At 38.9% G+C, this 277,332-nt stretch overlaps 1 protein-coding gene and 1 pseudogene across 1 annotated transcript; both read left to right on the top strand.

Moving 5' to 3' along the window:
• Nucleotides 1-16,075: 16,075 nt before the first annotated feature.
• Nucleotides 16,076-16,745, top strand: LOC119059350 (60S ribosomal protein L10a-like; annotated as a pseudogene).
• Nucleotides 16,746-95,992: 79,247 nt separating this feature from the next.
• Nucleotides 95,993-246,281, top strand: DGKK (diacylglycerol kinase kappa). Its single transcript, XM_037158858.2, has 30 exons — nt 95,993-96,510; nt 121,597-121,628; nt 128,116-128,129; nt 145,727-145,837; nt 147,598-147,678; nt 149,639-149,743; nt 159,192-159,327; nt 159,778-159,884; nt 160,198-160,323; nt 196,631-196,733; nt 206,922-207,105; nt 207,857-207,965; nt 208,725-208,864; nt 209,947-210,028; nt 211,748-211,839; nt 222,531-222,630; nt 223,562-223,781; nt 225,298-225,402; nt 225,859-225,955; nt 227,671-227,778; nt 232,292-232,388; nt 232,620-232,727; nt 233,377-233,490; nt 233,835-233,969; nt 235,187-235,347; nt 235,910-236,051; nt 236,979-237,065; nt 240,818-240,928; nt 244,943-245,066; nt 246,205-246,281. Exons 1-30 carry the CDS (start codon nt 95,993-95,995, stop codon nt 246,279-246,281), a joined length of 3,726 nt encoding a protein of 1,241 aa, XP_037014753.2.
• Nucleotides 246,282-277,332: the final 31,051 nt, after the last annotated feature.

Genomic DNA, 277,332 nt, shown 5'->3' with positions numbered 1-277,332 from the left:
ACTGTGTATCTGATAGGTTGGCTATCTCTTCTTCACTTAGTTGTATTTTTTCTGGAGCTTTGATCTATTCTTTCATTTGGGCCATTTTTTCTTTTATCTCGTCGTGCCTGCTACATATAAGGGGTAGATCCTTAGATGTTCACCAGGTCAGGGAAACCCATGTCTCTACTTTGTGACACTGTAGGTGGGGAAAGGGTCTGAGAGGGAACAATGGTGCTTGCTCTGCTCTCTGCTGGATTTCAGTCACTTCCCCCACTACCCACAAGCAAAGTCGGCCCTTGTGGTGCTGATTCCTGGGTGGGTTGGCTTGTGTACATTGTAGGACCTTGTGGGTCTCTCCAACAAACTCTCCTGTGAGGCTGGGAGTTTCTGCGGCTGCCACCGCAATACCCACAGGTGTTTTCAATCAGTAGTTTGAGGCTTTATTTCCCTGCACTAGGACCCCAGGTTGCAAGGTCTGTCTCGCTCTCCAGGTGTTCCTCTCAATTTATCTGTACATGAATGTGGGACCACCCACTCCACTAGCCACCACCTCGCGGGTCTGTCAGCTGCTGCCTTGCCCACCCCACTCCACAATCCACCGCCTCACTGAGTTCACCAGCTGCTGCCTTGCCCACCCCAGTCCTCCACCACTGCTTGGCCACAAGTCCTCTCCACCCTGCTGACTGTCTCTGCCCCTCCCACTGGTCTGGAGGGATGTGTCTTCTTTAATTCATTGGTTGTCGGACTTCTATAGAGTTCAATTTTCTGTCAGTTCTGGTTGTTTTTTGTTTTAAAATTGTTGTTGTCCTTCTTTTGATTGTGTGAGGAAGCACAGTGTGTCTACCTATGCTTCCATCTTGGCTGGAAGTTCAGAATCTTCCTGATTTTTATGAGTCCAGGCAGGCTATTGCTAGAGATTGAATAAAAGGTACCCTTGCCCATTTATTTGGAGACTTGAAGTAAAGTGGAATAAAGCAAGGGAATAAATTCAAAATTACAGAAAAACTAATCATGTAGCTAAAAGTGGCTGGAAGATTTTGGGACCTAACTAAACAGTAGCTGTACATTACTGTAAACAGTTGAAAACCTGCTATTTAGAGAAAAATCTGGTGCATACCTTTAACTATCTTAACAGGACTCTTGTTTCTTTGAATCCTCACCTTTCTTTTACTATTTTTTTTTTTTACCAGCGTACCTCTTACCATTAAATTAGCAAGGGATAATCCATTTCCATTCAATCTGTGGAATGTGCATCAACTTATTCAGATTCAGTCAACCAGCAACTTTGCTGTAAATCTTCTGTATATGTATGTATAAATGTATATGTGGGTTCAAAATTGTTGGTATAAATAATAATACAATAATTAATCAATAATAATACAACAATAAACTCTAGCCCTGACTGATGTGGCTCAATTAGTTGGGTGTCATCCTGCAAAGTTATAGGTCACCAGTTTGATTCCTGGTCAGGGAACATGCCTGGGTTGCATGTTAGGTACCTGGTCAGGAAACACGTGAGGAAACTGGTTGATGTTTCTGTCTCACATTGATATTGCTCTCTCTCTTTTTCTCCCTCCTTTCCCCTCTCTCTAAAAATAAATAAAATCTTTAAAAACAGACTAGTCTTTAAAAATAAGAATAAATTCTGCATTTCATGTACTCACAACTGTAAACCTATTTTTGTCCCATTCTGTATATGTATGCATATGTATAAATCTTATGGATAAATGTAACAGATATTCACAACTTGATTATAAATACTCTACTCAAACAAAAAGCAAATATTATTTATTGCTCACCTCCAAATTAAATATAAACTAAATCAAAGCCAACTTCATATACAAGGTAAGACTGAGGTTATTATGAAATAACAGAATGAGAGAAGAAATGCTTTTCCAAATCCCTCCCCTTTTTCCCCCTTAAATTCCCTTCCCTCTCCCCTCTGGTCACTGTCGGCTTGTTCTCTATTTCAGTGTCTTTGTTTTTATTATGAAGGACACAGGGATGAGAACTGGGGGGAGTGGAAATGGGAGGGAGGTGGGGAGCACAGGGTGGGCGGCTGGGATGGGAGAAACAGGCAAAAAACTGTATTTGAAAAATAACTAAATAAAATTATTGAGAAAAAAGAGAAATGCTTTAATAATGCTTTAAGACAAATCATCAATACTCAATTTTGGTTTTGAAAAAAAAATATTTGCTAAAAACTACTTGTTGAAATAAAGGACCCCAAAATGTACAAGGATGTAATTGATAAGTTCCTGTCTCATACCTTGATGTTATGGGTGTTGGACTGAGCATGAGTTTATGGTGCAAGAAAATGGACCTTTGACATAAAAAAAAACACTTCTTATTCAACTAACTGTGGTTAGAAAACAGTCTCCTTTTTACTTCATACTAGAATTACAAAAAATGCAATAAATATGCAAAAGTGTTCTGATTCACATTAATATTTATATGTGAAGACAAATGTCTGTGGAAGTAAAATACCGTGCTTCAGTGACACCTAATAAGGCAAATAAGGAAGCAACTGAGATATAAAAGCTATTGGAGGAAAATGTAGAATCTTAAATTAATGATAAAATTTCTTTTTTTCCTTTTAATTAATTTTATTTAGTTATTTTTCAATAAAATTTCTTTAATTATTTTAATTGTTGTTCAAGTATAGTTTTCTGTCTTTTACTACCATCCCAGTCCAACCCCCAGTGCTCTCCACCTCCCTCCCATTTCCACCCCCCTTAGTTACTGTCCCAGTGTCCTTTATACTTGTTCCTCTAAATCCCTCCCATTTCTCCCCTTAAATTCCCTCCTCTCTCCCCTCTGTTCGCTGTCAGCCTGTTCTCTATTTCAGTGTTTTTGTTTATATTTTGCTTGTTTGTTTATTTTGTTCTTTAGTTCCTGTTAAAGGTAAGAGCATATGGTATTTGTCTTTCACCGCCTGTCTTATTTCACTCAGCATAATGCTTTCCAGTTCCATCCATGTTGTTGCAAAGGGTAGTAGCTCCTTCTTTCTCTCTGCTGCATAGAATTCCATTGTGTATATGTACCACAATGTTTTGATCCATTCATTTACTGATGGGCACCTAGGTTGCTTCCAACTCTTGGCTATTGTAAATTGTGCTGCTATGAACATTGGGGTGCATAGGTTCTTTGATATTGATGTTTTAGGATTCTTGGGGTATAATCCTAGCAGTGGAATTGCTGGGTCAAAAGGCAGGTCAATTTTTATTTTTCTGAGAAAATTCCATACTGTTTTCCATAATGGTTGTACCAGTCTGCACTCCCACCAACAGTGAACTAAGGACCCCTTTTCCCCACAACCCCTCCAACATTTGTTGTTTGTTGCTTTGTTTATGATAGCCATCCAGACTGGTGTAAAGTGGTATCTCATTGTGGTTTTAATTTGCATCTCTCTGATGGCTAGTGATATTGAGCATCTTTTCATGTGTCTCTGGATCTTCTGTATGTCCTCCTTGGAGAAGTGTCTGTTCAAGTCCTTTTCCCATTTTTTAATTGGGTTAGTTGCCTTAGAGTGCAGTCATGTGAGTTCTTTGTATATTTTGGATATTAAATCTTTTTCTGAGGTATCATTGGGAAATATGTTTTTCCATACAGTTGGTTGTCTTTTTAATTTCATACTGTTTTCTTTAGCCATGCAGAAGCTTTTTATTTTGATGAGATCCCATTTGTTTATTCTTTCCTTTATGTCCCTTGCTCTAAGGGACATATCAATAAATATGTTGCTGTGTGAAATATCTGAGATTTTCCTGCCTATGTTCTCCTCTAGGACTTTAATGGTTTCATGGCTTATATTTAAGTCTTTTATCCACCTTGAATTTATTTTGGTGTATGGTGTAAGTGGGTGCTCAAGTTTCATTTTTTTGCATGTAGCTGTCCAGTTCTCCCAACACGATTTGTTAAAGAGGCTATCTTTGCTCCATTTTATGTGACTGCCCCCTTTTTTGAATATTAATTGACTGTAGAGAGTTGGGTTGATTTCTGGGCTCTCTGTTCTGTTCCATTGGTCTATGTGCCTGTTTTTATGCCAGTACCAGGCTGTTTTGATGACAGTGGCCTTGTAATACAGTTTGATATCAGGTATTGTGATCCCCCCTACTTTGTTCTTCTTTCTCAAAAGAGCAGCTGCTATTCGGGCTCGTTTATGGTTCCATATACATTTTTGAAGTGTTTGTTCTATGTCTGTGAAATATGCCATTGGTACTTTAATAGGTATAGCATTGAATATGTAAATTGCTTTGGGTAGTATGGACATTTTGAAGATATTAATTCTTCCAATCCATGAACACGGTATATGTTTCCATTTGTTTGTGTCTTCCTTGATTTCTTTCTTTTTTTCACTTTATTTATTTTTTGTCATTTTTTAATTTAGTTATTAAGTACAGTTTTTTGTCTATTTCTCCCATCCAAGCCCCCCCATACCATGCTCCCCACCTCCCCCCACCTCCCCCCACCCCCCCAGCCCTCATCCCTACGTCCCTCACATTCGTTCCCCCAAATCCCTCCCCCCTTCCCCCTTAAATTTCCTTCCCTCTCCCCTCTGGTCACTGTCCCCCTATTCTCTATTTCAATGTCTTTATTTTTATTCTGCTTGCTTGTTTATTCTGTTGTTTAGCTTCCTGTTAAAGGTGAGATCATATGGTATTTGTCTTTCAACACCTGGGTTATTTCACTCAGCATAATGCTTTCCAGTTCCATCCATGTTGTTGCAAAGGGTTGGAGCTCCTTCTTTCTCTCTGCTGCATAGAATTCCATTGTGTATATGTACCACAATTTTTTGATCCATTCATTTACTGATGGGCACCTAGGTTCTTTCCAACTCTTGGCTATTGTAAATTGTGCTGCTATGAACATTGGGGTGCATAGGTTCTTTGAAATTGATGTTTTAGGATTCTTGGGATATAATCCTAGCAGTGGAATTGCTGGGTCAAAAGGCAGGTCGGTTTTTATTTTTCTGAGAAAATTCCATACTGTTTTCCATAATGGCTGTACCAGTCTGCAATCCCACCAACAGTGAACCAAGGACCCCTTTTCCCCACACCCTCTCCAACATCTGTTGTTCGTTGCTTTATTTATGATAGCCATCCTGACTGGTGTAAAGTGGTGTCTCATTGTGGTTTTAATTTGCATCTCTCTGATAGCTAACGATATTGAGCATTTCTTCATGTGTCTCTGGATCTTCTGTATGTCCTCCTTGGAGAAGTGTCTGTTCAAGTCCTTTTCCCATTTTTAATTGGGTTCGATGTCTTCCTAGAGTGGAGTCATGTAAGTTCTTTGTATATTTTGGAGATTAAACCTTTGTCTGAGGTATCATTGGCAAATATATTTTCCCATAGAGTTGGTTGTCTTGCTAATTTAATACTGTTTTCCTTAGCCATGCAGAAGCTTTTTATTTTGATGAGATCCCATTTGTTTATTCTTTCCTTTATATTCCTTGCTCTAGGGGACATATCAGTAAAAATGTTGCTCCATGAAATATCTGAGATTTTCTTGCCGATGTTTTCCTCTAGAACTTTAATAGTGTCACGGCCTATATTTAAGTCTTTTATCCACTTTGAATTTGTTTTGGTGTATGGTGTAAGTTGGTGCTCAAGTTTCATTTTTTTGCATGTAGCTGTCCAGTTCTCCCAACACCATTTGTTGAAGAGGCTATCTTTATTCCATTTTATGTTATTGCCCCCTTTGTCAAATATTAATTGACTGTAGAGAGTTGGGTTGATTTCTGGGCTCTCTGTTCTGTTCCATTGGTCTATGTGTCTGTTTTTATGCCAGTATCAGGCTGTTTTGATGACAGTGGCCTTGTAATACAGTTTGATATCAGGTATTGTAATCCCTCCTACTTTGTTCTTCTTTCTCAAAAGAGCAGCTGCTATTCGGGCTTGTTTATGGTTCCATATACATTTTTGAAGTGTTTGTTCTATGTCTGTGAAATATGCCATTGGTACTTTAATAGGTATTGCACTGAATCTGAATATTGCTTTGGGTAGTATGGACATTTTGAAGATATTAATTCTTCCAATCCATGAACACGGTATATGTTTCCATTTGTTTGTGTCTTCCTTGATTTCTTTCTTCAGTGTTGTGTAGTTTTCTGCATACAGGTCTTTTACCTCCTTGGTTAAGTTTATTCCCAGATATTTTATTTTTGTTTTTGCTATATCGAATGGGATTTTTTCCTTGATTTCTGCTTTTGCTGATTCATTGTTGGTATACAAAAATGCCTTTCATTTCTGGATATTGACTTTGTAACCCGCTGTTTTGCCAAATTCATTAATTAGTTCGAGCAGTTTTTTGGTAGAGTCTATAGGATTTTTCATGTTCACTATCATGTCATCTGTGAACAGTGACAGTTTTGTTTCCTCCTTTTCGATGTGGATGCCTCTTATGTCTTTTTCTTGCCTGATCGCTGTGCCTAAAACTTCCAAAACTATATTGAATAGAAGCGGTGAAAGTGGATATCCTTGTCTTGTTCCTGATCTTAGTGGAAAAGCTTTTAGTTTCTGCCCATTGAGTATGATGTTGGCTGTAGGTCTTTCATATATGGCTTTTATTATATTGAGGAATGCTCCCTCTATTCCCACTTTGCTGAGTGTTTTTATCATAAATGGGTGCTGTTCAGTGACTATTCTGTAACTACTAATTGGTACTTCTTAATTCTACCTCTTCACCCATTGAATAATGGGTGAAGCATTCTGCATATGACTATTCTGTAACTACCTATTTGTACTTCTTAATTCTCTCACCTCTTCACCCATTCCCCCACATCCTGCTCTGACCTGGCAACCATCAAAACACTCTCTGTATGCATGATTCTGTCTCTGTTCTTGTTTGCTTAGTTTGGTTTTAGATTTAATTGTTGATAGATACGTGTTTGTTGCCATTTTATTGTTCATAGTTTTGATCTTCTATTTTTCTTAGATAACTCCATTTAACATTTCAATAATATTGGTTTGGTGATGATGAACTTCCTTTAATTTTTTTCTTCTCTGAGAAGCTCTTTATCTTCCCTTCAAGTCTAAATGAAGCTTTGCTGGGTAGAGCAATCTTGACTGTAGGACCCCAATTTCCATGACTTTGAATATTTCTTGCCAATCCCTTCTAGCCTGCAAAGTTTCAGAAATGTAGTATTAAAACATACCTGTACTAGGATAACTTTTGAATACATTTTGAAGTGAAATTAAACATAATAAAGAACTAGTATCAAGGACTTCTGATCAAGATGGCAGTATAGACAGACATGGCTCACCTCTTTGCATAACATCAAAATTACAACTAAAATATAGAACAACCATCACTGAGAACCATCAGAACTTGAGTCGAAAGGAAGTCTGACAAATATGGAATTAAAGAAACCACATTCATCCAGGCTAATAGGAGATGTGGAATTTGCTGGTCCCTCACCCACATGTGGTAGAAAAAAGTTTGGCAGGGATAGCTTGGAAGTGAGGAGTCCCAGCCCCACACCAGGCCCCCCAGCCCAGGGTTCCAGTGCCAGGAAGACAAGTCCCCATAACTTCTGGGTGCAAAAAAACTGAGGGGATTGAGTCAGTGGAAGAAACTGCTGGAACTCCAAGCAGTTCCTCTTAGAGAACCCACACATGGAGTCACCTACACAGATGCACTCCCTCTGAGCTCCATCACTAGGGTAGCAGTTTCAAAGGCACCAGTGGCATACAGGGAGGGACTGAAGTGTCTGGCATCAAGGTGAGAAGAAGCCATTGTCCTTATTCTAAACCCTCCTCCGACAAAGCCAACAAGCTGGTGCCATATCTGAGACTCCGTAAACCTGGGTAACACTGTTTAATGCACCTTGGAGATCCTCAGATATTCTGTCCCACCCAACTTACAGGCCAACCCAAATGCTTTTCCAAATGAATGGCTGGTCTCAGCTTATGCTTCACAACCTCCTAAATCCTACCAAACAAGCAATAACTGGCTTCAGTGATCCCCACTGAGGCCTAGCACTAGCAGCAATCCACCTATATTCACAACTTGGCCTCATCTGGGAATCTCTGAGCACAGCACAAGTAGCAGCCATCTCAGATTGCTTTATAGCTCAGGCAGATGGCCTTGGTAGAAACAAAGTTGGGGCTGACCTTGGCCTGCCCCACCTTGGAAACCCCAGATCCTACACACCCAGTGGGCATCTACAGACCATGTGAGAGCACCACCACCCTGCTGTTGCACAAATGATCCCCCATGAATAGCAGAGGTTGATGGTCAGTGGTCACAGCCAGTCCTTGCAGCTGACTGGCCTGGGTAAATTCGTAGCATTGATGTACCAACAACAATCAAGGCTCAATTACAAGAGGAGGTTATACTCAGCCTACATGAAGGGCACACCTTGAGTACCCAGCTTCGGTGATAGGGGAGGCTGTGCCACTGGACCCTACAGGATACCTAATACATTAGGCTACACTACCAAGACACAGAGTCAAAGCAGCTCTGATATATAGAAATAAATACAGGGAGACTGCCAAAATTAGGAGACAAAGAAACATGGCCAAAACTCCAGGAAAAGTGCTCCAGATCAAAACTCTAGCCCTGGCTGGTATAGCTCAGTGGATTGAGCATGGGCCTGTGAACCAAAGTGTTGCTGGTTTGATCCCCAGTCAAGGCACATGCCTGGGCTGCAGGCCAGGTCCCCAGTCAGGGGCATGCAGGAGGCAACTACACATTGATGTTTCCTTCCCTTTCTTTCTCCTTTCTCTAAAAATAAATAACATTTAAAATTTTTTTAAACTAAAAAAAAGAGCTAAATAAAATGGAGATAAGAAATCTAGCAAATGCACAGTTCAAAACACTTTTTATAAGGATGGTCAAAGAACTTAGTGAGGACCTCCAGAGAATAAAAAAGTCAGAAATGAAGGCTACGCTAACTAAAATAAAGAACAATTTACAGGGGCTCTGGATAGTGTGCCTCAGTGGATTTACCAGCCTGCTAACTGAAAAGTCACTGGTTCAATTCCCAGTCAAGGCATATGCCTAAGTTATGGGCAGGGTCCCTATTTGGGGATGTGCAAGAGGCAACTAATTGCTGTAGCTCTCGCACATCAATGTTTCTCTCCTTCTGTTTCTCCCCACTTCCCCATATCTAAAAATAAATAAATGAATATTTTTTTAAAGAACAATTTACTGGGAAACAAGAGGAGAGTGGTTGAGGCTGAGAATCAAATCAATGATATGGAACATAAGGAAGTAAAAAACAACTAAGAAGAAGAACAAGAATAAAAAAGAATTTTTAAAAATGAGGGTAGTATAAGCAGCCTCTAGGATAACTTCAAGTGGTCCAACATTCACATCATAGGGGTGTCAGAAGGAGAAGAGAAAAAAAATTGGAAATCCATTTGAAAAAAATAATGAAAGAAAACTCCCCTAATTTGGTGAAGAAAATAGACATGCAGAAAGAAGTACAGGAAGTACAGAGAGTCCCAAACAAGATGGATGCAAAGAGGCCCACTCTAACACACATCATAATTAAAATGCCCAAGGTCAAAGATCAAGAGATAATCTTAAAAGCAGGAAGAGAAAAAAAGTTAGTTACCTACAGAGGAGTTCCCATAAGACTGTCAGCTGATTTCTCAAAAGAAACTTTGCAGGCCAGAAGGGGTTGGCAACAAATAGTCAAAGTTATGAAAAGTGGGGACCTGCAGTCAAGATTGCTCTACACAGAAAAGCTATCATTTAGAATTGAAGGGCAGATAAAGAGCTTCCAAGACAAGAAAAACCTAAAGGAGTTCATCATCACCAAACCATTATTATATAAAATATTAAAAGGACTTATTTAAGAAAAACAAGATCAAAACTATGAACAATAAAATGGCAAAAAAAAATCTATCAGCAATTTAATCTAAAAACCAAGCTAAGCAAACAAGAAGAACAGAGACAGAATCATGGATATGGAGAGAATTTTGATGGTTGTCAGATGAAAGGGGGATATGAGGAAATGGGTGAAGAGGTGAGGGGATTGATAATTACAAATAGATAGTTAAAGAATAGCCATGGGGATGTAAAGTACAGCACAGAAAATGAAGTAGCCAGAGAAATTATATGCGTGACCTATGGATATGAACAATAGTGGAGTGATTGCCTGAGAAGAGAATGGAAGGAGGCAAAGGGAGAAAATCAGAACAATTGTAATAGCATAATCAATAAAATGCAATAGCAATTATATTTCTTATACAATCCATAAAAAAGAAGAACTAGTATCATCAGGTTCTAAAGTCCTTTTCAAAATTCCCACAAAACTCTCAATCTAATTCCTGATCCTTCCCTATTTAAATCTGATTTTCCTCAAGTACCAGCATTCCAAATACATAAAATAATTTCTTATTACATTTTATTGTTTTCTCATTTACTCATTTTAAACATGACTTTCTCTTCTTCTGCTTCACAGGTATTTCCATATTTCAGCTACATTATAAAGTAAATTGGTTTGATTGGCTATCCTAGGAACCTAATAACAATTTATAAAGGATTTTCTTTATTTTTTTACATAGATATTTATAATTCAAAAATATTTTAAACTATTATTTCTCATAATGTGTTTTTAAAAATATACAGAGCTGTATATTTCTTACCTATATTGGTCATATGTCTACAAATCTTTGTGCATACAATATTTCAAGCATTCCAAATATTTCAAAAATTTATATGCAACCACAAGAGACCTCAAATAGGCTGCAGTAATAGCTGCAGCAATTTTGAGAAAGAAGAACAAAGTAGGAGGGATCACAATACCTGACATCAAACTATATTACAAGGCCCCTGTAATCAAAACAGTCTGGTATTGGCATAAGAAGAGACACACAGATTATTGCAACAGAACAGAGAGCCCAGAAATAAACCCAAGTCTCTACTGTCAATTACAATTTGATAAAGGGGGCAAAAGCATAAAATGGAGTACAAAATAGCCTCTTCAACAAATTGTGTTGGGAGATCTGGACAGCTACATGCAAAAAAATATGAAACTTGACCACCAACTTACAACATACAAAAAAATAAATTCAAGGTGGATGAAACACTTAAATATAAGTTGTGACACCATAAAAGTCTTAGAAGAGAATATAGGGAGGAAAATCTCAGATATTTCATGCAACAATATTTTCACCAATATGTTCCCTTGAGCAAGGAACATAAAGGAAAGAATAAACAAATGGGATATCATCAAAATAAAAAACACCTGCACAGCTAAAGAAAACAGCATTAAAATGAAAAGAGAACCAACCATAAGGGAAAACATATTTGCCAATGATACCTTGGATAAGGTTTCGATCTCCAAAATATATAAAGAGTTCACACAACTCCACTGCAGGAAGACAAACAACCCAATTAAAAAATGGGCAAAGGACCTGAACAGACACTTCTCCAAGGAGGACATACAGAGGGCCCAGAGACATGAAAGGATACTCAGCATCACTAGTCATCAGACAGATGCAAATTAAAACCACAATGAGATACCACTTCACACTGGTCAAAATGGCCATCATAAACAAATCAACAAACAACAAGTGCTGGAGTGGTTGTGGAGGAAAGGAAACCCTAGTATACTGTTGGTAGGAATGCAGACTTGTGTAGCCACTGTGGAAAACAGTATGGAATTTCTCCAGAAAAATGGAACTGATTTTTACCTTGCAATTCCAGTGCTGGGATCATACCCTAAGAACCCTGAAACACCAATCCAAAAGAACCTATGAACCCCAATGTTCATAGCAAGACAATTTACAATAGTGAAGTGTTTAAAACAACCTAAATGTGTATCAGTGAATGATTGAATCTAAAAACTATGGTACATTTACACAATGGAATTCTATGCTGCAGAGAGAAAGAAGGAGCTCCTATCATTCATGACAGCGTGGATGTATCTGGAGAGCATTATGAGTAAAATAAGCCAGGTGGTGAAAGACAAATACCATATGATCTCACCTATAAGCAGAACCTAATCAACAAAACAAACAAGCAAACAATATATAACCAGAGCCATTGAAAAAAGAACAAACTGATAACCAGATGCGAGGGGGGAAGGGATAACAGGGGAAAGGGTCATCAAGGAACATGTATAAAGGACATATGGGCAAAGCCAAAGAGGGGTAGGATCCAGGGTGTGAGGTGGGGGTGGGTGGGGCAGAGAGAGTAGTGGGGAGAAAATAGAGACCAGTGTAGTTTAACAACAATAAAAAAATAAAATAAGAATACTAAGTAAAAAAATATTTCAAGTGTTCCCAACAATATGAGGTGTGTTTGAATAGAAAAATTATAAGAAGATTGAATTAGGCAAAAGGCATTCCAAGGTGTTCAAGGTAGTACAACGAACATATTATATTTTTTTAATTTTGTAAAATTATTTCTCTTTATATAATATCCATTACTTCCACTTGATGCCCACACCAAGTAGTTTCTCCTTGTATATGTTCCAACTATTTGTTCATTGATTAAACTATGAGTAAATTTATTGCTCAAAGTATGTGTTCTTAATGGAGGGCTATTTAGCCTAAACACATCCTCATGGTTATCAATTTCTCTGGAGTTATCTTCAAATGTTGCTGTGGGGCCTGAGGCCACAAAAGAACATGTGTTATGCCTTAGTAGGTATACCATGGTGTCCTGTGCATTTACAAAAGCATCATCAAACAATTCTAGGTTACATAGTTTTTGATCAAATGCTTTTATATGTATACAGTTACATTCAAAATTCTAATCCACACACTAATATTATTTTTTTAATTCAGTACTTTTAGTGTTTTTCCCCAACTTTGTTGAGCTATAATTGAAAAAATGGTAAGGTATTGAAAGTCTAGAAAATGATGACTTTATATACATATATTTAGTAAAATAATTCCCACATCTAGTTTACATAACATGTCTGTCATCTCATATATTCACTTTTTTTTAAAAAAAGAGAACATTTAAGTTCTACTGTCTTAACAAATTTCAATTATATAATACAGTATTATCAGCTATTTTCACCATGTTGTACATTAGATCCCCAGAACTTATAACTGAAATTTGTACCCTTTTACCAACCTCTCCCTAGTCACATCCCCACCCCTGGCAATCACAAGTGTACTCTCTATTTCTATGAGTTCAACATTTTTTCATATTCCACATTGTAGGGTTAATAGAGTCAGTCAGGCTCCCTTACCCAGATGTCTGGGCAACTAAGAGAAGAAATATTTTCATAACCTTGAGTGGGCCCACATGTGCACAATCACACTCTGTTATACAATATCTTGGCACCATGCCGGCTTTGTGTGCATTAGTACTTAAGAGAGTTGGGAACCCCTGCTGGTACAACATGCAGCTTGCAGCATGCATGGATCTCCCCACCCTTGAATAAAGGTATGTCAGTCATCCCCACAGCTTCACAAATTTTCTTCCATCTGCCCGAATCCTGAGTAAACCTGCCTGGCCTTGAAAGGCTGCAAGACACCCATATAAATGATATCATGCAACCTATGTCTTTCTCTGTCTGAATTATTTCATTAAGTACAATGTCCTCAAGGTCCATCCATGTTGTGACAATGGTAAGATTTCATTCTTTCTTATGGCTGAATAATATTTCACTATATATACACACACTATTATGTATATATAACATACATTATATATAGGGTTTTATAAAAAAGATGTAGCTATAGATATATAACATTTTCTTTATCCATTTATCCTTTGACTAATATTTAGTTTTTTTCCATACCTCGACTATTATGAATAATTCAAATAATGCTACTATAAACATAGGAGTACAGATATTTCTTCAAGGTAATAATCTTGAATTTTGGCTTTCATCTTTTGGATTGGAGGAGGTCTAGGTGCAACTTTCTTTGTTGTTCCGAATCCAGGTTTATCTGACACCAGCTGCCTCCACCATGCCACTGAAATCGACTCCAGTGAGATCAAAACTCTGACTCCACACCCAACCAATCTGACCTGTGTGGCTCAGTTGGTTGGGCGTGGTCTTGCAAAGGTAAACGTTTGACTCCCAGTCAGGGCACATGCCTGGGTCATGGATTCAGTCCTTCACTACAGCAAAAGGCAGCCAATCCATGTTTCTCTCACATTGATGCTTCTTTCCTTCTCTCCCTCCCTTCCCCTCTCTCTAAAAATTAAAAAAAAAAGTTTTTTTAAAGTTGTATATCTGAGATGCACCAGTGAGGAAGTTGGTGCCACATCTGCCCTTGCCCCCAAGATCAGCCCCCTGGGTCTGTCCCCAAAAAAGATTGGTGATAATATCACCAAAGCAAACTGTAATTGGGAGAGTCTGAGGATTACAGTGAAACTGACCATTCAGAGCATACAGGCCCATGTAACTTTTGTCTCTGTTCTGATCATCAAAGCCCTGAAAGTACTGCCAGGAGACAGAAAGAAGTAAAGAAACATCAAGCACAGTGGAAAATACAACTTTTGATGAGATTGTCAACATTGCCTGACAGATGCAGACCGATCATTATCTAAAGAACTCTCTGGAACCATTAAAGAGATTCTGGAGACTGCCCAGTCTGTGAGCTGTGATGTTGATGACCACCACACTCATGACATCATAGAGGACATCAGCAGCAGTTCAGCAGAATGCTCAGCTAGGTAAGAGCTACAAAGGGAAATATTTCAATTAAAGATCATTTGACAACCAAAAAAGATAATATTTTTGTTTATAAAAGATTTTACATAGAAAAATGAATTATGTACTTCACAGAACTGACATACAAATAAACTTTGCAACTCGAACCATTTTTAAATTAGCAATGACCTCTTTGTGGTCAATAATTGTCAGGTGAGTATTGTAGAAAATAAATACTATTAGAATTCAGATAGAAACAGCCCTCTGCATTAAAGATTCTAGGAAGAGTTTTACAGATGAGACAAGAAAGCATGCTAGGCAGTAGGAGCTGGGGCGTTAAAGCAAGTTGCCCAGCATATGTTTAAGGGCAATTGCTTGAGTGAATAGCTTGGATGGAAAATGTTAGACAGAACCATATTATACAAATGCATGAAGGGTCTATGGCTGTAAGTGAAGAAGTATTTAGTGTTTATACGACTTCCCTTGTTAGTACTCTCAATCAACTTTGAATGTAAAGTAATACACAGTTCTGTATATGTTTGCATAGAAATCATTGCCTTCCCCTCCAAATTACTTTTACTGTACTCCTAATCTCAGTGAATGACAACACCATCTACTCATTTGCACCAGATGAAAACCTGGGAAAATTTCTTTGACACATCTTACCTCTTTATTCCCACATACAAGCCATCAATAAATCCTGTGAGCTCTAGGCCATAAACATATCCTGAATCCACCCACTTCTCTCCTACCATACTAACCTCCACTGCTATCTCCATAGTATGAGCCACTAATGTCTCTCATCTGGACTCGATATCCTCCTGCATCCATACTTTCCACCTTCAATCAGTTCACTCCACACTGCAGTAAGTGACCTTACTGAAAGCCAGTCTAACTAGGTTACCAATGCTTTAAACTCCTCAGTGGTTTTCCATGTTTTTAGAAAACAAAATTTCTTAACATAGCCTTTCATGGTTTGTCCCCTACTATAACTCTAATTACCTCTGAAATCATACACCCCCTACTCTCAACATTCAGCCACACTAACCTTCCTTCAGTCCTTCCTGCTTCCCATGTCTCTGCTGCCAGGGGTACTTTGAACGCACCGTTCACTCAACTTGAAATGTTCTTCCTTTTTTTAACTCTTCACCTACTTAACTACTATTGATTCTTCAGGTTTCTACTACATAGCATTTTCCCTGAGAAGCCTTATTCGATCTACCAGTCTAAATATGGCCCTCATATTATTCTCTCATAGCACATGGACGTTTTCTTTCCCAGCACTTTTCAAAGTTGGACCTTTAGATGTGCCTGTGTGATTAATTAATATCTGTCTCTGTTATTAGACTGCAAACTCTGGGGAGGGGGCAGGGACCATATTTGTCTTTCTTTCCAGTGTTCCTTATCCTTTTTCTCCCTTTTCCCAGAAATACTGGAACTCAAGGCAGAGGAGGAAGAAAGCTGTAATGATTGCTACAGAAATAATCTTTGACTCTTCTGGGTTTTGTGTCATGAAGAATCATGAGCAGCAAAATCTCCTGCAGCATGCTGTTTGACGTGGTGTGGGAAGTCCTGCCTAGGAACCAGTGCAAGTGCTAGAAGGTTTAGGAGATGGTGGACCTGCAAATCAGGTTGAAAACTATGATTCTCAGAACAAATGCTTCTCAAGTACTGTCAGACTTAAGTCCATACCTTGCCCCAAGTTCCCCATCTGTGTTCTGGGGGACCAGCAGCACTGTCACAAGGCCAAGGCCATGAATATCCTCCACATGGACATTGAGGCACTGAAGAAACTCAACAAGAATAAGAAACTGGTCAAGAAGCTACCAAGTTCCCTTCCTTGCTGACCCACAATAAGAATGTGGTGGCCAAGGTCAGTGAAATGAAATCCACAATCAAGTTCCAGATGAAAAAGGGGCTGTATCTGGTGGTGGCTATTGGCCATGTGAAGAAGACAGATGATGAGCTATGTACAACATCCACTTAGCTGTCAATTTCCTGATATCATTGCTCAAAAAACTGGCAGCATATCTTGGCTTTATACATTAGAGCACCATGGGCAGGTCCCAGTGCCTGTATTAAGGCACAGATTAATAAACCATACTGCTACTATTTTTTAAAAAGAATTCTTGAGTGTTCTCAGGTAAAGAAGAATACTGCTTTTTCTTCACATATGAGAAAATTAATATAGTAGAGAAATAAAATAGACCTGTATTTCTTAAAACACACGCACCACATAATGACACTTTAGTTGATGATAGGCCCCATATATATGGTGGTAGTCATGTAAGATTACAATAGAGCTGAAAAATTCCTATCACCTAGTGATGTCATTGCCATTGTAATGTTATAGCACAACAGACAACTCACATGTTTGTAGTGGTGTGAACAAATCTACTATGCTAGCAGTCATATAAAAGTATAACAATACATTTATGTACAGCATCTAATACTGAATAATGACATATTATAAATGACTATGTTGCTGGTTCATGTATTTATTATTCTATACTTTTATCACTATTTTAAAATGTACTCTTTCTGTTTATTAAAAAAAGTAAAACAGTATGCCATGTTACACCAGCAGCAGCCCTAACTGTATCTCTTAATTGCAACATTGTCTCCTGTGCTTGATTTAATCTCTTGTTGTCTGGGTCACCATAGTCCCTCAACATGCAAAGCCACTGCTAATGTTGCCAGTAAGAGGCAATGTCAAGTGATTGACCTGCAAACAAAATTAAAAGGGATTAAGAACTACAAGGTGGAAAATCAGTGATGGTTATTGCTCAACAGTTAAGCATGTCCCATGCCACCAGTAGTTACAATCTTGAAGAACAATGGAAGTGTTAAAGCATCTGCTTCGTTGAAGGCAATGAAACTATCAAAAATACAAGGGCTTATATCAGGCATGGAGAAACTGCTCGTGACTTGGATTGAAGACTACACACAGAAGCATACTCCTCTCTGCATCATGATGATTACAGCCAAACCAAAAAGTTTGTGATGTTGAAAAAAAAGGTTAGACCCAACTATGATGTTGAATTTACTGTTATGGGTGGCTTAAAAATTCAAGAATTATGCTTCATTACATAATGTGAAAGTGAGTGGTGAGTTTGTGAGTGCTGATATGAAGGTAGCTGAAGGTTTTTATGGAAACTGTAGATAAGCTGATTGTGGACAAGAATTACTTGCCAGAGCAAATTTTTAATAATATAGATGAAACTTTCCTATTCTGGAAACAGATGCCTGAAAGGACTTTCATCCATAAGGAGGCCAAATCAATTCTAGGTTTCAGGGTTTTTAAGGACAAGATTACAGGCCTGCTTGGGAGCAATGGCTCAGGCTACAAATTGAAACCCTTTGTGACCTGGCAAAGTGAGAACTCAGGGCCTTCAAGTATATCAATAAGCACAAGCTACTGGTGTACATCAGGAGCAATAACAAGTCATAGATGACCCCACTCCTCTTCTCAGATGCCTTCCTGAGTTGTTAGGTTAGCAAAACAAAGAAGTACTGTTTGGAGAATAACATACCTTTCAAGATTTCGTTTGTTGTTGATAATGCTCCCAGATAACCTCCTTTTATTGGTGATCTACATCCCAACATCAAAGTGGTGTTTACTTCTCCAAAACTACCTCTTTTTTTAAGTATATATGACAATATTTTTAAATTTATTTATTTATCTTTAGAAAGGAAGGGAAGGAGAGTGGGAGAGAAATATCAATGTATGGTTACTTCTCATGCGTCCCCTCCTGGGAACTGGCCCCTGCTGGGAACTGCCCTGCAACCCAGGCATGTGCCCTGACTGGGAATCGAACTTCGATCATTTGGTTCGCAGGCCCATGCACAATCCACTGAGCTACACCAGCCAGGGCTGAAAACTACCTCTTTTATTCAACCAGTGGATAAAGGAGTTATAGCATATTTTAAGGCTTCCTACCTGAGAAGGACCTTTGCCCAGGCTATTGCTGCAACTGAGGAAAACCACTGAGAAAACACTAATGCAATTCTGGTAGGATTACAACATCTCTAACTGTATCAAGAACATTACTTGAGTCTGGGACAGTGTTACCAAGGAGTGTATAAATGGCATCTGGAAGAAAACAATTAAGAGATTTGTCCATGCCTGCAAATGATTTGCCAAGGATGAGGAGGTTGCAAAAATCAACCAAACTATGGTTGTGGTGAAAACCAAACTTAGGTGTGGATGAGAATGACATTGAGGAACTCCTAGAGGTGGTTTTTGAGGAATTGACTAATGAGTTGTTAGAACTAGAACAGGAACACATAGCTGAAGAAGAGGCAAGAAAAAAGGAAACTTCAGAGAAGAAAAAGAAGAACCCTCAAAATAATTCATGGTGAAGGATTTAGCAGAAGCTTTGACAGACCTCAACAAGCTCTTTAAAATGTTTGAAAATATGGATTCAGTGACGCAGCTGAGGAGCCAGCTACGGGAGCCGGGAAGCTCTCAAATCCTGTGCCGCTGCCGTAGCGACGGGACTGGACGTCGGGGAGTCAGGTACGGAAGCCTGGACACTCCAAACCCCTGAGACAGCCCGGGGTGGCAGAGGATCCCTCTACGGGAACTGGGAGGGTCACAACCCCTGTGCTGCTGCCATAGCAAGGGGATTGGACACTGGGGAATCAGGTACGGGAGTTGGGACTTTCTAAGCCTCTGTGCCACTGCCATAGAGACAGGACTAGCCGCCGGGGAGTCAGGTACGGAAACCGGGACACTCCAAGCCCCTGTGACGGCCCTGGGCGGCAGAGAGAGCCAGATACGGGAGCCAGGACATTCCCAGCCTCTGTGCCACTGCCCTAGTAACGGGCCTGGGTGCTTGAGGAGGCGGCTACTAGAGCCGGGACATTCAGCAGTGGTAGGCGACCAACGCAGAGACCAGTGCGAGGACCAGCGTGAGTGTAGGTGGAGACAAAGAACATCAAGAAACTTCAAGGAGTCTGTACCACTGAACTTCACAAGGAACATACCACAGAAGTTTACACCATAAAACCAGTGTTTCAGAACAGATCAATTTTGGAAGCGGAGACTACCAAGAAGAGTCTCAAACAATGGGAAGACAAAGAAACAATCCCCAAATGAAAGAAAAAGCAGAAACTTCAGAAAGAATGTTAGATGAAATAGACGCTGATCAACTATCAGACAGTGAATTCAAAGCACTGGTTATTACGAAGTTCAAAGAGCTCAAAGAGCTCACAGTGAGCTACCAGAAACTACAGGGAAATTATAATGATCTCTCTGCAAACTACAGCAACATCAAAAAGGAAATGGAAACCATCAGCAAGAGACAAGAGGAAATGAAGAATACAATTTCCGAATTGAAGTACACAGTAGAAAGTTTCCAAAGTAGGATAGATGAAGCGGAGGATAGGATTAGTGAGTTGGAGGACAGGGTAGAAAGCATCTCACAGAAAGAGCAAGAAAATGAAAAGAGGCTCAGAAAGAATGAAGAGGGATTAAGAGAAATGCAAGACAATATGAAACGTAATAATATCCGAATAATAGGAATACCAGAAGGAGAAGAAGAAGAACAAGGAATAGAAAACGTATTTGAACGAGTAATGAGAGAAAATTTTCCTAATTTGATAAGAGAAAAAGTCTCACAAATCCAGGAATCACAGAGAGTCCCAATCAAGAGGAACCCAAGGAGGCCCACCTCAAGACACATCATCATCAAAATGGCAAAATTCCAAGACAAAGAGAGAATCTTAAAGGCAGCAAGGGAGAAAAAAGAAATAACATACAAGGGGGCCCCAATAAGGTTAGCTACCGACTTCTCAATGGAAACACTTCAAGCAAGAAGAGAATGGCAAGAAATATTTCAAGTAATGAGAACCAGAGGCCTACAACCAAGGCTACTTTACCCAGCAAGGCTCTCAATCAAGATAGAAGGCCAAATAAAGAGCTTCCAAGACAAAAGAAGTCTAAAAGAATATGCCTCCACCAAACCAGCTCTACAAGAAATACTAAAAGGACTGCTTTAAGGGAAGGAAGGACAAGAGGGAGACAGAGAGGAACACAGGTACAAAAATGGCAATGAATAAGTACCTATCAATAATAACCTTAAACGTAAATGGATTAAATTCTCCAATCAAAAGACACAGAATAGCTCAATGGATAAGAAAGCATGACCCACACATATGCTGCCTACAAGAGACTCACCTCAGGACAAAAGACCATCACAGACTAAAAAGTGAAAGGCTGGAAACAAGTTTTCCAAGCAAACGGACAAGAAAAAAAAGCTGGGGTAGCAATTCTCATATCAGACAAAATAGACTTCAGAAAAAAGGCTGTAAAGAGAGACCCAGAAGGTCATTTCATTATACTCAAGGGAAGAATCCATCAAGAAGACATTAACATTGTAAACATATATGCACCAAACATAGGGGCACCCAAATATATCAAGAAAATCTTAGAGGACTTCAAGAAAGATATTGACAGCAACACAATCATAGTAGGGGATTTGAACACCCCACTATCAAAAATGGACAGATCTTCCAAACAAAGTATCAAAAAAGATATTGTGGCATTAAACAACACCCTAGATGAAATGGACTTAACTGATATATATAGAGCCCTTCATCCCAAAGAAGCTAAATACACATTCTTTTCAAATGTACATGGAACATTCTCAAAGATAGACCACATGATAGGACACAAAAGGAGCCTCAACAAATTCAAGAAAATTGAAATCATACCAAGCATCTTCTCTGACCACAAGGCACTAAAATTAGAAACCAACCCCAAAGAAAAAAAACCCAAAGCACCCAAAAACATGGAGACTGAATGGTATGCTATTAAACAATGAATGGGTCAAGAATGAAATTAGGAAGAAATCAAAACATTTCTGGAAACAAATGAAAATGATCGCACAACAACCCAAAACTTATGGGACACAGCGAAGGCAGTCCTGAGAGGGAAGTTTATAGCAATACAGGCCTACCTAAAGAATATAGAAACATTTCAAACAAACAACCTAACCCTACGCCTGCAAGAACTTGAGGAACAACAACAAAGACAGCCCAGAGCAAGCAGAAGGAAGGAAATAACCAAGATTAGAGCAGAATTAAATGACATAGAAACTAAAAGCACAATTTTAAGGATCAATGAATCCAGGAGTTGGTTCTTTGAGAAGATAAACAAAATAGACAAGCCTTTAAGTAGGCTCATCAAGAAAAGAAGAGAGAGGACACAAATAAACACAATCAGAAATGAAAAAGGAGAGATTACAACTGATACCACAGAAATAGAAGAGATTGTAAGAAATTACTATGAAGAACTGTATGCCAAGAAATTTGAAAACCTAGGGGAAATGGACACATTTCTAGAAAAATACAATCTTCCAAAACTCAGTGAAAAAGAAGCAGAAAATCTAAATTCACCAATAACAGCAAAAGAAATTGAAGCAGTAATCAAAAAACTCCCATCACACAAAAGCCCCGGACCAGATGGTTTCACAGGAGAATTCTACAAAGCATTTAAGGAAGAGCTAACCCCTATTCTCCACAGACTATTTCAAAAAATTCAGAAGAATGGAAAACTCCCAAATTCTTTTTATGAAGCCAGCATCATCTTAATTCCAAAACCAGATAGAGACACAACAAAGAAAGAAAACTTCAGGCCAATATCGCTGATGAACATAGATGCTAAAATCCTCAACAAAATATTGGCAAATCGCATCCAACAACATATCAAAAAGATCATACACCATGATCAAGTAGGATTCATCCCAGCAATGCAAGGATGGTTCAATATTCGCAAATCAGTAAATGTAATACATCATATAAACAAAAGCAAAGACAAAAATCACATGATCATATCAATAGATGCAGAAAAAGCTTTCGATAAGGTACAACACCCATTTATGATAAAAACACTCAGCAAAGTGGGAATACAAGGAGCATTTCTCAAAATAATAAAGGCCATATATGAGAGACCTACAGCCAATATCATACTCAACGGGAAAAAAACTAAAAGCTTTTCCACTAAGATCAGGAACAAGACAAGGTTGTCCACTTTCACCACTTCTATTTAATATAGTATTGGAAGTTTTAGCCACAGCGATCAGGCAAGAAAAGGAAATAAAAGGCATCCAAATAGGAAAGGAGGAAACAAAACTATCACTGTTTGCAGATGACATGATAGTGTACATGGAAAATCCTATAGACTCTACCCAAAAACTCCTCAAACTAATTGATGAGTTTGGCAAAACAGCTGGTTATAAAGTCAATATCCAGAAATCAAAGGCATTTTTGTATACCAACAGTGAATCAGCAGAAGCAGAAATAAAGAGAAAAATCCCATTTGATATAGCAAAAAGAAAAATAAAATATCTGGGAATAAACCTAACCAAGGAGGTAAAAAACCTGTATGCAGAAAACTACACAGCCCTGAAGAACGAAATCAAGGAAGACACAAACAAATGGAAACATATACCTTGTTCATGGATTGGAAGAATTAACATTATCAAAATGTCCATACTACCCAAAGCAATATACAGATTCAATGCAATACCTATTAAAGTACCAATGGCATATTTCACAGACATAGAACAAACACTTCGAAAATTTATATGGAACCATAAACGAGCTCGAATAGCAGCTGCTCTTTTGAGAAAGAAGAACAAAGTAGGGGGGGATCACAATACCTGATATCAAACTGTATTACAAGGCCACTGTAATCAAAACAGCCTGGTACTGGCATAAAAACAGGCACATAGACCAATGGAACAGAACAGAGAGCCCAGAAATCAACCCAACTCTCTACAGTCAATTAATATTCGACAAAGGGGGCAGTAACATAAAATGGAGTAAAGATAGCCTCTTCAACAAATGGTGTTGGGAGAACTGGACAGCTACATGCAAAAAAATGAAACTTGAGCACAGACTTACACCATACACCAAAATAAATTCAAGGTGGATAAAAAGACTTAAATGTAAGTCATAACACCATTAAAGTCCTAGAGGAGAACATTGGCAAGAAAATCTCAGATATTTCACGCAGCAACTTCTTTACTGATATGTCCCCTAGAGCAAGGAATGTAAAGGAAAGAATAAACAAATGGGATCTCATCAAAATAAAAAGCTTCTGCATGGCTAAAGAAAACAGTATTAAATTAGCAATACCACCAACTGTATGGGAAAACATATTTGCCAATGATACCTCAGACAAAGGTTTAATCTCTAAAATATACAAAGAACTTACAAGACTCCACTCTAAGAAGACACCCAACCCAATTAGAAAATGGGAAAAGGACTTGAACAAACACTTCTCCAAGGAGGACATACAGAACATTCAGAGACACATGAAGAGATGCTCAATATCATTAGCTATCAGAGAGATGCAAATTAAAACCACAATGAGATACCACTTTACACCAGTCAGGATGGCTATCATAAACAAAGCAACAAACAACAAATGTTGGAGGGGTTGTGGGGAAAAGGGGTCCTTAGTTCACTGTTGGTGGGAGTGCAGACTGGTACAACCATTATGGAAAACAGTATGGAATTTTCTCAGAAAAATAAAAATCGACCTGCCTTTTGACCCAGCAATTCCACTGCTAGGATTATATCCTAAGAATCCTAAAACATCAATATCAAAGAACCTATGCACCACAATGTTCATAGCAGCACAATTTACAATAGCCAAGAGTTGGAAGCAACCTAGGTGCCCATCAGTAAATGAATGGATCCAAAAATTGTGGTACATATACACAATGGAATCCTATGCTGCAGAGAGAAAGAAGGAGCTACTACCCTTTGCAACAACATGGATGGAACTGGAAAGCATTATGCTGAGTGAAATAGGCCAGGTGCTGAAAGACAAATACCATATGATCTCACCTTTAACAGGAAGCTAAACAACAAAACAAACAAGTAAGCAGAAAAAAAAAACCCAAAAAACAAAGACACTGAAATAGAGAACAAGGGGATAGTGACCAGAGGGGGAGAAGGAAGGGAAGTTAAGGGGAAAAAGGGGGAGGGATTTGGAGGAACAAATAGGAAGGACACAGGGACGAGAACTAAGGGGGGGGGAGGAAATGGGAGGGGGTGGGGAGCAAGGGGCAGGGGAGGCTGGGATGGGAAAAATAGACAAAAAACTGTACTTGAAAAATAACTAAATAAAATTTTAAAAAAAAAGAAAATATGGATTCAAATACTGAAAATTTTCATTAATAAAAAAGACTTTAATGGTGCTTTAACTGCTTACAAGCAAACCTACGATGAAAAAAAATCAAGCAAACCAGCATAGGCATACCTGTATTTTGCCATGTATAATGCACACTTTTTGCTTAAATTTTTGAAGAGAAAATAAGGATGTGCATTATACAGGGGTATAATGATTACATACCATGGGTATAATAATCCTGTGTGTGTAATGTACACAAAAATGTGGGTGTTCATTATACACAGCAAAATACCATACTTATGAAAAGTGAAACCTCCTCAAGGAGAGCCTCAGGCAAATTATTCAGGAAGTGTTCCAGAAGAAGGTATTGTTATCATAGGAGATGACAGTTCCATGTGTTTTATTGCCCTTGAATACTTTCCAGTGGAACAAGATGTAGAAGTGGAAGATATTGATATTAATGATCCTGACCCTGTGTAGACCTAGACTAATATGTATATTTGTATCTTAGCTTTTAACAAAATTGTTTAAAAAGTAAAAAATAAGATGAAATAATTTTAAGTAGAAGAAATCTTATAGAATAAGGATATAAATTAAAATATTTTTGTACAGCTGTACAATGTGTGTTTTAAGATAAGTGTTATTACAAAAGAGTCAAAACTTTAAAACATTTTAAAGTTGAAAAAGTACAAAAGTTACAAGAGGCTAAGGTTAATTTATTATTTAAGAAATAAAATGTTTTTTAAAGATTTTATTTATTTATCTTTAGAGGGGAAGGGAAGGAGAGAGGGAGAGAGATATCAATGTATGGTTGCCTTTCGTGCATCCCCTGCTGGGAACTGGCCTGCAGCGAAACAGCCTGCAACCCAGGCATGTGCCCTGACTGGAAATCGAACCACAATTGTCTGGTTCACAGGCCTGCACTCAATCCACTGAGCTACACTAGCCAGGGCCCAAGAAATAAAATGTTTTTATAAATTTAGTATAGCCTAAGTGTGCAGTGTTTATAAAGTTTACATTAGTATGCAGTAATATCCTAGGCCTTCACATTCACTCACTACTTACTCATTCACTCACCCAAACCAACCTCCAGTCCTGCCAGCTGCATTCATGCTAAGTGCCCTATATATGTACAAATTTTTAAATTTTTTATACTATATATTTTTTAAACTGTTTGTGTTTAAATATGTTGTTAGATACACAAATACCATTGTGCTATAATTGCCTACAGTATTCAGTACAGTAACATGCCATACAAGTTTGTAGCCTAGGAGCAATAGGCTATAACCATCTAGGTTTCTGTAAATGCAATCTATTGTGTTTCCACAATGATAAAATCACCTAATGACACATTTCTCAAAACGTATTACTGTCATTAAGTGATACATAACTGAATAGTTAAAAGAGCTATAGCTTCTGTTTAATGGATCTAAATGATAATGGACTTCAAAACTAAAATCATTTTCTGGAAACAAATAATGGAACCAATTCACAATTTCATAGCAAGAGTCATAATTCACGTCACTGAAAGAGGGGACTGTCAGAGTCATCTAATCAGTGTCATGGGGCCCTGAGTATGGTTCAAACATCAGAGACCAAATACAAAATGGACTAAAAGAAAGTTTTCAGCTTTCCTGAGGTTACTAGTCAACTAACATAAGATTATTGTTTATTTGTTCTTCCATGGACTGTGTGTTTTTTAAAGTTTCTCAAACAGAATATAACAGAACAAGAACATGGAATGCAAATAGCCAGACTTTAAGGTTCTTGGATGAATATTAACCTCAAACTACCCCACAAGTATTCTTCCTAATAATTCCAACAAGAGGAAAAGCAGTGGATGTCTTTTCATTTATTTTTGTAAAGATTAAGATACCAACTGGATATTGCCAGGCTGTCTTTATAGAGCCAACAAGCAGGTACACTAGGGAAAAAAAAACAAACACCACAATATACAGCTTTCAGAACCTTTGACCTACAAGCCCCATTTACAATAACCCTAATGTGTATATATGAAAGAGGTGCCAGGTAGGAGCCTACCATGGCACTGTGATTTGATTTTTTTGCAGCTTCCAGTCTCCTGTAGAGATGATCCCCTATCACATGCTTGTCTCCTATAAGACTATTCATGTGAGACACATGTTAAAATTCCCCTAGGTTTAAAGGGGATGTCAGATGTGTAATCGGGGAAGGGAAATGGACTATGAAACCAGAACAAACAGATAAAACAAGAAACCAGCTTTGTCATCTTTCATAACAGTATTTTTTGTTTTGTTTCCTCAAAGATATTCCCAAAGCCCAACCCCTCTGTTGTTAACACTCCTATCTTATGACTAAATTAGCAGTATCTGGAACGAGCCTGTTTCATTTCAAATCTCATTTCTGCCACATGAGCCTTGGGCAAATGAATCAACTCTTATCTCTGCTTCCTCGCTTCCTCTCCTGTAAACTGGGGAGAATAACAGTACCTACCTCTTAGGGTTTTTGTGTCAAGAAAGTATGCTTATAAAGAACTTAATACAGTGTCTAGCTGATAGTACTTTAATGTTCAGTAAAGAGCAGTTATTATTATTATTAATATTATTATTATTATTATTTCAGTTAGCTAAGGGATAGGGCAATTTGTCAGTTGCATCAGCCAAGACAAACTAGGCCTAAACTGCCAGCCATGACTTGTAGGCTTTTTTTCTTTCAGTAAACCGACATTTTGTTTGCATTCCCCTTGGCTTCAAAATTAAAACAACAACAAAACAAAAAAAAACAAAAAAAATGCTTGTGCTCAAAAATTTTGTCTCTACCACTTATACTATCTGTGTAATATTCATTGTCTCAGTTTCTTCACTTACAAAAAGAGTACAATAATAGCACCTTTATTATCAGTTCATCGTGAGGATTAAATGGGTTATTTCACTAAAATCTTTAAAACAATGACTTCTAGAAGGACTGAATGGGACTAGGACAAGATCAAAGAAAGCCAGAGAAAGTTACTTTTTAAAATGAGAAAACTGGGACACAAAGAGCTTAAGTAACTTGTCTAAAATCTTTCAGTTAGGTGGACCAAGGATTTCAGCTAGGTGGACCCAGGATAATGTACTTTTTTTCTAGAGTTTTCCCCCTTCTCTTATTGCCCAATTCTCCCTGGTATGAACTAACTACTTCACAGTAGTATATTCACTGGTCTTCAGATGTACCTTGTGTCAACACACCTTTCCATACACCATACCCTTACTTGGAATGTCTTTTCCTATTCCTTTATACATCTCTTAATCAAGGCCTAAATGAAATTCCAACTTGCAAAATTGAGTCTCACCAACTTGATCTCCAGCCCACATTGATACCTTTGCCTCTTGATTCTGAAATTCTCAGTGTCTAAATCAAACCCTTGACATTACCACTAGTGACTGATACTGAGTGCCTACGATGTACCTAGGTATCGTGCTAGGTATCAATGAATAATCTCATTTAATCCTTCAAGAAGCCCAGAGTTAAGTACTTTTATTAGGAGCCTTATTTTATACATGAGGAAACTGAGGCTCAGCAAGGCTAAGTACTTTGTTCATAGCTAGTAAGTGGAAGAGACAGGGTTCCATGTGATCCCCAAGACTGTGGTCTTACCCACAACATTCTAGTGGCCAGTGTCCTTAGGTTTTTCTTCACCTGTTTCTCTCAGCTTCCCAGCTTGAATCTGAGCTAATTGAGGGGAACAACTGAGTCTTATTTATCTTTATAGTTTCAGTGTGCCTAGTAACATAGTGCTTGGCAAGGAATAGGTATCATAAATATCTATTTAATAAGAATCAGCTTCCAACTTAATCCACAATTTCACCTTGAAAATCAAACATAAACAAACATGAATCATATTTATAGATGAAATTAGGCAAGGTAGTGTGACTTCATCATCAAATCCATTAGTCATTAGTGGCCAGTGATATCTGCATATTCTGGAACCTGAGATAAGCTTTTTTTTTGGTCTTTCTTTCATTACTCACTCATTCAACAAACTGTAATATAGGTAAAATATTGCATAAGGTGCTGTGGTAACATGAAGAAAAAAGTTGACTCTGAAGTGGAGTGGGCAGGAGAGGGTATTGGAAAAGGTTTCTCAGAGCAGGTGGCATAGCCCCATTGAGCAGCCACCGTACTAGCATTTCAATGTATGCATGATAAATTATGGCAATAATAGCATTACCTAAACAAATAATGGAAATGGAATAATGTGGGCAGAGACCACTTTATTTCAGAATTCTTAGTGAAAGCAAGTTATGGAAAGGATCTTGAAACTTAAGGGCATAAGATTTGCCAGGGCTTAAAGCATAGCTTTTTGGTAAGAAGTAAAAGATGGGGGAATAAAAAAAGAACCCTCAGTTATTGAGTGAGTGCCTTTTAATCACTGCGTGTTTGATACATATTCTTTCATTTAGTCCCCAAAGGGATTATGTAAGACAAGTCTTTTCTCCCATTTTATGGTAATAATGCTGAGGACAGGAAGGTGAATTGACTTACAGATTGTGAAAATCTGTTTGACTTCAGTTCTAGTGCTCTTTCCAGGAATAATGGTAGCAAACTGTCATTTGGTACTTCTAAATTACAAAGCATGTTTCTCAGGGTGTTGCATGGTTTAAGTTATTTAATTCTCTCAACACCTCCAGTGAGTAGGCACTTATATTACCATATTATTTTACAGATAATGACATTGAAACACCAGGAATTAAGCAATTTGTCCTAGATCAAACAGCAAAGAAAATGACGGAGTTTGAATTTAAACATAAGTCATCTGTCTCTTAAACTCTGTATGTACACTAGACCATGTTAGGTCTAGTTAGCTAGAAGGAGGCATTTGCCTTTCCAATTCTTCCAGACCATTAGCACAAATTTTTCCTGTAAAGGTGACTGATGGGGTAGATATGATAGAGTGTAGGAAAAAAGATAGATCTGGAGCCAACAAAGGAAATCAGAATTTCTTACTATACTTTTTGTTCTCCTGCTTTATCCTGACATGAGAGGAATGGATTTACAGCAGCCCAAGAGCATAGAGGTCACAAACTGCTTCTTCATCTCTGTCTCTATATCTGACAAGGGCAGAGTCAATCTTCTCAGAGACACCTCATAACTAATTTCCCCAACCTCATCCTAGAGAAATGCACAATGATTGGTCCTAGAGCCCTAAATTTCTCCTCAGTTTGCCCTATTTACTGCCCGAGATGAGTACCATGCCAATGAGGAATACCAGAGTAAACTCATGGTGGGGTTTTCCTCTTTAAGGAACTTTGAACTTATATAGATTCCTGTTACCTATTTGTTTGTGTGGTAGGGTTAGTAGAAGAGAAGCATGACATTTTCTAGTTCTCAACTACAGGGACCCAAGTGAAGGAGCGAAAGATTATTCTAGACCAAAGCAAACTCCATGAAAATGTCCTTTCCTTACAGCAACAAACCTGCTGATTTACCCTGAGTTATCAAAATAAATATATCCCCTTACACTCTTGCTATCCAACTTAACATTCACTTCTGTTGCCTGAATATTTTTTACAAGTTAGATGATGATATCAACATTTGTCCTGTCACTTCAGTGAAGTGTGGGGTGACTTTTCCCACAAGTCCCCCCATTCTCCAAGGATGAAAGTAAACACTACCAAGACATGATCTGCTTGAGGAGTAGAGGTGGCCAGTTTCTCCAAGGGAAAAAAAAAAAAAGTCTTAAGCCCCTTCCTCCAGGGGCTTTTATTGGGTTATAATACACAGGAATACAGGGCAGCAAGGATCAAACAGTAGATAACATTTCAAAGAAATCTGAGGGCTTCAGAGTCTGAGTCAGTGTCTGTCAGGAAGAGAGTTGCAGAAACTTTGGGAGACATACCCATTTCCTCTCAGAGCCTTATCATATGAATGAAAGCACTCTTAGCAGAGCAGATTTACAGGTTTATCAGGAAGTCTTTGTGATGCCAGATTTTCCCCCAGGACAAGCTCTAGCAAGGCAAGGAGCTGCACCCCTCCCCATCAGGTATTCAGGCTTAAGTTGATTAGAACCAGGAAGCGCTTCTCCCAGAGGACCTGGGGACTCCGCCTATGTCACATAGCCAGGGGGCAAGAGTCCATTGCTTGCTCTTTATCGCAGCCCCCCCCCAGTCCTTCCATGATGGCCTCCTGAGTGATCAAGTCTGGCTTAGGTTGCCCCCCACAGTGAGGGGGTCTTAACCGTCATTGACTTCTGACCAAGCTTTGGGGGCAGGGACAGGAAACCGAGGCAGTGTTTGCTACCAGAGACAAACTTTGTCTCTTGTGGCACGCACTCCGGAGGTCACTCACTCATCCTTAGCCACAGAGGAGTAGAGTTACAATTCCTAAAACCAGGCAGAGTGGTCCCCAACTTCTCCCCCATTTTTGTTTGTTAAATCAATTGAAGCTGTTAGGCCCGTGAAACCCACTATTTGCTGTTCTTAAATGCAGTTACGGAAAAATAACTTCCATATACATTGTAAAGCACAAACAAGGATTAAAACAAGGAGACATCAGAGGACTGCCATAACCCAAACTTGTAAATTCAGTCCATCAAACCGGTTCTTAGGGTTTATCCATTTTAGATTGTTGTTGAGAGTCTGGAACACCTTTTGTTCAGTTAGGCATTTGATGTCACTGAGCTGCTGGTGGAGTTCAAGCTGGAGTTGATCAATCTGTCCTTTAAGATTGGTAGAAAATTCTCCCTTCAGGCAATGATGAATATCTGCCCAGGAATCCTGACTGGAATTCCACCTTAATGGAGTAACACAAAGTTCATAAAAACCAGGATCACAAGTAAACTGCTGCCTTAAAGCAAGCAAACAAATGGTCACAGACATATATAGGATGCGAGAGCATCCTGTCTCTCTCCAAATCCAAACAATGGCAGATCCTATGGCAGAGAGCTGAGTAAGAATCTCCTGATCAATTTGGTTTTGTTGAATCATTTGCTGAGTAGTATTAGTGAGAAGAACATCAACTGCATGTGCGGTTTGAATGGATTCAGTAAGGGCTATAGATGCAGTAGCCTTGGCCCCAATTATTAAGATAGCAGAAACTATGGAGGCAATAAGCATGCCTATAAATCAGCGGGTTCTGACCTGAGCAAGAGCCTTATTAAGGGCACTTATTCCTCCTGGATCAGCCCACTCTCAAGTAAGTTTAACAGGAACCCAGGCCTGGGCCTGTCGGCAAATGATGAATATGGTAGTAAGATTTAATTGAGTGACATTCACATGGGTTAAACAGCTGGTATATACAATGCCAGGAGTAATGGTAAAAATGTATACAGTAGAAGTTTCATTATATACAAGTTGAGGTGTACCAGGTATGGCTACAAATAGATAAAGATGAGAAGTACATACAGTAACCCAGGTACATTCAATATTCCAAATATTAAAGTAACCAAAGAAAGGCATTATTTTTCTTTCAGATGAGTTGAAATTGTCCTGTCTGATGATCAATAAAAGGGATCCCCATCTTCCAAGTAGAAGTATGCCAAGGGCTAGTATGATTAAGACCCTTTATTCTGAGAATAGCGGCTCCTGCACCTCCGCTATGCCAACTAAGTTTATTATCCAATGTGAGGGGCATAGAGTCTATAATTGCTGAGTCTGCCATGGCATAAATCTTCCATTTCACACCCCAGTTTTCTGCTACTAGAGGGGTGCTAGTGATATTAATTAATGATGGTGTTTGATCATGGCATAGTTTCCAGATGACTGACTTGGTTGATCCACCATCTATTTGACACAAAGGAAGATTGGGTGGTTTGGTACTATTTCCTTGCTTTTCTCCTATAAATCCTATTGCTCCAACTAAGGAAACATTTACTGCAGGAAGAGACCACTGAGTGGTATAATTAGTTATTGCATAAGCATACCATTTAGACATAGTAGGCAAGCATAGGGTATTGGTTAGCACAGAAAAGCAAGCAGACAAATGGTCAGAGACATATACAGTGCCTTCCAGAGTGGACAGCCAATGATGCTTTTCCTCCAGGGGTTCATCTGGAAGGAGCCAGGTGCCTCCAGTTCACTCAGTATCATTACTAGAGGAGGCTCAGGATTCCACCAAACATGGAGTTTAAACATAGGTGGGTCTATAACATGGCTCCAATATATATGTTCAGTTTCAGAGGCTAAACTTAGCTCTCCAAGGCAGGTGAGCAGGCCCAAGATTAGGGCTACCTTGGTGAAGTTTGAAAAAGCAACTGAAAAATAAGCTAGGAACCTGTTCTTTGGAACATCCCTGACTCTCACTTGTTAGATAATCTGCCCTGCTCTCATCTTAAGGGTTTTTAGGTCACCCCAAATTACTCCCTGAGGTCGATCTGGGGAGTTGCTCCTGTGAGTCTGTGTTTTCTGGTGGCGGGATTCGTCTGCCATGGTCCTTGGGGACATCTGCTCCACCTGTTCCTTCAGCCAGTCTGCTTTCTGTTCGATCTGTCAAATCCTGATCTGTTGCTGTGGTGGGTCTGGTATGGTATGGTTTCACTCTTTTTTGCCGGGAGCCACAGTAGTAGACCTGAGGGAATTGAAACACAAGCATATCCTCTTCCCCATGTTAATAGCTCAACTGGGCCTTCCCATTTTCCTTCCCCTAATGGGTCTTTGTATAAGACCAAAGGGTATGGGCCTGTAGGCCTGTTTTGTACAAAGTGTTTGTCTATGGGTGACTTCAGATTATCATCACAATTCAAAAAATGTACATATATATTGCTAGCATGGTTAAATTCCTGGGGGATGTTTCCTGGCTCCCCCTTTTTTGTTTGTTTAATAATGTTTTAAAAGTCTGGTGAGCTCTTTCAACAATTGCTTGACCTGTAGGATTATAGGGAGCAGTCCCCAACAGTGAAGAGTTTCAGTAATGTTTGTTAGTTGTTTTAAGTGGACAGCCAAGTAAAGCAGAGAGGAGCCTGGTCCACACTGCATCTCCCAAGCACTTTTATTAGACATACCAATACCTCACTGCATTCCACTCAGTGAACTTCAATTCAGGCCGCTTCATATATTTGGATTTGAATGTATCATACCAGGGCCTCCACTGAGATGGCTAAGACACCCCTGCTTACAGAAAAGCATACAACAGTTGAAGTAGGTACCCCCATTCTATTATGAATAAGAAATGAAGCATATACTTGACCTTGTCATTTCCAATCTGCAAGGCAGTGCAGAGAATGGTTTGTAACAAGACAGGATTTCCATTCTACGTGTTTTCTGCAGTTTGACTTTATTACGCCTCTACTTTTAATTAAATTTATTGGGGTGACATTGGTTAACAAGATTATATAGCTTTCAAGTACACATTCCTATGATGCATGATCTATATATTTGCATTTGCACCCATCACACAAAGTCAAATTATCTTTATGTCTTTAATTAAATGAATATCATGACACCAACCCCCAGCAGAGGTGATTAAAAAGTGATTAGCTCAGAGGATTTCCAAGGGAATAAAAGGCTTCCCCAGCCTATGGACAGAGAGAAGTATTGGCTGAAACCAAGCCTGTAGCAACTGTTGTGGGAAAGAAAAGAGGGAGAAGCAGGAGGGAGGGGAAGGGAAATAAGAGGAATGTAGAATGAGTACAATAAGAGGGTGAGAAATGAGTGCAATACTGGATAGCCAATACCAGAGAGAAGGTGAAGGATGCCATAGCTGCTGATCAAGACCCATAATACAGAGATGAGATATCTGGAAGGGTTTTTTTTTTTCCTCTGGGAAATCACCAGATCAGTGAGCATATTAAGGACCTCACTGAGCAGAAATGTGGCTATAGCTGCTGGAGCTATGGAGTAGGGAGAGCAAAAGACAAACCACTGGATGTGGGAATAATTAGGGGTGGAGGAGGATAGAGAGAAGAGGAAAGATGCAACAATCTGTAAGGGAATAATAGAAAAACATTAAATGTGGGATTCAGATGTTGACATTTTCTTTTCTATTCTGTGTCAGAGTCTCACAGGGAAAGAAAGAATTGCACAGTCCTCAAGGTGAAAGAAAGACACATGCAGAATCACTGAGGGGAAGAAAAAACATCAGTAAAACATTCAAATGATGATTTGTTGTCAAAATTAGATACCTAGTGATATAAGTAAATATTCACACAGAGACTCTCTGTGTGAATATTTCAAAGATCTATTCGCTACAATTCAAATCTGAGGTGTGACAGAATTTGATGTAAGTTGGAGACCCCAGGAACAGCTACATATTCTGTGGCTAGAAATAGAGCTACAAAGGAGAGAATCAGATACATTTTAGAACTCAGGAATCAGCTAATTGAATCCTCTCCTTGGCAGATAAAGACCTTGGCAGATAAAGGATAGACATTTGCCCAGAGAATTACTATGAGATCTGAGCTTTCAGGCCAGGAACCTGTGCTCATCTCCACACAGTCACTAGTTCCCTGTGTGTGGGTCCAGAACTCAGGAGAATAGGGACAAAGAGACACTAGTACAAAATGTAATCCTCCACATGCACCCACAACTCCAGAAAGTGGGAAATGGATAGATCCTGAAATGGGTGATTTTAAAAAACAAAAAGAGAAAAGCCCCTGGAAGAAATGATGTGCCATCACAGCAAGAGAGAATTGGACTCTTCATCTCATTATCTGAATTAATTAAATGGAAAAAGCATCAAATAACACACAGCCAAAATGATGCTCTAGCATCATCTACAAGTTTAAAAGTAATTTTTGAGTTGCTTCTATGTATTTCATACTGTGTAAGGCTGTGAGAGATGTAACTCAGGCATAATACTTAATTTGCTCTCTCAAAGGATATCTCCACGTGGATGGGAAAAACAGATACAGCAAGTGAACTTCTCTACTAAAAGGCTTGGATTTTCCACATCAGTTATTTAAAATATTCAGCTCCATGATCTCCTTTGTACATTGATAGTTGCAAAATAATGTCTTAAACTATTTGATTTAGAAATTTTGGTCACTCATTCACTCAACGTATATTTATTGACTGTCTGCTGTGTAGCAAATACTGTACCTGGTGATGGAGATACAATTATAAACAGGCAGTCCCTGGTTTCATGGAATTCAGACTCTGATGAGAGACACAGACAACTAAACACATATTTACAGTCATGGAATAAGGGTTTTCATGGAATGAAACACTATGTTATAGGAACATAGAGGAGGGGACACTTTCATACCAGCTAGAGGTTGAAAAAACTTCTGAGAGGAGGTGATAGACTGAAAGACAAGTAGGAATTAACAAGGCAAAAAAGAGAGTGAAGAAGAGGATGAAAGGATATTCCTAGCAAAGAAAATCTCATGTGCAAAGTCTCCAAAGAAAGAAATAAAAATATATTGGTGGGAATGCAGACTGGTGCAGCCACTGTGGAAAACAGTATGGAATTTCCTCAGAAAACTAAAAGTGGAACTGCCTTTTGACCCAGCAACTCTGATGCTGGGATTATACCCTAAGAACACTAAAACATCAATCCAAAAGAACCTATAAACCCCAAAGTTCATAGCAGCACAATTTACAATAGCCAAGTGCTGGAAACAGCCTAAGTGCCCATCAGTAAATGAATGGATCAAAAAACCATGGTACATTTACACACATGAATTCCACGCAGCAGAAAGAAAGAAGGAACTCCTACCAATCACAACAGCATAGATGGAACTGGAGAGCTAAGTGAGGTAAGCCAGGTGGTAAAAGACAGATACCATATGATCTCACCTATAAGTGGAACCTAATTAACAAAACAAACAAGCAAGGAAAATAAAACCAGAGACACTGAAAGTAAGAACAAACTGACAGTAACCAGTGGGGAGGGGGAGGGAACAGTGAGCAGAAGGGTTTCAGGAACTAATATAAAGACACATGAACAAAACCAAGGGTGAGTGTGAAAGCAAAGGAGGGAGGTGGGTTTGGCTGGGGTTGGGGGGAGTGGTGGGGGAAAAATTCAGACAATTGTAATTAAAAATAATAAAGTAATTTAAAAAGAAATAAAAATATAGCCATCATGTAAGATTAAAATGTGGATTGCAAACATTAAATATATTACTAGGGCAGAAGGCAGGGGAACTAACATTTTTTTTGCAGACGTGAAGGACGGCAAGTGGAAATGAAAACTGGAAGAAATTCCACAATACTGAAAACTGGCAAATAAAATTTTAACTTAAAAAAATGTTAAAGTATATTTTATTGATTATGCTATTATAGTTTTCCCAATTTTCCCCCTTTACTCCCCTCTGCCCTGGACCCCCCAACCCTTTAGCTTTCCCCTCCCTTAGTTCATGGGTGGTTGCCTGTCAAATCTCCCCTACTGGGGACCTGGCCTGAAATCCAGGCATGTGCCCTAAGTGGGAATTGAACCAGTGATCCTTTGGTTTATAGGCCCTCGCTCAATCCCTAAGCTACACCAGCCAGGGCTACACTGGGTATTTTCTATTGTTTGTTTTTAAGTTTGCAAATTCCTTTTCTCTGCCTTTGCCATTCTGATTTGAGCTTATTCACTGCGTTTTTTGACTTGGTTATTGTATCATTCAGCTCTAAATATTTCTGTTTTGTTCTCTATATCTTTCCTTTCTTTGATGAGAATTTTTATTTCTTTGCTGAAGCATTCTATTTTTTTATTTTTAAAAGATTTTATTTATTTATCTTTAGAGGGGAAGGGAAGGAGAAAGGGAGAGAAATATCCATGTATGGTTGCCTGTTGTGTGTTCCCTGCTGGGAACTGGCCTGCAACCCAGGCATGTGCCCTGACTGGGAATCGAACCGTAGTTGCTTGATTCCCAGGCCCTCGCTCAATCCACTGAGCTACACCAGCCAGGTATATTTTTTAATTGTTTCAAGAATGTTTTTAATTGCTCTTTAAAACACTTTATGATAGTAATTTGGAAACATTTTTGATAATTCTAACATTTGTGTTATCTTGTCAGTGTTTATTAGTAGACTTTTGTAGTTCATTTGGAGATCATCTTGGTTTTTGATGGGACTAATCATTTTTTATTAAAAACTGGGTGTTTGAGGGTATTTTGTTATGAGACTCTGGATCTTATTTAAATATTTTGTTGTATTAGGTCTCCGCTGATACTGCTCTGATGTGGGAAGGGTGAGTGCTGACTCATTACTACCATCCTGGAATTATAGTTCAAGTTCTCCAAAGGCCTCCACTGATATTCTGGGGGGACCTTTTGGAAAGTCTCTACTCTTCTCCAGCTTCCTCTGACATTATTCTAGCAAGTAGAGGGTGAAGGTTCCTTATTCAGGTGGAAATAAAAGTCCAAGCTTCCCACGTGATTTTTTAAAAATTTATCTTTAGAGGGGAAAGGAAGGAGAGAGGGAGAGAAACATCAATGTATGGTTGCTTCTCATGCATTCCCTGCTGGGAACTGGCCTGCAGGGAACTGGCCTGCAACCCAGGCATGTGCCCTGACTGGGAATCGAACCGCTACTGCCTGGTTCGCAGGCCCATGCTCAATCCACTGAGCTACACCAGCCAGGACCCTACAAGATTTTCACTGACACCACAGAACAGAGCTGTTGTTACCTCTTGATGAGGATAATAGTCCCAGCTTCCCACTCAGCATTCTCTAACACTTCCCTGGCAAAGGGTGTTGTGGGGTTGAGTGTCTCATTCTAGCCTAGCCAGGGTAGAAGCCTAGCCTCCACATTTGGTTTTTGCGGACAGTGTGGGGATGGGGCCACAGATTTTTCTGTTGTGCTTGTTTGGAGTTTTCTGTCTTGCTACTTTCCCCCTTTTCTGATATTTCACCTGGAAACAGCAGGATTTTCTAGGTATTTATTTTTAGAGGGAGGAGGGGTCTGTGCCCATTATTGTTGCTGGCTCCTCCAACACACAATATGGAGTATATAAGGCACAAAGTAAATCCAAAGTACTCACCTCTGTATCATTCCTTGGGATCCAAAGTCTCTAGCCTGTCTGCCTTCTTCTGTCCAATATTCAGTCTTATTTTTGTTTTAAAGATAAAAACCAGGGTTTCTAGCTATATGTAGTGAGCAGGATAGGGAAAAGTATGTCTGCTCTACCTTACTGGAAGGAGAAGTCCTATTATCCCAAATAGTAATTTTATGTCTTTGACTTCTTTGACCTCCCTGCAGCATATGGCCCTGTCAACTACATAGCCTTTCTTGAAATTTTCTTAATTTTGAGTGTTACTCTACTCTCTGCTTTTCTTCCTAATTATCTTACTGTTAATGCTTAGTCAATATTACGGGATCTTTTTCCCTTACCTATCTGGTAGATTTTGGAGTTCCTTAGGTTTCACCATCAGGTTTCTGATTTTCACTCTGTAGCCTATCACGACTGACTCTCGGATTTAAATAACAAGCTTAGATCTTTTTGTCAAACTTTCTATCCATATATGCAATTGCATGCAGGACATAAACACTTGAGTATCTCCCAAGTATTGCAAACTTAACATGTCAAAAATTAATCTCATAATTTTTCATCTCAAACCTGATGTTTTATTCCTATATTCATGGAAAGGTGGTATGATATAGCGGTAAAGCATATGCACTCTGAAGCCTAGATTCAAATTGAAGTTCAGTTTATTACTACCTCCATAGCTATGGGCAAGTTCTTTAATTATTTTACTGCACTAGCTTCATCATCTATAAAGAGAGGTAACATATTTTATAGATTGAAGAGTAAATTATTGTGACTTAAAATTCTTCAAAGACTTTCCCCCTCTTTCAGGATCCAATCCAAATTTATTACCATAACAAACAAGACTTAGGCTGATGTTTAGTACCCTCCCTGTCCCTTCTTTCCTTATCAATCCTAATGCACAGTCTTTATCCAGCCCTACTAAACTTGCAGTTTTTTAAATGCACCATGTTTTTTCTGTTTCTACTTCAAGAAAGGTTTTGTCCCACCCCTTTAAAATAACTCCTCTCATTTGTTAAGAAGCTGCTCCAATCTTCAAACTCAAGCTGCTGAAGGGACTTCCCTGATTTATTCAACACTTACATAACCTTTGCCATGCCTCAGGAAATATTGTAAAAATCTCTACATACATTAACTCATTTTTTCTTACAGTTACATTTACTCTTAGATTTTCATCTTTATTGGTAAAGATAATGAAGCACAAATGGATCACACAACTAATAAACACCTAAGTGAATTACCACTCCAGTACCATTCTTCCCAAACCTAAGGTTAGATTGGGTACTCAATTTATGTGCTTCTACTTAACTCTAAACAAACTTCCAGCTTAGCATTTTTCTATCAGTCTTTTTATTGTCTATTCTTCCCATAATACATGGAGGTTAGAAACTGTCTTTTTTAAAGGGGTTATTTATTTATTTTTAGAAAGAGGGGAATGGAAGGAGAAAGAGAGGGAGAGAAACAGAAATGTGTGGTTGCTTCTCATGCACCCCCTTACTGGGGATCTGGTCCACAACACAGGCGTGTACCTTGACTGGGAACTGAACTGGCAACTCTTTAATTGGCAGGCCAGCACCCAATCCACTGAGCCACACCAGCCAGGGCCAGAAGCTGTCTTTTTATCCCAGCCCTTGACACAAGACCTGAACCACTACATGTTTACCAGATGAGTGAATGAAATGTAAGTTGAATGAAACAAAATTAAATTAACGGAAATGAAAGTAAAGGATTATCTTTAAGTCTCAGGAATCAGTGCAGAATGGGGAGTGTGCATGCACACCAGCCTGTGTAAGGACCATTTAGATTTGTGGTTTGACAGTGAACCCCATTCCAGCCAGCAGCAGGATGTAGCTGTCAAAAAATCTAAAGGGATAGCAATCCTCATTAGGTCAACCCCTCACAGAGAGTCATAAAAGCTCCACCCTGTCTTCATCATAAACCAGTCTGGACATAGACAAGGTATATAGTGCATTTCAAGTCTAAAATGCCATCAAGTAAAAATTACATTCAAATTTGAAAATCATTAAAATAATGTGTCACACACATATATACACATGAACATTTATGTGTGCGGCATGTACATAATAACATAGGAAATTTAGATCTGTTTCCTTTTAGAAATGATTCAGTCAAAATCACTGGGTTTGTGACAAACATGACTATGAGGGAATAATAAAACAAAAGATACTATTTTTTTTTCAAATTTTTTAGTCCCGTTACTTTACCTCAGACTATAAAAACTGTAAGACATAAAATTGGATATACAACATGGTAACAACATGGTCAAAATGGCTCACCTCCTCACACAACCATATCGAAATTACAACTAGATTATAGAACAACCATTACTCAGAACTGTCAGAAATCAAATTGAATGGAAGTCTTACATCTACAGATTTAAAGACTCCACATTCTTCTGACTGGTAGAAGGGGCAGAAAGGTAGAACAGGCTGGCCCCACACCAGGAGTGATAGATAAAAATTCAGGAAGGATATCTTGGGAGAAAGGAGTCCAAGGCTCACATCAGGACCCCAATCCAAAGTTCCAGAGCCAAGAAGATAAGTCCCCATAGATTCTGGCTGCAAAAACCAGCAGGGGTTGGATCAGGGGAAGAAAATTCTGGAGTCCCAAGCAGTTCCTCTTATAGGACCCACACATGAACTTACTCAGACACACTGGCTTAGAGCTCCAACACCAGGGTAGCAGCTTGAAAGACACCAGTGGCATACAGGGAGGAACTGGAGTGTCTGGCATCAAGGTGAGAGCTGGGGGATAGCTTTCTTTCAGACAGAAAGGTAGATACAGAACCAGCAAGTGAGCTGTATCTAAAACTCTATCAACCTGGCTAACACCATTTGCCTTGTCCTGGAGATCCCCTGACACTCTGTCTGACCCAACTTATGGGCCAACCGAAGCTGTTAAACAATAACTTTTTCATATGAATGACTGCTCTAGGCTTATGCTTCACAATGTCCTAAATGCTCTCAAACAAGCAACAGCAAGCCTCAGTAAGCCCCCAGGCCCTGTATCTCTTGCTAAGTGACCCCAGGCTTGGTACTAGCAGCAGCCAGCTTAGATTCACAGTTTGGCTCTCATTAGAACCTCCGAACCCAGCATAAGTAGCAGCCATTTCAGATTGCTTTATAGCTCAGGCAGCTTGTCCCAGTGAAAAACAAAGGTAGGGGCTGGCCTTGACCTGTCCACTCACAAAACCTCAGAGCCTGTGCACCCACTGGGCAGCTAGACAACACATTGCAATACCACCACCCTGACCTTGCAATAGCTCATCTTCTATGGAGGTATGAGGTTGGTGGTCAGTGGTCACAGCCAGTCCTTACAGCTGACTGGCCTGGGTAAATCCCTCCCTTTGACCTGCTAACAGCAACTAAGGCTCAACTACAAGAGGAGAGTTTACTCAGCACACACAAAGGGTGCACCTCAAGTACCCAGTTTGGGTGATAGGGGAGGTGGTGCCATGCTACCAAAACAAGGAGTCAAAGCTGCTCTGCCTAATACATAGAAACAAACACAGGGAGGCTGCAAAAATGAGGAGACAATGAAATATGGCCTGACTGAAAGAACAGAGCAAAACTCCAGAAAAAGAGCTAAACAAAATGGAGATAAGTGATCTATCAGATATAGAGTTCAAAACACTGGTTATAACAATGCTCAAGGAACTTAGCAAGGACATCAATAGCATAAAAATATTCAGTCAGAAATGAAGCATACACTAATTGAAATAAAGAAAAATTTACATGGAAACAAAAAGAGAGTGGATGAAGCTGAGAATCAAATCAATGCTTTGGATCATAAGAAAGCAAAAAGCAACCAAACACAGCAACAAGAAGAGAAAAGAACCCCAAAAAGTGAGCATAGTATAAGCAGCCTCTGGGACACTTCAAGTAGTCTAACATTTGCATCATAGGGGTGCCAGAAGGAAAAGAGAAAAAGCAAGAACTTGGAAATCTATTTGAAAAAATAATGAAAGAAAACTTCCCTAATTTGGTAAAGAAACTACACATTCAAGTCCAGGAAGCACAAAGAATCCAAAACAAGATGCATGCAAAGAGGCCTACCCTAGACATATCATAGTTAAAATGCCAAAGGCTAAAAATAGAAAGTCTTAAAAGCAGCAACAGAAAAGAAGCTAGTTATCTAGAAAGGAGTTCCCATATGACTTTCAGCTGATTTCACAAAAGAAACTTTGCAGGCTAGAAGGGATTGGCAAGAAATATTCAAAGTCATGAAAAGAAGGGACCTACAACCAAGATTGCTCTACCTTGCAAAGCTTTCATTTAGAACAGTAAGGCAAATAAAGTTCTTCCCAGATAAGGTCAAGTTAAAGGAGTTCATCATCACCAAGCCATTATGATATGAAAAGTTAAAGGGACTTCATTAAGAAAAAGAAGATCAAAACTATTAACAATAAAATGGCAAAAATTACAAATCTATCAACAATTGAATCTAAAAAACAAAGTAAGAAAACAAGAAGGACAGAGACAGAATCATATATATGGAGAACATTTTAATGATTGCCAGATGAGAGAAGGTTGTGGGGGAATATGTGAAGAGGTAAAGGAATTAAGAAATGTAAAGTGGTAATTATAGAATAGCCATGGGAATGTAAGGTACAGTGCAGGAAATAAAGTTGCCAAAAAACTTATATGCATGACCCATGGACATGAACAATGGTCTGGGGATTGCCTGAGGTAAGAGGGGTTGTTGGGTGGAGGGGAGCCAAGGGGAAGAATTGAGACCACTGTAATTAGCATAATCAATAAAATATAATGTAAAATCAGTATGGTATCAACAACAACAAAATCTAAGCTTAAAGAAAAGACAAGAAACAGACAAAAATGTTAATCGAGGTTGTCTTTGGTATGGGAATATGAGAAGGTTGGAATTATTTCCCCTCATTCTTTCTACATTATTGTATTTTTCAATCATTTTTAATGAGAACACTGTATATTTTCCTCTTAACGTTTATCTATTTTTCAAAAGAACAAAAAAGTCAACTGGCCGAGAGCCATTGTAAGTTACCATCAATTGCAAATCCCATATTGCTTTAAAAAAAAGAAAAGCATGCATATTAAAGTTGATGAAACATAAGTACCTGCATTCTTAGCTCCATCACTTGGTGGGCCCTAAAATAACCTCACTAGGAATCCATTGGCAATGCTGGGACTAAACACAAAGCTTTCTATATCCTCTGAATTACAGCTTTTCTTTAAAACATATTTCCCTTTTCCTGCACTCTATGTTAGTTCAGGCAATACAAGAGGGTGTCTATCTGTCTATCTCCATTTCATTCTCTTTTTTTTTACTATTATTTTTTTATTTAATTATTTTTCAAGTACAGTTTTCTGTCTATTTCTCCCATTCCAGCCCACCCTACCCCGTGCTCCCCACCTCCCTCCCATTTCCACCCCCCTTAGTTATTGTCCCCATGTTCTTTATACTTGTTCCTCTAAATCCCTCCCCTATTTCCCCTGAAATTCCCTCCCCTCTCCCCTCTGGTCATTGTTCCCCTGTTCTCTATTTCAGTGTCTTTGTTTTTATTTTGCTTGCTTGTTTGTTTTGTTGTTTAGCTTCCTGTTAAAGGTGAGATCATATGGTATTTGTCTTTCAACACCTGGCCTATTTCACTCAGCATAATGCTTTCCAGTTTCATCCATGCTGTTGCAAAGGGTAGGAGCTCTTTCTTTCTTTCTGCTGCATAGAATTCCATTGTGTATATGTACCACAATTTTTGATCAATTCATTTACTGATGGGCACCTAGGTTGCTTCTAGCTCTTGGCTATTGTAAATTGTGCTGCTATGAACATTGGGGTGCATAGGTTCTTTGGGATTGGTGTTTTAGGGTTCTTAGGATATAATCCCAGCAGTGGAATTGCTGGATCAAAAGGTAGGTCCATTTTTAGTTTTCTGAGAAAATTCCATACTGTTTTACATAATGGTTGTACCAGTCTGCAATCCCACCAACAGTGAACTAGGGTTCCCTTTTCCCCACAACCTCTCCAACATTTGTTGTTTGTTGCTTTGTTTATGATAGCTATTCTGACTGGTGTGAGGTGGTATCTCATTGTGTTTTTTTTTAAGATTTTATTTATCATTAGAGAAGGGAAGGGAAGGAGAGAGGGAGAGAAACATCAATGTATGGTTGCCTCTCGCGTGTCCCCTGCTGGGAAGTGGACTGCAACCCAGGCATGTGCTCTGACTGGGAATCGAACCGTGATCGTGTGGTTCGCAGGCTCGCACTCAATCCACTGAGTTACACCAGCCAGGTCATTGTGGTTTTAATTAGCATCTCTCTCATGGCTAGCAATATTGAGCATCTTTTCATGTGTCCCTGGATCCTCTGTATGTCCTCCTTTGAGAAGTGTCTGTTCAAGTCCTTTTCCCATTTTTTAAATTGGATTAGTTGTCTTCTTAGAGTACAGTCATGTGAGTTCTTTGTATAAGCTGTGACATCATTAAAGTCCTAGAGAAGAACATTGACAGGAAAATCTCAGATATTTCATGCAGCAACATTTTTACTAATATGTCCCCTAGAGCAAGGAATATAAAGGAAAGAATAAACAAATGAGATTTCTTCAAAATAAAAAGCTTCTGTGTGGCTAAAGAAAACAGTATTAAAATAAAAAGACAACCGAGATAGACTTCCGCCAAGATGGAGGCATAGGTGGAGATGCCGTGCTTCCTCACACAACCAAGTTTAGAGACAACTAAATAATAGCAACAGAAAACACAGCTAGAACACAGAAAATTGAACTTTTCAGAAGTCTGATAACAACAAATTCTTCAGCCTGACCGGTAAGAGGGGTGAAACCAGCAGCTGGCAGAGCGGGGTAGCACAGGAAAACTCAGACGGACTCAGGTGCGCGGAATCCAGGTGCAGGGTTGGACCTGGTGGGCAACTCAGCAAGCAGTCGCGGGGAAACAGCGAGGGAGCAGGGCTGCAGGTTGACTGTGGTCGCATATTCATGTGTGGATAGACAAGCGAGGGAGTGGGCGATTGGACGAGAGCCAGCAGCCCCAGCGGCAAGCGGGACGCCACCATTTCCCCGCTCTAACCCCGCCTCCACATACAGCGTCATAATCCAGCAACCTAAGTGGCCCTGCCCCGGTGAAAAACCTAAGGCTCTGCTCTTCACCCAGCTGCGAGAAACAGCAGAGGGGGCTGCCATTTCCCCGCTCTGACCCCGCCTCCACATACGGCATCACAACCCAGCAACCTGGGAGTCCAATGCTCCACTCCTCGTACTTAACGGGCGCAAACAGACCAAAAATGGCTCAAGAAGATCTTAAAGCCCCAGAGCCTATAAATCTAAGCAACGAAGAAATAGCAAAACTCTCAGATGCACAGTTTAAAACACTGGTGATCAGGATCCTCACAGAACTGGTTGATTATAGCCACAAATTAGACAAACATATGAAGGCGAAACTAATTGAAATGAATGGAATTGCACAGGAAACCAATAGCGATGAAAAGGAAACTGGGACTCAAATCAAGGGAGTGGACCAGAAGGAAGCAAATAATGGCCAAACCGAAAAGAGTGAAGAAGCAAGAATTCAAAAAACTGAGGAGAGTCTTAGGAACCTCCAGGACATCTTTAAACGCTCCAACATCTAAATTATAGGGGTATCAGAAGGGGGAAAGGCACAGCCACCAGTGGAAAACTTATTTGAACAAATAATAAAGGAGAATTTCCCCAATCTGGCAAAGGAAATAGACTTCCAGGAAATCCAGGAAGCTCAGAGAGTCCCAAGGAAGTTGGACCCAAGAAGGAACACACCAAGGCACATCATAATTACATTAGCCAAGATGAAAATGAAGGAGAGAATCCTAGAAGTAGCAAGAGATAAGGGGACACTCGCCTACAAAGGAGTCCCCATCAGACTATCAGTGGATTTCTCAAAAGAGACCTTACAGGCAAGAAGGGGCTGGAAAGAGGCATTCCAAGTCATGAAAACCAAAGACCTACAACCAAGATTGCTCTATCCAGCAAAACTTTCATTTAGAATGGAAGGACAGATAAAGTGCTTCTCAGATAAGATCAAATTCAAGAAGTTCATCATCACCAAACCCTTATTACATGAAATGTTAAAGGAACTTATCTAAGAAAAAGAAGTTTAAAAAAAAACATGAACAGTGAAAGGACAACAAACTCACAGTTATTAACGACCACACCTAAAACAAAAGCAAACTAAAAGAACAGCTAGATCAGGAGTGGAAACATAGAAATGAAGATCTCAAGGAGGGTTAGCAACAGGGGAGTGGGAGGAGGAGAAGGGGGGAGAAGGTACAGAAAGTAAGTAGCATAGACAGTAGATAGAAAATAGATGGGGGGGCAAGAATAGTATGGGAAATATAGAATCTAAAGAACTTGAGACACATGGTCATAAACTAAAGGGGGGTAATGGTGGGGGCGGGGGGTAGGGTGGAGGGAAATGAAGGGGGGAATAGAACAACTGTAACAGCATAATCAATAAAAAAAATTAATTAAAAAATAAAAAGACAACCAACTGTATGGGAAAACATATTTGCCAATGATACCTCAGACAAAGGTTTAACCTCCAAAATATACAAAGAACTCATTCTCTTTTTAAGACTTTATTTATTTATTTATTTATTTATTTATTTATTTATTTATTTTCAGAGAGAGGGGAAAGGAGGGAGAAAGAGAAGGAGAGAAACATCAATGTGTGGTTGACTCTTGTGTATCCCCAACTGGGATCTTGGTCTGCAACATAGGTATGTGCCATGATTGGGAATTGAACCAGCAATCCTTTGGTTCACAGGCTGGCACTCAGTCCACTGAACCACACCAGCCAGGGTTCCATTTTCTTCTTAAGATTCTATTCCTCTGGCCCTAAGGCCCTACTGCAAATCCTAGTGCATGTGGATGAGGCTGAACTCATATTTCTGAACCTTCTAGTCCCCAAATGGAATTTACGGTTAATAAATTAATTGTGTAGAAGTCCCTAAAGTTTAAGATCCTTTAACCCTTGGGGTGTCCGACTCTCAATAAGCTTTTTCTTATGACCTGAGACTTGCCCCACTGTTTGGACACTATGTATTATACCCACTGCAGGCCCCTTAAAGGCCTGCAACCCAGGTAGTGTCTGCAGTACTGCTCTGCTCTGTTATGAAAAGCAGCCTCAGTAAATGAATGGATCAAAAAATTGTGGTACATATACACCATGGAATTCTATGCAGCAGAGAGAAAGAAGGAGCTACTACCATTTGCAACAACATGGATGGAACTGGAAAGCATTATGCTGAGTGAAATAGGCCAGGCATTGAAGGACAAATACCATATGATCTCACCTTTGACAGGAAGCTAAAGAATAAAACAAACAAGCAAACAGAATAAAAACAAAGACACTGAAATAGAGAACAAGTGGGCAGCGACCAGAGGGGAGAGGAAAGGGAACTCAAGGGGAAAAAGGGGGAGGGATTTTGAGGAACAAGTATGAAAGACACAGAGATGAGGACTGGGGGGGGGAATGGGAGGGAGGGGGGAGACCGGGCGGGGGGGTACGGTGGGATGGGAGAAATAGATTAAAAAAAATGTACTTGAAAAGTAACTAAATAAAATAATATTAAAAAAGAAAAAGAAAAGCAGCCTCACAGCTGCTACAAGACCAGCTCCAGAAAACACTTTGTCATGGCTTAAATCCTGCTACAGTGTTTAAAGGAGCTTGGTCACTTGATTAACATCCTGTGGACTATTTATTTTGTGAAATCTCTGTGGTCATTTAGAACCGTAGTTTGTTCCTTCTCCCAATGCAGAAGCTGCATCCAGGTGCTTCCACTCTCAACCACCAAGATCTCTCCTCTCTTTGCCAACAATTCATGTGTGCTCAAGAAATGCATACTCATCCTAATATTGGCCCATGAGAAACAGAATTAGGAACAGAGGCAGCTATAAAACAAATTCTGAAATACATCCCTAAGCCAAAAGAAAAGAACTCACAGTTTATCAGTACCAGGGATGACCCTATTTAGTGTGTACAACTAAGAGTGGACTTGATTCTTTGAAGATACTCTGAGACACATATGAACTTGTAATCTGATGAAATCCATGCAATGAAAATAAGCATTATATATATTTTAGCCATCCAGAAGTCAATTGCATTTAATTATGTGGCTGAAAATAAACTAGAAATCAGAGAACTAGATAAAACCCAAGAGAAAAAGAGTGAAATAACCATAAAGTTCATCACTGAAATTAAGAAGTTTATAGATGCCAAAGAGATCGGGGGTGGGAAGGTGTAGAACAAACAAATAGGGTAGAGAAAAGGAGAGAAGAATAAGAAGGATGGGAGAAGGACTTGTAGATGCCCTGGGGATATCTGATGGTAAAAAATGATAAAAATGGAAAAGAAAATCAGCAGTTCTGATTTTCTGCCTACTACAGTCTGGGGAAACTGCAGTTGGCAAGGGGTGGCTCAGGGACGTCTAGAGGGATGAACTGTAGATATTTGCATTTGTTTTTTTATTTCAACAGGACGAAAATAAAAATAACAGACAAAAGGTGGGAAATATGGTAAAAGAAGTAATGAGGAAAAGGAAAACCAGAAAAAGAAGGATCCGATTATATGGATTTTTGCCTTTCTGTGCACTCATTGAGGGTAGAAAGCAGTTGCCCACACCTTTGTCTGAAACAGAGCTAGACAAACAGTTGGTGTTAGAAAAAGAATACAGAGCAAGTGAATTAAATAAGTAGTAAATCCCAGTATTTATCAGATAAATAGCAGGTTGATCTAATTCTCCAAGGAACTGTGTTAAGGTAGAAAGGGAAAGTGACAATTTCCCAGCCATGGTGACTAACAGCTGCTTGTTGCTTTGGAAAAGAAGGCAAATCAGGCTGTTTACTCCTTTCCTCTGCCTTCTTTTCACAGAGAGCATCCTAACCCCAAAGGTCATATTGGGAGTCAGAATACTCTGTTCTTAGTCAAACTATTTTGCTGGAAAAAACTCTTACTATATTTCTACTACATGAAGACAGCTTTGTTGCAGGCAAATTGTGACCTCCTATTTGAGAACAAAGGCCAATTTTAAGGCATTCTCGCTTTTACTATTTTTTCAAGAAAATAAATATATCTTTGCATATAATATTGTGCAGTTTTATGAAGTTTTCAGGGATAAATCTCATCTTACATATAATAAAGAATCCTTAGAAGGACTTCAACAGACATTAGGACTAGAAGATGAAATGACACCTAATATTTGTATAACACAATCTAGCTTGGAAAGGTTCTTCTTATCAATTGCCACATTTAATCCTCACAGCAAAACTGTGACTTGCAGTGTATTCTGCCATTTTACAGATTTAAAACCGAGGTTTGGAAAATTGAAATTATTTTCAAGTAAATGATAGATGCAGGATTTAAACCTGTATATCTTGTAAGGATCAACCCTGCCTAAAAACTTTGCTGTTCAGCATCACCTAGAAGAACAACTTGCCATGCCTGCTTGATAAGTATGATTTAAAGTTTCTTCCTTTGAGAAATGAAGGTTATACAAAGTGAAATAAAGGAAAATATACAGGGAACCAACAGTGAAAGGAAGGAAACTGGGACTCAAATCAATTATTAGGAACAGAAGGAAGAAATAAACATTCAACCAGAACAGAATGAAGAAATGACTTAAAAAAAATGAGGACAAGCTTAGGAACTTCTGGGGCAACTTTAAGCATTCCAACATCCAAATCATGGGAGTGCCAGAAGGAGAAGAGGAGGAGCAAGATATTGAAGACTTACTTGAACAAATGATGAAAGAACTCTTCCTCAATCTGGCAAAAGGAAATAGACTTCCAGGAAGTCCAGGAAACTCAGACCCCCCAAAAAATGGACCCAAGGAGGAACACACCAAGACACATCATAATTAAGTTACCCAAGACTAAAGATAAGGAGAGAATCTTAAAAGCAGCAAGAAGAAAGCAGAGAGTTACTTACAAAGGAGTTCCCATAAGGCTATCAGCTTATTTCTCAAAAGAAACCTTGGAGACAAGAAGGGGCTGAAAAGAAGTATTGGAAGTCATGAAAGGCAAGGACCTGCATCCAAGATGACTCTATCCAGCAAAGCTATCATTTAAAATGGAAGGGCAGATAAAGTGCTTCCCTGATAAGGTCAAGTTAAAGGAGTTCATCATCACTAAGCTTTTGTTATATGAAAAGTTAGAGGGACTTATCGAAGAAAAAGAAGATAAACACTGTGAACAATGAAAGGACAACAAACTCACAACTATCAACAACTGAACCTAAAAAAAAAACAGAAAGAAAAACTAAACAAACAACTAAAACAGGAACAGAATCACAGAAATGGAGATCACATGGAGGGTTATCAATGAGGATGGGGAGGAGAAGGATGGGGGGAAAGGTACAGGGAATAAGAAGCAGAATAGGTAAGCACAAAATAGACAGGAAGAAGTTAAGAATACTATAGATAATGGAGAAGCCAAAGAACTTATATGTACAACCCATGGACATGAATTAAGGTGGGGCATGCTGGAGGGCAGGGGAAGAGCAGACGGGGATAAAGGGGAGAAAAAAATGGGACAACTGTAATAGCATAATCAACAAAATATATTTAAAATAAAAGCTCCTTCCTTCAGAAACTACTCTATCTTCCACGAGGTGTCTGAGCCACAGCCTGGTTTATCCCCTTTGCCCACTAGCCTTTTTTGGAGGGGCCAATCTTTCTTCTAACTGCAGCTGAGTGGCCTGTATCAGGTACAGCTTGACGAACACAAACCAGCACTCAACCACTATGAACTTCATCTTCATGGGGCAGTTATGAGGATAAAGTTTGACAATACATACCAAACTTCCAGCACAGTGTTGACAATAATGACAACAGTCAATTTCAGACTATGTGATCATCCATGTTCATTTAAGAAAATATGACACAGACACACAGAAAAACATGCTTATATATGCATACACATGCATGCCCATTTATGTGTGCAAACACATTACAAATTCATATTTCCAATGGCTTACTAGATCTGGGCTAGCAGTTGTCTACTTTAAAATAATTTGTTAATCTATACATCTATGTTTCATGCATTTTTCTGCCTGTGTGTTATATTTCACAAAAAGTTTTTTAGAAGTTCTGTTGTTTCCAATGGACAAAGTAGATTATATACTTGTGAAGAGTGTTTGAAGTATTAAAGTGTAATAAATGATTATGACACTATTTCTGAAATATGAAAAATCGGTTATCTTTTTAAATATATTTTTATTTTATTGATTATGCCATTACATTTATTCTATTTCCCCCCTTTATTCCCCTCCACCCTGCACACCCCTCCCCCACCACTCCCCCCCTTTAGTTCATGAACACATGTCTCAAGTTCTTTAGATTCTGTATTTCCCCTACTATTCTTACCCTCCCCCCTATCTATTTGCTATCTACCATCTATGCTACTTATTTTCTGTACCTTCTTCCCCCTTCTCCTCCTCCCACTCCCCTGTTGCTAACCCTCCTTGAGATCTTCATTTCTATGGTTCACTCCTGATCTAGCTGTCCTCATAATTTGCTTTTGTTTTAGGTGTGGTTGTTGATAACTGTGAGTTTGCTGTCCTTTCACTGTTCATCTTTTTTATCTTCTTTTTCTTAGGTAAGTCCCTTTAATATTTCATATAATAAGGGCTTGGTGATGATGAACTCCTTGAATTTCACCTTATCTGAGAAGCACTTTATCTGCCCTTCCATTCTAAATGAAAGCTTTGCTGGATAGAGTAATCTTGGATGTAGGTCTTTGCCTTTCATGACTTGGAATACTTCTTTCCAGCCCCTTCTTGCCTGTAAGGTCTCTTTTGAGACATCTGCTGACAGTCTGATGGGCACTCCTTTGTAGATGACTGTCCCCTTAGCTCTTGCTGCTTCTAGGATTCTCTCCTTTATTTTCATCTTGGCTAATGTAATTATGATGTGCCTTGGTGTGTTCCTTCTTGGGTCCAACTTCTTTGGGATTCTCTGAGCTTCCTGGACTTCCTGGAAATCTATTTCCTTTGCCAGATTGGGGAAGTTCTCCTTTATTATTTGTTCAAATAAGTTTTCCACTTGTTGCTCTTCCTCTTCCCCTTCTGGTACCCCTATAATTTGGATGTTGGAGCATGTAAAGATGTCCTGGAGGTTCCTAAGCCTCTCTTCATTTTTTGAAATATCGTTTCTTCATCCTTTTCTGTTTGGTCATCTTTTTCTTCCTTCTGGTCTGCTCCCTTGATTTGAGTCCCAGTTTCCTTTCCATTACTATTGGTTTCCTGTGCATTTCTATTCATTTCAATTAGTTTAGCCTTCATATGTTCCTCTAATTTGTGACTAAAATCAACCATTTCTGTGAACATCCTGATCACCAGTGTTTTGAACTGTGCATCTGACAGTTTTGCTATTTCTTCATTGCTTAGATTTATCGGGTCTGGGGCTGTGAGTTGTTCTTGAGCCATGTTTTGATCTGTTTGCATTTGTTATGTATGAGGAGAAGCGCCTTAGATGTTCACCAGGGCGGGGCCACCCAGGTCACTGGTTTGTGACGCTGTATGTGGGGGTGGGGTCAGAGTGGGAGCAATGACGGTCCTCTCCACTCACCCGGTCCACCTCACCACTCCCCCCTGCCTGTTTATCTGAGCACAAATGTGTGAGCCCGCCGCCCTGTGAAGGGGCTTGCGAGGTCTGTCTCAATGCTTGTCTCTTCACTGGTTTATCTGTGTGCAAATGCGAGACTGCTGACAACCCTCCACGCCAGACCTTCCCTGGGTCCGCCAGTAGCTAGCCCGCACCTGGGATCTTTTTTGCCCAGCCCACTCTGCTGCTGGCTTCACCCCTCTCACCAGTTTAGCTGAGAAGTTCATTATTTCCAGACTCCATATTATTAGATTTTCTGTGGTTTGGTTGTGTTTACTGTTGTTAAAACTTTTCTGTTTTTAAATTTGGTTGTGTGAGGAAGCAAAGTGTTTCCACCTATGCCTCCATCTTGGCAGAAGTCCTCCAGTAATTGGTTATCTTTATTATGTCTGGAACAATGTGTTATGAGTCATAAGACCTCAATTAATGTTGAAAACTCCATAAAAGGGCCTACTTTGCTGGGCCCAAATGAAAGCAATCACCTCTAGCAGACCTACAAAGGTTGGTTAGGTGTGCAAATCTCTGAAAAATGTTTTATTTGTGTTGCTTTCCTGTAAGATCTTGTTAACATTATCTGAAGCCAAATAACTAGTTAGATATGATGTTGCCACAGAAAAACAGCACCCTAAAATGGTCCTCTCACTCATCTTTCCCATCCTACCCAGGACTAGTTGGGAATATAAGAATGGTGGTAGAGCTACTGTACTATTTGTTATTGGATAGTCCTTTGTTTTAACCAAAGACAAGTCATTAAGTTTGGCTAGCAGATAAGTGCCCATCAGTAAATGAGTGGATCAAAAAACAATGGTACATTTACACAATGGAATTCTATGCAGCAGAGAGAAAGAAGGAGCTTTTACCCTTTGCAACAACATGGATGGAACTGGAGAGCATTATGCTAAGTGAAATAAGCCAGGTGGTGAGGGACAAATACTATATGATCTCACCTTTAACTGGAACCTAATCAACAAGAGAAGAAAACAAGCAAAATATAACCAGAGACATTGAAATTAAGAACAATTTGACAGTAACCAGAAGGGAGGAGGGAGGGGATAATGGGGGGAGGGTTTTCAGGAACAACTATAAAGGACACATGGACAAAACCAAAGGGGTGGTGGAAGCAAGGGAAGAAGGTGGGTTTGGCTGGAGTAGGGGCAGTGGTGGAGGGAAAATGCAGACAACTGTAACTGAACAACAGTAAAGTAAAAAAAAAAAAAAAAAGATTGGCTAGTGGAAAAGAACCTTACTGCTAAGGAGCAGATATATGAATTCTTCCACTGTAGATACAAAGTATGGATCACCCAGTAAAATATCAAGAAATTATCATTTGCATTCACACTATTTTCTCTGTCTCTTTTCTTCCCTCATGTATACCTCCAAGTCTTACCACATGCTGATTTCTCTTCCTAGAATATGGTTCCCAGTCTCACCCCAGCTCTGACTTAACTAACCTGTACTCTTCTACCTCAACTTAGATGACACCTCCAAGCTTATTCAAGGATACCCAAGACTAGACTTGATGCTGTTCTTCTGAACTCCCATAGCACCCTGTTACTCTCCCCCTCATAGTCCTGATCATACTAGATTATAATGGCTCATTCATGGTCTTGTTCACCATGGTAGTCCCAGCATCTATCACACAGTTTCTAGAACATAGTGAGTTTTTGATGAAGGCTATTGAATGAATAAATGAAAGAAAATTCATTTGTATGAAGCCTTCCCCATCTCTACCAGTAAGAACAAATTGCTCTTTCCATATTTCATAGCACTTTTTCAGAGACCTCTATTCTAGGTGATCTCATGTAATAACTAGTTGTGCTAATTGTGTACTGGATGTCTTCCTTCATGATGTTTCATTTTTCCAGGGGACAAGGAATTAACCTTATTTATCTTTGTATTTTCCCCAGGGCCTAATTTCTTCCTTATTTGTATGAAGTACATGCTTGTTAAATTTAATTTCTCTGCCCTCTAGCCTCACTGTCACACAGTTAATGATTAGTAATGATTGGTTCATGATCTTTAAAAAAATTAACCACAGAGAAATTTAACTATTGATAAATTGCTATTTGGGAGAACAGGTTATGGAATGTTTTGGGAAAGCAAAAAATAAAAAACAGAAGAATGTGAATAATTATCTCCTAGTTTAGCTGGTTTGTAAATCCAAGATTTCATAAAGAAGTTTTTGAAGTTTTTTCTGCAAGCATAAACATACTCTTGTGATTATTTTAAATTTTGCAATTTTACTGTTCATGCTCCTTGGAATGAATACATACATACATACATACATACATACATACATATATTAGGTAGGCCCAGAATTAATTTTAGGGAACTAGATGTGAAGACATATGCACTCACACACACACACACACACACACACATACACGGAAAAAGAGTTGTAAATAAGAGAGAACTTTTTGGTCTCTGCTCTAACTTAGGAGGGTCCCAGGTACCTGAGATAAGAGAGAGCAAAATCAACACAGCCTGACACTTTTGCAAGACACTAATTTAAACTCAGTTGAAGTCATTGTAATTTGTTGCTTATATTGCATACTTGTCTGGTCACAACTTTAAAAAATTAAATAGAACATTACCACCTCTAATTCATTGGTTTCCCAGCTCTTTCTCTTGCACAGTCCATTTTCCACACCATTTACCAGACTGTTCTCATGAAAACATGAATCAAAATATGTATGTCCACTGCTTAGAACTCTCCAATAGTTTCACATCTCATGAGAACCAAAAATCTAAAATCCCTACATTGGCCTAGCAGGCCCTGGATGACTCAGCCTCTACCTATGTCTCTTAAAAGTATTCTCCACTTTGCTCAGATTTTCTCTCAGTTCCCTGAACAAGCCAAGCTATTCCCAGGTTAAAGACTTTGCATCCCTTTGCCTGGCATGTTCTTTCCTGAGATACTTCCAGAGCTGGTTCCTTCTCATCTTTCTGGTCTCAAGTAAAATATTATTCCCCATTTACTCTACTTAAAGTAATCCTTCATCCCAACATTGGTAACTTTCTAAATCATCACCTTCATAGCACATATCACCATTTAATATTATTATCTTATTTATAGACTTTCTTATAGTGTGTCTTCCTCTTTAAGAAAGTAAGTTCTATTAAAGCAAAGGCCTTATACATTGCTGTATCCTCAGCAACTTGAATAGTGCCTCATACAGAGTAAGTGCTTAATAAATATTTATGAAATAAATTATTGTGAAAACTATTTGGGATCCTTTTCAGTGCTGAATTAGTTCAGTGTCTTACTGAGGGCCAAGCAATTCAATCTGATTCGATTTAATTTCATTCGAAAAACATTTATTTCTTCTTTTCACCTCTGATTCTCCAGAACCTAAGAATAGTGGTTGGCATGATATAGGTGCCTGACTGGCAATGATTAACCAAAGGAATAAACTGTGTACCTACTGTGCGCAACACTAAGATAGGGGCAGCGAGTGGGAAAGGGGGCCACAATAATGTGGAAAGCAGCCTAGTAGTCATTTGTTGACTGTCAACAGGCCGAAGGCAGAAGTCTGCTTGGTCTCAATGGCAACGTTTCAATAGAAATCATAGGAAGGCATTTATCCTTTACCTTCTCCTCAGATCAAATACGGGCTATAAAAAAAGCTGAAAAAAGGGGAAGTCACCTCTCTTGTCTGCTAACAGTGTATGGATCTCCAAACTGCTTGCTGGGTAGATTTGGGGGAAAGGCGTCTTTGTCAATTTTGTTCCCACTGGAGCTCACTGATGGAGGAGTGCAGCAAAGGGCCAGTTTCCCAGTAAGATGATCCCTTGAGGCCAACCCTAATCACTGCAGGGAAGGAGTTCCACTGGAGAGGGCTGATGTCCTTAACTTCTTTAGGCCTGAGTGAAAGGTGGGGATGGCAAGGGAAAGGGGCTCAGCATGGATTAAAGCTGCAATTTATGTAGCATTAGATAGGCTCTGTTTCACCTCTGGGGTTCTTCCTACAGTTGTATATCTCTCTTGCTGCTCTAGTTACACTATTGGTGACATCTTTATGGCAAAGCACCAACTATACTGTAGATTCTACAGAAAGGATCTTTCTAAAAGCATCAGCTCAGCAGGCTGAGCTGGACTACCTATTAAGACTTGGTCCCAAGATATGTTACTTCTATTTCTCCAAACTCTCCAAAGTAAGATAACATAGCCCCATTTTACAAATGAGAAACTTGAGGCTCTAATTAAGTAGAAGTTTAAAAGCTCAGACTCTAGAGCCGAACTACCTGAGCTGAATTCCATCACTGTGGCAACTGAATTATACTTTCAGAGGATCGGCACCCCAATTTGTAAAGTGAGGGTAAAAATAATACATAATTCCATAGGGATTATGCACACACAATAATTCCTTGAAAGTATCTGGTAAGTAGTACTTATTGCTCAATAAATATTAGGTGTTCTCATTATTCAAAGTTACTTAAGTTGTATAGATTCCAGATTCAAACCCAGGCCTGTCAGTCCTCAAAGCCCAAGTTCCTTCTATAATACCGGGGTAGTCAAACCCTAGCATGTGCCAGAATGACCTAGAGCATGTGGTAAAACACAGGTTACTAGGCTTCACCCCTACAGTCTAGGTCTGTGCGGAGCCTGAGAATTTTAGTATCTAACAAGTTCCCACATGATGCTAATGCTGCTGCTCTGGGGACCCTGCTAAGGACCACTGCACAAAACCCCAAAACCAGAGTTTGTTCTCAAATAACATCTAAAAGCAGCTCAAGAGATTTTAGATGATAATAAGATGTGAAGACTTCCAGAGAAACTGCATTTTAAATAGGGATTATGAAAGCTAAGAGACTCACAAAGTAGGATTGCTTTTTTAGAGCAAGGAACTTGTCCTTCCAATCACAAAAAGTTGTAAGCCAACTCTTCTTCCAGAGACGATGAAGCTACTGTGTGCCGCATGAGAAGGCCCTGGGGGAAAATCTTTTTCTAACTGCTCACCAGAACCATAATGGCGAACAGCCAACCCTGAGGGTGCTTTGAGCTTTTCCAGCCATGTCCAAACCACATTGTTGGCACTGGTTCAGGCCTAAGCTCACACCTTGGGGACGTAGGAGCTAAGAGAAGACATGGAGTCTATACATCAGTTTTAACAGTGAGTGCACTTGGCTGGGATGGACTTTTCCTTTCAATGAGACTACTACAAAATACTGCCTCACCAACAATTTATTTCAAAAAGAATGAAACTTGGGTACATGAATCTTCTCAGTTTTCCCACTAACTAAAGTCCTTGCTTAGGAATTCTGTACCCTGGAACATCCATACTGACCTTCTTAAACTTGTATCTCTAGTCCAGCTAACACTGAAGGGAACACTGCATCACACAGGGCTTTCTCCATTGCTTTTTAAGACTCTCTGGCCAATTAATGCCCATGGCAAATATCCATTTCCACTATAGACTCCCAATTATATAATTCTCCCACACTACCATAGCACTTCAAAAACCAGACTTTAATCTCCTGGTAGACAATCTTTGGCCAAGTTTTGCCATAAACATTGGTTTAAAATGGAATTGTTTGGCATAGGCTCCTCAAAATGCAAATTTTCCTGGCAGAATAACACCTCAAAGCAACACCTGAGAGTCAATGATTTGAGGAGTCTTTTCCAAGTGTCAGCAAGCTAAGAAAAGATGGGGCACAGACCTCGTGCTTCTCAGGGGCAGGGCCTGTGACTGACATATCTGTATAGTCATCCCCTTAAGAAGGCCCTACTTTTATTCTGCCCTGTTTCTTTTCATATTTAGATATTTTTTAGTAAAAGCAATTGAGTGTCTCTGTGCATTAGTTGCTAAGTCTTTCAAAACACCTCTCTATATTGAAAATATAGAAATACATTACTGTTCCAGGTCCCTGATATTGAATTTCTTAAACAACACATCATTTCTTTACTGGAGCATGAAGGATTGTCTCCTGTCACCCTCGTCTCCTCATGTAATGTTAGAGTTTAAAATCCTTTAACAATCTCTTATTGTCAGTGTCTCTCAGTTGGTATTATGCATTAGAATCAGCTAGGTCACTTTTTAAAATCATAGATATCTGGGCCCTACTCCATATCTATTGAGGGCCCAACAAGGGGACCTAGGTATTCAGATTTAAAAAAAGACATACCTCCTGTTGTTCCTAAGGCACATGCTTAGTTGATCTAGTTAAAACTCTTCATTTTAAGGATATAGAACTTGAAGTCCAAGGAGGGAAAGCACTTGTTCAAGGTTACACAGCCAGTTAGTGGCAGAACTGACTCCCTAGTACAATCTTGAAATAGCCAATTCATTGCCTTTACTCACGACTTTGTCCAGAAGTGGTCTTTCTCTGTGAGGCCTACAAATTTAAATGTATCCAGCAAAAGCTATAAAAGAGAAGAAGCGAAGGCTTAGAGGAAAAACAAGAGGGGGCACAGTGGATATGAAACTATTTAAGAGCTTAAATGGGGATAAGAACCTGTGAAGGTCTGAAATTTTCAATACTTACTGGCTGAACAGAATCTGCACAGAAATTTTTTGAGAGTCACACTACAAATGCTATTGGAGATTTTATGACCCTTGAACTCAGTGGCTATCCTCTTTGTATTGTTATTAACTAAACACAATTGGTCTTTTATTCCCCAGTATAATCTCTTCAACTGTCCTTTGTGCTGTGACACATTACCCTAAGGGTCCCCAACCTCTGGGTCAAGGACCAGTACTGGTCCTGGGCCTATTAGGAACTGGGCTGCATAGCAGAAGTGAGCTTGAGTGTAATGTGCCTGAATCATCCCAACACCATCCCATTCACCCCAGTCCATGGAAAAATTGTGTTCCATAAAACTGGTCCCTGATGCCAAAAGGGTTGGGTACCGGTGCTTTACCCCAAACTGAGTCCCACCCAATCTTCCACCTCTTTGCAGGTCAAACAGGTTCTCACCCATTCTTTCTGTGTTAAAGCCATTTATGGAGGGGCAGAGACTACATCCTCATGGACATACATACATGAGATGGTTTTCTTTTCAGATTAATTTGGGGTAAGGGGAGATCCGGAAGTCTCCAGAGTTTTTCTGCCAACATATCAATGACATCTCAATCTAGAGGAAGGATTTTTAACTGTCACGATTGTCTGTTTGAAATAATATCCTAAAAGAAACCAAGTTATTGAAAATTCAAGAGTAAGAAAAAGTAGCATCAATTTGTCAACACTTTAACCTTTTACAAACACACAAGTAACACCTGCCTTCTGCATTTGTGATTTCTGTCCTTCTGAGCCTTAATAGAAGAGGCCAAAAAATGATACCAAAGTCCTTTTATGCAAAGCTCTGGGCTCTCCCATCACATCCTTGTAGTGTCTGTCACTTACCTTCTCTGCTCATTCAAGCCCCTCTACTCAATCTTGTCTCCCACCTTACTGAAACCAAAGTCATTAAGTGAGCTCCCTAGAATTCTAGAATTCCCTACTCTCTACATTTCTCTCCAACTTTCTATTTCCTTCATTGTATCAACTATCTATCTTCCCTGCAACAATTGCCTATATTCATCTACTTGCCCTTTACCTAACTTCCTGCACTCTGGCTTCTATCCCCACCACTCTCCTACACCCTTCTATTTTCATTAGTAAGCCCATAAAATAAAATAATACTTTTAGAGTATGTGACTGTTCCTGACACAAAATAACACTGTAAGTCTTCCCAAACATAAGAAAGGGTATGTACCTATGCATGTGCACCATGCCCCCCCACAGTCAACTCCAATGAGTTTTCCTCTCTCATTCTTTACTTCTTTGTGCTATTTTACACTGTTGGCCACTCACTTTCCACTGAAAGTTTCTCTCACTTCACTTCAATGTCTTATTCTTTCTGTTTTCTCCTATTTCTTCCAAATATCCCAAAGTTCACACCTGAAACCATTATATTTATAGATTCTCTCTTCCAGAGATCTCTGCAAATCAAACCACAGTCCATGTGCCAGTGTTCATTAGCAAACTGTTACTCATGGTCCACAATGAGATTAGAAGTTTGTGCTAAATATCAATTTCTCACATCACTAGGTACATAAATTAGATCATCTGGCTTTTTTTTTTTTTTTTTTTTTTGTAACCAAGCTTTCTTGATAAAGGAAACAATACAGTGATTTACATTCTGACACAAGGGTCTCCTCTTGTATGGCCTGCTACCTTGAGGAACATTGCCTTTGAGGTCCTTTACACTGTTATGACTTCAGTACTAACCTCTATTTTTAAAAAGTTCATTCAAATCAACATCTCTAATCCTAGCTTTTTCTAAACCTGCATCTCTAGCTGTCCATTAGACTCAAATCACCAACAACAACCAGGATATTCCATTAGCTCTTCAAACTCAACAAGTCAAAACTAAATTCACACCTAAAATGGTTTTAGAAACAAATAAACAAACTTACACATCTCCAAATATATATTTTTATGTAAATTTTAATAATACACAAATGCATGGGTTCATTTTCCTTGTGAATACTTTTAAAGTTACAGATAAGGTCCATTTTGCATACACCAGTAATCAAGGTCCATTTCTCTCCTGAGAAATATTCATTGTTGAGAGTTTAAATTTTGGTATACTTCTAGATTTTTTCTATGCATTTGCATACATATTCAGAATATGTATTTAGAAAAAAACATGACATTGCTTTTTTACAACTCAGTGTTCAATTTGATAATAATACATTATCAAAAGATTTTGCTGCTCTTTTCAATCAACAAAATATTCTCTAGATCTTTCCATGTCAGTCCACATAGATATATCTAATTCTTTAATTCTTTTTAAATTAAATTTATTGAGGTAACATTGGTTAATAACATTATATAAATTTCAGGTGTATAACATTAAAATTAGAAATCTGTATATTCTATTGCATGGTCACCACCAAAAATCTAATTTCCTTCCATTACCATATATTTGACTCCCTTTATCCAATTCACCCTTCCCCTCACCCTCTTCCCCTCTCATACCACCATTCTATTCTCTGTGTCTATGTATTTAATTTTTGTTTTGTTTTGTTTTTCTAGTTTGTTTGTTGTTGGAATAGTATTCCATACAAAAGACATCCATTGCTTATTTAGCCATTTCCTATCTAAGGGTTAGGTGTCAGAGACACTTCTACGTGTTCAGCAAACCATTCTATTTTCTTCCTACCACACAAGAAGTCATGGAGAGGGTGGGGAGCAATGTAACTAGTTCTGGCCAATGGAAAGTGGATATAAAGGATAAGTTCTTTTTCTAAGCCTGGGCACTAAGATCCACAATAAATTTCTCTGCTCTCTTTCTTTTCTATAGTGATTGGGTGGGGAGTGGACATGTGTGAACAATGATGGTATTACAAGATTGGTGAGACTGTACCTCTGTGCAGAGAATATGATCCCTCTCCTCATTGGCCACATAGAACTTCCAGGTGAGCAGTACCTTATAGTGTTCAATTATTGAGATTTTTAGGATTGTTTATTACAACATCTATCATTACTTATCCTGACTAATACAAACCTTCAGATTCTTTCCAATTTTTTCCACACAATGCCACAATGAACACCTTGTATATGTGTGTAGTTCTTTGCCAATAATAAATTCTTTCCTTACAATTTATAGTTTGCTGTAGCCCAAACCTTGCGGTCATTGTCAACTACTCTGGTTTTCTGTCCTCTTCCCCATCCAGTTAGTTACAAAGTTTTGGTAATTTTCTTGCCTTTCTTCTTTTTTCACCACTTATGAATATTAACCCATCAGGACCTCTACTTCATATGTTGTTTCACTTGCTCAGTCCTCTATCCATTCTAATCTATTTTTACATCCACAACTGATCTAAGTTGCATAAACATCCATTTTGATCATTCACTATTATTGTTTAAGAAATTATCACTATCTCCTCATTCCATATACCATAAATTATAAACACTTTGACATAAAACTTTTAAAGTGTATTTTATTGATTATGCTATTACAGTTGTCCCAATTTTTTCCCTTTTATCCCCCTCCTCCCTGTGTCACCCTCCTACTCACCCTCCAGCATTCCCCCTGCCCCTTGCTTCATGTCCACGTGTCATACATGTAAGTTCTTTGGCTTTTCCTTTACCTATACTATTCTTAACTTCCTCCTGTTTATTTTGTGCCTACCTATTCTGCTTCTAATTCCCTGTACCTTTTTCCCCCATCCTCCTCCTCCTCATCCTCATTGATAACCCTCCATGTGATCTCCATTCCTATGATTCTGTTCCTATTCTAGTTGTTTGCTTAGTTTTCTTTCCGTTTTTTTTTTTTAGGTTCAGTTGTTGATAGTTGTGAGTTTGTTGTCATTTCACTGTTCATAGTTTTTATCTTCTTTTCCTTAGATAAGTCCCTCTAACATTTCATATAATTAGGGCTTAGTGATGATGAACTCCTTTAACTTGACCTTATCAGGGAAGCACTTTATCTGCCCTTCCATTTTAAATGATAGCTTTGCTGGATAGAGTCATCTTGGATGCAGGTCCTTGCCTTTCATGACTTCCAATACTTCTTTTCAGCCCCTTCTTGTCTCCAAGGTTTCTTTTGAGAAATAAGCTGATAGCCTTATGGGAACTCCTTTGTAAGTAACTCTCTGCTTTCTTCTTGCTGCTTTTAAGATTCTCTCCTTATCTTTAGTCTTGGGTAACTTAATTATGATGTGTCCTGGTGTGTTCCTCCTTGGGTCCATTTTTTGGGGGGTCTGAGTTTCCTGGACTTCCTGGAAGTCTATTTCCTTTGCCAGATTGAGGAAGAGTTCTTTCATCATTTGTTCAAGTAAGTCTTCAATATCTTGCTCCTCCTCTTCTCCTTCTGGCACTCCCATGATTTGGATGTTGGAATGCTTAAAGTTGCCCCAGAAGTTCCTAAGCTTGTCCTCATTTTTTTTTAAGTCATTTCTTCATTCTGTTCTGGTTGAATGTTTATTTCTTCCTTCTGTTCCTAATAATTGATTTGAGTCCCAGTTTCCTTCCTTTCACTGTTGGTTCCCTGTATATTTTCCTTTATTTCATTTTGTGTGCCTTCATTTCTTCCTTCATTTGTGACCCAGCTCAATCAATTCTGTGAGCATCCTGATTACCAGTGTTTTGAACTGTGCACCAGATAGATTGTCTATCTCCTCATTACTTAGCTGTTTTTCTGGAGTTTTGATCTGTTCTTTCATTTGGGCCATATTTCTTTCTCTTGGCACACCTGTTACATAGTAAGGGGTGGATCCTTAGATATTACCAGTGCAGGGCAACCCTCTTTGCTGCATTATGGTACTTTCAGTGGAGGAGGGGTCAGAGAGGGAACAATACCACTTGCTCCACTCTCATCCCACTCCCCATCCCTTCCCTCACTCCTCACTAATGGATTGTGCCCTTTCAGGTGCTGATTCTCAGGTGGTTGAATGTGTACATTTTAGGACCCTGTGGCTATCTCCAACAAACTCTCCTATGAGGCTGAGAGTTCCTCCCACAGCCGCAACCCCCCACAGATTTCCTATAGGCAGGGGTTTTGAGTCCTTAGTTTCCCACGCTAATACCCTGGTTTTCATGGGTGTCTCACTCCCCCATCTTTCCTCCTGGGTTATCTGCATGTGGAATGTGGGATCGCCTGCACAGTCCACTGCCTTGTTGTGCAACATGTCCTGTCAGCACTTGCTGCCTGTCTATGCCCCTTCTATCAGTCTGGATGAATGTTTCTTTAATTCTTTGGTTTTTGGATGTCCATGCAAATTATTTTCTGGAAGTTCTGGTTGTTCTTTGTTTTTAAACTGGTTGTTATCCTTCTTTTGGTTGTGCAAGGAAGTGAAGCATTTCTGCCTACACCTCCATCTTGGCTGGATCTCACTCTGATATAAAACTTAAGATCACAATCTAGCCCCATTCTACCTTGCCAAATTTACCATCAGTTACTTTCCCAAAGAAACTATATTTCAATCAGAAGTACTATATTCAACCAGAAGTATTGTGCTATATTCACAATGTTGCTTTTGCTTAGTCTTATTCTTTAGAATTCTGAGTCCTACTCATCCTTTAAGACCAAGTTTGTATCCACTCTTTTCTGTGAAATAATTTCTGATCATTTTGCTTCAGCATAATCTCCAAGTCCATAAATTTCTTTAGCACCTTTTTCTCCTCTTTGACTCATGGGTACTCTGTCTTTAACCTTTTATGGTTAAAAGACTCAAGAGGCTCAGGGTGGCTATGAACGTGGCCCAACATAAAATCATAAATTTACTTAAACATTATAAGATTTTTCTGCCCTGGCTGGTGTAGCTCATTGGATTGAGAGCTGGCCAGCCTGCAAACCAAAGGGTCACTGTTTTGATTCCCAGTCCGGGCAAATGCCTGGGTTGTGGGCCAGGTCCCCAGTTGGGGGCACATAAGCAGCAACCCCACACTGATATTTCTCTCCCTTTCTTTCTCCCTCCCTTCCCATTTCTCTAAAAAATAAATAAATAAATAAAATCTTTTAAAAAATTAGGAGATGTTTTTGTGATTGTATGTCACAATGTATTTAATATGTGGTCCAAGGCGACTCTTGTTCTTCCAGTGTGGCCCAGAGATGCCAAAAGTTTGTACACCCCTGCTAGAACAATCTGTTTCATACTATCACCCACACCAAGACTTCTCTGTAGAGTAATATAGCTGTCCTACCTCAGGACATCATCTGCTCTACAATATTATACCATATACCTCTTTTTCTTTCTATTTAGGAGTACCATGTCTCTCCTCTACTACTCATATGTCTTCTTTTGATATGTTTTTTCATAAATATTCTCAAACTCAGTTGCTCTTTCTCTTCTGGCTCTTTTCTGCTGACCCAAAAACACTCTAATCTTTTCTTGCCCAAATTAAGGTCAAATTGGTTGAGAGTGGGAAGCTCCAGGTACAGCTGTTGCTACTTCAAGGAAAGAGGGAACAGCAAATATCTGGTGGTCATGTTGGGCATCTGTTGGGAATATCATAACAGAGGACAGAGGCTAAGTATAAAAAATGGGTAGAAGTCACTCCAGGAGTTCCAGATGAAATGAGAGAATTAGGCAATCTGGCAGATGAAAAAAAATCTAAGGCAGAAATTGAGGCAGATATGGGACTAAACCCTTGTGTTGGGAAAATAAGTTAGATGGAAACTAAGGACCAAATGTTTAGGAGGTGAAAAATGACCACTCCTAGGTAGCCAGAAATCTATGGTGGCTTTAACATTTTCTTCTTTGTTCCATTTATAATACAACCAAAAACTCTAATTATGATTGATGTGTGTAAGAGCAGTGCTGATGCAACCAAATTAAAGAATGACGACAAGCCATACACTTTAAAATGAAATTAAACATTATTTTTAAAAAACCAGTACAGTATCCTCTAATGTCCTTGAAGCTGCCAAGAGTCCTAAGCAGAGTATCTACTAAAGTCTTTATCTTACTTTATCCCACTCCTACTTAAACCAGCTTCTCTTCAAGTACCAGCATAAAACCTACACCTTTTTCAACTTTATAATTCATTCTATTTAATTATTAGTACAACAATATTCTCAAACTATATTTTATAACAAATATACAGCATTTCAGTCATGTCATGAGGCAAACAGGATTTATTAATGCATCTATTAAAGTAGCCATATTTAGAAAGTTCCTGATATAAAATGTATTCCAAGATCCAAGCAACTGCCTTACAATCCAGCTTTAAAAGCACCACTTATTCTTTATTTTTTGTCTTTCTTCATTTTTATTTAATTATTGTTCAAGTACAGTTTTCTGTCTATTACTCCCATCCCAGCCCACCCCGCCCCGTGCTCCCCACCTCCCTCCCATTTTCACCCCCATTAGTTGTTGTCCATGTGTCCTTTATACTTGTTCCTCTAAATCCCTCCCCTATTTCCCCTGAAATTCCCTCCCCTCTCCTCTCTGATCTCTATTCTTTATTTTACATGTTTTTTTCTTGCTTCATCAAATGACACATGAGCACCTCAAATAGGGAACCTGCCATTTTTATCTTTTCTTTTTCCCCAGTGTTTCCTCAACACTAGACCAGGCATATATCCTGGACCTTCTTTATAGGACAGGGTTCAAATAAGAATTCAGGTGAATGGCAAACTAAACCTTCCTTCTCTAAACCTATCCTTTTCACTTCTGCTCTTCCTTCACCACCATATTCTTTTTAAAGATTTTATTTATTTTAGAGATGGGGAAGGGACAGAGAAAGAAGGAGAGAAGCACTGATGTGAGAGAGAACCATTGATCGGTTGCTTCTTGTATATGCCCTGACTTGGGACCCAACCTGCAACTCAGGCATGTGCCCTGAGTGCGTATGAACAGGTAACTTTTCTTTTTGTGAGATGATGCTCAACCAGTTGAGCCACACCAGTCAGGGCAACCATCACACTTCTTAAAAGAGTAATCTGTCAAGGCAAGTCACTCAACTTCTCTGAATTAGTTTCCATACCTGTGTCCTGGAAACACAGTAGTTACTTAATTGATGTCTGACTATGTTTTAAAGAATTTATTTATTCATTTTTAGAGAGAGGGGAAAAGAGCAGAGAGAAAGGGAAAGAAATATCAATGTGCAAGAGAAACATCAACCTTTTGTCTCTTGCACACCTGCAACTAGAGACCCAGCTCGCAACCCAGACATGTGTACTGACCAGGAATAAAACCAGCAACATTTTGGTTTGCAGGACATGCCCAATCCATTGAGCCACACCAGTCAGGGCTAAACTGTCTATTTAATAAAAGTGTTCCATCATTATTATCTCACTCCTTGGTTCAGTATCAGTGAATTACTGTTACTGATAATGCAAATCAGTCACCTCCCCCTAGGTGTGCTACAGTGAAAAGCAGAATTGAGCAACACTGTCTGAGATGGCACTGCCATTGATTTCAGAATTTAATCTTGATAACTCTGTAGAGGATCCCTGATGGACTCAGGAGTGCATGTCTTATGTCAAGCCTAGTAAAGGCACATAGAAAGAAGAGTGTCCCCAGCATGTGTAAATTCAGATGCTTCCAAGAAGGCTTCATGTCCTACAGGAAAATATTCCTGCTGGTCTGAAAATGGGGCTGTTTTTAGGCAGGAAGAAGTTTTCTAGACCCAAAGGGGCCAGTGGGTCTGTGGGCCTTACTGTCCAAAACGGATCTCCAAAACTGTAATTGATTGCTCACAGTATCAGAAACAAAAAACATCCTCATATATCCCTTTCTTTATGTATATGTTATAGAAACCACAGTACCTCATATGTCTCTTTATTTATGTATGTGTTATATGAACCACAGCACAATATACAAAAAGTCCTGAATATTAGATATAGATAAAAGGTATCTCTTACTAATCATTCTGGCTATGTGCTTTAGTGTACAACAGACCCTCAGGGCAAGATTTGCTATCTTTGAAATGTTTATAAATCTATATTTTGAAGTTTTAAAAAGGGTAATCTGCACTCTTCACTTCCTTCCCTCTCATTTATGTCTCATCCTTCTTGGCCTGGGCTTATTCTGGCATCATTCTGCTGAATATGGCCTCCTTAAAGTCACCAATACCCCAAGAGCTGAAACAAACAAACAAAAAAAACCCATAATATTGCATGCATTGAGAATCATGGACTATTTGGTGCTCAAGCATCTGGGTTAATAGTGAATAGCTATAGGAACTCTATTGTAAAGATGCATAAGGCAATGATGGAAAACTCTATAGCAGCAACTGGAACTCCTACCCTTTGTAACAGCATGGATGGAGCTGGAGAGCACTATGTTAAGTGAAATAAGCCAGGTGGTAAGGGACAAATACCATATGATCTCACCTTTAACTGGAACCTAATCAACAAGAGAAAAACAGCAAGCAAAATATAACCAGAGACATTGAAATTAAGAACAATCTGACAGTAACCAGAGGGGAGGTGGGAGGGGATAATGGGGGGGGGGAAGGTTTTTCAGAAACAACTGTAAAGGACACAGGGACAAAACCAAGGCAGGGTGGAAGAAAGAGAGGGAGGAGGATTTGGCTGTGGTGAGAGGGAGTGGTGGGAAGTAACTGCAGACAACTGTAATTGAACAACAATAAAACAATTTTTTAAAATTAAGTTATTTATTTAAAACTTATGGCACTGTGGTATTCCTTAAGCTAGTGGTAGAGGTGGGAGTAAAAGGGGGAGTTCGAATTAGTTGACTTCTTCAGTCTTATTCATACATTTTGGTTTCCATGGAGTAGTGAGAGCACATGAGTGATGTCATCAATACTACAAAACCCTCCCTCCCTCAACAGTCTTGTCTCCAGAGAAGTCAGACCTTTTCTTAAAAACTCTATCCTCTGACTTATGCTCACTTGCCATCAACTAGTTACACAAAAAAAGAATCTTCATCAAGGGATGAATATCTATGATATTTCAGTATGTACTTAGCCAATCTATTTGCCTCTTTTTATCATCATACCTAAATATGACTTGATAAAGCTTAATTTTAAGGCAAAAGAAAAAAATTTACAGAGGAGTAAAAATTCAAACAGTACTTAGCAGAAAGAAAATAGTTAAAGCCAAAGAGTGAGTCAGCTCTACAGGCATTACCATAGCTAATGATATCAAGGAAAACATGGACATCCATACAAATCTTACCTATGTCTGCTGACTGGCTTTGTTGTCAGTGTCCTATATTTTCATTATATTGATTATCAATCCATGTAAGGTTAATGAGGACCTGGGAAAGCAGAGTTTGATTCTCTGCTATGGACTGAATTGTGTCTCATCAAAATTCACATGTTGAAGTTCCTAACCCCTAATGTGATGTTATGTACAAGTGGAGCCTTTGGGAAGTAACTAAGCTTACATGAGGTCCTAAGGGTGGGACCTCATGATAAGATTAGTGGTTTTTAAAAAGAGACACCAGAGAACTTGTTTCTCTTTCTTCACCATGTGAGGACACAGCAGGAAGGAGACTTTCTGCAAGCCAGGAAAATATTTCTCATCAGAACTAAACCATCGTGATCTCAGACTTCAGTCTCTAGAATTATGAGAAATAAATCTCTATTGTTTAAGCCACCACAGTCTATGGTATTTTCTGATGGCAACCCAAGATGACTAAAATCTTAGGCTCTCCCTTAGGGATAGCATCTTCGGGTGATTAGTGATGAGTTAATTCAATGTATACTGTCTGCTCCCAGTTCCTCCAACTCTTCTGTTGTTCAATAAGCTCAGGAAAAAAAATCTCAAATTGCATAGAAATCATTTCTCTCTACTCCTCTTGTTTGTCCTCCTCTAGGCTATGTTTATGTGAGTAGTTCAAGACATTTTCATCCTCAAGCCTTTTATTTCTGAAATTCCATAGAAGCTTGCAGATTGGGCAAAGGGCTTATCTCCACTCCAAGCCTCCAATTTCTCCTATGAAGAAGTGGTAGAATAGAATAATGCTGCTGTTTTCGGCTGCAGTTGGAAAAGAAGTCAACATTATTGGGAAATAATGCAAGCACAAAAAAAGGATTATGAAAGGAAAACATATTTTCCTTTCATAAATATGTAAGGAGGGAGTGGTTAATGAAAGGGGAGGCAGTATGGACAAAGAGCAGTTGCCCCCTACCACAGGTGGGAGTGGACACCAAATGAGTAAGAAGGAAATGGCTGGTGTAATGTTCCTTCTTATCACTTCTAGAGACCTTGTTACAATTTGCAGTGAAATTATACTCCCCAGAATTTGATTGATTTGGAAACTACCCACTTTATAGATTCAACAGTGATGAACTACAGATGGATATTTAACTCTCACAGGGGACTGAAGAAATTAAATGAAGTAATGTATGGGAAGTGTTTAGCATGGACCCTGGCTTATAGTAATCATTCCATAAGTGGGGGTTGTTGTTCTTGCTGTTGGTTAAATTAGGCTTTCCTTATTATAGTAACCATGTTCCTGGCAATGTTAAGTTTGCTCTGAGTCAGTTTTGTGGTGACATCAATTGTGATAATAAGGGAAGTAGGTTGATAGCAGCCCTGGAAAACAACCTGAGAAAAAGTGAATCAATAAATGAAATGTACGATCCATCCTGCTACATGAGCTTAGGAGTCATTAGTGACATGTCCTTTCTCTCTCTGCCCTCAATTTTCAACCTATTGCCTGTCTCTATTTCTTCTCTTAAATATCTTTTGATTGGCTTCCTAACTTTCTCCCAACTTTTCTATTCCTCCTTCATAGTCTATTCTTTAAAAAAAGGTCAGTGTAATCTTCTTAAGATGTAAATTAGGACATCCCATTGACTGCAACCATTTGATTACATGCCTTTACCTCCACTGTTTTGCCAAATCTCACTAAAATGACAGTAATCTGGGGAGAAATTATTATAACAACATGGTTTTTGAGGCTAGAAAATAGAAATACAAGGGTAATTTCCTGAGGAAATTGAATCCAAAACTGACAGTGGGGAAAAGTTAGTAAGCAGCACAATTCACAGCAAGAATCTACAAAGACTCATCAATTGATAGTACCAGTACTTCCAGAGTTGGGGGTGAAAGTGAGACTGAATGCAGAGTATTAATTGTATTTTTATTAAGCTGTTAGAGCCCAAGTTCCTGTCCATAGCTTCACAGAGTTTGGTGATTGTTTCTGTCCTCTTGTCAACTGGAAGATGTGAGGCTTATTCTTTGTTAAGAGTAAGCAAAGGGTCTCTGAGCTAGGCTTAACATTGAGCACAGTTGAGACAGCAGTAATATATTGAAAACAGGAAAATTAAGAAATTTACATATTGATTGTTAAGACTTCTAGTCCCTTACCCCACTTCATTCTCAGCATGCTGGCACTTAAACTTATACCTCTAGGGTATTAGAATATTTTTCTTTGGGAATATGAAAAACCCCCCAAATACTTAACTCATAGGGGTTGTCCAATGACATGACCTAACCAGACAATTTTTCAGTGAAGCCCATTGTGGTAGATAGACCTAAGTTGATCCCAAGTGAGTCTCACCTCCTTGTGTTCATGCCTTTGTGTAATTCTGCCTCCTTAGATGCTGGTGGGACCTATGACTTGCTCCTAGCCTACAGAATATGGCAAAGATGATGGGATTCACTCTTATGATTAAGTTATGTTATATAAGGTTCTGCTTTAGCAGACTGTAGCCAGAGTCTCTTGTGAGCCTGACAAATTAAGAGTGCATGTTGGTGAAGCCCTCATGGCAAGAAACTCCCAGTGGCCTTAAGAAACTGTGTGTGGTCTCTAGGATCTAAGGGTGGCCTCAGTCAACAGCTAGCAAAAACTAGTGTCCTTAGTCATATGACCACAAGGAAATAAATACTGCTAAAAGCCTGAAAGAGCTTGGAAGCAATTTTTTTCCCAGTCAAATTCCAGATGAGAATGCATCCTGAACAACACCTTAATTGCCACCTGTGAGACCCTAAGTAGAAGACCCAACTATGCCAGGCTTTAACTCCTAGTAATCAGTAGGTATCATTTGAAGCCACAAAGCTTGTGGTGGTTTGTTACACAAGTGAGGACTAGGGCGTTCATAGTCTACAAGTCTCACTAAGTATTCTGACCTTTTAATGAGCTTTCCTAGGTACCTATTCACAAATATGAGCAGACAGCTAAGTATGATGAGGTATTTGAGGAAAGCTTCTGATTGATAGATAGAAAGATAGAGATAGAAAGGTAGAGATAAAGATAGAAAGATTCTGAAAGGTAAAGATCTAAACCAACAAATAAACCAAGAACTGGGGGAAAAAACAAAGCATAATCATTCTTATTCTCAAAGAGATTGAAGACATTGCATCCATCAAAGAAGAAAGGAATTATTTTCTTAAAAGGATACTCAGAAAACAAAAATTACTCTTAAAAATTCCTGTTCCTGAATTTCTTATTAGTAAATGTTGTATAATAAGGAATTTGTCTGGTCTTTGTCCCAGATTCCTAAAATATAGCTTCTAAATCATTGGGATTTTTTTGATATGAGTGTCTTTGGTATTAATGGTGGACCTCTGGGATCATCTCCGAATTAATGTTAATGAGGTGACTCATGGCAAGCCCCTAGATAGTTTCAGGATGGGAGCTGGCTGTGCCGGAAAGACCACACATATTATTAAAGGGTTAGGACTTTAAACCACATGATATCAGCTCAATCAAACCTCTGGGGAGGAAGCAGGTATTGGATATTGAGTTAAAACACATGGTCAATAATTCACTAAGTCATGTCTACCTAATAAAACCATAATAAAGCCATGGCTTGTGTGGCTTAGTGAAGTGAGTGCAGCCTGCAAAGCAAAGGATTGCCAGTTCTATTCTCAGTCAAAGCATGTGCCTGGGTTGCAGACCAGGTCCCCAGTTGGGGGCTCATGAGATGCAACCACACATTGATGTTTCTCTCCCTTTTTTTCTCCATCCCTTCCCCTCTCTCTAAAAATAAATAAATAAAATCTTTTTAAAAAACATAACAAAAACTCTGCTAGGATACTGATGAATCTTGATCCCATTGAGGACAGGGGAATGAAAGCTCCACTTTGGAGACCCTCTCACACCTCATTTTATGGATCTCTTCCTTTGGCTGCTTCTCGTTTGTATGCTTTATATAAAACTGTAATTATAAGCACAGTGTTTTCCTGAGTTCTGTGAGTTGTTCTACAGAATTATCAAACCTGAGTGGGTCATGAGAACCCTTAAATTTGTAGCCAGTTAATCATAAGTGTGAGTAGCCTGGGGACACCTTAACTTATGGCCAGCATCTGAAATGAGGGCTATTGTATAGGAACTGTACACTTAACTAGTAAAGTTGACACTAACTCTGGGTAGTTAGTGTCAGAATTGCGTTGCAGTATTGCAGAAGGATTGGCAGATAAAAACTGAAGAGATCACCCAGAAGTAAAGTGAACAGATAAAGAAAAGAAAGATAGAAGATAAAATATAAGAAACTTATAGGATCAGTCCAGGAAGTACAAAAAAAAACAATGAGTTCAGGAAAAAAGATCAGGAAAATTGAAAAGAAAAAACATAAAATAAATAATTCAAGAAAATTTATTAGAATTAAAAGACCATTTTAAGATTGAAAGGACCCACAAAGTGCCCAAAATGGAAGAAAATGGATATGCACCAGGGTCTATCAATATGACACTGCACACTAAGGTCAAAACAAGAAACATAACAACTTTTAGGAAAAAAAAAAAGGTAACACACAAGTGATCAGGAATCAGATGGCTTTAGACTTTGCAAAAATTAAGAGCTAGAAGATAATTAAGTAATGATTTAAAAATGATTGGAAGTAATGCAAAATAAGAGCAGTGCCACAAACCTAGAGAGCAATTAGGCCATTTTGGTACAATTCAAAAGTATGTCTCCCAGAAGATGAAATTGATAGACAAACCAATGCATCTTCACATATTGAGAAGAGATTAAACAATTGGGAGACAGGTTATATGGAAAGCAATGCCGAACATATATAAAAAGACAAAATTGAGCCCTCCCAGGTATGGCTCAGTGGATTGGACGCTGGCCTGCAAATTAAAGTGCTGCCAGTTCAATTCCCAGTCAGGGCACAGGCCTGGGTTGCAGGACAGGTCCCCAGTAGGGGACACGTGAGAGGCAACCACACACTTATGTTTCTCTCCTTCTCTTTCTCCCTCCCTTCCCCTGTCTCAGAAATAAATACATAAAATCTTTAAAAAAAAGAAAAAAATGAATAAACTAGATAATTATCAGCTTCATCAAATATAAACAGATGTGCAAGAAAAGAAAAGTAATTATATTATACTATATAACTGAATTGTGAGTAGGATTTTCATAGTCAGAATAGTATAAACACTGAATATTGATATAATGTCAAAATTATGACATTATTGTACTGGAAGAATGGTAGCATAGAAACTCTGTTTTGTGTGTATATGGGGGCTGGTGATGATAAGAAGCTAAACTCTACTCTTCCATAGATTGCTTTAATCTGAAATTTATTAATTAGCTTTATAAGCATACCATTTAGCCAAAGAAGTTCAAATTAGTTGTCTCTAGGTAATTGTTTTTAGGAGGGGGTATCAGCTGTAAAAAATAACTATTTGTTTCTTTAAACTGCACTTAAAGTAAAAATTTTAGAAAATAAAACCCACTTAAAAATTTAAAATACATCATGTCACCAAGTTGCTTTAATCTCCTAGTACCTTATTAGGGTAGAACACTTGAATAAACTCCTAGTGTTTTACCATTATAATTAGAATAGAATCCTAACTCTTTCTCATGAGTTATATAGGGCTCATCATGATCTAAATCCTACCCAACTATCTTACTTCATCTCATAGCCCTCTCCCCTTCCCATCTTTAGGATCCAGCCACTCTGGTCTACTTTCTCTTCCTCAAATGCACCAAACATGTTCCCATCTCAGAGACTTTGTGCTTGCTATTCCTTTTGCCTGGATCTACTTCCTCAAGATGTTTGCATGGCTGGATTTTTCTATTCATTCAGGACTCAACTAAAAATTGTCTCTTGAGAGGTGCCATCCACAATCAAACAAATCAAATTCAAGAAATAGTCTAAGAGTGAACTGACCCGTACTCTACAAAAATGTTAATGTCATGAAAGACAAATAAAAGCTGGGGAATATTCTAAGTTAAAGGAGACTAAAGAGAAAATAACAACTAAATGTGATCTATTATTTGATCTTCTATTTATATTTTTAAAAAGCTATATGAAGCATTATTGGAACCATTGGAGAAATTTTACTATGTATTTTATTAGATAATAATTAATGTATCATTGCTATACTTCCTGAATATGATAATTACATTGTGTATGTACAAGAATGTCCTTTTTCTTAGGAAATACATTCTTAAATGCTCAAAGTAACTTTCAAATGTTTCAACCAGAGAGAGAGAAAGAATAAGAGAGAGAGAGGGAGGGAGGGAGAGAGAGGAGTTATAAATATCAAGTAAATGTGGCAAAATGTTAACAAAATGTTAACAAAAATGGTGAATATTAATCAAGAATATATGTGTTCACTTTATTATTCTTACAACTTTTCTACAGGGTTGAAAACTTTCCAAATCAAAAGTTGGTGGGATAAAATCTTGAACTTTAAGTTTGATGATAGTAAGATTGGCAAAGTAATTCCCAACTGTTTTGGATATAAGATTAAGTGAATAAGTAAATATATTGACCAAAGTAGCCTTTTAGGTACTTCCTATCACATCATTCTGTTTCATTTTCTTCATTGTATTTATCATTTTCTAAAACATTAATTTATGTGTTTGCCTGTGTACTTAATATCTGCATTTCCCTAGTCCTTGTCCTGTAAGTGCAGGTGTCTGTCTTATTTACTTTCTTTTCCACTTGTTTGAATCCCCAGCATTCAAACAAGTGCCTAGCACATAGTAGATGTTCAGTAATTATTTGTGAAATGAATGAATGAAGTAATACCAAGAAATCTCGGATAGAAACGATGGTCACACTGGTATAATTTTTCTCCTAAGGGCAAGTTAAAGCTCTGAGGTCCTATTGAGAAATAGCCTTGTTAATGCAGAGACTTGTAAAGCTGTGAGAGAAAACGAGAGAGAATTTAGCCTCTTTCTGGCATAGGTACTGTGGGAAAAAGGAACATATCTTACTAGAAATGGCAGTAGCCTCAAAGGTTACAAACCAGAGGATAAGGATTTAAAATTCAAAGGTGAATGATGACAGGCAGGTTCTGGACATGTCTGTTTAATACTTTATTCTTCATCCAAGATAACTGACTTATGTGACACCTTGTCCTTACAAGTGACTTTAGTTGTGTATAGACTCTTCCCTGAAATTCCCTCTTACCATAGAAATGATGAATTGTGCATTTTGCACTAACTCTCAGTAATGAAGGGGAATGACTGGGAAAGAGGAAAAGGCACATCTAAGAACACAACAGATCATTAACAAGAAGAAAAGAAAGCTACATTTCTCCCTGACTGTTTTCATCATAGCAATTCTGTCTGTCAAACCTCTTTTTCTTAGTTTCTTTTCCTTACCTGTTTTCCCCTCATTCATCACTATCCCCCATCCATGGTTCATGCCAGAAAAAAAGGGTGTTTTTTTAAAGTAGAAGGGTAGTAAAGTAATTTCGGGCAGGAACAATCCTTACTAAAATAATACTTTTTTCCTTTTCAGGTAAGGATACACACACAAACACACTTACAAATATTGACAATGGTTATTGCAGTTGTCTGCCTGCCTCCAGTATTAACACCAAATCAGGAAGGATCTAAGACAATCATTTACATTGTCTCTAAATACCATCACCTCAGGGATACTATTAGTTCTACTCTCCCCACCCCACCCTACCCCTACACATGCTTGTGACCTGTCACATCAAATTCTACCAACTTCTTTCTCTATGGCATTAGAGCCATCTATTTTCTCTTATTATTCTGAGCTCATTTTCAATCCTTGGCAGTTCAGGACTGGATGAGTGCTTCTCATCAACTTTTCCCCATATCTCAGCCATAGTATTGTGAATCAAAGATTCCCCAAAGATCCATTGTTTTAATCTTCCTTCAAATTGCCCTCAATTTCTTCATCTGTTTTCAAGTCCACAAACATCCCATTCTTGACTGTCAAAATGAAATTTTTTCATCTCCTCCATTCTCCTGGTCATTCATCATCAGTTAGAATTTCAAATTAGGAATTCCATTAGCATGTTTAATCCATGAAAGCCAAATAACCCATTATGGACTGAATCCAAGTGTATAGGCAAGCAGTTAAGCAGGTTCAGCAAGCAACCTTGGCAAAAGACTTGAAAATGCAGACCTAAAACTAAATGTTGCAGCAAAAATCAAGAATCACAATTTCACAAATGACCCCAAATTAACTATACCAGCTCAGGAGGAACAAAGTAGATTTGTAGATGTTTCCAGGACCAAGTACACTGCCAAGGATAGTTTTTCTCACTGGTTGGTTTGACCAAGTCATTCCAATACTCAATCTTCATTGGCTCCCAGTTACCTTTAAATCAAACGTTTAAACACTTCAGTTTGGCATTCAAAGCCTTTTACATCTCCCCTTCTTCCTACCACTAACTCTTCTCTGACCTAATTACTCATTAGTCCTTGGAATGGTCCCTCTACCTTAACCAGCCTGGTATATTCTCACCACCAGATTTCAATGCTCATTCTTCTCCTTGCCTGTAATGCTTTGCCTGTACTTCCTCCTTGCTACTCTATATTAATTATTGCATCATTTAAGACCCACTTCAAGATGTTCCCCTTTGAAGAAGCTTTCCCTGATTCATTAACAGTATCACTAATATTTTGTACTAAAACAAACTTTAAAGCTAGCTGATCAAGTTCCACTTTAACCCACCCCCATTCTCAGGTGAGAAATTTGAGGCCCAAAGATATTAAATAATTTGTATATGGTCATGTTGTGAGTTTAGTAGTAGGAACTTAATCCAAACACAGATGTCCTGATTTCCTTTGCAAATTTCCTTTCTATGTTATCATGTTGTCATGCTTTGTTCTCATTGTCCAAAACCACACATACAAGCACAAAATGTGGTGTTATGATCATAAAATGGTATCAGTGTTTGTATTGTTTTTTTTCCTGCATTTAGTTTATGTCAACCACTAAGTTCTAATAATTTTTAAAGGGAACTGGTGATTTTGTTTTTCTTTTGAAATGTTTTATTTGCTTATTTTTTTAGAGAGAAAGGCAGAAAGACAGAAAGAGAGGAAGAGAAACATGGATGTGAGAGAGAAACATTGATTGGTTACCTCTCATATATGACAACCAGGGATGGAACTACAACCCAGGCATGTTCCTTGACTGGAAAATCAAACCAGGGACCTTTTGCTTTGTGAGACAACACCCAACCATCTGAGCTACACTGGTCAGGGAAAGTTCCAATAATTCTTCAGGGAACAAATCATGTCTAATATTTCTGCTCCCTCTTCTTCTCCCCCATGGCACCTAAAAGGACTGAATATACCTTAAACTAGCAGCAAATGCACATTAACTGTGGAGTGCTTAACTTCAAGAAAATATAAAAACAGAACCAATAAAACATGTACACGCTGGACTTCCAGTCAAGATGGAAATGTAGGTAGACATGCTTTACCTCCTTGCACAACCACAAGAAGAATCACAACTAATGTCAAAACAAAAAACACACAGAACTGCCAGAAAATTGAACTGTATGAAAGTCTGACAACCAAGGATTTAAAGAAGCCATATTCATCCAAATGAGTAGGAGGGGCAGAGATGGGGGCTCAGGGAATATAGGACACAGTATGGTGTGGAGAAGTGGCAGCAGCAGCAGTGGAACAGGCAACCCCACATTCATGTGGATAAAAATTGGGAGGAGAAGCTTGGGAGCAAGCAGTTCCAGCCCCAGGCCAGACCACGCAGCCCAGGATTCCCACATGGGGAAGAGAAAGCCTCATAACTTCTTGTTGTAAAAACCAATGACAGTTGGAGCAGCAGAAGAAACTGCTGGCTACTCAAGAGAATCCATTTAAAAGGCCTGCATAGACTTAGAATGTACGTAAACCCACCGACTCTAAGAATTATCACCAGGGCACCAGCTAGAAGGGTGCCAGTTACATACAGGAAGTGAGGAAAGTGACTGGAAACAGGGTGAGTGCCAGGTAGGCTTCCAGAAGACAGGCAGCAGCATTGTCCCCTCTCCGACCCCTCCCCAACACACAGAGCCATAAAGTGGTAAAGTGTCTTGTTCTGTCCTGGCAAATACCTAAAGCTCTTCCCCATATAATTTAACAGAGATTCAAAGAAGCTTTACTTAATACACAGAGACAAACACAAGGAGACTGCTAAGTTGGGGAGATGAAGAAATATGGGCCAAATGAAAGAACGGAACAAGACCCCAGAAAAAGAACTAAACAAAATGGAGATACCTAACCTATCAGATGCCGAGTTCAAAACACTGGTGATTTGGATATTCAGAGAACTCACTGACTATGGCAACAACATAAAAAGGAAAAAATGAATGTTACAGTAAGTGAAATAAAGAAAAATATGCAGGGAGCCAACAGTGAAGGGAAGGAAGCCAGGACCCAAATCAACAATTTGGAACATAAGGAAGAAATAAACATTCAACCGGCACAGAAAGAAGAAACACAACTTTTTAAAAAATGAGGAGAGTGTAAGAAGACTCTGGACATCTCCATATGTGCTGACAGAAAAACCAAATCATAAGGATGTCAGAAGGAGAAGAGGAAGACCAAGAAATTGAAAACTCTGAAAAAATCATGAAAGAAAACTTCCTCAATTTGACAAAAGAAATAGATTTACAAGTAGGGAAGCACAGAGAGTCCCAATCAAGTTGGACCCAAAGAGGACCACACAAAGACACATTATATTTAAAATGCCAAAGGTTAAAGATAAAGAGATCATCTTAAAAGCAGCAAGAGAAAAGCAGAGTTACCTACAAAGGCATTCCCATAAGATTGTCAGCTGATCTCTCAAAAAAAACTTTGCAGGCAAGAAGGGACTGGGAAAAAATATTCAAAGTGATGAAAGGAAAGACCTGCAACCTGGATTACTCTATCTAGCAAAGCTATCATTTATAATAGATGGGCAGGAGTAAATCAGAGTTGACAAGATGGTGGAGGAGTGAATGGAAGCCATATTAACCTCTTCCCAGGACCAATCTGGAATTACAATAAAATTGTGGAGAAATTACCCAGAACAAACAACTGAACAATAGTAAGAGAGGAGCCTTATAACCTCAGACAGACAGAAGAACCAGCTTTGGCACAACTGTCTGGTAAGGAGTGTGGTGGAGATTCCAGAGGGCTCGCTAGGCACTGACAGGTGGCAGTACCAGAGAGATAATTAAGTGGCAGGTTGGATCCCCCTGAGAAGAATGGAATCTAAACTGTAACCTGGCATCCATAGCCTAGAACACCAGAAGCCAAAAAATACACAGATCACAACTGGTGGCAAAAAGGGGCAGAGTTGCTTTCTGCCAGAGACAAATGGGTGGAGATGCAAAGAGCCATTTAAAGGGCCAATGCACGAAATTTCATTTGCTGTCACTTACCTGGGATTCTGGCAAAGGCAGGTGCAGTGTGGCCTGGAGACACCTGAAGAGAGATTGGGGACAGAAGCTTTGGAGAGAGAGCAGTGAGTAGCCACAGGGATCCTGGTGCTGAGTCTCCCCCCAAAGTGTGTCAGCCATTGTATTTAAGCAGACCACTCCTCTTTGAGCACTAGTAGCCACAGGAGAAACAACAGCCCTGCCACCAAGAGAGACTCTGCAGTGGCTCTGCTGTGCTTAAGCCTGATTGCTGAGTGCAGAGTGGCTATTTAATAACTGAAGGAGACAGCTACAGACATAGATCCCTGGCAAAGGAGGAAGAGAGTGGACTAGAGCGACTTAAGGAGAGACTGGGGATGGAGGCTTGGGGGAGAGAACTGAGCAAGGAACCACAAGGATCCTGGTGCTGAGTCATCCCCCAAAAGGCTTCAGCCATAGTTCTCAGGCATACCACTCCCCTCTGAGCAACAGCAGCCTGAGAGGAAACAATAGCCCCCCATCTCAGGAAAAATTCTGTCCCACCATATGGAGCTTACCCTTGATTGCTGAGGGCAAAGTAACTAGATTAACAAGGGGAGGAGACAAACATAGACAGCAGATCCTTGGCAGTCTCAGAGCAGGCTGCCTAAGGTCAGATGGGGTCAACCTCTGACATCACCAGAGGCTGATCCAGGAAGAAAAAACAGTGGTAAATATGAGAGACTACAGAGACAAAATGCATTGTGGTATTCTCCATGATCAGTGATATTTTTCTATCTTGCATAGCTTTTTAATATTTATTTCTTGTCCAATAAGTTTGTGCACATTAAATCACTAGAATTTATACTATAGTTTATTTCTCTCCATTCTTATAATAGTCTTAATCTCTTTACACACTTATTAATACTGGTTCATTTGCTGTTGATACTGGGATTTCAGGGCAGGGGAGATATTTATACGAATGTGAGCTGTTGCCTGGGCTTTGTGTTTTTTTTCTGGCAGCACCTGCATAACAGCATACAAGAGGAGGTGGGCAGAGTAACCCTCAGTCAACCAGCTGGAGGGAAGGACCCACCACAGAATGAACCAACAACAATCAAAACCCAATTACATCCAGAAAGCCAACATAAATGGCATCTTAAGAGCAACAAGTTCAGTAGATCAAAGAGACTGCACTACTGAGTTTCACAGCTATCCTACCACAGAAATTCATACCACAAACTCAGGAAGTCAGAACAGATCAATTAATAAGCTAAGGCTAACAGGAAGACACACACAATTGGAAGACAAAGAAACAAACCCCAAATGAAAGGAAAGGAGGGGGAGCCCTGGCCGGTATAGCTCAGTAGACTCAGTGTGGGCGGCAAACCACAGGGTCACTAGTTTAATTCGCAGTCAAGGCACATGCCTGGGTTGCAGGCTGGGTCCACAGTGGGGGCATATGAGAGGCAGCCACACACTGATGTTTCTCACTCTCTCTTTCTCCCTTCCTTTCCCTCTCTCTAAAAATAAATAAAATCTTTTAAAAATATTTTTTACAAAAAAGAAAGGAAAGGAGGAAGCCTCAGAAAGAATGCTAAATGAAGTAGAGGCAAGTCAACTTACAGATATTGAGTTCAATGAAATGGTTATAAGGAAGTTCAATGAGCTCACTAAGAATTACCCAAAACTACAGAAAAAATACAATGAACTTACTGCAAATCATATCAACATGAAAAAAGAAATAGAAACTATCAAGAGCCGAGAGAAAATGAAGAATACAATTTCTGAATTGAAGAATACAGTAGAAGAAATCAAAAGCAGGCTAGATAAAAGAGAGGATCAAATCAGAGAGCTATAGGACAAGATAAAAAAAAAACTCCCGAAAAGAGCAAGAAAATGAAAAGACACTCAAAAAGAACAAAGAGGTGTTAAGGAAACTGCAGGGCAACATAAAACATAATAATATCTGTATAATAAAAATAACAGAAGTAGAAAAAGAAGATTAAGGGATAGAAAACCTGTTTGCAAAAGTAATGATGGAAAACATTTCTAATTTGATGAAAGAAAGTCACACAAATCCAGGAAGCACAGAGGATCCCAATCAAGAGGAACCAAAAGAGGCCCACTCCAAGACATATCATAATTTAAATGGCAAAATTCTAAGACAAAGAGGTAATCTTAAAGGCAGCAAGGGAGAAACAGCTAGTAACATACAAGGGAGTCCTGATAAGGCTAGCATCTGACTTTTCAATGGAAACACTACAAGCCAGAAGGGAATGGCAGGAAATACTTCAAGTAATGAGAAGTGAAGGCCTGCGACCAAGACTAGACTACCCAGAAACTCTCTCAATTGAAATGAAAGGTGAAGTAAGGAGTTTCCCGGGCAAAAGAAAGCTAAGAGAATACACCTCCACCAAACCAGCATTGCAAGATATGCTACAGGGACTACTTTAAAAAGATGAAGATAAAGAGTGAGAGAAAAAAAAAACATGAGTACAAAGGGGTAAAATGGCAATGAATAATAACCTATTAATAATAACCTTAATGTAAATGGATTAAGTGATCCAACCAAAAGTCATAGAGTAGCTGAATGGATAAAAAAATCATGAACCACACATATGCTGCCTAAAAGAGACCCACTAGGAACAAAAGACCTACACAGACTGAAAGTGAAGGGTTGGAAAAAATATCCCAAGCAAATGGAGAGGGGAAAAAAAGCCTGGGTAGCAATATTCATATCAGACAAAATAGACTTCAAAACAAGATCCATAAAAAAACAACCCAGAAGGACACTTTATAATATTAAAGGAAAGAAGCCATCAGGAAGACATAAACATAATAAAGATATATGAACCCAACATAAGAGCACCCAAATATATAAGAAAAATCTTGGAGGAATCAAGAAAGATATAGACAGCAACACACTTATACTAGGCCATTTTACTGTCAAAATGGATAGATTTTACAAACAAAGTATCAGCAAAGATATTTCAGCACTGAAAATGTTCTATATCAAATGGACTTAACTGATTTATATAGAACCTTTCATCCCAAAGAAGCAAAATGCACATTCGTTTTGATGCACATGGAACATTTTCAAAGATAGACCACATGATAGGACACAAAACAAGCCTCAACAATTTCAAGATAATTGAAATCATATCAAGCATTTTCTCCAACCACAAGGGACTGAAACTAGAAACCAGTCTCAAGGTAAAAACTCAAAAACACTCAAATTCATGGAGATTGAATAGCATGGTATTAAACCATGAATGGTTTAAGAATCAGATGAAGGAAGAAATCAAAAACTTTGTGGAAAAAAATGAAAATGAACTCACAACAGTCCAAAACTTATGGGACACAGTGAAGGCAGTCCTGAGAGGGAAGTTCATAGCGATACAGGCATACCTAAAAATATAGGAACATTCAAACAAACAACCTAACACTATGCCTACAAGAACTTGAAGAACAACTACAAAGACAGCCCAGAGCAAGTAGAAGGAAGGAAATAACCGAGATCAGAGCAGAATTAAATGACATAGAGACTAAAAGAACAATTCTAAGGATCAGTAAATCCAAGAGCTGATTTTTTTGAAAAGATAAACAAAATTGACAAGCCTTTAAGCAGGCTCATAAAGAAAAAAAGAGAGAAGACCCAAATAAACACAATCAGAAATGAAAGAGGAGAAATTATAACTGATACCACAGAAATATAAAGAACTGTTTGAAATTACCATGAAGACCTATATGCCAAGAAATTTGAAAACCTAGGTAAAATGGACACATTCTAGAAAAAAAAAATTTCCAAAACTCAATGAATAACAAGCAGAAAGCCTGAACAGACCAATAACAGCTGACAAAATTAAAGCCATAATCAAAAAACTCCTGACACACAAAAGCCCTCGACTGGACAGTTTTGGAGGAGAATTTTACAAAACATTTATGGGAGAGCTAACCCCTATCCTTCCCAGACTATTCCAAAAAATCCAGAAGGATGGAAAACTCCCAAATTCTTTTTATGAAGACAGCATCATCCTAACCCCAAAACCAGATGAAGACATAATAAAGAAAGATAACTTCAGGCCAATATTGCTGGTGAACACAGACACTAAAATCCTCAACAAAATATTGGCAAACCACATCCAGCAATACAACAAAAAGATCATACACCATGACCAAGTGGGATTTATATCCCACTTGTATCCCAGGGATACAAGAATGGTACAATATTCACTAATCGATAAAGATAATACATCCCATAAACAAAAGGCAAGACAAGCATCATACAATCTTATCAATAAAGCAGAAAAAGCATTTGATAAGGTACAGCACCATTTATGATAAAAGCACTCAACAAAGTGGGAATAAAGGGAGCATTCGTCAACATAATAAAGGCCATATATGAAAAAACGTACGGACAACATAATTGACGGGCAAAACTAAAAGCTTTCCCACTGATATCAGGAACAAAAAAAGGATGTCCGCTTTTCACCACTTCTATTCAACATAGTATTGGAAGTTCTACCCACAGCAATCAGACAAGGAAAAAAAATAAAAGGCATCCAAATTGGAAAAGAGAAAACAAAATTATCATTGTTTGCAGATGACATGATAGTGTGCATAGAAAACCCTATAGGCTCCACCAAAAAAGTACTCAAACTAATAAGTGAATTTGGCAAAACAGGAGGATACAAAGTCAATATTCAGAAATCAAAAGAATTTTTGTACACTAACAATGAAATATGAGAAACAGAAATCAGGGGGAAAATCTCATTTGATATAGCAACCAGAAAAATAAAATACCTAGGAATAAACCTAACCAAGGAGGTAAAAGACCTGTACTCAGAAATGTACACAATCTGAAGAAAGAAATTAAGGAAGACACAAACAAATGGAAACATATACTGTGTTCATGGATTGAAATAATTAACATCATCAAAATGTCCATACTATGCAAAGCAATTTACAGATTCAATGCAATTCTTATTAAGGTAACAACAACACATTTCACAGATATAGAACAAATATTTCAAGCATTTATATGAACCATAAATGAGCCTGAATATCCTCAGCAATCTTGAGAAAGAACAAAGTAGGAGGGATCACAATACCTGGTATCAAACTGTATAACAAGTCCACTGTAATCAAACAGCCTGGTAGTGGCATAAAAACAGGCACATAGACCAATGGAACAAAACAGAGAGCCCAGAAAATAAACCTAAGTCTCTACCCTCAATTAATATTCAACACAGTCAGAAGCAAAAAAAAAAAAAAAGACTAAAAATAGCTTCTTCAACAAATGGTGTTGGGAGATCTGGACAGCTACATGCAAAAAAATGAAACTTGATCACCAATTTACGCCATACACAAAAATAAATTCAAGATGGATAAAAGAAATATAACTCATGACACCATAAAAGTCCTAGATGAGAACATAGGCAGGAAAATCTCATATATTCCATGCAGCAATATTTTCACTGATAAGTCCCCTAGAGCAAGGGACATAAAAGAAAGAATAAACAAATAGGATCTTGTTGTAGACAGCTCTGCCTGATTTTAGGAATTGTATCTCTACCCCTTGTGGCTAAGGGTGAGAGATGACCTTTGGAATGCCAGCCTCAGGAGACAAACCCTGTCTCTAGTAGCAAACGCTGCCTCAGTTTCCTCTCCCTGCCCCCAAAGCTTGGTTGGAAGTCAATGACATGTAAGACCCCTCACAGCAGGGGGGCAACCTAAGCCAGACTCGATCATTTGGGAGGCCTTCAAGGAAGGACTGGGGGGGGGAGGCTCTGCAACAAAGAGCAATGGACTCTCACTCCCCTGCTTTATCAAAGCCCAGAGTCCCCAAGTTCTCTGGGAGAAGCACTTCCTGGCTCTAATCCCCTTAAGCCTGAATACCTGTTGGGGAGAGCTGCCGCTCCTTGCCTTACTAGAGCATGTCCTGGGGGAAAATCTGACATCACAAAGACTTCCTGATAAACCTGTGAAATCTGCTCTGCTAAGAGTGCTTTCATTCATTTGATAAGGGTCCGAGAGGAAATGAGTATGTCTCCCAAAGTTTCTGCAACACTGTTCCTGACAGACACTGACTCATAGTAAGCCCTCAGATTTCTTTGAAATGTTATCTACTGTTTGATCCTTGCTGCCCTGTATTCCTGTGTATTACAACCCAATAAAATGTTATAAGAGTAGGGGGCTCGGGGCCTTTTTCTCTTCAGAGAAACTGGCTGCTTCTGACCTTTGTCTTCCCTGAGAAACTGGCCACAGCTCACTTCTTCCCACCAAGCAGATCACAGCATGTCTCGCCATATTCATTCACTTTCATCTATGGCACTCAGGGGGGCTCTCGGAGAAGTTGCCCGCACATCTGGTGCCCGAACAGGGAGCGAACTCGGACCTCTTTCAAGCCAGAGACCTAGAGCCACGCCACAGACACGCCTGCCACGGACACACCCTTTAAGAAGGTAATAGACGCACAACTCTCATCCTTGGCAGTTGGGGGGACTTAGGAAAGTCTCTCCCACATCTGGTGCCTTCAAGCGAGAGGCCTTGAGCCACTCGCTGCCAAGGACACACACCTAAGTGTACAGAAATTCAACCCCAGAGGGTTCAGGGGCATCTGTAAGGCAGGCCCCCAGGTGTGTTAGAAATAAACTAAAGGATACTTTTTACCACTCCTTGAATCTCCCCTGCACTCCCCTTCATAATACCCAGGATGGTCCATCTCACATTAATCTTAGGGCTCAGTGGGTAAGTGCATATCCAGTGCACTGAGCCCTCTCAGCTGTATAAGTGAACCCAAAACTCAGAAAAGAATTTCTTTGATTGGAAAAGCATATGCACCCGGGGCAAGGGCTGTGAGACTCCCTCCTCCTAACCGCCCCCCCATCCACACTGAGAAGCAGGGCTGGGCACAGCCAGCATGGTCCCGGTGGCAGGCGGGCCAGCCAGGGGGCTATCTCCTCGGTTTGGGCGCCCAGACAATCGGGATTGCCAGAGGGCCATGGCCCCCTCACTGCACGACCCTTGCAAATGACCCTGAGAGCAGACTGGTTGCAGATGTGAGGGCAAGGAAGTGGCGCCCTGGGGCCAACTTCAGTGTTGCCAACAGCAGCAGTGAATGCGCTCAGGTAATGAAAACAGCAGCCCCCAGGCGTAACTTACATACCATTTGCTACCAAGAGATTTAGAATGCTGACCAGCCAGAGTAGTGGCATGCGCTGGACTGGGCCACACCTGGGGCCATGGTGGGCAGGCGCCAGCTCTGTTTCCTAGCAACAGGTTAAGATTTCAGAGAGTGGGTGGGGCTGGTATCATTGAAACTGGTTTTCTAAGCGCAGTGTGATCATACTTTTAAAAATCTTTTTAACAAACAAAAAAGGGGAAGTCATGAGCCTTTCCCCCCCAAATTTTAATTTTGTTGACCATGTTTACCTATAATTTTCTAAATTATGATGAGTTGCCATTGTAAAACATTTTCAGACAGAATTCTAAGTCATATTACCCCCAGATTTTAACTCTTAACTTGGAGAAGAGGGTATGCTGTTTGCTTTTCAGAATGACCTTTAGAACTACAGGCAATGAGGGTGAAGCCATATCATAGAAAAGACTTCTCCAATGGGTGACGCATCTCCACACATTAGACTCTCCTGATCCTGATTTCTCCAAGCTGTGCAGAATTCCAACAAACACCCCTGGAGTGATCTTTAACATCACCTAAGAGAGACTTTTTCTACTAACCTAAAGGGACTAAATTGATGCTGCAGAACATTTAACGTTTAACCAAGCAGGTTTTTCAGACCCTTCATGCTTAATTCCAAACATTGGTTTGATGGACTTAATCTGAAAATATGGGTCATTGGACCCACTGGTTGTTTATTGATTTTAATGATGCTTTCTAATTTACTCTTACTAAACTGTCTCACCCTGAGTTCAGATACCAGCTCTTGCTGCATATCTTTAAAATAACTTTGTGAAGTCTGTGCTAATTCTCCAAAAAATTGAAATGTAACCAGACCTGTTACTTTTGTCTTTCCCATGCATTTATATCATTTTTCAACTGACTGAATTTAGCAGTTTGAGTTATGACAGCCCTTGGATGCCTTGTTTTAATTCTTATTTTTGCTTTGTGATGTATATAGAAGTTGTTTTCTTGTGATTGCATTCGGGAACAGCAAATAGTAGATTTCACAGGCCTAACAATTTCAATTAATTTAATAAACAGAAAAGGGGGAGATGTTGTAGATCACTCTGCCTGATTTTAGGAATTGTATCTCTACCCCTTGTGGCTAAGGGTGAGAGACGACCTTTGGAATGCCAGCCGCAGGAGACAAACCCTGTCTCTAGTAGCAAATGCTGCCTCAGTTTCCTCTCCCTGCCCCCAAAGCTTGGTTGGAAGTCAATGATGTGTAAGACCCCTCACAGCAAGGGGGCAACCTAAGCCAGACTCAATCATTTGGGAGGTCTTCAAGGAAGGACTGGGGGGGCTGCAACAAAGAGCGAGCAATGGACTCTTGCCCCCCAGCTATGTGACATAGGCGGAGTCCCCAGGTCTTCTGGGAGAAGCACTTCCTGGCTCTAATCCCCTTAAGCCTGAATACCTGTTGGGGAGAGCTGCCGCTCCTTGCCTTACTAGAGCATGTCCTGGGGGAAAATCTGACATCACAAAGACTTCCTGATAAATCTGTGAAATCTGCTCTGCTAAGAGTGCTTTCATTCATTTGATAAGGGTCTGAGAGGAAATGAGTATGTCTCCCAAAGTTTCTGCAACACTGTTCCTGACAGACACTGACTCATAGTAAGCCCTCAGATTTCTTTGAAATGTTATCTACTGTTTGATCCTTGCTGCCCTGTATTCCTGTGTGTTACAACCCAATAAAATGTTATAAGAGTAGGGGGCTCGGGGCCTTTTTCTCTTCAGAGAAACTGGCTGCTGCTGACCTTTGTCTTCCCTGAGAAACTGGCCACAGCTCACTTCTTCCCACCAAGCAGATCACAGCATGTCTCGCCATATTCATTCACTTTCACCTGTGGCACTCTGGGGGGCTCACGGAAAAGTCGCCCCCACAGGATCTCATCAAAATAAAAAGCTTCTGCACTGCTAAAGAAAACAGCATTAAAATGAAAAGAGAACCAATCATAAGGGAAAACATATTTGCCAATGATACTTCGGACAAGTTTGATCTCCAAAACATATAAAGAACTCACACAACTCTACTCCAGGAAGCAAACAACCCAATTAAAAAATGGGCAAAGGACTTGAACAGACACTTCTCCAAGGAGGACATACAGAGGGCCCAGAGAAGTATGAAAAGATGCTCAGCATTACTAATCATCAGAGAGATGCAAATTAAAACCATAGTGAGTGGGGAGCATGGGGTGAGAGGGGCTTGGATGGGAGACAAATAGACAATAGACAAATAAACAAATAGACAAAAAAACTGTACTTGAAAATAACTAAATAAAATTATTTTTTAAAAAACCATAGTGAGATACCACTTCTCCCCATTGAGAGTGGCCATCATAAACAAATCAACAAACAAGTGTTGGAGAGGATGTGGAGAAAAGGGAACGCTAGTGCACTGTTGGGAATGCAGACTGGTGTAGCCACTGTGGAAAACAGTATCAAATTTTCTCAGAAAACTAAAAATGGAATTGCCTTTTGACCCAGCAATTCCACTACTGGGATTATACCCTAAGAATACTGAAACATCAATCTAGAAGAACTTATGCACCCCAATGTTTATAGCAACAAAATTTATAATAGCCAAGTATTGGAAGAAACCTAAGTGCCCATCAGTAAATGAGTAGATCAAAAAACAGTGGTATATATACACAGTGGAATACTACGCAGCAGAAAAAGAGGCACTCCTACATTTTGAGACAAGATGGATGGAGCTGGAGAGCATTATGCTAAGTGAAATAAGCCAGGCAGTGAAAGACAAATATCATATGATCTCACCTTTAAGTGGTACCTAATCAACAAAACAAACAAGCAAGCAAAATATAACCAGAGACATTGAAATTAAGAACAAACTGACAGTAAGCAGAGGGAGGTGGGAGAGGATAATGGATGAGAAAAGGGGGAAGAGTTTTCAGGAACAACACTAAAGGACATATGAACAAACCAAGGGGGGTGGGATCAAGGGAAGGAGGTGAGGATGGCTGGGGTAAGGGGGTAGTGTTGGGGGCAAAATGCAGACAACTGTACTTGAACGACAATAAAAAATAAAAAGAATTAAAAAATAAAAAAAACAGCACCAAATGTATAAAGTACTAGAGAAGAGTGTGATGGGGATTGTGCAGTGGGCTCAAGTAGAACATGCACATGTTCTTGAAAATAACATTATGATGTGACAAAATTGTTCAGAACTAAATGCAATGCACACCACAGTAAAGCGTGGGAAATCTGTATGAGGTTAGCGGATTATATCACTGTCAATATCCTGGTTTTGCAAGTTGTTACCACTGGAGAAACTGTAAAAATAGATCTCTTTGTATTATTTCTTAAAACTGCATGCAAATCTATAATTATCTAAATAAAACTTCAGTCAGAAAAACAAGTACCCTCTGGGTGGATTATTTTATTACATATATATTCAAGAAGATTCTTCTAAATAGGACTTCCTATAGTGAGCTTGGTTACAGTCCATCAACCACCATCCAGAGAGAGAGAGAGAGAGAAAGAGAGAAAGCTGAGAAATCTCAAGGTAAAAATGTGAGAATAATGGCTCCTCATACAAGCTGGAAAAATAAAAGAACATTAAAGCAAACTTCCACTTTGCAACCCAGAGGATTTACATAGCACTTGTCTGGTGACCCCCAACTCAGCAATACTTTCTTATCTTCCTCATCTGGGAGTTGCGCGTGACACAAATTTTAAATGTCTGTTCCACCACTAATTATCTCTGTGACCTAAGACACATCAGTTAATCTCACTGGACTTGTGTTTTCTCATCTGTAAAAGGTTAGGGGTGAGATGTAGAATGAAAGTTTAGATTTGCTTTGCCTCTCACATTTGTTGTGAAGCTCAACATAATACATATACATGAAAGTACTTTAAAATCAAAAGGAAGTTATTAATTTTTTTAACTCCCCATTCTATTTCAGTCAAATATTAGGAGACTAGAGCAAGGGAAGAATAACAGCTTTGCATGTTAATATCATCTAATTTAACTGTTTTAATCTACTACTATCCCCATAAGTGCTATTGTTCAGTTCATCGATTTCTATTATTTAGTAGAATATTATCAAGGTTGCTATTTTGGCTTTGCACATTGCCAAGGTGGTGGGTGGTGGCAGAAGTTTGACAGCTGCTAAGACCTAGGAAGGGCACATATTTCTTCCATACATTGTTCTAAAAGGGAGGATTTAGGGAAATCAAAGCTATTGGTCAGGGAGAAGTGGGCTATTACTCTAGCACTTAGTGTCATTCTCTCATTTAATACTGAAAATTATTACTTTAATTAATACTTTAAAAAAGAGGGAGAAGAGCTTTCATGTTGCTGCATTTCTCAGGCTTTCTCTCCTTTGCATCCTCAGAATTCCTGGCATGCCTGAAATCAAAGGATCTCTGTGTTGGATTTTATGAGCATATATTTTAAATGGAATCACAATAAATGCTGGAGATAGAGGTGAGGTAGCACATTGCATACTGAAAGATATGACCCCACTGTCCCAATCTATCACCCTTCATCTAGCCCAATTGGGTAACTTTTATAATATGTCCAAATGTCTCAGGTTAGGGACCATATCTGCTCTCAGAGAGACATCCAGAACTATGTTCATGCAAGTCTCTGTGAAGATGGTCATCATTCTTATTCTTAGGTAGTTCTGGTTCTTTATATCAGTATTGTTCAATTAGAAAGGAGCCTCTTATGAGCTCATTAGTCAGCTGAAATATCAAATACTGTTAAAAAGCAAACCAGAAGAAAAGGACACCTTAACCAGTAACCTGCAATGAATCATCCATTTAACAGACATTTCCTGAATCCTTACTTTGGTCTCAGCCCCAGGTTAGGTTTTGAAGAAAATATACAAATATGTGAGTAAAGCTTTCTTTGTTAAAAGACTAGTAGACTATGGGGAAGAGGACTGTGTCAATAGGATACAACAAAGGTATCTGAAACGCAGGCATCAATCAACCCAATCAATTCAAACTATTTGCACTCCCACCCCCATGTTCACAGAAAGCATTGTATTCAATTACAAGCTGAAGAGAAACTAAAAAGCAAAACAAAACCTTGATATAACATAAGGCAATAAAGCATCCAGTGATGTGTTGAGGATTTTTTAAAAATTTATTTTTAGACCCAGGGGAAGGGAGGGATAGAAAGATCAATGTGTGGTTGCCTCTCACGTACCCCGCACTGGGGAACCTGGCCTGCAACCCAGGCATGTGCCCTGTCTGGGAATCAAACCAGCAATCCTTTGGTTTGCAGGCCAGCACTCAGTCCATTGAGCCACACTATCCAGGGTGCTAATTTACTAAGAATTTGTAAATTAAATTAATCATGATACAATCCAGGCAGTATATCTCTAGCACCCATGATAATGGAGCAAAAGCCATGCACAAACAACCATTTTAGCATTCAGCCTCAAGCTGACCTTACAGCAAGAGTTTACATCATAAATTTCGGACTCCTTGTGATTAAGCATAAAATTATAGACACGAGTACCAAAGAACATATATAAAGCAATAGCTCCAAGTTGTCCCCTGGTGGTGTCCTGCTTGACAACACCACTCTATGCCAAAACCCCAACTCATCACTCTCTAATCAAAGAGGCCATTCTTTCTATTCAGTGACTCTTTTGCCTTCAGCCCTTTTGACTATATGCCACAATTTAGTGAAAACACTACTTACATGTGAAATATTGGCACCTTATAAAGATAGAGATTTCACCAAAATTTAAAAGCCTGAGAAGTGAATTCCATATGCAGGCTGACTGGCTGGTCAAATCTGGCATCTGGATGTTTCAGTCCTGAGCTGTCAGTTAAAAGTAGGTTGGCTGCTTGAGTGTAGGATAGGAGAGAGGAGAAAAAGCCCAAGGAGGGTGAAGAGGATGAACTTTTAGTGTGGATTTACTGAAAAAACGGCCTGTCATCAGTCAGGGAACTTGATAGACAGGGTTTGCCACCCCCCCCCTTCTTGGACTTCCCCTGTTCCAGAGGATAAAGATAGTCCCTACACTAGTTTCGTAGATGTCAAACAATGTAACCCTTATCCAAAAAGGTGGGCTTAGGCTGTGATGCTGCAGTGAGGATCTGGGAAATACAGATCTCATCAGAGATTCTGGTGTTGGGAGGGGGCTAGGTGAGACTGTCTTCTCAGTTATTACTTATTGCTGCCATATGGTGTAGGAAACAGAAAAATTATTCAGGTTCTAAAAAATTTTGGGTGGGTCAGTGTCATTAAATAATAGTGGAGGAGACAGTCTGGGAGGAGAGGGTGAGAAAAGGGGCTGCAGAAGAAGGTTTGCTATCCACAACTGCAGCACTATGTGTGACAGAGATAAATTCACTTGTTATATTTAAAATTAGGTTTACAGGTACTCCTTCACCCCAGGCAACAGTGGCTTAACGAGTGGTCTTCTCAAATTTTTATCGCAATTTTACAGTATATTAGTATCTAAAGTCTAGGTCTGACTAAATGTATGTGTCCAGAACTAACAATTTGGAGAGCTTCTAAAGCCTCCTTATATGGTGGGAAGGGTGCTGCGGCAGTGTCCAGTAATTATCTTTGCCACATAATCTTCAGTCCGTGATGTCAGAGTGCTTCTTAGGAATCAGAAGGTGAAAAAGGTGTGGGCGTTGGCAGTGAATTTCCCCCAGTTCAACACACACACACACACACACACACACACACACACACACACACACACACACACACACACACACAAAGTTCAGTAAAAAGTCCTGCTGATGCCTGGGAAGTCCGGTTGAAAGAAAAAGGCAAGCTCCCTCGGTAAAGGCGAGCCCAACAGATGCTCATATCACTGCGGAGACCAGGGCAGCCGGAGCGCACAGCCCAGCCGCCGCTTCCCGGACAATCTCGCCTTGCTTTGCAGGCTGAGGAAAGCCAAGGCTCCAGCCCTCCCTCATCACACACATTTCCTGAAGCACCCCACACCCTGCACCCAATGGCAAACAGCTCAGATCCTGCAAAGCTCAGAAAACACAAAATATGAAGGGGCCGGCGGGGGTGGAGGGGGAGGCAAATTTTACTTCAATCCAAAGGAATGAACAAACACACACGAATCCTGGTTAATTTCTTTTCCCGGGTTAGAAAAAAGGATTACTTGCCCACAGAGGTTTGGAGATGGGGAGCAAGAGGTTGGTCCGAGGCTAGGTTCACCTGCTGCTGAAGTAAAAGAGCGGAGGACACAGGAAGGAAGCTGGTCTGAGCAGCCGCTCATAGCTGAGTGGTTGGGGTATTGCAAAGACCCTCAAATCCGCCTCTGGTTTCTTTTTTTTTTTTTAACATTCGAGTCATTAAAGGGTTAAGTGTGGCTGGGCTCCAACCAGCCCCCCCCCACCCACCGCAGTACTCCCCCTCCCCTTATTGTCTCCCGCCTCCCCTCCTGTTCGTCGCTAGGAGGTCATCAAGTGCTCTGTCCAGTCGGCGTTCGCAAGCCCCTCTGATTCCCGCCCATCTGGCCGGTGGCTGCTTACGAAGAGGTGCGCGCTCACGGAGGGGCGTGTTCCAGCACTGGGAGACGCTGAGAGCCCCGGGTTAGACCTCAGAGCAGAGACAGCCATGGAGTGGGGCGGGGGAAAGTTTGGCACGCTGCAAGGAGTCGTCGAACTGGAGGGGGCGGGGCGCCCAAGGGTACTTTAGCCTTCCAGGGTCTGAGGCGCTAGCTACCCTGACCTGAGGCGGCGTGCAGCCATGGACCGCAGGGCCGCTGCAGCCCTGGGAACTGTCCCGCCTCAGGATTCAGAGCAGCCCTCGGAGTCTTCAGAGCCGCCGCCGCCGTGGCCGCCGCCGGCTCTTTCACCGCTCCATGAGCCTTCGCCAGAGCCGGCACCACAGTTGTGTCTAGAGCCTGCTCCAGAACCCTATCCGGAGATGACCGCAGTACCAGCCACAGAACCAGTCCCAGAACCAAACACAGAACCGGCCCCCAAGCCGCCCCCAGAACAAGCTACAGAACTAGACACACAGCTAATCTCAGAATTAGCCCCAGAACCGGTCCCCGAGCCGGCTCCAGAACCAGCTCCTGAACCGGCTTCACAGCCGACCCCAGTACCAGCGATAGAACCAGCCCCAGATTCGGCCACAGAACCAGCTCCAGAGTTCTGTCCTGAGCTGGCTGCAGAATCCTGTCCGAAGCCGAGTTCAGCACTTCATCTATTGCAGTGTCCGGTGATCACTCCAGAAACGGGTCTAAAGACCTCGGAATCGCCGCAAACGTCAGTGCCGTTGTCCACTATAAAGGTAAGAAAAAGACTCGCTGGGGCAGGCGAGGCAGATGACTATCAAGCTTTCGGGACGCTGGATACCCTTAGCATCCCATGTTAGTGCCATGAACTGGCAAAGATGTTCAGAAAGATGCGGGATTGGGGGAGTGGGAAGCTGTTGGGAGCCGGGAAGCAACATGTGGAAGCGAAAGTGAGCTGTTTGGGGCTAAAAACGAGGTGACAGCATGGGGTGGTAATCAGAGCAGTTTATTTTCCCCCTAAAGGGAGGAGTGGTAGTGTGGTGAGCGCCTATGTCTTGGAAAAGACACCAAAGATTCTCCCAGGGAGCGCAAGACACCTACAGAGGTGTTTGGGGCTGGTCCGGGATGCACAGGGATGGGATTTAAGTGGAGGCGGTGGGATACAGCTCTTATCCCGGTCACTGCCGCAGAGGCCCAAACTGCGGAGCCACTGCCGTCTGCTTGGCCCCCTCCCTGAGGGTCCTCTGCTTGGGCATAACTGGCAGCCCCAAGGAGGTTCACAGTGCCTCTGTCTGCTGCTAGGTGCTGGTACACCGGGTAAGGATGAGGGGATGGGCGGCGCCCACGCACACTGCAGGGGAAGGGTAGGGTTCATTGGGGAGGAAGGGGAGAGCATGCGTATGTCGAAGCAACCATTTCATCTGTCTGCAGGATTTCCCAGCAGGTAGGTGCAAACACACTGATATAGTGATGGATCCCTTCACAAGCGAGGCGACTGGCACCCCACACCAGGACCACTTGGAATGGTGCTGGAGTCCTGGTTTAGAGGCATGGGAATAGGAGTTGCTATTTGAGAGCGTGTAAATGGGAATCCTCATCTCTTCCCGTAGTCAGAGATGGCTTCGTAAACGTTGTACTTAGCCCAGAGGAGTGGAGAGTCTTTGGTCACCGGCCGAGGGGAGAGGAAGAAGGTTTTCAGTGTTTGCCTTGGACCCCGGACCCCAGAAACCAGTGTCTGCTCTTCAGCAGAGATTTGCCTGTCTTTCTTGGTTTTGCCGTGCTTCCCCTCCCTACTCTTCCTTTCCTTTAAACTTCACTCCACCAGACTGTGAAAATCATGACAATGCACACATACACCTTCATTTAGCTTCCCCTGCAGGAAAAACAAAACAAAACACAGTAACAGACAAATAAAACATCACACCAACAATGCCCATTCTTCCTGCTTCTTAGCAGGGCATTAGGGACACGGCTGTGGAATCCTTGTATTGTAGACCACACACTTGTAGAATGTAGGCAGAGGGGGCACAGGTTAGCACTGCAAAATAGAAATTGTAGCAGCTCTGGTTGCTTTCTGAGTTATGATCAGGGAGGCTTAAGTTTGCACAATAATTGCAATAATAAATGACTGAAAAAGAGAAAACCTCAAGCAAAAAGTTTCACAGATAAAAAATACAGAGGTCTAAAAATGTTCTCTTTTAAAAGGGATTGTAGAAGACTAAAACCATTTTTTTAAAATCCAGCAGCCCTGCTCTCACCAGGAGGAGAATCTTTCTTCTTGCTGCAGTGGCCTTTCCTTGCTGTGATCTCCAGAAGGGAGTCTCCCTTTGGTGAGGCAGCTAGACTTGAGGGGTCACCCTGACCAGGTGCTTGCTCTTGTCTTTTTGAAAGACTTTTCATGAAACTGGTAAGAGGGAGACCTGTAGGGGCCACCTGACCTGTGGCATTCTTAAGTGAGATTTCAGGAATGTTCCTGAGAAACTGACACCTGGGGGCTTAATTAATAGGCTGACCATGGAATGTGTAGCCTCTTTGGCCTCCAGATGACTGCCTGGAGACCAGAACTCCACAAATGAGCCCTGTGAGAGTTGGAAAACATCTCCAACCAGTTTAACTGGAAAATGTCTATTGTCAGACAGATAAGGAGGCTCAAGGTGAAGGGAATCTGGTTAGCTTCCTCTACATGGTATCCACTAAGATGACTGACCAGCAGGCACTTGAAAGCCCTGGCAGACCAGGACCTGCCAAAGTTTGACTTTGCCCTTGGTAGAGCTGGTCATTTGCTCAGTCACTTATCTTGCAAAATGAGGTTAGGAACTTTGACCTTCCACTAAGGGGGTCATGTAGATGAAACCATCCTTGGTTCTAGAGGATTTTGAAAGATGCAGATTACTCTAGGTGTTATGCAATTGCTCGGTGGTGTAGATGGGAACATCTGATCTTCAGTTATAGGAAGAATATCTGCTGCATCTTCCTCAAACCAATTGCACCCACAACCAGATGACTTGTATCTTAACATTCAAGGCAAACAGGTTGCCATCTTAACTGGGGTGATATTGTTCTCAGACCACTGCCTCCTTGAGGCAAACTTGGGGGGAAATACACGCACATTCAGATCAAAACAAAATACAGCACTTATTGTACAATAAAATTCTACATGGCAAGGCACAATCAGTCCCAATAGCACGAAACTAGCCTGATAATTCAAAGGACAAAATGAACAAAACCAAGTGTTTGAACAAAACAAAGTGCAGGTTTCTCCCAGATAATTTTTCTGACTGGCATCACAGTAAAACAACAAAAACAAAAATAACAATAACAAAAAACCCAACCTCTTCCACAGTGTAGTCTACTCTTTTTTGGGGTTTGAGAACTTGCTAGTTGCAAACTATGCCAAGAGTGAGAGCAGAGACTGGAAAAAAAAGGGGTTCGTGTTTTCTCTCTGAATAGCTACCAGGATAACAGTCTGTGAATTAAACCTATTTCCTTCCTTTCTAAAATGTTTTGATTTCCAGGAAATGAGCTGTTGTCTCCCCCCTGGTGGCAGCCAGTGTAAGTAAGGATGTGTGAATTGGTTCTTTAACAATGTTATAACTCTTTAGGGGGGAAGTAAGGGGTACATAAAGTGGACCATATTTGTTTCTCTCCCCTCAGCTATAGTTGGAGAAAGTTTATATTTTTATTCATTGGATTTTGATCAGCTATGAAAATATAATCACACCTTACAGGTGATGACTGAAAATCTGAGAAGAAATACATTTTTGTGGCATATATTTCTGGGGTGGGAAGGGTATCTGTGTACCTCCCCTAATGACTACACAGCAATTACCAGAATGCCCAAAACCATAACAGAACTGTTTCCTGGAATGTTTTACACACATTTTCTTGCAAAGTAGCAAGCATTTGTTTACATTATATTTGGTATTTTTACCTGAATACATTATCTTACCTATTTCTGAGCTTCTCAAAGGTAGATGCTGTGTCTCCCTCCCATTGCCTAGTACAATTTAGCCTTCCTTACTTTTGCTCAATAAACACTTGCTGAAGCTTGAAAACTATCAATTCCATTTCCAGCAATGACAGAAAGATGGCTGTTGTGAATGAATAAAAATGCATTCTCAATGATTTCAGAGTAAGAAGTAAATGCTTATTTAAATAGCCTGGAATATATAGACCTCAAGGAAATGCAGTCGATCTTTCTATTTTCAGAATGGATATTAGAACCATAATTAAGAACAAAATTACTAATAACTTAAAAAAATATCATGGAAAGTGGCCTTATTTTCTGGAGTCCTGGCAGCAGCAAACTAAAACTGATGTTGTTGGTTCCAGGGGTAATATATTTTTTCCTAAGTGAGTAGAATACTTGAAGTGGCTATAAACAGCTTTGGGGCTATACATTTGAATGTTCAACCTGTTGAAGGTGAGGATAAAATTACTTTCATCCTCCTTGCCAGGTTTTCATCATACCATCTGATCAATTTGGTATATTCTGAGAGCTCCTGAACATTTGCTACAGGATGTTCTAGAATAGATAAGTGAGATATTTATTTGGTCAGTGGTCTTTCTTTTCTGGGAATACAATTCTTCTTGTTTATGACTAGAGCTTCTGCAGATCTATATAATCCAAAAGGAAAGTCTGAGTCATTACCCCAAGTGCTTCCAAGGAAAGGGAAAAAATCCATACAGTCCCGGAAACCATTCAGGGGCATTATAATAAGGATTGTGTAATTTCTTCTGTTAGTATGGCAATTTACAGTTTGTATAATGTTTTCTTCTGCATTATTAACTCCTGCATTCCCCTGAAGAAGGCAGCAAGGTGGGAGAGTGCAGAAATAAAATGTAACACCTAAATAGGATATAATAACTTGTCAATTGTGGATTTTTTAAAATGTTCAACATATAGCTTTTTGTAACATATTGGATCTTCATTTGTCTAAGGACAGTCTTTAAGCTGATATTCTATCAGTGTTGATTTTTCCCAAAGCAGTGATTGCTGTTCCCTGTCTGATGGTCCCAGAGGGAACCATCATACAACAGGAGCCTGAGAAGGAAGAAGAGGCACAAGACCCTGAACATATTAGTCCCAAAGAAGATCTTTTTTTAAAGAAAATAAATAGAAATTATGCTAGGAATAGGGTGTCCAACCTTTCCAAAACTCACTTACTATAACTTCCTCAGTGGAAAAAAGTAATTTTAAGTATTAAAAAAAGAAAGCATCTATTCTTAAAGGAAGATGCTCCCGCCCTCAGCAAAGCAAATAATCCTTATTCTTAAAATAGAAAAACAAATTTTAATTAAATAATAAGAAAAAGGAAAAAGCATTATGCTAAGCGAAATAAACCAGGTGGTGAAAGACAAATACCACATGATCTCACCTTTATCGGGAACCTAAACAACAAAACAATCAAACAAGCAAAATATAACCAAAGACACTGAAATAGAGAACAGGCTGACAGGGATCAGAGGGGAGAGGGGAGGGAACTTCAGGGGAAAAGGGAAAGGGTTTACAGAAACAAGTATAAAAGATACATGGACAAAAACTGGGGGGGGGTGGAAATGGGAGGGATGTCAGGAGCACTGGGGGGTGGGCTGGGATGGGAGTAAAAGACAGAAAACTGCGCTTGAACAACAACTAAAAATAAATTTTAAAAAGGGTAAGATTTTTTAAATAAATAAAAAATAAGAGAAAGGAACAGTGACCCTAAATAATGGAAATTATTCCCATTTTGAATTATTTTAAGAAAATAAAAGAATTTCTAAAGGGACAAGCTCCTCACCTTCACCAAAACCCATGAAACATGAAACCTCAGAAAATATTAAAAATAAAAAGAGAAATCATTTCAAAATAAATAATATTTATAACCTTAAAAAATCATGAAATTTATAAAGTTTATTTGCACCTCATAGCCCATGCACGATTCCTCATGAGAATTATGTAGACAAAAATAAACCTTCCAAGGAAGGGGTACACCAATCTCACCAAAGTTCCCTAATGTTATTTCTTACAATTATGTGAAATTTCCAGAATAAGCAAATCCTTAGACATAGAATATAGATTAGTGGTTGCCAGGGGGTTGAAGGAGGTAGGAGGAAGAAGTGCTAAAGAGTACAAAGCATCATTATATGATGTTATATAATGATCATTATAAAGAGTTCAAAACACTTCATAAAATGTTCTGAAATTAGATAGTGGTGGTGGTTGCACAACCTTGTCAATATACTAAAAATAACTAATCTGTAGATTTCATTTTTAAATTTTTAAAATATATTTTATTGATTATGCCATTACAGTTGTTCTATTTCCCCCTTCATTCCCCTCCACCCTGCACACCCCCTCCCCTACCATTTCCCCCCTTTAGTTTATGACCTCGTGTCTCAAGTTCTTTAGATTCTGTATTTCCCCTACTATTCTTGCCCTCCCCCCTATCTATTTTCTACCTACCATCTATGCTACTTATTTTCCGTACCTTCTCCCCCCTTCTCCTTCTTCCACTCCCCTGTTGCTAACCCTCCATGTGATCTTCATTTCTATGGTTCACTCCTGATCTAGCTGTCCTCTTAATTTGCTTTTGTTTTAGGTGTGGTTGTTAATAACTGTGAGTTTGCTGCCCTTTCACTGTTCATCTTTTTTATCTTCTTTTCAGTAGGTAAGTCCCTTGAACATTTCATATAGTAAGGGCTTGGTGATGATGAACTCCTTGAACTTGATCTTATCTGAGAAGCACTTTATCTGTCCTTCTATTCTAAATGAAAGCTTTGCTGGATAGAGCAATCTTGGATGGAGGTCTTTGGATTTCACGACTTGGAATACTTCTTTCCAGCCCCTTCTTGCCTGTAAGGTCTCTTTTGAAAAATCCACTGACAGTCTGATGGGAACTCCTTTGTAGGTGACTGTCCCCTTATCTCTTGCTGCTTCTAGAATTCTCTCCTTCATTTTAATCTTGGCTAATATAATGATGATGTGCCTTGTTGTGTTCCTTCTTGGGTCCAACTTCTTTGGGACTCTCTGAGCTTCCTGGATTTCCTGGAAGTCTATTGTCTTTGCCAGATTGGGGAAGTTCTCCTTTATTATTTGTTCAAATAAGTGTTCCACTCATGGCTGTTCCTCTTCCCCTTCTGGTACCCCTATAATTCGGATGTTGGAGCGTTTAAAGATGTCCTGGAGGTTCCTAAGCCTCTCCTCATTTTTTTGAATTCTTGTTTCTTCATCCTTTTCTGTTTGGTCATTTTTTCCTCTTTCTGGTCCACTCTTTGATTTGAGTCTCAGTTTCCTTTCCATTACTATTGGTTTCCTGTGCATTTCCATTCATTTCAATTAGTTTAGCCTTCATATGTTCCTCTAATTTGTGACTAAAATCAACCAGTTCTGTGAGCATCCTGATCACCAGTGTTTTAAACTGTGCATCTGAAAGTTTGGCTATTTCTTCATTGCTTAGATTTATCGGGCCTGGGGCTCTGAGTTGTTCTTGAGCCATGTTTTGATCTGTTCGTGCCTGTTACATTCGAGGAGGTGTTCACCAGGGCGGGGCTGCCCAGGTTACAGGTTTGTGACGCTGTATGTGAGGCCGGGGTCAGAGAGGGACAATGGTGGTCCCCTCTGCCAGTTTCCACCACTAGGGCCTGCACAGTCTGTCTCACCGCTTCGCTCCTTCACCGGTTTATCTACGCTCGAATGTGTGACTGTAAGTCAGCCCTCAGTGAGTCCACCGCCTTGTGCCTGCAGTGGGTCCGCCCGCTACTCCACACCTGGGATCCGCCTACAGCTGCCAGCACACCTGGGTTGCGCACCCGGGTGGGTCTGGTGGATCATTCCTGCCCCACCCTGCTCTGCTGCTGGCTCTGCCCCTCTTATTGGTTTGGCTGAAGGGTTCCTTGTTGTCAGACTTCCATGTAGTTCAATTTTCTGTGGTTTGGATGCATTTTTGTTGCTAAAACTTTGTTGCTTTTAAACTTGGTTGTGTGAGAAGGCTCAGTGCTTCCACCTACGCCTCCATCTTGGTGAAAGTCTACTAATGTGTACACTTAAAATGGTCAATGTTATGGTATGTGAGTTATATCTCAATTTTAAAAAATAAGTAAAAGAAAGATTATTCCTCTTCCTTCAAGATAATGAACCTACTACCTCCCCTCAAGTAAGTGAAATTAATAAATGAGGGAATTTTTTAAAAAAATTTATTCACTTACCTTTAGAGGGGAAGGGAAGGAGAGAGGGGGAGAAATATCAATGTATGATTGTCTCTCGTGCATTCCCTGCTGGAAACTAGTCTGCAACCCAGGCATGTACCCTGACTGGGAATCAAACCGCAGTCCCTTAGTTCATAGACCCATGCTCAATCCACTGAGCTACACCAGCCAAGGCAGAGGGGAAAATTTTTTTAAGGAAGGGATATCTTCTTAAGGTCAGGGTCTCCAGCATCATGGACAGAAATAACCTTTATTCACACACGGACCCTCCCCACATTTTTTTTCTTTGAGAACAAAGAGAATAAGAAATCCTTTTAAGGGTATATTCTTTCAAAATTATCAAAGCCAATGAAACTTACTAATCCCTCCACCCCAGACACACACAAAAAGAAAAATATACAAAAGGACCAGCTCCTTGATCTTAACCAATCCCGTGAATTTTTAATTGACACAAACGGGGGGGGGACAATAGAAATAAATCAGTCCCCAAGGGTAGATGCTCCATCCTCACCGAAGCAACATTAACCTTATTCTTAAAATATAATTTTCTTAAGATTTAAAGGAAAATTAATAATGAAAAGACATGTGTGTATGTGGAGGGGATAATATCAATAAAATAAAATAAAATAACTTTTAAAGAGGAGAAATGTTCCAGCCTCACAAAAACCCACAAACTTTTTTCAAAATACCACAGAAACAAATGCAACTTTTTAAATAATTAAAATGAAAGAAAATCCTTCCAATGGGAGCTAACCCCAAATAATCCAAACCCAAAAGCTTTATTCTTAATATAGGACATTTTTTAATTGGAAGGGTAAATAGAAAAGGTAAGAGAGAAACAGAAACAAAACCAAGAAAGTCTTAAGGAAAGATGTCCCCAGCCTCAATAAAGCCCCCCCTTTTTCACTAAAACAAGTGCATTTAGAATTTGGGGGTAGGGGGAAAGAAAATAAATAGGCTATTTTAGAAAAGAAACCTCTTCTTAGGAAACAAGATTTCCCCCAAACTCACCAAAGTCCCTGAACGATTTTCTCTAAACAAATAAAAAGAAAGAAGGAGGTAGAGAGGGAGAAGAACAAAATGGAGGGAGAGAGAGAGAGGAAGGGAGAGAAAAGGAGGAAGAAAAAAGTAAAATAAGGGATAATTTGTAAAAGACTAAAAGGGAGAAATTTTCCTCAAGGAAGGTGCATCAATGCATGCCCTATGGAAGATAATGCATATTATTCCTGATAATCAACTCCCACTTCTGCCCCCCAAAAGAGGAAAAATGTAATAATCCCCTTCTAAAGCTTCTACAAGGGAAGATGCATCCAATCTCACTCAAACCCAGGAACTTTATTTATCTTTCAGCCTTCAAGTATTTCCTTCTTTCTTTTCTTCCTTTCTTCCTTTCTTTTTTCTTTCTCTTTCTTTCTTTTTTCTTTCTTTCTCTTTTTCTTTCTTTCTTTCTTTCTCTCTTTCTCTTCTCTCTTTCTTTCTTTTGTTTAATGAAAGAAGAGAAAAAGAAATTGTTTCTAGGAAAGATGCTCCTAATCTCATTTATTCCAAATACATTAATCATGTTTTAAAAAAAAAAAGACAAAAAATCCTCCTGAGGAGGGCTCCCCAATTTCATTAGAACCAGTGTCCCCTTATAGCTCTTCTCCATAAAACCTAGTTTTTAAAAAATGGAAATTCTACAAAACTAAAGAGGTGCTTTCTCAAATCCACCAAAAGCAAAGAATCTTTTTCTCCAGAAATTTTTTAAAATAAAAGTTGTCCCATCATAAGAAGAGATACCTTCAACTTCACTAAAATCAATAGACCTTATTCTTCTCTACACCCAAAAGGGAAAAAAAGAAATTTTAAGAGGAAAAGAAGAGAAATTCTAATAAAAGAATGCAAGTTGGCCATAATCTCATCAACACCATTGAATTTTACTTCCCTAAAACATTTTTTTAAGGAAACAAGAGAGAAAATCTTGTCTTTGAAGAAAAACTGCACTCCACCCATGCCACACTAAAGACTACAAAGCATTATACAAACAAAAGGTAATAGCCCTGGCTGGTGTGGCTCAGTGGACTGAGCACTGGCCTGTGAACCAAAGGATCACCAGTTTGATTCCCAGTCAGGACACATGCCTGGGTTGCTGGCCAAGTCAGGTATCCAGTAGGGGGCTCCATGAGAGGCAACCACACATTGATGTTTCTCTCTCTCTCTCTTTCTCCCTTCCTTCCCCTCTGTCTAAAATAAATAAATAAATGAAATTTTAAAAGGTGATAATATTCTAGAATGGTGCAAGTGAACCTTAAATTCAGCACTTCATGCTAGTAAAACTTTAATCCCAGACTGGCTTCCCTCTGTCCCCCAGACCATTTCTGGTTTCATTCTCCATCAGTCAGTCAGTCTGTGCACTCAGGAAAGGCAAATCCTGTTCATGGAAAACAAAATTATGATGGTTAACTATCTGGGGAAAAATTATACCCCTTTATTTAAACAAAAAATGATTTGGGGATTAGCTGCATCATTGTTCCTTTCTAATACTATAGAAACTCAAGCATTGAGGATAAACTCTAAGGCAGTAACAGACTTACCATTTACTTCCATATTAGACATACACCACTTCCTAGGAGAGAAGGATCCTTACTTAGCTAGTTCAATAATGGGTTTCCTACAATAGTTGTCTAATCATGTGTTCACTTAAATATCTTTTCTGTAGTATGATTTAAAAGTCAGATGTATAAGCAGAGAATACAACTAAATGTTTTTCAATTTTAATTGTATACCTATTTCATGTCTCATGTGTTTAGCAATGAGGTTTCCACACTGGGCAAAAATCACATGGATGAGACTTCCTTAAGCAACCCATTACCAAAACAGATATCCAGGAAGTGATTATTTGTTTACCACATGCTTTACTAGATTCTTTCAGCATACCTCATCTTAAACAAAAATTTAATGTAGTAAAATAAAGGAATACATGCTGACTTCAGAGAATATGGAAAACTCAAAACTTTTAAAAAGTAACTAAAATTATATAGCACCCCACCACTCAAAAGATCATTGCTGTTAATATTTTGATATATTTTTCCCACTTATTTTCTCTGAACATATGCCTAGGTATACTCATAGTCTACAATAGGAAAATTTTAGGGAATGTGCAATTGCATCTCAGGATTCCTCCTGTCTCAGTTAACTCCGCAATTTAATTATTAGATCATGTGCATTGTTTTACATTGCTTTGAAGAAAGACTTTAACTTTAAGCTATTAATTGCTGTTACTTTTAACTTTAAGCTTATCTAATCAGATGTCTGTATAATTTAATTGATAAACCTACTTGAAACATAACTGTTCAGGGATGTATTTGCAATATAAATTAATGAGAGTATACATTTTATACAGACACAATGTTTGCATCTATACAAACAAAATGCTCCATGTACAAATGGCAATTTGAGCTCATGTTTACTAACTGCTCTTTTTTTACATTCAGATTTCATTTGTCCAGCTAGCTTTTGTGATTTGGGTTTGGAGAAGGAGACCTTGAACAAAATCCACAATTTTCCCACTATTAAATTCCGAAAGGAAAATCTAAGTTTCTGAGACTCTATTTGGATCCTTTTTATTTATTGAATGAATTTGACATGTAACATGGTGTAAGATTAAGGTGTAATACAATTGCTGATGTAGTGATATTTATTACATTGCATAATTATGGTATAATATTACTGTCTATATTCACAATACTGTGCATTAGATCTCTATGCCTTATTTACTACTTATTACAAATTTATACCCCTAAACACCATCACTCTTATCGCATCCCCAAACCCTAATAACCAGTATTTTTTACAGTTTTAACTCTTTTAGATTTCACATATACACGATACCATACAGTACTTGTCTTTCTCTGTCTGACTTAACCATATGCAAAAATGTATTGATGGTTTTATCTCTTTAGCAAAAAGTTACCCTGAATCATGCGCATCTGAGCACCTCCTACCTAGAAAGGAAATACATATGTGTGAGGACATTATCACCAGTTGTGAGGAGATAAAATATTCAATTCATCCAGCTTTCATTAACCAAATGTGGTTGAAAATTGAGAGTTAATAAACTGTATACAATCCAACCAAGATTGAGTCGGTAATTTAAAAGGCAAGTGTAATGCACTATTGCACAGATCCATTTTTTCAGCTTTGTCTTTAGTACTTAGAGATTTTTATCTTCCAAAGCATTGCAGGCATTTGCTGTTTAAATCTCTTACTTTAAAGAACCCATAAAAGACAAAATAGAACCACACACATGGAAACACGGAACAGACTGACAATGACCAGAGGGGAGTAAGGAGAGGGATAATGGTGGAAAGAAGGGGAAGGGACTAGTCAAAGAGCATGTATGAATGACCCGTGGATATTGGGAATTGATTGTAGGAGTGGGGGGTGGGATGGGTGGAGGAGGGCAAAGGAGGAAAAACTGGCACAACTGTAATAGAATAACAATTTTAAAATCTTTTAAAAAGAGAGAGAAATTGGCTCCTCAGGACAGGGATTCCCACTCCCTTGTTTCCCTGGTAGCACAGGGTGAGGCATGTGATACTGTGGGATTCTGAAAGATAGGTGTGATGCCCATACCCAGACCTTTACAGAGTTCTGAAAAAAGAGGCAATGGGCATGGGGTCAGAGCCTGGATCTTGCCTCCAGGAATGAAAGGAGAATGGAAGCACTGCTTATGGATTCAATTGAGAACATTCAGAAATCTGGATGTTCATTCATTTACCTATTGTCTACCTGTTCTCTTCTGGAATTTTGCAGCTTGAGGCAGGCAATGAAAGGTGCCTGCTTTCATTTAAAGTGAAATTTTTATTCTACTATCTGTGAGGAGAGGTGCTTAAAATCAGGAAATTTTTCATTAATCCCAGGCACTGTCAATTGAATTCTTACTCTGCTGAAGCTAGCTCCAGCATCACAGCACCATGCCCTGAACCCCAACTCTAAAAGAGCCTCTTAGTACCATTTTAGAATTACCTTGATTGTTAATTTTCCCTTAATTGTCATTTGCATTTATTATGTGCCTTTAACATTATATAATGGTTTGTTTACATCAATGTACGTGTACCTGACAGTATAAAAGGAACATTGTGATGTCACTTCATGAAAACAGCTAAGCATAAACAGCAAAAAAGAAAATAAATGAGGCTACAAAATAAAATTACTGAGTTCAGAAAATTAACTAGTTGGTGCCCTTGTCACTAACCTCAATTAATATTTACTGTGGCAATTTCCTTCCTACCATGTTTGAGTAAAAAAAAAAAAAAACAAAAAAACAAAAAACTTTTCTCTTACCCAGAATTTGGATATTGCTGTTCCTTTCTCACTTCCTCACCTTACTCTGTTTGACTGTAAAGACTAATTAAAATGATAATTTTGTCATTTTCATGGTTTCCTTTGCTTTAATTTACTCACCTTTTTATGTATGCCTGAAATCACATTAAAATTTTTTTGTGTATGTATGTATGTATTATTGTTAATTTACTCATTTTTTAAAAAATATTTTATTTAGTGGATTGAGCGCGGGCCTGTGAACCAGACAATCGCAGTTAGATTCCCAGTCAGGGCACATGCCTAGGTTGCAGGCCGGTTCCCTGCAAGCCAGTTCCCAGCAGGGGACACGCAAGAGTCAACCATACATTGATGTTTCTCTCCCTCTCTCCTTCCCTTCCCCTCTGAAGATAAATACATAAAATCTTTAAAAAATAAAATAAAATAAAAATAAAAAATATTTTATTTAGTTTTAGACAGAGGGGAAGGGAGGAAGAGAGAGAGAGGGAAAGAAACATCAATGTGTGGTTGCCTCTCATATGCCCCCTACTGGGGATTTGGCCAACAACCCAGACACATGTCCTGACTGGGAATCAAACCAGTGATCTTTTGGTTCACAGGCTGGCACTCAATCCACTGAGCCACACCAGCCAGGGCTAATCTATTCATCTCTTCACAACATCTTCAGGACATTTGGGGGGGCTTCACTTTGGTTTTACATAAAATCAAAGCACCTATTTAGTGGCTCTCTTCATAGTTTTCCTTGTATATTGCTTTTCACTAGTGAATCCTCTTTCTAGAAATTCCTGGAAGAGCCTTACTGTGCTTTTCTATCATCCCTCATCAGCACTAAACTTTTTGAAGAGTTCCTTTGCCTCTTCTTCTAATGGTGGAAAGCAAATTTATAGGCAGTTTGAAAGCCCACTTTTATTTGGGGGTGGAGTGTTTGTATCCAGTATTGTATGGTACCACTGTAAAGTACACATAAACATATCTGCTAATTAGCTCATTAAGTGTTCAATAATTAAATATTGGTGTTTTTTTAAAAGATTTTCTTTATTTATCTTTAGAGGGGAAGGGAAGGAGAGAGAGAGAGAGAGAGAGATATCAATGTATGGTTGCCTCTCATGAGTCCCCTGCTGGGAACTGGCATGCAACCCAGGCATGTGCCCTGACTGGGAATCAAACCGCGATCGTATGGTTTGCAGGCCCGCACTCAATCCACTGAACTATGCCAGTCAGGGCCTAAATATTGGTGTTTCAAATGGTTTACAATGTAATACATGTCTGGAGGATTGTTACATGAGTACTTTAGAATTTTTTTGTGATGTTTCAGGAAATTGGTTGGGGTTTTTAACACAGGATTGTAATTCATTATTATTTTCCCAGTCTAGAACAATAGAATAAAGTTTCTCACTATTCAAAATTCACTAACAAGTTTCTAGGGATGGATGAGATACACCTATGGTTAACTGACTGCTAACAAATTCACTTTGATATAAGAAACTTAGGGGGGAGAGCAAAGAAGTTGTTTGAGATAAGTGGGAACAACATGTCCTCCTGAAACCTAGAGAAAACAGGAATTAAGTGGTGATAGTGGAAGATACCAGGTGGAAGCAAGGTTATTCTTGAATTAGACAGGTGAGGCCAGAGCCAGAGACAGCAGTGAGGCTCTAGTATATATAGTTAGAAATAAAGGTCACTTTGATAGATTACAGAATATAGATTAAAATATTGTGGAAAATAAAGTCAATGGGGAAAGTCCTATTGAAATTTCAAGGCAACTGACAAAATTATGTATATTGTCTGGTGGATGAGGTGCAACTACTTTGAAAGGCTGATAACTAGTAAAATTACCTGGCTGAAGTGGAAGAATGGCTGATGGGACATATAATTAAAAACTCTCTAAATTTCAGTTTGTTTGTATACCAAATTCCAAATTAAATCACTAAAGCTAAAAATGGAAAAATAATTACATTATGTGCTATCCTTTTTCTACTCTTTTGGACTTTCTTTGACCCACATTTCACTTTTGTAAGAGTGTGTTTTGCTTTCTCTATTATATTTTTTCAATTTCACATCACAGGATTTCTACAGGAAAAACAAACAAACAAACAAACAAACCACAATGGGAATCCAGTAAAACTTTTTCTCTTTAGTATTGCAAACCCATATAATGTCCTGAAAAGGGCTTTTGGGGATCAACTATTCCAGTGTTTTTAAAATCTTTTAAAGTGTAGAATCTTTTTTTAATCTTTTTCTCAGGGAAATCTTAAACTAAAGCCCAATACTTAACATAAATGCAAGATGTTTTAGAAGCTAAAATGAGTTTCTAACTTATGTACCTTCCCAATTGTTTCCTACAGGAAAGTGATTTTGCACTCTCTGTAAACTGGCTTTATTACTTACTGGTTTTTTAGCATGGATACTGGTGATGTAGAAACACATTAAATAGTAAAAAGAAGAAAGGTTCAGTTTAAAACTTGGCCTAAGATATTCCAGAAAGTAGATCATAGTTTCCAGGAAATATGTCCATTCTTGATAGTTCCTTCCTCCCCCCACCCTAGGAATGTGTTACAACTATCTAATAAAGTGGGTTGTTATAACATGTACTGTCCTTGCTTGTAGAAACATTTTTATTACTGGGGATTGTGTTCCCGACCAAGGACACCACACTAACTAAATTGTAGATATAACTAAAAATATATAGTAAAGTAAAGCTAATATATAACTGTAAGCCTGTATAATAATTTTAAACCATAAAATTGTTCCACGTCTTATAAAATGGACATAAATGTACCATATACATTGATTTTGTAAGATGTTCCAGAGTACTATAAAGTATACATGCAGCACATAAAATAAATTCTACATAAATTAAATCTATTGTTATTATTTATTTAGAAATTGTACTCTGCCTGCATTCAGAAAGGATATGAAGTATCCTACAAAATTAAATGCATATAAAACAAGACAATTAAGCATAAATTAGAACAGGGCAAAAGCAATTCAAAGCAGTGGTGAATGAGACTTTAATATACACTAGTTATAATAAACCCTAAGTACACATATAATTAGCAGTACTTTTGTTTGCTGCCTTTGGTGGTTGTAGAACTTTGGGGAATGATTAGAATGGCTCAGGCCTCTTAAAGACAGTATCAAGGAAGTTTGAGCATCATTTTTATGCAATACATCTTTTTGTATCAAGCTGCAGCAACCAAAGAATAAGGAACTAAAGGTTGCCAGGATTGTGGCATAGGTGTTAATTAGCTATCCTAGAAGTCTGCGAGCTTGTGTAATTTTGGTGCGCTTGCATTTTTCTAATATTCTCAGTTATGTTTGTTATACATATAAATACATAACTTTCTCAATTAAAATATTATTGCAAATAAATTTTATTTCTCAAATAAATCCTAATGGTATTTTTAAGTATATTTTATAAATTATGTTATTACAGTTATCCCAATTTTTCTCCTTTTATCCTCCCTCTGCCAGGCACCCCCCAGCCCTCCGGTATCCCCACCCCTTAGTTCATGTCCATGGGTTGTACATATAAGTTCTCTGAGTTCTCTGTTCCCTATACCATTTTTTGTCTTTCTCCATCTATTTTACACCTACTAATTATGCTTCTTCTTCCCTGTACCTTCCCCCATTCCTTCCCTCCCCCTTCCCACTGAAAACTCGCCAGGTGATGTCCATTTCTCTGATTCTGTTCCTGTTGTAGGTGTTTGCTTAGTTTTTGTTTTCATTGTTTTTCTTTTCTTTTAGGTTCACTTGTTGATAGTTATGAGTTTGATGTCATTTTACTATTCATAGTTTTGATCTTCGTCTTCTTAAATAAGTCCCTTTAATATTTCATGTAATAATGACTTGGTGATGAAGAACTCCTTTAACTTGACCTTATCAGGGAAGCATTTTATCTGCCCTTTTATTCTAAATGATAGCTTTTCTGGATAGAGTCATCTTGGATGCAGGTCCTTGCCTTTCATAACTTCTATTACTTTTTCCAGCCCCTTCTTGCCTGCCGGGTTTCTTTTGAGAAATCAGCTGATAGTCTTATGGGAACTCCTTTGTAGGTAACTGTCTCCTTTTCTCTTGCTGCTTTTAAGATCCTCTCCTTATCTTTCAACTTGGGTAACTTAATGATGATGTGCCTTGGTATGTTCCTGTTTGTGTCCAATTTGTTTGGGACTTTCTGGGCTTCCTAAACTTCCTGGAAGTCTATTTCTTTTGCCAGATTGGGGAAGTTTTCCTTCATTATTTATTCAAATAAGTTTTCAGTTTCTTGCTTGTTCTTCTTCTCCTTCTGGCACCCTTATAATTCAGATATTGGAACATTCCAGGTTGTCCAAGAGGTTCCTAAGTGTTTCTTCACTTTTTTGAATTCTTGTTTCTTCATTCTGTTCCAGTTGGATGCTTATTTATTCCTTTTGTTCCTAATCATTGCTTGAGTTCTGGTTTCCTTCCTGTCACTGTTGGTTCCCTGAATATTTTGCTTTATTTCATTTTGGGTAGCTTTCACTTGTTTTTTCATTTTTTTGATCAAGCTCATTCAGTTCTGCGAGTATTTTGATTACCAGGGCTTTAAATTCCCCATCCGGTAGGTTGGGTATCTCTTCATTGTTTGGTTTTCTTTCTGAAGTTTTGCTGTTCTTTCATTTGGGCCATATTGCTTTGTCTCGGCACACCTGTTAGGTTGTAAGGGGGCATGGCCTTAAGTATTCACCAGGGCAGGGCAGACCTTCTTGCTATACTCCCGTGCTGCCTATGGGGAAGGGGCCAGAGAGGGAACAATGAAACTCGCCTGCTGGGCTCTAGCCTATTTTCCAACAAACTCTTGTATGAGACTGGGAGTTTCTCCCACCTTGGCAACCGCTGTAGTCCCCAGTCAACTCTGAGTCTCAGTTTCCGGTTCAGACACCCCCACCCACATGTCTATCCCCTTGCCAAGGTTTCTCTCAGCCAGCCCCGCCCATGCAGTCTGCCACCTTCCTGCGAGTTCTTACCAGTCTGGTTATTTTGGTTGATTGTTTCTTTAATTCCTTGGTTGTTGAAGTTCCATGAAGTTTGATTTTTCTGGCACTTTTGGTTGTTTATTGGTTTTAGATTGTTTGTTATCCTCCTTTTGGTTGTGGAAGAAAGCAAAGGGTTTCTATCTGTGCCTCCATCTTGGCCAGAACCCCCCAGCGCTTGTCCCTAATGGTATCTTATAGCCAGGAGTTTAATAGTTTGGACTCTTTCTTAGATTGGGAGTCACTTCATGTTGTTTCTCATTATAACTTCACTTTACATTATTGTGCAATATATAGTAAATTGTTTAATCTTTCTGTGGCTTCACCTTTGTGTCCTTTAAATGAAGCCAATAATATTCCACTGACTCAACTCAGATCAGCAGTCTTATTCAGTTGGCCTTAACTGGTATCCCATCTGAGGTAGGTGCCCTTCCTCTGGGTTTTCATAGAACCCTATACAAACCTCTGCTTCTTATTTGCCATATACACTGAGAGTATCATCTTGCATATCTCATTAGACCTCTAAGGACAAGGCACTTAGGACCTAACATACTGTCACAATAAATGGTGGCTGAACTACTTTATAAAATAATATAAAAGCTGAATGGGAAAATAGATTTAAAACATTTATTTCAAAAATGAGAAATATACAATCTCAAAAAATAAGAAATATGCAAATGTTAGCTTACTTTAGTATCATTTGTATATATGCCATGATACTCACTGTCATCACTTTCTATTTTTAGGTATGTAGATAAGTTTTAATATATTCACCCATCAAAAAAATGGACTTAGCAATTCACATGCATTACCAGTAGGTAATGGTAAGAAGGGCTGTCTCATATATTTCCAGAGGGCTGTAGTTTTTCTAACTCACACAACAGAACACTATGTATTAGTAGCAGCCCTGTATTGATCACATGATCTTGAATAACTAGTCTTGTGTTATAAACATAGTTAATTTTGATAAAAATTAAAATGATGAGAGACTTCCGCCAAGATGGAGGCGTAGGTGAGAACACTTTTCGTCCTTGTACAACCAAATCTAAAAACAACAAAGTTTTAACAATAATAAACACAACCAAACCACAGAAAATCTAATAATACGGAGTCTGGAAACAATGGAACACTCAGCTAAACCAGTGAGAGGGGCGAAACCAGCAGCAGAGCCAGTCGGGCAAAAAAGATCCAGGTGGTGCACAGGCAGCCGGGGACACAGATCCCAGGTGTGGGCTAGCTACTGGCAGAACCCAGGGAAGAGGCGCTGCTGGCTGTCTGCAGTCGGTCGTGCATTTGCACGCAGATAAACCAATGAAGAGGCAAGCATTGAGACAGATCTCAAAGGCCTCAGCGACTGGTGCAGGTTGGCAGACTCCCACATTTGCACTCCGATAAGCAGGCGGGGGCAAGTGGTGAGGCGGACTAGGCGAGCAGAGAGGACCGCCATTGCTCCCTCTCTGACCCCGCCCCCACATACAGTATCACAAACCTGTGACCTGGGTGGCTCCGCCCTGGTAAACACCAAGGCACCTCCCCTCATACGTAACAGGCATGAACAGATCAAAACATGGCTCAAGAACAACTCAGAGCCCCAGACCCGATAAATCTAAGCAATGAAGAAATAGCCAAACTTTTAGATGCACAGTTCAAAACACTGGTGATCAGGATGCTCACAGAACTGGTTGATTATAGTCACAAATTAGAGGAACATATGAAGGCTAAACTAATTGAAATGAATGGAAATGCACAGGAAACCAATAGTAATGGAAAGAAAACTGAGACTCAAATCAAAGAGTGGACCAGAAAGAGGAAAAAAAATGACCAAACAGAAAAGGATGAAGAAACAAGAATTCAAAAAAAAAAAATGAGGAGAGGCTTAGGAACCTCTAGGACATCTTTAAACGTTCCAACATCTGAATTATAGGGGTACCTGAAGGTGAAGAGGAACAGCCATGAGTGGAACACTTATTTGAGCAAATAATAAAGGAGAATTTTCCCAGTCTGGCAAAGGAGATAGACTTCCAGGAAATCCAGGAAGCTCAGAGTCCCAAAGAAGTTGGACCCAAGAAGGAACATGCCAAGGCACATCATAATTACATTAGCCAAGATTAAAATCAAAGAGAGAATTCTAGAAGCAGCAAGTGATAAGGGGACAGTCACCTACAAAGGAGTGCCAATCAGACTGTCAGCAGATGTCTCAAAAGAGACCTTACAGGCAAGAAGGGGCTGGAAAGAAGTATTCCAAGTCATGAAAACCAAAGACCTACAACCAAGATTGCTCTATCCAGCAAAGTTTTCATTTAGAATAGAAGGACAGATAAAGTGCTTCTCAGATAAGATCAAATTCAAGGAGTTCATCATCACCAAGCCCTTACTATATGAAATGTTCAAGGGACTTACCTACAAAAAAGAAGATAAAAAAGATGAACAGTGAAAGGACAGCAAACTCACAGTTATTAACAACCACACCTAAAACAAAAGCAAATTAAGAGGACAGCTAGATCAGGAGTGAACCATAGAAATGAAGATCACATGGAGGGTTAGCAACAGGGGAGTGGGAGAAGGAGAAGGGGGGAGAAGGTACAGAAAATAAGTAGCATAGACGGTAGATAGAAAATAGATGGGGGGGAGGGTAAGAGAATAGTAGGGGAAATATAGAATCTAAAGAACTTGAGACACATGTTCATGAACTAAAGGGGGGAGAATGGTGGGAAAGGGGTGTGCAGGGTGGAGGGGAACGGAGGAGGGGAAATAGAACAAATGTAATGGCATAATCAATAAAGAAAAGTTTAAAAAAATAAAATGATGAGTTGTCTAATCAGTTCATTGAAAATACAAATTTACTAAAACAATCACAGCAACCCTAAAGAATGTTACGGTTAAATATAATATATAGAAAGCAGGATTAAACACATAACTGGGTACCATTTAGTATCATTTTCACTAATCCTAACTGTTATAGAGAATTTAATTTAGATATGGCATCCTTTTCACCTTATTTGAAAAACTCTTGACTAATTACCTTAGTGGCAAATTTGTCTTATAGCTGGCACTTGATTTGGAGCTAGGTGTCAATATGACTAATCTGAGGCTCCCCCTTTCTTGTGAGGACTAAGAAGCAACAACTAATCTTTGATGTCCCTTTGACCATCCAAGTTTTATACAAAATAACTTTCTACTAATTACAGGAAAAACCTTAACTTGTTTTATCAATGCCTCTGATCAGATCCACATCCTGAGCTTGAAAAAATGGTCTAATCAGGAAAGAAAATATAATGTCTCAACTTAGACAACAGCAAGAAACTCTAACGGCCATCTTGTTTCCAATCAGAAAATACAAATTTCTCTTAAATGAGATAGACTTCTACCTTTTTTAGAATAGCTATTGTGCTGGATAACTGAATAAAACTGTGTAGTTTGTATACTATATAAGGCTACCATGTCCAACAGAACACGTTTCACAAAGCAGACAGGAAATAGATGATAGATAGATAGATGATTGATAGATAGATATAGATAGTCTAACCATTTTCCTGCAGATGGCAGTCAAGTGCCTATAGTGCTAAAAAAAATGGCATATGAAAACTTTCTGACTAATGAAAGTAAAATATCTTTAGCAAATAGTACCTTTTCCTGATGTGTTCAAAGGTGTCTTATGGGCTGACCCTGCTACTAATTCTTTACAGTTAAATACAATGGCTTGCTTAGCAACTGCCTAGAAGCCTATAAACCATATGCTCAGAACCAATATCCAAAATTACCTATTTTTATTGCATATTACATTTAACCTGAGCACCATATAAAAACAAACCTATAACAAGGGTTTGAAATAAAATGTCTATGGGTATAGGCACATCTATGGGTGCACACTGGTACATTCACTCCCAGGAACATAGCCAAGTAGATACTCCAATAGCTAAACATCCTGGGAAGTAGGCAGGTGTGCATGTATACACACACATATTGATAATAGATATTTGGCTTGATACTCAAACATATAATGGAATAGGTTCTGGATGTTCACTCTGGTGCCAGCCTCTTGCCCAGTTGTACTATCTAACATAATCTGTCTCATTCCCACAGGCAATGAGTTCCCTAAAGTTTGCATGCTCTTATGCCAGTTCAATTCCATAAACCTTTGTAAGGGCTCACTAGTAACAAAGAACTGTGCTAAGTAGATAGAGGAAGCCACTCAATTTTGGAAGGTTGTTTGAAGGAGATGAGATCCGACCCGTGTTTGAAGATTAAGTAGGATTCTGATAGGCAAACATGGCAAATGAGACAAGAGGCAGAGAGCATATTTTAGGTATAGACATGGAAGAGGTAGAAAGAGAGATACTCTGAGAATCCCACACAGATTGGATATGGTTGGAACTTTTAGTGCATTAGGAAAAAAAGGCTGGAGAAGTTAGGTGGGAGCTAAACTGCAGAGAGCTTTTAAATGCCAGGTAAAGAAATGTGTGTTCTATTTCATAAGAAGTGGAGAATCATGGAAGGTTTTTGACAGAGTAACATGAGTACATTTAGAGTTAAGAGAACTCTGTCAATATATAGAATGGGTTAAACAGGAAGACTGTAGAAGAAGTGACATCAGTCTAGGCAAGAGATACTGAGGACTTAAGGGCAATCAGTATGGGAAGAAATGCTGATCAGGATTTGGTTTGTAACTGATTGAGTGTGCATCATGAAGAAGAGGAAAGAATAAAGACAACTTTGAACTTTCTAGCCTAGACATGTTAAAATTATAGAGAAGATGGGAGCAAAAGCAGGCTTAGGTAGTAGCTAGAGGAAGATTATGAGTTTAGTTTTAGAGAATTTTGGTTTGAGGTGTTGCTGACTCTGGAGCTAAAGAAAATGATTAGAAAAAGATGAGAATTTGAGGGTTAAAAAAATAAAAGTATGTATGCTTTGCCATGAAAAGTAGGCAAGGTAGAAAAAGTCTGTTCTCTTCCCCTCTCTCCCATTGAAAGCACTGAAACAAAATCAGTAGAATTAAATAATGGGAGAAAGGTGAATGTGGACAAATATTGTTTGAGGAACTCAGCAGAAAAATACTGATTTAGAAGCTGAAGTGCTGAAAGAGGAAGGAGAAAGAAAAAATATGTAATTTTTAAGGAACATTTTTTTTCTTGATTCTGGGTAATTTTTAAAATAACTTTTCTAACCTCTCCTCCAGCTATTTTCTCTTGTTGACAAAAATCTTCTGCATGGTCTTGGAAGGAGAGGAAATATTGTTAATGTGTTGTGCTCAGGTGGAAAACAAGTGTCTTTTCTTTTAGTGCCCAAGTCCTTACTTGTAAGTCTAGGAATATACTATGATTAGGGGGACTATTAAGAAAGGTTAATAGTTATCTAGTTATTAAGGAGGGGAATGAGAGCATCTTTGGTGTTAAAATAATAATAAAATATATTTTTCCATATCAAAGATTGTATTTTAAAGCTCTTCACACACAATAGGCACTTAATAACTGTTGAATTAACAAGAATAACAAAGCAGTCTTATATACAGAAATATATAATAATATTAAAATCTCTCCAATGACAACATGCTAAGATATACATAAGATAACACAAGATTTGCTCTGAAAATACTGAGGAGAGGTGGAAACTTCCTTAAGAAAACTATTTATACCAGGTAAATTTTGTCTTTTAATTATAAATTAAATAATAAGCCCTTTAAAATAGCTGCAGACAAGGAATTCTGGCCAAGATGGAGATGTACACAGAAACACTTTGCTTCCTCACACAACCAAAAGAAGGATAACAACTAATTTTTTAACAATCATTTTTTAAGGATTTTATTTGTTTATCTTTAGAGGGGAAGGGAAGGAGAGAGAGAGAGAGAGAGAGATATCAATGTATGGTTGCCTCTCGTGTGTCCCCTGCTGGGAACTGGCCTGCAACCCAGGCATGTGCCCTGACTGGGAATCAAACCGAGGTTGTTTGGTTCGCAGGCCTGCACTCAATCCACTGAGCTACACCAGCCAGGAACAACTAATTTAAAAACAAAGAGCAATCAGAACTGCCAGAAAAACATTTGCATGAAAGTCCAACAACTAAGGAGTTAAAGAAATATTCATCCATATGGTAGGAGGGGCAGAGGCAGACTGCATGGGCAATCCCACATTTGCATGCAGACAAGCTCCGGGAAATATCGGGGGGAGCAAGATGGACCACAAAACCCAGGGTTTCTGCATGGGAAACTAAAGACTCAAAACCCCAGGCTGTAAAAAAAATCTGTGGGGATTGTGGTGGCAGGAGAAACTCCTAGCCTCACAGGAGAGTTGGTTGGAGAGACTCACAGGGTCCTAAAACATAGACAAACCCACCCACCTGTGAATCACCACATAAAAGGGCACAAACTGCTTGTGGGAAGTGAGGGAAGTGATGGAAAGTAGGATGAGAGTGAAGCAAGCAACATTGTTCCCCCTTGGACCTCTTCATCACAGACAGCACCAAAATGCAGCAAAGAGGGTTGATCGGCCCTGGGGAATACCTATGGCTCTGCCACTTACACCTAACAGGTGTGCCAAGACAAAAAAAAATGGCCCAAATAAAAGAACAGAGCAAAACTTCAGAAAAAGAACTATGTGACAAAGATATAGACAGCCTGTCTGATGCAGAGCTCAAAACACTAGTAATCAGGATGCTCACAGAATTGATTTAGCTTGGTCCCAAAATGAAGGAAGAAATGAAGGCTACACAAAGTGAAATAAAACAAAATATACAGGAAACAAACAGTGAAGGGAAAGAAATTGGGACTCACAACAGTGGTTTAGAACAAAAGGAAGAAATAAGCACCCAACTGGAACAGAATGAAGAAACAAGAATTCAAAAAAAAAAAAATGAGGAGAAGCTTAGGAAAATCTGGGACAACTTTAAGAGTTCCAATATCCAAATCACGGGAGTGCCAGAAGGAGGAGAGGAAGAGAAAGATATTGAAAACTTATTTGAACAAATAGTGAAGGAAAACTTCCCCAATCTGGAGAAAGAGACTTCCAGAAAGTCCAGGAAGCCCAAAGAGTCCCAAAGAAATTCGACCCAAGGAGGAACACACCAAGACACATCATAATTAAGTTACCCAAGATGAAAGATAAAGAGAGAATCTTAAAAGCAGCAAGGGGAAAGGAGAGAGTTATTTTCAAAGAAGTTCCCATAAAACTAGCAGATGATTTCTCAAAGAAACCTTACAATCAAGAAGGGGCTGGAAGGAAGTATTGGAAGTCATGAAAGGCAATGATCTCCATTCAGGATTACTCTATCCAGCAAAGCTATCTTTTAAAATGGAAGGGCAGATAAAATACTTCCCTATTAAGGTCAAGTTAAAGGAGTTCACCATCACCAAGCCCTTATTATATGAAATGTTAAAGGGACTTACCTAAGAAATAGAAGATCAAAAGTATGAACAGTAAAATGACAACAAACTCACAACTATCAACAACTGAACCTAAGAAACAAAAACAAAAACTAAGCAAATAACTACAACAGGAACAGAGCCACAGAAATGCCAATCACATGGAGGATTATCATTGGGGAGGAGGAGGGGAAGAATAGTGAGGAAAGGTACAGGGAATAAGAAGCAGAATAGGTAAGCACAAAATAGACAAGGGAAGGTTCAGAATAGTATAGGAAATGGAGAAGCCAAAGAACATGAACAACCCATGTACACCTCATGGACATGAACTGTGGCAGGGTGGGGGAGGGGAATGCTGGAGGGTGAGGGGGTGGTCAGGGAGGAGAAGCATAAAAGGGAGACAAAAAATTGAGACAACTGTAATATCATAATTAAAATGTACTTTTAAAAACAAAAATAGCTGCAGACAGTGGAGGAAACAAAGGGAAAATTAGACATAATAATAAGGGAATAAATCAATAAATGAAAGTGTGAACAGAAAACCTGGTAGGTCCCCAGGCCTTTGCTAGTTGGTGTGGAAAGAACCTGGGTAGATTTGAAGTCTGCCATCTCACTTGGAAAACAAAATATCTATACCAGAGACAGGTGCATAACAATATAGGAAAGACATCATTAGGTTACAGTATGTGCAGTACGAAAGGTAATGCTGTAGAATTACAAAAGAGAAACAGTAAGGGATAAATTAGTTAGAGAAGGCTTCCTGATGAGGATAAGATTAACTGAATTTAGATCTGGTAGCAACATACATAAAAACTTGGTAGTAGCAGGGACTCTATTCAACTGATATCAAAGATCTTTGAGAGGAAGGCAGAAGGATTTGGATTTTATTCTGTATAGCAGGGCACTATTTAAGGTTGTTGAGTAGGAGAGTAACATAATGAAAATAGTTTTTGTAAGAATAGATTAGAGGGGGAAAAGATAGGAGGGAGGCAATGTAGGATATTACCTTAGACTGTTGCAAAAATCCAGGTAAGAGGTGATGGTGGCTTGCTTATTGCAAACAATAAGGATCATTCATTCATTTGTCTAACATCTTTTGTTTAATATCTACTCTGTGTCAGGCATTATGCCAATAACTGTAATTTACCTAAAGTAAATTATAGCCAAGTAAATGATATAAGACTGGGTATACAAATAACTGCAATCCCAAGTACAAAATTATAATGGCCACAATAGGAACTCTGAGTTCAAAGGAAGCAACTGATTGGAACCTAATAGGATAGGGTAGTCTTAGGTTCAGAAATGAGTAAAAGGACATTCCAGAATTTTTCTTACTTGAGGTATGCACTGGGAGAAGTGATAAAGAAGGAATTCTAGGCAAGCAAAACAGTATTAACAAAGGAACTGAGGTAAGAAAACTGATTATTTCGAGACCGAAGAATGTGAAGCTTAGGGGATACAGACAGAAATAAAGAATTAGGAGAAGCTAGGGATAGGATGAACAAATGGGTGAGGGTAAGGAGGAAGAGAAATAGGGAAGATAGCATAGAATATTAATAATTTCTAATTTTCTTTCTACTTTGCAATTCACTCTTTTCGCAAACTCTACCTGGATTCTTAGTGCTATTGGAGGGTTTAGGATGCTTTTGTTCCATTCCTGAACTACCCACTTCAGTACACCATCTTTCTTTAATGTGAGAGCATAAGGACCACAGTGAGGCTGAAAGATGCCTTCGTCTGAGAAGGGAATCTATTCCTCCATGCATTTCATACAAGGCCAGTTTTGAGAGGCAGTCTTTGGTATTCATGATAATCTTTCAGTCTTAGTTTGCTGCCTGCTGTTTGGTATACCTTAGGAAGACCTTGTCACGCATGTAAGAAACACTATTGCACATCAAATTCCTTTGTATACTGATACTATTGGAATTTCAGACTGAACCATCAGAGACCTTTCCCAATCAGGCCTGTTATAGCCATAAAATGTGGTAGTCTTTCTAGACTTCCACTTGATTTTTATATAATACCCTAAAGCCTTCTACAATGCTTCCACATTTCCCATGTTCTATGTTCTTAGATTCTTGCCCCAACCCTGTGTGTGGTATTGGTTTTATCCCAATTAAGCAGGTGAGAAAACTAAGGTTAAAGGCCACTTCAAGTAATGATCAGAGCAAGATTCAAACTTAAGGCTCCTGACTCCAAAACCAATCCCTAATACATGACAGGCTAGTTAGTAAAAGATTTTCAAAGCAGCTCTTTAAAGCCCAGAAATAATCTAGGTTCCTCTAAACAAAGGGAGATAATGAGGGCAACCAGACTTTATTTCAGGACTATTTACATTCTTTAAAGCTAACCAAATTCATAAGCTTAAAAAAACCCACAATTTTAAGGTGGTTGTAATGGTTATATTTTTTAGTGTTAAAAAATGCATTTAAATGCTTATAATAATGATTCATCACCTAAGTAATTTGGGACTTCCTAAGATCAGAATTCTCAAAAGGTTCTACAGTTCTTCAGAGTTTAAAAACACACTTGTCTAGTGTTTGGGTCCCAGAACTGAGGTTTAAAAGACTGATTCTATTCCTAGCTGTGCCATTGTGATTTTAGTTAAGTCCTTTAACCCCTCACTTCTTATTTATCCATTTGTAAATAAGTGTCTTTCTCACCATGAAATATCTGGGAAGCGCTTTATAATTCTTGGTGCAGCCCTGGCTGATGTGGCTCAGTGCATTGAGTGCCAACTTGTGAACCAAAGGGTCGCTGGTTCGATTCTCAGTCAGGGCACATGCCTAGGTTGTAAGCCAGGTGCCAAGTAGGGGGTGCTAGAAAGGCAACTACACATTGATGTTTCTCTTCCTCTTTTTCTCCCTCCCTTCCCCTCTCTAAAAATAAATAAATAAAATCTTTAAAACAAATGCAATTCTAGGTGTGAAATCATTTTAAGTCCTTATAAATTCTGCAATGTACTTTGTACAGCTTCAAAATAACTGTGACATCAATATAAAGTGGAATTAGTTCATTAAAAACAAATAAAGTGTATGGAGACAGGGTCAAACACAGTTTTCTGCCTTCCTAGTCCTGTTTTTAATAAGCACAGCACAGTTCTGTGTTCTACTTTAATCTCTGCCACAATGTGGTGCTGCCACAGCAAGTTGGATCATCTTGCATACCACCTCCTGCACGTCATATGTCATTAAGACTGATATCCTTGGGTGGAGATTTTTCTAAGGTAGGAGTCTAGTGAAGGAAGCTAGTTCTGTTTTTCATTTTCCCCCTTTAACAACTGAATTGTGTAGAAGGGAAAATGTTTTAGACTCTTTGGAGTAATACTTCTCTGTCCTATGTCCCTGTTCATAAAATGGAGTTATTAAAATCTGCTTCTACCTGCAGAAGGGATTGCGTGAACTAACTGTGGGAGTTGCACTGTAATATAGTGGGATTTAGAGTCACACACATTCAGGTTGAAAGCCCAGCTCTCTCATTCCCTATCTCTAAGACCTTGGACAAAGACCCCCTACTCACCTCTCCAAATCTCATGCTCCTCATTTATCAAATGAAACTAATAATTTCCACCTTGTAGGGTTGTTTTATGAATTAATGGCATGTAAAGTGTTTATTTCGGTGTCTGATACCTATTCCATTCTTTTTAAAAGGGTATGATGTGAAAGATACTGGTTTCTTTTAAAGAATGTACTATACTTGCTCATTGCCTCTGCTCCCCTTCCCCTTCAAAAGGGTGAGTGCCCCGTGCAAAACAACAAAAACGTGGAAACAAAAAAGGTGGCTGTCATTGCTTCTTAACAATGTATCTTAACATCAGAGTCATGTGTGTCCTTTACTTACTACTGTTCTCTGATTAAAGGGGCATGTTATTAGAGAGACATGCAATTCAATTCAATGGTAGTTTTGAGCACTCAGTATGTGCTTCTCTGACTTCTTTCACAGTAAGTTTTCTCCTTTTGCCATAACATACTGGTAGGGCACAGATATTCATTAATAGTAATTAATTATAGAATTCTATGTTTTTAAAGAAGTTCTTTTCACTTGGAGTTTCTCCTAGGTTTTTCAAGCAGATAAGAGTGGTACTAATTCAATATCTATATAGGTTTTTTTCCTTGACATGGAAAACTACATACTGTAAGTGTCATTAAATTTCAAAGCTCCCACCCTTTTTGGATAAATATTGTTTTGAAGCTGCTATCAAAGAATACTGACACCTATATTTTCCTAGTATTTCCTTGTAATTTGAGGTTGCTTTATAGCATGGCAGACACAATTTCTGATGCATGGATTTATATCTCTGAGAATAAATGGATAGATCAAAGATATTTTGTTTATGCACTGATATTACAACACATTTGCTAGTATAAAGAGATCTGAACTTTGACATCAGGTTTGGCTGCTTTGGCAAGGTCTCCAAGATCCTAAGCCTTTTTATAATGGATAATAAGTATAACTAACTTTCCATTACTAGGTGAAAATAAGACAGACTTAGGTGTTTAATCCATGATGCCAAGTAGCCTTGAGATTTCATGGAAGAGGCTTATGGCAGGGCATGTCTCTTATCCTCTGGGAAAATCTTAGACTCAATAATTTTAAATAACATTTAATTTTCAGGGATAGTCATTTAGATACTGCTGTGATTAAATGTTTGTTTGCTAAGCATACACTTCAGAAAACAGGCAAATGATTATAAATGTCAATACAGAGGCAGCACTGCACTTCTGGGAAGTGTAAAGCAAATTTAGCTTATGTATCAACCGGCAACAGGATCAAGTACTGTCCACAGCTGACACTCAGTAGAAAAAAAGCTGCCACTTAAAACCCACCAATAGAACACGGCAATGCCCTAACTTTTTGATACAAAAGTTACGGCATCAACATCTGAGCTCTCATCACACCTCCACTTATCTGAGTTGTCACTGTGGTGAGATATAAACGAAAGCTGGAAACTCAACAACCAATAGATGATGAGGTGAGGTCACCACAAGCCCAGACAATTAAGAGAAGCTTCCAAGACACACAGAAATATAGCATGACTTGGCCTTGGGCCTCTAGCAAATGAGATTGTATATGCAGGCTATTCTAATTAGCAACTCACAGAAACAGAATACCTTTAACACATTGACTCATATCTAAATCTTAGTTTCAAAGGTATGAAAAAAAATACCTGGCACAAGAAGTGAATAGCGCTGGCCTCAAGAATAGTGTTTTTTAATAAAAACATGGAAGAGATTGCCCCCACACTAATTATTTAGAGCCATGTGTATGTGTAATTAGTTATCACTCTCACCTGCACTACATTCCAGCATGAAGGATTATAAATATGCACCTTGTTTTTCAAGGCCATATTTCAGAAGGTGATATGTACATTTTCTATGATTTGGGAGAGAAAAAAGAAAAAGTAACACATGGACCTCATCATCCTTCCTAGGCTTAATACTAGGAACAGACTCTTGATTTCCAGGGGGACTTTCATGGGCAAAAAGTGTATCTGGAGACATTAAGCATGAAAGCTTCAACTCATTGTAGAAGCTGTTGAATCACTGTACACTCTGTGTGTCTGAACAAGGGTGGGCATCATACTGATAGAATAAATGGTAGCACTAGGGTGGTTGTCAGGCAACTCAGCTCTTGAGGCCAGAGTGCTTTATTATTGGCTATTTTCTCTAAGGAGCCTGGTAACTTGGGTATGTGCATGACCCACTGCATTCCTTGCTCAGGGCAGTATACGATATCTGTTCTCTGGCATGCAGCTTTTTAACTCTGGGATAGAGGAAGGGAAAATAAACAATCAAAGCAGTAGTCAGCCCTTTCTCTCTCCTCAGCGTCTTCTGGTTCTACTACAGTATCTTTTAGAACTCTGTAACAGTTGTTTCAATCAAGGCTTCCAACAACAGAGCAGACACTTCCTTTATGTGATGACTATTGGTGGGGCACTTGGGTAGTCCATCACCTTTGGGCAGGTCTTTCCCAGCTTCCATATGAGGAGAGGAAAAGTGGGAGGAGTGAGGGAGTAGAGGAGGCTCAAAATGGATAATATCTCAGATGCTGTGACTTCCTCTATCTACTTTCCATCTACTCTCAGGACTGCCATCCTAAGGGGTACATACTACTTGGGTTTTGGTGTCACCATGTGGTTTAGCATATTACTCACACTCCAGAACTTGGACTTCTTGCCAGTAGTAGCAGAGCAGTGGTGGCCTCAACAAAGAAGGAAATTGATACTCTTTGTGAGAAAACGAGTTACTGTGAGCAGATGTTGAGGCTGTGGACTGACTATAATGATCTACACCTAATCTTGCTTTTGCTGTAGAAGAAAAGGCCCAAAGCCTCTCTGTAGGTAAAGATACCATTCAATTCAAATACCCTGACAATTATTTTGTCAGAGTGAATACAGAGGCACTTCCCCATCCCTCCCAACTTCACAGATCCCTGCTGTTCCTCTGGGGCAATGAGACCATTCTTAGAAAATCCTGAAGGGGGAGTTCCAGGTCAGGGAGCAAGATAAAAGCCCTTAGCCTTTGTAGAATGCAGGTTGATTCACTGTTGGGGTACCTTACACAGTGACTCATAGTAGGCACCTGATCATCTGAGTCATCACTATTAAGAGTTGTTGGTTATCCAATGCTCATTATGAGCCCTTGATAACTATGCAGACTTTACAGACCCTAAGGAGAATAGGAGAATCTATTTTGAAGCTTACCACTCTCTACTTTACTCCTTCTGTGCATTACTGAGAGCATCTGTGACTTGCTATATACTTATGCACATTCATACTTACTCATTCATACTTGTTTACCCCTGCTAATGTATGTGTTCTCTTTCTACCATTGTAAGTTAGTATTTCTGTGTAGGGATCTAGAATTATATTTTTTAGTCAAGTACTGTGAGGGGCAGTCTCAGCAGAATTAATAGAGCAATTTGTTTAAAAAGCACTTCCCACCCTCAGATGTCCCTAAGAAGACTGAGCTGATTACAAAAAGGATCAGTTCAGGTCAGAACTCTAATGGGAGTTCCCAGAAGATCATATAGCCTAAATTCATATCAGCCACTTGAGATCTAGGGAAAGTTATTGGGGCTAAAGCCTAAAGGTGGAGGTACAGGGGGTGGGATGGAAAAAGAGGAGAAAAAGGAGGTTTGGTAAAAGGTTAAAAAGAAAACAACAACAACAAAAAGAGATAACCCCTGCCGAATGCCTAATTTCTCTTTCAATGTTTGGAAATACCACACAAATAGCTTCTGCATTTGAGTTGTCCCGGTGGCTATAGATCTATTTATTTTGCATTTAATCAAGGGTCAAAGGATTTTTGCTGATGTTTTTACTTAAGGGTTCCAAATAAACTTTCCACCATGATTATCTGAGGTTGGATTGGCATAGAGATGGTTTATTCGGTACTTTTATTATTTTTAGATCATCTTTAAGTCACTCCTTTGGGGGAAAAAAGCAGCATTTGTGTCCTGAAGGATTACTGAAAAGAGTTTAGAAAAGGTGGGTTACTGCCCCCTCATTCCTCACTCTGAGAGAATTTCCCACTGGGAATCTGAACAACACCTGGACTCTGTTTTCCTTGACCTCAAAGAGTTGTTGTGCAAACAACAACTGAAACTGATCAAATAATGGCACAAACAAAGGCAAGATATCAGAGATCTAGCCCTACCTTAAGGCAAGTCAAATTTCAAGAGCTGATAATGACAACTAGTCCGTGATTGGCAGTATAAACTCATGAAATCTGATTGTCCTCATATGGAACACCTAAAACCAAGGCCCTGCTATGAGTTCCATTTCACTGAATTTTGAATCATATTGGTGCCTTACTAAAGTAGGCATGTCAAGCATTAGTTGTGCAGTGGTCTCAGGTCTTCATTTCTGTAAAAATATATACTGCTTCTTTTATAAGCAAAAGAATATCAGATTTTTTGCCTAAGGCAAAATTTGGAAATTTTCAATACAAAAGTTTTACAGATTTATATAATATTGTGTATATACTAGTCATGTTTTTGTATATTTTTCTAAATGGAGAACAGTAAACTTTGAAGAGGAATTATCATTTTATGAGGCATTTCTTCCCTATTCACATCAGGCATAGTAAATAAATATAGTGAATAAGTATTGTAATAACTATGCATGGTACCAGATGGGTACAAGACTTATTGGGGTTATCACATCATAAGGTATATAAGTATATAATCACTACGCTGTACACCTGAACAAATATAATTTTGTATGTCCACTATTACTGAAAAAATACATTTAAAAATAATCTAAAAAGAAACTCTTGCTAGATAATATATTTTGTAGTATTATACTCAGCTCCATGAGTTGTTTCTATGCTTTCCATAGTAGTACATATGCATTAGTAATTATTCATAAACAACAAGCTCAAACTCTTTTAGTTAAGCCAGGCAGCACATGTGCGCATACATGTAAAAAATTCCAAAGGCATGAATGATAGCAAAAAAAACTTCACAGGGAATGTTCTTCCAAAGGTGTCATATAACAACCATATAACAATATGATACCAAAAGCATGATCCATAAAAGTAAAATTTACAAACTGAAGGGAGATGGGATTGGCTGGCATTGGGGGGAGTTGTGGGGGAGAAATGCATACAATTGTAATTGAACAACAATAAAGTAATTTTAAAATAAAGCAAAAAATTAAATTAAATTAAAAGGGCAAAAATAAAAATAAAATAAATAAACTGGACTTCACCAAAATGTAAAACATTTGCTCTGTGAAAATCAGTTATGGGAGAAACTATTTTCCAATCACATGTCCAACAAAGGACTTGTATCTAGAATATTTAAGTGCCCATCAGTAAATCAGTAGATAAAAAACTATGGTACATTTACACAGTGGAATACTACACAGCAGAGAGAAAGAAGGAACTCCCACCCTTTGCAACAGCATGGATGAAACTGGAGAGCATTATGCTGAGTGAAATAAGCCAGCTAGTGAGGGACAAATACCATATGATCTCACCTTTAAGTGGAACCTAGTCAACATAACCATCTTAAACTTATGAAAGATACACAGATAAAATGAGAAGATTCATTTGCTAGGTTTCATTGTATAACTGTACGTTTAGACTTCCCTTCCCTTTGGGACTTCCCAAAATAACTTCTTAAATCCAAGCCCTGGCTGGGTTGGATTTAACAACCCAATTAAAAAATGGGCAAATGGCCCTGGCTGGTGTAGCTCAATGGATTGAGTGCGGGCCTGCAAACCACACAATCGCGGTTCGATTCCCAGTCAAGGCACATGCCTGGGATGCAGGCCAGGTCCCAGCAGGGGACACACGAGAGGCAACCATACATTGATATTTCTCTCCCTCTCTTCTTTTCTTCCCCTCTAAAGATAAATAAGTAAAATCTTTTTTAAAAAAAAGATTAAAAAAAGAGAATGGTCTGCCAAGCAGTATTTCAAAGTGATGAAAAGCAAGGACCTACAACCAACATTACTTTATCCAGCGAAGCTATCATTTAGAATAGAAGGGTAGATGAAGTGCTTCCCAGACAAGGCAAAGGTGAAGGAATTCATCATCACCAACCTATTATTACATGAAATGTTGAAGGGACTTATTTAAGGAAAAAAAGAATAAAACTCTGAACATTAAAATGACAATAAACTCACAACTATCATCAACTGAATCTAAAAAACAAAAACAAACTAAGCAACCTGAACAGGAACAGAATCATAGGTATGGAGATCATTTGGAGGGTTATCAGCTGGTGGGGGGAAGGGGGAGAATGGGGGAAATGGTGCAGGGATTAAAAAGAATAATTGGTACCTGGCTGATGTAGCTCAGTGGATTGAGCATGGGCCTGCGAACCAAAGGATTACGGTTCAATTCCCAGTCAGGGCACATGCCTGGGTTGCAGGCCAGTTCCCAGCAGGGGACCCATGAGAAGCAACCATACATTGATATTTCTCTCCTCTCCTTCTCCTCTTCCCTTCCCCTCTAAAGATAAATAAATAAATTTAAAAAAAGAATAATTGGTAGGAACAAAATAAACAGGGGAATGTTAAGAATAGTATAGGAAATGGAGAAGCGAAGAACTTACATTCATGACCCATGGACAGGAACTAAGGGGAGGATTGCTGGAGGGAAAGGAGTACCAGGTAGAGAGGGGGAAATGGGGAAAAGTGGGACAACAGTAATAGCATAATCAATAAAATATTTTAAAATAAACATTCATCAAGTATCTACAATGGGTAAGTTGTGGCACTCTGTGCATTGCATTCATCAGATGTAACTTGGCTCTGACAAGTATCTGTGACTTACCAAGAGACTTTTATGCTGAGTTTTTCCTTTCTGACCTGCTTAGTTTTGAAATCATTTCTCCTCCTGGTGCGTATCCCTGAAATTTTTAATTTGGTAGAAGGTCACTTTATTTCAACAGATCTGAGCAATATTAATAGTTTTGTCTGTTATGTGTTGCTCTTCCCTTAATGAAAGATGCTAAATTTTAGCGGCTTTATTTGCAGTTCTAGCAAAGAGATGTGGCTTGGGGAACTGATGGAATTCGGTGTCCGTCTCTTAGATGTCATATTGCTGCCCATACTGTACCATGTACAAATATTTCTGTGAAAACACAAACTGGATCATTGAAATGTCTTGTGGTTTTGTGAACTATCTATTCTCTCTCACTTCAAATCCACCCTCACTTTCCAGGAAAGATAGGCAATGTTTATGGTATGAGTAGAAATGCATCTAGGCTTTGGAATCAGACATACTTGGGTTCAAAGTCATCCTCCTTTGTAACTGTGTGTGATCTTAGAGAAGTTTGACCATTTGGAGATTCCAAACCTTATCTACAATATGAAGCTAATATTACTTACTTTGTAGTGCTGTATTAGTACTAATGTACATATACAACATGCCTAGCCAGAAGCCTAGTTATAGTGGTCACTTCAGAAAATATGTGGATATCAGACATGTGTTTGTGAGTACTTTTTATCACATGTATGGAGGGCTGAAAGGAGCAAAAGGGGTTAGCTGTGTTTCCATATTTCTATGTGTATCATTTTTAATGTGTGTATATTGCTATTAGTGAGTTTGTTTCACACTGGACTCTCCCTTCCCATCTCCCCTGCTCTTTACCTTTCTTAAGCAATCCTAGTTTTTTAGGTCATGTTTCTGATTAAAGGACAGTCACCTACCCCTCCCAGATGAAAATTTTGCCTGCTTTTTATATTTGTGTGTGATTCAAGTGTAGCTGTCCCCCAGATCTCAATCAATAATCCTTCTCTTCCAGTTTTAGTCAGTGCTGCCTTCTCCCCAGCAATTTTGAACAGAGATCTTCACACACACTGATTAGAGCACAATCTGAGAGCCAATGAAATGGTGGCTGAGAGATAGATCCAATACCAGTGGTAATTGTATATGCCATTAATAGGAATATGAGAATTTTTGTCACCAAGTCTGTTAGTGTTTGCTGCCACCCCCAGCCTCCCTTCAATGTAGCATACTTATCCTACTCTTCTTTTCTACTCCTCTTCCAAGCCCATCAGCTTGAGTTATAAGACCACTGATCTCCCTCTCTCTCTCTCTCTCTCTCTCTCTTCTCCCTTAGTGCTTTTGTACTTTTCTGATGCCTTCTCCAAAATAGGATATCAAGAGTTAAGCAGCACAAAATCCAGATGGTAACAGTCAGCCTTGCTCTAAGCCCTGGCCAGTGATTGTTAGAATTTAATTACTGTAGTTAGTAGCCATTTAAGAGTTGAGCAACCTTAATCCCTTAAACATTGCCTGGCTACAGAAGGGGATGTAATTTTACCAGGTGTTTGCCTGCAAGGAAAAGTTGGAAAAGGATGTAAATCTGAATGGTGTTTTAACAGAGATATAAATAAAGGTCCAAGAGTAGAAAAGACTAGCAGTAGGTGTCAGGGTAAAGCATCTGATCAAACTGTGGGAAGTGGCTCTTAGGAGGAGGAGGCAATAGTACTGCTCTTGCTCTTTCCTAGAAAGATCCTTGCAGAATACTTTTTGTGCAGTAGTTGCAAAGCCAAATTAATTTTTCATTATTGCTACTAGGAGCCATCCGGGTCAGAGATTTTCTTTTGGGTTCAGGATGGTATTACCCTCTTTTACTACAAGGATGGCTGCCAATTGCACAGTTGATTCTACCATACTTCTTTACCAGCTATGATGCCAGAGAGTTATATTATAGGATGGCAGAAGAGGGGTGAGAAGAGGAAACTAGGCTTTGAAAAAGATATTACTAATTAAAATGATACCAAACAACACAGAAAACAAAATTTAGAGGTACAGTGAAAAAGCGCCTTGCACTGGAAGTCCCGAGGCCAGACCTAGTTTGAAATATAGTGACATTGGGCTCTTCCTTGAGTCACAGCGTTCTTATCTGGAAAAAAGTCATTAGTATTAACTATCTTGTCTGCTCCTCAGGGTTGTCTTCATAGTCAAGTGAGAATCTTCAAGACCTTTATATCTGCCAAAGTACTGTGTAAATGAAACAAGTATTAGTACCTTAATTACTTTAGCATTTAATATTAAAAACAAAACCAAAACTGAACCAAATAGCTGAGATTCATACTACACATCTCCCCCTGCCCCAATCCTATTTCCTTCTGTTAATTGACAATAAGGTATAACTTGAAATGAGACCAGTGAATTAAACCTTACTTTTTTTCATTTCACTGAGGAATAACTGGTCTTCCATGTCCTGTAAAATTCTAAGACAGATTCATTCATCAACCTGCTGAGGAAGTTACCTAATCTCTTCAAGCTTCAGCTCTCCATGTAACATGATTTGATAGACTACTTCTCACATAGTAAATACTCACCAACTGTTAGCAATTATTATTATCATTATTATTACTCCAGGAAGCTTGTCCCTGTTGCCCTTCTTTTACCAACTGGCAAAGTTGTTCAATTTTGTTACCTTGCCAGTAATTTCTGTGAACCAAGGCTCACAACATATTTTCTTCCTTGACAGATTAGTGTCTCCTGCAATCATAGCTCTTCCCTCTCTTTTTCCCCCCAGGTTTGTTGGGCTGTCAAACTACCACGCCTCCTGCCTCCTTATGAGGCAATTTTGCTCAGTCAGGGACAGTCCTCTGCTCAGAGAGAGCAAAGTTATTCACAGCTTTAGAGGTTGAGTGGAAAATTCTTCACCCAACCCACAAGCCAATACCACCCTGAGATGCCCTTACCTGAGACCTTGTTCCCACTCTCACCTACCACCAGTGTGGCAACATGAATAATTTTGCATACACACATACTAGTGAATTAGTGAATTTCATCATCCCATTGCTGAAATTGGGAACCAAGAACCAAGCAGAATCAATGGTTCTAGCATTAGTTTCTGTCTACCAACCTCATGATTCTTGTCAATGTGACTTCATAAGACTGAGAAAAAGTAAAAACAAAAACTCAACATCCTCTCTTTATTATCTAACTACTTCATCCCCAGAGGACCTGTTAATGTATTCTTAGGTCCTGTGCACACCTTCAGACAGCTGTCTGCATGGGGCCAGTTTGACAATAAGGCAATCTCTTCAGCTCCCCAATTACATGCAGTTAGGTGATGTGGCCTTACCACAGCTACATTATTAGAGGCATGTGATGACATGATTGGAAAGAGATAGGTATTTTTAAAGCCCAGTACTCAGAAAGCACTTGGCTGAGTCTTCAACACTTCTCTCTTTGAATGAGTTGTAGCGAAATGAATGACAACTTTGCATACTTGCAGGGTTCCTTTTGGCTTTTGGTTGCAAACATTTAAAAATACCTCTAAAGGCTGAAGTCCACAGATTTAGGAGCTCCAAGACATGGTCCAGCATGTTGTTGCAAAGTATCAAAATATGCAAAAGATACTATTTGACATTTCAGACACGTCTTCAAAGAACTGTAAGTTTTTCCTCCCTGTTTGGGAAATCATTCACAGTACATGGTTTCCTTTAGCTTAAACTAAGGGGAAATTGACAGACATTATTCATCCATGGCTTTTCCTGCTGGGTAAAATAGTGGCCTCTGTGAGAAAGAAATAAGTGAATTGAAGTGATCCCCAAGTTGGATTTGACACCCAGGCTAGATCAAAATTACCATTGTCCTGTAGATGCAAAATGGCTCGTTCAAGGATTCACAGTTCAACACAGCAAAATCAGCATTCAAACCCATGTGAAGGTCTGGGAAGACTCAGCCAAGCTCTTCCCCCTTCCCAGTGGCTGCTAGTTCTAGGGCAATTACCAAGAGCCAGGTTACTGCTTTCTGCATTTTGTCAGCCTGGGTCCAAACTGCCCACCTGCTCCCTAACCCCCAGTTAGTGATTCTTACCCTTCCTAGAAAATTCCAATCGAAAAAGGAAAGGAAAAGAGAATAGAGATAGTTGAGAAGACATGTTTTTAGGCTTTATAGTCCCAGTGGACTAGTTTTAAAGTCACCGATCCTTGATATTTATCTTATCAATGTGCTCATCCCAATGCAAAATGGCATGTGTATACTGAGAGTCATTGCAGTATTGTTTGTAATAGAATACAATTTTAAATCACTGCCCATCAATGGAGGACTGTTTAAATAAGTCACCCTATATCCATACAATGAAATGCTATATAATTATTTTTTAAATGAGACAGCTCAGTATGTACCAATATTGAAAGGCCTTCAATATATATTATGTGTTGAAAGCAAGAAACAAAACATTGTGCATGGGATGCTGGTTTACATGAAGAAGAAATACTGTATGTATGTATATATATGTATATATATGTTTGTGCATGTGTATAAACTATCTTTTGAATAAAATGCAAGAAACTGGTTAAAATTTTTGTCTATTCAGAAGAAAAACACATCATTCTTAAGTTTATTTTATTTTACTAATAGAAAGCAGGGACATAGAGGATCCTCTGTAGTTCTTCCTTAGCACAGGAGGCCATGGGAGGGATTGTAGCTATAGTCCTTGCAGACCTGAGCAATAGATAGATATCATTCCTTAGTGTTAGGATAACCAATAGGATTTGGTTTACCTATCACTTTCCTGGTTTTAGCACTGAAAGTCCTGGAAAAACTGAGACAGTTACCCTAATCTTTATCCTTCTGCTGGAGCCCTTAGCCATCTAGGATTGCTAGTGCCAGGGAGGGAAGCTTCTACTAACAAGATGAATAGAGCTGTGTCACAAGCCCCTGCCTCCAAAATCCACAAGCAATTCATATGTATAGAGTGGCAGGCACATGCTCTATGAGGTATCCTCATCTAACAGACAGAGAAATTGAGACTCAGAGAGGTTAAGTGATTTGCCCAAGGTCACACAGTTAGTAAGTGCTGGAGCCCGTCTGTCTGACTCCTGCCACATCAACAGGACCCTGGGGAATATAAAGCTTTCAGTAAAGCAATGGACCTGGCCTTTCTTAAAGCCTAAAGCACCTAGAGTTACATTTTAACTAAATCAAACGTTGTTGCTCTGAATCAACTTTGGCAGGCCAGCATTAGGAAATGGCTTTCTTCCCATCATCCTTGGCCTCAAAGCAAAGAGAATAGACATTCCAGGTTTTTGAACTAAAAGAGCCATAAGCAGAAAGCTTCCTTCTCCAGTTGTACTCATAGTGGGAGTCTGGTTCTCACTTGAGGAGTGATAAACTACCCATCCCCAACTTGATCCAGCCTCCCTCTCAAGAATACATTGATAATAACGGGTAAGGGTGTGTGTCATAATGTTTGCCTACTATTTGGGTGGGGATGGAATTCAATTTGGCTACCTAATAGGGGTTCCTTTTGCTAGGAAAAGGTAAAAGCATCTCTCAAAGCCTCATCCATCAAAAACCTACTGAGCCACAGAAAAACAGAGAGCAGATATAGTAAAAGCTTCAGAGATTAGAGAGAACAATAGGAAAAGGTCACAGCAGCAGCTCAGCTCCACTTGCCCCTTTTCAATTAAGCACCAAGCAGGTGTTAATTATATATATATAAAATTGGGCTATTTTATGAACTCTTTGAGGTATTTTATGAAGATATTTAATAAATATGGAGCAATGGAAGTGCTTACTTTCACTGTTGACAATTTATACCTGTGGAATTGTAGAACATCAGGGAAAGAGACTACTTCTGCAAGGGTGCAAGAATTTCAGGGAATAATGGATCTGGGGACTGGCTTACCAAAAAATCCAAAAGGAACCTGAAGCACAGCTTTTCAAAGTTCTAGCTTTCTCTGCAGGGGATGCCACAGTTTAGGCAAAGACATTTTGCCTATCCTTGGGACCTGAATTACCTGTTTTGATAAGCCCTGCATTCTTGCATTTGAATAAAGCTAAATGATGTCTGAAGTGATTTAACTTAGCACCACACTCAGTCCCACTACAAAACAGCTAGCGTTGAGTTTAAGAGTGGAAACTGTAGTGCTATTTGGGTTTTAATGTCATATAGAATTGGCAGGAAGGACTAAGACACCTGCCTGCAGCATGTTCTGGTTTAAGAAGCAGCAAGTGGGTCACCCGGCATTTCAGTATGTATAAGGATCATATTACCCTTTGTAATTACTCCTAGCTGTAGCATCACAAATATTGCCACAGGGATGTGGCATGTTGGACTAAGAGGAGTACAGGTGTGTCCCATTTTATGGAGTAGCTGTATGCATGTGAAGATGGTCACAAAGAAAACATGTCCATGTAGAATCCTATTATTGATTTTTCATAATAACATTAGACACGCATTTTTCTTTTTTTAATTACTTTATAGTTGTTCAATTACAGTTGTCTGCATTTTCTCCTCACCACTCCACCCACCCCAGCCTAACCCATCTCCCTCCCTTGCTTCGACCTTTTCCCTTGGTTTTGTCATGTGTCCTTTATAGTAGTTCCTGAAAACCCTTCTCCCCACAGTCCCCTCCCCACTCCCCTCTGGTTACTGTCAGATTGTTCTTACTTTCAGTGTCTCTAGTTATATTTTGTTTGCTTTTTTCTTTTGTTGGTTACGCTTCAGTTAAAGGTGAGATCCTATGGCATTTGTCCCTCACCACCTGGCTTATTGCACTTAGAACAATGCTCTCCATTTCCATCCATGCTGTCCCAAAAGGTAGGAGCTCCTTCTTTCCTCTGCTACATAGAATTCCATTGTGTAAATGTACCATAGTTTTTTGATCCACTCATTTACTGATGGGCACTTAGGTTGCTTCCAGCACTTGGCTATTGTAAATTGTGCTGCTATGAACATTGGTCCAAAGGGTGCATAGGTCCTTTAGGATTAGTGTTTCAGGATTCTTAGGGTATCATCCCAGCAGTTGAATTGCTGGGTCAGAAGGCAGTTCCATTTTTAGTTTTCTGAAGAAATTCCATACTGTTTTCCACAGTGGCTACAGAAGTCTGCATTCCCACCAAGAGTGCACTTGGGTTCCCTTTTCTCCACATCCCCTCCAAAACTTGTTTGTTGATTTGTTTATGATGGCCAATCTGATAAGTGTGAGGTGATATCTCATTGTGGTTTTAATTTGCATCTCTCTGATGGCTAGTAATGCTGAGCATCCTTTCATGTCTCTGGGCCCTCTGTATGTCCTCCTTGGAGAAGTTTCTGTTCAAGTCTTTTGTCCATTTTTTTTTTAAGATTTTAGAGATTTTAAAATCTCTAAGATTTTAGAGATTTAAGATTTTATTTATCTTTAGAGGGAAAGGGAAGGAGAGAGGGAGAATGTATGGTTGCCTTTCGTGCATCCCCTGCTGGGAATTGGCCTGCAGGGAACTGGCCTGCAACCCAGGAATGTGCCCTGACTGGGAATCGAACTGCGATTGTCTGGTTCGCAGACCCGTGCTCAATCCACTGAGCTACACCAGCCAGGTTTTGTCCATTTTTAATTAGGTTTTTCTGTCTTCCTGCAGTGGAGTCATGTGAGTTCTTTATATGTTTTGGAGATCAAACCCTTGTCCAAGGTATCATTGACAAATATGTTTTCCCATATAGTTGGGAAAATCTCTTTTCATTGTAATGCTCTTTTCTTCAGCCATGCAGAAGCTTTTTAATTTAATGAGCTCCCATTTGTTTATTCTTTCCTTTATGTCCCTTGCTTTAGGGGACATATCAGTGAAGATGTTGCTGCATGAAATGTCTGAGATTTTCTTGCTGATAGTTTTTGCATGTAGCTGTCCAGATGTCCCAACACCATTTGGTGAAGAGACTATTTTTACTCTATTTTATGCTTCTTCCCCCTTTCTCAAATATTAATTGATCATAGAGACTTGGGTTTATTTCTGGGTTCCCGGTTCTGTTCCATTGGTCTGTGCCTATTTTTATGCCAGTACCAGGCTGTTTTGATTACAGTAACCTTGTAATATAGTTTGATACCAGGTATTGGGATCCCTCCTACTTTGTTCTTCTATCTCAAAATTGCTGCATCGTTGGGGTCATTTATGGTTCCATATAAATTTCTGAAATGTTTGTTTTGTATCTGTGAAATATGTCATTGGTACTTTAATAGGGGTCACATTGAATTTATAAATCATTTTGGGTAGTATGGCCATTTTGATGATGTTAATTCTTCCAATCCACGAACATGGTACATGCTTCCATTTGTTTGTGTCTTCCTTAATTTCTTTCTTCAGTGTTGTATAATTTTGTGAGTACAGGTCTTTTACCTCCTTGGTTAGGTTTATTCCTAGGTACTTTACTTTTCTTGTTGCTATATCAAATGGGATTTTTTCCCTAATTAGACATGCATTTTTCTGACATACATTTTAACCCCAAGATCCTACAAAATCTCAAAAATGTTAAACAAAATTGACACAATTATTTGAGAGGAAAAACTTCATATGTCTTTTTAAAATTTGTTTTTAGAGAGAAGGGAATGGAGGGAGAAGGAAAGGGAGAGCAATATCAACATGAGTGCCATGAAACATGGATTAGCTGTCCATTGTATTCAACCTGAGTGACCTGACCAGGCATGTGCTCTGACCCAGACTCAAACAGATAACCCTTTGCATTGTGGTACAATGCCCAATAAACTGAGTCATGCCAGTCAGGGCCAAATGTCTTGATAATGTCTTAGAAATAAAAATATATGGGCAAGCTACTTAAATAAATTGAAGTTCAGAGTGTCTTTTATAGAGCAGAATTGAGTTAGCTGCCTTTCAGAGGCTGTGAGAGGATTCAATAACTAAAGTAAAAGCATTTCATCAATTGCAAAGTGCTGTATACATGTGAATTCTTGTTACTCTTCTAGTCAATCTTAGTCATTTAAAAAAAAAACAAAAGAACTTCCCTCTCACCCACCAGGAATTGTCATTTGCTTCTTAGAAGCCCCTTAACAGTTTTAATATGGAGTTCAGGTGCTCCCTGCTTTTTGAAAGTTCACTTTATGTCATTTTGCTTTTACAAAACATCTATATTAGTGCATGTTTTTGCAAACCAAAAGAAATCAGAAGAGGATTTTTGCTTTTACAAAAGAAAGAAAAAAACAAAAATAGAGTTCAGTGTTTGTTTTACAGCAGCCATTATGTAGTCTGTGTGCATCCTGAGCAGCAGGAGTGTTTCCTGCCAAGATTCTTCTCTGGAAACTATGCTCAGCATCTCAGCATCTCAGCATGTCAGCATCAAGCTGTCAAAGTTTCGAACTGGGTCTATGAGCATCAGTTCTTTATTTTCATTTATTTTGTGCATTCATTAGCAAGATGTGGTATCATAAAGGCCTAAGAGAGCTCATAAGGGTGTTACACTTAGTGTAAAACTGGGTGTAATAAAGTTATTTTAGGTTTCGTTTCATGTGTTATTTGGTAATATGTTAGGTCATTTTTTTAGTCTGAGAATGCTCAAAAATTTTTCATATAAATTAACAGTAATTGCTTCTTCACTCTACCCCATTTCAGCTTACCGGAAAGTTCATAGGAATGTTCTACTTTCTGAGAGTGGGGTATGGCTCTGTAATCAGAACTGATTTTTTTTTAATTGTTGAAGACCTTTTTTTCTTATTGTTCAAATATAGTTGTCTCCATTTTCCTGCCACCACTTTCTCTCATCGCACACCTCCCACCCTCAATCATTCCCCCCTTCGGCTTTGTCCATGGGTCCTTTATACATGTTCCTTGATGACTCTTCCCCTTCCCTCCCCCTCCCCTCTGGTTACTGTCAGTTTGTTGTTTATTTCAATGTCTCTGGTTATATTTTACTTGCTTGGTTTTTTTGGTTGTTGTTGTTGATTAGGTTCCGGTTAAAGGTGAGATCATACGGTATTTGTCTGTCACCACCTGGATTATTTCACTTAGCATAATGCTCTCCAGTTCCATCTATGCTGTCACAAACAGTAGGAGCTCCTTCTTTCTTTCTGCTGTATAGTATTCCATGGTGTATGTAAATGTACCAAAGTTTTTTGATCTACTCATTTACTGATGGGCACTTAGGTTGCTTCCTGCACTTGGCTATTGTAAATTGTGCTGCTATGAACACAGAAGGCCATTCAATTCTTAGCAATCTACTGCTTTGTCTTTCAAAACAAAGATTGGGTGGGGGCAGTGTATTCACTCCATTGTGTACATATTAATTAATCAGATATACCCAGTTTTTTTTTTCATGGGTAGAATAGTAGAAAAAGCACAGAGCCCACCAGCATTCTCTAATTGTGAACCCTCAAGTAATGCCCAAGCTTCAGATTTACCAGCTGGAAATTAGAGGTAATACTCCACATGGTTGTGGTGAGGGGAAAATGAGCTGATGTTATCCACAAGAGGCCAGGAACTAAGAAGCATTATACAAGTCCTCTTATGGGATGGGCAAGAGCTCTCCTTCCAATATCTGCCTTTGCAAGGTATGCTTGTCTGAGTCTGCCAATTTTTATCTTATGTCCTTACTAGGTTTAGTGCCCCCAGCAGGTAAATGTTGATTTGCATGCACATATTTTATTGACCCGCTGATTGATTCTTAGCTTCTGCTTGTACAAGGATTTATCTAGAAACAGTGATTGGATTAGTAAATTTCTCTGGAGGGAGACAGAGCTTAAGCAAGAAACTACAGGAACTTTACATTCTCCCAATTGAGGTTTGAATATTTGTTGAAGTTCTGAGTGAATGCTATCGAGCCTGGGTTTAGAACTTAAAAAACTTTATGTGGACTTCTAACCTTTTTTCCCTACTATATATAAACTACATCAAAATTTACATGGTCTCAACTTAGTAATATATATCTCACATGTATAGTATCCTCATGTACAAGCTCTAAACTCATATACTACAATCTGCTCTGATGCCAGGAATACCCACCACTCACTCTGTTCTCTAGAGAAAGTGATAGTAACTATAATTTAGAAATTGCAAAGTGGTTGCCTGTGGGCTTTGTCCTGAACACATGTTTTCTTTGGGCCTCATGAGTTTTTTAAATATAATTAATGGCTAACATTTCAATATTATAAGATTTTAGCCTGGATTGCCAGTTTCTCTTTGAAAAATGGAATGAGCTAGTAACACTGGTCAGCATTCAATAACAATCACCTAAAACTTTGTAGCAACTGGGCTCAACCTCTCCAGTTTTCCTACTAGGTCGTCTTGTCTCTCCCTTTATCAACCAGCATTGAGTAGACAGTCCTGCCTTAAAGCTAGTGCAGTCAAGGTGACCAATTTAATATCATAGCACAGAGAGGAGAAAATTGTGATTTGTCTGATGTAGGCAATGACAGGGTGTGTGAGTAGATAGCCACTGTTCTGATGCAATCCCTCATTTGAACCAGAAAATAAACATTAAGGGCAATGAACACGAAGCCCCAAAGCTCTTTCTAATGGTTCTGAGCTCACATAACTTTGTATTTGTCTATGTGGATTATTGTTCCCTCCCCCTCTACCCCCACCATCCATATCTTTTAGACGTTGTTTAGCTGTCTCAAATGGTCTATTGAAAGACAGAGTTCATAGCAGGAACTCAGAAAATGTGAATTAAGCACTCTATCCAATGGTAAATGCATCACAAAGTCTTTTCTTCACCTGACAAATGCCAGGTTCATGGAATGAGAACTGAAGATTTTGATGATTTGCCGTGTCCTCATATTAGTAGATTAATTAATTTTTTCTGTGTCCTTGAATAAATAACAGATGTCACTAATTGTCGGGGAATGTATAAGAGAAGAAAAGAGAACATTTCTTAAGTACCGAGAAGGGGAATTAAAGAATGAACATTAGTAAGGGTTGATGGAAGGAAGTAGCTGGAAAGAAGAGGCTGATTTCTACTTTTTTCAGTATTTCAAAGCACCAGTGCCTGGGAATTTTCTGAAGGGACTAGAAGGCCCAGGGTTCCAGGAACCTTTCGGAGAAACAGATACCCTTCCTCATGTTCTCAGTACCACCTCACTCCATCTTCCTACCCCTGAAAGGAACAGGAAGAGAAGAGAGCTGAGTATGGCAGCAAGGATAAGAAAAAGCCATTGAAGTTGAGGGAGTCTTTAAACTGAAAATGGAAGTAAGGGAAAAATAGCCAGCCAAAAGTTGTAAAATGAGCTATTATATAGGACAATATATATTTCAGAATAAGAACAGTAGAAGAAGCATTTAGTAATTAACAGAGTAGAATAACTTGGGGAAAAGGCAGAAATAATGTATGTGGTTCAAGTGGTAGAAAGGTAGAGCAGTAAAAATTTTGAGAGGGATATTTATGACTGCCTAGGTTTCATGATGACAATATAGAATAATAAATAGCACAAAGGTGAGAAAGTTAGTATACAGAAAACCAAATGCCATCATTGAGATTGTGTACCATAGGCCACCAGACTTATTGTCAGCAACTTAAATGTAATTTTTTATTCTCCCTGCCATCTTCCTCCTTCCGACAAGATTTCATTGTTCTCTGTTTTGACTCTTGGGCACCATTCTTGTGTAAGCATCTCAAGGATGGTACAGTATCTTGAAACTCACTTAAGTTGTCAAGAGGGCTCGGATAAACATGAATTGCTCATGAACTGACTTTTCCATTGACATACAAAGGTTCTGTCCATTAGTACACTCTTATTGGTTAGAGAGTTATAATAAATGCATATATATTTGAGAGAATAGGAGTAGCAAGGAATTGTTTAGATCAGGGTCCCAAACTCAAATGCCTGGTGGAGTCAGATGCCCCATCTGAAGAGAGCAGCTGCTATTCCATTCCAGCAGATTGTTGACATGTGAGAATATAGGTTCACTGTTATCAGACGTTATGATATCTTAAAGAAACAGGAAACTTGAATTTTAATGTGAAATATTCTGTTTTAAATAATATCAACTAATTAAAAACTATGAAAAACAGTAGTAGGTGGGCAAAACAGAACATTTCCACAACCACTCAATGGTGAATTTTAATTTAGGTGATAGATAGAATTCATGATATGGCCTTGATTTGGTGACATTGTTCATTCAGTGTGGATTTTGTTCCAGTTTGGTGGGTGTGAGTACTGTTCCCAAACAGAAGTCTTGCATGTTGGTTTGTATACATAAATATAAGTGAGAACTTGCTCCGTGGTAAAAATGATAAGTAAACTCTATGCTGGGTTAGAATCAGTCTGTTCAACAACTAACAGAGAAGTCAGTGGTCAGAATATAGGATATCTAAAGAACATAATCAGAAGGCAGTTCATTTTTTGTGATATTTTGCTTTCTCACTAGACCATGAATCCCTTGAAGGCTATGGTAAAGAACTTAGATTCGGTTCTAAAAATGTTGGGAAGCTAATGGAAGTTTGTGAGCAGGGAAGGAATGGGATCCAACTTAATATTCTAAAAGGAACACTCTAAAAGAGCTGATAGGATGGTCCTGCACAGAGCTACAACCTGGAGATATCCAGAAAATCTGCCTTTACTTAATGTAGTCTCTTCCCCTACCACTTGTTCTTTCTTAGGCATGTTGTTCTCATAGTCATGTGTTGATTTCCCTCCTCCTTATCCCCTACGATCAATGGAGATGTTCTTCACAGTTCATATGCCATGTATCCTAAGAAACTTATACCCTATATGTCATCCCATATGTGTTACCAAAAGTAACCAACAGATTTTCCAATTGAACGAACTTCTTTGAGTTCTTTCCTGGCTCTCAGGCCATTTCTCAGACATATGACAAGAGACAGAGCCTTCCAGCTATCTGATCTTCTCAAATGAGAGGACAAGTGATATGGCCTTGCAAATTGATGTAATAACTCAACGCTATGTTATCTTTCAGAGAATACTGAAGGAAGGACCTCTGCTGAAGAGCTGTAACTCCTTCAAGAGATGGAAGCTTAGATATTTTCTGGTTCGAGGACAAAGGCTCTGCTTTGCTCACCATCCTGCGGTAAAAGAATATATAGGATTATATATATATATATATATATATATATATATATATATATATAAAATCTTGTCAATTGGGTTAGTATGTGGATGCCAGAAAATATGTCATGAGGAGATGGGCTAATAGGTAAAGACATTTGGCAAACAGAGGCAGAAATTGAAACTTTCCAGTCTTGCTTTAAGTTGGCCTTTATGGCCAAATGAGGGACACCCTTCTCTCCCTTCCTTTTTCAGTTTCCCTTCCCTTTCATAGATTCCTCAATTAGCTTCTACACCCAGAACCAACTATATAATTTTTGGGGCCCAGTACAAAATATAAATGTGGGCCTCTTATTTAAAGAACAAGGACAAATGCCAGTCAAGATACTAAAAGATAAAGCAATTATTTGTCAGAGCATCTTCTATTTGTTATTAAATGTCATTCTAAGAAAATACATAAATAACATTTTAAATTATTAGCAAATTTTCCATCCATCTGTATATTGTACAGTGCCAGTTTTAAAAGGAAATTGAAAATAATTTAATTCATGAAGGATCACCAACATTATATCATTTGCATCCGGTAGCTCATACACACACACACACACACACACACACACACACACATTGTTCTCATCAGTACACAAGACTGTGCAAAACTAGCTCAAATGTTTTTATTTTACATCTTGGTACTTATACATTCTACCAATACTCTCTGACTAAAATGAAAAGGAATTATGAATTTCACTATCTTTCCCTTTTCTTCAATGTTATCATTTTCAATATGAATGATTGGCTAATATAGGGAAGTAACATGAATAAGAAAGAATACAATAGGGTTCCTTGGTTGTTCATGTTTCTTAGAACACCATTGCTGTGTTTGAAGCAAGTTCTAGTTCCAACAGGAAGTATGGCTTCTCAGGGCTTTCAGCTCCCCTAGTTACTCATAGATGTAACATGCTTACCTTATACTTGACTTGGGTCTCACTGAACTCCCACACATCATGGGTCTACTGTAATTCTATGCTCATGGGTATCACGAATGCAAATGGGGTGACAATATATGGGGTAGATATGCATATTGTGCATATCTCCTCTGCTAATCCTCATGACCCATTGTCCTACTAGACTTCACTTATAAAACACAAATTCAATGACAAACTTATTAAGGATTTCAAAACTGCAATAGCAGAGCATTAAACCAAGTATGTGGCTTGTCTGAACATGAGGACCTATTTGATTGCATAGTTACATACCATTGAAGCTGGTCCTGTTTGTATCCATAGTGCTGATTTCCTGCTGCTGGCTGGATGTTACCTACTAGGTATATAACAAGTGTATGTATATAAATCAGTGTATAACCAGACAAAGGCCTAAAACCGGATGGGACTAGCAACATAGTCAAAGACTGCCAGCTGATAAAATTAGACCTAATAACACCTCTCTGCTCCAATAGTCCTCTAGCTAGACCACATCACATTATCTTCAACACCAACCCTTAGTTTTGAGTAATTCTGAATTACTCATGCTTTTCTTTAAATCCACATCAAAGGTTTGGGAACTGTTGTGTTTTGGTTTAGTTTGGTTTGTTTTTGTTTGCCACATGTTATATCAACAAAAATCATGATGCTAAATAAATCCCAAGCCAAAGCAATGATTACATCACGACTGCCAAAAATGCCTATTATTGTGCATGTGCACGTGTGTGTGTTTACTTTTTAGTGTCTCTTTGCCTCATTAACCAGATGGTTCTTTTCCCCTCTCCCTCTTATATCTTTCCAGTTTGCACATTTTGAAACAATTGATCTGTCTCAGGTTGCCTTGGCTGAAACTAGCTGTAGAAACCTTTGTCACAGTTTTTGTGTAAGTAAGGTTGAGAATGATTTAATGGGCAGGGCTGGGAGCTAGCTGGGAAGAGGGGTTTACACACTTGTTGCCTCTTTGGAGTTTAGGTTTACCAAGTTTCCTTTGATCCAAAATGTCTATGGAAATCTGCTTAAAGTAGTATTGCAAATGAGTGCTAAAGATTGTTCATGTAAACACTTTTACCAACCCACCATAGGGAGAAAATATTAATGGCCTTGTTCCCTATTACCAGTCTGTTATAAAACTGAGTTGATTTCAGGGTGGGGGAAATGACTATCACAAAATATCCTCCTGTTGAAAGTGATTAAGAAAAATATCATGAGGAATCTTTCAAGACACAGCTAATATGTTGTAGAAAATGTCAGGATAATCAGGCTACATGATAGTCTCTCCTTTGATGAAGCAGATAAGAGGCTAAATCCAGTGAAAGCTACCCTATTCTCAGATCACTAATGAGAGTACCGCAAAGAAAGCAGAAGATATTCTTGGAAAGTATTCAAGGGTTTGGCACTGCTGAAATTTCATAAGGCTTTCATCATTCAAATGAATCCAGACTAAAAAAACTCAATGAAAAATGCAACTCCATTGGCTGAGGAATTCTCCTACTCACTTCTTCCCAGAACTGTCTTCTCACAGCCTCAGTGGTGGCTTATGGAGACTGGGGTTCCTTTTCAGGCAGGTGAACTTAGCAGACTAAAGAGTTATAGACCCAATGTCCTGCTTCTGTCATAGGTCCACATTCTATTCTCCTTTGAAAGGAGAGAAGCTAGATATAAGAGGAGACCCTACTCTCATTTCTCTCCTTATATCACACTGACCCAGAGTAAAGCTGAGGGTTCTGTTGACCCACTCCCCCAAAACTTAACTTTTGGCTGATGAGCATACAGGCTAATTAATGTTTTTGGTCTTCACTCTACAGAGAAATCTCAAGGACTAGGTTGCCCCTTAGTTTAATTAAAACAGAAACACTGCTCATCAGCCCCATACAAGAACGGGTTGGGACCAAAAGAGTGGTTGTTACCACAATTCCCACTAGTTCTTTTTACCATCTACCACAGAATCATGCTGTGCTACATGCAAAAAGAAAAACAAATTGTTTGTTGTTATGGTGAGCTCTAGTTCCAAGATTTTGGAGGTCGATGGTAAATGCAGGTAGGGCCATTGAAACAAGGACTGATGCTATTGCTATCCATGCTTCCTACTTTCCTCTGGGAAAAGACCAAGTCCTGCCCCTCTGCTAGACCCTCAGTGTGGCTTTTTCATTCTTGCCTGGGTTGTTGCAACAAACAGGAGTAAGAGAAACAATGCTTAAATTTTCATTAGGTTGTCCCTGACTATAAGAAATAAATAAAATAAATTTTTAGATTTCTCACTGTATTGTCTCCTCCTAAACAGAAAGAGGCATGCCCTGATGAACCGCATGCCCTTTTACTATTTCCAAGTAGACAGAGCAATAGTAAGTGAGCAGGATTTTCAAGCAACGTCACTTGAGTAATATAGGAATGCCTGACTTAATGTTTAAAAGTATGTGCTCCAGGGCCAAATAATCTAGATTTCAATTCTAGCTTAGCTTTTTACCTGCTAAGTGACCCTGGGCAAGTTATTTAATTTCTTTTGCTGTGGTTTTCCTGGCTTTGAAGTGGGGACAATCCTTATATAATCCTTATGCTGGGTTGTAGTGAAGACTAATGTAAATAAATAATATACATAAAGTACAAGAGAACAGTACCTGGAACTTAGTAAATGCTATTAAAGTGTTATCTATTACTATTATTATTATTTTGGGGGGTTGGTATCTAGGGAGATACAAATAGCTCTGGGAACATCTGCCATGTATTTAAAATGTTGCTTCAGTTATGCTTAGTAGAACTGTCTAAGTCCTTGGAGGATTCATAGACTCTGTTTTGGGGCAAATTTGCAGAGTGAGAACCAGCTAATAGTGTGACTTTTTGTTCAGGTGATCACACCACAACGAAAACTTATCCTGGCTGCACCCACCCGGAAAGACATGGAAGAATGGATTAACGTTATAAAAACTGTTCAACAGGGAGAAATTCATAAGGTAAATGAAATAATAGAGAACCCACACACCTCTCAAGCATAAACACAAAATTGACTGTATTAGTTAAGCCACCTTTCAAACAGGGAAATAATAAGATGGAAGCAGAAGTCATCTGGTCAGGAATTTTACATGAATATCATTAGGAAACCTATTTAAAACTATTTATAATTAGGAGTAATTCTCTTATACTCAGATGTTGGTAAGTATGTGGCTTAGATATTTCTGTACACTTCCATTTGATATGTAGATGTCACAATATGGCCAGTGGATGAGGCACTCCAGATATATGCAAGCAGCTAATTTAGATGTTCTTATATTAGCAAAACTGAAATCAAAGTCTCTACTTGGGTCTGTCAAATGACTATACTAACAGTTAAGAAAACCAATACTCACAAAGGACAGGGAACCAGATCAAAATGAAATGACTACTCAGTAGCAAAGCCAGGATTTGGACCCAGGCTATGTGACTCCAAGGCCTATATACTTAACCCCCATGCAATTTTGCCTCTCTGTTCATTGTCTACCACAAAAGAAATGTAGAGAGAAGAGCAAAAAGCAGTCTTCCTCAAAGTTTAGTGGGGTTCTTTTTCTCCTAGCAATACCAAACCCTTGCCCACTGTTCCCTGCCACAAGTGGTGTCACCATTCAAAGTCTGGACTATGACTTCTGCAGACCTACCACAGTTAGAAGTTATGTAACTTTTAAGAGAGGAGGATTTTTGTCATTTATTTGCTCAGAGCAAGTACTTGCCATATAGCAGATGCTAAATAAATATTGTTTGAATGAATAAATGAATCTGAGGGAAATCTTGGAGCCAAAGTTTATAAAGGGAGTGATACATGGTTCATGGTTCATCCTAAAGCAAAGTCCTTCTCTGAACATCTTGGAGATAAAGTGAAAAATGATTCCACCCTTAAAAAGTGATGTCTTAAATGACTACCAGAGGATAAAGTATTGTTATAGGCATTTGGGACAAAGCAGTCTAGACTGTGGCTTGGTAATAATGGGTTTTAGAAGTAAAATTAGTGCCATGAAGAAAAAATATATGTCCTCACTCTTATAGGACTTCTTAGGCTTTTTACCACTTAATTTCATAACTATACATTCTGCTAATCATGGCTATGAGTATATCACAAGTTTGCTGAACTTGGGCCTAGGTACCTCTCCACATATCATTAAGGCCTTTTTCAGGCCCACATAGTATATGCTTAGTAGAGATACTTTGCTTAGAGTCTGATGATGGTCTTTGTATGACTTAGTACTCGGCACTTCACTCCTTTATTTTCTTCTTTTCCTGATTGAAAAGCACATTCTTTCCATCCTGCCCACCTGCAATGAGGCCACTTATGGCATATTAGAGGTAGCCACAGAAAGTTGTAATTCTCATGCTCTCTCCCATCCTCCCTTTTCTCTCAGCTTATCTTTATCCAAACTGGAGCACTTCTCATTGGTCACATAGGATATTTTGAATTTTAATTATTAGTCCAGGAATGCAAAAACTTCTAGAGAAAGCCATAAGACCACTGATATGTAATTTCTGAATCAATTGATTTAAACACCTTGGCATTGACTACCCTGCACAAACTTAAAAGGAAAAAAAATAATCACTGTCTTGGAACAGTTTAGTTTCAGGTTGTAATCACAACCTCTGTAGAGCTGCTCTAGGGACCTAAATCTATTAAGAAACACCTTTAGCCATAAGCAAAATGTCTCACCATAAGCATCTTAGCAATTCATCTTGTTTGAGGTTTAAAGAGTCAAATATGAAAAAAAAGAGTCAAATATGCTTTCTTTCATATACACCTCATCTCCAATGCTCTATTCTACTCTCTGTCACCACAAATGCCTGACTGGAATGAAGAAAAATTAATAATTAACTTAGTGGTCTATTAAAGTCACTACAAAGTAATTCGATAACCTGCTGGAAACTAGTCAGTACACATTGAGGACTGAGTTCTTACTAGGTGCCCAGTTCTGTTCTCTAGAGAGTTGAAAAATAGGTGTAGCTGCTTCTGACTTCAGTGATCATTTTTAGGTAGTTGAGACAAAATATACACAAAGAAATAGTTAAGTGACAGTACTCAAGATAAACAACAATTTTCAGGGATGTTAAAAAGCAGTGCATGATTGATTGCCAGATGAATAAAACAGACATTAAAGCAGTATGGGAGTTCAAGGGAAGAAGACATAAATATGGGCTGGAATCCTCTGGGAAGAGTTAATAAAGGAGAAATTTGAGACTTAAGTTGAAAGATGAATAGGATTTTATTGGTGGCAGAGGATTAGGGACAGGCAGAAGTCCTGAGCAGGGAAATTGGGATAAGCAAAAGCTGAGCAATAGAAAAACAGAAACTTTTTGGAATACAGTGAAAGGGGGATTCTATTTGACCAGAATAGTTTGGGAAAGTGTGTTTAAGAAGTGTGTCTGAAGAGGTCAGTTTAGCTTAATTGTGAAGGATTATGAATGTCAGGATAAAGAGTGAGGGAGAAATGCAACATGATCAAAGTTCAGTTTAAGGACGGATTAGAAAGGGAAGATAGTTTATCAAAAGGATACTTTAGAAATACAAGCTAGATTAGGCAAGGGATAAACTGGAGACGAAAAGATCATAGAGGAGGCTATAGATTAATGCCCGCAAGACAAAGTTAAGCCCCAGAATGAGAATAGAAAGAAAAGACAAATAGTAGATACCATGTTGGGGGGGGGAGAATCTAAGCATAAGAAAGAGGCAAAGGAGAGAGAGAAGTCACAGGCAAATGAAAGGTTTGTGTCTGGGAGACTTAAAGAAAGAATAAAAAGAAAAAAATGGAAATAAGTAGCTGCATGGAAAACTAGGTTAAAAGGTTAGCTCTTTCTAATAATGAATTGTCATGCAACCATTAACTATGGGAATAAGAATGGACCTCAAAAGTTATCTAGACTACAAATTCTAGACCCTAAAGCATCTTTAGATCAAGTCATGTAGCCTTTATTTGAATACTATTAAAGATGGGGAACTAAGATTCTTGCAAAAGTATACACATTCAATGTTCCTAAAGCTCTAATTTTTGGAAAATTTTTTTCTTAGTCTTTGGTCTAGTAGAATAACTTTCTAACATCCAGCATGACCTCAGCATGAGAATGGCATCAGCTGCCTCTTGAGGTAGAAAGCTCCACGTCATTGGAAGAATTTAAAGCAAACTATTTAAACAACTTTTGAAAATGTACAGAGAATTAATTTTTCATAGTGACATTAGTGAGATAGCAGACTAGGAGGTCTCAGTGCTTATCCTCTTGTCCACAAAAACAACATATGTACAACTATGTACCAACTAGAATAGTTCTGAGATAGTTCCAGAGTGCAATAAGGAAGCTACAGAAACTCTATGAACCACAGAGACAAAATAGCCACATAGAAAACCATAGTAAACAGTTTACTCACATTGCCCCATCACCCAGTCTAGCAGAACTTGGGGCCGAGAGGAATCCCCGTGGCCTCTGATCTCCTCCCACAAAACAAAAAGAGAGCAAGAGGATTTGAGCAGCCCTAGAGTAAATGAATGGATGAAAAGCAGGATCCAGAAATATGCTGTCTACAAAACACTCACTTTAAAATTAAAGACACCATAGGCTGAAAGTGAAAGGATAGAAAACATATTTCACACAAATGGTAACTAAAAGAAAGTATACATAGCTATGTTTATATTGGCATAGACTTTAAAACTGTCTCTAGAGACAAAAGAGGGCATTATATAATAATAAAAGTCAATTCAACAGAAAAATATAATAATTATAAATATATATGAATCCAATATCTGAGTATATACCTAAATATGTAAAATAATGACAGATCTGAAAATAGAAATTAGCAGCAATACAATAATAGTAGGAGACTTTACCGTTTCACTTACAATAATGAATACAACTTGCAGATAGAAAAATCAGTGAAAAAACTTCTGACTTGAGTAACACTATTGACCAAATAGACCTAACTGACATATATAGAAATTACACTTAGCAACATCAGGAAAGACACATTCTTCTCAAGGGCACATGGAACATGCTCCAGGATAGATAATATGTTGGGTCACAAAATAAGCCTTAACGGATTTTTAAAACATGGACATCATCTTCAGTATCTCTTCTGACCATAATGGAATAAAATAGAAATCAGTAACAGCAAGAAAATGGAAAAATTTACATACAAATACATAGAAACTAAACAATTCAGTCTTGAACAACCATTGGGTCAAAGAGGAAATACAAAGTCAATTTTAAATGATCATGAGAAAAACAAAAATGAAACATAACATAACAAAAACTAGGGATGCAGCAAAAGCACTTATAAGAGGAAAGTTTATAAAAATAAACAATACTATTAAAATAGAAAGACCTAAAATAAACAACCTAACTCTACACATCATGTATATAGAAAAACAATAAATTCAGCCCAAAGTTAGCAGAAAAAAGAAAACACTTAAGATTAGAGAAGAACTAAATCAAATAGAGAAAAAATATAAAAAGTAAAAAAATGAACAGGTGATTTTTAAAAAATATAAACAAAATTGAGAAACCATTAAATACACTAGTGAAGAATAAAAGAGAAAATTCAAATAAATAAAATCAAAAAAGAAAGAGGAAACATTACAACAGATGCCTCAGAAATAAAAAGGATCTTAAGGGACTATTATCAACAAACTAGATAATCTAGAAAAAATGGATAAGTTCTTAGAAACATAGAAACTACTGAAACTGAATCAGGACAAAATATAAAGCCTGAACAGACCAATAGCAAATAAAAACATTGGATAAGTAATGAAGAATCTCCCAAAAAAGAAAAGCCCAGAACCTGACAACTTCATGGGTGAAGTCTACCAAATTCATTCAAAGAACCAGTTCATTCAAAGAATTAATACCAATCTTTCCTAAACTTATAAAAAATGTTGAGAGAATAGTTTCAAATTAATTTTGTGAAACCAGCACCACCATGATACCAAAACATGGCAAAGATACTACAAGAAAAGAAAACTAGAAGACAGTAACTCTGATGAACATAAATGTAAAAATCCTTACTAAAATCCTAGCAAACTAAATTCAATAGCATGCAGCATGACCAAGAAATATTTATCCTAGGGATGCAACAGTGGTTCAACATAGATAAATCAATGTGATACAACACATAAACAAAATGAAAAAAAGCCACATGATCATCTGAATAGATGCAGAAAAAGCATTTGACAAAGTTCAGCACCCATTCATCATTTAAACCTCAACAAAATAGGAATAAAAGAATCTTACCTCAACACAATAAAGGCTAATATAAAAAGCTCATGGCAGCATGGACCTGCGAACCGGAGTATCGCGGTTCGATTCCCATTCAGGGCACATGCCTAGGTTGCAGGCCAGTTCCCAGCAGGGGACACACGAGAGGCAACCATACATTGATGTTTCTCTCCCTCTCTCCTTCCCTTCCCCTCTAAAGATGGATGAATAAAATCGAAAAAAAATAATAAAGCTCATGGCTAATATCAAACTCAATAAAGGAAAACCTGAAAGCTTGCCCTCTAAGATTGATACAAAGCAAGGATGTCTACTCTAACCACTTCTTTCCAACCAAGTACTAGAATTCCTAGCCAGAGCAAATAGGCAAGAAAAAGAGATAGACACCCAAATTAGAAAGGAAGACATAAGATTGTCTCTGTTTGCCGATAATATGATCATATACATAGAAAGAGCAAAGACTCAACAAAATCATTTTTAGAACCAACAAACTAATTAGATAAGGTTATAGGATACAAAATTCAACACAAAAATAATCAATTGGGTTTCTGTACACAAATTATTCAAAAGGGAAAGAAAACAGTTCATTCACAATAGCAACAAAAAGTATGAAATACTTAGAAATAAATTTAACCAAAGAGATAAAAGACTTTTACACTGCAATTTACAAAACGTTGATGCAGAAAGTTAAAGAAGACATATATAAATGAATAGACATCTCATGTTAATGAATTGTAAGAATTAATATTGTTAAAGTGCCCATACTACCCAAAGTGATCTACACATTCATATTATATACTAAAATTTGCTAAGAAAGATTTTAACTACTTTCAACACAAAAAAGAAGGAAAGAAAGTGGTATCTGAGGTAATGTTTATGCTAATTGGGTTGATTGTGGTGATTATTTCACAATATATATGTATAACACATCATCAAATTAAATTAAAATATATGCTTTGTATTTGTCAAATATATCTTAATTTTTTAAATTGACTTTAAAAAGAAAGTTATTTTTTTCTGGTGGATAGACCAGATGAACTCCAACATTCCTTTCAACTTGAAAAGTTTATGATTTTCTGATTTCATTAAGTAGATAAGAAAATTAACCTCATGGGAGCTCAGTTGCTTTGCTTCAAATCACAGTTTATTGTAGCAGAATTTCTTTCTTTCCTTTTATAAAGGATTTTATTTATTTATTTTTAGAGAGGGAAGGGAGAGAGAGAAACATCAGTGTGTGAGAGAAACATCACTTAGATCTCTCACACCCTCAACAGGGGACCTGGCATGTGCCCTGACCGGGGATTGAACTGACAACCTTTCACTTCACAGGCTGGCTTTCAATCTACTGAGCCACACCAGCCAGGGAAAGATTTCTTTCTTAGATCCCCTAACTTTTACACCATGCTCTTGGAAGGACATCTTAAATTCTGCTTAATTAGTTATCTTCTTTTTGTCCTCTAGTCCCTAACTCTTATGATTATGGGGTAGTCTGATGGACAACTAAGTGGTACATACCAGAAAACTTGATTGCATAGATCAACAAATAGATTTGAGTTGGCTAAATTACCCTCTGGCTCACACATAGTGTCTCTATGGCTAGTGGTTTGCTAGGATGAATACAGTTCACACTTGTTGCCCCAAGATAATTACTATTAGCACTCTATTTCACTGTCAAAGTGATGGGACAACTATAACTAAACAATAATAATAAAAAAGATTTACAACATCTTGATGATGCTGGGGAAAAAATATCCTGATTTAGATAATATGGTCACTCTGCTATAGGCCAAACATTGTATTGTATGCAGGACAGAGTTTTTCATCTGTGTTCAATTGCATTTTTAATCTGTATCAAAAACCAGAAAGACCTGCAATGACATACTGCATTAGCTTGCTAGAGCTGCCATAACAATGACCACAACCTGGGTGAATTAAAACAACAGAAATGTATTCTTTCACGGTTTCAGAGTCTAGAAGTCCAAAGTCAGGGTTTTGGCAGGACCATGCTCTCTTTGAAGACCCTAGGGGAGGATACTTCCTTGCCTCTTCTTAGCTTCTAATGAGTGTAGGCATTCCTTGGCTTATAGACACACCACTCCAATCTCTGCCTCTATCCTTACATAGTATTCCCCCTTTGTCTGTTTCCAAATTCCCCTCTTCTTTAAAGACACTGGATTAGGACCCACTCAAATCCATTATGACCTCTTTTGAAGTTAATTACATCTGTAAAAACCTTACATACAACACATACTCATCCAGAGTTGGATGCATCAAAGCTTCCTTATAGAATAGACTGCACATAAGGAATATAAGTAAGATATTCTCCACTGCTAGAGTAAAGCAATGTCTATTTTACATATTCTTTTATATTCTGTAGCTCATGGTACCATGTAATTCAATATTCTACCCAGGCAGTGTTCTGTATTTCTTCCATTAGTCCTGTAGACCCTCACACATTCTAAGAGAGCTCACCTGTCACTCTATACTGGAATGATCTGTTTAGGAAGTTGTCTCCTCCAGTAGACTATGAGCTCCTTGAGGGCAAGAACTATGACTCATTCAGCTCTATATCTTTAGTACCTAGCTTTATAGAAAATGGAAAGTAGGCTCTTAGTAATTATTATGGGAGGGTAGAGGTTGAAAAGAAGGAAAGTAATATAGGGTTATACTCTAGTATCTTAGGAAATAGAGAGGCGCTGGGAGCTCAGAGTGTGCTAAAGCCAAGGCTCTGTCACTTCCTCAGCACTCTACCTCTGATAGGTTTTCTTAAAACATTGACAGGTTCTCAGCATGCAACAAACATCACAATCACAAGGTCATCCTAGACTAAGTAAGCCTTTAGCTCATCAAAGTAATTCTTCTTTTCAGAAGCTTCCTGGTCAACCCAACAACAGCTTAATGCATACCCAACATGCCAGAAGGAAGAAAGATGGATCAGAAAGAGCCGCGTACAGGCTATGTTTTAGATTAATTTAGGCCAAATTAATCAAGGTTGAACACTTAATGTGCCAGAGCCCTCAATAGTGCGCGCGCTCTCTCTCTCTCTCTCTCTCCCTTTCTCATGAATGAACCACTATCAGCTGCCATCAGAAGAATATATAGTTCTTTTTAAAGTTTGTCCTGCCTTTACACATGCAACCCACTATAATGTCAAGAACAAAATACCGAATGTGTATGCCCATGTTTATACTCAGAAGAAAGGTGGAGAAGGAAAAAATCAAGTATTCGTTGGAATTAGAGAAAAGGTAGAAGAGTCTTGTGGAATGCACATCCAGGACAAACTTGGGAGTTTTTGATGCCCACCTCTCCCCTCTTCCCTTCTCTTTTCAATTCCAAAACTAGTTGCTGGTATTCCCTGTGCCTGTCCCACAGTTATGAGAGTTAGGCTATGATAAACAAATGCAGACTTTATAAGCAAGTTGACAGTAAATGCCAAATTCAGTACCATGAAAGAGGACACCAAACATAAATGTCATTCAGATAGCAAAGACTTTATCTTATTTATTGCTATATCCCTCAATGCTTTGAAAAGTGTCAAGCACACAGTAGTTGGTAAATATTTACTTAATGAACTTTGACTACATTAAATTGATTAACCAGGAAATTACTTCAGGCAGTCAGAGCATGGTTGTCAGAAAATAATTCTTGGGAAAGAAGCCCCTGAGATGATACTATTGTCCAGGTAATGCAGTACTCTGCTCACCTGGCAGCAGTAGGGTCAGGAAAGGGAATGCATATCTTCAGGATATGGCTAGAGCCTGACAAACCCAGAGTCAGAGCCTTGCCTCCTCCCTTTCTTGTCTGATCAGAAGACCTAAATATCACTGAATTCCCAACTCACCACCTCCTTTCACTGACTACTCAAAGAGAGACAAGGCCGAGGCTAACAGAACAATTTTGCTTAAACTAAACCAATGCAGTGATTCAGCCAAGCACTATGAAGAACTTTTACTCCTACCTCTAGCTCCTATACCAAGATTTACCCCTCTATTTTTTTCTCTTTCTAAAACCAGTGAGGGAAAAAAACGGGGAGTGAGAAATTTGTTAGGTATAGACTTCAACTTTCATTCTTCTTCTTCACATACTTTAACACCAATATAGCTGGCCACTTCAACCTAGCAGCAGATTTTCTGTCCTTCCCTAATTTGTCTCTATGATTAACTCTCTATTCTCTCTTATTTATTTTAGGTACCTACAGTAGAAAACAACCCTTTTCTTGTTGGAATGCACTATTGGTATTCCAGTCCCAGCCTCAGGACCCAGCACTGCAATGTTTGCCGGGAGAGCATTCCTGCCTTATCTAGAGATGTTATCATCTGTGAAGGTACCTTTCTGATTTCTTTAGAAAGTATGGCTAGGTAGGTAGAGATAGGGCTAAAGGAGCTCATATGGCTTTAGTATCACTGACTCACACTAAGTCACTGACTCTGGTTTAAGGTTAACCCTGACACTTTACAGACTGAGGAAAGGGGATGGGAAGAAGCTGGCATAGGGGGAAATTCTCACAAATCAAAATAGAAAGTTGGGTCTGAGAGGATCAGATAATATGGTTACAAGGGTTGGAAAAATAAATCACCTCATTCTTACCATTAATTTTTATTCAAATATGACAGTAGAGAATTAAAATTTAGTAAGAATAAAAATTAATGGAATGATATAGAAACTAAGCCTTTGGAGGCATCTATGTTCTAACGTTCAGAGCAGCTAAGGGAAGGGAATTAGAATCTGCATTATTACCAATTTACATCCATCTATTTCTTCCTCTTTTTCATAGTATGCAAAGTGAAGACTCACAAATTATGTGCTTTGAGAGCAAGCAAAGACTGTAAGTGGAATACCTTGTCCATCACTGATGACCTCCTCTTACCTGAAGATGAACTAGTGAGTAGCAGCCATGCTCTCTCAGTCACCCTTTTCTACCTCCCCTGCAGTCAGGACACATAGAGGAAGAAAGATATCTTCGGACAACCCAAGTAGGCTTCTTCCCTAGGGCTCATGATCCAACCCATCTGGAAGAATTAAAGCCCCCATTCCTACTTGTCATTGGTCACTAGCATTGGAGTGGGGAGGGCAGACCAGGAAGAACTTCCTTGGGGTTATCTAATGTCCTTTATGGGGTAGTATACTTATTCTCATTGATGCTTCCTTTCCTTATATCTCTAACTTGTACTTTTTGTCTCTTTTTATTCTTCAGAAAACTATGCCCCATCAGTGGGTAGAGGGAAATATATCTGTTAATTCTCAGTGTGCAGTATGTCATGAGAACTGTGGCAGTAATCAAAGACTTCAAGACTTTCGATGTCTGTGGTGTAATTCTATGGTAAGACCCTTTTCATCTTGATTCTTGGAGAACTTGACTTGTAGAGAAGGGGTGGATTGAAGCTTGACTGTGAATATACATAGATAGAACTCTGAGACTGTTATATCCAAACAGATTATGTGGATTCCATAGTGTAGAGCTCAGTATTCCAGATTTTTAGATCTGGCTATGGAATATCAAAGAGAAAGATTTAAGACTCTTATCTTTGATGGTTCTTAATTAGTAAGGCCTACCAGCAAAAAGAAAAAGCTACTAGGGGAAAGCTGAATTTATCTTATGACAGAATAGGTGATTTTAAAAAATTAGTTCTGAGTTTACCTTTAAAAAATCTTCTCCCTTCTTCATCCACTATTTTTTACAAACTTGTGATCTTTGTTAATTGGTAATGGCTAACAATATTAATAAATTATTATTGCCACTATCTATTGAGTGTTTTATATACATGATCTCATATAATCCTTACAATAACCCTAAACAAGGTCTCATTGTCCTCATTTACAGATGAGGAAAGTGAGGTTTACAAAAGTAAAGTGATTTGCTCAAGGTCATGCAGCTAATAAGCAAAAAGAGTCTTCATTCATACATAATTCTGTAAAAACTGTGGTCTTAACTACAATGTTACCATGCCCGTAAACCAATGATGCTCAACCAGGGGTAATTTTGCTCCCCATCACAGAGACATATAACACAGTCTTAGAGACACTTTTGATTGTTGCAACTCAGGGGAAGAGGCTGTACTACAGGGTTCTAGTGAATAGAGGCCTGGGATTCTGCTAAACCTCTAATGCACAGGGCAACACAAAAAATTATGTGGCCCAAAGTATCAGTAGTGCCAATATTGAGAAAGCCTGATCTAGACTTTCTAGTATTTTATTTTAAATTTAATCTTTAGTGTATTTTTCCATTACAATTTAGCCCCCTTATACTCCTTCCCCCCAGCAATTACCACACTGTTGTCCATGTCCATGAGTCCTTTTTTCTTTTTGCTCAATCCCTCTACCCCTAACCTCCCCCTCACTAGCTAATGAACAAACTGAACTAACAAGCAAAACAGAGATAGACTTTCTAGTCTTTTAGATATTTCTAGACAAAGACAAACTAAAGTATAAGCTTCTTCTTAAAAGATTCATCTGCCTCACTTCAGTAGGTAGGTACAATCTTTGCACTCTCCCTCTGCTTTGATCCAGCTCACCAGTATCTCTAAGAAGGGGCTTTTACCCTCATTGGGTGCCTTGATTTTTGTGGCTGCCTGAAAGAGACATCTTTAGATCACCTGGGTGTAATGGCCAGTGGGGCATATTGCTCATGGGTGCCACAGGCAACCCTCTGAGAAGTCCAGTCTTTCTGTAAAAAGAGGCCTACTATCTTATCTTCTTAGCTGCAGCCTTAGGGGGCACCCATTAAACACACATCTAAAAGGTTGCTAATTAAACACACGTCTAAAGATCAGCTATAATCCTATCTAGAGACCTTGCAGGGAAGAAAGCATCTTCCCAGTCTCCTCTGACATGCTCCAAAGCACAAATGTCTCCCAGAAGAGAGCTTTTATATACATCTGGTGCCCCAGTTTTTGCAGTGGCCACCCAGTGGATGTCTCTTGATTACCTGTCTCCGGTGGCTACCAGGGCTAATGCAAATAAGTCCCACAGGACTGTAACCAACAGAGAAACAGTTCTTAATCAGCTACCATCCCCGAGGGCACAACAAAAGACAATAGTTGAAGAAGTTCAGTATTTCTGTGAAAGAGGCCTATTAGCTTATCTTCATAATTACAGTTTCAGGAGCAGGCTTCTAATAAAACATACGTCTAAGGGCCAACTGTAATTCCTTTCAGAGACCTCAGAGGGCAAGTGCTATCTTTGTGCCCTCCTTTTACCATTCTCTAGAACACCAGTATACATAGTATAAAAGTTCTATGTCTGGGTTTTATGTCTGGTACACTTTTTTTGGCTGCTTCCCAGGGGACAACCCATGATTGCCTGGTTCTGTTGGTCATCAGGGCTTGTGTTTCTGGGCCCCATGGAACAGTAGCAAATGGAGAGACAGTCCTTGGAGAGCAACCACCCCAAGGGCACAATGCAGAGCAGACTGAAACACGCTGCAGCTTTTCTGTGAAAGAGGCCTATTTGCTTGGACTGAACTTCAGCATGAAGAACAGGCTTCTGGTTTGGCACACGTCCAGGTGTCTGCAAAGGTGCTCTCCAATGACAGAAGCTTGTGGATGCAATCTTTGTATTCTCTTTCTGGCTGGCTTCAGTTCACTAGTATATTCTGGAAAGGAGCTTGTACAATCATCTGGTGCCCCAATTTTTGCAACAGCTATAAAAGAAATTTCTAGGTCATCTAGGTGGAGTAGCTAATGGGATACACACATTCAGTACCCTAGGTATGTATATATTTGCATACTGTAAAGCTGCTGCCTGAAGGTCTGGCTTCTAATCAGCTTGTATCTGACTGAGATCTTCCACTTTGGAACAATGGCAAGTCTTGGGACACCCTCAACTACTGGGGACCACTAAAAATAAAATAGGCTGCTTGGATTATCACAAAAATGTAAGAGACAACGGACAGCTAGAGTAGGGTTGAACAATAAGTTTCATCTCCTACACAGGCCACTCCCTTGAAACTGGGAGAGGTGACTGTTTTATCTATTGTGGAGAAACCAACACAGAACTTCCAGGAAAATGAAGAAAGAGAAGGAACATATTCCCAATAAAAGAACAAGATAAAAACTTTGGAAAAAGTACTTAATTAAACAGACGTAAGTGGTTTACATGATAAAGAGTACTAAATAAATCATAAACATGTTTACTGAATCAGAGAAAAGAATGGAAGAATACAGTAAGAACTTCAGCAAAGAGATAGAAAATATAATAAAGTGCCAAACTGAAGTCACAGACCTGAATAATACAGTAAACAAACTGAAAAATACACTAGAGGGGTTTAACAATGGACTAGATGAAGCAGAAGAAGAGACCAATAAACTCAAATACATGGCAAAGAAACTCACCCAGTCATAGAGACAAAAAGAAAAAATGTTTTAAATTAAAGATAGCTTAAGAGACTTATGGAACATCAAGCAGAATAACATTTGCATTATTGTAGTCTCAGAAGGATAACGGGAAAAGGGACAAAAAATTTATTTGAAGAAAGAACAGCTGAACATCACAGAGAGTCCCAATCAGATTAACCCAAAAGGATCCACAAAAACACATTAAATTAAAATGTCAAAAATTGAGGACAAGGAGACCCTTAGGCAAGAGACAAACAACTTCTTACATACAAGGGGAACCCCCATGATATTATCAGCACATTTTACATTTTTTGGCAGAAACTTTGCAAGCCAGAAGGAAGTGGCACAACATACTCAATGTGGTGGAAGAAAAAAAAAAAACCTTCCAATCAGGAATACTCTATCAGGCAAAGCTGTCCTTCAGAATTGCAGACAAGCAAAAGACATTCATTACCACTAGATGAGCTTTACAAGAAATGTCAAAGGGACTTCTTTAAACTGAAACAAAAGGATGCTAAGTACTAACAGGAAGACATATAAAACTATAAATATCACTGGCAAAGGTAAATATGGAGTAAAATTCAGAAAAATCTAATGTTGTAAAGATGAATTAATCACTTATAAAGCTAACATAAAGATTAAAAGACAAAAGTAGTAAAAATAACTATACAATAATTTGTCAAGAGATACATGTGATAAAAAATGTAAGTTGTGGAATCAAAAACATAAGTTGCAGTAATAGAGTAAAAATTAAAAGCTTTAGAATGCATTCAAACTTAAGTTATCAACTTAAAATAACCTATTTTAAATAAGTTATTATAGTAAACCTTATAATAACCACTAAGCAAAAACCTATAATAGATACACAAAATATTTTTTAAATTAATCTAAGCTGCCACCACAGAAAATCATCAAATCACAGGGAGTAGAGCAACAGAAGAAGAAAGAAACAGAGAAACTACAAAACAGCCAGAAAACAATTAACAAGATGGAAATAAGTACATACTTATCAATAATTACTTCACAAAATGGACTAAATTATTCAATCAAAAGGCCGAAAGGAAAAAAAGACCCATTTATATGCTACCTGTAAGGGACTCATCTCAGATGTAAAGACACTCACAGACTGAAAGTAAGCAGATGGAAAAAAATATTTCATGCAATGGAAACAAACAAAAAAAGAAGCTGGCATAGGTATACTTACATCAGACAAAGTAGACTGTAAAACAAAGATAAAATAAGAGACAAAGAAGGTCATTACAAAATAATAAAGGAAAAATCAACCAAAAGATGTATTATTTATAAATATAATTTGTAAAAATATATCAGTAATATATGCATACAACATAGGAACACCTAAATGTATAAAAGAAATATTAATAGAACCAAAGGGAGAAGTATAATAATACTACATTACAATATTACAATATTAGTAAGGGACTTTAACACCTCACTTTCATCAATGGATAGATCAGCCAGACAGAGAATCCATAAGAAAATATCAGCCTTAAATGATACATTAAAACAGTTGGAGTTAGATATATAAAACACTTCTTCCAAAAGCAACAGAATATACATTCTTCTTAAGTGCTCATATAACATTCTCCAGAAAAGACCATAAATTAAGCAATAAGCAAGTCTTAATATCTTTTTAAAAACTGAAATCATATCAAGAATTTTTTCAAATCATGATGGTATAAAACTAGAAATTGATGACAGGAAAAAAGTGGAAAATTTACAACTACATGGTGATAAAAAAAAACATTCTATTGGACAACCAATGGGTCAACAAAGAAACAAAAAAAGAAATCCAAAAATACTTTTAGAAAAGTGAATATGGAAATACAGCATACCAAAACTCATGGGGTGCAGCAAAAGCAGTTTTAATAGGAAATGCCATAGTGAGAAATGCCTACACAAAGAAATAATAAAATTTCAATAAACAACCTATTTATGCCTTGGGGAGCTAGAAAAAATGAAGCCCAAAGTTAGTGAAGGGAAGAAACTTCAGGGCAGAAATAAATGAAATACAGACTAAAAGGACAATAGAAAAAAATGAAAGAAACTAAGAGCTAGATTTTTGAAAAGGTAAACTGAATTGACAAGCCTTTAGCTATATGAAGAAAAAACAGAGGGCTCAAATTAATAAATAAAATAAAAATGACCTAAAACACTAATTTAAAAGAATGTCTACACCCTATGTTCATTGCAGTGCTATTTACAACAGCCAAGATTTAGAAGCAGCCTAAGTGTCCATCAGTAGATGGATGGATAAAAAAGCTGTGGTACATTTACACAATTGGATACTGCTTGGCTGCAAAAAAGAAGGGAATCTTACCCTTTGCAACAGTGTGGATGGACCTGGAGAACATTATGCTAAGTAAAATAAGCCAGTCAGAGAAAGACAAGTACCATATAATTTCACTCATGTGGAATTTAATGAACAAAATTAACTAGTAACAAAATAAAAACAGACTTATAAATAGCAGACTGACAGCTGTCAGAGGGGAGTGGGGTGTGGGTAGTATTTTGAAAAAGGTGAAGGGATTAATAAAATCATAGACACAGACAACAGCATGGTGATTATCAGAGGGAAAGGGGGTAGGGGAGGTAGAAGAGGATAAAGTGGGGATGAATGGTGATGGAAGAAGACCTGACTCTGGATGGTGAACACACAATACAATATACAAATGACTCATTATAAAATTATATACCTGAAACCTATATAATTTTATTAACTAATGTAAATCTAGTAAATTCCATAAAAAGGTAAAAAATGAAAGAGGAAAACTTACAACTAATACCTAAGAAATGCAAGGAATCATAAAAGACTACTACGAATAATTGTATGCTAACAAAGTAGGAAACATCAAAGAAATGGTTAAATTCCTGGAAACATACAAACTAGCAAGACAATCTTAAAAAATAGAAAATCTGAAAATACCTATTACTAGTAAAGTTTCTCAATCAGTAATCAAAAACCTCCCAACAGGCCCTGGCTGGTGTGGCTCAGTGAATTGAGCACCGGTCTGTGAACCAAAGGGTTGCTGGTTTCATTCCCAGTCAGGGTACATAACTGGGTTGCAGCCCAGGTCCCCAGTAGGGGGCACATGAGAGGCAATCACACATTTATGTTTCTCTTTCTCTCTTTTTTCCCTCCCTTCCCTTCTCTCTAAAAATAAATTAATTAAATATTTTTTAAAAGTACCAAAGAAACCCTCCCAACAAAAGTCCAGGACCAAATGGCTTCACTGGTAAATTCTGCCAAACTGTCAAAGGAGATGTTTTACCAATCCTCTCAAAATCTTCCAATAAATGAAGATGAATGCTTCACAAATCATTCTGAGAGGTCAGCATTACCCTGCTACCCAAAACCGATATGGACATCACAAGATAATACAGTTATAGAACAATGTCTCTGATTAACATAGATGAAAAAATCCTAAACAGAATATTAGGAAATCAAATTCAACAATATTTAAAAGAATTATATGCCATGTTCAAGTGAGGTTTATTTCAGGGGTGCAAGAATGGTTCAACATCTGCAAATCAATGTGTATACTACATTAACAAAATGAAAGATTAAAAATCATATGATCATTTCGATGCAGGAAAAGCATTTGACAAAATTCATCATCCATTTATGATTTTAAAAAAATCTCTCAACGAAGTGGATATAGAGAGAGCATACTTCAACATAATAAAGGCCATATATGACAAACCCGGGGCTAACATCTTACTCAACAGTGAAAAGCTTAGTTTCTCCTCTTAGATCAGAAACAAGAAAAGGATGCCCACTCTTGCTCCCTTTATCTCATGGAAATATAATTTATATACAACATATATTATTTTGGGGTGTACAACATAATGATTTGACATTTGTATACATTGCAAAGTGCTCACATTAAGTCCAGCCACCATCCATCATCATGCAGTCACAAAATTTTCTTTTCTTCTGATGAGAAATTTCAAGATTTATTTTCTTTGCAACTTTCAAATTTGCAATATAGTAATATTAACTATAGTTATTATGCTTTGCATTACATCCCCATCATTTTTTATACCTGAGAGTTTGTACCATTGATCTCCTTCTCCTATTTTATCCCACCTCAGTCAAACTCCTCTCTTGTAACCATCAATGTGCTCTCTGTATCTATGAGTTTTCTTTATTGTTTTTTATTCTTTTTAAAAAGATTTTATTTATTATTTATTTTTAAGAGAGGGGAAGTGAGGGAGAAAGACGAAGAGAATCATCAAATTTGTGGTTACCTCTTACACACCCCCTACAGGGGACCTGGCCTTCAACACAAACATTTGTCCTACACTGGTAATCAAACCGGTGGCCCTTTGGTTTGCAGGCCAGCACTCAATTCACTGAGCCATGGCATCCAGGGCTGTTTTTTGTTCTTTTATTTTGTTTTTTAAAAGATTCTACATGTAAATAAAATCATATGATATTTGTCTTTCTCTGTCTGAGTTATATCAGTTAGCATAATGCCCTCAAGGTCCATCCATGTCACAAATGGCAAGATTTCATTCTTTTTACAGCTGCATACTATTCCATTGTATTTGTGTATGTGTGTGTATGTACATGTGTGGGTGTGTATATCACCTTTTTAGACATTTAGGTTATGTTTTAAAACATCATTTTTAATTATTTATTTATTTTTAGAGAGAGGGGAAAGGAGGGAAAGAGACAGGGAGAGAAAAATGTGAGAGAGAAATATTGATCAGTTGCCTCTTATATGTGCTTGTCTGGGGATCGAGCCCACACCCCAGGCATGTGCCCTCTTCAGGAATCAAACTAGTGACCTTTCATTTTGCAGGACAATATCCAACCTACTGAGGCACAATGGTCAAGGTCATTTAGGTCATTTTCATTTTTTGGCTATTCTAAATAATGCTGCAATGAACATAGAGATACATATATCTTTTTAAATTAGTAGTTTCCTTTTCTTCAGATATGCTGGTTTCTATGGTAGTTATATGTTTGTTTGTTTGTTTGTTTGTTTGTTTGTTTTTGAGGAACCTCCATAGTGTTCTTAATAGTGGCTACAGAAAATTACTTTTATCCACTAGTGTGCAAGGGTCCCCTTTTCTCCACATCCTTGCTAACACTTGTTTGGTTTTTTTTGTTGTTTTTTTGTCCTTTTGATAGTATCCATTCTGATAGGGCGAGGTGATATCTCATTGCAGTTTTGATTTGATTTTCCCTAATATTAGTTATGTTGACCATCTTTTCATATGCCTGTTGGCCATATATATCTCTTTTTTGAAAACAAAAGTCTATTCAGATCCTCTGGTAATTTTTAAATTGGATTGTTTGGTTTTTGTTATTGAGCTGCATAAGTACCTTACATATTTTGAATGTTAACCTCATATCGGATATAGAAATAGCAAATATTTTCTCTCATTCAGTAGATTGCCTTTTCACTTTTTCATTTTATTGATAATTTCCTTTGCTACACAGAATCCTTTTAGTTTGATGTAGTCCCATTTCTTTGTATTTGCTATTGCTGTCATTTCCTTTGGATTTAGATCCCCCCAAAATACTGCTGAGAGCAATGTCATAGGAGCTTACTACCTATATTTTCTTCTAGGGGGTTTATGGGTTTAGGTCTTACATTTAATCCATTAATCCATCTTGAGTTAATTTTTGTGTCTAGTATAAAATACCAATCCAGTTTTATTATTTTGCATGTAGCTGTCCAGTTTTCCTAGCACCATTTATTGAAGAAACTGTCCTGTACCCATTGTATATTCTTGCTCTTCTGTTGTAAATTAATTCAAAAAATACGTGTGGGGTTCTTTCTGGGCTCTTTGTTTTCCACTGATCTATATGTCTGTTTTTATACCAATATGCACTCTTTTGATTACTATAGCTTTGTAATTTAGCTTGAAATCAGGGAGAATGATGCTTCCAGGTTTGTTCTTTGTTCTCTCAGTTGCTTTGGCTATTTGGAATCTTTTGCGATACAAATTTTAAGATTGTTCTCTTTCTATAAAAAATGTCATTATGCTTTTGATAGAACTTATATTGAATCTGTAGATTGCTTTGGGTAATATCAACATTATTACAATATTAATTCTTCTAATCTATGAGCATGGAGTAATTTTTTCATTTATTTGTGCCTTCTTCAATGCCTTACAGTGTTCAGTGTACAGGTCTCACTGTACAGGTCTTTCACCTCATTGGTTACATTAATTCCAAGTTATATATTCTTCATGGTAAAATTGTAAATGAGGTTGTTTTCTTAATATTGCTCTCTAATACTTTATTCTTATTGTATAAAAATGAAGTAATTTTTACATATAGGTTTTTATACCTTGCAACCTTATGAATTTATTTACTAGTTCTAACCATTTATTGGTAGAATCTTTAAAGCTTTATATGTATATAAAAACATCACACGTGAATTGTGACAGTTTTATTGTTTCTTTTCCAAATTGGATTCTTTTTACTTCTTTTTTCTGCCTAATTGCTGTGGCCCACACTTTCAATAATGTAATGAATAAAACTGGTGATGATGGACATCTTTGTCTTGCTCTGATCACACTAGAAAAGCTTTCACCTTTTCACTGTTCTGTATGATGTTAGCCGTGGGCCTGTTATATATAGCCTTTTTAGGTTGAGGTATGTTCCCTCTATATTCACTTTGCTGAGAGGTTTTTTCTAACATAAATTGATGTTTAATTTTGTCAAATAGTTTTTCTGCATCTATTGAGATTATAACATTTTTATCCTTAATTTGATAAGTGTAGTATATTACACTGATTGATTTGCAGATGTTGAACCTTCCTTGCATCCCTGTACTAAATCTTACTTGAACATAGTGTATAAATCTTTCTTTAAATGTATTGTTCAGTTTGGTTTCCTGATATTTTTTGAGGATTTTTAATCCATGTTCATCAGGGATATTGGTCTGTACTTCTATTTTCTTGTGGCATCCATATCTGCTTTTGGTAGCAGGGTAATGCTGGGCTCTCAGAATGATTTGGGAAGCATTCATCTTCTATTTAGTGGGAGATTTTGAGAGGACTGGTAATAAATCTTCTTTGACAGTTTGGCAGAATTTACCAGTGAAGCCATCTGGTCCTGGACTTTTGTTTGTTGGGAGGTTTTTGATTGCTGATTTAGTCACTTTACTAGTTATTGGTATTTTCAGATTTTCCATTTTTTTATGATTGTCTTGATAGATTGTGTTTCCAAGAATTTAAGCACTTCTTTCCTATTTTCCACTTTGTTAGCATATAATTGTTCATAGTTTTCTTTTTAAATTAAATATTTCACAGTTGTTCTATTACGGTAGTCCCAATTTTACCCCCTTTGCTCTCTTCCACCCAGCTGAAACTTGCACACCGCTCACACAGTCAGTCCCCACCCTATTTGTCCATGTTCCCACCCTATTTGTCCACAGGTCATTCTTGCATGTTCCTTGACTAGTACCTTCCCCTTCTTTCTATCCTTGTAACCCTCCATCTTCCCCTGTGATCACTGTCAATCTGTTTCTTGTTCCCATGCCTCTGGATTAAATGTAAGACCTAAACCCATAAACCCCCTAGAAGAAAACATAGGTAGTAAGCTCCTATGACATTGCTCTCAGCAGTATTTTGGGGGGATCTAAATCTCAATTTTGCTTGTTTGTTTGTTTTGTTCATCAGGTTCCTCTTATAGGTGAGATCATTGTCTTTCACTGCTTGGCTTATTGTACTTAGCACAATACTCTCAAGTTCCATTCAAGCTGTTGTCAAGGGTAGGAGTTCCTTTTTCGCCTATGTAGTATTCCATTGTGTAAATATACCATAGATTTTTGACCCACTCATTTATTGATGGGCACTTAAATTATTTCCAGCACCTGGATATTGTTAATAGAACCTGCTATGAACATAGGGGTGCATAGGTTCTTTTGGAGATTGAACCATTGTCTGATGTTTCAGGATTCTTAGGGTATAATCACAGCAGTGGAACTGCTGAGTCAAAAGACAGTTCTGTTTTTAGATTTTTGAGGAAATTCCATAATGTGTTCTACAGTGGCTGCACCAGTCTGCATTCCCACCAACAGTGTACTAGGGTTTCCTTTTCTCCACATCCATGTCAGCACTTGTTATTTGTTGATTTATTAATGATGGTCATTCTGACCAGTGTGAGGTAGTATCTCATTGTGGTTTTAGTTTGCATTTCTCTGATGGCTAGTGATGTTGAGCATCGTTTCATGTGCCTCTGGGCCCTCTGTATGTCCCCTTTGGAGAAGTATCTGTTCAGGTCTTTTACCCATTATTTAATTGGATTGTTTGTCTTCCTGGTGTTGAATCATATGAGTTCTTTAGATATTTTGGAGATTGAACCATTGTCTGATGTATCATTGGCATACATGTTTTCCCATATGGTGGCTTCTCTTTTCATTTTGATGACAGTTTCTTTAGCTGTGCAGAAGCTTTTTAATTTTATGTAATCCCATTTTTTAAATATTTTCCTTTATTTCTCTTGCCTTAGGAGATGTATTGGCAAAAATATTGCTACATGGGATATCTGAAATTTTACTGTCTATGCTTTCCTCTAGGATTTTTATGGTCAACAATTATATTTAAGTCTTTTATCCATTTTAAGTTCATTCTGGTGTATGGTACAAGTTGGTGGTCAAGTTTCATTTTTTCACATGTCCCCGTGCAGATCTGCCAGCACCATTTTTTTTTTTTTTTTTTTTTTAGAGAGAGGGGAAGGGAAGGAGAAAGAGTGGGAGAGAAACATCAATGTGTGGTTGCCTCTCGTGAGTCCCCTGCTGGGACCTGGCCTGCAACCCAGGCATGTGCCCTGACTGGGAATCGAACCACGATACTCTGGTTCGCAGGCCCGCACTCAATCCACTGAGCTATGCCAGCCACGGCAGCACCATTTGTTGAAGAAGCTATTTTTACTCCATTCTCTGTTCATTCCACCTATGTAAAAAATTAATTGACCATAGAGACATGGACTTGTTTCTGGACTTTCTATTTTGTTCCATTGATCTATGTGTCTTATGCCAATATCAGACTGTTTTTATTATGGTGGCTTTGTAGTGGTTTGATATCAGGTATTGTGATTCCTCCTACTTTGATATTCTTTCTCAAAATTGCTTAGGCTATTTGGGGTGTTTTTGGTTCTACTATTAATTTTTGAAATACTTGTTCTAAGTTTGTGAAATATGCCATTGGTTTTAAACATGGATCACATTAAATCTATAAATTGCTTTGGGTAGTATGCACATTTTAATGATGTTCATTCTTCCAATCCATGAACATGGTACATGCATCCATTTATTTGTATCTTAATTTTTTTAGTAATTTTATTTTCTTTTCGAGATTTTATTTATTTATTTTTAGAGAAGGGGAAGGGAAGGAGAAAAGAGGGAGAGAAATATCAATGTGAGGTTGCCTCTTGTAAGACCCCTCCCTACTGGGGACCTGGCCTGCAACCCAGGCATGTGCCCTGACTGGGAATTGAACCAGCAACCCTTTGCTTTGCAGGCCTGCACTCGATCCACTGAGCTACACCAGCCAGGGCTGTATCTTAATTTTTTTCTTCAATGTTCTATAATTTTCCAAGTACAGGTCTTTTACCTCCTTGGTTAGGTTTATTCTTAGGTACTTAATTTTTCTTGTTGCTATAGTAAATGGGATTTTTTCCCTAGTTTCTGTTTCTGATATTTCATTGTTGGTGTACAAAAATGCCTTCGATTTCTGAATATTGACCTTGTAGCCTGCTATTTTGCCAAATTCACTTATTAGGTTGAGTAGATTTTTGTGGAGAATATAGGGTTTTCTATGTACATTATCATGTCATCTGCAAATAATGACAGTTTTACTTCCTGCTTTCCAGTATGGATGCCCTTTAATTTTTTGCTTGTCTTTTTGCTGTGGCTAGAGCTTCCAATACTATGTTGAATAAAAGTGGTAAAAGTGAACACCCTGTCTTGTTCCTGATCATAAGGGGGAAGATTTAGTTTTTGCTGATTGAGTGTGATATTTGCTGTGGGTTTGTCATATATGGCCTTTATTATATTTATGTTTGCTCCCTCTATTCCCACTTTGCTGAGTGTTTTTATCATAAATAGGTGATTAATTTTATCATATGCCTTTCAGCATCCTTTGATATGATCATGTGATTTTTGTCTTTAAGTTGTTTATGTGGTATATTATATTTATTAATTTGCAGATATTGTACCATCCATGTATCTCTAGCATGAATCCTTCATGATCATGGTGAATGATTTTTATAATGTATTACTGGATCCAGATTGCCAATATTTTGTTGAGGACTTTAGCATCCATGTTTATCAGAGATATTGGCCTATAGTTCTCTTTCTTTGTTGTATTTTTACCTAGTTTTGGAATTAGGATAATACTGGCCTCATAAAAAGAGTTTGGGATTCTTCCTCTTCTTGATTTTTTTTTTTTGGAATACTTTGAGAAAGCTAAGGGTTAGTTCTTTAAATGTTTGGTAAAGTTCACCTATGAAAGCATCTGGTCCAGGGCTTTTGTGTGTCAGGAGTTTTTTGTTTGTTTGTTTGTTTTATTTTGGTTTTTTTTTCATTTTGAAGCTTTCTTTTTTTAAAATTTTATTTAGTTATTTTTCTTTTTTTATTTTAATTAATTTTATTTAGTTATTTTTCAAGTACAGTTTTTTGTCTATTTCTCCCATCCCAGCCTCCCCCGCCCCTTGCTCCCCACCTCCCTCCCATTTCCACCCCCCTTAGTTCTCGGTTCTGTGTCCTTCCTATTTGTTCCTCCAATTCCCTCCCCCTTTTTCCCCTTAACTTCCCTTCCTTCTCCCCTCTGGTCACTGTCCCCTTGTTCTCTATTTCAGTGTCTTTTTAAAAAATTTTATTTAGTTATTTTTCAAGTACAGTTTTTTGTCTATTTCTCCCATCCCAGCTCCCCCACCTCCCCATGCTCCCCACCTCCCTCCCATTTCCACCCCCCTTAGTTCTCGTCCCCGTGTCCTTTCTATTTGTTCCTCCAAATTCCTCCCCTTTTTTCCCCTTAAATTTCCTTCCCTCTCCCCTCTGGTCACTGTCCACTTGTTCTCTATTTCAGTGTCTTTGTTTTTATTCTGCTTGCTTGTTTGTTTTGTCGTTTAGCTTCCCGTTAAAGGTGAGATCATATGGTATTTGTCTTTCAACACCTGGCCTATCTCACTCAGCATAATGCTTTCCAGTTCCATCCATGTTGTTGCAAAGGGTAGTAGCTCCTTCTTCCTCTCTGCTGCATAGAATTCCATTGTGTATATGTACCACCATTTTTTGATCCATTCATTTACTGATGGGCACCTAGGTTCTTTCCAACTCTTGGCTATTGTAAATTGTGCTGCTATGAACATTGGGGTGCATAGGTTCTTTGAAATTGATGTTTTAGGATTCTTGGGATATAATCCTAGCAGTGGAATTGCTGGGTCAAAAGGCAGGTTGATTTTTATTTTTCTGAGAAAATTCCATACTGTTTTCCATAATGGTTATACCAGTCTACAATCCCACCAACAGTGAACTAAGGACCCCTTTTCCCCACAACCTCTCCAACATTTGTTGTTTGTTGCTTTGTTTATGATAGCCATCCTGACTGGTGTAAAGTGGTATCTCATTGTGGTTTTAATTTGCATCTCTCTGATAGCTAACGATATTGAGCATCTCTTCATATGTCTCTGGATGTTCTGTATGTCCTACTTGGAGAAGTGTCTGTTCAAGTCCTTTTCCCATTTTTTAACTGGGTTGGTTGTTTTCTTAGAGTGGAGTTGTACAAGTTCTTTGTATATTTTGGAGATTAAACCTTTGTCTGAGGTATAATTGGCAAATATGTTTTCCCATACAGTTGACTCTCTTTTTATTTTAATACTGTTTTCTTAGCCATGCAGAAGCTTTTTATTTTGATGAGATCCCATTTGTTTATTTTTTCCTTTATATTCCTTGCTCTAGGGGACTTATCAGTAAAAATGTTGCTGTGTGAAATATCTGAGATTTTCTTGCCGATGTTCTCCTCTAGGAATTTAATGGTGTCATGGCTTATATTTAAGTCTTTTATCCACCTTGAATTTATTTTGGTGTATGGTGTAAGTTGGTGCTCAGGTTTCATTTTTTTGCACGTAGCTGTCCAGTTCTCCCAACACCATTTGTTGAAGAGGCTATCTTTACTCCATTTTATGTTACTGCCCCCTTTGTTGAATATTAATTGACTGTAGAGAGTTGGGTTTATTTCTGGGCTCTTCGTTCTGTTTCATTGGTCTCTGTGCCTGTTTTTATGCCAGTACCAGGCTGTTTTGATGACGGTGGCCTTGTAATACAGTTTGATATCAGGTATTGTGATACCTCCTACTTTGTTCTTCTTTCTCAAAATAGCAGCTGCTATTCGGGGTCATTTATGGTTCCATATAAATTTTTGAAGTGTTTGTTCTATGTCTGTGAAATATGCCATTGGTACTTTAATAGGTATTGTATTGAATCTGTATATTGCTTTGGGTAGTATGGACATTTTGATGATGTTAATTCTTCCAGTCCATGAACAAGGTATATGTTTCCATTTGTTTGTGTCTTCCTTGATTTCTTTCTTCAGGGCTGTATAGTTTTCTGTATACAGGCCTTTTACCTCCTTAGTTAGGTTTATTCCCATATATTTTATTTTTGTTTTTGCTATATCAAATGGGATTTTTTCCTTGATTTCTGCTTCTGCTGATTCGTTGTTGGTATACAAAGATGACTTTGATTTCCAGACATTGACTTTGTAACCCGTTTTTTTGCCAAATTCATTTATTAGGTGAAGCAGTTTTTGGGTAGAGTCTATAGGATTTTCCATGTACACTATCATGTCATCTGCAAACAGTGACAGTTTTGCTTCCTCCTTTCCTATTTGGATACCTTTTATTTCCTTTTCTTGCATTCCTCAATATAATAAAGGCCATAGAGACCTACAGCCAACATACTCAATGGGCAAAAACTAAAAGCTTTTCCACTAAGATCAGGAACAAGACAAGGATGTCCACTTTCACCACTTCTATTCAACGTAGTATTGGAAGTTTTAGCCACAGCGATCAGGAGTTTTTTTAATTACTGTTTCATTTTCACTAGTTGATAACAGTCTGTTCAGGCTATCTTCTTGTTGTTTCTGTTCTGGAAGATTTTCTGTTTCTATAAATTTGTACATTTCATCCAGATTGTCCAGTTTCCTGGTATACACTTGTTCATAGTAATTTCTTGCAACCCTTTGTATTTCTGTGGTGTCAGTTGTTACTTCTCCTCTTTAGTGTCTGATTTTATTTATTTGGGTCTCTCTCTCTTTTTTTTTTTTGATTAGTCTGGTTAAAGGCTTGTCAATTTTGTTTAACTTTTTAAAGAAGCAGGTCCTGGATTTATTGAGCCTTTGGATTGGTTTTTTTTGTTTTGTTTTTTGGTTTTTTGTTTTTTTTGTTGTTGTTTTTTTTTTTTTAGTCTCTAGGTCACTTAATTCTGCTCTGATCATGATTATTTCCTTCTTTCTAATCACTCTGGGGTTTGTTTGTTGTCGTTCCTCTAGTTCTTGTAGATGTACCATTAGGGTATTTATTTGAGATTTTTCTATCTTTTATAAGTAGGCCTATATTGCTATGAACTTTCCTCTCCAAAATGCCTTCACTGTGTCCCATAGGTTTTGGGTTGTTATGTGTTCATTTTTATTTGTTTCCAGATATTTCATGATTTCTTCCCTAATGTCATTGTTACCCCATTCATTATTTAATAACATGTTATTTAGTCTCCATGCATTTGCATTCTTTTCTAGTCTTTTTTCATTTTGTTGCTCTATCTGGGAATTTTTTTTTACCTTGTCTTCCAGCTCACTTATTTTATCCTCTGCTTCATCTGGCTTTATAAAAATCCCTTCTAGTGTATTCTTCATTTCAGATATTGTATTCCTCATTTCTTCCTGGCTCTTATAGATAATTTCTATGTCTTTTTTTCATGCTGATGTAGTTCACAGTAAGTTCCTTGTAGCTGCCATAGAGTTCCTTGTAGTTCGCTGAGCTCCTTGAGCATCCTTATAACCATTATTTTGAACTCAATGTCTAATAAATTGCTTGCCTCAATTTCCTTTAGAACTCTTTCTAGGGACTTCTTGCATTTCAACTGGAGGTTATTTCTTTGTCTCCCCATTTTAGGTGACTCTTTTTGTTTGCTTCTGCATGTTAGATTGATCTGCTTTGACTCCTTGTCTTGGTGGTGTGGCCTTCAGTTTTTAGGAAACCTGTGGGACTCACTGGTGCAGTCTCCTTGATTTCCTGAGCTGGATGTTCTTGGCATGCCCTTTATGGCATTAATTTGGGCTCTCTTATTGTAATTCAGTTTTGGATGTTGTTGAGTCATTCTTTGATGGGTTTTTCCCTCTGTCTGGCTGTCTGAGAGTCATACTTCCCACCACACCTTGTATGCTGTTGTACAGGTGCTGCCAGAACAAAAAAAAATGACCCAGGAAACAAAAAACATACAGTAATAAATGCCACCCACAACCACACTATCAACAGCAAATGAGTAAATATTAATAAAGGTATAAATAGATTAAGGCTATTATAAGGAAGGAAAAATTAATATGAAATGACTGATGGAAAGAAAAATTATTCTGAGAGGGTAGAAGGAGGAGAAATATGAGTAGATAATAGAAACAAGGTGAAGAAAGAAAGAAAATATAATTTACATTGTAATTTTAAAAAGGAGGGAAGAAGGTAATATGGAGTAAGAAATGGGAAGGGTATAGTATGAGGTTTGAAAAATAATTTTTAACAATATTGAAAATATTAGGAACCATATTGGAGAAAAAGATCTACCACAGCAATATCAACAGCAAATGAGCAAAGATTAATATCCATGGAATGGGAACAAAAAGGAAAAAATAAAGTAAAAAGCTTATGAAATGTCTAGAGGAAAGAAAAGTGATTTTGAGAGGACAGGGGGAGAAGAAGTATTAAGAGTGAGAAATAAAAACCAGGCTTAAATAGGGAAAAAGTAAAATTTTAAATGAAAAAAAGGAAAGGTCAGAAAGAAGGCAAAATGTAGTAAGAGAGGGGAATGATAAAATTTGAGATCTACAATACCAAGATAGTGAAGACTTAGGAATAAAATTGAAGAAATGCAACAACAACCATTATATCAACAACCAATGAGCAAAGACTGATAAAGGTGGAGAAAGAATAAGGATATTTTAAGAACAGGAAAAATAATGTGAAATGACTAACGACAAGAAAAATGGTTCTGAGATGCTGGAGAGGGGAGAAATAGTAAGAGTGTAGAAAAGAAACCAGTCATAGCCAGCAAGCAAGTAAAATTTAAAAGAAAAATAAGAAGAGGAAAGAAGAAGGTAAAATAAAGTAAGAGAAGGGAAGAGCAAAATATGAAATTTGAAATAAACTATAATATAGAAACTAGTGGCATAATAGGCACAAACTAGAAAAATAAGAAATGAATATTAAAAATCTATCCAGGAGAGAAAAATAATGCCAATAATGAAGAAAACCATGGTGTTCTTCTGAATTCTCCATAGAATTCTATGGATTCTGTGGATTCAATTCCATGAATTCTCCATAGAATCCAGTGTTTACTACTGTTTTCTCTTTCTGGGTTCATCCCTGGTAATGTCAGATGGTGTCCTAGCCTGGCCGTAGGGAGCCTGTTTGAGACTACAAATGATCCACAGTCTGTGCCTGTTCTTCTTCAGATTTAGCTGGTCCCCACTGTTCTTCCCTGCCTGCTTTCCATCAGACCAAGGCCCAGGAATGGTTCATTTAATGACCTGAGAGGACTACCAGTACCTTCTCCACCTGGTTCCAGAGGGGACCTCTGGTGCAATTGGGATGGTGGGAACCCCAAGTCACCCAAGGAGGCATGGTTCAGTTTTCAGGGAAGATGGTCAGAGTGTCCCTGCCTCCTCGCCACCCAACTTAATCTGTCCCAGATTCTTTCCAATAATGTATGGTTTCTGGTGAAGTAGCCGTCCGTTTGATGTGGGGGGGGGGCTAATCTGTGTAAAAGAGGCTGCTCTTTCCTGCTTGGTGCAGACAGCAGCTCTGCATAGGCTCAGGGCCTGGCCAGGACCCTGGACACCCCTTGTTGCACGTGTCTGTAATCTCTCTGCCCTTCTGGTTTCAGTGGATCAGGGCCCAAGGAACAGTGTAGCTCCTAGTGTCTTGTACAAAGGGCCCTTTCAGAGTTTTTAGCCTTCTCCTGTAGATATGTGCCCAGCAGAGGACTCCTGAGCCTCACTGATCTGCAGATCCTGTGGGTGGGCATTGGGTACACCTGCCTGTGAGGGGACCTGCTTGGCTGCAGCAAATTTCAGGCATTCTGCTCCTGGCCATCCTTGTGCATACATGAGTACAGAATCCCTACTGAGTCCCTAGTCTTGCCTCAGCTCTTGTCTTACAAGAGTTTCTCTATGGCCCCCTCACTGTAGCACCCACCCCTGGTTGGCCTGTTCTCCATGTGTACCCCTTACCCAAAAAGCACAAAGTCTCAGTCAGGGCTGGCCAAAGACTGCCAGAGCCTCCAACAGTTTTTAGATAGTTTCTCTCTGGATCTCTTCTGAATGGTGCTGGAGTGATATAACATGAAGTGGAGGTAGGGTACTACCTCCAGTGATTCTCAGCCTTGGGTAGGCCTGCTTTCACCATGCTGTTTCTACAGCCGGCATTACCCCAGTCATCTCTCTCTGCCCCTTGAGCTTGCAGCTCCTGAGCCAAACTGCAGCCTCCTCAGTCAGATGCTGTCCCATTGGAGGTTCCTGTGGCACCTGAGATCAGAGAGGTAATAGCCCCTTCCCCAGTAAGTACCACAGTCCCTGGATCCTGGCTCTTGGCAGCAGCGGGGTGCATGGCCCTGTTGGAACAGAGAGCAGAGTGACACATCTGAGTAACAAGGTGCAGGTGTCCAGAGGCTTCTTCCCAAGGGGGATATTTTAAATTTCTCAAAATAGCTCCCACCCCAAATCTGTGCATACAGAGTGCTGGGTTGGGCAGCAGCCATGGCAGCTGCTCCACTAAGAGAGCCCAGGCTACCTTGCTTCTTAGTGCCCTGAAGGCAGGAAAGCTCTTACACACTCACACTTACTCTAGGCTGGATTTTCAAGTTGATTGTTCTGTGGTTTAGCTGCAAGACTGGTCCGGGTCTGTAATTAAGTGAATGGAGCTTCCAGCTACTCCATAGCCATCTTGAATCCTCTGTTTAGGTCTTCTGTTCATAGCAGTCTCTTTTGATTCTTTGTATTTCTTAGGTATCAGTTGTAAGTTTTCTTCTTTAATTTCTGATTTTATTAATTAGTCCCTCTCTATTTTTTCTTAGTGATTCTAGCTAAGTGTGTGTCAATTTTGTTTACCTTTTAAAAAAATCTGCCTGACTGGTGTAGCTCACTGAATTGAGTGCAGGCCTGTGAACCAAAAGGTTGCCAGTTCAATTCCAAGTCAGGGCACATGCTTGGGTTGTGGGCCAGGTCCCTAGTGAGGGATGCTTAAGAGACAACCATACATTGATGTTTCTCTTCCTCTCTTTCTGCTCTCAAAAATAAATGAGTAAAATATTTTAAAATGCTAAAAGATCACTAACAATTTAAAAATTAAAAATATAGCTCTTAGTTTTATTGTTTTCGTTTGTATTGTTTATGTAGTGAATTTTTCATTTATTTCTACTGTAATTTTTATTATTTCCTTCCTTCTGCTAGCTTACACCTTTGTTTCTTTTTTCCCCCCTAGATCCTTTAGGTATAAAGTTAGATTGTTTGAGGGCTTTTTTGTTTGTTTCTGGTAGTAGGCTTGCATCACTATAATTTTTCCTCTTAGAATTGCTTTTGCTGAATCACATAAGACTTAGTATGTTTTATTTCCATTTTCATTCTACTGAATGTTTTTTTGTCATTTTATATTGTCAGCATGTTGTTTAATCTCCACACATTTGTAAATTTTCCACTTATTTCTCTGCAATTGATTTTCAATTTCTTACCATTGTGGTAAAAAAGGATGCTTGATAAGGTTTCAATCTTCTAAAATTTATTAAGACTTGCTTGTGGCCTACTGTATGATCTATTCTGGAGAATGTTTCACATGCACTTGAGAGGAATGTGTATTTTGTTGCTTTTGGATGCAATTTTCTGTATGTATCTAACTACAGCTATTTTAATGTGCCACTTATGAATATTTCCTATTTACTGTCTGTCTAGATGATCTATCAGTTAATGAAAGTGAGGTATTAAAGTTGCCTACTAATATTTTAATATTGTAGTGTATTATTTTATTATTTCTTTCTTTAGTTCTGTTAATATATTTAAGTACTTCTATCTTGAATGCATATATTTACATATATTACTATATGTTCAGACTATAAGACACACTACCCCCAAATTTGGGAGGAATATGGTTGTTAATGCTGCTGTTGAGTTCTGTTTACATTTACATTAGTGAAATATTATTTATGTTATTAAATATTTTACCACTTTTTTATTTCAAAAAAATTTTTCTTGTTTTTCTCCTCTAAAACATAGGTGCATCTTATGGTCTGGAAAATATAATGCTTCATTCTGTTTGGATTTTTATTTTATTATTATGTAACAACCTTCTCTGCCTCTTATTACAATATTGAAAACTCTTTTTATTTCAGTTCTGAATAACTTTGCTATGCAGAGTTTTCTTAGTTGGTTGTTTTCATTTTCAGCACTTTATATCATGCCACTCCTTTGCAGTCTTCAAAGTTTCTACTGAAAAAAAATTGCTGATAATATTGTGGTGGTTCCTTGGTATAAAATACATCGTGTTCTCTTCCTTTTAAGATTCTCTCTTTATCAATAACTTTGGTATTTAATTATAATATGTTTTCTGTAGGTCTCTCTGGGTTCATTTTATTTGGAACTCTCTGGGCTTCCTTGTTCTGGATGTCTGTTTCCTTCCACAGGTTAGGGAAGTTTTCTGTCATTATTTATTCAAATAAGTTTTCTGTCCCCTTATTTATGTTTTGTTTTCCTATGACACAACTATTATTCAGCTTGATGATGTCTCATAGGTCCCTTAAGCTATCTCCATTTTTTAATTTTAATGTATTTTATTGATTATGCTATTATAGTTGTCCCATTTTTTTCCTCCCTTTTATCCCCCTCCATCCTACAGCCTCCCTCCCACCAGCATTCCCCCAATTTAGTTCATCATGTCCATGGGTCATGCATATAAGTTCTTTGGCTTCATTTCCCATATGATTCTTAACCTTCCCCTGTCTATTTTGTACCTACCATTTATGCTTCTTACTTCCTGTATCTTTCCCCCAGTTCTCTCCCCTCTCCCTCCCTGCTGATAACCATCCATGTGATCTCCATTTTTGTGATCCTGTTCCTGTTCTAGTTGCTTGCTTAGTTTGTTTTTGTTTTAGGTTAAGTAGTGGATAGTTGTGAGTTCATTATCATTTTAATGTTCACAGTTTTTATCTTCTTTTTCTTAGATAAGTCCTTTAATATTTCATATAATAGAGATTTGGTGATGAAGAAGTCCTTTAACTTGACCTTATCTGGGAACTACTTTATCTGCCCTTCCATTGTAAATGATAGCTTACTTAGATAGAGTAATCTTGGATGTAGATCCTTGTCTTTCACTACTTTAAATACTTCTTTCCAGCCCCTTCTTGCCTGCAAAGTTTCACTTAAGAAATCAGCTGATAGTCTCATGGTAACTCCTTTGTAGGTAACCATTTCCATTTCTCTTGCTACTTCTAGAATTCTCTCCTTCATTTAAATCTTGAGTAATATAATTATGATGTGCCTTAGTGTGTACTTCCTTGGGTCCAACTTCTTTGGGACTCTCTGCAATTCCTGGGCTTCCTGGGAATCTATTTCTTTTGCCAGATTGGGGAAGTTTTCCTTCATCATTTGTTCAAATAGGTTTTAAATTTCTTGCTCTTCCTCTTCTCCCTCTGGCACCCCTATGATTCAGATGTTGAAATGTTTAAAGTTGTCCTGAAAGTTCCTCAGACTTTCCTGATTTTTTTTTTTGAAATCTTTTTTCTTCATTCTGTCCTGGTTAAATGTTCATTTCTTCATTCTGGTACAAATTCTTGAGTCCCAGTCTCCTTCCCATCACTGTTGGTTCCCTGTACATTTTCCTTGATTTCTTTTTGCATAGCCTTCATACTTTCCTGTATTTTGTGACCATATTCAACTATTCCCATGAGTATACTAATTACCAATGTTTTGAACTCTGCATCTGATAGGTTAGCTATTCCTTTTTTTTTTCAGAGAGATGTTTTTGTTTATTTATTTTCAGAGAGAGGGGAAGGGAGAGAGAGAAACATCAGTGTGGTTGCTTCTCACATGCCTGCAAATGGGGACCATGCCTGCAACCCAGGCATATGCCCTGACTGGTAATCAAACCAGCAAACCTTCGATGCATAGTCCTGTGCTCAGTCCACTGAGCCACACCAGCCAGGGCTGATCGATTAGCTATGTCTTCATCACTTAGTTCTATTTTTGGAGCTTGGATATGTTCTTTCATTTGGGCCACATTTTTTTATCTCAGTGCACCTGTTATTAGTAAGGGGTGGAGCCTTAGGTATTCGCCAGGGTGGGGCAACCCACATTGCTGAGTTGTGCTGTTGTATGTGGGGGAGAGGTACGAAAGAGAACAATAGCACTTGTTCAGCTCCCACCTGTCTTTCAGTCACTTCTCCCAATATCCGCAAGCAAATTGGGCCCTTCTGGTGCTTATCCCCAGGAGGATGGGTTTGTATTCATTCTAGGATCTGTGGGTCTCTCCAACGAACTCTCCTGTGAGGCTGGGAGTTTCTCCCACCACCATTACCCCCAGAAGTTTTGGCAATTAGAGGTTTTGAGGTTTTATTTCCCCATGCTGGAACCCTGGGTTGTGCAGTCTGTCTCGCTCCCCAGTAGTTCTTTGTGGTTTATCTGCATGCAAATTCTGGGACTTCCTGGTCCATCAGCTGCCACCTCACCTGCTCTGATCCTCCAGCTGCTGCCCTGCCACGGATCCTCTCTGCCCTGGCTGTCTGTCTCTACCAGTCTGGATGAATGTTTCTTCTTTAACTTCTTGGTTGTCAGACTTCCATACAGTTTGATTTTTCTGAAAGTTCTGATTATTTTTTGTTTTTAAATTTCTTGTTGACTTTCTTTTAGTTGTGTGAGGAGGTAAAGTTTATCTACCTATAGTTTCATCTTGCCCAGAAGCCCTGACATGTGTTCTAAGGCCAAGTGTGATACCATCTTTCTGAAAGGGAACGAGGTTTGCTCTTATTTTGTTAGGCAAAAAGTCCAGCTGTTTATAAGATTCACTTAACAAACAGGAAATCTGAGATGTAAGAGGCCTTTTCATTATGAAGTCTAGGCATGATGATCCTGGTGTATTCACTGAAGGATCTCCAATTTCCACCACATGTTTGGCCTGTGTCTGGCCCAAAGTGGAAGTGACTTCAAAGGGACAAACTGAAAGTAGGAGAGTTCAAACACCAGATATCTACAACCCCTATGGTGTTCTGAGAAAACTCTGCTCTGACTACCTTAATTTCTAGCCTTCATCTCTTCTGTAACAGTGGACAAAAGAATTTACCCCAGTCTCGAGATAACTAGCTCTCCTTCCCCAGGCTATCTCCACTTTTTAATATTCTTTTTTTTTTTTTTTGCTGCTCTGATTGGGTGAGTTCCACTACCATGTCTTCCAGCTTACTGATTCTTTATCTGCATGATCTAGTGTTGAGCCCCTGTAGCATACTTTTCAGTTGAGTTACTTTATTCTTCAGCCCTGTAACTTTTGTTTTATATTTCTTCCATTAATGACACAGAGATAAGTAACATACCTGGTAAAGAATTATAAGTAATGGCCATAAAGATGTTCACCAAACCCAAGAGGAAGATGGGTGAAAACATCAACAAAGAGGTAGAAAATATAAACAAAAGCAAATGAATTGATCACTACTAAATCAGCCATACAAGAAGTATTAAAGTGACTTCTTTAAACTGAAACAAAACAGCACTAATCACTAACAGAAAACATATAAATGTATAATTATCACTGGTTAATGTAAATATATAGGAAAATTCAGAAAGTGAATGCCACACTCACTCTGGTGAGTTTACTTATGGGAGTATTGTGGATGTGGTTGGGGCTGTTGGCCCACCACTCCTGGAGGAGCTGCTCATGGGAGTGATGTGGGAATGAGGATGAAAGGCTGCTAACCTGCTATATCTGGCAGGGCTGCTTGTGGTAGTGGCATGGGGGAAATCAGGGCCTCTTACTGACCACTACCAGTAAGTTAGAATAAGAGTGCAAAAATGGCATTACCTGCACTGATGCTAGCATGGTAGAAGAAGAATGTAAAAATGACTCTTACCAGTGCCTCTTTCTCCAGATAAAGTCTCAAAAGATTTCTGCCTCTCTGGAAGATGCTTTAAGAATAGGAAATGAACCTCCTGCCCTGGCCAGTGTGGCTGTTTGTTGTAGCATCATCCCATGAACCAAAAAGTTGTGGATTTGATCCCAATCAGGGCACATACCTGGGTTGTGGGTCTGATCCATGGTCAGTGTGCATAAGGGAGGCAACCAATCTCTCTCACATACATATATTGATGCTTCTCTTTCTCCCTCTCACTCCATTCCTATCTCTCTAAAAGCAATTAAAAATTGTCCTTTTGTCAAGAGGAAAGAAAGAGAACCTCCTTTACATAAGGTGCAGGCTCTTTCAAAATGATGTTTTTGTGGTGGGTCCTGGGGCAAATAAGTCTGTGTATGAGTCCTTTAAGAGCAGGATTTTTTTTTTTGATTTTTATTTCCTACATCTTAATGCTTCTCCTGGATATAAGCCCCACTGATTTGCAAAGCCAGATATTTTGGGGGGGGGTGATTTATAGGTTAATGTTGGGTTGGCTAATGTGGGGTAAAAATCTCTTGCTCCTCAGAAAGTATCTCCATTTTTTGTGATTACTGCTTCAATTTCTTTTGCTGTTATTGGTATGTTTAGATTTTCTGCTTCTTTTTCATTGAGTTTGGGAAGATTGTATTTTTCTAGAAATATGTCCATTTCTCCTAGGTTTTAAAATTTCTTGGCATACAGTTCTTCATAGTAATTTCTTACAATCCCTTCTATTTCTGTGGTATCAATTGTAATCTCTCCTCTTTCATTTCTGATTGTGTTTATTTGTGTCTTGTCTTTTTCTTGATGAACCTACTTAAAGGCTTGTCTATTTTGTTTATCTTTTCAAAGAACCAACTCCTGGATTCATTGATCCTTAGAATTGTGCTTTTAGTTTCTATGTCATTTAATTCTGCTCTGATCTTGGTTATTTCCTTCCTTCTACTTGCTCTGGGCTCTCTTTGTTGTTGTTCCTCGAGATCTTGCAGGCGTAGGGTTAGGTTGTTTGTTTGAAATGTTTCTATCTTCTTTAGGTAGGCCTGTATTGCTATAAACTTCCCTCTCAGGACTGCCTTCGCTGTGTCCCATAAGTTTTGGGTTGTTGTGAGTTCCTTTTCACTTGTTTCCAGAAATGATTTGATTTCTTCCCTAATTTCATTCTTGACCCATTCGTTGTTTAATAGCATACCATTCAGTCTCCATGATTTTGGGTGCTTTGGGTTTTTTCCTTTGGGGTTGGTTTCCAATTTCAGTCCCTTGTGGTCAGAGAAGATGCTTGGTAGGACTTCAATTTTCTTGAATTTTTTGAGGATCGTTTTGTGTCCTATCATGTGGTCTGTCTTTGAAAATGTTCCATGTGCATTTGAAAAGAATGTGTGTTCAGCTTCTTTGGGATGAAGGGCTCTATATATATATATATATCGGTTAAGTCCATTTCTTCTAGGGTGTGGTTTAATGCCACAATATCTTTGTTTGGAAGATCTGTCCATTTTTTACAGTGGGGTGTTAAAATCCCCTACTACAATTGTGTTGCTGTCAATATCTTTCTTGAAACCCTCTAAGATTTTCTTTATATATTTGCCTGCTCCTATGTTGGATGCATATACATATGATGTTTATGTCGTCTTGGTGGATTCTTCCCTTGAGTATTAGGAAGTGACCTTCTGGGTCTCTCTTTATGGCCCTTTTTTTGAAGTCTAGTTTGTCTGATATGAGAATTGCTATCCCAGCTTTTTTTTCTTGTCCACGTGCTTGGAAAATTTGTTTCCAGCCTTTCACTTTTGGTCTGTGTAGGTCTTTTGTCCTGAGCTGGGTCTCTTGTAGGCAGTATATGTGTGGCTCATGCTTTCTTATCCATTCAGCTATTCTGTGTCTTTTGATAAGAACATTTAATACATTTACGTTTAACGTTATTATTGATAGGTACGTATTCATTGCCATTTTTGTACCTGTGTTGCTCTCTGTCTCTCTGTTTTCCTTCCTTTCCTTAAAGCAGTCCTTTTAGTATTTCTTGTAGGACTCGTTTGGTGGAGGCATATTCTTTTAGACTTCTTTTGTCTTGGAAGCTCTTTATTTGGCCTTCTATCTTGATTGAGAGCCTTGCTGGGTAAAGTAGCCTTGGTTGTAGGCCTCTGGTTTTCACTACTTGGAATATTTCTTGCCATTCTCTTCTTGCTTGGAGTGTTTCCATTGAGAAGTCAGTAACTAACCTTATTGGGGCTCCCTTGTATGTTACTTCTTTTTTCTCCCTTGCTGCCTTTAAGATTCTCTCTTTGTCTTGGAATTTTGCCATTTTAATGATGATGTGTCTTGAAGTGGGCCTCCTTGGGTTTCTCTTGATTGGGACTCTGTGTGATACCTGGATTTGTGTGACTTTTTCTCTTATCAAATTAGGGAAGTTTTCTCTCATTACTCTTTCAAATACATTTTCTATCCCCTTGTTCTTCTTCTTCTCCTTCTGGTACTCCTATATTCGGATATTATTTTGTTTCATATTGTCTTGCATTTTTCTTAATCCCTCTTCATTTTTTCTGAGCCTCTTTTCCTTTTCCTGCTCTTTCTGTAAAATGTTTTCTACTTTGTCCTCCAACTCTCTAATCCGGTCTTCTGCCTCATTGACTCTACTTTTGATACTTTCTACTGTGTTCTTCAATTCAGAAATTGTATTCTTCATTTCCTCTTGTCCCTTGCTGATAGTTTCTATTTCCTTTTTCGTGTTGATATAGTTTGTGGTGAGTTCATTGTAGCTCCCCTGTAGTTTCTGGTAGCTCATTGTGAGCTCTTTGAACTTCCTGATAACCAGTGCTTTGAATTCAATATGTGATAGTTGACTTGCCTCTATTTCATTTAGCATTCTTCCTGAGGCTTCCTCCTTTTCTTTCACTTGGGGATTGTTTCTTTGTCTTCCCATTGTTTGTGAGACTCTTCTTGTTAGCTTCAGCTTCTTAAATTGATCTGTTCTGACTCTCTGGGTTTATGGTGTGAACTTCTGTGGTAGAATACCTGTGAATTTCAGTGATGTAGACTCCTGCAGGTATCTTGATGTTCTTCCATTCCACCTACTCCTTTTTGTGTGTGTGTATGTAATCAGTTGGAGGGGGAGGCAAAATGATTTATGACAGCAGGAGTATCTTCAACCCAACTTGCCACTTTTTCAAAAGGATGGACAAAAGATAAGCCTCTTTTGGGGGAGAAAAGGCTTGTGAGTTGGAACTAGAAAGCAGTGAGGTTGCAGATGGTCAGATTTTGAGGTAAGGTGAGAGTAAGGAATAGTAAATAGGTGTAGTGTGTGAGCAAATAGAGTTAATTACTCCAGTAATAGAATTCAGGAACTTGTAAAGTGAGCTAAGATCTGGGAGATTTGTTGAGAAGTATTTACAGTTATACAGAACAACTATTATTTACAATAGTTTTAGAGCAACAATCATACGACTGTATGAGATCTGTCTGAATAGGTAGTGTAGTGCTTCAGGTAGTGTGCTAAAGGAAAACTAGAGGCATGAGGCATAGAAAATTAGAAATACATTGTGGAGGAAACAGAGGAAACCTGTCAAATAATATAACCAGCTAAGCAAAGAAGCTATACAGAAGGAGGAATACAAAGATACTATTAGAACATGAAGAAGTGAGAATACTGAAAAAAAAATACAAGTATGCAACAACTTGTGGCTTCTCTGCTATAGCAAAGTGAACTTTGTCTCTCTGTCTCTACTCTTGAGATGCCCCCACTTTGGGTCCCACTCTGGTCTTTTCACAGCTCCCAGTTGTTTGTGTCTTTTGTGGGTAAAAGAAAACAAAGCAACAAACAAACAAAAGAAAGCAGCACAAAAAAGGCAGGAGAAGGGAGGAAAAAGTTATAAGTTTGGGAAGAAGGGAAGGACTAATACATGAAAAAAAAGAAAGGAGAGGATAAAGTATTGAAAGATAAAGCAATAATAAAATTAAAAATCTATAATATTACTTAAAAAAGAAAGAAAAAAGAAAAAAACCTACAAAACAAAACTTCCCTGTCCAAACCAGTTTTTCTGGTTGCAGCAGGACTTCTCTGTGGGCTGGGCTGTCAGCATGCACCAACCAGGTTACCAGACTGGGATGCAGGCACCTGTGTTCCCACCAGGCTTCCTGGGTCCCTCTCTCTCTGGCTCAGTACTTCCTCACTGCCAGGCTAAATGGGAAGCAAGCTAAGCCATTGCAGGAGAGCACCTAAGTCCACTTTCAAAAAAAAAACCTCTCCAGACAGCCTGCCTCTCAGCCCAGCCCAATCCCCAGCCAGACCAGTGGCAACAATGCACCTCTCAATTCTTCCCGGCTGGCAACGACAGAGTCCGCAGATGAACACAGCCCTTTGTTCTTGCCACTCTCCGCTCTCTGTGTAAACTCAATCAGACAGGCCTCTGCCTGGTGCTGCCCAGATGGGGAGGGAGAAATCTGCTGACGCGTGCCGGTCGCCTACCAAGGCCTTCATGTACCCCTGATCCCGAGGAGGACGCCTCCTTTGCTGGTCCCAGACCCTCCACAATGGTGGTAGCACCACGCCCGGTCACAGGCGCTGGCCCCTCCGAGGTCCTATCTCCACTCAACTCCCCTATACACCACTGACCTGCCACTGACTGGACCCTCAGCATCCGTCACAATCACTGCTCTCCCAACTTCATAAATACTGTGGATCTATTACTTGATTGCGCTGTTTCTCAGTAGCTCGGCCAGGATTTTCACCCACGTGTACGGCAGCTGGAATATGCTCTGTCCTACTCCGTTGCCATATTTCTTCCTGGTTCCAGGAAAACCTTTTGATAAGGTTCAGCACCCATTTATGATAAAAACACTCAGCAAAGTGGGAATAGAGGGAACATTCCTCAACATAATAAAGGCTGTATATGAGAGACCTATAGCCAACATCATACTCAATGGGAAAGAACTAAAAGCTTTTCCACTAAGATCAGGAACAAGATAAGGTTGTCCACTTTCACCACTTCTATTCAATACAGTTTTGGAAGTCCAAGCCACAGCAATTAGACAAGAAAAGGAAATCAAAAGCATCCAAATTGGAAAGGAGGAAGCAAAACTGTCACTGTTTGCAGATGACATGATAGTGTACATGGAAAATCCTATAGACTCCACCAAAAAACTGCTTCACCTAATAAATGAATTTGGCAAAACAGTGAGATACAAAGTCAATATCCAGATATCAAATGCATTTTTTGTATATCAACAATGAAACAGCAGAAGCAGAAATCAAGAAAAAAATCCCATTTGATATAGCAAAAACAAAAATAAAATATCTGGGAATAAACCTAACCAAGGAGATAAAAGACCTGTATGCGGAAAACTACACAGCACTGAAGAAAGAAATCAAGGAAGACACAAACAAATTGAAACATATACTGTGTTCATGGATTGGAAGAATTAACATCATCAAAATGTCCATACTACCCAAAGCAATTTACAGATTCAATGCAATACCTATTAAAGTACCAATGGCATATTTCACAGACATAGAACAAACATTTCAAAAATGTATATGGAACCATAAACAACCCCGAATAGCTGCTGCAAATTTAAGAAGAAGAGCAAAGTAGGAGGGATCGCAATACCTGAAACCAAACTATATTACAAGTCCACTGTAATCAAAACAGCCTGGTACTGGCATAAAAACAGACACATGGACCAGTGGAACAGAACAGAGAGCCAAGAAATAAACCCAATTTTCTATGGTCAATTAATATTCGACAAAGAGGGCAGCAACATAAAATGGCATAAAGATAGCTACTTTAACAAATGGTTTTGGGAGAACTGGACAGTTATGTTAAAAAAAAAACTTGAGCACCAACTTACACCATACATACAAACAAATTCAAGGTGGATAAAAGACTTAAATATAAGCCGTGACACCATTAAAGTCCTAGAGGAGACCACAGGCAGGAAAGTCTCAGCTATTTCATGCAGCAACATTTTTATTGATATGTCCCCTAAAGCAAGGGAGATAAAGAAAAGAATAAACAAATGGGATCTCATCAAAATAAAAAGCTCCTGTGCTAGGATGGGAGTAAAAGACAGAAAACTGTACTTAAACAATAATTTTAGAATTTTTTAAAAGAAAAATAAATAAATAAAAAGCTTCTGCACAGCTAAAGAAAACAGTGTTAAAATAAAAAGAAAACCAACTGTATGGGAAACATATTTGCCAATGATACCTCAGACAAGGGTTTAATCTCCAAAATATAAAAAGAACTTACCTGACTCCATTCTAATTAGACAAGGAACCCAATTGAAAAGTGGGCAAAGGAGTTGAATAGACACTTCTTTGAGAAGGGTATACAGACTTCTGCCAAGATGGAGGCATAGATGGAGACGCCCTGCTTCCTCACACAACCAAGTTTAGAGACGACTAAATATTAGCAAGAGAAAACACAGCCAGAACACAGAAAATTGAACTTTTCGGAAGTCTGATAACAACAAATTCTTCAGCCTGACCGGTAAGAGGGGCGAAACCAGCAGCTGGCGGAGCGGGGTTGCACAGGAAAACTCGGTCAGATGGACTCAGGTGCGCGGAATCCAGGCGCATGGTTGGACCTGGTGGGCAACTCAGCGAGAGACCGCGGGGAAACAGCAAGGGAGCAGGGCTGCGGGTTGACTGTGGTCACACATTCGTGCATGGATAGACAAGTGAGGGAGTGGGCAATTGGACGGGAGCCAGCAGGCCACAGTGGCAAGCTGCAGGGGAGGGCGCCGCCATTTTCCCACTCTGACCACGCCCCCACATGCAGCGTCACAACCCAGCCACCTGGGAGTCCAAGGCTCAGCACCTCATACTTAACAGGCGCGAACAGAACATAAATGGCTCAAGAAGTTCTCAAAGCCCCAGAGCCTATAAATCTAAGTGATGAAGAAATAGCAAAACTCTCAGACGCACAGTTTAAAACACTGGTGATCAGGATCCTCACAGAACTGGTTGATTATAGCCACAAATTAGGGAAACATATGAAGGTGAAACTAATTGAAATGAATGGAATTGCACAGGAAACCAGTAGCGATGAAAAGGAAAATGGGACTCAAATCAATGGAGTGGACCAGAAGAAAGTAAATAATGGCCAAATAGAAAAGAGTGAAGAAGCAAGAATTCAAAAAAATGAGGAGAGTCTTAGGAACCTCCAGGACATCTTTAAATGCTCCAACATCTGAATTATAGGGGTACCAGAAGGGGGAAAGGAACAGCCACCAGTGGAAAACTTATTTGAACAAATAATAAAGGAGAATTTCCCCAATCTGGCAAAGGAAATAGACTTCCAGGAAATCCAGGAAGCTCAGAGAGTCCCAAAGAAGTTGGACCCAAGAAGAAACACACCAAGGCACATCATCATTACATTAGCCAAGATTAAAATGAAGGAGAGAATTCTAGAAGCAGCAAGAGCTAAGGGGACAGTCACCTACAAAGGAGTTCCCATCAGACTGTCAGCGGATTTCTCAAAAGAGACCATACAGGCAAGAAGGGGCTGGAAAGAGGTATTCCAAGTCATGAAATCCAAAGACCTACAACCAAGATTGCTCTATCCAGCAAAGCTTTCATTTAGAATGGAAGGACGGATAAAGTGCTTCTCAGATAAGATCAAATTCAAGGAGTTCATCATCACCAAGCCCTTATTATATGAAATGCTAAAGGGACTTATGTAAGAAAAAGAAGTTAAAAAAAACATGAACAGTGAAAGGACAGCAAACTCACAGTTATTAACAACCACACCTAAAACAAAAGCAAACTAAGAGGACAGCTAGATCAGGAGTGGAAACATAGAAATGAAGATCTCAAGGAGTGTTAGTAACAGGGGAGTGGGAGGAGAAGGGGGGGCGAAAGTACAGAAAATAAATAGCATAGACAGTAGATAGAAAATAGATGGGGGGGCAAGAATAGTATGGGGAAATATAGAATCTAAAGAACTTGAGACACATGGTCATAAACTAAAGGGGGGGTAATGGTGGGGATGTGGGGGTAGGGTGGAGGGGAATGAAGAGGAGAATAGAACAACTAATGGCATAATCAATAAAAATTAATTAGTTAGTTAGTTAATTAATTAAGAAAAAAAGAATATAAAGAAGAAAAAAAGAAGGATATACAAAGGATCCAGAGACACATGAAAAGTTGCTCAATGTCACTAGCTATCAGAGAGATGCAAATTAAAACCACAATGAAATACTACTTCTCACCCATCTGAATGGCCATCATAAACAAAACAACAAACAACAAGTGTTGGTGAAGTTATGGAGAAAAGGGGACCCTAGTTCATTGTTGGTGGGATTGCAGACTGGTACAACCACTATGGAAAACAGTATGGAATTTTCTAAGAAAGTTAAAAATAGATCTGCCTTTTGACCTGTCAATTCCACTGCTAGGATTATATCCTGGGAACCCTGAAACTGAAAGAACCTATGCAACCCAATGTTCATAGCATCATAGTTTACAATAGCCAAGTGTTGGAAGCAACCTAGATGCCCATCAGTAAATGAGTGGATCAAAAGATCAAAAAATTGTGGTACATTTACACAATGGAATTTTATGCAGCAGAAAGAAAGAAGAAAGAAAGAAAGAAAGAAAGAAAGAAAGAAAGAAAGAAAGAAAGAAAGAAAGAAAGAAAGAAAGAAAGGAGGGAGGGAGGGAGGGAGGGAGGGAGGGAGGGAGGGAGGGAGGGAGGGAGGGAGGGAGGGAAAGGAAGGAAGGAAGGAAGGAAGGAAGGAAGGAAGGAAGGAAGGAAGGAAGGAAGGAAGGAAGGAAGGAAGAAAGAGCTTCTACCTTGTGCAGCAGCATGAATGGAACTGGAAAGCATTATGCTGAGTGAAATAAGCCAAGTGGTGTAAAACAAATACCATATGATCTCACCTAAACAACAAAACAAACAAGCAAGCACAATATAACCAAAGGCACTGAAATAGAGAACAGGCTGACAGTGTCCAGAGAGAAGAGGGGAGGGAATTTCAGGGGAAAAGAGAAAGGGTTTACAGAAAAAAGTGCAAAGGACTCATGGACAAAAACTAAGGGGGGTAGAAATGGGAAGCAGGTGATGAGCACTGGGGGTTGGACTGGGATGGGAGTAAAAGACAGAAAACTGTACTTGAACAACAATTAAAATAATTTTTTTTTCAAAAAAACCCCAACATGCTCAACCTCATTAAATCAGGGAAATGCAAATCAAAACCACAATGAGATATCAGTTCATCCTATAAGAATGACTATTATTTTAAAAAGATAAGAAAACAAACAAATATTTGGTAGTATATGTTGAAAACAGAATACTTGTGCATTGTTGGTTAGAATGTAAATTGGACAGCCAGTATGGAAAATCATATGGAAGTTCCTGAAAATTTTTAAAAGGGAACAACCACATGATCCAGAAATTCCATTTCTGGGTATTTAACCTAAGAAAATGAAAACACTAATTTGAAAACATACATGCACCTCTACATTCATTTCAACATTATTTGTAGTAGTCAAGTTATGAAAATAACCTGTTTCTATTGATGAATGAATGGTTAAAGAAAATTAAATACACATGCGAATACTCAACCAAACACAATGAAATATTATTCCGCCATTAAAAGAAGGAAATTTTCCATTTTTGACAATATGGATGGACCCTGAAGACATTATGATAAGTGAAATAAGTCCATCAGAGACAAATACTGTTCTATCTCATTTACATGTTATATTTTTAAAAGAGAACTCATAGCACTGGTCAGGTGGCTGAATTGGTTAGAGCACTATCCCATATAGTGAAAGATTGCAGGTTTGATCCCTCGTCAGGGAACATACCTACATTGCGTGTTTGATCCCCTGTCAGGGTGCATATGGGTAGCAACTGATTGATGTTTCTGTCATATCAATGTATCTCTCTCACCATCTCTAAAAATCAATAAGCGTATCTTCAGATGAGGATAATAAGCAAACAAACAAAGGTCATAGATATAAAGAACAGATTGGTTGTTGTCAGAAGTAGATAGCAATGTGGGCAAAATGGGTGAAGAGTTCAAAAAGGTACAATCTTATAGTTATAAAATAAGTAAGTTCTGGGATGTAATTAATGCATACCATAGTGACCATAGGTAATATACTGTATTGCATATTTAAAATTTGCCAGGAAAGTAAAACTTAAAATTATCATCACAAGAAAAAAAATTGGTAACTATATATTGTTACAGATGTTAACTAGATTTATTGTGATGATCATTTTGCAATATATAGAAATATCAAATCATTATGTAGTACACATGAAACTAACAAAATGTTGTATGTCAATTATAATCTCAGTTAAAAAAGAAGATTCCAGTATCTGCTCATTCTCTTTTAATTGCTTTTATATAATCAGACCAGGTTCATGTCCTCTATGAATGGTATAATTGTCCAGGAAGTGGTGCTTGAAGATGTCATAAATCTCAGAAAGACTACTAACGGGGAAGGAATCAGAATCTCAACTCTGTCACTTCCTAGCTATTTGACCTTGAGCAAGATCCTTTACCCCTATGAGTTTTGGTATCTTTGTTTCTAAAGTGAACTTAATAATGTCTTCCCTCCCACACACAGTTGTTGTACGAATTGAAGTGTAATAGCATATAATCAGAATTATTACTCTCATGCTTCAAGTAAATTCCCCATTTTGTAGGCCACTAAGTTTGTGCACTAAGACTGGTGTCTTCTCAGTGCCCATGATGAATATTTTTAAAAGGAACTGAGTTCAGAGGCTATATTCTGGGATGATGCAGGCTCAAGGTGGAGAGAGGGCATCCAGGTTGAGTCAGGGGTATGCGTATGGCACAAAATGTCAGAAAGGGAGATTTGAATACTGTACTCAAATCTTAGAATTGGAATTCAAAATTGATCAATGTTATCTTTTTCTCTCTCCCCTCCTTTTTTTCTTTTCTTCTCTTGTCGTTTCAGGTGCATGACAACTGTAGAAGACGGTTTTCCAAGGAATGCTGGTTTGGAAGTCATCGCACATCAGTCATTCCTCCTACTGCCCTAAGTGACCCTAAAGGAGATGGTGAGTAGCTAAACTTTAATCTCAGAAATACACTCGGGAGGAAGGAAAGATGAAAAGACTGGGGAAATGACCGCAATTTAATTATTTCCCCCAACCTGTCAAATATTTCTGGGGAGTAGGAATGTGTATATTTGTAGAGATAGCTCATTTCTCATTACGCCTTTGGTGAAAGTGATATTTGTGGTGTATATGTACATGGGCATGTTCTCTGTAGTCTCTGTCACGATTGTTTCTTAACAATCAGGATTGTTTTCAGACTTATTATAATTTCCAGACACTAGATAATTCATGAAATAAGCCAGTTTGCATTCAGGTGATCAAGGAAGAACTGCATAAAGGCCCAGGTTGTGTTATTTTTAAAATGGAAACTAACACCAAGGTTGCTCCCAAATATGAAACTAACATGATCATTTCTCCAACACACTTTACTGATGCTTTGTCAATTCCTTGACACTAGTGATATACTGAGAACTTTATTTATAAGGTGTTTGGAGGATACAAAAAGGTCCATGATATGGGAATTACCAGAGCTTATGCTTATTTTGGACCCAGGATATTGATATAATATGACAATTGACAAATTAAGGTAACATATCCTTAAGTGCCAAAGGAATGGTAGAAACACTTGGAGATCATAAAATATGAGGAGTGTCAACCAATTGTACAAGGTTGCAGAGAAAGGACAGTAATGAAATCAATACAGAAAGAGTAAACATTTTATAGAGTCTTCTATCAGGAGGTTTAGAGCTGTTAGAACAAAGAAAGCAGAGGGAAAGGAGAGTGATGTTTTGTTTAGTTTTGTGTTTTTTTTTTAAAGAATAACTGAGACATGTAAAGGGCAAAACAAGGGCCAGATAACCATGAGTTTTAGTCACTTACTAGCTAGGTAACCTTGACTAAGTCACATTCTCTGAGCTTTGCTTTCTTTATCTGCAAATGTGAATGATACTGTATGTTGTAAAGATAAGTGATAATATATAAAAGACCTAAATATACAGAGATGTGGCCAAAAAAAGGACCACAAAATTAAATCCCAAGTTTCTAGCTCAATGAAAACTGTACACTTACACAGAGATAATTCAGTCTTTAGCATTTGCTAATGATGCCTTTTTTAGTTCATTTCTCCTTCCCCACATTTTCTTTGCTTCTTCTTAGAGTCTTTCCTTTCCACCATTGACTTGTTCATTTGCTTTTCCCATTACTCATTATTAAAGAATGGCAGCTGTCAAGATCAAAATCACATATCACAGTTTTTAAAAATCTGACCTATTTTACTAATGCTACAAAGTTTCAAAGTGTATTTACCAACTGACATGCTATCATTTCACTAAGCCAGTAAAAGAGATACATTGCCCATTAATTTGAGTTTTGTGTATGGTTAGTTTTACTCTGTATACGGTCAATTTCACTTACTGGAAGAAAGTTTAAACCCTTCTCAGAATGTTTAATCTATATTTTGCTAATATACTAATTTATTTATCTCTGACATGTGGGAAGTGATTAATAAACCAATATTTCATTGACTTAAAAAGTATCCCCATATTGATTCTTGCTGCCCACTTAATTGCCAACAAAGAGCCAGCATTAGCTGGGAGCAACGAAAGGAAAAGAAGGAAGAGTTTTTAGTTTCATTAGCCAGAGAATAGAAGGAGGCAAGGATTCCTGTATTCATCACAACACATTCTTAGAACAAGGCACAACACGTGTATACATGTGTGCATGTACGTGTAACATGTATTCAGAGCCCCTCTGGTCTCTTTCATTTTATTTTTCCAACCCTAACACAGATACAGACATACATTAATATATGAAATTAGCCATTCACACAAGTTTCTGCAGGCAAGCATATTCATATGTCCCATAAAGACCTGCACAAATACAAAGCTAACCTCACTCAGGGATGCATGCATGTATTATTCTCATATCTACTCAAATATGTAACCACATAGAGTTGACTACCAGATAGTTGATTATAGAAGTGCTGAGACTGATTACCTGCCAAATAAGAGTTGCTTGACTGGTTAGGAGAAGGAAAGGTTTAGGAGGAAGTTGACAGAAGAGGAAAAGTAGCAAACTAGTTAGCTGAACAAACTGAGGCTGCTAATAAAAGTCAATTTAGTCTTGAATCTGAGACTTTGCTCACCCTCACAAGGACCTGGGTAAAATGTCTTTCAGAAGACCGAAGGATACCTACTTCAGCATGTCACAAATTACCCCACATAGCTGTTAAGGGTCTGGCGTCTCTCCTTTTTAATTGGCTCAACAGGTTCTATGTTTATTGTCCTTATAGAATTTGGGGTTTTCTTTTCAGGTTTTTTTCTATGCTATATCACTTCTTATTCTTGCTATAGATCATCAACTAATGGCACTGCTACTTTCTTTTGCTTTCTACCAATGACATAATATGGCTTAGAATCACCTGGGCTAAGCCATCCTTTTTGTGTATTGTCTCATCTAATGCCACATGAGTTATCTTTTAGCCTTTCCTCCTATCATCTATAATCTTGATCCAACTGAATATCATTCTTGGAAGCCCTTCTTTCTATCGTGTGCTACTTGTCCTGTTATTTCTAAGGACTATCTTCTAAGACCTCCTTATTTTCTTGAATCTTCCTGGCTTTTTGGCCTAGGAAAATATGCTCTTTAACAGGTTTCCTGTTGAGAAGTTCTACTTCATGATAGGTATAATAGTCCTTAAGCTTTATCTGGTCCAATCCCTCTGGACCAGGAATTGGCTAGGGAATCCCTTCTCCAGCATCCAGGATGGAGGTATCCAGCTGATGACTTCCTGAGGAAGTAGTTGCCATTGCTGCGTAGCACTCATCCATTCACTCATTCATTTACTCAGTGAACAGACTCTAATTTCTGAGCATGCTTTCTAATTATCCCTTTTTCCTATCTAGTCTGCTTGGTAAATTTCTTCTCACATCTTATAGAGTGAGAACAAAATCCAAAATTATCTCCTGTTTGAATGTTACTGTAATTGTCTCTCTCTACTTTCCCAGACAAATGTATTACTTTCTTTGCTGTAAATCCAAAATATACACCTCAAAGTACCTAACACACTATATTACATATCTCATGACATGTCTGATTCCCACACCAGACTGTGAACTCTCTATCTCTAGCACTTAACTCAGACCAGTGTACATGGTATATGTACAGTCAAGATTTGTTACATGAATTCATTAATATAGTGCTAAAATATTTCTTATATGTAAGTCTCAGTGATAAGCAAGCTAGAGAATACAAGATGACTAAGCATCCCTGATTCATATGGTGGCAAAATAGTAAACAATTCAGTGATTGTCAAAGTTAAGAATGCATTAGAATCACCTGGAAGGCTTATTAAAACATGTATTTCTAGGCCCAATCCCCAAAGCTTTTGATTCAGTAGATTTTGGTAGAGCACAAGAACTTGCATTTCAAATAAGTCCCCAGATGATACTGATCCTACTAATGCTGAGAGCACACTCCATCATTTACTGTGTGAGCTTGGACAAATTACCTAATCTCTCTGTGCTCCATCTGTCATTTGGTTTCTGCCAATAGGAAATAATAGTTGTATTAGGTGTTGTATGAGGGTTGAGTTAACATTTGTAAAAGAGGATTTTAAAATACAGGAAGGGGAACAGTAAGCCAACCTTATGTTAATTAAACATCTTTCTGTGGTATGAACTGAACAAATTTTAAGACTATTGTCTTCCTCATTTGGAGTTCTGTGGTTATATTAATTCAGCTCCAAGAAACATAGTTTTTTTTTTTCTTTTTGGAAAGGCTCTTTCAGGCTGTTGACCCATCTGGAACTTAAATTTAACTAAATCCCCTAAACTCTTTTCACACTTGATGGTGCCAAGCCAGGTTCCTATTGTCCTATACTGCTGCAATTTATGTCTTTGAGCCTAAAGGTCAAGCTTAAAATTTACCCTTTTTTACTTGTTGACTTTGACCCTTCTGCCTGTTGAGGTCATTTTCCAATCTTCATTCTGTCATCCAGTACCTCTCCCTCCAGTTCTGGATATTTCAAAATTCATAAGCCAGTCTTCCATGTTTTCATTTGAATTGATTAAAATTATTGAATAATACAGGACACTCCCTTAAAATTAACACCAGCCTATACAACAGCAACCTTGTAGACATGATTATTTACCTGGTTATGAATCTGCCTAACATCACTACATTCTAACTTACAGTGCTGCCCAATTTTTGTCACCTGGCTCACAGGATTCTGTGGACAAACTTGGTCTTTCTAAAATTCAAGTGTTCTCGAACTCTGGGGGAAATGCTAAATGGGGCTACCCTTGTACTCTTCTGGGAATGATTTTCTGCCAGTGCTTCTCCACCCACCTCTCAATTTTTCCATCTGTGACCAAATTAGTTTGACACAAAAGTTCAAGTTCCCATAGTTATAAAATTTTCTTTTCATCTAGCAGCTTTCCATCCCTACCCTGGTAAAGCTTAATTATTCTATTAATTTACTTAATTAATGAAATTAACTAAATAAATTTGTTTAATTTATTACTTAAATAATTAAATCAACTAAATAAATTAATTTAATTATTTTATTATTTATTGCAACATGTTGCTATAGTTCATATGGAGAAATCAACATGTAAACAAGTTAAGATGTTTGCTCTAGGTTAGTGAGTAGACCTGGGAGGTAACCAGCTGTGGCAGGCCATGCTCCAAGCTATAAAATGATGTATAATTTCAGCTATACCTTCATGGCTACTTACCTTATAAATAACATTAGAGTAATTATGTTTTCTTAATTTTTAATTTCATTTTTGAATAGATAATATATTCACATGTATCATATCTTGAAAAAATAGAAATACACACATACATATAATATTTAGTAAAAAAAATCTTCCTGCTATTTTTCTTTTATCTTCTTAGTCTCCTAGAGTCGTACCCCATCACCACTCACAGTTCACTAGTGCCATTTATTTATTGAATACTTTTCAGTATTTCTTCATGTACATGGCAGTAAATATAAATAGATATTTCTATACCTCCTCTTTTTAACACTATACACACTGTTCAGCAAGTTGCTTTTTTTGGCGATTTTTTTGTATCAACAAAAGACTGCTTTCTCACTCTTTTTTTTAAACATATTTTATTGATTATGCCATTACAGTTGTTCTATTCCCCCCTTCATTCCCCTGCACCCTGCACACCCCCTTCCCCACCATTCCCCCCCTTTAGTTTATGATCACATGTCTCAGGTTCTTTAGATTCCATATCTCCCCTTCTATGCTTGCCCTCCCCCCTATCTATTTTCTACCTACCATCTATGCTACTTATTCTCTGTACCTTCTCCCACTCCCACTTCCCTGTTGCTAACCCTCCATGTGATCTTCATTTCTATGTTTCCACTCCTGATCTAGCTGTCCTCATAGTTTGCTTTTGTTTTAGGTGTGGTTGTTAATAACTGTGAGTTTGCTGTCCTTTCACTCTCCATATTTTTTATCTTCTTTTTCTTAGATAAGTCCCTGTAACATTTCATATAATAAGGGCTTGGTGATGATGAACTCCTTGAATTTGATCTCATCTGAGAAGCACTTTATCTGTTCTTCCATTCTCAATGAAAGCTTTGCTGGATAGAGCAATCTTGGATGTGGGTCTTTGGATTTCATGACTTGGAATACCTCTTTTCAGCCCCTTCTTGCCTGTATGGTCTCTTTTGAGAAATCCGCTGACAGTCTGATGGGAACTCCCTTGTAGGTGACTGTCCCCTTAGCTCTTGCTGCTTCTAGGATTCTCTCCTTCATTTTAATTTTAGCTAATGTAATTATGATGTGCCTTGGTGTGTTTCTTCTTGGGTCCAACTTCTTTGGGACTCTCTGAGCTTCCTGAATTTCCTAGAAGTCAATTGCCTTTGCCAGATTGAGGAAGTTCTCTTTTATTATTTGTTCAAATAAGTTTTCCACTTGCTCTTTCTCTTCCCCTTCTGGTATCCCTATAATTCGGATGTTGGAGCATTTAAAGATGTCCTGGAGGTTCCTAAGCCTCTCCTCATTTTTTTGAATTCTTGTTTTTTCATATTTTTCTGTTTGGTCATTTTTTTCTTCCTTCTAGTCCACTCCCTTTTTTTAAATATATTTTTAAATTTTATTTATTTATCTTTAGAGAGTAAGGGAAGGAGAGAAGGAGAAAAACATCAATGTATAACTCACGAGGTTGCCTCTCGTGAGTTCCCTGCTGGGAACTGGCCCGCAACCCAGGCATGTGCCCTGACTGGGAATCAAACCATGATCATGTGGTTTGCAGGCCTGCGCTCAATCCACGGAGCCACACCAGCCAGGGATGGTCCACTCCCTTGATTTGAGTACCAGTTTCCTTTCCATCACTATTGGTTTTCTGTGCATTTCCCTTTACTTCAATTAGTTTAGCCTTCATTTGTTCCTCTAATTTGTGACTAAAATCAACCAGTTCTGTGAGCATCCTGATCACCAGTATTTTGAACTGTGCATCTGATAGGTTGGCTATTTCTTGGTTGCTTAGAGTTATTGGCTCTGGGGCTTTGACTTCTTCTTGAGCCATGTTTTGGTCTGTTCACTCCTGTTACATATGAGGAGCAAAGCCTTAGGTGTTCACCAAGGTGGGGCCACCCAGGTCGCTGGGTTGTGATGCTGTATGTGGGGGAGGGGTCAAAGAGGGGCAATAGCAGTCCCCTCTGCTTCTTCCCGCCATTGGGGCCTGCATGGTCTGTCTCACTGTTCACTCCTTCACCTGGTTTATCTGCACGGGAATGTGTGACTGCGGTCAGCCTTCTGCCTCGCGCCCTCACTGGGTCGGCCCACTGCCACCACATGCATGGGATCCGCCCACGGCCAGGAGATTTTTCATGCCCAACCCCACTATGCTGCTGGCTCTGCCCCTCTTACTGGTCTGGCTGAACAGTTTGTTGTTGTCAGACTTCTGTATAGTTCAATTTTCTCTGTTTTGGCTGCCTTTTTTGTTACTAAAACTTTATTGTCTTCAAACTTGGATGTGCGAGAAGGCACAGTGTTTCCACGTACACCTCCATCTTGGCAGAAGTCTCTTTCCTCACCTTTTTTATAGCTACAAGATATACTATTATATGGATATAACATAATTTATTTACTTAGTTTCCTCTTAATAGATTATTTGTTAGTTTTCAGCCTTTTGATATTATAAACAATGCTGCAATGAACTTCCTACACATTACTTTACATATACATACAAAGGTGTAATTACTAGGTCAAATGATATGCCAAATTGCTCTCTATATGGTTTGTGTCACTTTGCTTGTTCATCTTCAGTGTATGATAGAGCATATTTACCCCTTGCCTCTTCTACCAAGTGTGTTATCTATTTTTATTTTGGCTATCTTCTGGACAAGAAAAATATGGACCCATGGTCTACTTTTACTTAGTATCTTTGTTATTATGAAAAAGTTTGCTTACCTTTTTGCTTTTAAAAGCCAATTTATATTTACCTTTCTCATCATCATTACACCTATCTTATTTTCATCTATACACTGGGAAACAAGTTAGTTTTATGAACGGCCCACTTTGCAGATAAGGAAACTGAGGCCCAAATAGTTCAAAGCACTTAGTCTCACTGCCACTGTTGCCTCACCTTTAGAAAGAAACTAACACAAAGGACCTTTGGCATCATTTAAAAACTTTGGGGCCCTGGCTGGCATAGCTCAGTGGATTGAGCATGGCCCTGCGAACCAAGCAATCATGATCCGAGCCCCAGTCAGGGCACATGCCTGGGTTGTGGGCCAGTTCCCCCTGGCGGACTCATGAGAGGCAACCATACATTGGTGTTTCTCTCCCTCTCTCCTTCCCTTCCCCTCTAAAGATAAATAAATAAAATCTTTACAAAAAACCATTGGGGACATAGGTAAATTCCAGGACCTCTGGCATGAGGAGTTCTTGCTTCTAAGCATATCTCACAGGTCCACTAGATGTTGGCAGGAAGCTATTTCCGTGAATCCTCTAATTGAGGTATATACTCAAAGTCATACGCTCACCTACAAGGTGTTGCTGAGAAGAAGTTACTGAGTAAGGAAGGGTAGCACAGAGCAGAATCAAATTTGTAAACAAAGAGGTAAGATTAGGGCCAGGCCATGAGTTAGGGCCTGCCTTTTTGGTTGGCAGGAGAGCAAGCACATAAAAAAGATACCATCTTTTTACTATTTTCTTCATATATCTTATAACCTGACTCCCAGTGTTTTAGTTCTATACTGAATAGTCTCACCCTTGTTTTCTCTTTCCTCTAACATATTCTTGTCATTGTATCTAGCCCCTGTCACCACTTTGACCTCATCTTTTGCCACTCTCCCTCTTTCTTACTCAACAACAACCATTCTATTCTCTTCACTGGTCCTTAGACACCCCACACATTCTCTCTTCCCTGGCTCCTATCACTTATTTTTTACCTTTTCCCCACAAAATTCTTCCCCCAGATATCCATATTGGTCACCTCCTCACTTTCTGAAAGCCCCATTTTAAATGTCACCTTCCCAGAAAAGCTGTCCCTGACCATCTCTCTAAATTAACATTCTCTACATTCTCCATCCCGTTCTCTAGCTTTCTTTTTCTTCATATCATATTATTTTTTATATTTATGGGTTATGCTCTATCTCCCTCCATTGAACATAAGTTCCACATGATCAGAGACTATTTTTATCTTGGCCATGACTGTATTCTCAGAATGTAACAAGGATAAGCACAGACAATGCCCTCAATACATACTTGTTGAATAAAGAAATTACTATGTTTTAACTAACATTGTGTTAGCATGTCACTTTTTATTTTAAAAAAAACGGTTGGAAAGGGGGACTACTTTTGGTTAACATGTTCAGGGTGAGTAACTACTTCCAAGCTATACTACCGAGGGGACATAACAGACGCCCCTTTGCTGAGTCCTGGCAAGCCCTGAAAATTTGGTGTATGACTGGCTAGCAGGCTTAGAAATTGGACCTAGAGGAAGACTGCTTTAGATTTTTTCAAGCAAAACAGCCATGCAATCTGCTCAAGTCAGCATTTTTCCTTCAAGCTACCTTTCACCCAGGCTACAACAAATGGTACTTCTCAATCCACCCCCTGGTCCAAACCATTCAGGAACAAGCTACATGATTTTTGCCTTCTGAATTTATTTTTGCTGAAGCATCCCTGGCGAGCTACAAGCTTAGAGATTTGGGGGCCCATGATTTGTCTAGAATCCCCTAGAGGGCCATTGTTCAGTGCTTATCCCCCTTCCAAAAAGCTCTAAGATTCAAAACAAGCTGGCAGCCTTTGGAAATTTAGACTGCTATAACTCCAGTTCTCTATGGAGAACTTCAGTGTTGGGGATTATTAAAAAGCCTCTCTCTTGCTCAGACAATTTCCCTATAGTTTTGTTTTCTTTGAAAGTTGGTGTGATAACTTGAATTGCTCTATCAGAGCTAAGAGGAGTTAATTAAGATCCCTGCTTCATCCCACATTGATATATTCGATTTTTCACTCATAGTTAAAAGGCAGCCTTTTCTCCCTTCTCTCCTGACCCGGTATCTTCTCACTATAAGAAACAAGGCAGATCCCTAGCACAAAAAGGACTAGTTGCCATACTGATTTTCCTCCTTGGCTCTCAATCTTCTCCTTCTTCAGTTTCTCCTTAGCATTTTATTAATTCTTCACTGTGGCACCAATTTCTTTATTCCTTATGTTCCAGTGTAGTCTTGTGTATGACCCTGTCTCCCCAGCTTAAGGTCAGGAATCATACTCTTAGCAGTAGCTAGCATGATGATTAGAATGTAGTAGTTGCTCAGCAAATGTCAGTTGCCTGGCAATAGCTGGATAAAGACTGTTTTTTGTTTGTTTGTTTGTTTGTTTGTTTGTTTGTTTTTTAATAAAAGCCCCTTGGGTTTTATACTGATTTCTCCTCTGTTCCTGTACCTTACCGAGTTTAGGGCACAAGGAAACTCTGGGAGATATTGGAAATGTGTATTAGCTTGATTATGGTGATGGTATTATGGCTGCTTGCTTATGCCTAAACTCGTTAAATTGTACACATTAAGTAGTGCAATTCTTCTATATCAATTATACCTCAATTAAACTGTTTTTTTAAAAAAGGTGTTTGCAAAATTTGATGTTAAGTTGTATCTTGTTTCCGTCTCAATGGCCTGTTCTTCTTTCCCTTCTTTTTCTTTTTGTTGTGTGCATATATCAGGCCAATTAGTAGTATCTTCAGACTTCTGGAATCTTGATTGGTCATCAGCCTGTTCATGTCCCCTTCTCATCTTCATCAACTCCAAAAGTGGTGATCATCAAGGGATCGTCTTCCTCCGAAAATTTAAGCAATACCTTAACCCATCGCAAGTGTTTGACCTGTCAAAGGGTGGACCTGAAGCTGGGTAAGCATGGGAAAAGGCATATAGTGGGTATATAGAAAGGAGTTTGCCTTTTATACATTCTAGACTAGAATAGACTTCCTGGAATTAGTTCTAGTACCTAGGCAGAAAAGAACTATTTTCTCGAGTTAGGGCTCAGATGCAATAACTCCAGAGTATTTAGGATTGGCCTGTATTTTGGAGGACTTTTAGCCCTCTCCCAGAAATACTTGCAAGCCCATATCCTGCTCTCAGATTTACTCCACCTTTTCTGGTTAGAAAAGGTAAAACTATATTTCCTAACCTCAGAGGTGGAGGCAAATGAATATTGCTGTCAACCTTTTCTGTCACTCATTCTTTTTTTCCTCCATGGGGCCAAATAGATATATCTCTACTACAGGCCTCTTTTATTTGACAGTCATCTGGCTGTTCAGCCCTAGTTTCTGTGAGTCCATTGGCTACCATGTGAGGCATTCTTCTAGGACCTCAGGAAGTACATTTAGCTAGGTTACTAGTAGCTTCACATGAGCAAGCTTGCCCAGAGCAAGGTTGGGCACAGAATAGTGTGTATTCAGGCAAGGTCTGACCTCCAGGACTGCCTGTGGTACCATTGCCTATAATTTTAGGTACACAGAGAGATAGGGACTAAGGGAAAAAGGCAGGTATCCTGTTAGAAGGGTACATAAACGGCAGTCCTTGGGCCCTGGCACATTGTAGGAAAGTTGTAAAACCCAGAAGTTCATGAAATGACTCCTTTTTCCCCTTTCATTTCCAGGCTTTCCATGTTCAAGAACTTTGCTCGCTTTCGAATTGCAGTTTGTGGAGGAGATGGCAGTGTGAGCTGGGTCTTATCTCTGATTGATGCCTTAGAATTACATGAAAAGGTGAATCCCTAGCTAACTGAGTTTAGCCAGTGCTAGAGAGACTGGGATGTGGAGTTTCTCATCCCAACAAGTTCTTGGTTGTTACTCTCCTTATCTATAAAATATATGTTTTCTATTGGTTTCATACTCAACCTGACTGGTAGATTTCCAGTCTAAGCCTGCTCACCTAGACCATTTTCTAGTTGTCTAAGGACAGAGAAATGAAAGAGCAGAAAATATGAGCAGTGCTCTATTCCTCAAGCCCCAAAGTGAAGATTGCAAGGGGAGGAGAGGAAACAAAAAAAGTGGCCTCAGGCAAGATTCAGTCCCTATTTCCTACCCTTCCTGAGGCAACTGATTGTCTTCCTTGAGTCTTAAGAGTAACAAACTTTCCTCTATCTCTCCCCGCTTTCCCTAAGCAGCCCTCTGCTCTTCTAAATCCAGTAGCTTTGTCTCCTGAGATTCCTTACCTCTTTAGCCCAGCTAGATACAGATCTGTGGCCATATTTCTCTTTCCTATAATGACTATATATATTAGTATATTCCAGCAACTTTTGCCTTCACTGGGTAGGTTTTGTATAACCAATAGCAGAGCCCAACTTCTTAGGGAAATTTTAAGTTCATTTTGAACATCTTTCTATCACATTTCCTAGAGTCATAAATCCCTTATTGCCACTGGCTTTGATACCATAATCTTTCCCAAATAGTGCCTCCTGGGTTCTTTTATGGTTGAATTGTGGTAGCATTGTCTGAAAACAGTGTCTGGTTTTGTTCTTGCAGTGTCAGCTGGCAGTCATCCCTCTTGGAACTGGCAATGATCTGGCTCGTGTCCTAGGCTGGGGTGCATTCTGGAACAAAAACAAGTCACCCCTGATTATCCTCAACAGAGTAGAGCAGGCTAGTGTAAGGATTCTAGACAGGTGAGTGGCTGAAATATCAGGACATTGTGTCTTTTCTAGTTGTTACACTCTTTACTCCCAGTTATATCATTTCAATCAGGAATGTTCTAACCTCCCTCACAGAGCCTTTCTGGCTTCAGTAAGGGACAGTTTGGGAGGTGGGGGGCTTGACTATTAAGAAACCAGGGTCTACCATGTATCCTTCAAACATCACTGAAGCCCATCATCAACTTAAAATATTCTAGAGCAGGAGCTCCATGGCTAAATTTCAAAGGTTCCATGAACCTCCTTCAAATCGCATACCTATGTAAGCATATTTTTAAGTATAAAAACTATTCTATAGCTTCATTAGGTTTGCAAGGAAACTAAAACAGCAAGAGTTTATGAACAATTGGCCTACATTGTCTCTGCTCTAGAGATGAGAGAGTATTTCCATCCTATCTTCTGATAAAAAACAACTTTCTGTGCTGGGACATAGTATTTGATATATGACTGCCCATAATGATATCCTGGTATGCTTTCTCAAGATACCAAGCTGGGCCCTACCATAAATATTCTAATTCAGTAAGTCTTGGGTGGGACCCTGGTATGTGTATCTTACAAAAGCACTTTAGGTGATTTTTTTAAAGATTTTATTTATTTATCTTTAGAGGGGAAGGGAAGGAGAGAAGGAGAGAAATATCAACGTATGGGTGCCTCTCGTGTGTCCCCTGCTGGGAACTGGCCTGCAACTCAGGCATGTGCCCTGACTGGGAATCAAACCATGATCCTTTGGTTCACAGGCCCATGCTCAATCCACTGAGCTATGCCAGCCAGGGCCTTTAGGTGATCTTGATAGTTACCTCTGGTTGAGAAGCATTGCTCTCTGAGAATCTTACGATAGAATTCCTTCTATCGCACTGTCCTAGAGATGCTATGAGGCAGAGACCCCTCTTGTGGTATACCCTAAGATCAGGTGACTTGAGATAGCTTGGGCATTCACTAAAATGCATTTCTCACCAGCATATAAACATTTTGATTACTTTTTCACATATGAAGCAAAAATGCCAGCCTGTGATGAAACAGAGTTCTAAATATCTGTCTGTCTTCGAACTTCATTTTAGATGGAGTGTGATGATCCGCGAGACTCCAAGACAAACCCCATTGCTAAGAGGACATGTAGAAATGGATATACCCACATTTGAGGTAATTACTACTCAACTGTGATTCAAGCCAACATCTTTATTACACAGTGAAATAATAGGCAAAATCCAGAGATAAAATATTGTGCTGTCTATGAGCTTGATAAAAATGAGATCCTTGAAAATTTGGGGACATGTCAATCAGCAGCTATTTACTAAAAACTGTGGTAGGTACTGGGGATATAATCTATTCAGTGATTTACTTACATATTCACTCAAAATATTTATAGAAAATATTTATGGATTGACTACTATGTGTGAAATACTGTTCTATCAGCTGTTTTTATATGCTACTTGGTAAAGAAGAATGACACAGCCCATTCTGTCATGGAGCTCATAGTCTAGGTGCAGTGGTAGAAAAATAGTTTTTATAAAGTAGTATGACTGTCAGTATATAAAGAAATAGCAGGGGTGGGAACACCCAGCAGGTGTACCTAACCAAGTCTGGGGGAAATCAGGGAATGTTTCTCTGAATGAGCACCATTTCAGAAGATATTTAGGGACCAGAGGGAATTAAGCAGGAGAGTAAAAAAAACAGGAGGACTGTTGCAGATAGATGGAACCGTGTGTGTGTTCCAAAGGAAAGAGAACACAGAGTATTCACAGAACTGAAATGCCTTTATAATGGCTGAGACATAGGGGTCAGGAAGTGTGTATAAGCAGAATGACTAAAGATAAGGCTGAAGAAGTAATGAGGGGCATGCCAGGAAGAACCTGTTAAACCATGATAGAAAGTTGGAACTTTTGTCCTAAGAGCAATGAGAATCATAGAAGATTTGTTTTTATCTCATTATGAAAATTTTCAAACATATAGGAAATTTTAAATGGTAGATTCTACTATTAATATTCTACTATACTTTATCACAAATCTGTTCATCTAACTATTCTGCTATCCAATAGAAAGGATTTAAGCAGGGTAATTGCATGGTATGTGAAGAAACAATTGAAAAAATAAAGACTGGAGACAAAGGGAAAAAACAAGAAACACTATAATTGTCTGGGGAAAAGATAACGATTTGGACTGGTGTAGTGGTAACAGAGACAAGGAGAAATGGACATATTTAAGACATATTGAAGAAAGAATCATCAGAGCTTGGTAGACACAAGTTGTAGTTAAAAGTACAGAGAAGTTAAAAGATTCAAGGATCAGACTGCCTGGAATGGAATTCTGACTCTGCCATTTATCAGCTACCCATTTCCCTGTGCCTCAACTTCCTGTTCTATGAAATGGGGATAATAATAATCCTTATATCATAGGGCTTTTATTAAAAGTACATAAAAATATACTTGTAGCTTAGAACAGAGCCTGGCACATAGTAAGTACTATATAAGTGGATGCTATTATTATTACTAATATTATTATATAAGAGGTGATACTCTGACATTGGAAAAATATGGGTTCAAATCCCAAATCTATTATTTACTGGCTATGTAATATGAGATTGTTCATCTGAAAAATGGAACAAACATTACCACCTTTATATGAGTTTGGAATACTTATTACAATAAAAGTAAACAATATAGACCTCTTATTTTTAGAATGACCACAGATATAATATTATCTACAAGGATCTTCAAAAGAATTCCTTGCTTATGATTATTTCCAGAGAAGCAGTTGAGTCAATGGTAAAGAGTCAGTAAACAAATAATAGGGAATAAGGATGGACAGCACACCATGTCATAGTGCTGAGGTTCCAGGGCTGAATACTCCTTTCCTCCCTAGGCTGCTGCCATCCAACACTTAGAATCTACAGCCACTGAGTTGAACAAAATCCTGAAGGCCAAGTATGCCACAGAGATGATCATCGCAACCAGGTCAGTCTTCTTTTGGCTCTCAACCATTGGGGATATTTTTCCCCTCACAGGCTGTGTGCAATCAGAGATAGGATTAGTTTTGATAGTTTGGGGTATTGAGGCCAAGAAAAGTACAGTAAGTCCTCACCTAACATCATCAATAAGTTCTTGAAACTGTCACAAAACAATGTAAATGAAACCAATTTTGCCATAGGCTAATTGATATAAACAAGAGTTAAGTTCCTGTGGCATCTCATCAATGTTAAAAGAAAGTGGCCCTGGCTGGTGTAGCTCAGTGGATTGAGCGCAGGCCTGCGAACCAGACAATCGCAGTTCGATTCCCAGTCAGGGCACATACCCGGGTTGCAGGCTGGTTCCCTGCAGGCCAGTTCCCAGCAGGGGATGCATGAAAGGCAACCATACATTGATGTTTCTCTCCCTCTCTCCTTCCCTTCCCCTCTAAAGATAAATAAATAAAATCTTTAAAAATATATAAAAAAAGAAAGTGACAATGAATAAAACAATATTATTTAAGTGCCTTCTGTATATGTTTATTTTTTCAAATCACATTTCTCCCAACTTAAACTTCTTGAAGGGATAGGTTAGAAAAAAAAAAGATGATATTGGGTTGAGAGGTCCTGCTACTCCAAAAAGAATAAAATAGCATGTCTGAGATTTAGAAAGAGGGAAAGAATTCTGGTCAAGATGGCAGAGTAGATAAATATTGTGCTTGCCTCCTACCATGACCACATCAAAATTACAACTAAACTACCCCGGCTGGTGTGGCTCAGTGGACTGAGTGCCAGCCTGTGAACCAAAGGGTCACCAGTTCGATTCCCAATCAGGGCACATGCCTGGGTTGCAGGCCAGGTCAGGTCCCCAGTGGGTGACGTGTGAGGCAACCACATATGGCCCTTCCCCTCTGTCTAAAAAAAAAGAGGATGGTTACTGAAGATTTTTTAAATTATTTTTTAATTACAACTAAGCTAAAACTGTACTTGAAAAATAACTAAATAAATTTTTTAAAAAATTACAACTAAGCTACAGAACAACCATCATTGAGAACGACCCGAGGGCTAGCTGAACAGAATTCCTGTTACTAAGGATATAAAGAGAAAGCCATGTTGAGTCTCATAGAAGAGATCAAGACACGAAACAGGCAGGCCCCACAACTGTGTGGCAATTTTGAAGGGATACTTAGGCTGCATTGGTCCCCACTGAGAATCAAGGGGTCCCAGGCCCACACTGGGCTGCCCAGCCCAGGGATCTAATGCCAGAAAGAGAAGTCCTTATAATATCTGGCAGCAAGGATTGTGGCTGAGTGATATGGAGGGCTGCTGGAGCCCCAGGCACTACAGCTCTTAAAGGGACTTCACACAGACTCACATGCTCACAAACTCACTCACTCTGAACCCCAGCACTGCGGTAGCAGCTCGTAAAGAACTAAGGACATCCAAGAAGGAGCCAAATTGACTATCTTCAGGGCAAGGGCTGGAGGGGCAGGGATCAGAGCAGCTCTCCCTAGGATAGAAGTACTGCCAGAGGCCACTGCTCCTTTGTTGAGAACCTCTCTTCATTTAGCTATCCAGGTGCAGGTGGGTGCCAAATACAGCTATTCATTATTTTAGTTAAAACCATTCTTCCCACCCTGGTGATTTTCTGAGACCTTGCCCCACCCAATTCACACACTCAGACTGAACCTCTCTTAGCAGCTTTCCCATACAAGTGGCCTTTCATGGCTCATGTTTCAGGTTTTCTTAATATCTCTCAAAAGTCCACAAACATCAAACAAGCAGTGGCTGGCCTTTGCATGACCAAACCTTTTGCTGAGCAGTACAAAGCCCAGCACTAGAGGCAACTGTCCTCGATTCACAGCATAACCACTCTCAGAGGCCTCCAAGACAAGCACAGATGGTAACTAACCACAGATCCTTCTGTAAACCCTACCAGGTAGCTCTGGGCCACACATAGAAAGTAGCTGACTTTGCCTGTGTCAGAGTCCCTTCTAGAATCAACAAAACCAGTGGCCAGCTTCAAAGAACACCAGAGCACCACGCAAACAAAGTCACTTATGACACACCCATAGGGCAGATTGAGCAGGCACAAGAACCCCAGTAAAGTGAATCCTGCTCAGTGGGATCAGCCCCCTGCACAATAGCTTGTCTGCTATAGACACAGCTATTCTCCACAGTCAACCAGAGAGTCAGTCACACCCACTGACATGCTAACAGCAATCAAGGTTCAACTACGACAGGAGGGTACATACTACCAAAACAAGGGACACCCCTGGAACACTAGGCTCAAGTGACCAGGGACATTGGACCACACATGACCCCTATTATATAAGGATACATTGTCAAGACTGGGAGACTTAGCCAATCTACCTAATACATGAAAACAAAAGAAGTCAGCCAAAATTAGGAGACAAAGAAGCATGTCCCACATGAAAGAACAGGACAAAACTGCAGAGAAAGAACTAAATGAAATAGAGACAAGCAATCCACTAGATGTTGAATTCAAAACTCTGTTATAAGGATGCTCACTGAACTTAGGGGAAGAATAGAAAAACCTCAATGAGAACTCATGGGAAACATTTAAAAAGAGATAGAAAACATAAAGAAAAAGTCAGAAAAATAATACAATAACTGAAATGAAAAATATATTACAGGGAATCAACAGTTTATTAGATAAAGCAGATCATATTGGCAATCTGGAAGATAAGGTAGTGAAACACCCAATTAGAATAGTGAAAAGAAAAAGTAATTTATTTTTTAATATTTAATTGGTTGTGCTATTACAGTTGTCCCAATTTTCCCCCTTATACTTCCCTCCACACAGCACCCCCCACTCCCTCAGGCAATCTCTATACCATTGTTCATGTCCATGAGTCATGCATCTAAGTTATTTGGCTACTCCCTTTTCTATACTGTACTTTACATCCCCTATGACTATTTTATAACCAGCAATTTGCTTCTTATTCCCTTCACTTTTTCACTCATACCCCCAGAACCCCCTCCCCTGTGGCAGCCATCAAAATGTTCATAGCTACGTTTCTGTTTCTGTTCTGCTTGTTTGCTAAGTTTATTTCTACATTCAAGTGTTAATAGATATGTATTTATTGCAATTTTCTTGTTCATAGTTTTGATATTCTTCTTTTCCTTAAATAAATCCCTTTAACATTCCATATAATAATGGTATGGTGATGATAAACTCCTTCAGATTTTTCTTTTTAAAAATATATTTTATTGGTTATGCCATTACAGTTGTTCTATTTACCCCCCTTCATTCCCCTCCACCCTGCACACCCCCTCTCATACCATTCCCCCACTTTGGTTTATGTCCATGTGTCTCAAATTCTTTAGATTCTATATTTCCCATACTAGTCTTCCCCTCCCCCTATTTTCTACCTACCATCTATGCTACTTATTCTCTGTGCCTTCTCCCCCCTTCTCCTCCTCCCACTCTCCTGTTGCTAACCCTCCATGTGATATTCATTTCTATGGTTTCACTCCTGATCTAACTGTCCTCTTAGTTTGCTTTTGTTTTAGGTGTGGTTGTTAATAACTGCAAGTTTGCTGTCCTTTCACTGTTCATATTTTTTATCTTCTTTTTCTTAGATAAGTCCCTGTAACATTTCATATAATAAGGGCTTGGTGATGATGAACTCCTTGAATTTGATCTCATCTGAGAAGCACTTTATCTGTTCTTCCATTCTCAATGAAAGCTTTGCTGGATAGAGCAATCTTGGATGTGGGTCTTTGGATTTCATGACTTGGAATACCTCTTTTCAGCCCCTTCTTGCCTGTATGGTCTCTTTTGAGAAATCCGCTGACAGTCTGATGGGAACTCCCTTGTAGGTGACTGTCCCCTTAGCTCTTGCTGCTTCTAGGATTCTCTCCTTCATTTTAATTTTAGCTAATGTAATTATGATGTGCCTTGGTGTGTTTCTTCTTGGGTCCAACTTCTTTGGGACTCTCTGAGCTTCCTGGATTTCTTGGATGTCTATTTCCCTTGCCAGACTGGGGAAGTTCTCCTTTATTATTTGTTCAAATAAGTTTTCCACTTGTCACTCTTCCTCTTCCCCTTCTGGTACCCCTATAATTCGGATGTTGGAGCATTTAAAGATGTCCTGGAGGTTTCTAAAAGCCTCTCCTCATTTTTTAAAAATTCTTGTTTTTCATATTTTTCTGTTTGGTCATTTTTTCTTCCTTCTGGTCCACTCCCTTGATTTGAGTCTGTTTCCTTTCCATCACTATTGGTTTTCTGTGCATTTCCCTTCATTTCAACTAGTTTAGCCTTCATTTGTTCCTCTAATTTGTGACTAAAATCAACCAGTTCTGTGAGCATCCTGATCACCAGTATTTTGAACTGTGCATCTGATAGGTTGGCTATTTCTTGGTCACTTAGAGTTATTGGCTCTGGGGTTTTGAGTTCTTCTTGAGCCATGTTTTGGTCTGTTCACTCCTGTTACATATGAGGAGCAAAGCCTTAGGTGTTCACCAAGGTGGGGCCACCCAGGTTGCTGGGTTGTGATGCTGTATATGGGTCAAAGAGGGGCAATAGCAGTCCCCTCTGCTTCTTCCCGCCATTGGGGCCTGCAGGGTCTGTCTCACTGTTTGCTCCTTCAGCTGGTTTATCTGCACGCAAATGTGTGACTGCGGTCAGCCTGCTGCCTTGCGCCCTCACTGGTCCACCCGTTGCTACCCCACACCTGGGATCTGCCAACTGCTGCCTACAAGCCTGGGTTGGTCCCGTGGATCTTTCGTGTCCAACCCCGCTCTGCTGCTGGCTCTGCCCCTCTTACCAGTCTAGCTGAACATTTCATTGTTGTCGGACTTCCGTATAGTTCAATTTTCTCTGTTTTGGTTGCTTTTTTGTTACTAAAACTTTGTTGTCTTTAAACTTGGTTGTGCGAGGAGGCACAATGTTTCCTCCTATGCCTCCATCTTGGCTGGGAGACTCCTTTAGACTTTTCTTGTCTGGAAATCTCTTTATCTGCCCTTTGATTTTAAATGATAGTTTTTCTGCATAGAGTAGTCTTGGTTGTAGGTCCTTGCTTCTCAACACTTTTAATATTTCTTGCCAATCCCTTCTAACCTGCAAAGTTTCTTTTGAGAAATCAGCTGACAGTTTTATGAGAACTCCCCTATAGGTAACTAACTGGTTTTCCCTTGCTGCTTTTAGGATTCTCTTTTTATCTTTAACCTTTGGCATTTTAATTATGATGTGTCTTGGCATGGTCCTCTTTGAATCCATCTTGTTTGGGACTCTCTGTGCTTCGTGGAGTTGCATGTCTTTTTCCTTCACCAACTTAGGGAAGTTTTATTTCATTATTTTTTCAAATAGATTTCCAATCTCTTGCTTCTTCTCTTCTTCTGGCACCCCTATGATATAAATGTTGGTACACTTAAAGTTGTTCCAGAGGCTCCTTACACTATTCTCATTTGGGGGGATTCTTTTTTCTTCTTGTTCTTCTGATTGCTAGTTTTTTGCTTCCTTGTGTTCCAGATCATTAATTTGATTTTTGGCTTCATTCACTCCACTGTTGATTCCCCATAAATTGTTCTTTATTTCTATGAATATATCCTTCATTTCTGACTAGATCATTTTATGCTGTTGAGGTCCTCACTAAGTTCCTTGATCATCTTTATAACTTTAGCCCTGGCTGGTGTGGCTCAGTGGATTGAGTGACAGTCTGCAGACTGAAAGGCCACCAGTTCCATGCCCAGTCAGGGAACATGCCTTATTTGTGGGCCAGGACCCCAGATGGGGGCATGTGAGAGGCAACTGATCTATGTTTCTCTAACATGTGTTTATCTCCCTTTCTTTTCTTTCTCCTTTCCCCTCTGTCTCTAAAAAAAACCAAGTAAATAAAATCTTTAATAAGAACTTATGTTTTGAACTCTGCATCAAATAAATTGCTTATCTCAATTTTGCTTAGCTGTTTTTCTGGAGTTTTATCTGTTCTTTCATTTGGGCCATGTTTCTTTTGTCTCCTCATTTTTGCAGCCTCCCTGTGTGTCTTTTTTTTTGTTTGTTTGTTTGTTTTGTTTTGTTTTTATGTACTAGGTAGAGCTGCCCTGACTCTCTGTCTTGGCAGCATGGCCTAATATTGTAGGTGTCCTGTAGGGTCCAGAGCCACAACCTCCCCTATCACCCAAGCTGGGTACTTAGGGTATGCCCTTCGTGTAGGCTGAGTACGCCCTCCTCTTGTACTTGAGCCTTGATTGCTGTTGACACAACAATGGGAGGGATTTACCCAGGCCAGTAAGCTTCAGGGACAGGCTGTGACCACTGACCACCAACCTCCGTCCTCCATAGAGGATCAGCTGAGCTGGGGCCCAATCCTCAGAGCAGGATTTATTTCAGCAGTACTCTGGTACCTACTGAGTCTGTCCCTTGAACATGTCACTTTTGGAACTGTTTGGGTTGTGGTGCTCTGAAGTGGTCTGTAGCTGTCTACTGGGTGCATAGCCTCTAGGGTTTCTTGGGAGGTACAGGCCAGCATCAGCCACTACTTGTGTTTTATCTGGGACTACTTGGCATAAGCAATAAAGTGATCTGTACATGGCTGTTACTTAGGCTGGGCTTGGAGGTGCACAAGTGTGGCCAGGATGTGAACCAAGGCCAACTTATGCTAGTGATAGGCCTGGGGCCACTTGGCAAGAAGTATGGAAGCTCACTGATGCAGCTGCTACTTGTATGGGAGGATTTAGGAAGATCTGAAGTATGAGCTGAGACAAGACTTTTGTATGGAAAAGCCACTGTTAACAGCTTGGGTGGGCCTATAAATTGGGTGGGCCAGAGCCTGAAGGAATCACCAGTGTGGGACAAACAGTGGGGGCCATGGTGATAGAGTCTCAGATATAGTTCCTGTTGGTGGAGGGCTCAGAAAAGGAACAATGGCTACCACCAACAGTTCTGTCTGGGAGAGAATTGTTCCCCAGCTCTCACCCTGATGCTGACCCTTCAGTATCTCCCTATATGTCACTGGTGCTTTTAAAGCTGTTGCACCAGTGCTAGAGGTCAGAGGGAGTGAGTCTTAATAATTCTGTACATGCACCCTTTAAGAGAACTTGCTTGGAAATCCAGCAGTTCCTTCCACTGATCCAATCCACACTGGTTTTTGCAGCCAGAGTAATGGGGACTTGCCTTACTGGCATTGGAAGCCAGGGCTTGGGGGCCTGGTATGGTGCTGGGACCCCTTGCTCCTGAGATATCCTTCCCATTTTTTATCTACCACATGTGGGTGTCAGACCAGACCTTTCCACATCTCCACATCTCTGCCCCTCCTACCAGTCTATATAGATGTGTTTTCTTCTTTAATTCCATAATCATAGGGCTTTTATTTAGCTTGATTTATGATGGTTCTAAGTGATGGTTGATCTATAGTGTAGTTGTAATTCTGATGTGGTGTGAGGAGACAAGGCATGTTTAACTAGGCCACCATCTTAGAGAATCTCAGAAAAATTAATTTAGAAAATTAGGATAGTGTAAGGAGCCTCTGGGACAACTTCAAGTATACCATCATCTGCATCATCAGGGTGCCAGAAGGAGAAGGGAGAAAGCAATGGTTCAGAACCTATTTGAAGAAATAATGATGGAAAACTTCCATTAACCTGGGGAAATAAATACAAGTCCAAGAAGCACAGAGGGTTGCAAACAAGATGAACTCCACAAATCCCACAACAAGACACATCATAATTAAAATGCCAAATGTTAAAAATAAAGAGAGCATCTTAAAAGTAGCAAGAAAAAAGCAGCTAGTCATATACTAGGGAGCTCTCATAAGACTGTCAACTGAAACTTAACAGAAACTTGGGAGACCTGAAACGATTGGCACAAAATATTGAAAATGATAAAAATCAAGGACATACAACCAATGTTGCTCAACCAAACAAAGCTATCATTTAGAATTGAAGGACAAATAAAAAGTTTCCCAGACAAGATAAAATTGAATAAGTTCATCTCCACTAAACCAGTAGACAACATATGTTAACAAAACTTCTTTAAGAACAAAAGAAAAGATTAAAAATATGAGTAGAAAATATTGGAAAAAAATTCTCACTGACAAAGGCATACACATAATATAAGAAATAAATCAACCAAAACATAAAGCTAGTACAAAGGTTAAAGGGCAAAAGTAGGCAGATACTGTATAATTAGAACAATAAATTAGTGAATACACAAACACACAGGAAGTAAAAAATAATGAGAAAAATATAAATGTGGAGAAGGTGAGCAAACATTGTTGTGATTTTAGAATGTGTTCAAAGAGGCCATCAAATTTTAAAAAAGACCGCTTTAAATATAGCTTGGTATACAGGAAGCACATAGTAACTACAAATCAAAAATCTGTAAGAGATATACAGGAGCAAAAAGAAAAAATAATCCAAACACAACACTATAGAAAGTCATGAACATATAAGAGTAGAGAGCAAGAGAATACAAAAGAACAGAGAGCTACAAAAATAATCATAAGACAATTAATATAAGGTCAATAACTAAATGCCTGTCAACGACCACTTAAATGTAAATGGAATAAATACTCCTATAAAAAGAAATAGGGTAGGTGAATGGGTAAAAGAAAACAAGACCCATACATATGCTGCCTACTAGAGACTCACCTCAGATCAAAAGCCACACAGAGACTAACATAAAGTGATGGAAAAATATTTTATACAAAGGAAAAAAAACAAAAGTTGGGGTAGGAATACTTATATCACACAAAATGAACTTTAAAGCAAGAGCTGCAATAAGAGAAAAAGGAGGGCATTTCATAATGATAAAGAGCTCAATCCAACAAAAGGACGTGTCTCACAAATAGCTACAATATGAGACCTGCAACTGTAAAATTTCTAGTTGAAAATATAGGCAGTAAACTCCTTAACATCACTTTTAGTAATATTTTTTGTATATGTCTCCTTGGGCAAGGGAAACAAAAAATAAACACATGGGAGTACATAAAACTAAAGAATGTTTATACAGTGAAGGAAACCATCAACAAAACAAAAAGACAACCTATTCAATGAATGGAAGAAGATATTTGCCAATGACACATCCAATAAGGGGTTAATATCCAAAATATATATGGGAGTCATGCAACTTAACACACACACACACACACACACACACACACACAACAATTTGGTTAAAAAATTGAAAGAAAACCTGAGTAGGCATTTCTCCAAAGGGGGCATAATGATGGCCAACAAACATATGAAAAGATGCTCAGCATATCTAATCATCAGAGAAATGAAAATTAAAATCACAATGCGATATCACCTTATACCTGACAGAATGGCTATTATCAATAAATCAACAATAACAAGTGTTGGTAAGAATGTGGAGAAAAGGGAACCCTCATGTACTTTGGGGGGAAATGTAGATTAATGCAGCCACTATGGGAAACAGTACAGAGGTTCCTCAAAAAAAATAAAAACAGAACTACCTTATAACCCAGCAATTCTACTTCTGGGGATTTATCTGAAGAAACTCAAAATGCTAATTCAAAAGAACATAAGCATGCCTATGTTCATTGTAGCATTATTTACAATAGCCAAGATATGGAAGCAACCCAAGTGTCCACCTGTGGATGAATGGGTAAAAAATATGTGGACCTATATGCAATGAAATATATTTGCAGCAACATGGGTAAACCTAGAGGGTATCATGCTAAGTGAAATAAGTCAGACAGAAAAAGACAAATACCATATGACTTCACTTACATGTGGAATCCAAAAAATAAAATAAATGAATAAACAAAACAGAAACAAACATAAATACAGCAAACAAATTGATGAGTGCCAAATGGGAGGGAGGTTGAGGGGCTGGGTAAAAAAAGGGAAGGGATTAAGATGTACAAATTGCCAGTTATAAAAACAGTCATGGGATGTAAACTACAGCATAGGAAATATAATCAATAATATTGTAATCATTATGTATGGTGTCAGATGGGTACTTAACTTATTAGGGTGACCACTGTCTATGTTATATAAATTTCTAATTACTATGTTGTACACTTGAAGCTATTTAATATTGTATATCAACTTTAATTGAAAATAATTGCTAATTTATTTTTAAAAGATAAAAAGAAGGGTTATAGATTGAAACACAATATTCCACACCATCCAAGAGCATGGCATAGCTCACTTTAGCAGGGACACCTTGCTTTTTCTCTGACACTAGGAAAGATTTCTGTAATATTTACCACAGTTGCTTTCTCCTAGCGTAAACAACACATTCTCCCCTTCTAAATATGTGGGCCATTCTTTCCTACTGGGATTCTTTGGAGGGTTAACTGTCAAGTCTACCACACTCTCCTTTGATCAACACTCTCCACAGGGACAGCTCTCCCAATATCATTATGTTTATACTAAGTTAGCTGGATCCTTGAACCATAGCTGATTTGACCCAGGGTGAAATTCTGACCCAAATTAGATCAGTTGAATTGTTTTCTGGAAATTTGAAATTAGGACTAAGAAATGCTAAATTCTCTTTAAATACCTTCTTATTTTACTATAAGCACATAAAGGAGCAGAGAAAACAAATAGAAAGGGGAGAGGGAGTTGGGAGAAGATGGAAAAGCAAAGGGAGGGATGAGAGATCAGGAAATAGAGAGAAGAAAGATGGGGACCAATGACATTATATGAGAAAAGAGCTCTGGATCTCATGATCCATGTCACATTGTGCCATCTATCTCATTTTTCCAGATTTCTGTGTTCAGCAGTGGAAGATTTTGTGGTTGATATTGTAAAGGCCTGGAGTCAGATAAAACAGAACAATGCAGCAATAGAATCTGTGATTTTGAAAGTAAGTTTCCATTCCTTTTGCCTTGTACTCTTTGTGGAGCCAGGTCCCTCTCACTGGGAATTGTAAAAGAAAGGCAGAGAGGAGTACCTGATAAGCCTCCCTGATGTAGAAAGTCCACCTCATCACACTTCCATCTTTCACCAAATGAATAGCGGCACTATTCATGCTTATATTGAATACATGCACCATCTACCTAACTATATGCAAAGCATCTGCCCATACCTGGACACGAATGTACAACAAGCATGTATACACATGGTTGTAAACCAGAACATGCTTCAAAATATGTACAAATACATACCTACATTCATCTCTATAATAACAACAGCAACAATAATAGCTAACACTTATTATAACACTCTGCCAGAGACTGTTAAGCACTTTTAATCTTATTTGACTTATTTAATCATCACTTTTTCCTTAGAATATAGAAACATAGAGAAGTTAGGTAACTTGCTCAAGACACAAACTGTGATGTGATGTAGCTGGAAATCAAGCCATAATTAATCAAAACATCCCCAAACATGCACACATAACAAAGATGGCAGCACACACCCATGCAGGGACACATTCACATCCACAGAAGCATGCCCATAAAAATACCTATTCAGAAATATTTATCTTTACTCAAGTTGGCCATGTCATTTTACAGGCCAGTCATCCATGAGAAAAACTTACATTGGTTCCTGCAATTGCTCAGAAACAAATGAAATATGTTTGATTCCCTAACACTCCTTGGTTATTCCATTATATCTACCCAAGTACTTCTTTGCACCATCGTTCATCTCCCCACAGATAACTTTCTATGCTCAATGTTTCTGTCTAAATACGGTCCCTCTGCACCTCTTCCTATACCATCCCAGCTCCTCATTCTGTCATCTCAAGCAGTGGTCCCTCATAACAGTGCCCTGTCTCCTTCCTTTCTATATAGAGTGACATAATGTATGATAAGCTCAGTGTCTTAATTGATGTCCTGGCTGAGGAGGCAACAGTTGAGAAGAGTGCTACAGTATGTGAAGACAGTGGCAAGACAGATGGAAAGCCATTCATCCAGCAAATAGACCACATAGCCAAGTGCAAGTTGGAGCTGGCCACAAAAGCCAAGAATCTCCAGAAATCCTTGAAACTCATAATATTCCAAGTTGAACAAGGTAAGGGTCCCAGGGTCGTGGCGATTGAGGTAGGGGAGAGAGAAGGTTCCAGTGGATGGTTTATTGGTCTCCCTTTTTCTAGATTTTCTATTTGGCTCCCCTACCAAAACTTGACTAGATTCTACATTCACATAGCATTCAAACTTAGTTCTCGGACTGCTGATTTGAAAAGTGTCAGTCTTAATAAACTGCCCCTTTGGTTCCTCCTACTTCCCAGGCACTCAGCTCTTGCTACTCATTTATTTTTGAAGCTATCATTCATTCTAAAGAATTGCAGCTGATCAAAGCTCTGTGAACTTCCACCACCAGCCATGAATTTTTTTCCACCTGTGTCTGTTTTCACCCAACCACCAAGCTTGTGACTATTTTTTAAAAGGAAAATATTCATCTCTTCATGTCTTGCATAGTATCAGTGAGGCACAAGGGCCCTGAGAGTGGTTCTGGCAGCTCTGAAACTGATTGCTATCTCCTTAACTCATGACAAGTTGCAAGCTTTCAACTCAGTATGAAAACTTTTTCAACTCCTCCAACTTAATTTAACATTTTGATTCCTACTTCTTCCTCACAATGCTTCTTTGAGAAGCAGATCCAAAATGGTATAAGACAAAGTTTGTTCCACCTGAGCTATTAATCTTGAGCAGAAGTCCACATAGCAAGAAAGTACCTTTGACTTTTAGCCATGGTACCTTCTCCTGCCTTGGTACCTTTAGGCATGACTTCAGCCAAGTTTCCAAGAAAGCCAAAAATCTCCCTTCTGCACTGTGAAAGAATTGAACAGTCCATTTGTCTGTATTCCAGTAGTAGTTTCAAGTAAGGATCAGATTAATCTGATGTGGCCATAAGCCTGTCACAATCAACCCTCAGCCTGCTCCATCAACACATAAATCAGATTTGGAAGTGCAGCATGTGGCCATGGGACAGAGAAAGGCACTGCTGCCAGTATACGGATTGAACCTGACTGAGAACCTGAGCTATACAATATATAGGTTGGTGAAATAAAGGAGACTTCTCAAATATTCTGGATATGAGTGAGACATTTGAGTGAAAGAATCACTTGCTCCTAGAGACTCAAGTTTGGAAGAAAAATCAGTGAGTGAATGAATTTTAAAAGAGGTAAGAATGGAGGTAGAAGAGCAGAGGGTTTCCCTCCCTGTCCAGGTCCCTTCCCTCCACTGGCCCTCATCTTCTACTTACAGTGGCATTTCCTGGGTGACAGAAAAAGAGTAACTAATAGAAGAGAGAAAGCTCAGGCATTGATATAAAGAGACATAGGGCCAACACTGTAAGAAAGCTGAGACTACAAACAGCATCGTGAAGGAGAGGTGATAGGCCAATGAGAGTCTGTTATCTAACCACACACTGACTGGCATTAACTAAATAAAGGAGATTTAGTTAATCTCCTCTATGAAAAAATGTCTGATAAATGTGACCAATCCTCCCTCCCCCCATCCTTTTTTCCCCTTCCTTTCCTTTCCCTTCCCTTCCCTCCCCCCTCACTTCCACTTTTTCTCTATAGTTCTGGATGAAAAGAGCCGACAGGCAATATCACTTAAGAACTTTACTTCAACTTTCTTTCCGGAAGAAGACTCAGAAGATATTAACCAGACGAGCCCAAGACACCGTAAGGATCTTTTTCTTTTTCTCTTGTTTGACCCTTAATCACTGTCTTCTAGTGCCCAGAAGATAAAAGTGTGTTTTCATGCATCTTCCTTTAGCCATAATCCTATTCTGCAGTGGATATCCCTCCCTCTCTCCCAGAAAACTCACATTATAAGATCCCATGCCAATGTCCAGAAGTAATGATGCCATTAGGTGCTTTGAAAGACTGGTCTGATGAAACCCAAGATTTGAAGCTGTTTTCATTACCAGCAAGCAAGCAACTCGGCCTCACTATCCTCTCAGTGGAAGCCCCTGTCCATCCAAGATGAACCCACTTTGGAAAGTGAACCCTGAATGTTATTTAAGAGAAAGTCATTGACCTTGACCCTATTCCCACAGAGAAAATAGGGTGAGATAAATACAATGACAGGAATTTCTTGTTTGCATCTAACACCAAGGTGATGTCTTTTCTTTCTAGGTTCCTGTTGTGGCACTTTATCTTCTATTCCTTCTCTCAAATGTGAAGACCTAGATAACCTTAATTTGGAGCACTTACATTTTATACCTGAAACTATGTAAGTATTTAGCTCTATGACCTTTTTATGGCTCTCCTTTTTCTGGTTAAGAGCATAATGTAAGGCAGGGGTGTCAAACTCATTTTCACCAGGGACCTCATTTTCATCAGCCTCGCAGTTGCCTTCAAAGGTCCAAAATAATTTTAGGGCTGTAACTACTCCTTAACTCTTAAGGAACTGAAATTACGTTTGACCCTTTGAAGGCAACAACAAGGCTGATGTGGCCCCCAGTGAAAATGAGCTTGACACCCCTGATATAAGGATACCCAGAGTCAAACCCTGACTGTACTTTTTTAGTTCTGAGATCTTATGCAACCAATCTGAGCCTCAGTTTCCTTATGTATAAAATGGAGATAATTGTAGAATCTGCCATATAGGTTTGTTGTATTTATTAAGTTTATATATGCAATGTACTTGCACTGAGCAGTGCTTGGCACCCACAGTTAAATGTATATGTGTTAATACATATTATTGTTATCAGTATTATAAACAATAATTGTTACTTGTTGTTCTTTCAAAGAACTTATCTTTCCATTGTTGCCTTTAACAGTAAATGATTGGAGGTACTAAAAAATAAATGAGCATTTAAGGGACTAGTTAGTAAATCTAAAGACATCTGTCTCAGTAGCCCTACTGACTTAAAATATTCCCAGTAGCCAAGTTCCGCTTCATTCACTCTTTTTTAATTCCATTAAGAAGATCAGTTGAACATTAGTTAGAGAGTCCCCAATTTATGGACTATGGTTGAGGAAGGCAAATCTCATGTAAAAGATGTAGGGTCAGTTAAATAATTAATTTTTAAAAATTATCTATAATTAAGTAGCTACACTGTACCCATTTTCAGTTCCCCAAAAGAAGGATGCAGCCAGCAATTATTGAAGTTTTCTTCACTTTTCCATTTATTCCTACTTCTAGCCTCTACTTCCTCTACTTCACCATTGGTTTAAGTTCATATCTTAGGTTTCATGGACCTATCCAATAAGTTTTGATCAATGATGTGCTAGAAAACATTTAACAACCAACTCTCTGGGATGGGGGAAGTACTGATTTATTCCCTGGTGTAAACCTTTCCACCATGGCCTATTTCAAGCTACTGATATAATGCTATTGAATGCAGAGTTGGAAAGTGATAGGCATAATCAGCTGACATGAGCTGGTCCAAACCGGCTCCAACACACCATTGGTTTTTGTGTCACCTGAGATGGATGTAGAAGAATAAAAAACCTGCATGATATATATATCCTCTTTTATAATCTTTTCTCCCAAATGTGTGGTCACTTTGCTCTTTGATGTGAAAGCACTACAAAGGAGTTCAGATATTTCTAAAAACAGTACAGCAGACTTCACTGCCTTACATTTTTATCTGAGATACTCAAAATTTCTTTATGAAAATAAATCAGTGACTCTATTTTTTTTATCATATGTGGAAAAATATTGGCCATTCATATCTGGGCCGCCAAAGATGACTTCTTTATTATGAGTCCCAATCCCATTGAATCCTCCCTAAAAGTTTGCTGCCCTCTTTTACAGCTCACAAAGGTAATTGTTAACCCAATAAGACATCTACATATGCATCTCAAAAACATTAAGGCTTATGTCCAATGTAGAGGAGGCCTTTTCTCAGTGTTTTTTTATCATGCATATGAAGCCCAGTAGTAATGCCACTTCTTTTTTGCACCAATGTCTGTCCTCCTCTTCCCTTTGCCTAATTTCAGACGTTTCAAAGAAAAGTGCGTCATGAACAACTATTTTGGAATTGGACTGGATGCTAAAATTTCTCTGGAATTCAACACCAGAAGAGATGAACACCCAGGACAATACAAGTAAGGAAAAGAAACTCCCCTTCCTATGTAAAACAGACAATCACCATTCATACATATGTATATTTGTATATCCCCTACCTCTCAGACAAGCAACAGAAAGAAAAAGGTTCTTTGGAAGTAAAACACATTAGTCCCTGGGTTATCCTAATAGGACAGCTTGCCCCAAATGTTGACCTGGTCTGCGATGACTCCACACTGGCATCCTGAACGTGCACTGCCTTCATAGTCTAAATCTGTGGGTTGCTGTGTCAACACGGCTAACACTGTTATTAAAAACAGATTACATTGACAGAGTGAACAAAATGCCTATCTTTGTCCTGTCTGTGAGTACTTGACAAGGTCCTAATAGTGGCTTCAGGTCTGTTTTTTCTTGGCAGGGCTGCAAAATATCAACCAGCTACTTCTTGTTATTACTAACCTGGTTCCCTTGGACCAACTGACTTTTATCCCACCCATTGTTGGCCCACTTTGCACCTTTTGGCACTTGTGTACTATAGGAATACCTTAACACAGCTTCAGAGTTATTGTGGTAAATTGAAACCACATCCCCACCACCACTAACCCTGCCACCTACCACCAGCCACAAGAACCTCTTTCTGGTGGCCTTGGCTGAGGAATAAATACTTTATCAGAAATGTGGTTTGTGAATACCCTTTCCAAGTTACTCATCCTTTTTATTGCTGCTTGTTTTTTCATTTTCTAAATGTTATCTTTTGAAATACAAAAGTTTTGAATTTTAATGAGATCCAATCGATCATTTTTTTTCTTTTATAAACCATGCTTTTGATGCATTATCTAAGAAATCTGGGCTTAACCCAAAGTCTTAAAAATTTGCTTCTGCCCTGGTTGTGTGGCTCAGTTGATTGGAACATTGCCCCACACACCAAAAGGTTATAGTTTGATCCCTGATCAGAGCACCTAAGTGGCGGGTTCAGTCCCCAGTTGTGGCATGTATTGGAAGAAACCAATCAGTCTCTCTCTCTCTCTCTCTCTCTCTCTCTCTCTCTCTCTCTCTCTCCCTTCTCTCCCTTCCTCCATCCCTCCTATTCCTTTCTCTCTAAAAAATCAATAAACATATCCTCAGGTGATGATTTTTTTAAAATTTTTTCTCCCAAGTTTAAAATTTTTTTCTTGTTTTAGGTCTTAAATTTAAGTCTATAACCTACTTTGAGTTAATTTTTGTGTATGGTATTAGGTAAGGGTCTAACATCATCTTTTGGCACATGTATATCCAATTACAACAGCACCATTTTTTAAAGCTATTCCTTCCTCCAATGAGTGGTGTTGGCACATTTGTCAACAATCAAAACACCCATAAATGCGAGGAGGTTTTTCTAGATTCTCAAATCTATTCCATTGACCTATGTGTTTATCCTATGCAAATACCACACTAACTTGGTAAGTACAGCTTTGTAGTTAGTTTTGAAATTGAGAGATGAAAGTTCTCCAAGTTTGTTCTTTTTCAGAATTGTCCTGGTTGTTCTAGGTATTGTACATTTCTATATAACAAAACTATTTATATCAATAAGAAAACTAAAGTGTCTAGGTCCCACATTTGCATGCAGATAAACCAGGAGGAACACCTGGGGAGCAAGACAGACCATACAACCTGGGGTTCCAGTGCAGGGAAATGAAGTTTCAAAACTTCTGACTGATAAAATCTGTGGGGGTTGCAGCAGTGGGAGAAACTCCCAGCCTCACAAGAGAGTTTGTTGGAGAGATCCACAGGATCCACCCATCCTGGAATCAGCACAAGAAGGGCCCAACTTACTTGTGGGTAGTGGAGGAACTGACCTAAAGCCAGCTAAGACCTGAGCAAGTGGCATTGTCCCCTCTCTGACCCTTCCCCCAAATATAGTACCACAACACAGAGATGTGGGTTGCCTTTCCCTGGCTAATACCTAAGGCTTTTCACCTTACTGCATAACGGACATGCCAAGACAAAAAAATATATATGGTCCAAATGAAAGAACAGATCAAAGTTCCAAAAGTAGAACTAAGCAATGAAGACATAGCCAATCTATCAGATGCAGAGTTCAAAACACTGGTAATCAGAATGATCACAGAAATGGTTGAGTATGGTGAAAAAATAGAGAAAGAAGCAAAGGCTATGCAAAGTGAAATAAAGGAAAAAGCACAGGGAACCAACAGTGATGAGCAGGAAACCAGGACTGAAATCAACAATTTGGAGCAGAAAGAAAAATTAAACATTCAACCAGAACAGAATGAAGAAACAACTATTTATAAAAGTGAGGAGAGAGTTAGGAGCCTCTGGGAGAACTTTAAACATTCCAACATCTGAATAATAGGTGTGCCAGAAGGAGAAGAGAAAGAGGGAGAAACTGAAAACTTACCTGAACAAATAATGAAGGAGAACTTTCCTAATCTGGCAAAGGAAATAGACTTCTAAGAAGTCCAGGAAGCTCAGAGAGTCCCAAAGAAGTTGGACCCAAGGAAGTACACACCAAGGCACATCAGAATTACATTACCCAACATGAAAGATAAGGAGAGAATCTTAAAAGCAGCAAGAGATATGGAGACAATTACTTCAAAGGAGTACCCATAAGACTATCAGCTGATTAGACTGAGCTGATAAGACTATCAGCTCAAAAGTAACCTTACAGGCAAGAAGGGGCTGGAAAGAAGTATTCCATGTCATGAAAGGCAAGGACCTAGATCCAAGATGACTCTCTCCAGCAAAGTTGTCATTTAGAATGGGAGAATAGATAAAGTGCTTCCCAGATAAGGTCAAGCTAAAGGAGTTCATCATCACCAAACCCTTATTATATGAAATGTTGAAGAGACTTACCCAAGAAAAAGAAGGTGCTCAAAACTATGAACAGTAAAATGACAACAAACTCACAACTATCAACAACTGAACCTAAAAACAAAAACAAACTAAGCAAACAACTAGAGTGGAAACAGAATCACAGAAATGGAGATCACATAGAGGGTTATCAGTGAGGTGGGTGAGGGGGTACAATGGGGGATAAAGTACAGAGAATAAGAAACATAAATGATAGATACAAAATACACAGGGGGAGGTTAAGAATACTATAAGAAATAAAGAAGCCAAAGAACTTAATATGCATGACCCATGGACATGCTGGTGGGAGGGGTGGTGCAGGATGGAGGGGAATAAAGAGAGAAAAAAATGAAACAACTGTAATAGCATAATTAATAAAATATAAGTGGAACCTAATCAACAAAACAAATAAGCAAGCAAAATATAACCAGAAACATTGAATTAAATAACAAACTGACAGTAACCAGAGGGGAGGGGAAAGAGGGATAATGGAGGAAAATAGGGGAAGGCCCATGAAGGAACATGTATGAAGGACACATGGACAAAGCCAAAGGGGATAGGTTAGAGGGTGGGAGGTGGGGATGAGTGGGGTGGGTGGCCCAGGTGGGGTGAAAATGGAGACAACTGTACTTGAACAAAAATTTTTAAAAAACTAAAGTGCCCAAAGAACTTGTGCTTTTAAACAAAGTCCAAATAATGTTGTGCTAACCTTCTTATACTCATGCCCTGTTGTGGCTCATTTCTGTGGCTCTACTTTAAAAATAAAAGCTCATACACACAGACAACAGTATGGTGGTTATCAGAGAAGTGGAGTAGAGGTTAATAAAGGATACAGGGGGTCAAATACAGTGCGATAGAAGATTTTATTTTGGGTGGTAGGCACACAATACAATGTACAGATCATGCATCATAGAATTATAAACTTGAAACCTATATAATTTTATTAACCAATGTCATTCCAATACATTTAATTTAAAAATAAATAAAAATAAAAACTCATGGTAAACTCTGCCCAACCTTTCTAGTGATTGTATACTTCCTGCCTGTTTTTATCGGGGATCCCACAATCAACAGGACTCTGTCCTTTCCACCTCCATCCTGAGTCTCCTGATATCCTTACATGTCCCATATTCTCTCCACTGGCTCCTCCTCTATAATCTACCTAGTAAACTTGGCTCTAATTCTCTAGCACTGAGTTAAGTGTTTGGAAATAGACCTTAGAAAGTCCCTCCACTTTGCCAGAAAAGTTATGCTTCAAAGAAACTGCAGTTGAAGAGTCATATGTTTCAAATGAAATTTATTCCAATTACCTAATATCTTGAGCTCCTGCAGTAGCACTTGCCAGGGTAGGTAGTGTCTACCAGCCAGTCATGCTCATAGCTTCCTTTGAGCATTACTTTCTAAATATTGGCTGTCTCTTCCAAGTCTGAATCAATATAAGCAGCAAGAAAATAGTGACAAATTTACCTATCAATGAAATGCTGAAGCTTCAAGGGGACCCAGGAACCCATTCCAGCAGGTGTTTGAATAGGGATACCAGTTACATCATCCTAGCATCCCCTCTTGTGTCATTACAATTCAGTATGACTCCCCTCTATATGAAGGCATTTGAAGAATAAAATTATGTCCCTTCTTGCTTTTCCTCATCCATTTATCTTTATATTATTCACGCTGTTGTTACCTTTCTCTACCCATATTTTCCTGCAGTAGCCGCCTTAAGAACAAGATGTGGTATGGCCTTTTGGGAAGCAAAGAACTTTTGCAGCACTCTTACAGGAAACTGGAAGAACGGGTGCACCTGGAGGTTAGTGAGGAAAAGAGTAATTCTTCTTGGGCATAGAAAAAAAATCTCATGACTTTGGGAACCACCATGCACCTATATTCTTGGTTCTCCCTGAGCTTTCCTTGCCCACAACTGATGTGAGGAAGGCATAAAGATAAATTCCACTTTTATGGTTGAGAAAATGATAGCATGAAGAGAAGACAGAGCTCTACCTCCATCTCTGTAATGTCCCTTTACATTTGTATCTTTCAGTGTGATGGAGAAGCCATATCCTTGCCAAACCTGCAAGGCATTGTAGTGCTCAACATTACCAGCTATGCGGGAGGCATCAACTTCTGGGGAAGCAACACAGCAACCACAGTAAGTATGGAACAAGGAACAGGAAGGAAGAAAGGCTTCACTCTTCTAAGGTCTCTCAAAAAGGAGAGCTGGACTAACTGGAGTAGAAAGTGGACAATGAGGGGAGAGGAGGTAGGCTGGAAACCTTTATTAGTAGCAGCTATATAAGCAGTTTTTAAAAAGGCATTTAGCATTTCAGAGCACAAAAAAAGAATCAACTAAAGACCTCAGGATCAGATTAATACTTAGGTATTGCCTGGACTTTGAATTTTCCATTCCTCGGGCCTGACAGATCTTTGAAAGGTTACCTGCTTTTTTCTCCACGGAGGTCTGTCAGTAAAATCTACTGATAAATTGGCCATGACCCTTTTCCTCTGAGCTCACTCAAGAAGGCCATGAGGCCAATGGGGTTGGCCTTGGGTGTTTAAGATGCTGGGTTGAACACAGAGGGAACAAGCTCAGAGGTGAGATCTCAAAAGGCACTAAAAGTTATATCAGTGCCCCTTTCCCAAATTGGCTCCCTGATCTCATCTTTCCCCTTTTAATATATAGATACTCCACTATTCATGAGCTAGAAAAATTCTCACTAGGAGCCTTCAAAGCATTTCTGCTTGTAATAATCAAGGTATGATTTCTTAAGGGCATATGTGACACAGTTCTTCCTCTTCAGGAATACCAGGCTCCTGCAATAGATGATGGGAAGCTGGAGGTTGTGGCGATCTTTGGGTCCATACAGATGGCAATGTCCCGTATCATCAATCTACATCATCATCGCATTGCCCAGGTAGGCAGGGGCCAAATGAGCACCAGAAAGAGACTGAGCTCTGTGGCTACAACCCAGGATATGGAGTTGTCCCAGGAATTAACTGGATGTAAGAGTGTCATGGTAGAGGGATGAGGTTATCTGGTGGACAGCAAGGTGCTAGCTAAGATTGGAGACAAACATGGTAGGAACTGAAGGAGCCAAAAGCCCGTAGATAGCAGGTATTTCACCCTTGAGGTAATCTGATTCACATCCTTCCCAGTCCTGCTTCAGAAACACATTATAGCCATAACTATGGAATTATCAAATTGGTTTACAGTAGTTGCCTCATTTTCTGACCCATCTTCCCTCCTCTTCTCTGGCAGTGCCGTGAGGTGATGATAACCATTGATGGTGAAGAAGGTATTCCAGTGCAGGTGGATGGGGAGGCCTGGGTTCAGAGTCCAGGCCTTATCAAGATTAGATATAAGAATGCTGCCCAGATGCTGACAAGAGATCGGGTAAGAAAGGAAAGTGTAGCCTTGGGCTCCTACGTTGTCTCATCTACCACTCACTGAGTATTGAATACTTCCAGTTAAGCAGAATTCCTCAAAGGGATGTCTGCTTGCTACTTGTATCAGAATCGATACCTTGGATGCTTGATAGAAATACACATTTCTGGGCCCCACAACAAGACCCAATGATTCAGAATGGGAATGGGTAGTTCCTTGGAACTTGCATTTGTAAACAAGACCCTGAAACATTCTGATATATACTGACATTTTCAAACCACTGTATAAGAATGTATGATTTTGGACAAAGCTGTCCTCCCTCCACTGTGCAGAGAGCTAAAGACCTTGGGTAGTTAAGGAGAAATCTCTCTCAAAAAGAATGTTCTAAAAAAATTAATTGTATTTTTTCCATTACCATTTACTTCCCTTATACTCTCCATCAACAATTACCACACTGTTGTGCATGTTTATAAGATTCTTCATTGAATACGGTCTTTAGGTTTCTTTAAGGTTCCTTGAAATTCTGCATTCACAAATGTCACCTACTTCTGCTAAACCATCTAAAGCTAGAAATAAGCCATTATTGATCAGATGTTCAGTGTTTAGAGGCTTTCTGGCCTGAAGACAGTACATAGAAGCAGCAATAGAGAGGGAGAGGAAGTCTAGTTTATCAACTGTCTACTTTGTGCTGGGCACTTAACATGTATTCTCTCAAGTAAGTCATCCCAACAATTTCATGAGATAGATGTACTTATTCCCACTCTACAGGTGAAGAAAATGAGAACCAAAGAGGTTAAATAATTTGCTAAAGGTCATATAATTAGTAAATAATAGAAGGAAGATTCAAAATTAAATTAGGTATTTCTGACCCTAAAATCCATCACAACATATTGCTTACATTTCACAAAGAAGAGAGCATGAAATGTGTTCCACTGTTTTATTGATAATGGTGCACTCATATAGGAGGGCAGACATCTATATGATTGAAGCATATTGTCCTAAGATTCAGCATAGTAACAACAACAGCAAAAACTAAAAGTGCCTAGTACAGAAGAAACATTGAATAAAATGATGGATAGATGTATAGGTATGTAGGTAGGTGTATGGGGGAATAAATGAAGTCCTCTTTACCCACTATACCATAAATATCAGACTCAGAGGCTGATCTGTCACATGCCCTCTTAGCTACAGCAATCATTAGGATCTACCACTGTCTTCATCTCTAGGACTTTGAGAACTCAATGAAAATGTGGGAATGCAAGCATACTGAAATTCAAGCTGCCTCTCGACCCAAGTTGAACTCCCAGGAATCTCAAGATAGCCTCTCTGATGAGGAGTCTGCCCAGATGCAGCTCTTAACTCAGCTTGCAGAAGACCTCATGAGCAGGTAAGTGGAACTAGACACAGGGTTGAAAATTGTAAGAGATAGTAAGAAGGCGATTTGTGTCAATTGGCTACTGGGAAGCTTGGTCTCAGAAAGGAGTCTTACCCAGAGCTCTGAAGATTGACAGGGACCCAGACAATCCCAATAGGAAGTGGTCTTTGTGCTCAGTAATAAGCCACCTCAGACCTCTGTCATTAGACCCAGAAATGAACTTTGATCTCCTCCAGCTTCTCCAGACCTAACAGGACTAAGAGTGTTTATCCTTGCTCTTAAATGTAAGGAGGACCTTTGAGTTCCTGAAGTCATCTGCCCTCCCATATATGTCTTCTAACTCTCCCAAAGCACACAGTATCTAACACAGGTGAGACAAGGATGGACAACAATGAATCCCTAGAGTAGAAATTCTTTTTTGGCGCAGGTGGCTACCTAGAGACAAATTGAAATAGCAGGAGAGTACTAATTTGGATATCCAGTGCTTTCTATTTTTACCCCAACCCTCACTCGCACCCAGGTAAGAAGTTTTTCAGAAATCCAGACTCATCTATCTGTTTTTGTTTTATTACAGGCTTACTAACCTAAGCAAGGTCCACCAGCATGTGTCTGTCCTCATGGATTCTGTGAATGCCAGTGCCAACATCCTGAATGATGTATTTTGTGGCCAAGACAGTGACAATGAGGCAGGTGCAGCTTCCTGTACTCCCATAAAGGTAAGAGAGCAAAGGGCAGATGAAGGAAAAGAGTCAAACCAAATAAGAAAGGGGATGAAAAGGAAGGACAGGGAGATGTAGGCTGCATGAAAAAACTACAAATGATATGTCAGGACACTGGTGGATAGAAAGGAAGATAAGGCAAGTTTTCCTTGACCGTTACAGCTCCAGAGAGGCTAATGCCATACCAGATTTCATCATCTGAGAGGTAGTCCTCTTTCCTGATATCCACCTACTACACTGGCCTCAGGGAAGAAATGGCAAGTGAATAGAGAGAAACTTAGCCTTGGCCCTTCCTCATCCCAGGTAACCTGTTGAGGTGACACCTATCATTGAAACCTCAGTTCCAAGCTGCCTTTGTTTCCCTCTTGAGGGAAATGTTCAGATTAGAATACTTGAAGTTAAATGTGCCATCCCATGACTTTATCCACTGCCAGAAGATTTAAGGGATACTTCTGATAAGTAACTTTAGTGGTGGGCAAATGATGCGAAAGGGCCACATATAGGGTCTGGGCCTCCTAAAATGCAGTTCATCTATTTATTTTGTGCCAGATACTAGTTGGAGGAAGCCTGGAGCTTAAGACCTAGAATTTAAAGAAGAGAGATAATTGGATCTAACTTTACCTACCATGGAAAAGGTAGTTTTAGCTCAGTGGCAACAAAGCCTTAAATTTACTCTCTGGTTTGCATATTTCCTACACCCATGCAACTCAATCAGTGATGCCAAATGCCAAGTTGTGCTGTCCCACTTCATAGGTACACCAATCAGTTACAATAGTTGACAACTAGCATTAGTTCTTACTGGTTGGGACCTACAGCCACATCCTAGTAGCCTGCTCCTCTCTTCCCACAGAGAAGCCAGATACTGCATGCTTACTAACTAACAATTCTTCTATCTTTGTCCTTTTCCTTACACTCTTCTCTCAGATTCTAAGCAGAAATGATGCAGTAGATGTTACATTTAGTCTTAAAGGGCTCTACGATGACACCAAAGCTTTCCTGGATGAACACTTGGTGAGTGGAAGGGGTTGGAACAAGGGAGGGAAAAATATCCCATCTGAAGATGATCATGGTCTATACTTGGTTCTAAGAAATTGGAAGACATATAGGAACATTTTAGCAAGTGCTTAGCTGGCAGTTCATTCTGTGTTATTCTCATCCAGGGTTGTAATTGAATGTATCACTTCATAGGTTGTGCTAATCAATAGGGATTACCATATCATTGAAGAAAAGTTTCCCCCTCTCCTTTGGCAAATGTGTCCTGTGTCCGGGCCAATAAAAAGTAGGTTGTTCTCATCATACCTCAAACAGCTTCAGTAGAAGGTGAGCTCTTTTGAGCTGCTCTGTATCTCCCAAGTGTCCACATACATCTCTCACCATGTGGAAATATAGCATGGAATCATGGGAAAAGTTGGAAAACTGTGGGTTCAAATCCCAAATCTACTACTTACTAGCTATATTAATTTCCTAAAGCTGCTGAAACAAAGTACTAAACTCTGGGTGACCTCAAACAACAGAAATGTATTGTTCTCACAATTCTGTAGGCTAGAAGCCTGAAATCAAAGTGTCAGTAGGGACATACTACTTTTGAAAACTGTAAGGGAATTCTTTCTTGCCTCTTCCTAGCTTCTAATGATTTGCTAGCAATCTTTGTTGTTCCTTGTCTTGTAAATGCATTACTCCAATCCTCCCTCTTCACAGAGTGTTCTTCCTGTGTCTGTCTACCTTTAAATGGCCATCTTCTTATAAGGATACCAGTCATACTGGATCAGGGGCCTACCCTGATCCAGTATGACCTCATCTTAAAAACCAATTATATCCGCAATGACCCTGTTTCTAAATAAGGTCATATTCTGAGATATTGGGGTTAGAATTTCAATATAACTCTTTTTTGGGTGGTGCAGGGAGGGGACACAATTGAATCCATAACACTAGCTGTGTGAAATAATTTCACCTCTCTGGATCTCACCTTCCCTATCTACAAAATAGAATTTGTAATCTCTACCTTTCCAGGTTGTTGTGAGGATTAAATCAACTATCATACATTAAGTTCTAAGTTGTGCTTGGCACATACTAGTAGCCTAATAGATGGTAAATTTTATTAGTGTTAGGGAAAATGGATTGAGGCTCAGTTTTTTTGAGCTACAAGAATAGTTGTGTGTTTCTCGCAAGATGAAGCCTATAGGCACACTTGGTAAATGTGCTCTGATGAGCCAACTGGTCATGACCACCCCATTTTAGGGTTGGCTGCTAAGGCCATGAAACAGGTACTGTTCTTGCTTGTCATCTAACTATGGTTTATTTGACGAAGGTCTTCTGAGTTGATATTCCAAAAAGTGCATCCACCTTCCGTTTTCCATTTGTACATCTAATTGGCATACTGCACAGGCAGTGGAGAGGCTAAGGCAATCAGGTCAGGCTGTCCCAGCATCTGAACCCCAATCTAGAGTCTTTCAGCCTTAAGCAACAGTAATAGGAGTACCTTCCATATATAGGCAACTCAATGGCTTTGCTATTTTGGGCAACAGGGAAATATGGGACCTTGGACTTCATTTCCACTCAAACTTTCATGACGTGAATATTGGTTCCTGTCAGCCAACAACCCAAATTGAACACATACCACATTTAACACAGGACCTGATAAGTATTCCACATACATACAACCAAATGATACCAGGGTCAGGCAGCAGCTAACTGAGAATGACCAAGTATCTCCAGAAAGACTATGTCATGGAGGTGGCATGGAGATAAGGCTTATTTCTTTTGGGTGTTGCTATTCCTTCCTTTGAAGGAGGATAGTACAGAGTTCAGTGTTGGCAGAGGGATGTAGATTTATGATGAAGTAAACCCCACCCAATAACTTCCATTTCCCTTATTTGGCAACCTCATTTGTGCTATGGGTAGTAATCTGTTGAGACAGGCACCAAAAAATAAGCAGCAAAGTCCTCTAAGTCCATTTGCACATTTACTTCAGAGAAGAGTCCTAGACAAGGTTTCCACTGGAGCCAGGAGGACAGGAAAATAGAGCACAAGACTCAGTCCCACCCACCTACTATTTTTCAGAGCCTGAGTCTCCAGATGCCAAATAAGAAGTCATTATGGCCCTGACTGGTACAGCTTAGTTGGTTGGGCATCATCCCACAAAGCAAAAGGTTGCTGGTGCTTGGTCAGCACATGCCTGGGTTGTGGGTTGAATCCCCAGTGGAGTACATATGAGAGGCAACTGATCAATGTTTCTCACATCGATGTTTCTCTCTCTTTTTGTCTGTTCCTTCCCCTCTCCCTAAAAATAAATAAATAAAAATCTTTTTAAAAAGGCAATAGGAAGCCATTATATTTCTTTCTTATTATCATTGGGAATCATTTTCCAAGGCCCCAAATTTCTGTTTGTTTTCTGTGCCTTTGGGTTTGACTACCAAACCCCCTCTGAGCATTGCTGGTAAGTATGCTCTTAAGGACGCCCTTCTTCTTCCCCCCTTTACCTTTATAGCCATTTCTACCTGATGCCCACTGTTCCACATCCCACTGCCATGTTTATACAAATGTCCTGTGCATCTGAGCTACTCTGTATTGTTCTAAATCATTATCTGTAAAACAAAATCAAGAGATTACTTGTCAGCACTGATTTTTTTCTCTCATATCCCATCCTAATTGGCCATCACCTCCAACCCCACCCTCACCCATTCACCTGCCACCCATTTGTGACATCTGGCAAGGTTCTACTTATACACAGCATGAGGCCCCATAAGGGCCAGGTTGAAAGCAGAGTGCATGCTAGGGGGAAAGTTGAGGCCAGGTAGGGTGGGCTTGAAAGGATGTTCAGGTTGAAAATATCAACATGTATCTATTCTCCCAGCTCACTATTTACTAGAATATGAATTATCTCACCTATGTTCCTGGTTTATCTGAGATGGAGATAGTCTCAGAAGAATCCATTTTAAGTTTCCCATGGACTGAACAGAGTTTATCTTGTGGCTCCTGGGAGTTACTAGGGAATACTTAAGCTGTTTCCTGAACCTGTGAGACAAGCCATCTAGAAGTCATTTCTTACTAAAAGTGAATAGGGGCTAAAGCACAGCCTGAAGAGGCAGGCCCTCTTTGCCAGGAAAGGAAACTGAGCCTATCTCTGTTTAGGCTTCTCCTTGCTACACAAAGCAGACTTTAAATTACAGTAACTATTTAATAGAGATTCCCCCAGCATCCAGCCACCCCACATATCTTTTATGGGACTGTGTGGGATGGAAGATAAGCTAAATAGTTAAACAGATCTGGGTTCTGTCTAGACATGTGATTTTGAACACTAAATTTCTTTGAATCTGTTTTCTCACCTATAAAATAAGAACAATAGTACTTTGGAAGCCTTTGGAAAGATGAAATGAAATCATGAATGCATAGTTCCTGGCATACAGTATGTGCTCAGAAATCAATAGCTGTTACTTAGAGAGACCCCTGTCCTGGACCCTAAACTGTAGAGGTATAACTCAGTGTTAATTCAGCTTGGTCAAAGGGCCCTTCTGCTTGCCAAACTGTAAGCATGTTCAGTTTCAAGAAAAGCCCCAGTATCCAGTTGTTTTTGGAGGCATCCCTATTGAGAAAGAAAAGAGATCACTATACTTTTCCATACTCCCAAGGCCAAAGGAGATACATGTTGGCACCCTGTACTTAATGGCCACTAGCAGGGAATGGCCCTACTCAGGTAGAGGGCAAGAGTCCATGAAGGCATGTGCTAGGCATTGGACACTCATTCATTTTTCTGTTTTTGCCAGTTGAAAAATGCTGAGGATGAGGCCACATTGCAAAACACCCTGGATGCCATGAATAAAGAGTTTGAAAAGCTATCTGAGATCAACTGGATGAATTCAATCCTTGTCCCAGAGGTATGTGACCTGGGGATTGGGAAATAAAGGGGAAGAGGGGTTCTTCTTTAATGTTCTACCTTCCTACATGGGTCAGGACACAGTGACGGGTAGAGTGCAGGGAGTCCAGTAGTAGCTTTTGGCTTGACCTTAATGGAGCCTCTTTCTCCCATCTCCTCATCATAAGCAGACAGGACAAGACAGAGAGCATGCTGAAAAATTAGATAACCATGAGAAAGTAACTAGAAAGAACTATTCTGTGGCAGGAGATGATTTGGGAAAGAATAAGCAAGTTTGCTTTTTTTTCTCTACTGTTCTCCTGGCTTCAATTCCCCCTCCTTGCTCAGTACCTGCTGCCAGGACTAGATTTCATCTGGTACCTATCATTATGACCATATCAGTTTATGGCCAACCTCTGTTCTAAATACTTGGTTCCCAGGCCTTACTGGTAGTTAAATCTTCTAAATATCACATCTCCCTGCTGCTTATTGTCCCTTCACCTCTGGGAGCACAATAGGCTCTCCAGTGCCTTCCTCTAGTAGGCATGGGGCTTAAAAGCAAATTTAGCATGCCAGTGGTGGCTACAATATAGCTGTAGGGAACACTGTCATTTTTAGATGGCTCTGAGTACTTTCCTGAGATCAAAAATTGGTCTTATTTAATAAATCAAATGAGCCCCAAATGTCCACATATCACTAGGTAAACTATTCCCATTTATGATCTGACAGGGTTTTTCCTTAGATTTTCCCACCAAATGGAATGGCTCATTTCACACTGTAGGAATCTCTGGTACCCCTACTTATGATACATATGTCTGGCTCCATATACCAATTAAATGCATGTTGTGAGCAAGCCATACATTCATCATGTTTGGATTAGTGCAACAATCAGTCTACTGTCTAACAGAAAAAGCCATATGCAACCTTGGGTCTTAAAGGATTTAATAACGTTCTCATATGCCTTTGCTGCTCTCCATCAGTGGCCTCTGGGAGGGGAAAACATGCTGTTATGCAGAAAATCAAGCCAACTCTTGTAGTATCCTATCTCTCTTATTACTCAGGAAAGCTATATCTCACCAAGCTCCAGAACTAAGCAACTGGTCTGGATACTGAGAGAAATGAAAAAATGGTCCATGGTCTAAGACCTTAAAATGCGAGATGCCCTAGCCTGGGGTATACAAGTCTTTTCTGGGTTTTGGTATTACCATAGAGATGAGGAAGTAAGGCTCAAAATAAGGGCAGAATGGATTAAAACAAAGCCAGGAAGATGTTGTTCATTCATGTAACAGTATGTTGCTCATTCATCTTCCTCACCTTAAGGCCACAGAATATTCAGATTTACTTTGGCAGGAAAAATAGGATGAGGGTCAGTTATTCATTGATCTTTCCAAGGCTTTGCCTGAGAGGCAAAGTCCTGCGCCCTTCCTTTAAGGTCTTTCTCAAAGGTAATTCTGAATATCCTTGTACGAAGCCTAGAAGAGAGAGGGTAAGTGGAGCCAGAGCAGGAAAAGGATAGATTTCTACTCTTCTAATGGAAGGGATCAGAGGCATATATAATATCAAAGAGAAGAAAATCACAAAGTTTCTCAGAATGTGTTTGGCTGGACTTTCTGGCAACGAAGTTAACCTTGAGATAACGTTTTACTGAGACCAGTAGTAAAACGAGCACTCTTTAGCAGGAGCAAGAGGACTGGGAGGCTAAGCTGGAATTAAACCTACATGATCTATACAGCAGAGAAGCCAATTCATAATGGCTATGTGTGGAGAACCTTCTTTACATTCCACACAAGAAAGCAGGTGGTCTGAGAGGTCTATTTCTATACTTATTTCTACAAGAAGGGTAAAAATAACCACCTTGTAAGGTCATTTTGGAGCTTATATGAGAGCATTTATTAAAGTATCTAACAAGGCACATGGCACAGAGTAGGGTCTGGTAAAGAACAGTTGCCTTCCTAGGACATGGGACTAGTGGTTAAGGGTTTCTCTCACACCTAGATAGATAACAGATCTATTTGCTTTCCTTTTTCGTCTTCTTGCCAGGACTCCAGGAATTGTTCTGAATGTTAGGCAACCAATTTTTTAATAATATATATTATTGATTATGCCATTACAGTTGTCCCATTTCCCCCCTTTATTCCCCTCCACCCTGCACACCCCCTCATATCCACATTCCCTGCTTTAGTTCATATCCATGTGTCATAACTTCTTTAGCTTCTACACTTCCCATACTACTCTTGCCCTCCCCCTGTCTATTTTCTCTCCACCATCTATGCTACTTATTCTCTGTACCTTCTCCCCGCTTCTCCTCCTCCCACTCCCCTGTTGATAACTCTCCATGTGATCTCCATTTCTGTGGCTCTGCTTCTGTTTTAGCAGTCTGATTAGTTTGCTTTTGTTTTAGGTGTGGTTGTTAATAACTGTGAGTTTGCTGTTCTTTCACCATTCTTATTTTTTAATCTCCTTTTTCATAGACAAGTTCCTTTAACATTTCATATAATAAGGGCTTGGTGATGATGAACTCCTTGAACTTGACCTTATCTGGGAAGCACTATATATGCTCCTCCATTCTCAATGAAAGCTTTGCTGGACAGAGCAATCTTCGATATAGGTCCTTGCCTTTCATGACTTGGAATACTTCTTTCCAACCCCTTCTTGCCTATAAGGTCTCTTTTGAGAAATCAGCTGACAGTCTGATGGGAACTCCTCTGTAGGTGACTGTCCGCTTATCTCTTGCTGCTTCTAGAATTCTCTCCTTCATTTTAATCTTGGCTAATATAATTATGATGTGCCTTGGTGTGTTCCTCCTTGGGTCCAACTTCTTTGGGACTCTCTGAGCTTCCTGGACTTCCTGGAAGTCTATTTCCTCCACCAGATTGGGGGAGTTCTCCTTCATTATTTGTGCAAATAAGTTTTCCACTTGTTGCTCTTCCTCTTCCTCTTCCCCTTCTGGTACCCCTATAATTCTGATGTTGGAATGTTTAAAGATGTCCTGGAGGTTCCTAAGCCTCTCCTCATTTTTTCGAATTCTTGTTTCTTCATTCTTTTCTATTTAGTTGTTTCTTTCTTCCTTCTGGTCCACTCCATTGATTTGAGTCCCAGTTTTCTTCCCATCGGTATTGGTTCCCTGTGCATTTTGCTTCTTTCACTTAGCGTAGCCTTCATTTTTTCACCTAATTCATGACCAAATGCAACCAATTCTGTGAGCATCCCAATCACCAGTGCTTTGAATTGTGCATCTGATAGGTTGGCTATCTCTTGGTCACTTAAAAGTATTTGCTCTGGGGCTTTGGTCTGTTCTTTCATTTGGGCCATTTTTTTTGTCTCGTCAGACCTGTTAAGTATGAGGGGCGGAGCCTTAGGTGTTCACCAGGGTAGGGCAACCCACATTGCTGTGTTGTGCTGCTGTATGTGGAGGCAGGGTCCAAGAGGGAAAAATGGCACTTGCTCCACTCTCTCTCAGATTTCAGTTCCCTCTGCCACTTCCCACAAGTGAATTGGGCCCTTCCGATGCTGTTTCCCAGGTGGGTGGGCTTGTGTACATTCTAGGACCCTGTGGGTCTCTCCACTGAATTCTCCTGTGAGGCTGCAAGTCTCTCCTGGCACCTTTTCAATCAGTGCTTTGAGACTTTATTTCCCTGAGCTGGAGCCCTGCGCTGTGCAGTCTATCTCACTGCCCATTTTTGCTTGGTTTATCTGTGTACGAATGTGTGACTGTGGTAGCCCAACTGCCTTGTGTTCCTCACTGGGTCTGCTCATTTCCTCCCTGGGCCCAGAGTCTGCGAGCCACCACCTTTTCTGCTTCAACCCCTCTCTGTTAGCCACCAACTCTGCCCTTCTTACTAGTCTGAATGAACGGTTGTTGGACTTCCATACAGTTCAATTTTCTGTGTGTTCTGGTTTTCTTATTGTTTCTAAATCTTTGTTGTCCTTAATTTTGGTTGTGCAAGGAGGCATAGTGTTTCCACCTATGCCTCCATTTTGGCCAGAAGTCCAGGCAACCAAATTTTTTTACCTTGCTCTTGCTGTGGTTTCCCAGGAAGAATCTTCAGACACTGACAGTAGAAGCCTAAGGTTGAAAGTTAAATTCCCCAAATCGAGGAAGAAGAAGCTAGAAGAAGAAGAGATGCCTAGATCAGGCGAAGGAGTCCAGGGTTTTATTGGTAAGTCTCCTTCACAGGGATAGGGATCATGAAGACCTCGCCAGCAGCCCTGGTACCTCCCAGAAACCTGAAACTCCAATTTGAAATTTTCACGGGTATGGTGGTGATGGAAAGGAGGCTGGCCATGAGCCAACCTTAGGCAACAGTAAGAAGTCTCTTGGACACGGTGTGAGTTAGAAAGTGATATGAACACTGGCAGAGAGAGCACCTGAGAAGTAACCTTGCTGTGTGGTCTCTGTGAGAAGTAACCTTGCTGTGTGGTCTCTGTGATATAGACGGATGAAGAGAAAATGATAATAGGCAGTTACTTGACTGCTTGCCCTATTCCTGTCCTGAGTTGACAATTATGGCAAAATAATTATACTTAGATCTCTCTTCCAGTCAAGTACAACTACAAAATTTTAGTCCTGCTCCAGAAACCAGTATTATTTGATATGCATTGGAGGTGTCAGTGCTGGGTACCTACAGGGTCAGGAACACATTCCATGACTTACCTGGACATTTTTATTGCATATCTGTTATAATAAGTCCCTGGAAATACAAAATTTCTATTGCATTATTTGAATTTTTGTTTCATCCCATCTGCAAAATTGGACTTATGCCAACTGGTATGTCAGTGGGACTAAAATCAAGGTTCTCTTAGTGTTGTCAGTTATGCTGATTATGATGTCAGTGTTCTCTTCTAAATTTTGGGCCAAGATAACTTGGAAATTTCACATACAGTGATAGTGGACATGGGGGAAAGAGGACTGAGGATGTCAGTTTGTTTTGTTTATGAAAAAGTATGAGTTGGCACAAAATTTGGTCCAGCGTCTTCTGGACCAAATTGTGTTTTCTCAAGTCTTGCCCATGGTGTTTAACTCCATAAGAATCTAACCATCAGGAATCGATGGTATTTCAGTCTTTTTAAAGTACCATGGGTTTTCATATTCTGAAAAATTCTATTTGTTTTTGGCTCACATGGTGTCAGCAGGTTTTCTTGGATGGTTCAGAGATGGTTCAGAGATGATTGGTACAATAGAAACAAACCAGTCTGTCTCCTAACAGACTCTTTGTTTGCTCTCTTTAGGAGCCATACATTGGGGCATCTGGCAAATGTGCTAACCTCATTATTTCTATATTTGTTTTTTCTCTGAAGGAAATTTGTGGCATCGCAGATATCATGAAGACAAAGCAAAAAATGATGACCCTCCAACAACATCATTTCAACTGTAGCCCTTGAAATCTGGAAGGAGAACTCACAACATTTAGAATTCTACTAAAAACTCTCAAAACCTCAATACACGCTAGACTAAATTATTTCAGAACACACATGAGCACCACCAAGAAAGAGCCTCCAATTTCATTACACTAACACATTTTTTCTGGAGTCAATCAGGTCTCCTTAGAGGTTTACATCATCTCATTGGCCAAAGATTCCTGCTCTGAGTTGTCTTATTCAGTTCTTCTCCTTGTGCACCTTGAGCAACTACAGTATTTAATTGGGCTAAGTTCTTTATGAATGGCCTGGGATCTACAAAGGATTCAAGGGAGTTCACCTCTTCAGGGAGTCTGAGAATGGTTTTCTCTGACTACCAGAGAACACTGATGCTAGGAAATGAATGAAATACTCTCAGGGAGATGAGCAGAGGGGTCAGCATAGCCAGGCTTGGTTGTGTTTCTCCCCCAGTCCTGCCGCTTGCAACTTGAAACTTCAGGAGGTCTCTTCTTGTTGGCTTATTAAGATGAGAATGAAGTCCTGGGGATTTGTCCATTTGTCTATTACAATGATCACGTGAAATATTTCCTCATAAATGTGGTGACTGCTCTCTCTGCAAATTTTTTTCCTTTTTCCATGTGTGCATGTATGTCTTTGTACATGTCCAGGTGGTGCTCCTGTGGCTGTGTGGGCCCATTGGTTGGAATTCACCCCAATGGCAGCCATACAGGCTCCCTTTCTACTGCCTTGATTCTAGCCTGCATGCTTCCATGGAGTGTCTACCTGCATTCTTGCTGGTTTTTTAACTCAAATGTTTTGCTGCTGTGCTGCAGTATAGATTATGTATAGAGACATAAAGATGTATATATTATATATATATATATATATATATATATATATATATTTTTTTAAGAGCTGAGAATACAACTTGACCTCTAAGTGACCCTATAATTTATCCTGCTAACCCAGAAATCCCTCCCCACTGTAATCCCATCTCCCACCCCCATTAATTTACACACATGTGCACACACACACACACACACACACACACACCCCTCCACCAACTTCCCCAGTTCTTGGTGGAACTTCTAGACTTTTGGTGCATTTTCAACGTCTTTGAAGCAGCTGAAATCTATCATCTATAGCCTAGCTGATTCTGATGTCCCCTTAAAATTCTAAGTTAGGCTATGGAAAGAACAGAACACCAATGCACTAGAGAAGGGGACTAAGCTGTTGTGCTGCCTTTTTTGCTCTATTTATCCTGAACTCTAAATCAGCAACTTTTCCAACCTTTGTTGTCTCCCTTCTCCAAAAAAAAGACCAGAGAGAGCAAACAGGCCTTGAGTCCTATGACTTAGATGCCTGAGTTAGAAACTGCCTGACAATCAAGTTAACAGCCGAGGCCCTTCCCCACCAGCTCCATCTTGGCCTCCATCTTCTAGACAGGCTGTTGGGTTAGTCCCGAAATCATCTTTGAATTTCCCATCTTCCTCCTTCCCTGGAGTACAGAGGGGCATTCAGAGTGACCAGAAGGAACATGGGCCTTGGAAAAAAGAGGCTCTTAGCCTCTTCTTCTTCCATGTTTCTTCCAAATTTCCATGAAAACAACCTGTGCTAAAATTGTTCCCAATCCCAATAAGCATATTTGCAGTGTCCATTCCCAGTCAGGCAAAACTAATCAAAATTCAGTGTCCAGAAAGGTTCTCTCTAGTCTGCCTTGTATTCCCCATTTCACCCTCAAGTCATGCCTTTAGGTAAATGTTTCTTCCCACCTAAAAGAAAGCCAGAAAACTGGCCTCTCCCTACTTCTGACAAATTTAGTGTGCTCAAATACTTGACTCTCCAGGCTGCTTCATTGAGGTGCAAAATTCAGACTCCAAGCACTGGTTTTCAATTCTGAAATTACACCAGCCTAGCCCACTTAAACCAGCCACCTGTGTTCCAACTCTGTAGGGATGAGAAGAATACTAACAAGGGGTTTGTCCCCAAATGTCTGATTGCTGTGCCAAACAAATTAAGAAGTTTTAGCTCTACAAATTCAGAAGAATGTTAATGGGAAAAAGATAAAACGTTGAAAACTTACTTAAGCATCAGCATATGTGAACTTACTGTACATATTTAAGTGGGGGGGAGGCTGTGCTTTGGCTTTCTCTGCATCATTCCTTCTTCCCAGGAGGAGGTATTATATTAAATCAGCAAGGTCACCACTGCAGCCTGACTTGGTTCCTCTGTGGCTGCATGTTAACACCTGCACGCACACTCATGGAGTTGGGAACCAAGTTGCATTGTTCTTAGAAGATACTTTTTCAAAATGGAACTTTTCCAAATGAGCAAATTTAAGAAAACAGAAGGAAGTCCTGGGAGAAAGTAGCCTTATCTTGGCAGTGCCTAAGCAGGGCTCTGTCTTCTAATTCTGTTTGTCACTGATGATAGTTAACTATAATAGGATTCCAACTCTTGTGCTTAATTTGCTGACTTAAAAATGTCTTTGTACACTGTAATACTACTGTTGCTCTGTTGTACCACCAGGATTCCCTTCCACCCTAAGCCAGAATGATATTGAACAAAACCACACAGGTTTGCGGATGGAGTCAACTCGTGGAGAAGAATTGATAGGCGATTAAGCCCAGATGCATGCGTGGTTTCCTAAATCTCTTGGTTACCTCCTAAACTGCTTAGTTACCAGTTTCTTCCCCAAAAGGAAGACAACTTTCTGAGCATCATGTTCTTGCATGCATTACCTTGCAAACAAAGTAAGGAATGGTGATGTTTCTCAAGGGATTTGACTTAGCTTCTGGATGCATGAGCTACTTTGAGAACTTCATGATTAACTCTTGCAGTAATAAGATTGCTTCGGTGGTAGGACAAGACACCAAATCGCCATTTCAATTATGTTCTGAAATGCCATTAAGAGCAAAAGTTCTGGGGTTTGGTTGCATCTTTGGTAGCACTTTCTGAGGGGTTGATTGAGTGGGCAATTCCTGGCAAGAACAGTAGGGAAGAACACCAAGAGACTTGGACTGCCAGTAATTGCTTCTTGTGTCAATACTACAGGTCAGCAGCTATCAGCCCTCTCTCCAAAAAGGGGCCTGTACTGTGTACAAAGGAGCAGGTAAAATAAGTAAGACATTTTCAACTTAATAAATTAGGTTAAATGTTAAATCAGAAGAAAGAGTTGGGGTCAACATAGTCTTCCCTCAGGACACAAGTAGAATAATTTTAGCTTCATAAGAGGTAGAAACTAATACCAAAGCAACAAAACCCACTAGCACTATTCCCTCCTACAGAGAACCTTGATTGGCAATATGGTTTGTAGAACTGCATTTGTCTATTTATCTGCTAATCTGTAATCCATGTGGTTTTCTGTTCCATGATTTCTCTTTCTTCAGAGGCCCCTGCAAATAAGCAGCAGGGCTAGGAGCTGGTTGGGGGAGGAAGCTGGGATATTTATGGGTAACAGAAAAAGCAGAAAGAAAAAGTCCATAAAGTATGCCTATTCCTCCCCCCCAAAATGGAACACCAGTCCTCAAAGTTAACACAATAGTTTTGCTTCTTAAAATGTTTTAATAAATGGATGAACACAATCAACACCAGTATCTCATCACTTACCTCATGATGGGGGGAGATGAATGGTGGTAGAAATGGTGGATGAACTTCAGTGATATTCAAGCTCTAAACAAGTCACATGCATGTAGGGATGGCAGGTGAGAGAGGATAGCTGCAGCACATGCCAAGAATCCCCATCAGGGTGATCATAACACTAAAAGGACTGCCACGTTCTAAAACCTAGCTGTAACTCAGAACTCTCTTGTGGAGAAATACCTGTCACTGTAATTGTTCGAGAAGCAAATTTTCTATAGGACCCAGATTTCAATGAAATTAATTAGATACTGGGGAGTAAAAGTAAGGTAGAGGAATATTGTCCTGACTACTAAAGAGATACATAAATGCAAAAAGCACCTTGAAATACTTTTGACAATACAATATACCCACCTAATATATATTACATATTCCTTACACCTCAAGAAATGTGTGAGTAGGAAGTAGTGTTTTGTTCAGATGCAAAATTGGTGAGGCCTGGCGCTGGCCTGGCCAGTTGACTTGGTTGGGGCATTGTCCCACACAATGGTTGCAGGCTTGATCCCCAGTTGGGGTGTGTATAGGAGGCAACCAATTGATCTCTCCCTTCATCTCAGAAATCAATAAACATATCCTCGGGAAATTATTAAAGGAAATTAGTGAAGCCTGGAATAAAAAATGCTTTAATTTCTGCCCTGGAGGATCCCGTTACTAGTCACATTTAATAGGTCGACAACTGAGGCTATATTAGACTAGGATTCCACAAAATGCTACACCAGGGTAATAACTTGGATCTTCTAAATCCTTGACTTCCCAATATTAAAACTCTTACTTGAACACAAACCAGTTGTGATCTTAGGACCACATTTCAGTCTACCCCATAAAACTAAATTCTTAGGCTTTATGAGGGAAACAGCCCTGTTGTTAAGAAGCTACCACCAGAATGGGCTCTGTAATTCACGTTAACAAATTTAGAAAGAAAACTATGGTCCATTATGGCTGATGAACATAGATGCTAAAATCCTCATCAAAATGTTGGCAAACCACATCTAGCAATACATTAAAAAGATCATACACCATGATCAAGTGGGATTCATCCCATGGATGCAAGTATGGTACAATATTCACAAATCAATAAATCTAATACATCACATAAACAAAAGGAAAGACAAAAACCACACGATCATATCAAGGGAGGCCAAAAAAGCATTTGATAAGGTACAGTACCCATTTATTATAAATGCACTCAGCAAAGTGGGAGTAGAGGAAAAATACCTCAATATAATAAAGACTATGTATGAGAAACCTACAGCCAATATCATAAAACACCAGGCAAAAACTAAAGGCTTTCCCACTGAGATCAGGAACAAGACAAGGATATCCACTTTCACCACTTGTATTCGATATAGTATTGGAAATCTTAGTCACAGCAATCAGACAAGAAAAAAAAATAAAAGGGATCCAAGTTGGAAAAGAGAAAGTAAAACAGTTACTGTTTCCAGGTGATATGATAGTGTACACAGAAAACCCTACAGACTCCACCAAAAACCTAATTGGCCTAATAAGTGAATTTGGCAAAACAGCAGGATCCAAAGTCAATATGCAGAAGTTGAAAGCATTTTTGTACATCAACAATGAATTATCAGAATCAGAAATCAGAAAAAAAAAATCCCATTTGCTACAGCAACAATAAAAATAAAGTACCTAGGAATAAATCTAACCGAGGAGGTAACAGACCTGTACTCAGAAAACTACACAACACTGAAGAAACATATTAAGGAAGACACAAATAAATGGAAGCATATACCGTGTTCATGAATTAAAAGAATTAACATCATCAAAATGTCCATACTACCCAAAGCAATTTACACATTGAGCACAATCACTATTAAAATACCAATGACATATTACACAGACATAGAACAAACATTTCAAACATTTATACGGAACCATAATTGACACCTAATATACTCAGGAATCTTGAGAAAGAACAACAAAGTAGGAGGGATCATGACACCTGATATAAAACTATATTATAAGGCCACTATAATCAAGAGAGTATTGTATTGGCATAAGAACAGACACATAGATCAATGCAACAGAATAGAGAGCCCAGAAATAAATCCAAGTGTTTCAACAAAACAAAGAGGGCAGGAATATAAAATGGAGTAAAAATAGCCTCTTCAACAAATGGTATTAGAAGATCTGGACAGGTACATGAAAAAATTGAAACTCAATCATCAACTTATGCCATACAAAAAAATAAATTCAAGGTGGATTAAAGACTTAAATATAGGACTTCCGGCCAAGATGGAGGCATAGGTAGACACACTGTACTTCCTCGCACAACCAAAATAAAGACAACAACAATTTAGAAACAAAATAACAACCAGAAGTGACAGAAAATTGAACTGTACGGAAGTCTAACAACCAAGGAATTAAAATAGACACATTCATCCATACTGGTAGGAGGGGCAGAGTTGGGCAGCAGGGCAGAGAGGGGTCATGGCAAAAAAAAGCAGTGGCACTGGGCACATAAGGCAGCAGCTGACAAACCCCAGGTGCACAAGACAGTAGCAGTGGAACCTGGGCACGCAGGCAGCTGCCAGCAGACTCCAGGTGCAGGTGGCAATGGACACACCCAGCAAGGCAGTGATTGTGAGGCAGGAAACCACAGGCAAGGCGGCTGGCTGACTGGGCAGTCCCACATTCACTTGCAGATAAACCAGGCGAAACTGGGAAGTGAGACAGACCACACAATCCAGGGGCCCAGTTTCGAGAAATAAAGTCTCACTGATTGAAAACACCTATGGGGAATTAAGGTGCTAGAAGAGACTCCCAGCCTCACAGAAGAGTGTGTTGGAGAGACCCACAGGGTCCTAGAACGTACACAAGCTCACCCACCCAGAAGTCAGCACCAGAAAGGCCCACTTTGCTTGGTAGAAGCAGCAGAAGGGACTGAAATCTGACAAAGAGCAGAGCAAGTGCCATTGTTACCTCTTGTACCCTGCCTCCACATACAGCATCACAACACAGCATTGTGGGTTGCCCCACCCTGGTGAACACCTAACGCTCTCCCCTCATACATAACAGGCCTGACAAGACAAAAAAAATGGCCCAAATGAAAGAACAGACCAAAGCCCCAGAGCAAATACTTTTAAGTGACCAAGAGATAGCCAACCTATCAGATGCGCAATTCAAAGCACTGGTGATTGGGATGCTCACAGAATTGGTTGCATTTGGTCATGAATTAGGTGAAAAAATGAAGGCTACGCTAAGTGAAATGAAGCAAAATGCACAGGGAACCAATACCGATGGGAAGAAAACTGGGACTCAAATCAATGGAGTGGACCAGAAGGAAGAAAGAAACAACTAAATAGAAAAGAATGAAGAAACAAGAATTCGAAAAAATGAGGAGAGGCTTAGGAACCTCCAGGACATCTTTAAACATTCCAACATCAGAATTATAGGGGTACCAGAAGGGGAAGAGGAAGAGGAAGAGCAACAAGTGGAAAACTTATTTGCACAAATAATGAAGGAGAACTCCCCCAATCTGGTGGAGGAAATAGACTTCCAGGAAGTCCAGGAAGCTCAGAGAGTCCCAAAGAAGTTGGACCCAAGAAGGAACAAACCAAGACACAACATAATTACATTAGCCAAGATTAAAATGAAGGAGAGGCCCTGGCTGGTATAGCTCAGTGCATTGAGTGCAGGTCTGCGAACCAGAGGATCATGGTTCAATTCCCAGTCAGGGCACATGCCCGGGTTGCAAGCCAGTTCCCTGCAGGCCAGTTCCCAGCAGGGGACACACTAGAGGCAACCATACATTGATGTTTCTCTCCCCCTCTCCTTCCCTTTCCCTCTAAAGATAAATAAATAAATAAATAAATAAATAAATAAATATTTTAAAATAAAATAAAATGAAGGAGAGAATCCTACAAGCAGGAAGAGATAAGGAGACAGCGACCTACAATGGAGTTCCCATCAGACTGTCAGCTGATTTCTCAAAAGAGACCTTGCAGGCAAGAAGGGGCTGGAAAGAAATATTCCAAGTCATGAAAAGCAAAGACCTACATCGAAGATTGCTCTATCCAACAAAGCTTTCATTTAGAATGGAAGGGCAGATAAAGTGCTTGTCAGACAAGGTCAAGTTAAAGGAGTTCATTATCACCTAGTCCTTATTATATGAAATGTTAAAGCAGCTTATCTAAAAAAAAGAAGATAAAAAACATGTATAGTAAAATGACAGCAAACTCCCAGTCATTAACAACCACACCTAAAACAAAAACAAAAGCAAAATAAGGGGACAGCTAGATCAGAAGCAGAGCCACAGAAATGGAGATCACATGGAGGGTTAGCAACAGAGGACTGGGAAGAGGAGGTGGGGGGACAAGGTAAAGAGAATAAGTAGCATAGACAGTAGGTAGAACATAGACAGGGGAAAGCAAGTATAGTATGAGAAATGTAGAAGCTAAAGAACTTATGACACATGGACATGAACTAAAGGGGGGAAGATGGGAGGGAGAGAATATGCAGGGTGGAGGGGAATAAAGGGGGAAATGGAATAACTGTAATAGCATAATCAATAAAATATATTTTTAAAAGGACTTAAATATAAGTTTTGATACCGTAAATGTCCAACAGGAGAACACAGGCAGGAAATCCTCAGATATTCAACACAGCAATATTTTCACAAATATATCCCTTAGTGCAAGGAACATAAAGGAAAGAATAAACAAATGGGATCTCATCAAAATAAATAGCTCTGCATGACTAAAGAAAATAGCAGTAGAACAAAAAGGGAACCAATCATATGGGAAAATATATTTGCAAATAAAATTTCAGACAATGTTTTGATCTCCAAAATATATAAAGAACTCACACAACTCCACTCGAGAAACAACCCAATTAAAAAATGGGCAAATGGCCCTGGCTGGTGTAGCTCAGTGGATTGAGCGCAGGCCTGCGAACCAGACAATCGAGGTTCGATCCCCAGTCAGGGTACATGCCTGGGTTGCAGGCCAGTTCCCTGCAGGTCAGTTCCCAGCAGGGGATGCATGAAAGGCAACCATACATTGATGTTTCTCTCCCTCTCTCCTTCCCTTCCCCTCTAAAGATAAATAAAATTTGTTAAAAAAAAAAAGGGCAAACGACCTGAACAGACACTTCTCCAAGGAGAACATACAGAGAGCCCAGACACATATGAAAGGATACTCAGCAGATAGCTCATGATGCAAATTGAAACCACAATGAGATACCACTTTACACTGGTCAGAATGGCCACCATAAACAAATCAACAAACAACAAGTGCTGGCAAGGTTGTGGAGAAAAAGGAACACTAGTGCACTGTTGGTGGGAATGCAGACTGGTGCAGCCACTGTGGAAAATATTATGGAATTTCCTTAGAAAACTAAAAATGGAACTGTCTTGATCCAGCAATTCCACTGCTTGGATTATACCCAAAGAATCCTGAAACACCAATTCAAAAGAACCTATGCATCCTAATGTTCACATCAGCACAATTTACAATAGCCAAATGCTGGAATCAACCTAAGTGCCCACCAATAAATGAGTGAAGCAAAAAATTATGGTACATTTACACAGTGGAATACTCTGCAGCAGAAAGAGAGAGCTCCTACCCTCATAACAGCATGGATGGATCTGGAAAACATTATACTAAGTGAAATAAGCCAGGTGGTAAAAGACAAATACCATATGATCTCACCTGTAAGTGGAACCTAATCAGCAAAACAAATAAGTGAGCAAACTATAACCAGAGACATTAAAATAAAGAACAAACTGGGGATGCTAGGAAGATGGTGATGGAGTAGGACAGAGCGGATTCTAGCTCCCGTACTTGTGGGTGAAAATCCTGGCATATCTACAGAGAAACAGCGCAATGAACCATCGGTTACCCAGCATTTATGAAAGTACAAGACCAGAGATTGTGACGGACGCTGAAACACCAGACAGCGGCAGGTGGACTGAGGTGTTCTCCTGCCACTGCAGCTTGGCTTGCTTCCCACCCAGCCTTGCAGCAAGCCGGGGGTAAAGCGGAGGCATTTGAGTCCCCGCCACAGGACTGCGAAGCACCTTGCCGGTTTCACGCAACCCAGGCAGCATGGTGCGTGCACACAGACGGAGAAGCAGTTGAGTCCTGCCACAGGACTGGGAAGTACCCTGCCAGAACCCCTGGGACCCAAGCAGCCTGGCGTGTGTGTGGGTGCCCACACCCCAGTCTGATAGCCTGGCTGGTGCGGGCACTTGCGCTGGCATCCCAGCCCACAGAGAGATCCTGCTGCAACCAGTAAAACCGGTCTGGACAGTTTGAAACCAACAAGGGAAGGGTTTTGTGTGTTTTTTTTGTTATTGGGGTTTTTTTCATTATTTTTTTCTTTCCTTTTTTTTAGTACCTTTTTTTAAGTTATCTTATATATTTTTAATTTTATTATTGCTTTATATTTCTATACTTTGTTCCTCTCCTTTCTTTTTCACTGTTTTAGTCCTTTTTCCTTTCCTCTCAAACTTATCACTTTTGCCTCCCTTCTCCTGCCTTTTTGTTTGTTTCTTTGTTGCTCTGTTTTCTTTTATCCACAAGAGACACAAACAACAGGGAACTGTGAAAAGACCAGAGTGGGGCCCAAAGAGGAGGCATCTCAACAGTAGAGATAGAGAGAAAAAAATTTTACTTTCCTATAGCAGAGAAGCCACGAGTTGCTGCATATTTTTTTCATTATTCTCACTTCTTTTACATTTTAATAGTATCTCTGTATTGCTCCTCTTTCTGTATAGGCTTCTTTGTCTTGAGTGGTTATATTGTATTATTAGACAGGTTTCTCCTGTTCTTCCCTCCACAGTGTTTTGCTAATCCTCTATACTCCACACAACCTGATTTCCTTTAGCACACTACCCAAAGCTCTATACACTCTACTCAGACAGATCACATAGATTTTGTTATATGATTGCTGCTCTAATATTAGTGTAAATAATAGCTGTTCTATACAACTGTAAATACTTCACAAGCCATCTCCTGGATCTTAGCCCATTATACAGGTCCCTGAATTCTCTTACTGTAGTGATTAACTCTCTTTGCTCATACACTACACATATTTAGTGTTCCCTACTTTAACCTTACCTCAAAATCTGACTGTCTGCAACCTCACTGCTTTCTAGTTCCAACTCAGAAGCCTTCCCTCCCCAACAAGAGGCTTATCTTTTGTCCATCCTCTCATCAAAGTGGCAAGTTGGGTTGAAGAATATGGATAACACTATATATAGCCTAAAGATAGCCTATCTCCTCTCTACTGGCTATGACTGTAAATATCATAAAATACTCTTCTGCTGTCATAAACCATTTTGCTCCCACTCCAACTGATTACAATAACATGAAAAAAGGAGTAGGTGAAAATGGAGAACATCGAGATACGTGAAGGAGTCTGCACCACTGAAATTCACAGGTATTATACCACAGAAGTTCAAACCATAAACCCAGGGAGGCAGAACAGATCAATTTTAGAAGCTAAGACTAACAAGAAGAGTCTCACAAACAATGGGATGACAAAGAAACACTCCCCTAATAAAAGAAAAAGCAGAGGCTTCAGAAAGAATGTTAGACGAAATAGAGGCTAATCAACTATCAGATATTGAATTCAAAGCACTGATTCTTACGAAGTTCAAAGAGCTCACAATGAGCAACCAGAAACTACAGTGGAGCTACAATGATCTCACCGCAAACTATATCAACATGAAAAAGGAAATAGAAACTATCAGCAAGGGACAAGAGGAAATGAAGAATACGATTTCTGAATTGAAGAACCCAGTAGAAAGTTTCAAAAGTAGAATTGATGAGATGGTGGATCAGATTAGTGAGTTTGAGGACAAAGTAGAAAGCACCTCACAGAAAGAGAAAGAAAATGAAAAGAGGCTCAGAAAGAATAAAGAGGGATTAAGAGAAATGCAAGAATATATGAAACGTAATAATATCCGAATAATAGGAATACCAGAAGGAGAAGAAGAAGAACAAGGGATAGAAAACATATTTGAAAGAGTAATGAGAGAAAATTTCCCTAATTTGACAAAAGAAAAAGTAACACAAATCCAGGAATCACAGAGAGTCCCAATCAAGAGGAACCAAAGGAGGCGCACTTCAAGACAAATCATCATTAAAATGGCAAAATTCCAAGACAAAGAGAGAATCTTAAAGGCAGCAAGGGAGAAAAAAGAAGTAACATACAAGGGAGCCCCAATAAGGTTAGCTACTGACTTCTCAATGGAAACACTCCAAGCAAGAAGAGAATGGCAAGAAATATTCCCAGTAATGAGAACTAGAGGACTACAACCAAGGCTACTTTACCCAGCAAGGCTCTCAATCAAGATAGAAGGCCAAATAAAGAGATTCCAAGACAAAAGAAGTCTAAAAGAATAAACGTCCACCAAACCAGCTCTGCAAGAGATGCTAAAGGGACTGCTTTAAGGAAAGGAAGGAAAACAGAGAGACAGAGAGAAACAAAGGTACAAAAATGGCAATGAATAAGTACCTATCACGAATAACCTTAAACATACATGGATTAAATGCTCCAACCAAGAGACACAGAATAACTGAATAGATAAGAAAGCATGACCCACACATATGCTGCCTACAAGAGACCCACATCAGGACAAAAGACCATCACAGACTAAAAGTGAAAGGCTGGAAATAAGTTTTCCAAGCAAAAGGACATGAAAAAAAAATCTGGGGTAGCAATTCTCATATCGGACAAAATAGACTTCAAAAAAAGGGCCATAAAGAGAGACCCAGAAGGTCACTTCATTATACTCAAGAGAAGAATACACCAAGAAGACATAAACATCATAAATGTATATGCATCCAACATAGGAGCACCCAAATGTATAAAGAAAATCTTAGAGGACTTCAAGAAAGTTATTGACAGCAACACAATTATAATAGGGGAGTTTAACCCCCCGCTGTCAAAAATGGACAGTTCTTCCAAACAAAATATCAACAAAGATATTGTGGCATTAAACAACACCCTAGAAGAAATGGACTTAACTGATATATATAGAGCCCTTCATCCCAAAGAAGCTAAATACACATTCTTTTCAAATGCACATGGAACATTTTGAAAAATAGACCACATAATAGGACACAAAATGAGCCTCAACAAATTCAAGAAAATTGAAATAATACCAAGTATTTTCTCTGACCACAAGGGACTGAAATTGGAAACCAACCCCCCCCCAAAAAAAAACAAAACACCCAAAATCATGAAGACTGAATGGTATGCTATTAAACAATGAATGGGTCAAGAATGAAATTAGGGAAGAAATCAAAACATTTCTGGAAAAAAATGAAAAGGAACTCACAACAACCCAAAACTTATGGGACACAGTGAAGGCAGTCCTGAGAGGGAAGTTTATACCAATACAGGCCTACCTAAGGAAGATAGAAACAGTTCAAACAAACAACCTAACCCTACGCCTGCAAGAACGCCAGGAACAAAAACAAAGACGGCCCAGAGCAAGCAGAAGGAAGGAAATAACCAAAATCAGAGCAGAATTAAATGACATAGAGACTAAAATCACAATTCTAAGCATCAATGAATCCAGGAATTGGTTCTTTGAGAAGATCAACAAAATAGACAAGCCTCTAAGTAGGCTCATCAAGAAAAGAAGAGAGAGGACTGAAATAAACACAATTAGAAATGAAGGAGGAGAGATTACAACTGATACCACAGAAATAGAAGGGATTGTAAGAAATTACTATGAACAACTGTATGCCAAGAAATTTGAGAACCTAGGGGAAATGGACAAATATCTACAAAAATATAATCTTCCAAAACTCAAGGAAGAAGAAGCAGTGAGCTTGAACAGACCAATAACAGCAGATGAAATTGAAGCAATAATCAAAAAACTCCCATCACACAAAAGCCCTGGACCAGATGGTTTCACACCAGAATTCTACAAAGCATTTAAGGAAGAGCTAACACCTATTCTTCACAGACTATTCTAAAAAATCCAGAAGGATGGAAAACTCCAAAATTATTTTTATGAATCCAGCATCATCCTAATTCCAAAACCAGATAGAGACACAACAAAGAAAGAAAACTTCAGGCCAATATCACTGATGAACATAGACGCTAAAATCCTCAACAAAATATTGGCGAATCACATCCAACAATATATCAAAAAGATCATACACCATGACCAAGTGGGATTCATCCCAGGGATGCAAGGATGGTTCAATATTCGCAAATCAGTAAATGTAATACATCACATAAACAACAGCAAAGACAAAAATCACGTGATCTTATCAATAGAAATGAAAAAAGCTTTTGATAAGGTAAAACACCCATTTATGATAAAAACACTCAGCAAAGTGGGAACAGAGGGAGCATTCCTCAATATAATAAAGGCCATATATGAGAGACCTACAGCCAACATCATACTCAATGGGCAAAAACTAAAAGCTTTTCCACTAAGATCAGGAACAAGACAAGGATGTCCACTTTCACCACTTCTATTCAATATAGTTTTGGAAGTTTTAGCCACAGCGATCAGGCAAGAAAAGGAAATAAAAGGCATTTAAACAGAAAAGGCGGAAACAAAACTGTCACTGTTTGCAGATGACATGATAGTGTACATGGAAAATCCTATAGATTCTAGCAAAAAACTGCTCAAACTAATTAATGAATTTGGCAAAACAGAGGGTTACAAAGTCAATATCCAGAAATCAAAGGCATTTTTGTACACCAACAATGAATCAGCAGAAGCAGAAATCAAGGAAAAAATCCCATTCTATACAGCAAAAGCAAAAATAAAATATCTGGGAATAAACCTAACTAAGGAGGTAAAAAACCTGTATGCAGAAAACTACACAGCACTGAAGAAAGAAATCAGGGAAGACACAAATGGAAACATATACCATGTTCATGGATTGGAAGAATTAACATCATCAAAATGTCTGTATTATCCAAAGCAATTTACAGATTCAATGCAATACCTATTAAAGTACCTATGGCATATTTCACAGACATAGAACAAACACTTCAAAAATGTATATGGAACTACAAACGACCCCAAATAGCAGCTGCACTTTTGAGAAAGAAGAACAAAGTAGGAGGGATCACAATACCTGATATCAAATTGTATTACAAGGCCACTGTAATCAAAACAGCCTGGTACTGGCATAAAAACAGGCTCATAGACCAATGGAACAGAACAGAGAGCCCAGAAATCAACCCAACTCTCTACAGTCAATTAATATTCGACAAAGGGGGCAGTAACATAAAATGGAGTAAAGATAGTCTCTTCAACAAATGGTGTTGGGAGAACTGGACAGCTATGTGCAAAAAAATGAAACTTGAACACAGACTTACACCATACACCAAAATAAATTTGAGGTGGATAAAATACTTAAATATAAGCCATGACACCATTAAATTCCTAGAGGAGAACATCGGCAAGAAAATCTCAGATATTTCACGCAGCAATTTCTTTACTGATATGTCCCCTAGAGCAAGGAATATAAAGGAAAGAATAAACAAATGGGATCTCATCAAAATAAAAAGCTTCTGCATGGCTAAAGAAAACAGTATTAAATTGAAAAGACAACCAACTGTATGGGAAAACATATTTGCCAATGATATTTCAGGCAAATGTTTAATCTCCAAAATATACAAAGAACTTACATGACTCCACTCTAAGAAGACAACTAACCTAATTAAAAACTGGGAAAAGGACTTGAACAGACACTTCTCCAAGGAGGACATACAGAGGATCCAGAGACACATGAAGAGATGCTGAATATCACTAGGTATCAGAGAGATGCAAATTAAAACCACAATGAGATACCACTTTATACCAGTCAGGATGGCTATCATAAACAAAGCAACAAACAACAAATGTTGCAGAGGTTGTGGGGAAAAGGGGTCCTTAGTTTACTGTTGGTGGGATTGCAGACTGGTACAACCATTATGGAAAATGGTATGGAATTTTCTCAGAAAAATAAAAATCCACCTGCCTTTTGACCCAGAAATTCCATAGCTGGGATTATATCCTAAGAATCCTAAAACATCAATTTCAAAGAACCTGTTCACCACAATGTTCATAGCAGCACAATTTACAATAGCCAAGAGCTGGAAGCAACCTAGGTGCCCGTCAGTAAATGAATGGATCAAAAAATTGTGGTACATATACACAATGGAATTCTATGCAGCAGAAAGAAAGAAGGAGCTACTACCCTTTGCAACAACATGGATGGAACTGGAAAGCATTATGCTGAGTGAAATAGGCCAGGTGCTGAAAGACAAATACCATATGATCTCACCTTTAACAGGAAGCTAAACAACAAAACAAACAAACAAGCAGGAAAAAAAAAACAAAGACACTGAAATAGAGAACAAGGGGATAGTGACCAGAGGGGAGAAGGAAGGGAAGTTAAGGGGAAAGAGGGGGAGGGATTTGGAGGAACAAATAGGAAGGACACAGGGACGAGAACTAAGTGGGGTGGAAATGGGAGGGAGGTGGAGAGCAAGGGGCGGGGGAGGCTGGGATGGGAAAAATAGGCAAAAAACTGTACTTGAAAAATAACTAAATAAAATTTTAAAAAAAGAGAGAGAGAACAAGTGGGCAGTGACCAGAGGGGATAGGAAAGGGAATTTAAGGGGGGAAAAGGGAGGGATTTTGAGGGTCAAGTATGCAAGACACAGGGATGAGGACTAGGGGGGAAGAAAATGGGAGGGAGGTGGGGAGCACAGGGTGGGGAGGCTGTGATGGGAGAAATAAACAAAAAATGTACTTGAAAAATAACTAAATAAAATTTTAAAATGTATCTTTCAGAGGAAAAGCTCTACATTTTTATAATAAATAAGTTATTTTTTTCTTTTATGGAGTGTGCTTTTTATGTCATATCTAAGAACTCTTCCTCCAACTCAGTTGTTTTCAACCACGAGCGACTTTGCCGCCTAGAAACATTGAATAATATCTGGACACATATTTGGTTGTCACAACTTGGGGAGGGCTACTGGTATCTAATGGGTAAAGGCCAGGGAAACTGCTAAGTAGCCTACAATGCACAGGAAAGTACCCAGAACAAGTAATTGTATGCCTCAAAATGTCAATAAAGCTCCTGGTCAGAAACCCTGGTATAACGCCTGGTCACAAAGATTTTCACTTATGTTGACTTCTACAGGTTCTATAGTTTATGTTTTAATTTTAGATCTGATTCAGTTTGAATTTATTTTTGTATAACAAATGAGGTTTAAATGAAGGTTCATTTTTTGGTCTACAGATGTCCAATCTTTCCAATACCATGCATTGAAAAGACTGCCTTTATCACTGAATTGCTTTTTCACCTTTCTACAAAATCAAATAGCCATAATTGCGTAGGTGTATTTCTGGACTCTCTATTCTGTTACATTGTTTTATGTGTCTTTCTCTTCCCTAATACCACACCACATTCATTATTGTAAGATTTATAGTCTTCAAATTGGGTGGTGTGATTCCTCCAACTTCATTCTTTTTCAGACGGTCTCAGCTATTTTAACTCATTTGCTTATGCAAATTTCAGAATCAGTTTGTCTGTACCTATAAAAAAATCCTGCTGGAATTTTGACTAGTATTGTCTTAAATATACAGATCAATTTGAGGAATGATATCTTTACTCAGTTGACACTTTCATTCTATGAATACAATGTATCTCAATTTAGATGATCTATTTCATAAGTATTTTGTAGTTACCACCACACATATTTTATAAATGTTTTATTAGTTTAATACCTAAGCATTTCATTGGGGGGGAACTATTATAAATGGTACTTTAAAGTTGGCATTTCCCTCTGCATTGTCAGGATATAGAAATGTGATTTTTGTGTGTATATGTTGATCTAGTATTCTATGACCTTGCCAAACATATTAATTCTAGGATTTATTTTTATTTTTATTGTTGTTCAAGTACAGTTTTCTGCCTTTTACTCCCATCCCAGCACACCCTCAGCCTTCCCCCCCCTCCCTCCCATTTCCACCCCCCCCCAGCTTTTGTCCATGTGTCCTTTATACTTGTTCCTGTGAATCCTTCCCTTTTTTCCCCTAAAATTCCCTCCCCTCTCCCCTCTGGTCACTGTCCCTCCCCTCTTGTCACTGCCAGCCTGTTCTCTGTTTCTTTGGTTACATTTTGCTTGCTTGTTTGTTTTGTCGTTTAGGTTTCTGTTAAAGGTGAGATCATATGGCATTTGTTTTTCACTGCCTGGCTTATTTCACTTAGAATGTTTTTTGTAGATTCTTTGAAATTTTCTACATATATAGTCATGTCATCTGCAAAAAAGGTCAATTTTATTTCCTCCTTTGCAATCTATATTCTTTTTATTTCTTTTTCTTGCTTCATTGCACTGGATAACTTCTACTGTAATGTTAATAAAGCTGATGAGAGTAAGTATTGTTTCATAATTAAATATGATGTTATGTGTAGATTTTTGGAGACAGCCTTTATCAAGTTGAAGAACTTTCCATCTATTCTTAATTAGTTGATCATTTTTTTATTGTGGGTAAATTTTGAATTTTGTCAAATGCTTTTACTGCATCAATTGATAAGAGATTTTTCTTCTTAAACTGTAAATATGGTTGATATCCTGGACATTTTGAATATGAAATTATAAAACCGGTTAAATTATAAAGAAAATACTCATATTTTTGCTTTAGTGGTCAATCTGATTTTCAGGGCACAGGTTCCCACCAGTGTCCTGTGGGCTGAAGGCCCAATGTCAGCTCAGTTTTCACAGCCTTTTTAATGTTATTCAGATCTCTCTGGTGTATGTGTACCACTAAATGGTTAGTCTGGAACCAGATGTGCTGTGTAATTTTCAGGACCTCTAAGTAATAAATCTTGTGTCTTTCAAAGTATCCTGATAGTTATCACTGAGAGTGTCTTGCATCATAATAAGAAACAAAAATGCTAGTCTATCCACATCATTGGTTATCAATAGGCTAAGACTAGTACAAAACACCTCATTAGAAGATTTAATATGGTTATGACAGAAATAATCCCTAAGTTGATCCTTAAATTCAATGCAATCTCTACCAAAATACCAGCTTTCTTTTCAGAAATTGACAACCTGATGCCAAAAAAAATTGCATGGAAATGTGAGAGACCCAGAATAACCAAAAAAATCTTTAAAAGGAGGAAGAAAGTTGAAGATCTCACATTTCCTGATTTCAAAACTGACCACAAAGCTATAGTAATCAAGGTGGTGTATTAATGGCAAAAGGATAGATATGTAGATAAATGGAATACAATAGAAAATCTATAAATGAGTTCTTACATTTACAGTCAATTAATTTTTAACAAGGGCACCAAGCTTTTTTAAACAAATGGTGCTGGGAGAACTGAATATTACAGGTAAGAAAATGAAATTTGATCCTTATATCACACCATATATAAAATTAATTCAAAATATATTTAAGACCTATATATAAGAGCTAAAAGTATAAAACTACTAGAATAAATGATGGGGGTAAATCTTCATGACCTTGGATTAGGCATTGGTTTCTTAGATATGATACAAAAACAAAAATATCCAAAAATAGATAAACTGAACTTCTAAATTTAAAACTTTCATGCTTCAAAATAACACTTATCAAGAAAATAAAGATCATCCATAAAATCAAGAAAATATTTGCAGACCATATGTATGATCAAGAATATATAAAGAACTCATATCACTCAATAATTAGACAAATTACACAATTAAAAACTGGCAAAGAATTTGAATAGATATTTCTCCAAAGAGTGGCAAATAAGCATATGAAAAAGCTGTTGAACATTATTAATACTAGGGAAAATGCAAATCAAAACCACAATAAGATACTACCTCATACCCAAGCAGATGGCTATAATGAAAAGAAAAACAATAAGTGTTAGAGAAGATGTGGAGAATGTAAAATTCTGTTGGGAATTAAAATAGTGTATGACCCAGAAATTCCACTCCTACGTAGAAACATAAAAGAAGTAAAAATATGTCCACACAAAACCTGACCATGATTGTTCAAAAAAATCGAGAAAACACCCTAGCTGGTTTAGCTCAGTGAATTGAGCATGGGCCTGCGAACCAAAGGATCATGGTTCGATTCCCAGTCAGGGCATATGCCTCTGTTGCAGGCCAGTTCCCAGCAGGGGACACACAAGAGGCAACCATACATTGATATTCTCTCCCCTCTCCTTCCGTTCCCCTCTAAAGATAAATAAAATATTTTTTAAAAAGTCAAGAAAACCCAAATTTCCACCAACTGATGACTGAATAAAGAAAATGTAGTATATCCATACAATGAGATGTTATTCACTAATAAAAGAAAATGAAGTATGACATGCTACAACATGGTAAACCAGACAGACAATTATGTTAAGTGAAATAAGCCAGAAACAAAAGGCCACAAATTTTATAAATTAATTTATATGAAATGACCAGAATAGGCAAATCTACAGAGACAGAGCTGAGGGGTGTGGTGATATGGTAGAATTGGGATTAACTACTAATGGGTATGGGGGTTTTGGGGGGGTGATGACAGTGTTTCAAACTTAGGTTGTGGTGGTAGATGTATAACTCCGTGAATATACTAAAATTATTGAATTATACACTTAAATAGATGAAGTGTATGATATATGAATTATATTCTGATAAAATTATTAAAAATATATAAGATTACAGCATAATAGACAAGGTTGGATTTGTGACTACCAGTAATCCCATAGGAGGGGAAAACCCACCAAAACAGAAGCCACCAACAAGTAAAGCCCAAGTACAACAAAAGAGCCCATACAAATGGAAGAAAAGGCAACCCTAGAACATCCAGACAAGGAGACCAAAGAGAATGCCCCACTGTTTCCCCAGAACTACTACCATGTAAGTCCACCCCACAAAGACAGGCAGGCAAAGCAGAATACCCTGAGACACAGAAACAGAGTCACCTAAAATGGGAAGACAAAGAAAGAATCCCCAATCAAAAGGAACAGAAGAATCCCCAGTAAAAGACACGTGGTCATAAACTAAAGGGGGGAATGGTGGGGGAGGGGTGTGCAGGGTGGAGGGGAATGAAGGAGGGAATAGAACTGTAATGGCATAGTTAATAAAATATATTTAAAAAAATAAAAAAAAATAGCTAAATGAAATGGTGGCAAGTAATCTATCAGTCTTAGAATTTTAAAAAAATGGTTAAAAGAATGATCAAGGAACTTACCAACAACTATAAGGAACTGAGTAGGAACTATAACGGTAAGAAAAAGGAAATAGAAACTATAAACAAGAACCAGGAAGAAATTAAAAATATAATATCTTAAAAAATACACTAGAAGATGCCCTGGCTAGTGTTGCTCAGTGGATTGAGTGTGGGCCTGAGAACCAAGGGTCACGAGTTTGGCTCCTAGTCCGGGCACATGCCTGAGTTGTGAACCACGTCCCTAGTAGGGGGTGCATGAGAGGCAACCACACATTGATGTTTCTCTCCTTCTCCTTCTCCCTACCTCCCCCTCTCTCTAAATACAAACAAACAGGAAGTAGGTGGAGGAGTGAATGGAAGTTACACTGACCTCCTCCCAGGGCCAATCTGAAATTTCAACTCAATACAGAGAAACCACCCGGAACAAGCAACAGAGCAATAGCCTGAGAGAAGCCATATAACTTCAGACAGACAGAAGAGTCAGCTTCATTACGACCTGTCTGGTAAGAAGTACAGTAGAGACTCAAGAGGATTGGCTGGGTGCCCACAGGTGGCAGCACTGGAGGGCTAATTAAGCACCTGGATGGATCCCCTTGAGAAGAATGGGGTTGAACCCTGAGCTAGCATTTCCAGCCTAGAACACCAGAGCCCAAAAAGTACACAGATAACAACAACCAGCAGTGAAAAGCTGCAGGGATGCAGACTGATGGCTGAAATTCAAGAGCCATTTAAAAGGCAAACAGAAATTTTCATTTGCAGCCACTTACCCTGGGCTCTGGCAAAGACAAGGGCAGAATGGTCTGGTGAAACCTGAAGAGAGACTAAGAACTGAAGCTTGGGGCAGAGAACTGAGAGAGTAGATGACATAATCCTGGTGCTGAGTCATCCCCCAGACGACAGCAACCATCCTGCTCAGGTCAACCACTCCTCTCTGAGTAGCAGCAGCCTGAGGGGGAACAATAGCCCCGATTTCAGGAGGGATTCGACCCTACCCTATGGTGCTTAAACTAGACTGCTGAATGCAGAGTGACCAGATTAACAATTGAAGGAGACAGCCAGGAACAGCAGATCCCTAGAAGTATAGAACAGGCTGCCTAAGGTCAGAAGGGGTCAACATCTGACATCACCGGAGACAGACCCAGAAAGAAAAAAACAGTGGTAAATACAAGAAACTACTGAGACCAAAGCTATTGTGGTCTTCATGATTTGTGATATTTTCTTTCCTGCATTGCTTTTTAACATTCATTTCTTGTCCAGCAAGTTTGTACATATTAAGTCACTATACTTTACACTATAGTATATTTCAATTCACATATTTTGTCCCTCGCTTCTCTTAGCCCATTTTACCTTCCTCTTTCCTTGCATTATTTTCATTTCAAATTTTGTTTTATTGCTAGCTACAATTTGTTTCCCTTCTGTATTCTATTTCTCCCCCATCCAGACACACAAAATCAATTTTCTCGTCGAGGGTCATCTCACATCCTTTTACCCTGCTCTTAAAATACCTGTGTTCTCTCTCCACCTTTAACAATCTTTGCTAGTTGGTTGTGGGTAGGGTAGTTGTTGTATTATTTTTTTCAATTTTATCAGTAGAGCTTCACTAATTCTGTATTTCAAATATCAAATTTTACTGGTCTCCTCTCCTTTTCTTCATCTCAAATTTTAATTTTGCCATCTTAGCCTGTTCTTTTTCTTTTTTGTCTTTCTTCTCTTTTCTATCATCCTGCCCTTTTACTTTCCTTTATTCTTCTATTTCCCCCTTACATCCCATATTTTAGTTTTTCCCTCTCTTAGCCTGCTTTTTGTTCCTCACTCTTAGTATTCCCTCTCCCTCTATCATTTAAAAATCACTTCCCATTCCTCTAATTATCTCTTAGGCTTCTTTGTTTCATTTTTCCTCTTATTCCCATACCAACTATGTTAAATTTTGCTTGCTTGTTGTTGATAGTACTGTGGTGGATCTTTCCATTTGGCTTCTATATTTTTATTAATTATTTACTATTTTTCCTTTTTCTTTCTCTCACTTTATTGTATATTATTTTAATTTACACTTAAACATAATATTATATGCTTCCTTCTCATACTCCATCCCACATGCTTCATTCCTTTTTTATTCATGAGATAAATTTTACCTTCTCTCTTTCCATTGTGCCAACACCCAACTCATATTAGCGCTCCTCCCTCTACCTACTCAAAATCATTCTTTCAGTAGGTTATCTCATATCTGCTCTCCTTTCTTGTAATTGTCTTAATCTCTTTACTCCCTTATTAATACTGGTTCATTACCTATTGATAGTGGGATTGTGGGGGGGTTATATTTGCAGGTGTGCATTTGTTTCATGGGTTTTCTTCTGGCAGCACCTGCACAACAGCGCACAAGACATGGAGGACAGAGTTACCATCAGTCAACTAGCTGGAGGGAAGGATCCACCAAAGAAAGATCCAACAACAATGAAAACCAAATTACATCCAGAGAACCAGCATAAAAGGCATATACTGCATCCCCAGAGGATTAAGTTCAAGTAATCAAGGAGACTGCACCACTGAATCTCACAGGCATTGTACCAGAGAAATTCATACCACAAAGTCAGAAAGTTTAAACAGATTAATTTAAGAAGCAAAAGCAAACAAGAGTCTCACAAATAATGGGAAGACAAAGAAACAACCCCCAATCAAAAGGAAAGTAGAAATTCACAGAAAGAATGCTAAATGAAATAGAGGCAAGTCAACTATTAGATATTGAGTTCAAAACAATAGTTATAAGAAAGATCAATGAGCTCAGAGTGAATTATCAAAAACTAAGGGAAATTATCAGGAACTTACTGCAAACTATATCAACATAACAAATGACACAGAAACAATCAGCAAGAGCCAAGAGAAAATTAAGAATACAATTTCTAAATTAAAGAACACAGTAGAAGAAATCAAAAGCAGGCTTGATGAAGCAGAGGACTGAATCAGTGAGCTGGAGGACAAGGTAGAAAAAAAACTCCCAAAAACAGCAAGAAAAGGAAAAAAGACTCAAAAAGAACGAAGAGGGATTAAGGAAAATGCAGGACAATATGAAACAAAATAATATCCATATAATAGGGGTACCAGAAGGAGAAGAATAGGAGCTAGGAATAGAAAACCTATTTGAACAAGTAATGATGGAAAACGTCCCTAATTTGATGAGAGAAAAAGACACACAAGTCCAGGAAGCAGAAAGGATCCCAATCAAGAGGAACCCAAAGAGGCCCACTTCAAGACACATCATAATTAAAGTGGTAAAATTTAAAAACAAAGAGAAAATCTTAAATTCAGCAAGAGAGAAACAGGAAGTAACATACAAGGGAGCCCTGACAAGGCTAGCAGCTGAGATCTCAATGGAAACACTGCAAGCTAGAAAGAAATGGCAAGATATATTCCTAGTAATGAAAAGCAAAGGCCTGCAACCAAGACTACTCTATTCAGCAAGACTCTTGATTAAAATGGAAGGTGAAAGAAGGAGCTTCCCAGACAAGAGAAGGCTAAAAAAATACACCTCCACCAAACCAGCATTGCAAGAAATGCTACAGGGACTGCTTTAAGAAGAAGAAAAAAAGTGAGAGAGAAAAGAACAAAGGTGCAAAGAGAGTAAAATGGCAATGAATGAGTGCCTATCAATAATAACCTTAAATGTAAGTGGATTAAATGCTCCAATCAAAAGACATAGGGTAGCTGAGTGGGTAAGAAGACATGACCCGCATATATGCTGAATACAAGAGACCCACATCAGAACAAAAGACCTATAGAGACTGAAAATGAAGGGTTGGATAAAAATATTCCAACCAAACTGGACAGGAAAAAAAAGACAAGATAGTAATACTTCTATCAGACAAAATTGACTTCAAAACCAAGACCATAAATAGAGACCCAGAAGGACACTTCATAAATACTTAAGGGAAGAATTCATCAAGAATATATATATATTAGAATCATATATACACCCAACATGGAAGCACCCAAATATATAATAAAGAAAATCCTGGAGGACTTAAAGAAAGATATAAATAGCAACATACTCATCGTAGGGGATTTTAACACCCCAGTGTCAACAATGGATAGATCTTCCAAACAAAATATCAACAAGGATACTGTGGCACTGAACAACACACTAGATCAAATGGACTTAACTGATATACATAGAACCTTTCACCCCAAAGAAGCAAAATACACATTCTTTTCAAATGCACATGGAACATTTTCAAAGATAGACCATATGACAGGTCACAAAACAAGTGTCAACATATTTAAGAAAAATTGAAATCATACCAAGCATTTTCTCCAACCACAAACAAGGACTTGAAACTGGAAACCCACCTCAAGGAAAACATTAAAAAACAGTCAAATTCATTAAGGATGAAAAACCTGTTATTAAATAATCATGGGGTAACAATGATATCAAAGTGGAAATCAAAAAGGATCTGGAAACAAATGAAAATGGACACAGAACAGTCCAAAACCTATAGAACACAGTGAAGACAGTCCTAAGACGGAAGATCACAGCAACACAGGCCTACCTAAAGCAGAGAAACAACCTAAACCTATCTCTAAAAGAACTTCAGGAACAACAACAAACAAAGCCCAAAGTAAGTAGAAGGAAGAAAATAATCAAGATCACAGCAGAATTAAAACAAAATAGAGACTAAAAGAAAAATTCTAAGAATCAATAAACCCAGGAGTTGGTTCTTTGAAAATATACACAAAATTGGCAAGCCTTTAACCAGATTCATCAAGAAAAAATGACAGATGACCCAAATAAATAAAATCAGAAATGAAAGAGGCAAAATTACAATCAATACCACAGAAATACCAAGGATTGTAAGAAATTACTATGAATGACTATACACCAAGAAATTTGGAAACCTGGGTGAAATGTACAAACTTCTAGAAACATATAATTCTCCAAAACACAGTTAAGAAGCAAAAAACCTAAATAGATTGATAACAGCCACTGAAATTGAAGCACTCACCTATCAAAAACCTCCTAGTAAGCAAAAACTTTTACCAGATGGATTCACAGGAGAATTTTAAAAACATTTACACAAGAACTAACCCTGATTCTTCTCAAACTATTCCAAAAGAGACAAGACAGGGAAGACTCCCACACTCTTTTTATGAGGCCAGTATTATCCCATTTTTTAGATTAGCTTACATCCAATCAGTTTACTTGGTTCCATTGTTAAGACTATCAATCCTCAACAATACCTTAAAATATAGGCTGTTTTTTAATATATTTCATTGATTATGCTATTACAATTGTCCCATTTTTTCTCCCCTTTATTCCTCTCCACCTTACACTACCATCATCAGCATTCATTCACCTTGGTTCATGACCATGGGTCATACATGTAAGTTCTTTGGCTTCTGCATTTCCTATACTATTCTTAACTACCCCCTGTCTATTCTGTAGACCATTTATGCTTCTTATTCCCTATATCTTTTCCCAATTATTCCCCCTATTCCCTCCCCACTGATATCCCTCCATGGGATCTCCAAATCTGTGATTCTGTTCTTGCTCCAGTTGTTTGCTAGTTTTTTTGTTTGTTTGTTTTGAGGTTACATTATTGATAGTTGTAAGTTTGTCATTTTACTGCTCCTATTTTTGATCTTCTTCATTTTCTTAGGTAAGTCCCTTTAACATTTTGTATAAGGGCTGGGTGATGATGAACTCCTTTAACTTGACCTTATCTGGGAAGCATTTTATCTGCCCTTCCATTCTGAATGATAGCTTTGCTGGAGAGAGTAATCTTGGATGCAGATCCTTGCCTTTCAAGACTTTGAATACTTCTTTCCAGTCCCTTCTTGCCTGTAAGGTTTCTTTTGAGAAATCAGCTGCTAGTCTTATGGGAACTCCTTTGAAGATAACTGTCTCCTTTTCTCTTGTTGCTTTTAAGATTCTCTCCTTATCTTTCGTCTTAGGTAATGTAATTCTGATGCACCTTGATGTATGTTTCCTTGGGCGCAAATTCTTTGGGACTCTGTGAGCTTCCTGGACTTCCTGGAAGTCATTTCCTTTTCCAGACTGAGGAAATTCTCATTCATATGTTTTCAAATGAGCTTTCAATTTCTTGCTCTTCCTCTTCTCCTTCTGACACCCCTCTGATTTGGATGTTAAAATGTTTAAAGTTGTCCCAGAGATCCTAAGCCTCTTGTCATTTTTTTAAAAATTCTTGTTTCTTTATTCTGTTCTGGTTGAATGTTTATTTCTTCCTTCTGGTCCAAACTGTTGATTTGAGTCCTGTTTTCCTTCCAGTAACTGTTGTTTCCCTGTACATTTTCCTTTATTTCATTTTTAATAGCCTTTCCTTTTTCATCTATTTTGTGACCATACTAAACCATTTCTGTGAGCATCCTGATTACCAGTGTTTTGAACTCTGCATCTGATAGATTGGCTATCTCTATGACCCTTAGTTCCACTTTTTGAGCTTTGACCTGTTCTTTCATATGGGCCATTTTTTTTTGTCTTGGTGTGACTGTTTTTTAGTGAGGGGGTGGAGCCTTGGGGATTTGCCAGGGCAAGGTAACCCATATTGCTGTGTTGCAGTGCTGTATGTGGGGGAGGAATCTTGGCAGGAACAATTCTGCTTGCTCAGGTCTTATCCAGCTTTTAAGTTAGTTCCTCCACTGCCCACAAGCAAATTGGGCCCTTCTGGTGCTGATTCCTGATTGGATGGGTTTGTGTATATTCTAGAACTCTGTGGGTCTCTCCAATTAACTCTCTTGTGAGACTGCGAGTTTCTCCCACTGCCACAAGCCCCATAGGTTTTTTCAGAGGTTTTGAGGCTTTATTTCCCTGCACTGGAACCCTGGGTTTCATGGTCTGTCTCACTCCCCAGTTGTTCCTCCCAGTATATCTGCATGCAAATGTGGGACCACCCACTCTATCAGGTGCTGTCTTACCCAGTCCGCCAGCCAGTGCCTTGCTGCATTTCCTCTCCACCTCAGCTACCTGTCTCCATCCCTCCTACAGGTCTGAATGAATGTTTGCTCTTTAACTCCTTGGTTGTCGGACTTTCATACAGTTTTGATTTTCTGGCAGTTCTGGTTGTTTTTTTGTTTTTAAATTTGTTGTTGCCCTTCTTTTGGTGAGAAGGCAAAGTGTATCTACCTATGCCTCCATCTTGGAAGGAAGTACCAAGGCCAGTATTATCCTAATTCCAAAACCAGATAAAGACCAAACAAAGAAAAAAAATTATAGGCCTATAGGGCTGATGAACATAGATGCTAAAAGCTACAACAAAATATTGGCAAACCAGTGAAAAGATCACACACTATGATCAAGTAGGATTAATCTCGGGGATGCAAAGATGGTAAAATATATGCAAATCAATAAACGTAATACAGCACATAAACAAATGAAAGGCAAAAATCACACGATCATATCAATAGATGCAGAAAAAGCTTCTGATAAGGTACAGTACTCATTTATGATAAAAACACTCAGCAAAGTGGGAGTAGAGGGAGCATATCTCAACATAATAAAGGCTATTTATTAGAAACCTAAAGCCAACATCATAAAACTCCAGGCAAAAACTAAAAGCTTTCCCACTCAGATTGGGAAAAAGATAAGTGTGTCTACTTTCAACACTTCTATTCAACATGGTATTGGAACTTCTAACCACCACAATCAGACAAGAAAAAGGAAAATAAAAGGCATTAAAATTGAAATGGAGTAAGTAAATCTGTTACTTTGTGTAGAAGACATGATAGTGTAGTACATAGAAAACTGCATAGATTCCACCAAAAAAACAACTTGACATAACAAATTAATTTGGCAAAATGGTGAGATACAAAGTCAACATTCAGAAATTGAAGGCATTTTGCAAACCAATAATGAAATATTAGAAACAGAAATTAGAAAAGAAATCCCATTTACTACAGCAACCAGAAAAATAAAATACTTAGGAATAAACCTAACCAAGGAGGTAAAAGACCTGTACTCAGAAAACTATACAACACTGAGGAAAGAAATTAAGGAAGACACAAATCAATGGAAGCACATGCTGTGTTTATGAATTGGAAGAAGAAACGTCATTGAAATGTCCACACTACCCAAAGCAATTTATAGATTCAATGCAATCCCTGTTAAAATACCAATGACATATTTCAGAGCTACAAAACAAACATTTCAAACATTTATATGGAACCATAAACAACCATGAATATCCTCAGCAATCTTGAGGAAAAAGAACAAAGTAGGAGGGATCACAATGCCTCACATCACACTACATTTCAAAGACACTATAATCAAAGCAGTCTGGTACTGACATGAGAACAGACACATACCAATGGAATGGAATAGAGAGCTCAGAAATAAACCCATGTCTATACAGTGAATTAATATTTGACAGAGGGGACTAGAACATAAAATGGAGTAAAAATAGCCTTTTTAATAAATGGTGTTGAGAGATCTGGATAGCTACATGCAAAAAATTGAATCTCAACCACCAACTTATACCATACACCAAAATAAACTGAAGATGGATAAAAGACTTAAATAAAATTCATGACACCATAAAAGTCCTAGAGGAAAACATAAGCAGGAAAATTCAGGTATCCCATGCAGCAGTATTTTTACTGATAGTTGCCTTAGAGCAAGGGATATAAAGGAAAGAATAAACAAATTGGACTACATTAAAATAAAAAGCTTCTGTATGGTTAATGAAAACATCAATAAAATAGAAATGGAACCAACCATATGGGAAAATATATTTGCCAACTATACCTTAAACAAGGGTTTGATCTCCAAACTATATCAAGAACTCACATGACTCCACACCAGGAAGACAAACAATCCAATTAAAAAAATGGGCAAAGGACCTGAACAGATACTTCTCCAAAGAGGACATACAGAGGGCACTTAGACACATGAAAAAAATGCTCAACATCACTAGCCCTTAGAGAGAAGCAAATTAAAACCACAATGAAATACAGCTCCACACTAACGAGAATGGCCATCATAAACAAAGCAACAAACAAGTGTTGGAGAGGATGTGGAGAAAAGGGAACCCTAGCACACTGTTGGTGGGAATGCAGACTGGTGCAGCCACTGTGGAAAACAGTATGGAATTTCCTCAGAAAACTAAAAATGGACCTGCCTTTTGATCCAGCAATTATGCTGCTGGAATTATACCCTAAGAATCCTGAATTACCAATTCAAAAGAACCTATGCACCCCAATGTTCATAGCAGCATTATTTACAGTAGCCAAATGCCAGACACAACCTAAGTGCCCATCAATAAATAAGTGGATTAAGAAACTGTGCAATAATACACTGCAGAAAGAAAGAAGGAACTTCTACCCTTCTCGACAGCATGGATGGAATGGGACAGCATTATGTTAAGTGAAATAATCCAGGTGGTGAAAGACAAATACCATATGATCTCACTATAAGTGGAACCTAATGAACAAACAAATGAGCAAACCAGAACCAGAGACTTGGAGATAAAGAACAAACTGACAGTTACCGCAGGGGAGGGGCAAGGGGATAAAATGGGAATGAAGGGGAAGCGGGAAGCAAAGGAACACAAACAGAAGACTTCTGGGCATGGACAATGGGGGGGATTGATTGGGGGGGTAGGTGAGAACAATAGGAGAAAAAGTGGGACAACTGTAACTGAAGAAAGGAAGGAAGGAAGGAAGGAAGGGAGGGAGGGAGGGAGGGAGGGAGGAGAAAGAAAAGAGGGGAGGGAAGGAGGGAGAAAAAGGGAGGGAGGGAGGGAGGGAAGGAGGAAAAAATACAAAGTTAAGAAAACATTTCAAAAAACTGTACTTGAAAAATAACTAAATAAAATTTAAAAAAAAGAAAACATTTATGCTGAAGTAGTGTCATCAATATATAAAAACAAATTCTTGATAAAGAAATAGAAGTGCTTCTTTAATAAGGCACTAAATAACGAGATACAGGTCTAATAGCTCTCTTAATTTTGAAGTAGTGATGACTGTAAAATAAACTTGAGACATGCAACAACAACAAACACAGTTTATAGTTCCATTAGCACCTCTAAAGAACACCAGACTTGGAACCAAGATGGGAAATAATTGAAGCAGTTAATTGCTTCCCCTGACAGAGCTATAGAATTAAAAAGCAGGTACAAGACCCTTCTTATCAGTGAGACTGAAGATTTGCAAAATGGATTGTAGCCCAATGCTTTTAGCATATCTATGTAAAGTTGGCTGTGCCAGCCAAATCATTACCAAGTAGCAGTACAGTGGGGCAGGAGGGAACCTAATAATATCTGGTCACCAAGGCAAAAAAA

This window comes from Artibeus jamaicensis, unplaced genomic scaffold (assembly GCF_021234435.1).
Source record: "Artibeus jamaicensis isolate MK-2021 breed Jamaican fruit bat unplaced genomic scaffold, CSHL_Jam_final contig_60, whole genome shotgun sequence".
NCBI classification, from domain to species: domain Eukaryota; kingdom Metazoa; phylum Chordata; class Mammalia; order Chiroptera; family Phyllostomidae; genus Artibeus; species Artibeus jamaicensis.
Note: the sequence above shows the minus strand (reverse complement) of the source record. Positions and strands in the feature narration are given on the sequence as shown.

Coding starts and splice junctions, on each gene's coding strand:
- DGKK (XM_037158858.2), top strand. CDS start 95,993: ATGGACCGCAGGGCCGCTGCAGCCCTGGGAACTGTCCCGCCTCAGGAT. Junction 147,679..149,638: donor ACCTTTGTCACAGTTTTTGT/GTAAGTAAGGTT, acceptor CTTTTTGTTCAG/GTGATCACACCACAACGAAA. Junction 159,328..159,777: donor AGATGTTATCATCTGTGAAG/GTACCTTTCTGA, acceptor TCTTTTTCATAG/TATGCAAAGTGAAGACTCAC.